We start from the raw sequence: 261,566 nt of genomic DNA on the forward strand, positions 1-261,566 counted from the left end.
GGTGATCAACTTGGAAAAGAATTACCAAATGTCAATATCAAGTAGACCGCAATGATCGCACGGGGAGACGGGAAAGGGGGTAATGGCTTTAAAAAAACCGGGCAAACAGTTTATATGACACGGATCTTTCTGAAAAAGAGGCAAGCAAGCAAAGGGGTTGAGGTAGACGTAGAGAGAGAGAGAGAGAGAGAGAGAGAGAGAGAGAGGGGGTGAGATGGAGACCGGAGAGATATCGTCAACGGATTGCGTTTAGGGGGAGGCACAACCGCTGCCCTAGATCTCCCTTTTGAAACCCAAGTTGCATTATTTTAATACATAATTATGTGTGCCTCACCCCTATTTTCTGTTGTTGATGGTTCTCATAGGGAAAAAACGAATAAAAACTTTCAATTTCCTTGCCAGCCAAATAAAAAAGAGAGAGATATATAAAGGGAAAGGGGCAGAGAAAGAGAGAGAGAGAGAGATAGATGGAGAGGGGGAATGGAGAGGAGTGAGAGATAGAGATGGTAGATAGAGAGAGAGAGAGAGAGAGAGAACTATTGAAAGTTCTGTCTGTCAGTAAATTTATGGATGTTTCTTCCCTGGGGACCTAGTGACGAGTTATTCATTAAAAACCGTTAATAATAAATTAACTACAACACTTGGAATCAAGTCTGCATACATAACTGAATTGCTGCTATGTCTGGAAAGCCTCGGGCAAGCTTTCAGGGTGTAAATAACTACCTCTGTTTAAAGGTACTATGTCTCATTTGCAGCCAACATCAAATTCTGTAAAACTTTGCAGGAATTGTGAATATGTCACGTATGTCCTATCTGTGAAAGTTAGACGTTACCAGTGTCCTAGTATTCAAATTATGCAACAAAACCCGTTTTCTTTCTAGACTTCACTGTCAGACACTATCGAGTGACTGACTGACTGACTTGATTTTTTCTTTGGTAATAACATACATAAAATGAGCTGTAAAGGATACAGTGTACATGAGCATTTGTCTTCATCAATAACTCACTTCTTGTAAAGGCCAAAATTAAACTGATTGAATCTATACGCAACACAAAACGTACACCATTCGGTACAAGGGTCGTTAAATCAGACTACTTACTAAAAAGATTACAATCCCTAATGTCGATTCGACAACTAACGGTCGCTATTTTCCCACAAAAAGACATTTCCAAGCCTTTCCGGTTTGAGAGAAGTTCTAAATCAGTATTTACCTTTTTATTGTTTGGTCTGCAAATGGGACCTCTTTAAAAAGTATGCATACAGTTTGAATATGTGAGTAAAACCGGTCTAGTCCAGTATGTGGGTGCTTTCATTCACCTGCATGGGTGATTGGCTGCGTTTGGTGATGCAATGGATGGCTCATACAATGCCGCACACCCCCTGAGCATTTGACATTGACAATGGACAAGGTCGGCAATATTTTCGTGCCGCTTGATATCTGTCTGAGCAAGAGTCGGCATCCTTAAAACAAAATGCATGATCGATTCTGGTTCTTTCCCACCCAGCCTGCAGGTGTCATCTCTGTTATGTCTACTTTGTTTCGTTTCCTATGCACGGGTATACCACCTGGGCTCTGTTTCATGAAACTTGTTATCAATAACTAGTTACAATAACAAGCTATTAAAATCAAAGCATCTGATTGGCTGAGAGCAAAGTTATTATAGATATTGAGCATTTGTTATTGACAATAAGTTTTGTGGAACAGGGCCCTGGCATTGTAAGGCAAAGATGAAGCCCTCTCTTTCCCCTGTGAGACCGGCCGACATTAGCCCTGTCTGGGTGTACTGTTGGTCATGCGCACCGGAAGCAGTTTGGGATTGGGGGAGGGCAACCATTCCAGGGGGTTCACCTTACAGGAGCAAAACGTTTGGGGGGAGAAGAAAAATCTGCATCACCAACGCTTTTACAGTCATGTTACATGCAGGCCCCGCGGAACGTTTTTCAAAGTGAAGTATTAACGGCCAGGTAGAGCGAAGCGAGTGGAGCGTAAATTGGCCAGGGGTCCAGGGGCGGAGCTCCGGAAGCTCAGGGGTATTATGTATTAAATTATGGTCAGATAAGCATATTTAGATACCTTGTTTGGGGCACTGGCAGGTCACTAATTGGCGTGGGGTCCAAGGAGCAAAGCCCCATGAAGCTCAGGAGTTTTAGGCATTTAATTGAGAAGAAATCCCGGAAAAACATGCCATTTCAGCAACATTTGTAAATCACTGGTATTGAATTAGAAATACCAGCCCCCCCCCCCCCTCCCCCATCAGTACGCCAGCGTTCAGGGGCTCATGTCTTCTCACCCTTTTCATAAAAAAACACACGCTTTCCCATTCTCTCACAGTATTTCCACGACATGCGCGTATCGCTAATATAAAATCCTCCATTGATAAATATAGGGGCTTGCGAGATGTTTAGGAAATTTAATTCCTGTTTAATCTCCTTTACTTTGATGGAATATAATTTTTAAGTGATTCAATTCAAGTTTTATTATTTTTATTTTTCTTTTGGTAAAAAATTACAAACCATTTGTTACTCCTTTACTGCTGTTTTTCGGGGTTTGGCTGTTCTTCTTTTTTTTTTTTTTTTTATAGGAGGCGAAAATGCGTTTTGCCCCCCCCCCCACTTTTTAGTTTGGGAGCGACTGCCCCTGCCCCCCCCCCACTTCTGACGCCCCTACTGTTGGTTCATATTGTTCCAATATAGCTGAGGCTTGTCCGCTGGAGGATTAGATTGCTAGATTTGTATTATTTGTATTAAAGACTTGATTTTATTATTAATATTATTAACTTTTATTATTATCATTATCATTATCATAAGTATTGTAGCTATTATTATTACAACTATTAGTATCACTACTATCATCATTATCATTATTAGTGGTAGTATCGTTGATATCAAGATCATCATCAGCAGCAGCATCAGTAGCAGCATCATCGTTATTTCATTATAATTATTAGTTAGATTTGGGGAGACTGCTCATGTAGCTTTTTCTCAATCACGAGGGGATATACAATAATAAAAAAAGTAAATGAGACAAGAAGACCAAACAGGTTGATTATATAAATGTAATGGCTAACATTTGAGATGACAGACGCTTTTGGTTCGAACACTATCGATTGCACAGATAATATTATGAAAATCACACTCCACTGAGAACAATCTGACCTTATTCAATTGACTTTGCTGGCGGTAGAGCCTGACATTTGGAAAGGTCATGCACAACAAGACTTTAAAAAGACAATCATGAAGCGAAGACAAAGAAATAAATTTAATTGAAACAGTAAGCACCCCGTTTGGTGTATTTATGACAATCCTCCCGAAACGATAAACTCAATCAACGTGGTTTGAAAGGAAACAAAAATGTGTCTTTACAGAAAGACGGTCTTTCTATACAGGTTTGAGTTTATCATGTTTGAATGAACTATTACTTGCTTTAATCCTATAAAAAAAGATGAGTTGAAGTAAAGTGATATTCCTCCCTATAGTTTAAATACCACTTCTATAACTGCTAAAATCGTTATTTTTTTTTATATAGAATTCTACCCCTACGGGTTTTATTTTATTTCATATTTTCAAATTTAATATAGAGTATAACATTAATATGCCGATTTTAAATTTTCGATATTGTACAAATGATTGATGTAAAAGTGTCTTAAGCAAATTCGAACATAAACAAAGTCTGACGTTACTCTTACATTTTTAAGGTCTCATAAACAAATACAATATTTGTGTTCAACAACAACAACAACAACAAAACTCCTATCAATTTGTTATAACCAAGGTGATAACTGTTTGGAATCAAAAGAATAACAAAATAATATTCACAAGTTGTCGTCCCAACACGGCGCCTTATTTAGCTTATATTTCGTTAGGCAAGACTCCAAAGTGTTCTCTTTTCTTTCATTCGACATTTTACGATCTTTCTAAGATGACCACTTTTCGTGCTTAATCATTTACCAAAATCATTTAAAATTGATACCCCAAGTAAACCGACTGAAATCCCAGTTAATGTAACCACACGAACTCGTCATATTTAATTGACCCATAAAACATCTTGACATGGACTCGTGGTAGTGATGAAAAGTAATATTGACGTCCAAAGAATAATTTATAAAGAATTAAAATGTCAAGGAGCCATTGGCCGGTGACACGAGAAGATAATATTTGTTTGCTAAATAGTCCGAAAGGTTAACTCCGTATAAAGGGAGAACTAATGATAATTATAGACTGTCCGTATAGGTCAGCATGTGTGCCATTAACCTCCGAAAAGAAAATATTATGATAAAGATAAAATGACATTCGCGACTCATTGCTTATTTGGGGGTACACATCGAAAGTGACTTACAAAATATAATATGAAAATTAAATTTGAGGGAAGGTTACCTACTTTATATCATTTTCGAAACCTTTAATTTGTAGCAGATTGTTAAAGCAGAAAAGAAGAAGAAGAAGAAGTAGAAAAGTAGAAGAAGAAAAGGAAAAAAAGAAGAAGAAGAAGAAGAAAAAGATTTAAGAAGAAGAAGACGAAGAAGAAGAAGAAGAAGAAGAAGAAGAAGAAGAAGAAGGAGAAGAAGAGGTGGAGGAGGAGGAGGAGGAGGAGGAGGAATAGGAGGAGGGGGAGGAGGAAGAGGACTCGAGGAGGAGGAAAAAGAAGAAGAAGAAGAGGACGAAGATGAAGAAGAAGAGGTGGAGAAGGAGGAGGAGGAGGAGGAGGAGGAATTGGGGGAGGGGGAGGAGGAGGAGGAAGAGGACTCGAGGAGGAGGAAAAAGAAGAACAAGAAGAAGACGAAGATGAAGAAGAAGAAGAAGAAGAAGAAGAAGAAGAAGAAGAAGAAGAAGAAGAAAAAGCTCTCAATCAAAATGTAGAGCAATGGAGTTGATGCAATAATACTTGTATTGATTCTTTTGTTTCCTTTTTTTTAAACTTGTGCAGGCGTGTTGCTCTATAAAACTCCGCAAAACTATTGACCTATGAGTGCCTATTCCTCAAAGATGAAAATGATCAATGGCACAAACATGGCGTCCTCGTTGTGTCCTAATGACAGTCCAACATAAGGCGTCACTTCGCCTGCGTTATTAACTGTGCTAATCAAAACCGTATATCAAATAATTAGCGCATGCGCCATTAATTCACTTTTTTGTTGTTCACGTGCTGTTTATTGTGAGGTCGCTATGCATACGATATCAATCTCGCATGGCGTCAACGAAGACGGAATTTATTGACGCACTCTTACGTCAACAATTAACGCACCGTGATGCAGGGAGTGCAATGCTCATTGTTTACCTGCACTAATCAAAACCGTGAAGACTATATTATTAGCCAATGCGCTGGAAACTCAGCGCATTGTTTGCACTGTTCATTTGTCATTCACCTTAAGCCCCAGTCCCATATAAAGCCGGACCAGCACGGACGAGCACGGACCACTCCGGACCATCCCGGACCATGGTCTGGGGCGATCCGGGATGGTCCGGGATGTTTTGTTCAAAAAAGTGTGATGCTTTTAAGCTACAGTCCCATATACCTCCCGGACCGTCCCGGACCATCCCGGACTCCATCCGGGGTGATCCGGGATTCGGTCCGTGTTGACACCGTGTTGGCACCGGGGTGGTCCTGGATGGTCCTGGATGGTCCTGGGCGGTCAATAACTCACTCCCGGACTGCCACGGATCAACACGGACCGCCCCGGCGCCACTACGGATGACCCCGGACCCAGCACGGTGGCTACACGGATCACCCCGGATCAAACTATTGTCCCGGACCGTCCCGGACCACCCCGGCAGTTTTTGACCGTCAAAAAACATCCGGGGTCGACTCCCGGACCGCCCAGGACCATCCAGGACCATCCAGGACCATCCAGGACCATCCAGGACCATCCAGGACCACCCAGGACCACCCCGGTGCCAACACGGTGTCAACACGGACCGAATCCCGGATCACCCCGGATGGGGTCCGGGATGGTCCGGGACGGTCCGGGACGTATATGGGACTGTAGCTTATGAACGAACAACCCTCTCACGGTGCGCCAAAGACCGATCCACTTTGATGACGTGGTCCGACGTCAGGCGGATGCAATCATTTGGCACACCTACATTTTTCCACACACACACACACACACACACATAAAGAAAATGCACATCACATCACCTATTACTTGACGCATGGAAACGTGGGGGGTACCTGATCACTGCAGCTCGATCCCTGGCATCTTTGTAAAAGCTCCTCTCGGACACATAGCACCAAACAATTTAGCTCTAACTTTTGGACGCAATGAAAGCGTAACGTAGTTGGAACGGAGACGGGTACGGTTACAAATCCAAGGTATGGATGGCTACAATCGTGTTTTTTTTTTTATATACAGAGCCAAAGTTATCGTCCACAGCACAGAACTTTAAAGTCCATCTTGCGATCTATCAAAATGGTCAAGTTTTCGAAAAATGCAATTCCACGTGAGCTGTCAAGGTCTCAGTGATCCATGAATCGTGTCTATTACTGAAAAAATCCACCTTAAACGTTTGAAAACGATTACAGTTGCCTCCATGAAATATACTGATACTAGTTCTTACAATCGGACATCGAATGTCTATGTGGTCATTTGAGAAGGTGGACAGAGCGACGGCCTTTGATTATAAATGTCAAGTTAAACTCTTCATCAATGCAAAACGTTCTAATCGGTTACGTAACTGCCCATGGCCTTGCATCATTCTTAAAAGTGAACTTGCATTCCCCCAGGGGTGTCTTTGTAGTATGTTGAAAGAAAAACGACCTATCTTTCTATCCCTCTCTCTCTCTCTCTCTCTCTCTCGCTCTCTCTTTCTCTCTACGTAGGAGTGTATGTATGTATGTGTTTGTGTCGACCTCTCTCTCCCTCTTTATCTCTATCTGTAATTCTTTCTCTCTCTCTCTCTCTCTCTCTCTCTCTCTCTCTCTCTCTATCTCACTCTCTCTCTCTCTCACCTCTCTCATCTCTTTCTCTCTGTCTCTCTCTCTCTCTCTCTTTCTCTCTCTCTCTCTCTCACTCTCTCTATCACCTCTCTCATCTCTCTCTCTCTCTCTCTCTCTGCCTATCTCTGTCTGTTTCTCGGTCAATTTTTTCTTCTTACTCGAAGTCTGAAACCCCTACAAGACCAATAGCAAACCAACAATTTTACCTGAACAAAAATTACATCACACCAAATGGCCAAGACTTTATCTGTTGATGGTCCATATCATTGATTTATCTTATTTTATATCTTTTTATTTCAAAACGCCATTAAAAACATGCAAATACAAACAGATTAATAAGGTAATTTTCGACAGCTTATATTTGCTTTGGAAATTTGAGGAATTATGGTGAAAAAAGGAAAATGGTTTGTGCATGTTTTATTACGTTTATTTCCTTTGACGTCGATCATACATATATTACGCGCGCTAGCTTTCTGCTAGTTAAATTATTTTCAATTTGTTATTTTAATTCATAACTGTGGATGATGGGAAGGTCACTTGAAGGTCAAATGGAACCCGAGCAGAAATAAGCGTCTCAGAAAATGCCTGTTTTGACGTGACTTTAAGCAAAATCAGCTGATTACTGAACCATACACAGTCGTATAATTCATAAAGGGCAGAAGAAGAAAACAAAATCCCCTTTTACGGGGAGTGTGAGAAAGAGAAATGACGCATGTTTTTATTCCAATGAAAATAGACTTTCAATTTTGCATTAATCTAAAAACGCCCATGACGACAGAGAGAGTTCTCGAATTATTTTTAGTGCCTATTATATCATCAGAATGTGATCGGGGGGGGGGGGGTTAAGAATGACGTCAAATAGACCATTTTCGAAATGTAATCACATTTAATGCACAAATCCTTGTCTAGTGCTTTGTTACAAATTATTTCATTCACCCGAGTGCTACGAATAATTGTATTTCAAAAGTCCAAATGCGAACTGCATAGTACATTTGCATGCGACAAGTAGGTTGGGACACGCCATTGGTGAATCAATAATTTGTAAGATGGCGCTTAACAAAGATTTATGCATTAAATGAGATTACTTTACAAAAATGGTCATTTTAATACGTAAGCCCATGACGCGGTGCCAGCAGGAAAAGCAGGAAAATTGATCGATCTGTAATTGAAAACAAGTCAGAAAAATCTTGGAACCACCGGAATTTCAAGTTAATTGTTTAGATGTTTCATTCCTGGGGACCTAGTGACGAGTTATTCTATTAACCTGTAATTCATTACTAAAATACAATACTTAAAATTCAGTCTGCATACATTACTTTTTGCAATGTCGGGCAAGCCTCTGGCAAGTTTTCAGGTTCTCAAGACCGAGATTTGTTATAAATTAAGCATAACATTCGAATGTGTTGGTAAACCGGCCTATCGCATCGGTGCTTAAAAGGGGTACGCGCCCCCTATCGAATGGGAAAAGGGAAAGAGAAACGAGAGAGACAAGACGACGAAGGAGAAAAAGAAGTAGAAGAAGAAGAAGAAGAAGAAGAAGAAGAAGAAGAAGAAGAAGAAGAAGAAGAAGAAGAAGAAGAAGAAGAAGAGAAGAAGAGAAGAAGAAGAAGAAGAAGAAGAAGAAAAAAAAAGAAGAAGAAGAAGAAGAAGAAGAAGAAGAAGAAGAAGAAGAAGAAGAAGAAGAAGAAGAAGAGAAGAAGAAGAAGAAGAAGAAGAAGAAGAAGAAGAAGAAGAAGAAGAAGAAGAAGAAGAAGAAGAAGAAGAAGAAAGAAGAAGAAGAAAAGAAGAAGAAGAAAAAGAAGAAGAAGAAGAAGAAGAAGAAGAAGAAGAAGTAGAAAGAAAGTGGAGAAGAAGAAGGGAAAGTCAAGATGAAAAGTGATATGAAAAGATAGCCCTATAGCACTTCCTCCAAACTCCGTCATGATCAATGTCCTTGTTGATGTCATTTCATCAACCGAGAGAGAGAGAGAGAGAGAGAGAGAGAGAGAGAGAGAGAAAGGGGAATATACAAGAGAAGAGAACAGAGAGGGCTAGATTCTTGTGCATGCGTGTACGTGGTATAAATGGGTAACAGCCCCCTATCGATTGGCAAAATAAAGAGAATGGAGAGAGAAGAAGAATTAGAAGAAAAAGAAAAAGAAAATTAAGAATAATAACAAGAAGAACAAGAACAAGTGAAAGAATAATAAAAGGAAGGGGAAAAAGAAAAAGAAGAAGGGAAAGTGGTATAAGAAGATAGCCCTGTAACACCCCCTCCCAAATCCGCCATTATCTATGCCCTTCTATGATATTCTATCCACCTCGATCGAGAGAGAGAGAGAGAGAGAGAGTGAGAGAGAGAGAGAGAGAGAGAGAGAGAGAGAGAGAGAGAGAGAGAGGGGGAAAATATACATGGGGTATAGAGAGCAGAGAGATACCATGGACCTAACACCTCGAGATACACAAGGAAGAGATAAATAGAGAGAAAGAGAAAGAAAGAGAAAGAGAGAGTGAGAGAGAGAGAGAAATACGGAGAGAGGGAGGGAGGGCAAGAGAGAGAGAGAGAAAGAGAAAGAGAGAAGGAGAGAGCTGGGAAAACGGGGGGGGGGGGGAGAGGGGTCAAACAGTAATAAAAGATTACGCATGGTATTGAAGCATAGTCATCTAAACAAGCTATGACAACAAAGGAGGGAAAGACCACTATAAATCAAAACAAAAATCTACCAGCATGACCGGAGAAAAGAAAAATAGCGCAAACAATTTAAACTGTTATTTAAAAAATCACTTTATTACAATTGATAAAATGTATTCATAAAAACGATATTTGCAAAGACCTGTATTTACTACAGTAAAACTTTCAAGACGGCGGTATTATCTATTTACATAAATAGTCGGGTGTGTACATAACGACTCGGCGAATTCAATCTTTAAATAGATAGAAGACACAAAGCAAAACGCACCGGTCGTATTCCTAAAATATTGAGAGTAGCCTCATCGTGGTAATGGATGTTTGTGGGTCAAATGAAAGCTGGAAAAAATATGTGGAAAATGAATGATAAAGTAAAATGAAAAAAAAAAAAAAAAGCAATCAACAATTAATATTAACATTCTGTGTGCAACATAGGCACGTTCACAACTTGGCACAGATTGAGTTGCAATTTATGTCAGGCAGATAAGACTGTGTTAACAAATTATTAAACGTTTAGATTTTATTGTGAAAACAAGTTTTTCATCGTATCTTTATCTATCCCAACCAAAATGTAATGTTTCGTAATTGATTGCATATGCGCATATATACAAATTATATTTTTCAAATGTACATGATTGCATTTGCGCATAATTATATACAAATTATATTTTTCAAATGTACATGATTGCATCTTAGTTTGATAGTCATTAATAGGACATTATTTTGTACTTAGTCCACAATCAATTCAATTCAATTCATGAGCGATCGCCACGCTGACAGAAATCAACGTGCATGTGTTTGGCCGAGGATGGCGCAATTTCTGAGAATTTATCAGCCCGCGGATTTATATCATATCAAACGAAATTTCGTCTGCTTCATGCTTTAAATCTACACATTAACAAAAAGAAATTACGATCTCTTGGAGGATACTGATCATAGTTGATCCATTTCCATAAACTACCTGACCGTTTGCTCTAACGACCCCTCTTCGTCCAAGATATTGGATTCAAATTCCCAAAGCATTCTACTTTAGGTTTACGGTTATAGTTAGGATTTACGTTTATCACCTTCTAAATTTGCCTGAAAGACGTTTGAGAAACCTGATTCTAGCCAAAAATTTGGTCGATAAACGCAACCATAGTTTATAGTTAGGAATTCATTTTGTGATGAAAAAAATGACAACCATCATAACCATGAACATGATGAATTTACACTGGGGTTAGCAAGACGAACAGCGCCATCTCAGTACACGATAGCTCAATCATCGCGCCATTTATTTTAGTTCCAGAATTACTTCATACTTTGGCAACGAGCATACAATTCTATCAGTCTGGCTTGCAATTGGTAGCGTCTAGGCCACATTTTATATTTCCTGTTTATGTGCGATTAGATCGGACCCCCCCCCCCCCCACCCCCATGAAGAAAAAAAAAAGGGGGAAAGAAGGGAATGATTAATATAATTATAAAATAGAATTTTATGGCACCATTATCCGCATCGTCCTAGGCCAAGAGGTGATAAATGAAATTAAAATAATGAACAGAGATCGTTAATTTCTTGACCTGTGTTTCACATGCATTATAAGAAGTTTCAATCTCGTATTGTGACAGTGATAAATTAATTCGCCATTACAAAACAAAACAAACAAACATATTGTCTTCCTGTAGTTATCAAACGGCAAGTCTATAAATGTCGCATGCATGTTTCAACCACACTTTACATGCAAGAAAATGCATCTAGTCACTATGTTACTCTTCAAAATGGTAATATTGACATAATACAATGATAAAACAAAAAGAAACGTGGGAATCAAAAGGAAAAACTATACAATCATTTATAATCAGAAATTGATTCTGTTGCCGTAGCCTACGGTTCGAACATTAAAATGTGAAGCGTCATGTTCACTGGGACCAAATCACATGGGAAGTGTTTCACAAAGACTAAGATTGACTTTAAGTTGGACTTAACTATGGCAGGCCATTCATGCCACTGGTTGCTCTCACCATTCTTCTCTCAATTATAATCTATAGATAATATTTTTTCCTTCAATAATGAAATATCAAAAAATATAAATTGTGTAGATTTGTGACCATGATTTGTACGTCCCTTGAGAAACCAATGCCCGGAATGGTTAACGGAACTAGTGGCATGAGCAGGCTGTCATAGTTAAAGGAAACCAAAACCTTCATACTAAGTTACTTTTATTGTAAAGTTTAAGATATTTGAAAAATATCAGTGAAAATTTGAACAAAATCGGGCAAGGAATAAGGAAGTAAGAGCTTTTTGAAATTACTAGTCACTAGAGGGCGGTATTCAATTTGATGATATCATCTGTGGACAACTCTCCATGCCTTTTGTACAAATGCTGTAGATTTGTGACCATGATTTGTACATCCCTTGAGAGGCAAATGCCAGTAAATGGTGAGAGCAAACAATGGCATGAACGGCCTGCTATATCTAAGTCCAACTTGAAGTCGATATGAGTCTTTGTAAAACGCTTCCCAGATGATATTCGTGTCATAATCGCATCGTCTTTAACACTGCCTATCCAACACAAAAAACACTGATTGTCACAAAATATAAATATTGCTTAGCGATAATTACACGAGTAAAAAATATCATAAAAATAAGAAGTGTTTCCCCTCCCCCTTTCTATTCACAGATAACGATGGAGAAGAGACAACAGCAGTTTAGCGAAATCTCATTTGTGATTGTGCAATGAAGTCAATAAAAATGAAGCAAAATCGTGGTAGCTTATTCAATTTGTCCCACAGATTGTGTTGGGCGTTCATAATGTCCACGGTAATGGTTATTACGTTACACTTATAAATTTAACAGAGTTGTAAGTTGGCCTACTAGCGGTAAACTTAATAAGTAATTGGGAAAGTTGATACACTTTGGTGGTGAAGGTTTACATCAAATACGAAATTTATGACCTTTAACTTGTGCGTAATTACTAATCGATGCAACAAAAAAAAATGAGGAAGAAATCATAAGAAAGAAAAGAATAGAGAAATATCCCCACAGAAATGGGTATATGAGGCCACATTATCTCGTAGCATGATTGTCTGGTTCAAACACTTAAAGGGAGTGTAACATGACAAGACTACGTGTCTTTCCCGTGGCCCGACTTGGGCTAATCGGGTACGGACGATACGACCGCAGCAATCAAGTGCGTGCAACATACGCGAAACCGAAGCGTGATGAGAACTTCGGTCTGTTTCGAGAACGCTGACCATGTAGAAATTAAGTCACTGACTACCGTTAATCAAGTCCATTCGTTTACGTGTTGGCAGTTGTCCAAAAGAAGACGTAGATGGCGTTAACCAGTATTTGCCGAGCTACACCCCCTACAAATCCTTTTCAGAATACATTTCTAATATGGCTTTCATCCAAAATGACATAAAAAGTATCAGAAAGCCCACACATTTTTGTTCACCTCTACAAAAACAAATATTTGTCTTTAAACCACAGTTAAACTAAGTCGACTTCTATAAATACGAATTAAGATGATAATTGCAGAAGTTTGCAAAGGTTTGCAAAAGGGATAGTCACCACAAAATAGATAATTATTAATACATAATTTATAATTATAACATTATTTGACTAATTTATCACGTTTTCTCGCTCTGACATTTCCCCGTATGTATACGCAAAATACCCAATTCGTGGTATTGTAAAAAGACTGAAAACTCGTCACTCATTCCGTGCCGCTTGGACACGACCAGGTCATCAAAGTAGTGGTACGGCACCCGCTCGAACCCCGAGTCTAGCCGCAGGGGAAAAGGCCAAAACCCGTAGAGATGTGTCTCCTCACAGAGCTCCAATGCTGCGTGTGTCATGAAGAATCCTGCATGTACAAAAGAAAATTGATAGAAATTATTGTTTCTTTTCCTGTTTACGTAATCGAATGATTATGTTTCATTATTACTATTATTATTCATGGTTAGGGCAATTGTAGGTTTTGTCATTGGATATGATTTGACCTAATTTCATTGTTGTCTATTTTGTCTTTAAAATTTACTTTCTCTCACCATACCCTTTTAAATTCCGTATTATATAGATCGTGGTTTATTACACGGTTTCCCTGTAAAATAGCCAATGGCTGATGTATGTTTAGGATATAATTTTTAAAATGATATGATTTTTTGTTTAAAGTGAACCACCAAAATGAACGTACAATGTTTCAATACCATGTCCTTTGAAATCGACCAAACTAAAGTCTTATACCACAGTCGACCCCAAAACATTGTCATTCCCAGACCTAACCCCTAAATATTGACGGAAGAAATTTCAGAACAAATTGAATCTCGCCGGAGCAAAGGTAAATTCTGACTGATTGCTTATCGAAAGCTAAAATTTAACTACATACATATTCTATATTTAGAACCTAGAAAAAAAAATGGCACAAGTCTTGTTGATTTAGCTTTTTTCCTCAACTATTGTAGATGAAAGAGATTAAGTTGAATGAGAGCAGACAAACGGACGATGTGCCATTTTCGCCATTCGCGATCCGAACTTCAGTTTTAAATCTACAAACTTTACCGGTAGAGGGCGTCTTTGACACGTTCCTTGTCTTCCAGAACTGCCAGAAGTTGGCAAACTGGTTGGGGTTCGACACCACCAGGTGTGGCTCGTTCGGTTTGCGGGAGCCTTGGGCGAGGACAGGGGTGAGACATACGTTATGTAGAGCCGCGGAACCGAAGCAGGCTAGCCAAATGTAACCGTTGTATTGGGTGATGTTCTGCATAAAATGCAAGTAATCATCCCTCGTCTGCAGCGCATTAAATCTGCATGAAAAAAAAGAGAGTTGAAAAGATGTAATCATTTTAATAATAATAATAATGATAATATTCCGCTTTTAAATAGCGCCCAAAACATCGATACAACGATGTGTCTAGGCGCTTTACAGATATATTATTACCCCGGTCATCGGACTCAAGCTTTAATACGCGCACACAATGTATGCACTTTCTCCACTCCCTGGGGAGCATTCCGGCCAGTCGCCATTTTACAAGCGCACACTTGCCCATCCAATAAATTAAAGGAAAAGCAAAACTCGTTGTATTATAGGCTAGATGTCTTTGCTAACTTTGTTGTTGTTGCTTGCTTGCTTGTTTGTGTTTACCCCTTCTTTTCTTGGTTTAGGGGCACCAGTGGGCAAAGGAACGGAAGATGTGTTTAGGGGCAAAGCAATCAGTTTAGGGGTGTCCCTCAAGAAATGGGGGATAAAAAATCCCCATTCATTTAGGCCCGAATTCACAAAGCAAGGTTTGAGCTCAGACCAAGGTCTGAGCTCAAACCTCCTTTTGTTCCGCCAAACCTCCTTTTGTTCCGCCAAACCTCCTTTTGTTCTTTACAAACCAGGTTTGTAAAAAACGCGTAAAACGCGTCATATGACGTACAAAAACCAAGGTTTGTCGACAAACCTCCTTTGTGAATTCGGGCCTTAAAGTTTGTCCGAAAAATCAATTTAATTGCCTTTCGTGTACTTTATTTTATTCCCCACTTGCTTTCGGTCGATCTAAATATATCTTGACCCTATTAAACTTTTGCCGGCAATAATTACAACACCAATAAATCAAATTTCACGACTTTCCATTATATTTGTTATAGCATAATTGTCGACAAACATGGCATCGGCTAATTGGTTCTTGAATATTCGTAACTCTATTGATGCGGAAAAGGGGGGGGGGGGGGGGGGGGTAAAAGGAAAATACCTAACATGTTTCTTTTAAAGTTGAAAGTTACAAAAAACTACCTTCATTCACAGGCGGAAATTATTTTTTTAACGCTTTTTCACTTTACTATCCCTCCTTTTTCTACTACTCTTTTTTTTTTCCTTCTTCTTCTTCTTCTCCTTCTTCTATATTATTTGTCTAGTTTTCCTTCTCCATCTATTTCTTTTTTGTTCTTCTACTTCCTCTTATTTGTTTTTAGAGGGGGGAGTTTTCGGGGATTCAGATTGGATAAAATAAAAGATTAAAACCCGTGAGGGATGCCGACATTGGAATCATGCCGCCCCCATGCACCCCCGTCGAAAATCGAAGGGATACGATAACGATCCTCCGCCCCCGGATTTCTGTCCATAACATTTGTAATAACTCTCTTTGCTTTATCTCCCTCTCTCTCTCTCTCTCTCTCTCTGTCTTTTGCTCTCTCTCTCTGTGTGTCTCTCTCTCTCTCTCTATTTCAATTTCTTTCAATTTCAATGTTGTCAGTACACTAACCTTCTATAGAATATACTGGGGTTAAACGTTGTGATGTTACTTTTCCATCCAGCGTCGTGCGCGTACTTATCGATCGGTGCGGCATTACATCTGGATTGACAATTAAAGAAAAGTATACCACAAAGTATCAGCCACAATAGAAACACATAACGATGTTGGCACTGATAACGATGATGATAATCACAGTAGCATTAATGATAACGAATCAATATATACTGGTGTTTGAAGCCTTTGTGTTGTGCCTATCCGCACTTGTGGCAAACAAGTGACAGTGCCAATTAGCAATGGTGGTAATTGAGAGGTTAAAATTAAATACATGTATTTACGTGTGAGTTAGGTAGTCTGTTTTCTTCTGCCTCCTTTTCTTCTTCTTCTTCTTTTTCTCTTTCTTCTTTTTCTTCTTCTTCTTTTTCTTCTTCTTCTTCTTCTCTTTCTTCTTCTTAACCTTCTTCTTCTTCTTCTTCCTCTCCTCCTTCCTCTCCTCCCTCTTCTTTCTATCTCTCTTTCTCTTTTATTATTTTTACTTTACCTGAAGATCATATCAAAGTCATCGATTTCGGCTCCGCATCCACTGTTCAGAATACTTCCGCTGTTTCCTACAACGGCACAGCGTTTGTATTTCTTGCCACGAAACGGTGAAACCTGGTTATAAGCAAGAAAGTGCATGAAATAGATAGCTAGGTAATTTAACATATTATGGGGGTTTAGAACGAGGGCATACCATTGTTGTTGTTGTTTTAGTCTTAAGGGCGTGTGTCATTCAATTATGAATATTTACGCCGAAAGCTTTGTTTTAGTCTCATTGAAGGGTCGATGAGATGAATACCAACGCATTCCAAATATGCCGCTATTGGGGTCATAGGTAGAAATGTACTGAAGGAGAGGGGCGCGAATACATTATTAAAAGAATCCCCCCCCCCCCCTCCATTTGAGCTTTTCTATAGTAATATTGCGCCAATCGATTCCGATCTCACATTTCAGGGGATTTTAGAGAAACGGGGCTCCTTCAAAATATGTTGATCTATTTGATATTTTGTTTACTTCTACTTCTTCAAATACCACTCCAAAATAGATGATTAAAGAACACTTTATACCAGCAAAGCGAATTATCAAGAGTAATAATGTTTTACCAGCGATAAATGCTGCGGATACCAATTTCGGGAGCGCAGGCATATAATTGTTTTGACGATGTGTTTTGTTGAATAACGATAAGCAAGGGCTTGAAACCTCGTAAGTTCTTATAATTTCATATTTTAAAAAATAGTAAAGCAAATGAAAGGAAATGGAATGGAATAGAATGATATGATATGAAATGCAATGAAATCAAATGAAAATGGGGGAAAAACAGGAGAAGAAATGAAATGAAAACAAATGAAATCAACTGAACTGAACTTAAAAAGAATTAAATGAAATGAAATGAGACTCATTTACCTCGGGTATATTTTTCCTGAACTCTGCAGACACATTGTACGAGTAGACTCTTTCAGTCTTATCCCCGACAGGGACCTTGGTGCTGATGTAGAATGGAAGTGAGGATCCTAGTTGGGCGTTTTCCTGAGTTACGACCAGATCATTTGCAGCATCGACCCCACTCTCAGAGAGCTCTTGCCTGAAGTGTAGAAGCGCAGATGATGAATGATATTAATCAATAGTAATTCTACGTTCCGACGTATTTCTAGGCATCACGGTGCGAGGAAACAATATAAATGTTCATGACATTAAAAGTCTATACTGGCTTGAATGTTACAATTGGAATGGTTATATATGTAAATAGCGATAAAACGTTATTTCGACGGTAGTGGAAAGACACGACTGGTCTTCAATGTTAAAATCTTATGTGGGGTCAGTGGCGTACGCAGGATTTTTTTCAAGGGGGGGGGGGGGTTTTAAAATAAAAAGGGGGTGTTTTCCAAAAAAACATACATAAAAAAAAAATCGAGGGGGGGGGTTTAACCCCAAAACCACCCCCCCCCCCCCCTGCGTACGCGCCTGTGTGGGGTCATGGTATGGAAACAACAATAAAACGGTATTGTTATGATCATAGTGGAAAAAGACAATTACTGGTCCTAAATTTTACATCTGTATGTGGTTCTTTGGGTTTTCACTAGCGATAACGTTATATCGACGATAGTGGAAATTCACTAAAGATATTGGATGATATAATCGTATGTGGGGAGGGGCATGGTTTGCCATTTGCGATAAAACGCTATATTAAAGACCGTCAATACTACTGGGCCAGAAGGGATTAGACCACACAGCGAGGTCACTGACAGGTGGCTATCTCATTAACTCAGCTCTCAACTAACATAAGAAAAAGAGGATCATGGGGGACAAACAGGCACCGATTTGGGAAGTTTTCTGTATAGAGGGAGCAAGTAGCTATAAGTAGTAAACTGGGGTAGTAGGACAGTGGGGCTTTAAGGGTAGCGGAGGCTTCATTCGTGTTTGGTGCGGTTGGAACGTACCTGAGATGCATAAGGTTTGTCAAGTTTTTGCGCCAACCGTGCTGTATCATCCTCTCGTAGAGAAACAGTCTCTCAGAGTTGGTGTCCTGGAACCGCCAGAGCTTTTCAGTCAGGTAAGGGCTAGAATGACACCAACAGAGAATTCATATGAAACACATCTCAATAATATACACGACATCTCAATTGTTTGTAATTACATGGCAAATAGGGAACACATAGAGGGAAATATGAAGAAAAACAAGGGGAGAAAGGGTGATCGGTTAAAGACATGTTACATGTGTACAAGAAGTTTAACATTCTTTCCGATTATCGTTTTCCAATTTGAATGTTGTTCATGGTTGTATTTCCGTACGATTAAGGCCTTAAAAAAAGATCATTCCTTATCAACCAAGCACTAAGTTACCTGAAACCCGGTTACGACCCGGATCCCCAGATGATTATCAGAAGAAGTTCGAAGCAAGACTATGTTATATAATCTGCTGCAGGTATAAAGGATTATTTATCTAAATAAGGCTTACAAGTGGTACAATAAATCAGCGTTTTCAATATCTATATCGCAGTACCCGGATGACTGATCAATATTGTTTTCGTATTGCTCAGTCATCCGGGAACTTTAACTATTGATATTTATATCATATCGATATCATACGAAATCGAAGCCATATTTACCGAGGTAAGTCAAATTTAGTAACTTCGCTAGTCAGATTAATGTAGATAATAATGATAATATGACGGTATGGCTTTGTTTTCGTCTGATACAAGAATACATTGCTCTCGCTAAGGCAATATTAGACTCGTCTTTGACTCGACCAATATTGTCATAGCTCGGACAATATATTCTTGTATCACACTCAAAGCCATCCAATATTATACAATTACAGATTTGGTGCATATGAAAAGAAAAGACGAATAAGCATAGATGTGGCATAATTTAAATAATAGAATTAATGCAGTGCAGCACTCACGTATCTCTCGTCTTGTTCCTGAGCTGGACCTGGTTCGCTTTGAAGTTACCATTCAAAATATCGCTGTACCAGACCTCATCATAGGAACGTATGTGTACATCGCCTTTCACCACAATTTTGGTCGCGTTTGTGTCGGGGTTCGTGATCACCGTCTTGATGCCGACGACCTCTTCATGGATGACCTTCCCGTTACGCACGGTCCTTCGAATCACCCTCACCCGTTTCCTTGCCGGCTTGGCCGGTGCGGTTTTGTTTTTGACAATTGGTGGGGTCTTGTCCACAAACGCCGCTGCCCTCGCCACGTCAGCAACGCCGTCAGGTTTCACGAACGCCTTCAATTTGCCCTTCGCATCCTTGAGGAGTCCCTCATCGTTCTGCTCACCGTCTTGTCTTGGATCATGATCGAAATCATCCTGTAAATGCTCCCCATCTATGATAACCGGTAAGTGTCTTTTCCACTCGTCTTGGGAACGCGGTTCGTCGAGCGTTTCCACGTTTTCTTGTACAGGAGGATGTGGTTCTTTCGAATCACCCTGATGTAAGTCATTGCTCAATTGAAACTTGGCATTCAGTTGAGCACTATTGATCCATTCATTTTGTTCTTCATGGACAATGTCCTCTACTCCGGATAATTCCTTTGGCCCGTCCTTGGCGCTCAGCGTTCTGGTGGTGTACTGCCCGTCTACCTTGCCTCTGTAATGAAGAGAATCATGACATGTAAACATTTTCGTTTCTCTTTAACAAAAATGTACAGGGGGGGGGGGGGGAATTATTTGTGTTTTCAAGGTATGCTAGATTAGGAGGAGGGGGAGGGGTGGGCAAGTGCCCCTTGTAACCCCCGTGTCTACGGATTCGCTAGTAGTTGTTGAGGCTGTACGAACTGCCCTCTTGATCATGCAAGAATCTTTCTATTCACTATGAAGGATGATGGAAACCAACAGCAACTTGAGGGAAATCTAAACTTAAAGCCCGTCTGTACTAGTTTGGTCAGGGAGGGGGGTTAGACCTCCTCGCAAGGTCACTATAAGGTGGTTATCTCATTAAATCAGCTCTCAAGTAACATAAGAAAAGGGGGTCATGGGGGACCAACAGGCACCGATTAGGCAATGTTTGCTATATAGAGGGCGCACGTAGCTATTAGTAGTACAGTGGGGCTTTAACATTCATTGTTTACCCCTGTGGCGAGTTGAATGTAGAACATTCTTTTAACCCCCAAGCTAGCGCCTAATATACACTACGGGTGGTGTGTGACATCCGAACCGATCCATTATTGTATTTCAACAAAATATAATCAAGAAAGAGAGACACATTTAGACTCAGACACATTGCAAGTATATTAAATTTAGGGGCATTCCTAGGAAATGCAATGGCCCAACCAATTAGCAAATTATTTTTTTCCAACAATCGGAACGAAAATTCCTCAGATTTTCAATTTCATTTGACACATTAGAAAGAAATCTGAGAAAAACTAATTAAATCAAACAAAAGAAACAAAATAAAACCAAATAAACAAACAAACATAAATGAATTGGGCCGTAAAGCAATAGTTTAATACACCCCTGATCAAGTCTTATACCCCATTCACAGTGGCCTCAAACACCGCGACAGCAGCGGGACTGTCCCGCTGCTGTCGCGGTGTTGTCTTCAGTGTGAAGGCTCGGACCCGTTATAAACTATCGCGGGATAACACCGCCTAGCGATAACGCCGACACAAACTATCGCTAGGGACGCCTAGCTACAGCAGCGGGACAGTCCCGCTGCTGTCGCGGTGTTTACTCAGTGTGAAGGCTCTCCGCTATAACACCGCGAGAAACACGTGTGATTTGTTTACTTACCTATCACTGACCTCTTTTCTACAGCAATGGGGAACATAAAGTGAAATAGAAATAAAGTAACCAGTGGATTCAAATTGATTTTATTATTATGTAGGTATTATAATTATCCAAATAAAAATATTTCACACTTCAAAAAATTAAAATATTCTGACTGGAAGCAATAAAAATGCTAGTTTTTTAAAAAGTAATATGATCGAGGATACAAAAAGCAACTTGACATGTTTACCGCGCAATTTCAAGCAAGTATTTCCGGTCATATCGGGGTCACTCGCGGGTCATGAGCCATGCATACACGTGTTTGTTACGGAGGTAATAAAAATCACCCGCTGCAGCGTGAATGGGTACATGATATTTATCCCGCTGCTGCAGCGGGATAACTTTTCTACTGTGAATGCATTTGTAGCGGTGTTATGGCGGTGTCGCCGCTCCGCTACAACGCCGCTACAAATTTCAAAACCACTGTGAATGGGGTATTAGAGTAGTTTACCTCGATCGTAAGGCGATATGGAGTGCCTGCAGGTCCATACTCTCTTGGTCATTTATATGCTCTCTGCCCATCAGCCGGGGCACGTCATCGTCACTAGAGGTCGCTCTATTTGACTTTATCACAAATAAAATAAGACATGCCGCGCCCAAAAGCGCCACACACTTATAGATCACCCGTTTCCTGGAAATCATGACTGAGAATCGAGAGAGAGTGGGAAAACAAAAAAATAACAATAATTAGATATTATAACCATAATGATAATAATAATGATAAATTTAATGTTATGCAAAGTTTGGGGAAATTTTTAAAATTGAATGGATAGTAATTATTTAAAATTTTGATATATTTGGATGCCCCTGTGAGTGTATTATAAGCACTAGAAAATTTAACCCCTAAAACACTCTGCTTTCGAGAAATTGAATAATTAATTATTTACCGATGCTCCGGTAAATTTCAATTAGCGCCTAGCGTTTCCATGGTAGCTGCGACCATGAAAACATCAAAATAATTATGCAGTTCTGATATATAATTTTCTAACGGGAATAGCAAATCAGTCGATTGAAGTAAAGTAACATTGTTTTAAAGCGAAAGTAATATCAGTCTATAGAGGGAGCTATACAACATAAAGGGTTTATTATTTACAATTTCATCACTTTAGACTCCATTTCAACCGCGACAACGATCATTGAATATTGTAAAATCCCATGCGCTTCCAAATTGTTTATTTGAACCAAATGCATGACCCCATACCAAAACTTTGTATTACCTTTTAAAGCAGAAGAAGAAAGATAATTGTAATAATAATACATTCATGCAACATTACGTAAGCCTTATGACAAAGCGAGGATTATTTAGCCCTGTATAAGCTAGGTTTAAAGGAACAATAATGTACATGCACGAAACATGAAAAAAGAAAGCAATTAACGGCTCAATGTTGACCAAAATGTATACATATAGAGTGAGTAAGAGATGGAGAGAGAGAGAGAGAGAGAAAAAGAGGGAGAATGAGAGAGATGGGGCACGCTACTAAATTATCGCACGTTGTTCATTAATTAAAAGCGACGATTCATATTTAGTGAAATAATTACCGCTGCTGAGCCAAGCCCGTACTAATGTACAACCATGTCCACCCCTATCACTGTATATTGATCAGACAAATATTACGTAATACCACCCCCCCCCCCCCACTCACAGATTCTTTTGAACGAACTAGGAACTATATTTTAGTGTGTATACACGTATTTACTCTGTAAACAAGGATCTTTCATAATAGGTCTGGTGTCCGGTACTGGATTTGCAAGATCTTGATCTCTGAAATGATAATCAACTATTGCAAACATAATAGACCAATAACGTTCCATTTATAGATGAAAATAATGAATTTAGGTGCGGTCAGCCATGATTTTATCAGCCGAATAATTCGTTGGGGGAATTAATGATACGTGTATCTGATCATGGACCTTGATTTGATTGTTTCGCTTTTAGATCGAACGGACCTGCCTTCTTCAAGTCAACATATCAGGAGGCCTGCGATGAATTCCCAAGGCCATTCAGGCCCGAAATACAATGTTGTAGCTGCGCGATCTCATGATTATCATCTTACCAAAGCGAAATACCGTCTATAGTCATTTTTTCTACAGTTTAAATCCCCCTTTGACTCGCAATAATGAAAATAAAGACGCATGGTTAACGCTGATCACTAAAATAAATCATTTTACCTAAATTTATTTATTCATATACTTCTGTATTTCTTAATTGATTACTAATTTTGTTAATATTTTTGTCTTCATTTATTTATTCATTTATTTATTTATTTGTTTATCTATTCATTCATTCATATTGAGGAGAAGCGCTTACTGTGATTGGGCAAGTTTATTTTAGACTTGGGTCAACAAACTTATTCATTATGGTCCTTCATGAGCTCGAAAAAGAGTATAGAAACATTTTAAATGCAATCATATGTGCCCGTATGTTTGGGTATTTCTGGTATTTTTTTAATTCGGGTACCGGTCCAAATGTTTAAAAACCCAATATTGGATAATCCATTTGAAAGTGCCTAGACGGGTAAGCAGATTGTAAGATCAAATGTTTCAAACTCCTAAGATTTACCAACATCGTGAACAATTTGATCACATAACACACTTGGAAATTCTTTAATCGGCATTTATATGTTCGCTGTTGTCAGATTATAATCGCCTCATTTACGAGGAAAATATAATAAATTAAAAAAAGGAATAAAATAAAAATGAATTATGAAGTTTACCGAAGTGGTTATTATTGTATGGGGACCATTATTTCATCATTCTTGCATTCGAAAGATGCGTCGTAATATGACTAAATGTAAATGGCCTTGCGGTATTCAGTTATAGACGTCTGCCGCGAATTAGACAGAATATGGACATATCAATACCATTATTTCAACAACTACACTTTTTAAATATTTTTCAATTGAATCAATATTGTATATCACTCTTGGTTTTTAAACATAAAACTGATAAACTGCCGATTAATCTTACCACTATGATGAAATGTAAAAAATCTGTTCATAATTATAATACTAGAAATCTTGATAACTATTTTATTGAAAAATGTCCATCAACAAGTTCTTCATTTACTTTTAGACACACTGGCCCGAAATTATGGAATTCTCTCCCCAGAGATATCTGTGATACTACTTTCTTAAACTCTTTTAAATCTAAAACTAAAAAATACTGCATCTGTTTTTAAATCTATAATAATGTTTGCATGTTAATACGTCTCCTATGTTTTGTACACAGTTTTGTTATTGTTATATTTTGAATAGACAATTGTTGGAACTAGTAAGTTGTATGTATCTTTTAATCACAGGGACTGCCTCGACAGAACCTTATGGTTTTATTTGCAGTTTCCCCAATTCATTTCTATTGCTGATTAACTTAATTCCGGTATATTTGTAGACATGTTTCCATTTTGTGTGTGTTCTGTGTTTTCTATATTGTATATAATCTGTATCTTATGTTTTTTTATGGATCTGAATTGAAATAAAACTTGAAACTTTAAAACTTGAACCCTTTAATACATATTTTTTTCAAAACATGAACTTGAGAAGAAGAACCTTCAACAGATATATAGATCACCCATAGCTATGCTTGAGAGAATTAGTTACGTCACAGGATACTGTTTCTGATTGGTCAGGCGTTTCAAGAAGCTCCAAATAGATCCATATCATAGAGATTGTACGTGAGACCTCTCTATAAAGGCCAACTATCTACAATAGACACTTTTTATTTTTCCTTTGGGTGGCCTTAATAGACAGGTTTCACTGTATCTTATTTCAGGTTATTGTAATTTGCTTTCGTTAAATATTTTTTTTTTAAATTTATTTGAATTTATTAACAACAACATAACACAATGTTACAAAATGTATTCAAGTGGGTAACAAAAATAACATGTTGTATACATATCCATGTACATGGGTTACAAAGAAAAAGAAAATATCTATAGTTGAACCATACAAATTAAGTTAATCATATATCATGTCATATCAAACCTGTGAATTAGCTATAACTTAATAATATGTAGAGATTTGTGGCTGGAATTGAAATTCACAGAGTTCCAATAACGTTTAAGTGATTCAAATAAAGGATATTTTTAATCTTAAAAAGTAACTTAAAAATGTTGTTAAAGGGAGAACCAAAAATTAGCTCGAGTGCTAGTCGGGATAAATATCGACTAAATATCAGAGTGGACTTTCCCTTTAAAGAAAACAAATCAAAGGCAAAACGTACGTGCATTAATCCAGTTCACGGTTGCAGTCTGAGCGTGAGCAGATAAAGGTCATTGCAGAACGAATTGTGAAATACACATAAACAAAATACTGGATACGTGCTCATGATCATGAAAGTTATGTAATCATTATTCATTTATGAACAAGCAGTGCACTCCGTGTTACCATGGAGTTCATTGTGATACCCGGGTGGAAGTATGCTTTGAAAAGGGGGAAAAGGGGCTATTTATGTAGCACCTCCATCGCTGTAGGAGTGATTATTTCAGAATGTACAAAGTGGAAACACTTCATGTTTTGAAGATCTGTGGATATTCGGGGTCATTTGGGACATGTGCTAACCGTGAACAGGGGGGGGGGGGGGGTGTCACAAAGATCCTAAGTCAAACTTAACCCAAAGTTGGACTTAAACATTATGGAGAGCCATTAGTAGCATTAAAATAAAATATGTTCAAAAGCGAAAATTCAAGTATTTTAGACTTTTTATAAATTCCCCATCAAGAACATGAAATCTCCCATGATAATAGAAAATATGTATAATTTGAATCAACATGTTATGCCTTTTAAAATAACTTTTACAAAATATTTTCAAAGATGCTAAAGGCTTTCCATAATTGTTTTGTCGAACTTAGAGATAAGTTCAACTTAGGATCTTTGTACCACATTTAAAAAAAAAAAAGGTAAAGATTCAACTTTTAAACATATACATGACCGAATCTCGGTTTGTTTGACTCTCGACTCAATTTCTTTCTCAATCTCTTTCTCCCTCATTCTGCTGATCTAATTTCCCTTTTCTAGAGCTTTTGCAATCATTCATTTTCCCTTTTTTGTATCCTTCTTTCTTTTTGTCTTTTACTATTTTCCTTCTTTTTTTTTTAAATTCCCCCCCCCCCCCCAATTAGAATTTCTTAGCTACATATTTGTCTATTTATTGATTTCTAAGCATACTTTGTTCATGTTTTATTGTAAAACAGCATCTGAGGAACTCTTCAACTAGCTCTGCTTCAAGTTTAGTTCCTCTTTTCTCCTGCTATTTCCATTATATTTATCGTTTTATTGCATATTCGTTGTGATATAATTATTCTTGTATTATGTGTTGAATGAGAAATAAAATCATTTGAATCATTTGTGAAACACCCCCATAAAATACATGTTGTATTTGAGTATGCTATTCATGCAATTTCATAGCACAATTAAAAAAATCATACAGTGGTGGTAAAAAAAAACAGAAATGTCGATTGCATTTTAAGGGGGGCTGATAAAATGACAACCAAGTGTTTGTATATCTTTTTGTAGAAACAAATATTGCCCCCCCCCCCCCCACGGCCCCTCTTATACTTATACATGAGATTTATAATTTACAACACGAATAATGATTGGAAATGCTATGTAAGTGCGCGGGCAGAATTGGTTGCCAGTTTCAAAGAGCAGACAATAAGCACTACATAAACGCTGGTAAACTTCTTGGGATGTTTGTGTTATTTTTTTCTTGGTGAATTATCTATTATTAAGATTATATAGAACCTTTCTTCTGGCCATTAAATGATTAACAAACTTGTTTCAAACAAGACATAAATATGAAAATGGAGTTCATTCTTGAACAGAACGGGAATGTAAACTCATCACCTCTGCCCTCAAAAGAAACTAAAAGAACAAACAAACATTCAAACACACAAACAACAAACAACACAAATAACCCAAATTACCTACCTGTAGATTGAGTTGCTGGCAAAGTACTGTTTCAAATTGGTAAAACAATTCTTTATTCCTCAGTCCAAAGAAGATTAAGTTACCATGAGAAATTCCTTGATTTATCTTCTATCCAAGGAAAGCACCTATTAAAAAAATAATTAACATTGTGAAAATGTATGCATTAATTATCGACAGATATCAATACTAGATCTGAAGACGATTAATTCCATACCGAATGTGTTTGACATATTTGATTGAAACGTAATACATTTCAAGATAACATTATTGTTGACATTTGTTCTATCAACTTATCATTCACTTTGTAAATTATTACATGGAAGTCTGGAAATCGCTTGGTTTACAATATATTTACAAAATAGGCAAGTCGGAAGCTGAAACAATTCAACTAAAAATAATTATGCATCAAATTAAAAGTCGCAGTAGTATTGAGTTAAACAACATTGAAGTAAACATGCATTATATATGGAACAAATATTGAGGAATTAATTTTTGAATTCATACTTATATATTTCTATTCTAGTTGTCATATCCAGACAAAAAGACTAGTGGGAGAAATCAGGAAATCGTTTCATTTTAATGGTTTTCAATCTTGGAATTCTGTTCAAAAGCATTAAAAAGCTGTAATAAACGTTTTTCACACTTCAAATTGTAATGTCAAACACTGTTAAAACAAGTATTAAAAAACTGCGGGTTAAAAATTTGTTGATTAAAAAACGTCAACCATGGTTAAAAATGTAGTGTTGATTAAAATTTACTTTTAATCTTGCGTTGGTTAAAAACAGTGTTGATCAAAATTATTCTTTTTAACCTATGTTGGTTAAGTATAAGTCGTTGGCAAAAATTGTAACCCAGCATGGATTAAAAACAAATTTCCGGCAGTAATGATAGCCCCCTTCCGGTTAAAGTTTAATCAATGTTGATTAAAGTACTGGTCACGTGACCCAACGGAACGATATCGAAGCGCGTAGCTAGCGATCGCTCGACATACAAATAAAGTACGTGCAAAGTACACGCAGTTTACGCGTGCGACAAAATTAACAATGGAGGTGGTCGCGAGGACCTGAGAAATGGGGGTTTGGACGGTCTTATCTCCGTGTTTTCAGGTAAGAAATTATTTTAATATTATCATCATCAATTCTAAGATTGTAAGGAAGAAGTGAAATAAGGTTCTTGCTCAAATAAAAAACGATTTGTATCCCCTCGGCTGTAGGCCTACGTAGCTCAACCACATTTAACTTGCACCGTGCACCTGGCTCTCGTAAGCACACACACACACTCATCAGTCTGCAAGAATCTTCAACCGTGAAGGAGGCAGACCCAATTAAAGAAGGAGAATTGTAGGCCTATTACGGATCACCTACCCAAATTGCATGCATGAATAATAATCTTATTCTTTAAAACTAATTGTATCTAATTGTTTAAAACAATTAAATATAAAATAAGATATCATCATAAAGTGAAACGTCTTTATGCATGCAATTTGGGTAGGTCATCCGTTACACTTACTGGCTGAGCTACAACAACCTACGGGCCGGGACACAAAGTGTTTTTAATTTGAGCAAGAACCTTATTTCACTTCTTACAATCTTAGCATTGATGATAATCATATTAAACAATTTCTTACCTGCAAACACGAGGATAAGACCTCCAAACCCCGTAAGTTTAACCAACAGTGGCTAAAAACTGTAACCAACAACCCACTAAAGTTTAACCAACATCGTGTGAATAAAAAAAGAATTAACCTACAATGGTTACAATTTTAACCAACGACCCATGTAAGTTTAACCAACATCATGTGAATCAGCCCCGAACAAAGCATAAATAACCAACAAAAGATTAAAGTTTTAATCAACAAATGGTTAAAGTTTAATCAACACCATTTTTAATCAACATTGAGCAAATTTTTTTAACCAATAATTGATTAAAATTTTTAATCAACCACAGGTTAAATTTTAATCAACAGGCTGTTGGTTAAAGTTTAACCAACGATTGTGTGATTCACCTGGTAATCCGTGGTTGATTAAAATTTTAACCAACTTGATTAAAAATTGTAATACTTGTTCTAACAGTGAATGAGTTCCCGAATGAAATTGTAATTATTGTCTATAGCTTCAATCGATGATAAGTTAAATATTTTTCATATTATTTCGTTTAAGTCTTTTGTTTTAATATTGTTCTTTGGACTTAAATATTGATTTAATGTATCATCATCGACCTAATAGAATGCCCATGACTTTATCAATTATCTAAATATACTTTTTGAACCACATAGGATATGACCTATTTGATAACTTTTATCAGTGTTTAAAGGTTATCCACGTCCAGTTATATATTTATTCTCTGTCTTAAAGGAAACCTCACCCCAAAAAAATAACTTGGGTTATTTTGAGAGATTTATTGTATTCTTGCCCATTAATCTACAAGAATCCCCACCAAAGTGTATGAGAGAGGCTTAAAGCAAGTTAAATGTACAATTTTTCAGCATGACATGAGCATCGCCATTTTCTTGATAACGTAACGTACAATGTGAAGTCGTTTATCAAGTAAATGTATTCCAATTTATGAATGCTTCCTGTGTGTGTGGTGATGAAGTATTTCATTCACATGTTGTTACTACATGCCCGAACGCAATTTGCATTAATAAGTTAGTGCTCTTTATGGGCTGAAGGTTTCGCATATAGAATAAATTTGTTAACTGCTATATTGTATCCTTCTTAATTCTTAATTAAATGAATGAGTTACAATTGTTCCCCTGTTATATATATTTTTCACCAAATACAATTTATTGTTTACCTTCTCAGCTATGATTTGTCCTCATTGAAAAGTAAAGGTTTTGTAATTTAATTTAAAAGTCTTTCCAACTGAAGCTTGATGCATGGTACATGTACAACTTCGCCAGGTATGTCACATATTCAAGACGATGGAAGGGTCCATGTCATGCTAAAAGGCATCACATCATGCCACATTGCCAAACATATCTTCAATTACATGTCTCTTGTATACTTTCGTATAAGAAATATTTACATTGACGTCAGGAATACATCTAATTTTTCAGAATACCTACACTTATTCTTTGGGGGTAAGGTTTCCTGTAAGTGTCTTCATGATTTTCATATAGAGTCTTACTTCCCTCAGTCTACTGACTCAATCAATCAATCAATTGTAATACATAGTAATGTAAATTACACTGATTACAGAATTATACAGGTTATTCAGGATAATAGTCATGTACAGTGTAACACGTATTCGGCAATACCGCTTTAATTATCCGTCGAAACGTAATATAGATAAAATATTAGAACTGATTATCGGAGACAATGAGTTTTTTTGTGTGTGTGCAAATACAACTAAAAACAGAACGGGTGGAATAAGATAAGAATCAACTATAATTATGCATATTTGCTATCATGATGATAACGCAAATTTTGCGTCACCAGTGCATGGAGGAGAAAAGCGATATCTGAATCACATTGACCCTCGGGTCTCTCCTTCACGACGAGTAAATTATGATGCTAATATCATGGTTAAAGGTTTATTTGTAGTACTGAGTTTATTATTCTAAATCAAACTAAAATCACTTAGAAATGAAATAATCATATAAAACGCCATAATGCAACAAAACTATATTCTAAAGTCCATTTAATGGTGATTTCACTCGAAGCAGAGAAGAATATATATATGAACTAATCACACACAACAAATGTACTAGTTAATTATCGTCGTAGTCTAGTAGTTTAAGCACTTGACTTTAAATTGAAAAGTCGTGGTTCGATCCCCGACACGGCACTAATGTCACTTGGCAAGGCATTAATCTACATTCGCCACTCAATACCCAGGAGAGAAATGGGGACCAGGTAGAATGACAAAAGCATTTGTGTTAGTAATTGCTTCTGCCCTCACGGTGATCATATGGTAGGAATACTCCCCATGGAGTGGAGATAATGAATCCGATGACCGGGGTAATAATGTATGTAAAGTGCTTAGAGACGGTATTTCGTATTAAGCGCTATATAAATCCAGATTAATATACAGGGCGTATCATAATAAAGGATATTGAAGTTTAATGACGATTTATATGAAAACTACTGATTTCATAATCAAGCATTTTATGTCTGTTGTAAAGGACAGAATGTCCTCTTGTTAATGACACCCCGATCATACTACTACTGTCACAGTTGACTGAATAACAAAGCATTGCTGTCCACCATGTGAAAGGTGCACTGTGCCAAGTTTGATAACATTTCCTTCTTAGACACATAATCCACTCATTGTTCAGCATTTCAATATGTCTGGGCTGACACAAGCACTAATCTTTAGAATTTATCTGTGAATGCTAACTTGTCACAGTGCACCTTTCACATTTCAATTAAAATATTTTTTTCAGAACTTTCAGAACTTATACAATCTGAGGGGTTCTTTTCCCGACTGCGGGCTTCCCCTTCTTCCCACCTTTAACGTATGTCTGGTACCCTCGTAAAGACGTGCTTTGGTGACATCTCTCTCTCTCTCTCTCTCTCTCTCTCTCTCTCTCTCTGTCACCGCTCCCAAACTGTGGAATAGCCAGCCTCCTCATATCCAAAATACTCAATCCCTACACACCTTCAAAGCCGAGTTTTAAAAAAAATTATCGAAATCTTTCCAAGCAATTCTCCTTTTTTGTATATCTATGACTATGCTTCTATTGAGAAGGTCATATTATGTCAGTATTTTGCTTACTTACTTTACTTACTTACTTTAATCCATCGATGCTTGTAGGGCAATGCCTGTTCATCGATCATCAGGTTAAACTCATTTCCATCTCTCTTCGGGCGTAAGTCTTAAGGGTTTATATTATTTTGTTGTCCTAGCTCTCTATTTGGTAAAATTACGATGCTTTACCTACTGGCTGCTAGCACAGAAGCGCACCGTGGCGCTTAGTAACATAGCATTAGGTGCGTTGCAAATTCACGTTAATATTATTGATACTGATTCCTTCCAAAAACACTTACAAACTGGAACTCTACTTCTTCTTCTTCTTCTTCTTCTTCTTCCTCCGCTCTATCGGAGATCAGCAGCTACCAGGGTACTGCAGTTTGTCATAGCAGGCAGGATTGTCATGTCTACTCTATAGACCTCCATTAAAGATCCTGGCGTAATTAAGCCTCACACGCAACAGTATTTTTCAAAACACTATCATGCCCACATCCGCTTCGACACGCTTCACTCCACCAGGAATTTCGAGCCGTATTATTTCAGACTCAGATACATACGTCATAGATACAATAATAATAATAAGCATTACTTTCGGCAACGTACTCAAGAACTATTGGCCTACCTTGTGTTAGCAAATGGTGAATCTTAGTTATAGTGCAGCATAATATAAAGCGTATCCACAGACGGTTTGCAACAAATATTCTCTCTTGCCACAGCTCACCCTTGACATTATTGCGTCATAATCCAAATCCTGAAAAGCTGGCTGTACATTGTATAATCGTGAAACTGGTAGAAACAGTTTTAACCGGTAGACGTTCACGCCGTCACCATGCTAACGTAGAAAACAGTCGCTTCTCAGTTTAAGTGAGGCTAGATTCCGCCCAGCCAAGGCGATACTGTGAAGAAGCCTTCCAAATCGGCACTGATTGCGTCTACATTGTAAGCGGTCACTGGAGCGATTCGTCTTTTGTCTCTTTAAGAAACCGCTTTAAAGTACAATGTACATGTATTAGCAGGGGGGCCCTGTTCCCTCCTTTGTTGTATAACAGTAGTAACTAGATAATGGGGAAAAAGTACACGGTTTAAATTGACGTGTAGAAGAAAATTAGCAAGCGGAGGCTTTGAGTCTGGATCGATGAGCACGAACACGCGTTATATTCATGCGAAAGGGGGAAGGAAAAACTGAATTCAGACGGGGATTAAGAGTCGAGAACGGTACAAGGAATCATCTTCTCCAATAATTCGTCCTTGTTTTCACGAAGTGACGGTAGTGAGAAAAATCGTCACGCAAAGTGAATGCAATTTTATTTCACTACCGTCACTTCGTGAAAACAGCGACGAATTAAGTAAAATGTCAAAGCTCCTGCGCTTCGCGCGGGGGGGGGGGGGGACTGAATTCAGACGAGGATTGAGAGTCGATAACGGTACAACGAATCGTCTTCTTTCTCGCAGAAGGGAGGGGGGAACTGAATTCAGACGAGGATTAAGAGTCGAGAACGGTACAACGAATTGTCTTCTTTCTCTAATGATTTAATGAAACGTAAAAGCTTCCGCGCTTTGCGCGGGATAGGAAAAACTGTATTCAGAAGAGGATTATTTTCGAGAACGGTACAACGAATCGTCTCCTTTCTCTAATAATTTAATGAAACGTCAAAGCTTCGGCGCTTTGTAGAGGAGGAAGGGGGAAATCGCCCCTCTTTGGGCCCCCCCCCCCTAAGAAATCCTGGATCCGCGCCTGACTGTGAGGCCCCAGGATCAAAACCGTGTCGATGTGCTATATTAGTGCCCTTTTGTGGGGCATAAATCCTCATTACTGTCATTTATGGCTTAAGGGCGTAGGTCCCCCTAGTTGATAAGCATAGTAGCATACACATGCTTTAGCAGTTACGCATAACAAACACTGGCAAATTATTATCCAATAATATTTGAGAATGTATACTATTATCTAGATCTATTAGGAATAAATCATTGTCAAAATAATTCCATAAATTGGGGTAAAAAAAGAAATTCCAACTATATGAGCGACCGTGTATATAGATCAAATGTGAGAGGCGAAGAGAACGAATGAGAGAAGAGAAAGTGCATGTTGTTATGGCAGGACAAAGCCATGCATAGAGAATCAGAAGACAACAAAGAGAACGGGTTGGAAGGTGAGGAAGAAAAATATGGTGTGGCAGTAGTGTAACTAAAAGACTGTTACTGTAAGAAGATCAATGAAAAAGGAACACAAGCTGGAAAAATGAACATGCAAATGAAGAATGTAAATATATAAATGAATATGTAATAGTGGATAAGGAAGGAGGCAAGAAATTTACTAACTAAAATAAGACAAATTTAAACTCTTACATTATTAAGACAAAAAAAATAGAAAGTGTTGACTCTTGTTTCTTTTCTTTTTTTCGTGAGGGGGGGGGGGGTGGAGCATATCGTTGCGTTCATGATTCAAATTCAAATTTAATGTATTAAAAACGACATCTTGACATAGGGTTATCATAAAAACAAACAAAAGAAGGAAAACAAGAAAATATGGATATTCTGAATAGGAACAATAGCCTCTACAAACAAAATCTAATCTTTTTTGTGTAAATAAAAACAATACTGTACCTATTTACTGTGGTGATGGTGGTGGGGATGGGGGTGGTGGGGGGTGGGGGTGGTATGGTGCTCTTCAGTGCTTATGTTGCAACTCATCGCAAACCCTCACAACCCCCACCTCTCCCTCTCTCTCTCTCTCTCTCTCTCTCTCCCTCCCTCTACTATCTAGCTTCTCCACTCTACCCCCATTATCTCTCAGTCCTGCCATCATCTGTTCAAACACAACATCGTACTGTACCAAACACCATTTGAAGAGAAATAAAACAAATTGAAATTAAATAAGATTATAATACCACACAAGTCAATCAAATCACGGTTCAATTTTAAAAAATCAAACAAAGGGGATCATACATGTACGTTGCTTTGAAATATTTATTTCACCATAATTCTTGACAAAAACATTTATTTTACGTCTGATATATTTTTACCCCATCTTGCTCATTACAAATGATAAAATGTATGTTTGTAAGTGTTTCTAAAGCATTACAGAATGCGTATATATATACAGTAATAGCTGAGGCACTTCATAAAGTTCGCGTCATATACTTTATGTGTATCCTGATTCATGAAAAGGAATTTGCATAATTTGCTCGAACTCAAAATGTGATATTCACTTTGCAAGCCTAATAAATACATAATTTATGCATGGGCTCAGGGATCTGGGGTACATGTACGTGTTACACAAAGTTAAACTTATCTCCAAGTTGGACTTTACAACTATGGAAAGCCGTAAGCATCTTTGAAAATATTTTTTTTAAATTTATTTTACAAGGCATAAAATGTTGATTCAATTCAATCATATTTTCTATCATCATGGGAGATTTCATGTTCTTGATGTGGAATTTATGAAAAGTCTGAAATACTTCAAGTTTTTGCTTTTGAATATATTTTATTTTAAGGCTACAAATGGCTCTCCATATTGTTTAAGTCCAACTTAGAGTTTAGTTCGACCTAGGATCTTCGTGAAACACACGCCCATTTTGTACCAGTCCCGTTGCCCTGTTATTCACGATACTTACTAATTATTATATAAAAGTGACTGTTGATGTAAGTTGCAACATTTCGAGAAAAGATACGAATAAAATGCGTTTGCTACATATAGGTACACACAGGTAAATGAGCCTTATTTCAATAGGGGCAACTATACTGGGTAACTCGGGGGAAGTGAGTTGGACGCACAACATTTTCATACGATAGGTTCACACATTTTCAATGTATTCCGACAAAATAAATTAAGACAAGACCACTATAGTAACACAATAGACCCTCCAATTTTTAAAGCGGCATCCACCACCTATCCCCAATTAATTGGACTTGGTAACATTGTTCGGATTTGAGAAAATGGTGCTAAGGTAGTGACTTCAATGCTAGATGTACCATTAAAGGGAATCTGAAAGCTTGAGTGAAAACCATTATTAATGATACAAATTGGGAAAAACTGATCTGATCGATTCTTTAATTCTCCCAACTTTATTATTTTAGGTGAATGTAAATCGTCACAAAGCTCTATATGCCACTCCAGACACATTTTAATCGTTGAAAGCCTGTTTTATGTCCTTTTTTCACGGGAAAAATGGTTGGGAGAATTTACTGTCAGAGGGTGTTGCACAGTGACGCCTTCAAAGAAAACCATAAATATCTTTGTGGTTTGTGAATTTTGCTCAGGATTTCTTGCATGATAGAGGGTTAGTACAGTAGAAGGAATATAATAAGTAGCCTTTCATACAAAAATTACACAATTTGTTCATCAACCTTCAACAATATTACCGGGTCACTTTGAAGAAACCCGGAAAATAAATGTAAACTAAATAAACATGAAAGAATTAAAACGAATTATAAAAATATTATAGACACTTTCAATTCATAGCAAATTCCAAAACAATTTACATTAATATCATGACAAAATATTGTATTCCGACAAAAAAAATAATTACATTACCACCATTAAAAAAATAGACTCTCACTTTTTTTTCAAAGCAACATACCCCGCCTACCCCACGTACCCCCATCCAACAAAAAACAACAACGACAACAACAACGGAAAGTGAATGTTAACTAACTTAACTTGAATGAATTAACAAGAATGGTAAAACTTTGATAGACAATTTCAATTCATAGCAAAATCCAAACCAAATTATATCAAAATCATGTAATAAACCTGACACATAATAATCATAGATACACTAATATAAATTAAATAAAAATCGAATGTCTTTCCCGTTATAATAGGTCGGTTCGCATTACGCTCTGATTCACGTTTTGCAATATCTAGGTTTTTAGGCTTCTGCTCACGACACGGACAGCCCATAAGACCGAAAACGTCGAGCTGGCGAGCCTCTTGAAAGCTTTCTGAATATTCATGAGACTGGCAGCCCACCCGACTCACAGCCCGAGAAACCGACACTATCGGTCTTGTGGGCCTTCTGACAGCATATTTTCGAGAGTTCACACGACCGGAAGTCCACGAGAGCGACAGCTAAGCAGACCGACAATGCACGAGGCCGCAGTTTTTTTTTCTTTCTTTTATTTTATGTCAGGTGTTTGTCTTGCCAGTCTTGGGCTGCCAGTCTGATGGAATGACCACAGATACAGTACTTGTTTGATGAAACTGCATTCCTTTATTTTTTTCCCGATTTTGTTTGTTTGTTTTTTCCCCAAATAAACCCAGATTGCATGGTCGTATTGGATCAAATTGTCATGCATTAAATCATTATTAAAGGCTGCCCTCAGCGAGAAGCTGCTTTTAGCAAGGCGGTGAACAGAAATCCCAAGTTTATACATAACGATACAATCATAAAATACAAAATCACCGACAAATATATACAAGTTATAAAAAATGAAAATGAAAATAGAAAAATGATATTTGTATAAGAACAAAATAATGATATAGGGAAAGCAAAAAGATGAAAGATAAGAGGTAGACCTTCCTTCAAAAATATTCTCGTGTTCATACATTTATCCCGACATTTATATCGTAGCTTCTGTTAATGACGTGATAATAAATATAAACAAATAGATAATATATCTTAACTAAGTTCAGCCTGCAAATGTTTCAGCTATTATACATTACAAATGATTTCAAATCGAATATAATACATTAAACATATAGGCCTCTAATATACAAAAAAAAAACAATTGGAAAATGATCACTTGATTATCAGTACTTTCAAACATTTTCAAGTGATATAAACTTGAATATCATCTACTCTGGTGATTGCTCCGTGCTTTGTTTAATCAAGGTATAAGCCTATGTTAGGATTGTGATTGGGTGCAAAATACGCATAGTACATGCAATTGGTTTTATGGGGGATTCGACTCTATTCTAGTGTTTACCCCTTATTCTACCACCTACTTGGATTCTCATCATAATTATACACTGTACATCAAATTTCTCTCACCCTCAAGATAATGAGCAAGTTGGAGCATTGTCTGGGTGGACCATGTACCTACTGGACCTACTACGTAGTAGGTCCATGGTTGGACTATAATGTTCGCTACTTCATAGACCTTTGCCCACAAAGATACTGTGGCCCAGAAGGGACATCGTGAAATCGCGAATTATTCACAACGAAAATGGCGGCGAAATTCACGACGTCGCGAATTTCGTCGTGAATTATTCGCGATTTCACGATTTGCCCACAAAGATATGGTGGTCCAGAAGAGACATCGCGAATCGTGAAATCGCGAATTATTCACGACGAAATTGGCGGCAAAATTCACGATTATTCGCGATTTCGCGATGTCCCTTCTGGGCCACCATACAAAGACACATTAATTGGTAATTCAACCGAATCTAGTGCCATCGAATTATGATGCAATACACATGAACACTGACTACTATTATGTAGGGTAAGATTTAGGACTGGGTATTGGGCGTCCCAGTGTAACACTTTGAAATTTGGTTGGTGTAGAATGCTTAGATGCAGAGCAATTGTATCCGGAGCAAGAACACCGTACACCAAAACTGCTTGATTTCAACTCATCATTTGTAAACAATAATTTATAATTTAAAAAATCAACACTTAACCAAAATAGGCGTTACAATAATAAAGCCGTGGAAGGTGCTTTTCACACCGGTTATCTGCTATTGAATCAAAAGAAAAATTCATTCTTTTATTGCCCTTTTTTCAAAGACATAGATATTTATTTAAAAAATGCTTTCTTCGTTATATTGACAACACTCAATTGTTTTTCTCAATATTATTTCACTAATCCGTCATAAATTATTAATGTTTAAATGGCATAGCAATTGAAACGTTGAATAACATCTTCAGTATACAAGTGTACATTGATAATAATCAATTATCATGTTCCTCTAAAAATCATTATGGCTATTTGGATTCCCACAAAGAAAAATTAAATTCACTATAATCGACACATTTTTGGGGGGCTAACACATGCGATCACACGATGGTCTATGTTTGATCACGTTCAATCCATTTGGTCTTTAATAACATCCCTATATTGCACACATAACTACGTTACACTTCACCAAGCCCCTATGGCGTTGTCTAAGTATGATTGCACAAGAAAAGTTCTCACTCATGGTCAGGGGGCTAAACAGCCAATCAAAATCAAGGTTTCCATGGTAGTTACCATTGATGGCAAAGTTACAATCAATCGTTACGTTTTGTGCAACGGGGCCCAGATGGAAAATGCCATATAAAGGGCCTGTGCTGAACGACGACGTTGCGGTTGCAAATCGCTCCTAGTACGATGACTAGCTGACTAGGCTATTGCGAATTGCATTTTGTCGATTTTTCGTAATTCTCTGCGACCGTTTTTAATAAGAATGGACATTCAATGTATACGCTCTGAATACTAAATTCGATACCCTGTTTGTGCGTGTAGTTCATTTACATCGCTAGCACCGCAATGAAAAGCAATGGAGAAAATAAAATATCATTGAAAAAAAAAAAAAAAAAAACCGCTGTAATGTATTTTCAATTGCGCCATCTATCGGTGAAGGTTTACATAGAGTTATTTCCGGTTCCTGTACCCATGCATCATTGGTGATATATTGGTGATGACGTTGGTGATGTATTCTGGGACATGGCTGTCGACGCATCGGGACGTTGTGAGCACCAGATGGCAGTAAACTTGAATCTGAAGAAGTGTCAGTAGAATCCCTGCCTTTAAAGCCTATCTGCACTAGTTTGGCCAGGAGGGATCAGACCTCCCTGCACGGTCACTGACATGTGGTTTTCTCATGCATCAAATCAGCTCTATATTAACATAAAATAAAGGGGACCATGGGGGACCAACGGTCACCGATTAGGCATTGTTTGCTTTAAAGAGGGCGCGAGTTGCTATACGTAGTGCAGTGGGGCTTTAACACTTCTTACACGTAAATGCCCGTTCAGATAATAAACCGTCATAAACCGTGGCTTTTTTTACGTGTAAACAAATGTCGCGCAACGCAGGCCCTGAGCATTGTGTAATAAGACGACAAATGGGAAGGTAAAACATAACTAAATCAGAACAAAATATGAACTTCAATCCCTGCGTAATCATCTGCTAGCTGCATGATCCGACGTTCAAGCGCAATATGCCCAGTGTGTGGAGCTGTACTAGAAGGCTGAATTCTTTATCCATGGAATGTACCCTGATCGCCGCATCGGCGGTGATATCGTCGAAGTAATGATAAGGCACCTCCGATTTGTCGTCGCCATAACGTGCGGAGAAAGGCCAAAACCCGTACAGCTGTACTTCGTCGCAGAGTTGGAGGGCCGTCGTCACTAAATAGAAACCTGTGTGAAAGGAATCACATTTGTTCAAAAAATATGTTTGCATAGTAGGCCAACTTTGATAGGAATGTCATAGGAAACTGATTTCTATATCAAATATTTCATCACCACCCGTGTATAAAGACACAGATCGTTGGAGACTTCGACACGATTAGGGTGTTTACCCGATGAACTTGTTGAGGGTAAACTACGAGATGACCCGTTTTGTTTACGTCAAACAGGTCTTTAATTAGTGAATGCGAGATTCCCTCACCATCTTCACGACAACGGCCCGATGTTAAAGTGGAAATCAGATTTTAAAAGTCAATGTACCTAATGTGTCACTCCATTTTCCCTCTTTCTCTACTTGATCTGACACACCATGCCAGCCTGAAATGGTTCTAGGACAACTACTCCCTGGACAACCACCCTCAGGATAACCACCCCGAGGATGAACACCCTCTATGACAACTACCCCCTAGGGCAACCACCCTGTAGGACGACTACCCCAAGGATAATTACCCTCTATGATTACCCCCAGCTAACTACCCCCTCGGACAACCACCCCTAGGACAACTACCCCCCCCCCCCCAGACAACTACACCTCTAAGAAAACCATCCTCTAGGACAACTACCCCAGGGCAACTATCCCTAGGACAATGTCCCTCTAGGACAACTACCCCCGATTGATAATTACCCTAAGTGTTTATGTCCTGGGGTAGTTGGGTGGTAGTCACCATAGGTGGTAGATGTCAAGGAGGTATATGTCCTAGAGGGTGGTAGTTGTCTGGGGGTACTTGTCCTGGAGAATGCTTATTCTATGGGGAAGTTGTCCAAAGGGTAGTCGTCCTAGAGCGTCTCTTTGGCTTCTGAGGCACAGGGTCGGTCTCACATCGGTGTGACCGGTTCAAAACTAACCGATTCTTTACAATTTGGTGTCAATGTATCGTTTTATTCGGTCTGTTGTCGGTTTGTTCGGTCACTTGTCGGCCTCTTTGGCCCGTTTTCGGGTCGGAGTCGGTTTCTTCCGTGTGACCGGAGTATTAACTTTGATTTGAATCTTTACAAACCTGTCGATAGTCTGTGTTTAAGCTTCCTCTCTCCCCAGAAATCGATAACAGATTTATGATGCTTGGGGTTCCCGCACACCATCCTTGGGCTCTGCCGGTTGTATTTTGAAATTGCCTTCATGGACATGGGGAAGTGCGGGGAGAAGGAGTAGCAAGGGATCCATATTAAACCATCGTACTTCGAGATTTCATCGCTGAATTTCTTGAGGCTGGCTGCATTTTTGAGGCTTTGGTAGCTGCGCACAATGACAGAACAGACAAGAAAGGATATGATAGTCAAGAATGATCGCAGAACGACTTCATGACAAAGGAAAATGCAGCGCAAATGTTTGACGTGAGAGAGAAAGATAGAAAGAGGGAGAGTGTGTAGAAATACATGGAAAAGACTGATACATAGAGAGGGGGAGAGAAAAAGAGAAAGGGGAGTGCCAGAAAGATTGGGGGGTAAAGAGATGGTAGAGAGTGGGGGAGAAACAGGGAGATAGTTTTTAATAGAAGAGGGTAGACAAACAGAAAGAGAGAGAGGGAGTAGTGGGTTGGGCATCCTGGGTGGAGATAGATAGAGACAGACAGAGAGACAAAGGAAAGAAATAGAGATAGCCAAACAAGTGGGTATAGAGAGAACATTTGAGGGGAGAGATAGGGGGCAATTATCATGATACACAAAATGCTGACATGCAAAACAGCAAAAGCTATTAAGGCAAAAACGTTAGAATTTGTTGGGGAGGGGCAAAAAGCATAGATTTCTCACAAGCAATAGAGGCAAGTAAATAAATATTTTTAAAAAATAGATAAATAAATAAATTAATTAATTAATGAATAAATTCATAAATTCATAAATGATTGAATTCGTAAATGAATGTATTCATAAACGAATGAATACATAAATACATCAATATCGAAATATACAAATCAATCATTCAATCAATAAACTGAGCGATATTTCTTTTATTCATTTCATTATTCATTTATTTATATATTCATTATCTATCTATTCGTTTACTTATCGATTTTATCCATGTGTACATCAGCTACAATAGACATTGTTCTTTAATTTCTAACCATGACTGGTAGGTGTTTATTCTTACTTTCTAAAAAGCATACTGGGATTCATCGTCGTAAGATTACTCTTAAGTCCAGCATCTTCTCTGAAGGGTGACAAAGGAGCGAGGTTGCATCTGTGTAGAACATGAAAGGAGGGGGTTAGCAAACCAATAGTCGAGATCTGGTAAATGTGACAAATTGAATTGTGTTAAATATTCATTGGAAACAAAGCAAATGAATCTGTAATTCTTGGACACGTGTTATCTCACGTCTTATGAAACATTACATTACATTACATTACAAAGCTTGAGTTGCTTTACGCCCGCAAGCGCATGCATCAATCGCCTGTATTTAGGACTTGGTTAGCGTAAATAATCACCCTTTCACGGTCACAAGAGTGCGCATGCGCTGACATGGACGCCATTTTAAATTGTGAGTAAATAATGCGAGTAACTTTTTGTTATGCAGCACGCGAAGCGCCTGTGTCGAAATGATGTAAGCGCGCAGCGCAGGCAATGAGCAACAATACATGCGCGTCTGAAAACATTGATTACGCAATGTTTACTCCCAAATCAAAATGGCGGCCTTAACCGGAAAGGGGTGTATAACGCGCTCGAAAGGAAACCTCACGCGCAATGGGCTTTACTAATGCCTGTTGCGCAGGAAGTGTCATTTACTAGCACACAATAATAAATAAGAAATCATGCATGAACAATTTTTTTTTAATTTTAATTTGCTGCGAGCTCTTCAAGTGACCAGAAATAGTATAAAGTTGCTCTGAAAACTTACTAATTGGGAGTACTATTTGGGAGTACAATTTGGGAATTGAAAATTCAGAGGGCGTACGGGATTTCAAATGCATCCAGCGGGCAACTCCAGAGGTGTCACCAGGCGCGGATCCAGGATTTCTTAGGGGAGGGGGCCCAACTTTTTTTTTTTTTTTGCTCCCGAAAATTTGAAAAACGCGCCGGCCAAAAATTCGCTCAGGGGGGGGGGGGGGGGGGGGGGGGGGGGGGGGTAGTGAGCACATTTTTTTTTTTTTGATCCTCAAAAAAATTTCAATTGCACCCCCCCTTGAGCGCCAGGGGGGGGGGGCCCAACCCCCAAAAATCGTAAAAATCACGTGATTTTACGTGATTTTTTTTCTCAAGGGGGGGCCCGGGCCCCCCCCCCCCCTGGATCCGCCACTGGGTGTCACGGCGCTGATCCGCAGTCTATTTAACTGCGCTGCACTACTGCAGTACATGTATACTAACGGGCCAGCTTTCGGTTTTAAATTTGTGACATTTAGATGTAGGATATAAAACAAATATGCCCAAACTGTGAAAAGGTTGGGCAATATTTGTCCAACACTTTGCCCAATGTTGTGTACTTGTGTAAATAGTCAACCCAACCATCTATTGGGGCAATATTTTGCCCAGCGGTATTAGTAAACGTAAGTACCCTACTTCACACGTGCATAATTGTTTCGTATGTTGTCCAAAATGTGGGCAAAGATATGACCCTTCAACTGCCCGACTAAGGTAGCCCACTTGTTGTGAAAATCTTGACCAACTGTTGGGCAAAATACGAAACAATTATGTACGTGTGAAGTAGGGTACTTACGTTTACCAATACCACTGGGCAAAATATTGCCTAATAGATGGTTGGGTTGACTATTGGCACAACGTCGGGCAAAGTGTTGTAAAATAATTGCCCAACCTTTTCACAGTGTGGTTTCTGTTCGAGGTATGAACTAGTTAAAACTATGGGCCTCGGTGACTCGAATAGTACTACTGGAGTCACCCCTTGCCCATAGTTTTGATTAGAACTTCTCAAGACAGTGTATATTTGTGTATTATACATGTATGTAAACGTTTCTAAATTAATAACGTCAGAACATTGAACAGCAAACTTAAAAAAGGGAGTTTACCTGAACACATAGTCGTGTTTATCAATGTCTTTTCCACAGCTGCTGTTCAACATAATACCGCTGTTTCCCACGACTGCGCATGACCGATATCTGGTACCTTGGGGATTCGGACTGCTCTGTAGAAGTTTGAGTCATTCCCGACAAAATAAGAAAGAGGGAAAACATGAGAAAAATTTCACTATAATTATTGACCAATAAAAACGCGCCCATTTCAATTCAGTTCAGTTTCGCGTTTTTTTACATTTCACATTACATTTTTATGTTAGACCATTCCAATAAAACCAATAATAACGTGAAAATGTTAAATAAACATAACTATCAAATCGATTTTGGTTTGCTTCTAATTACCTGTAAATTAAAAAGCGGTAACTTAAGGGAACAAATAATTCTGTTAAGTAGTTTGATTAATTCTCGAAAGAAATACAGATGATAAAGGCATTTTTTCATTTTTTGAGAGGAGGGCGTTTCCAAAACTGGTCTATACCTTTAAAGAGATACCCTATTACTTGATAATTTCGTTAATTCGAAGAAAAAAAATGAAGAAAATGAATCTCACTGTAAAATATATTTCATTGCATTAGGAAAATGAATATATATATATATATATATAAGCAAGTTTGGTGAAACTGCAATTTCTGACAGTGCTCAACTGTAGGAGCAAATGTAGATATAGGAGTTGGAAGGTTACACTTTATTGGTACGAGTTATACAGACTGTTTCGCCAGAAGGCTCATCAGTAACTAAATACATAATACAATCATAGCGAAGTTAAAACACTCATGTGTAGTCAGGCAAGAATACAAAAGAAACACAAATAAAAATCAAATGCATAAGGGCGAACGCAATAATACAATAGTGGAATTAAGTGGTTTAAGGGTAAGGGGAAAGGTCATGGTGGTACAGGGGGGGAGGGATTTAACAATATTCAGAGAGTAGAAACTTTCTCTTATGTTTACATGTGGAAATGAGTTCATTATATATATATATATATATATATATATATATATATATGTAGTGACTTAAACTTTACAAAGGTCACAAATGTTTATCAACATTGTAAATAGCCAGCATTTTAAACATTCCTTTTGTTAGTACTTTCCGTCAGCCAGCTTCAATAACAATACAATTTACAGCTGCACATTCTACACATTCTCTGAGTTAATTTCATCCATGGAACCACCCAGCAACAAGAGTGTTATTTTAGTTACTCCAATCGGACCGCCTTAGTTTTAATAAGCCAATCATCACACTTTTAGCGTCTCCACACACGGATTTTATTCACTTCTCCTGTCTTCAGTTCATCAATCGGACGTGTTTTATAGGAAGTTTCGGATTATTCAACAAGCATTTCTCATGGTTTTCATGTTAATAGCAAGTTTCATCATCATCATTTTATTGAGGACTGAATCGCAAGTTAGATTTGTCTTCTATTTAATTTCGGGAAGTGTGAACTGTAAGGTTGTGTGCCTTCATCATATTCGCGTTTCGCTAGCTAGCTAGTCACGCTCCACGTGCTGATTCATCACTTCGCTACATCGCACTATTCTTCCTCTTCATGATTCGCTTTCCAGTTTCTTTCTACACTCGAGATATCGACTCTGAAGATGTTATTAACGGTAAGAATATTCATTTAGTTTTATCTACATTTATTCCTACATATATATATATATATATTACAAGTTTCAGGGATCTTTTGTGGACAAGTTTTCACGGATCGAACGATATAGCATAAAGGAGGTGCAATGGCTCAGTGGTAAAGCCGTGGTCTCGCAACCGGGAGGTCCCGAGTTCGTAACCGAGTCGAGTTGATCGTGCCTGTTGGCAAGGCATTAATCCTTGTTGCAGAGTACATGTACCTCCAGGAGAACTTAAAGCCGTCTGTCCCTTAATTGCTTATTTAATAGCCTGATCATGCTTTCTTAGCCTGCAGTCATGTAAAAATCAAATGCAATTACGCATTAACAATTGTGATCTTACTTTTGGGAGGTGTTTGTAGACGTCTTTGGTCATCACTTTGCCATTTTTGCTATGGACGAACTTCACGGCCTCCCCGACTCTAATGTTCTTCTGGTGCAAAATAATCTGTGAATTGTCATCCAGTTCTGAGCGATACTTGGCCAACTCTTGCCTAAAACAATGAAAAAGATGGAGAGAGAGATATATAGAGCGAGAGCGATAAAGTGGGAGAGATAGAGACAATTAGTTGACACAATTGCAAAGACTCCGTTCAGTTGGTATATCACATTTTGTCTCCGGTACAAGAAAGCCGATTGAGTTATGAGTGTTTGAAATATGAGATCACCAAAGCAATGCGAATATCAAGTCGGAAATTTGGTTACTGGATTGCGAGGTAATCGCATATAACCTTTCTCCAAACTTTCACCAGTCTGCTATTGTGTTGGATATCCCTTTAACCTTCTCCTAATTGGAGCAGACTTAATGTATACTACAGTTGCAATTGTGTTTGCATTGTACGTTGCTTCATTCAATGAGCATATTGCGCATTTACGGAACAAATACATCATCTATACTCTTAGTCCATAATCTGACAGGTTCTTATATTTTGTGTCTCTACAGTATTCCCTATAACACTTGCTACAAGCCGGACCTTTAGATTTGTATTTCTAATTCCATAACGGTGGTTTAAACATAATGCTGAAATAACATAATTTTCAGAGATTTTTCCTCATTTTTTAGTAAATTATACTTTTTATGCGTTTGTTGTAAAATGACAAATTCCTACGACAACGGTACAATGAATCGCCTTCTTTCCCTTATAATTTAACGAAACGTCAAAGCTTCCGTGCTTCGCGCAGGAGGGGGGAGACTGAATTCAGACAAGAATTAAGAGTCGAGAATGGTAATACGAATCGTCTTATTCTTAATCGCCTTCTTTCTCTAATGCTTTAATGAAACGTAACAGCTTCCGCGCTAAGCGCGGGAGGGGGATAACTGTATTTAGACGAGGATTATTTTCGAGAACGGTACAACGAATCGTCTTCTTTCTCTAATAATTTAATGAAACGTCAAAGTTTTGGCGCTCTGCGGAGGAGAAACACCGAAATCGCCCCCTCCCTGCCCCCCCCCCTCCCATTACGTCAATGCTAGTCACCATTACGTACCAATATTTGGCTCGCATAATTTCAAATTTGCCCCCCCCCCCTAAGAAATCCTGGATCCGCGCCTGGTCGACATAGTGCAAATCTTAAAGTCACTAGTAACGAACTCGTACTCGTATCTTCGGCTTATCACAAGTAAAGATTGCGGGGGTGGAGACTATTAAATATCGAATCGGCCAGATGCTGGATTTAGTTGCTTTTGGGGTTCGTTTATTGACCATTTTTTTTTTTTTTCAAGCGTATGTAATTTGAATATTTGTTTTGTCCAACATGTGCCTAAATATTAATGTCGTAAAGAAAAAGAACAATGCCACCTGTTGCCCTGAGAGCAAGACGAGATATCACATTACATCCACATGCCATATTTGTTATGCCATTAGAACAAGCGCATATAGACTTTAGACAATATTAATACCATATTTCCGATAATATTGAGATAGCAAACTTCCATGTACTGGTTATAACCTATTAAAAAAGTGCATACACGTGTGTATAATAGATCCAAGCGACATTGATCGTTGTGCTAATGGCAAAACTATATAGGCCTGTATTTTAGTGAAACTTAAACCCGACGCAGGATTTAAACTTTTACTCGAAATCGGTTTTAACAAAGGAAGTTAGTAAGAGATTTAATTTTCCTTTTGTTCAACGAAATTTTAGACCCACGGTCGAGTTTGAAAGAATCGGGGACAAACTGGCATATGGGGATATGCTGATTAATAAACACATTAAAATACAACATTTGGAATAGGGTCATAAATTGTGAATAATAAACTCTTTATGTTGTATAGCTCCCTCTCAAGACGGATATTACTGTAGCTTCAAAAAAATGTTTCTTGACTAAAATCGACCGATTTCTATTCCCGTTTGGAAATTATATATCAGAACTGCATAATCCGCGATTTTCATGGTCACAGCTACTATTGTTGCCGTAGGCGCTATTTTAAATTTATCGGGAGCACCGATAAGCTTGATGTTTAATTTCTCGAAATCCTTAGCGTATTTATAGAGCCCTTATTTGTTCAACGTTGCTTATCCTAACACTAGGTTTTACAAGGGTAACGAAATTTTAAATCTAATAATCCAATCCTTTTTAAATATTACCAAAACCTTGTATTTCCTTTAACCTATCTAACATGTCTATATTATTTTGTGTAGATATATATTTGTATAAATAATTTTAGTATTTCGAGACTGTACTACCTTAATTTATTTAAAAAAAACGTATTTATCTTGTATCTGGTAATACATTTGTTGTTATTTTACTTTATCAACTAAATAAATGATGCATTCTTTATCTTTCATATACCAGAGACTTTTGAAATCAGAAAAACAACCATAATTCTGAAAGTGCAAAGGGGTTTCTTCTTCCGAAAGTGAGTAGAACAGGGAGGATGCAGGGTTTTCACTTATTTATCAGAATTATGAACCTACAGAATATAAAACCCTTTTTTAAAATATCTTCTGGATTTTTAATCTTCGGAAGTTTGAATCGTGTTCCATTATTGGAATTATGAATCTTCGGAGTAAATTAAAGAACCTTCGGAATCACGAACCTTTAGGAAAAACAAACCTCCGGAATTATGAATCTTAAACTAACCCTAACCCATACTAAGTGTTTGTATAATCGTGAGTGTAACTATTTGTTACGTTTGTCATGAATGTAGAAACAATTCTATCAATAAACCTTTTTAATTTCAATTAAGATATAATAGTTTACCAAATTATGAAATACGAAATCCCATTGCTTTCTTGTGCTCCATAACCAATGCAATAGCCTATTGATGGGTTTGCATCATTATCATAATAATATATGAAAAGAATAAGGTGTAAAAGAAGGGAAAATAAGAAGCGAAATACCTCGCCTCTAATTCCCTATAGAGCCAGAAGCTTTCAAAAAAGTTACACGCCAGGCTTGATTTGATTACCTTCTCAATAATTCATAATTTCATTCATTATACATGTATCTTTTCACGCCATCTCTTTTCTAATTTGGATGCTAAAGTGGGTGTATCTTGTTCCGCACCATAATCACGTTGTGTATATCGAGGTCGTTATGGTTACATGCATATTATATCGATTTTTGTTGTCCACTATATAGGCACGCCCCGGGCGCGTGCATGTAGGTTATAACGTCATCTTAAGCATTAAACGAGCAGAACAGTATGCATAAAATTTGATGATGTAAATTATATACCGTGTGTACTCCATTCTTCTCAGTATACTAGCCTATACATCGCCCGCAAAAACGAAATCGGGATATAAAAATAGCTCACACTGTGCATCGGCATAATCGTGTATATTGTCAGGGGCATACTGCTGATTCTAAGGCTGTTAATGGCAAAAAACGGTTCTTCGATACTACAATTATTTGACAGATGGTAGAAGAAGAAATATATGTTTGAGGTTTGATGGTCAAAGTGATTTAAAATGTGTTCTTGTCCCCCTGGTAGCTTAGAGAAGCACAACATGTAGTTAACACGATCGAAATTACTTTCGAAAAATCAAATAACGGGAAATTTCAATACCTTATTGTATGCCCCATAACAATTATGTTCGGATGTCCAGGCGCGGATCCAGGGGGGGGCCGAGCGGGCCTTGGCCCCCCCCCCCCGCAAAAAAAAAAAAAAAGGAGAGAGAGAGAGAGAGAGAAGGAAAGAAGGAAAGGGAAAGAGGAGAGAAAGGGAAAAAAGAAGAGGAAGAAGAAAAGAAAAGAGGGAAGAAGTAGATCGGGGGGGGGGGGCAAAAGGACTTGCCTCCCAGGCTGTTGCCCCCCCGCCCCCAATCAAAAAATAAAAGAGAAGGAAGGAAAGGGGGGAAAAAAAGGAAAAGAGGAGATACAAGAAAGGAAAAAGGAGAAAGAAGAAAAGAAAAAAAGGGGATAACGACACAACAAATCGTCTTCTTTCTCGAATGATTTAATGAAACGTAAGCTTCCGCTTAGCGCGGGAGGTGGAAAACTCAATTCAGACGAGGATTATTTTGGGGGAACGGTACAACAAATCGTCTTCTTTCTCTAATAATTTATTGAAATGTCAAAGCTTCCGCGTTTCGCGGAGGAGGGAGGGGGAAACTCGCTCCTCCCTGCACCCTCCCACCCCCAATTACGTCACTGCTGGTCACCATTACGAACCAATATTTGGCTCGCATAATTTCAATTTTTGCCCCCCCCCCCCCCCTAAGAAATCCTGGATCCGCGCCTGATGTATATACAACGGCAACAGTTTCAATATAAAATGTAAGTTCTTCTTACTTAAATCATTGGTCTGGAAACAATTATTTGCCCATTGTTGTGTATTGTATTACATTTTCACTGACAATGAATTCACATTGTAAAGCAAATTTTCAAGTTTCCCAGGCTTATTTAGGAGAACAGAAGATTGATATTGTTTAGTTGTACGATAACATCACTCAGTTTGATTTGATTTGATTGGAGATATATCTCATTAAAAACAGAGTAAAGGCTATACAGTTTCAAACAAACCTACACCATTAAACTTCAAGCTCACTCACACATGATTTATTGCGGCACTTTCAAGGCTACTTGTTATTTCAAGTCCATGTATATATACAAAGGGCAACAGCTTCAATATTAAACGTAATTAAATCAATGGTCTTGAAAATGTTAATGCCCATTGTTGTATAGTATACAACATTTTCCATAACGATGAATAAACATTGTATAATGCAATTTTCAGGAAAACCATACTTGTCATTACTGTTATATTTGTTATATGGTACTAAAGCAAATCGTTTCGCTTATCGATAAGATAAATCAATGTGAAATACGTGTCAAATAATGAAATCATTACGTGCTATTTTTAACCGGACTAGACATTTGAAACGTATAAAAAATGTATACACTATTGACAGCAAGCAAGTTTTTTAAACAAAGAATTCAGAAATTGAACAACATTGCACATTTTAGTCTACACGACATGCTCTACACCCTTAGTTGGACTGTAAACAGTTGTCTCCTTAAGTCTTCCATATAAATATAAATTTAAAGGAGGTCAATAATCATCATGAAAACACCACTTTCGTATTAGGTTGACACATCAATATATATTGTGCACACATGTAACAATGTGATAATATTTTTTCTTGGGGGGGGGGGGGGAACGGAAGGAGGGCAATCCAAAAAGGGACTGATATGTGAACATTAATATTGATAGGTCGCTTCACAACAGGGGCATACATAGTCCTTTTTGTGGATAGTTTTTTGAGCAAAACACAAAATAGGTGGAAGGACGGGGTACACGTCTTCCTTCAATTTTCTGAGGGGGATCGTCCCCCATGGATAATTTGAAAAAGTGCACACCAACAAAATGTATAGCAAATACTGACTAAAGACTGCAACACGCTTTAAGGCTCTGGTGGGCCCAAGAGTACAGCGTTTAGACTAATAGAAATGCTAAAATCTTCTCGCTCGGTCGCTACGCTCCTTCGCATAATATACTAAAAATATACAAGTAAATATTGAAGAAAATATGTATTCTGTTGGTATCACGTATGTACAAATTACACTGTATGTTAACAAGATTAAAAGTTATAGAAATAGATCAGTGTTCCAAAAATGAATATTCAGCTTGCTCTTTTAAGAAGTCCCTTCCTGCTCAGTCAAACTAAAATTTACCTAGTAAATATTACAACCCTTCGGACTGCACACTAGATATCGGCAAAGTAAAAGTGAAGCGTGAAAAAAGTATATTGCTTGTTTTTATGCTGTAGTTTTGCTATTTTAGAATGTAATTTTGTAACACAACAAGACTTCAAAAACCTGTGAGGGGTTTACATATAAGACTTATCATACAGCTTTATGGGGTTAGTCCCTTCCGTCACCTCCGCCTCTTTCACTGGCGTACTGATGGATGGGGGGGGGGCAGTAACCCCCCACCCCCCATACAATTTAAACATGGGTTATTTTTAATTTGATACCAGTGATTTACAAGTATTGCTAAAATGGCAGTATTTTTCCATGAGCTCCCGGGGGCTCTACCCCCTGGAACCCACCAAGGGCCCTAAGGCGGCCCCTGTTTGCTCATCTTGCCGTAATTAAATGCCTAAAGTCCTTGAGCTTTCGGGGGCTCTGCCCTCTGGACTCAACCAAGGGGCCTAAGGCGGGTCCCTAGATGCGTAATTTGGTGCCTAAAAGCCCTTCCGTTATGTATTTCTTATGTATATCTTTGTCTTTCTTTCTCCATATCCTCTGCACTCTCCTTATGTATTTTTTTTGTTTTCCCTTTTCTATTACCTTCTTTTCACTGGGTATACGTGCTTGCACATGTACTATATATGGCTAACAGTTTTGTAAAAAATAATATGCGCGAACGGTCAAGGAGTAAGAAGAAGGCAAAAAGAGAACAAAGACGGCATCCATGGAAGCCATGTGAGAGTGTCCACTTTTTTCGCTTTTACTTTCACCCTTGCATTCTTTCCTGAATCAGAGTTTTCTCACACCTTGTAGACTCGTGCAGGTTATGATCTTGTGTGTGTGTGTGTGCGTGTGTATGCGTGTGCGTGTGTGTATGTGTGTGCGTGCGTGCGTGTGGGTGTGTGTGTGCGTGGGTGTGTGTGCGTGTGTTTGTGTGTGTTCGTGTAACGAAATGACGTATACAATAGCTTGGCAATTCTCATGGTTATGAGATACAATGTGAAAGGAAATGAGAGAATAATGGTCGCGTAGCTTAAATCAAAGTTCCCCATTGCAGTCCTCTCTTTTTGGATATTTTTGCATTTTGTTTTTGTAAGAGTTGTAGCGCCAGAAGAAAGAAGAGGAAGAAGAAAAGAAACGGGTGAAGAAGTAGATCGGTGGGGGGGGGGGGGGGGGGGAGCGAAGGGGCCTTGCCTCCCAGGCTGTTGCACCCCCCCCCCCCCCCCCTAAAATAAAAAAATAAGAGAGAAGGAAGGAAAGGGAAAGGGTAAGAGGAGATAAAGGGAAGGAAAAAGAAGAAAAGAAAAGAAAGGGGATATCATTTGCAATTTTCCCGCCGGTGGATCAAGGAGGGGCAATAGGCCCTTACCTTCCCCCGCCCCCGTTATAACAAAGAGAGAAAGAAGGAAAAGGGAAACTAGAGGAGAGCTAAAAAGGAACAAAAAAAGGGGAAGAAGAAAAGAAAAGGGTGAAAAGAACGGGAGATCAGTTCCGGTTAATCCCGCCAACAACGTGTGGATCGGGGTGGGGCCCGAAAGGCCCTTGCCCCCCCCCCCCAACCCCCCCCCCCCCCCCTCGGCAAACCTGAAGGAGGAAAGAAAGGGAAAGAAGAAAAAAGAGAAAGAAGAAAAGGGGGGCACTGGCGTACTGATAGGGGGGCTTGGGGAATTCAAATTCAAACGTGGTTTATTTCTAATTCCATAACGGTGGCTTACAAATAATGCTGAATTCTTTCAGAGATTTTTCCTCATTTTTTAGTTAATTATACTTTTGTATGCGTTTGTAGGATAATGACAAATTCCTAAATTTACAGCCAGGCAAGAAATATGATTCTTGAGAAAAGTTAGGGCCCGGGGATCGGCTGGAATCGCAAGCCTCGAGCTCCCCCCCCCCCTCCACTTTTTTTTGAAAAGGTATAGTAAAGAGAAATAGAAATAAAGAGAGCAAGAAAGAAAGAATAGTTAACTAGCTGCTCATCTGACCGAAATTAAACGCCTAAAAACTCCTGAGCTTTCGGGGTTCCGTCCCTTGCACCCCGCCTAGGGCCCTGGACTCCCCTGGATGCTAATCTGACGGAAATGTAATGCCTATTAAAAACCCCTATTTTCTGGGGGCTTCGCCCGCTGGACCTCACGCCAATTAGTGTCCTGCCAGTGTCACAAATAAGGTATAAAAATATGTTTATCTGACCGTAATCAAATGCCTAAAACCCCTGAGCTTCTCGGGTCGGACAAGGTATCAAAATTTGTTTATCTGACCGCAGGCGCGTAGCCAGGGGGGGGGGGTAGAACAAAAATAGAGAGGAGAGGAAAGGAAATTCAGACAAGAATTAAGAGTATAGAGTACGGTACAACGAATCGTCTTCTATCTCTAATAATTTAATGAAACGTCAAAGCTTCCGCGCTTCGCGGAGGGGGGGGGGGACTGAATTAAGACAAGGATTAAGAGTATAGAGTACGGTACAACGAATCGTCTTCTATCTCTAATAATTTAATGAAACGTCAAAGCCTCCGCGCTTCGCGGAGGGGGAGGGGGGGACTGAATAAAGACAAGGATTAAGAGTATAAAGAACGGTACAACGAATCGTCTTCTATCTCTAATAATTTAATGAAACGTCAAAGCTTCCGCGCTTCGCGGAGGGGGGGGGGCTGAATTAAGACAAGGATTAAGAGTCCAGAACGATACAACGAATCGTTTTCTTTCTCCAATGATTTAATGAAACGTAAAAGCTTCCGCGCTTCGCGCGAGACGGGGAGAGGGGAGGCTGAATTAAGACAAGGATTAAGAGTCGAGAACGGTACAACGAATCGTTTTCTTTCGTCAATGATTTAATGAAACGTAAAAAGTTTCCGCGCTTCGCACGGGAGGGGAAAATTGCATTTAAACGAGGATAATTTTCGAGAACGCTATAACGAATCGTCTTCTTTCAATAATAGTTTAATGAAACGTCAAAGCTTCCACGCTGCGCGGAGGGGGGGGGGCTGAATTAAGAGAAGGATTAAGAGTCGAGAACGGTACAACGAATTGTCTTCTTTCTCTAATACTTTAATGAAACGTCATATATAGCTTCCGCGCTTTGCAGAGGAGGGAGGGGGAAACTCGCCCCTCCCTACATCCCCCTGCATTACGTCACTGCTGGTCACCATTACGTACCAATATTTGGCTCGCATAATTTCAAATTTGGGCCCCCCCCCCCCCCCTAAGAAATCCTGGATCCGCGCCTGCGGATGTCATTGTAATTTTCACACATTTCAAAAGATGACGTGCAAGGCCATTGGAATTGCCTTTGGTTGATATTTCAAAATTTGTTTCCATCATTTTATTGAAGCCAATGTTATAATACGATTGCAGGGCCTTTCGGAAAAAAAAGATTATTTATACTGATAAGGCTAGCCTGGATAAACGAGACATATTATAATTATCATTATCATTATTCGATTATTTATTTGTATTATTGTTAGTATTATTATGATTATCATTATTGATGAAGTCACATTCGAGGAGGCAAACAATTAGCATTTGCATATAACATGGTCTTTCATGACGTCCTTGTATAGAGACCGAATTATGGTCGCTTTAAATATTGTACCTTTGAGTTCACTGACCTACCCGAAAATTCGCGCCCGTAATTCTGTTGTACATTATAGCTAGCGTGTGAGCGGGCAGGTACGTACATCGCTAAGACGTACCAATCTAAAGAACATTTCAGGCAGTGAACTACATGTTGTATCATGCAATAGGGGGCAATAGTTTGACAATGCTTACCTCAAAGTTGCTATCATGGTCAAGTTTGCACTCCACTTTTGCCTGAGTAAGTTCTCGAAGAGATAAAGCTGCTGATCACCCATCTCGTTGAAGTTCCACAAATGGCTCGTCAAAGAATTGTTCATGCTACGTGAAAAAAAAAGAGAACACAACATGATTGAAATGGTGCGGAGTATCATGCAATAGGTCATTTTCGTAATTGATTACAAATCCTGACAAAGACTTTATATCTCGGTTTTATTTATTCGTTTGTTTACAGGCAGTAACTTAGAGAGATACTGGTAATGCGGACGCTACACATAGCATATGACATTTTATTTCTATCTGTTTTCATTTCATTTTCATTTCATTTTATTATTCAGTTCTGAATACAAAATAAAAACAGTATAAACATTAAAACATACATGAAAAACATGCGCTTATTTCAAAGTGACTCGGTAACATTGTTGAAGGTTGATGAAAAATCTGTGTAATTTTGTTTGAAATGTTACTTATTCAAATTCAAATTCAAATTGTATTCGTCCAAAAGGAAATTTGTTGTGTTTACATGCATTATTCACAGAGGAAAAATAGATAAAATGTACATGTGACATGATACATACAACATAAAATGAGTATATAAAGAAAATGAACATATAGCACTTTAACATTCTTATTATATAGATATTTTCTCTGAATTTACATTATCGACAATATCAATATTATTATTATTATTATTTGTATTGATATTATTATTATTTGTTTGAATCGTTATATCATTATGATAATAAAATATATATGGGCAATAAAATATAAATGGGCAACCAATAAACCACAGACAGTTTAACAATCAGAAAGATTTATCATAACTATTGTCTATATGCAGTATGTATGTAATATGAATACCTACTGAAGGCAGTATGAAATAATTATGAAGACGGAAGCAATATATTATGACATTATGAGTATAAATAGAAAAAAAACCTGTTTTCATTTAATTTGGGAAAAGATGGTTATTATAAGAAAGTTAATACGATTGTCCTATAATAAATACAAATAGATATGTGATCATTTCCTACAATCAAATAGAAAAGAATATAATCGAGTGATACATTTTATATTTTACATTTCATTCAACAGACGGATAGAGTACGGAACAAAAGAGTTCAGGTACCTCGAAGAGCGGGATTTCTTCGACTGCCACTTTTTACCACTTAGCTTGACATAGCTTGACATAATTTTCATTCAGGGGTTGACTTAAATCCCTTGACAGCTTGACAGCCGTTTCCACTGCTTTGTTTCTGCAAACCTCATCAAAATCCATTGGTCTATCTATTTTTCTGGCTGCTCGTTTGACAATGGTTTTGAGTTTTCCTTGGTCTTTCTTCCTGGCACTATTGTACCACACTACAGAATCATATGTCAGTATACGTTCAACTACGGACCGATAAAAAAGTGACAGTATGGTCCTATCAACATGGTATGAACGCAGCTTTCGCAAAAAGTGCATTCGTTTGTTCCCTTTTGTTGCAAAGGCTTTTAAATGCCCATTCCAGACCAGTTCATTGTCAATGTTTGTGCCCAAATATTTACAAGTACTAACAATTTCAAGGGTGGCCATTTTGTTTGCTTTCTACTTCAAATGATCCTGAAATCAAACAGGATCTATTCTACTGCACTTTACCCTCTAACAGGCAAAAAATCCTGAAAAAATTCTCAAACCACAAACATAATTATTCATGGCGTCACTGTACAACACCCTCTAACAGTGATTAACAGTAAATTCTCCCATCCATTTTATTGAATTTCCAAACCGTTTCTCCTTAAAAATAAGACACAAGACACACTTTTTAAAATCTTTCAACCCCTAAAATGTCTGGAAAGGTATATAGAGCCAATGCATTTCTTTGTGACGATTTACATTCACTTAGAATGTAGTTTAATTGTAATAATATAGTTGGGAGAATTAAGGAATCGATCAGATCAGTTTTCCCAATTTTTATCATGAATAATGGTCCGTTTTTACTCAAACTTTCAGATTATCTTTAATTGTACATTTAGCATTGAAGTCACTACCTTTAATAGCACCATTTTCTCTCATCTGAACAATGTTACAATGTCCCTTTAAACAGGACTTGCCAGGCTCCAAGATAGCCCTGTGAGCCTTGAATTAAATTATTTCACTCAATTCATGATTTTTTCAAATAATTCTTACCGTTTACAGTATATTGACTATATTTACGGCCTTTATTAAATTAAAAGGTAAATATACGCACTATGATCTACACGGGACCCGTTTTACGAAACCTTTTTTAATGACAAATTACGAAAATCGGTGACAAATCTACTGATAACCAATCATAAGCAAGGATTTCAGACTATCATTTGTCACGGATGCAAAGTTTTGTGAAACAGGGCACTGGATTTGGTGTCTCAGCTACACTTGAGCAAATTTGCATATGGCTCCGATTGTCTCATTTTCGCTCGCTGGATCACTGCAGCACAAACATAGCTCGTTCGACGTCACTACCAAACTAGCCAATCAGCTGTCAATGACGTCATATTGAATGCGGTGGCAAATATATTTTGTGAAATTATCGAGAAATGGACTATTTCTAATTGCAAACTAGTTTTATTTTTGGATGGAAACGCAGCCATTGTTATCTTGACATTCATTGAAGTCATCAAAATAGGGTAAGTTACGTCTCAGATGATTCAAGAGGTGTATTTTGTAGATAAATTTTCAATTTCTTAGAATGTTCCACTGTGTTGCAGGGTACCGGGTGTATGCCATTGGATGTGCTGTGTTCGCGCGCAATGGCGCGAATTATACATTCTTCTTCTTCTTCGCTATAAGTCGGGTGTGAACATTCCCTTCCTTCTCAATACAATAACTTTCACCTGCCTAAGTTATTCAAACCATACCGCCTCGCCACTTCCATCACGTAATCATTAAAAGGATCCGCATGTACAACATTTTCCTGCTATACGTTGTACCGCAAAAAAATACAAATCTCCATGGTATACCTTTACAGTCCAAACGATAAATATGTGCCTTAAACGAAGCAGGCGACAATCGGCGTAGCAGACGACACTTGATAGTAATTTTGTATGTGAGATTGCTTTGCTAAATATAAATTACTTTGTTAATAAATATCAACTAAAATTTCTTTTACATATCTTTAAACCATCATTGATATTTAATAATTCATGAGTGAGTAAAAGAAACATACCAAACTATATAATGATATGAAATACTTGGTGGCAATTAGGGGAGTTTGACTACAAGTGTTTGAAATGGCATGCCTTCGTCGCATAATGGGGGTGACAAGACTAGATAAGATCCGTAACACACGCATCAAAGAATCCCTCAACCTCCATCAAGATGTTATGGACAAAGTCTCCACTAAAAGACTCAAATATTTCGGCCACGTCCTAAGAATGAAACCTACAAGATACCCCAAAATTGCCGTTGAAGGAAAGTTCACAGGAAATCGACCCAGAGGCCGTCCACCCAAAAGATGGCTTGACTGCATCTCAGAGGACTGCAAAGCAAGATCCATACCAAGGCTGACAGATGCATCAAGACTGGCTGCGGACAGAAAAACTTGGCATACCATCACCATACAAAAGCCATCACGAGGCCCCAGGCCTGCGTGGACGGCATAAGTCAAGTAAGTCAAGACGTGCTGACCGATTGCACCCCTCTGTTAATAACCGAATAGTTCATGGTGTGTCATGAGTATTCATGTTTTACTTACCTCGGCTAAATGTTTGCTTTTACTAAATGGAAAAATTACGGTGGGGGTTTGGATGAAATGGACATAATGAACCAAGCAGAAGTGTTCTATGATAATTCATGCTTCTTATCCTTCGTGTGCTTGACCTATAATCTTAAAATTGCTTGGCAAACTGAGTCCAAAGTTCGACTTGTTTCACATGTTATCATAGGCAATGGCGAGCTTGCAACCTATTTTGAAAAATTACGGTGTGTGAACTTTCAAAAGTCAATGAGACATGAGGGCTCCAATGAAAGAGCTAGTGATAACGTACGTCGTGTTGGATGTGCTTTTCGTTTAAACAAAAGATGAATTTTTAACGATTTTTGTTTGTTTAAACGTCCATAGGCTAACATGTTAGGCAGCTGACTCTGACGATAGGGGGGCGTTGTGAAATGAGACTAAACGGAGCAATATGGCAAAATAATATTTCGATTAAAACCTGAAACTATTAAAAGAGGTATCTACTGCTCAATGAAACAAATCTGATTCAAGCATTCATTTTGCTTTCAATAAATCACTTTGACGTACAAAGAAATGGACCTTCATGCTTTAAAGGGATCGTTTAACAATGTTAAACCTGAGATGCATGGCCCTACGTGTTATCAATGTCTATGATATGGTGTAATATTGAAGCCATAAAAAAAAATCGCGCTTCAAAATGATCTTGATGTGCCTTTAAAAAGTAAAAATCTTTGAGTGACCGGTTTTACCATACTCATTTTCCCAATAGACTAGTTTTATGAAAACCGTTAGTACAAGTCATGGGGTTCCTGACTGACCTAAAGGTTTATAATTATCATTGCAGCATGAGCTAAATCAAGGATTTTGTTTCAGAATCTGAGACAAAGTTACCGGATCCTTTAAGGTGGAAATATTTAAGATTATTACAAAAGGCATTGTAATAATCTTGACATACTTATGATAATTGCGTGTTACGGACATTGTTACAGCTCTTGCAATTTTTTTTGGTCAAACATTCTTAGTTATTCGCATGTTTATGTACGTTCTACTTTACTTTATCTACAGTTGTCGATACTCTAAAGAGGAAACTGACTTGTAACTCAAGTCGCTACAAGATGCTAAGATGTAATATTTTTATTATAAACATAATATCTTCTCAAATTGTACCGAATCACACTATATTTCCAAATGCAAACGTGTGATAACAATTGAAAAAATACATATCCTTTGAATGAAAAACGTATTTAGTCTTAAGTTAAAACGCCGGTTACGTGAAATAGCATGAAAAGTATCTTCATGTCGAAAGGACCGCCATTCATAAGGACCATTATTCATTTCAGGACAAAGTAAGTGTTAGGCGCTATATAAGCACTGTGATTATTATTATTATTATTATTATTACCGAGTCAGAGTCCTTTTCAGGACTCCTCGACCCTCTCTCTCTCTCTCTCTCTCACATGGTGCACCCGCAAACCTACGAACTGCACGCAGACACGGGGAATATTACATTAGGGGCACATGAGAAGTAAACCGAAGCTATATACATGTAATTATGTCGTACTTACATGGCTTTCCCCTTTTTTGGAATAAGTCGGTGACTCACTGGCAAATTCTTAGATGTTGTGTGGTTCTTTGAAGTGACGTTTTGTGCACTAGTCCGTCCATCATCGTAATCGACATCATATAATACAAAGTCGTTTGAGCATGAGCTGTAATAATAATAATAACAACAACAATAATAATATATACAAAATATAATGACAATAATAATCATAATGACAATAATAATAATAGGTATTTTAAAAGCACACAATCATATCCCCACGGACATCTTCCTTTCTCTCCCTCTCTCTCTCTCTCTCTCTCTCTCTATCCCTTCATTCCTCTCTCTCTCTCTATCCCCTCTCTCTCTCTCTGCTTCTATCCCTCTCTCTCTCTCTCACTCTCCCTCCATCCTCCCTCCCTTTCTCTCTCTCTCTCTCTCGCTATCTCTCTCTCTCTATCTATCTCTCTCACTCTCTCTCCCTTCCTCTCTATCTCTGCTTCTCTTTCTCTCTCTCTCTCTCCCTCTCTCTCCCTCCTGTTTTCTCTCTGTGTCTCTCTCACTCACTCCCTCTCTCTCCCCCTATAGCTTGTACAGTGTATCTCTTTTTCTCTCAATTCATATACAGCATGCCTTTTTGTAAACTGCCCTTTCTTTCGTTTTTGTTTTGTTTTAACGTCTTTGTAAACGTACCAGTTGGTATGCTCTGCTTTTCCCTCCGTCGCCGATAGGTTGTGGTGCCCTTCTGCCCCGGGTAAGGAGTTGGCATGTGTATAGTATGCATGCCGCAAGTATGTGGGCGACCGCAAACGGGGAATCGGTGACGTCACGATGACGTAGCACATCACAGAGGAGGCCAGAACGAGAAGAAAGCAGAAGACCCTTTTCCTACTGAGGCCGCCAGTATTATTAGACATCATTCGTCGTTGAAAGCTGCATGGGACAATTTTTTTTAGAAAATGGGAAGATTATTATGTTGACGTTAATTTTCAGTCTCATACTCATTTGTTCGTCCTGTCAAAATATTAATGTATGCATTGATAAATAAAATGAATGAATAGATGAATAAATGAACAATGTTAATCGACAATTAACTAACATTACAGAATACAATGAACGAAGTTAATAAATTCATGTAATCAAATAAATGAATGAATAAATGAACTAAAAAAAATCAAACGAATAAATTATTAAAAAACGAATAAATTATTAAAATTGAATAAATACACAAAATTAATAGTTAAACAGGTTATCAAATTTTCAATGCAAAATATATTGATTATCCTTCGAAAACTTAGACTAAAAAGAGTACATTACAACTTTTACTTCATCAGGCAGGCTTGTAAAAAAATTGGAAAATTTCAAGGCAAGAAGTACATTCTTCATTTTATGCATGTTTCTCTTCATAACCACTGGATTCCAGCCACTAAACTTCGCGATAAGAAAGTTTTCTCACTGGAATTTATTCCCCTCATGACGGGCGGCTGAAAGTTATCAGAAGAAATAATAAAATTTGCATAATCCTCCGCCAAGGCAATATTCAAATAATAATTAAAACATTTGAAATAAAAAATCCTTGAGAGGTCAGTTTTTCACTATGATTGGTTTGAACTTTATTTCTTCAGATAGTCAATTAAAAATTAATAGATGACAAACAAATATAAAACATAACAAAATAATTGTATACAAACGATGCGTACAAGCGCATTGCGTTAAAAGGGCGCGTGAAAAAAACAACCCCTGTGTATAACATCGATTTCATTGCCCTACCTTTCGTTCAGAAAGAAAATTGTTCATCGATAAATATTTTATTGAAAGACCAAATACACTGAAAATGGATCAGCTTTTTAACTCCAATAATGTACAAACACGTTTAAACTTAGTAAAATTCTGTCGAAAAATAATGCTTCGTTTTCATTAATTTAAGTATGTGCAAAAACATGTTATGAGTTTAATATTAACTTTATGTTTCTCATTTTTGTCTTATATCAATTTATTAAATTGATATCAAGAATATTTTCAGTAATTCATTAATTCAGATATCAATTTACTGGTGCACGTACATTTCTTTTTCAATTGCTTCCATTAATTTCGTCATTAATTATCGTTTTAATTAATATTATCGTTTTATTTTTGATTATTATTATTATTATCATCATCAATATTGTTATTACCATTATCATCATAATTTTTCTCACTATTGTCAATAGTGTTATTTTGTATGGATTAACATTAACTCTATTTGTATAGTATATTTCACAGTGTTTAATTGACAAATTCAAACTGATTGGAAACTTCTCCAATACCCCAATGTGGGTGACATGAGAATAAATTGTCATTGTCATTGTCATTGTCATTGTCATTGTCATTGCAACAAAATTATCATATTGTATCATTAACATGATGTGAGCGCACAGCGCAGGCAGTGACGCAACAATACATGCGCATCTGAGAACAATGATGACGTAATGTTTACTCATAAATAAAAATGGCGGCCTTAAACGTGAAAGAGTGAGTGAAAGGGAAAGCAATCTGGGGGAGTACGCCCTCTAGCATCATTGTATAGATTTCTATGGACCGAAGTACTGTTCTCAAGCTTCGATTTCATGTACACTGTTGGTCATAATGGTGGAATAATTAGTTTTACCCCAATTTATGGAATGATTTTTACAATGATTTATTCCTAAAAGATCTAGATAGTAGTATAGTCTCTTTAAAAAAAAGTGAATTTTCACTCTATTTTCACTTTCTTGGGAGTGACGTCCGTGATAACTTGTTTAGGAGTGAAAATCGATTGATTTTTAGAGTGCTCTCTAAGAAGAAAAGAGTGAATGTTCACTCTATTTTCACTACATTTTCACTCTCCAGAGGAGTGACGTCTGTGATCACTCGATTTTTTTTAGAGAGTACATTCCCAGATTTTATTTAATAATAATTTGTGAGTGTTTGTTTTGCGTGACTGCTAAAGCATGTGTGTGCCACTATGCTGATCAACTAGGGGACCTACATCCTTAGGTCATAACTGTCAGTAATGAGGATTAATGCCTCATAAAAGGGCACTAATATAGCAAATTGACACAGTTTTTATCCTGGGGCCTCACAGTTGCTTAGCCACTGAATCATGACTGTACGCAGCGGGGGCTAGGGTACAGTGCCGCCCCCACAAATACAAAAAAAAATGCAATAAATTATCAATAATTCTTTGCATTTTCCCCGATCCCCAACAGAAAAAAATCCTCTGTGTGGCCATGCCTTGAACCATGATACAAATACGAAAATAGCCTATTGGCGAACAATATCCGGGTAGCTGTACACTCTGTGCAGTTATACACAGGGGCTAACCCGTTGACTACTGAATTCTCTAATTCCCATAGGCTTAACACAGGGGCAACCAGGTTCCAGTAAACAATGGGTTAATTCAGTAACGAAGTCTGTGAACGCACGTGTTTGTGTAAACAAGTGTGGTCAAACAAATAGAATATATCATCATATACTGAGCAAGGACTAGACTGACCAACCAGGGGATAACTGATGCGAGAAACAGCATACCCGTACATTTGCCGGTTTGCCATGAATGCCCATCTGCGCAAACAATAAGTAAGGCTATTTAAAAAATATATATATACATGTTTAGCGTCCCCGCCCGCTTCCTTTTTGGGGGCCGCCTCCAATTTTTTTTTTTTGTTGTTGAAAATTTTGATTTTTTTTTTTTTGGGGGGGGGGGATTTTAATTTATTTATTTTATTTATTTTTTTTTTTTTAAGAAAAAAACATGAAAAACACTGCTAAAATGGATCTATTTCTGATTTTAAAAAATTGTCGGCGGCCATCTTGAAAAATGGCCAGACTGTCAGGGAAAATGTACCGAGCGGCCATTTTGAAAGAAAAAAAAAAGGAAAAAAAGGGCCTCCTCCTTCCTATTTAAAAAAAAACAGGACGCTAAACATGTTTTTTTTTTTTTTTTTTTGGCCTAACAACCACCAACAGGATTGGCCCATTGTGTTTCGAAGTATTTACCCATGTTCAAGACCTTTTAAACTTGTTCATTATCAGTGTTGAAAACAAATTATGTAATGAATTCTAAATATGTCTCTCTCGAGGGAACTAGGAAATTACTGTGGCAGAGTTTTATTTCGCGCATGGCATCGAAAAGATTAATTACCATTGCCATTGGTAAGGAGCTCCTTGTAATCAACGATCACCATGTACGTGCTGACCAGTGACTTGTATCACGATGTGGAAACAATTTATGTAGCGACAAAACGAGATAAAAATAAAAACTGGTGAAATCAGAGACCAAGTAAATTGCTTCAGGTATAGAGACAAGAACGACAAAACATAACTAGTAAAACCGAATAAACGCAAACAAATCAAACGGAATCTAATTAAATTGACGGGGAGAAGAAATGCTGGAAAGGTTGTTTGTTTTTTCACTAACTTTCCAGCAACGTTATCGGGTTAAATCAATTGTTTCTAAATTTCCCAACAACATTTTCCCGACTGCGTCATGAAGAGATTGATATCGCTGTGGAGAGGGGGGGGGGGGGGGTTTCTAGGCCATAACAACGGCACTTTTTATTGGGGTTGCATGTCCCTAATGAATGATAAAATTGTGTCTGGATCCTTTTGAAACATCGCCTGTCTATCCTAATGTTCATTCATTCGTTTCCCCTAAATCACGGAACAAAAAGAAAACTGAATGATAAATGTGTGTCTGAATCCTTTTGAAACATCGCCTGTCTATCTTATATTTATTCATTCGTTTCCCAAAATTCACGGGACAAAAAGAAAATGTTGGGTGACTCTCCAGTTACAGCTGCTGTAACACAACTCAGAGACAAGTCATATCAAAGTAAGGAATGATGTGAATAAAACAGAAATCAAATAATGTAAAACAACCAAGCCGGATTCAATGGCTTTCATCAAGAAAATCAACTAAAAGGCCATTTCAACGCCCTTGTGGATATACCAACACGACCTTGTGGAGGAAACATGTTTAGTGGTGAATTGCCGTTTGTTCAGTGGTGACTTACACCCAGCCCGTCTACTATCCATATGGTCGAATAATCAATTCGTCTACTTATCATTTGGTCTAATGGCTAGTTAGGATAATAGCTATTTGTCTAATTTATATTCGGTCTAATCTCCCATTAGTCCACAACAAATTTGTGCTATTGTTTATTTAGTCTAATAACCATTTTGTCTAATTCCCATTTCGTCTGAGACTACTATCCAGAAAGTATAATAATCATTTCGTCTATAACCTACGGAAGCCCATTAGTGCCACCTACGAAATAAATTTAAGAGAAATTATCTGGCGGCCGCCACTTAATTATCTGGCGGCCGCCAATTAATTATCTGGCGGCCGCCAGTTATTTATCTGGCGGCCGCCAGTTAATTATCTGGCGGCCGCCAGATAATTATCCGTGTCTTCACGGTTGTTTCATCGCAAAGCATGCCGGGACATAATTCTAGTACATTTTTACCTTCGCCGTGATCAGCTGTCCCGTTGCAAACAACGGGATTCTTATCGAAGCAACATCTTAATCTTGTACATAATCCGCTATTCTGCAGTGATTTTCTTTCACTCCAGTATCGTTTGTACGGTAAGAAACCAAAGTTTGTGTTTATTCATTTTTATGACGAATAAAGCTGATAATACGACGTAATGCATGAGAGTGGGCCGGGTCAAGCTTTAGTAAATGTAGGCCTAGACCTCTAGATTTAGTCCCGTATGTTTAAATGTGTGTGCATTTTAAGTAGACTGATTGCCTAGGCTTGTGTCTATCTTGATCTGAATATAATAGTCTATGTATTGATGAGCTCTACTTGAGGATCTACATGACAGGGGCGTATGAAGGAATTTTTCGAGGGGGGGGGGGTTAAAATTTGAAAATCGTGCCGAAAATTTCACATCGACTCAGCCAGCCGGAGAATGAGAGGGGGGGGGGGGGGGGTCGGTTAGAGCATCTATTTTTTCCCGAAAATATGAATTTGGCAGACCGATATTTTGTTCAGTTGATGGTAAGGTCACCTTTTTGGGGTCACCCTTTTGGGGTCACCCTTTAGCACAAAAATATTTCCCCATGATCTAGTGTGATAAGGGTTCTTTTGTTATTGTTATTCTTCAGGTTACAAACTTAAATTTGATTGTCTTTTTCCTTTTATTTATCAGTTGCAGCATCATCAAACACTATATGGCCGATGAATCAGAAGATGACGTAGATGCTACGAGAGAGCTCATTTCACAATGGACAACAGAAGTGATACGTGACTTTCTACAAGGAGGGGACTCAAGCTTGGAGAAGTCATTATTTTATGGGTGTTCTCTGCCCTGACGCTGGGGGTACTGTTCAGCCATTCGAGGTAGAGAGGTAGAGAGGAACTGGACGATGGATGGATGGGGGGGCGGGGGGAAGAAAGGCATGTAGAGATGGCCGTCTACTATGTATAGAGACATTTGTGTGCTACTGGATAAGGACCCTCCATCACTAGAGGGAAGAATAATGAGAGACTACAAAGAGGGGAAGGCATTTAGTTATTTTGTCAGTTTCTGGTTAGGGAGACATTTGTTTCATCTCCTTAGAGAAAGCTGTCTGAAATTCAAAATGTATTTGATACTTGAATAAATTTAGTTCATTTTCTAGACTGGTTCATGTCAAACCATTGATTCTACTTTCTTGTGAGTATACACTGTAGTCAGAGAGAAAGAGAAGTAACACGAGTAAAGAATGAAAATTGAAAAAGAAGCCAATATTTGAACGAGGAGGAGAAAATGGAGATTACGTTGTTGCCCATCAAGTTGGAATAATTGTTCTTACTGTTTGTACATAATGGTCATATATTATAAGAACTGTATTGATCAATCTCAGGAGTCTTATACATGTAGATTGATTAATACAGTTTTGAGATGATGATGATGATCGTGATGATGAACGAGAAGGAGAAGAGGAGGAATATATCAAGAGTTGATGAAGAAAAGATTGATAGAGGGGTTATCATTACAGAGAGAGAGAAAGAGAGATAGACTAACATGAGGAAGGGAGAGCAAGAACAAGGCTATGACATAGGGGAAGAGATAGAAATCAAAATTATATATATACAAATATTTACTAAATTAAAATAATAAATTAGAATACAAGGCGAGAGGAAAGAATGCAAACTAAAATTAAGCAAAGACCATCACTATATCGTTCACATTATAATATAAATTAAGAAAAGGTACATGGAAACATGTACATTTGTAAAATTTAATCTTTCATTCTCTTGATCTTCCTCTTCACACCTAATTCTTGCTCTCCCTGTCTATCTCTCCCACCCCTCTCCGTCTCTCTCTCTCTCTCTCTCTCTTTCTCTCCCCCTCTCTCTCTCCTTATTATCACTCTTTCTCTTTCATTAAGTGTCGACATCTCTCTCAATGCCTCTCTCTGTTTCTATGTTTCTCTTGTTAAATATTTTAAACATCAGGTCTGTCTGACCTTCCTCTCTTGAATAAATCATGAATAACTTCAACTCAGTGTCCTACATACAGTAATGATTGCTTAGTAGTCATCTACAACCCTCGCTGTGTTGTTTGATTTTATTTATAAAATAAATATAACCATGAGATCAATATCAACAGGTTTAATGCAATGCATATAAGTTGACATCCTATGAAGAAGTAGTACCACCCCGCCCCCCCCCCACCACTCCGGGAACGGAGGTACCGCATGCGTGTTCCCAAAATCTCTGGCTAGTAACAAAATTTAAAAAATTAAAATATAAAAAAAAAACGCTACTTTTAAAGCGCTTACCACCAAAATCTCTAAGCGCTATAACAAACAAAAATAGACTGATAAACAATTACATATTAAACAAAACAAAAAAAGTGTGAATAAACCTACAAATTACAATACATATACCGTACATGTACATCAAAGTGAACAGAGCCTGGCAGCAGAGTTTTGGATTCTCTGGACTTTTGCAATGAAAAAGATCTGCCCGTATTGACTTAACACAGGGGACTTATGCTAAAAAAAAAAGGGGGGGGGTGCTGGGAACACGCATGTGCTTACCCTAAATAACACTGAGTTGGGGGGGGGGGTACCACCTTTAATGCAAACGCATTTAAAGGGATCCGGTAACTTTATCTCAGATTCTGAAACAAAATCCTGGATTTAGCTCATGCTGCAATGATAATTTTAGGTCAGTCAAGAACTCAATGACTTTTACAATCCAATCGCCTGTCTGATTATCAAGATATTTACGATTGGAAAAAAAATGTACTAGAATTATGTCCCGGCATGCTTTGCGATGAAACAACCGTGAAGACACGGATAATTATCTGGCGGCCGCCAGTTAATTATCTGGCGGCCGCCAGATAATTATCCGTGTCTTCACGGTTGTTTCATCGCAAAGCATGCCGGGACATAATTCTAGTACATTTTTAACTTCGCCGTGATCAGCTGTCCCGTTGCAAACAACGGGATTCTTATCGAAGCAACATCTTAATCTTGTACATAATCCGCTATTCTGCAGTGATTTTCTTTCACTCCAGTATCATTTGTACGGTAAGAAACCAAAGTTTGTGTTTATTCATTTTTATGACAAATAAAGCTGATAATACGACGTAATGAGAGTGGGCCGGGGTCCAACTTTAGTAAATGTAGGCCTAGATCTAACTTTAGTCCCGTATGTTTAAATGTGTGTGCATTTTAAGTAGACTGATTGCCTTGTGTTTTAGGTAGAAGTTAACCAAATTTACAGTAAAATGAGACTTATGTCTCAGGAAATATGAATAGGTCTAGATCCTATAAACTATACATAATTGATATTGGAATAGGATCTACTAGAATGGCCGACAGTTAGATAGTGATGGTGATGGCAAATGAATTAGTCTAGACTCTAGGCCCTAAATGTAAAAAAAAAAGTAAAAAAGAGGCCATAAAAACGATAGATTTGTCGATCTGGATCTGGATATCAGGCGCGTACGCAGGGGGGGGGGGGGTGTTTTGGGGGTTAAACCCCCCCTTTGGCATTTTTTACGTGTGTATTTTTAAGAAAACCCCCCTAAAACCCCTCTTGAAAAAATCCTGCGTACGCCCCTGCTGGATATAATAGTCTGATATCGATGACCTCAACTTGAGCATCTACATGGGTCTACATGAACTTGTGTTAAAGAAGTGATAAGGATTCTTTTGTTACAATTATTCTTGTCGTCACAAACTTAAATTTGACATGCCTTTCTCCTTTTATTTATCAGTTGCAGCATCATCGAACACGATGACCAATGAATCAGAAGATGACGTAGTCTAGATGTTACTAAAGAGCTCATTTCACAATGGACAACAGAAGTGCTACGTGACTTTCTACAAGGAGGAGACTCAAGCTTGCAAACCGAGGAGTCATTATTTTATGGGTGTTCTCTGCCGGCTGCCTTGACGCTGGGGGTAGCTTTTTAGCCATCCGAGGTTAAAGGGAAAGTCCACCCCCAAAATAAGTTTGTTTCGATAGAGGCAGAATAATAAGAAAATCAGGTGAGTGAAAGTTTGAGCAAATTCTGAATGAAAATAAGAAAGTTATGAATTATTGAAGTTGTGATCAATCAAATACAAATTGGCAACTCTGTGACTTATTATACGAGCTCTCCTTCATTTGCTTTGTGCATAATATTCCATAAAATCATGTTTTCTTCGTTATTGATGACGGAATATATATTTGTTCCTTGCAGGGGGAGTATATAGAAACATATTTGCAATTATTATATTTAGGGTGCATGTATGGTTGAAATTTTTCTTAAGGGAAAATGAAAATTTTAGATTTTTTTAGTACTGAGCAAATGGAAGTTGAGCTCGCATGATACGTCATAGAGTTGCCAATTTGTGTTTGATTGATCACAACTTCAAAAATCCTAACTTCCTTATTTTTAATCGGAATTTGCTCAAACTTTCACTGACTTGTTTCTCTCATTTTTCTACTCCTATTAAAACTAACTTAATTTCAGGGTGGACTTCCCCTTTAAGACTGAGAGGAACTGGACAATGGATGGATAGGGAGGATGGGGGGGGGGGGGGGTAGGAATGCAGAACTGGCCTACTATGTATGTACCTACTGGATAAGGACCCTCCATCACTAGAGGGAAAAATAATGAGAGACTTCAAAGAGGGGAAGGCATATATAGTTAATTTTGCCTTGTGAAAAAAATTAGATTTAGCCCCTAAAAAAGCGTTCCTTCGGGTATCAAATGATGACAGGTGAAACCTTACAATTGTAGAATTATTATCTGTAATGTGATTTCCAAACCATGTGACAGCCAATGGTGTATGTTGTAAAGGTATTGTAAAAGGCATTGTTTAACACCAGGCCCCCCCCCCCCCCCCACTCCGAGAACAGATGGACCCCATGCGTGTTACCAAAATGTCCGACCCGAGAATTGTACAAAAAGGGGTGTATTAACTTTTCACCCGGAGATTTCTTTAAAAAGGGGTATTTTTTCTTTATTTCTCTTATCTCTTTGGACTCCTGAGAAATTATTCCGAATTTAGGGGGGTACATTGAGCATTTTTCATGATTTAGGGGAGTCTCCAAGGCAGGAAAAGCCCGCGAAAGGGGGGTTCGGAAATGTTGGCAGTCCTCAGATAGGGGGTGCTTTCAAAAAGAGGGAACAAGCATATGCGTACCCTAAATAACACTGAGTGGGGGGGGGGGGGGCCGGGGTTTAATAATGTTTAATTCGAGATTGACGTATGGCCCTACGTGCTACCAGTGTCTGCGATATGGTGTATTAATACTGAAGCCCTAACAAAACTGCGCTTCAAAATGATCAAGAAGTGCCTCAAAAAAGTAAAAATCTTTGATTGACCCCTTTTACCATACTCGTTTTCCCTAATAGACTTGTAGTGTTATGAAAAGCGTTTGACAAACCCAAAATTTGGTTTCGATTTCCAATCGTAAATATCTTGATAATCAGACAGGCGATTGGATTGTAAAAGTCATTGAGTTCTTGACTGACCTAAAATTATCATTGCAGCATGAGCTAAATCCAGGATTTTGTTTCAGAATCTGAGATAAAGTTACCGGATCCCTTTAAATGCGTTTGCATTAAAGGTGGTACCCCCCCCCCCCCCCCAACTCAGTGTTATTTAGGGTAAGCACATGCGTGTTCCCAGCACCCCCCCCCCCCTTCCCTTTTTTTAAGCATAAGTCCCCTGTGTTAAGTCAATACGGGCAGATCTTTTTCATTGCAAAAGTCCAGAGAATCCAAAACTCTGCTGCCAGGCTCTGTTCACTTTGATGTACATGTACAGTATGTATTGTTATTTGTAGGTTTATTCACACTTTTTTTGTTGTTTAATATGTAATTGTTTATCAGTCTATTTTTGTTTGTTATAGCGCTTAGAGATTTTGGTGGTAAGCGCTTTAAAAGTAGCGGTTTTTTTATATTTTAATTTTTTAAATTTTGTTACGAACCAGAGATTGGTAGAGATTGGTACTACTTCTTCATAGGATGTCAACTTATATGCATTGCATTAAACCTGTTGATATTGATCTCATGGTTATATTTATTTTATAAATAAAATCAAACAACACAGCGAGGGTTGTAGATGACTACTAAGCAATCATTACTGTATGTAGGACACTGAGTTGAAGTTATTCATGATTTATTCAAGAGAGGAAGGTCAGACAGACCTGATGTTTAAAATATTTAACAAGAGAAACATAGAAACAGAGAGAGGCATTGAGAGAGATGTCGACACTTAATGAAAGAGAAAGAGTGATAATAAGGAGAGAGAGAGAGGGGGAGAGAAAGAGAGAGAGAGAGAGAGACGGAGAGGGGTGGGAGAGATAGACAGGGAGAGCAAGAATTAGGTGTGAAGAGGAAGATCAAGAGAATGAAAGATTGAATTTTACAAATGTACATGTTTCCATGTACCTTTTCTTAATTTATATTATAATGTGAACGATATAGTGATGGTCTTTGCTTAATTTTAGTTTGCATTCTTTCCTCTCGCCTTGTATTCTAATTTATTATTTTAATTTAGTAAATGTTTGTATAAATATAATTTTGATTTCTATCTCTTCCCCTATGTCATAGCCTTGTTCTTGCTCTCCCTTCCTCATGTTAGTCTATCTCTCTTTCTCTCTCTCTGTAATGATAACCCCTCTATCAATCTTTTCTTCATCAACTCTTGATATATTCCTCCTCTTCTCCTCGTTCATCATCACGATCATCATCATTTCAAAACTGTATTAATCAATCTACATGTATAAGACTCCTGAGATTGATCAATACAGTTCTTATAATATATGACCCATATGTACAAACAGTAAGAACAATTATTCCAACTTGATGGGCAACAACGTAATCTCCATTTTCTCCTCCTCGTTCAAATATTGGCTTCTTTTTCAATTTTCATTCTTTACTCGTGTTACTTCTCTTTCTCTCTGACTACAGTGTATACTCACAAGAAAGTAGAATCAATGGTTTGACATGAACCAGTCTAGAAAATGAACTAAATTTATTCAAGTATCAAATACATTTTGAATTTCAGACAGCTTTCTCCCAGGAGATGAAACAAATGTCTCCCTAACCAGAAACTGACAAAATAACTAAATGCCTTCCCCTCTTTGTAGTCTCTCATTATTCTTCCCTCTAGTGATGGAGGGTCCTTATCTATACATAGTAGATGGCCATCTCTACATGCCTTTCTTCCCCCCCCCCCCCCCCCCCCCCCCATCCATCCATCGTCCAGTTCCTCTCTACCTCTCTACCTCGAATGGCTGAACAGTACCCCCATCGTCAGGGCAGAGAACACCCATAAAATAATGACTTCTCCAAGCTTGAGTCCCCTCCTTGTAGAAAGTCACGTATCACTTCTGTTGTCCATTGTGAAATGAGCTCTCTCGTAGCATCTACGTCATCTTCTGATTCATCGGCCATATAGTGTTTGATGATGCTGCAACTGATATATAAAAGGAAAAAGACAATCAAATTTAAGTTTGTAACCTGAAGAATAACAGTAACAACAGAACCCTTATCACACTAGATCATGGGGAAATATTTTTGTGCTAAAGGGTGACCCCAAAAGGGTGACCCCAAAAAGGTGACCTTACCATCAACTGAACAAAATATCGGTCTGCCAAATTCATATTTTCGGGAAAAAATAGATGCTCTAACCGACCCCCCCCCCCCCCCCCCCCTCATTCTCCGGCTGGCTGAGTCGATGTGAAATTTTCGGCACGATTTTCACATTTCCCCCCCCCCCTCGAAAAATTCCTTCATACGCCCCTGTCATGTAGATCCTCAAGTAGAGCTCATCAATACATAGACTATTATATTCAGATCAAGATAGACACAAGGCAATCAGTCTACTTAAAATGCACACACATTAACACATACGGGACTAGATCTAGAGGTCTAGGCCTAAATTTACTAAAGCTTGACCCGGCCCACTCTCATGCATTACGTCGTATTATCAGCTTTATTCGTCATAAAAATGAATAAACACAAACTTTGGTTTCTTACCGTACAAACGATACTGGAGTGAAAGAAAATCACTGCAGAATAGCGGATTATGTACAAGATTAAGATGTTGCTTCGATAAGAATCCCGTTGTTTGCAACGGGACAGCTGATCACGGCGAAGGTAAAAATGTACTAGAATTATGTCCCGGCATGCTTTGCGATGAAACAACCGTGAAGACACGGATAATTATCTGGCGGCCGCCAGATAATTATCTGGCGGCCGCCAGATAATTAACTGGCGGCCGCCAGATAATTAAGTGGCGGCCGCCAGATAATTTCTCTTAAATTTATTTCGTAGGTGGCACTAATGGGCTTCCGTAATAACCCACTTTGTCCACTTGCCAACTCGTCTAATAATCACTAAGTCTAATAACCACGATCTCTAATTGGCATTTCGTCCAATGACCACTTAGTCTTTATCCATGGAGTTAAGTACCCAATTGGTCTAGTACCATTGAGTCTACCACCCATTTCCTTCCTACTAGGCTATATAGTTTAATGATCATTTAGTTTACTTATCATTTGGTCTAATGACCATTTAGGATAATATTACTTTGGTCTACTACCATTTAGTCTAATAATCATAACGTATACTACCATAATGTTGGTAACATAATTGTTAAAGCTAGTTCCCAGTTAATTCCTAGTTGGTTTTTAAACAAATCCTATTTCGTATACCAACCATGTCTAGTACAAACCACTTTGTCAACTTTCCGATTCGTCTAATAACGATTTAATAACAATAACCATTACTTCTAATTAACAATTCGTATAATGACCATTTGGTCTAAATATCAATTTGGCTACGTATCATTTCGGCTACTATTCATTCGGTCTAATATTCATATCGTTCTTTAACAAAGAACGGGATATCCCATTACGTCGCCAGGGGTGGGGGGGGGGGGAGAAGAGGGGTGACCCCCTTAAAAATTTCTGTCGGCAAATGCATCACGCCTTTTACCCCTTTTCCTTCCTCTTTCCTTGTATTTGTCTTTTTCTCTTTCCACTCTCTCTCTCTCTTCCTTTATTTCCTTTTTTAATTATGTTATGTGTCTTTGACTTGTATGCATGCTTTGTCATTTTGTCGATAATAATTTGCAGATACAAATGAAATCTTACTAGAAATCTTTCTATGAAATTGTCTTGAAAATAATTAAGAAGACGTTTTTTCTGTGAAAATTCTATTGAGGTTGAGGTTCCCCTAACCCCCTCCGAATACGATGGTTTTCTAACTATTATTTATTTATTATTAATTTCTGATATTCATACAATGTAGCACAATCCCACCAACAGTGGTAATCTTCCATGTGGCCCTATTTTTAACTTTCGTAATAATAACAATTATAATGGAAAACAAAAAAACTTATTTCAGAAGAAGTAGGAATAAAAACAAATTACACAGTATCCTCGCCGTGTGTATTCTCAAAGAAAATATACTTCCGACTTCAATCTTTCCAATAGATGCACGGAATTTTCAATATTATTGTTTAATACAAATGAAAATAGTTATTGATCTTTAATCCCCACTGTACTACCTATAGCTACTTGCGCCCTCTATATAGCAAACAATGTCTAATCGGTGCCAGTTGGTCCCCCATGATCCCCGTTTTCTTATGTTAACTGAGAGCTGAATTGATGAGATAACCACCTGTCAGTGACCTTGTAGGGAGGTCTAATACCCCTGGCCAAACTAGTGCGACAAAATAGCCTCATATTCATTCGAGGCTAGTGTAACAAAATATATAGGGAGAAGATTTGGGCATCGTACAGACTAACACTTGGGATATCACAATTGTCATAATCATATTTACATAATTTAAAGGGTACATATTACAGAATAAGCATACTGCAGTATTTGTATTTTGTACTCCAAATGCTCATTTTATCTGAGCTTAAAACTATGCGCAAGAGGTGACTCCAATAGTACTATTTGCTGAGGGGCACAGCCCCGAAGCAAATGGTACTTTTGGAGTCACCGAGGCCCATAGTTTAACCAGTACCTCGAATAGAAGGCATGGTATATTTGTTTTATATCCTGCATCAAAAAAAAAAAAAAAAATTAAATTAAAAAAAAACATTTTTGGGAGAAAAAAAATTTAGAACAAAAAAAATGTCAATTTTTATCTAAAAAAATTTAAAATATTTTGTTTTCATTAAAATTAAGATTTGAAAAAAAAATGATTCAATTAAAAAAAAACAATTCACACTTTTTTTTCAACTCCCAAATAGTAAACCAAAATATTACTCTCATATAGTACTTTCTAAAAATAGGTCAAATATTTCTGGTCATGTGACAAGCTCTCAACCAATCAAAAGCCAACAAATTTTTGATGCAGGATATAATAACGAATACCGTTGTTAATTTGCACAACGTTTGGGATGGGGGGGGGGGGGGCTTTGAAGCAGGATCCGTCACACCCCCAAAAAGACAAAACAAAAAGGCAAATCCTCAAGTGAAGCAGTCATAGAAGAAGAAAACAATATTTATAAGGTATTCGTATAATTATATGATATGATATTGCATTTCTTCTCAATGCGTATTGTAAATTTCATAATATTAATGTAATATATTGAAGAACCAATTCTGAACTTGAAAAAACAATCTTTGAAATAAATAGTACATGAAGGTTTTTAAAAAGAAAACCATTGACTCAATGATTGAGTGCACATGAAATTAATGCTCCAACGACCAATCTGTTACAGATGTTATGAACAGAATATGTACTTTTCTATTTTCTATATTCGTATATTGTCTTAATGACTCTTTAAAAATACATGTATGCAATTTATATTTGTTGATGTACATGCACTTTCTACAACTTCCTCTTGTAATTTTTTTCTTCATGTTTCTCCTCTCCGTTTTCCTGACTTATATTCTGTTTTCTTATTTTTGCTGCCCAAGCAATCTTATCAAAGTAACTTTATATATTTCAATATTGGCAAATTAATTGTATATATATATATATATGTTTCATCTTTATTCAGCGTTATAAACAAAGAAGTATAAACATTTGAACCCAGGTCCATGACACAATGTAGTATACAATACACAACTACGTGTCACTGGCAGGGTATACAAGACAAGTACAACATGTACAACATAGGAAACATATAAAGCATATATAGAAAATGGTTAACAACATAATGGGAAGAGAAGTACGAAGTTGAGATTCCTCAACGGTAATAGGCAATCCGATTCTATCTTTGGCGATCTTAAAGGTAATACAAAGTTTTGGGGAATTTTGAAAATTGGGTGGATAGTGATTCTTTACAATTTGGATATATTTGGATGCCCCTGTGGATGTATTATAAGCACTAGAAAATTTAGCCTCTAAAACACTTCTGCTTTCGAGAAAAATTGAATATAAAATTTTGATAAATTTCAAAAAGCGCCTACGGCCGTACAATGGTAGCTGCGACCATGAAAATCTCAGAATATGTAGATGTGATATATAACTTCCAAACAAGAATAGCAAATTGGTCGATTTTAGTCAAGAAACATTGTTTTATAGCTTAATTAATATATTGACCTTGACAGGGAGCTATAAAACAAAAAGAGTGTATTATTTACAATTTCATAACTTTAAACTCGATTTCAACCGCGACAACGATCACTAAATATTGTAGGATCGCATATGCTTCCAATATGTTCATTTGAACCAAATTCATGACCCCATACCAAAACTTTGTATTACCTTTAAATACCAGTATAAATAGTAAAAATGTAACCATGAATAAGTGCATTATGCTTGATTTTGCGACAATGCACTAGTTTCTCTGGCATGTATTTTATTACCATGATTTTGATAATAATACTAGTTTGTTTTACGAATGTGGGTCATGATTATTTACACCATCATTTTGTGGCTTACTTGTTTTTCTATATAATCGGATAAATATTATTTACACCGAACGTAAAATGATATACATGGAGTATTTAAATACTAAACGGTTTCTTAAATATAAACATTTTTAGATTTGTTCATAGTAAAATTGCATGATATATATGTTCATAACAGGTATTGCATCGTTGTAAACATCATTCGAGCATTGTCGTATTAAAGTTATACATATTTTGAAGAAAAATAATGAAATAAAAGTACCTCTTCTTCGTACATGCACTGTTTTGTAACTGTATGTTATGTTTGAAATATGCAATGGGTGTTTTATTTGTACACATGATCAATTCAGCCATTGGGCTGCGACACATGTTTTTCTAATAAACCTTGATTCAGTGTGTATATCTACGGATATCCGTAATTGCTGAGATAGCAAGTTAGAAACGGATATTCTGTTTTTTCATTGTCCATTTTTAGAAATAGAAAAACGAATTATCCTATCGTGTCCTTATTTTGACAGCCGGCTTCTTGGGTAATTATATTCTACTTCACTTTCTATACGTAGTGCACTAAATACATGCAAGGCCTACCTGCGCATATGCCTTTGCGATTCATGTATAGTCTATAATTACGAGAAAAATGAGGAAATAAAAATGGATATTCTGTTTTTCCCTTTTCTATTTTTAGGAATAGAAAAAAGTAAGTGGTATTGAATATGTAATTCTTACAGGTTAAAGGGAAATCCAACTTTGATTTACAACTATACGCTAGTGGAAAAAACAGAAAACACAGAGATGTATACTGGTGAAAGTTTGAATGAAACCGGGCAAAAAATGATAAAGTTGTGACTTTTTATAGTTGCAATCATTATAGATACGAGCTCTTCAAATTGGCTAAATCGGTATTGTCTCCGTGATGTAGTGGCAGACAACTTCCCCATTGTTCCAACTTCCAAGTTTCCAACACAAATTTTTTTTTATAACTTTGTTTAATGTATGACTCAGGAGAATCTATTCTCTTTATTTGCTATGCTATTCAATGACAAAGTACAAAACTCAGTGACAAATCTGCTAATAACTAATAGTCTCAATTATGGTTGTCATGTGTAGAGAATACATTAAATAATGCTGGGCTAGGAAATGTGTGGCAAAGGCAAGGGGATGGATTCAGTATTCATTGATTATTCATGCTCTTAAGCAGAGCAGCGACCGACCGATCAGTAGCCTGCTCGGTCGCTGCTGGAATTAGGCATCGTCCAGCGATTAGGTCGGCGCCCGGGCGGCGACCGCCCAGGCACCGAGCATATCTTTGGCGGCGAGTGAAAAGTGAGCAGGCGCCGCCCAAATTTTGACTCCGCGCTAAAACTTCAGCGGCGACCGAGCGATGCCCTAAAAACGAGCGGTGCCTGGGCGGCCGCCGCCGCTCGGTGGCCGGGCAGCCGCCGGGCAGAATTGGTTAAAAACTCGCCGCTCGGCCGCCGAGCAGGCTACTTTTGGGTAATGTGACCATAGCATTAAGCTCGGGTTGATGAACATGTCAAAGCAAGAAATGATGTCAAATGTTTGGTGAAATCGCAATTGTGTTAACTACCGAATTATTAAGAGCGAAATTTTATTTGAAAAGAATCTGGTGAAGTTCAATAGAAGAGGTGCAATCACTTTGTGCCGATTCCGATGCAGGTCACACCGCTTACTAATAAAGGAAGGTTTGAAAATAATCCTGAAAAAAGTAAAATTGAATGTCCTTGTTCTGGCTTGTTTTAATTTAAAGGTTTTTGGAGATGAAATTTCACTATATTTTTGTCTGCCCTTTTTTCAAGAAAGAAAGACAGTTATACTTAGATCGACAGTTTGTTGTGAGTAACCCTAGCACATTTCACATGGACAAATTGTTTAATAGATCTAGCGATAAACAATTAAGAAAACTCGTAAAATTCATAACAGTAATAAAACAATTCTTTTCGATGGTTCCTAAGGCTGAAAGACATGGTCCTATTTTTGTTAATAAATTAAAGTGTAGTTGTATTGTATTTGTATTTATTAACATTTATTTCCTTCTCAACAGTACAATATGAAACACCATGTATACACTGTGAAAAAAATAATAGTCGAAATAACTCAATAAAATTGAGGAAAAGAATTGCCTTATTTTTATTAAGTAAATATTACCTACGGCATCTTAAGTAGAATTTACTTATTTTGCTGAATAAATTTTTACTCAGTTAAACCGAGTTACATTAACGTAAATAATTTAAGTATTGTAATCATTTTAGATAATTAAAAAAAAAGCTATGATAGGATTACATAGTGCACGATTTGGTACCCATGTAATCTAACAAGTAACATCCACTAATCATTCACTACTTCTATTTAAGATTAATCACTAATCACTAACACTACTTCTATTTAAGATTTAACCGTATACATATATATCTACCACCATCACAAACTATTACATACGCTTCAATTCGACACATATTGAAAGGCTCCAAATTTTATATATACTTGATCGTAGCATCTTAAAAGGAAAATTGGTTGACAATTTCCTGAAATATCAAGTTTTTATTTGTTTTGAACTGGGTAACAATTAAAAATTGTCTTGTCTTTGCTTAGCCATGTTAAATGAATTAGTAAATGTTTTACAGTCCTTAAATTTCCATTCAACCACAAAAAAGAATTGTTTTATTTAAAAAAGAGTTTAATTTGGTCTTAATGAATATTCATAAATTATGTAAATATTTCTATTACGCACTGCATCGGTCCTTACTTTCAAAAGATAAGAATAATCAACATAAATTGTTTGAGTAATACGTATAATTTCTGATTTTGAGTTAAAATTACTAAATTAATACAAGCTGAAATTACTTAAAGTTCTTATGTATTTGATTTTACTTAAATATTCCACGTATTGAAAGTTTGAGTTAGTGCGTACGAGGCAAAACTAATGTTTTCAAGTAAATTTTACAAGGAAAAAATACGTAAAAATTACCAATGAACAAATTCTTTTTTACAGTGTATATACATGATATATTATGTAAGAATTATTTCAACATAGAGTATACAGTAAGTAATTCAGATACGGAAGGAGGCGAAAACCCGGAAAGCATGTGGTAGACAAACCAAACCACGTGATATTTTAGACTTATAACTTTAAACTGTATTTAGTGTATACCGGTACTTAGTATTTAGCTAATGTTTATTGTGTTTAGAAATATAAAAATGCATATATCATGTCTATGTATTTTGTTATCATATCTTACTTTGGTTTATATATCTTTCTGTATTGTGTTGTAAATATGTTGTGCTCTCATACCCCTGAAGGGGGTCGATAGAGTCAAATAAAATCTTATCTTATCTTATCTTATCTTACCAATTAGCTTATAACAAAAATGTCATTTGTCACTGATGACAAGTTTTGTGAAACACCCCCATATAGACAGCACTCGATCGAGCCGAAATGCAAGGAACACACAATGCTGTCACTGCATGGAGTATCACTGCATACGCAGGCATTGATGATGAACCCAAATCCCATTGATTTCTTCACGTTTTGGATTTCGGCAACAGTTTACTCTATAATTTACCAAATTCACAAATTGCACAGTTACAAAAACTACAAAACGCAGCTGCACGCATCATTTCTCTGTCAAGCAAACATAGTCACATTACACCTATCTTACAAAATCTCCATTGGTTGCCTGTAAAAGAACGTATAATTTTCAAAATCCTTCTTTAAGTTCATCAAATCATGAACAGAACAGCTCGTGAATACAACCAGTCTTTAGTTCACCTCTACCAACCCACACGTACCCTCCGATCTTCCAACTCTGGTCTTCTACACATACCGCTTTCAAAGAAATCTTGGGGGGAACGAGCTTTTGCTCATGCCGGACCAGCCCTGTGGAATTCACTTCCACAGGAGCTGAAGAACTCTGACTCTTCAACATCTTTTAAGAGCAACCTTACATCCCATTTGTTTAATTTTGCGTTTTGAAGACAGACATTCATTCTTTCATTTTTGCATTTTCTTTCTTATGTAAATGTACACGATTCTTTGTCATGATGTAATGTGTTCCCTAATATTTTGAAGCGCCTTGAGCATTTAATTAAAATGGATAATGGCGCTATATAAATCTCATGTATAATTATTATTATTATTATTATTAGATGGTTGGGTTGACAATTGGTACAACGTTGGGCAAAGTGTTGAAATAATATTGCCCAAATTTGTCACAGTGTAGATAATTCAATTATTACCCTAGCTTTAGTTCAACAGTCCGTAATCAGCGCATAGTGCATTTCAAGAAGGACATTAGTGTCGCGGCGGAACTGGAACCGCGGACCTTGTGATCCACAGTCCGGTGACATATCCACTCGACCACGACACCTCTACAAACAATGCCTACATGCATAATATATTAGGTCAATAATTCATGTACAAATACATGTAGGCCTATATGATAGTAAGCTCGATTGAAACGTAAATTTTAGAGGAAATCGGACCAGCATTATACCAAATGGTTAATATACAAATAATGGGCATAAGACCAACTGGAAATTATGCCAAGTGGTCATTAAATCAGCCATAGACCAAATAGAGATTGTACCAAATGGTCATTACACCCAATGATATTGATATTGGAAGACGAAATGAATATCAGACCACATGGGTGGTGGACCAAATTATATTGGACCAAATGGGTATTGGGTCAAATGGTTTGTAGAAAAACTATAAAGACAACAACCTGAGAGCTGGTGCCATTCGCCTTCTTCCTCTCATAAACGCAGATTCTACTATTCGTTTAATGCAAGAGGAAAATAAATGCGTTATGATAGGATATGCACGAAATGCAAAGCAAGATTATAATAAACGTAAAATATTGAAAGAATTCAGCTCCTTCTTCAAAGTCTAACATTTAAACGCAAAAGCTCGCTTCATTCAATACAAGAAGACTGTGAATTTTCTTTTAAATCTGAATCGTAAACAAGTGCGAGACACAGTGATAAAAAAACGTGCAAATAAAACGGGTTACATCTCATCCAGTTACACAGATATCCCAATCAGTTCAGATAAAAATGGAAGGTCTACTTACGAATTGCTCATCGATGGCAGGTATAGCTTCATCATGGACGAGTGTATTTGTAAATGCATTCAATCAATATAGATGCTTTCGAGAACGACTTCATCGCTATGCATCCTACGTCCATTTTGACTGCATAGCTGTGGTTAGATGCCTAGTGTATGGGGGTTGTGCGATAAACATTTCACGGTGCGAGAATATATCAAAACCAAGCAAGGTCTCGTCTGCGCAGTCGATCGCCTCCTAGTCCACTATCCACTGTCAGCCTCAGGTCACTCGCAGCCGGCCGTGTTCACTCATGATCTTAAACCACGATCCCAAATCAACTACTTTCGAAATCATCAACTCACTCAGGGCAGTTTCAATAATAATAACGATGATATGGTGGTGGTGGTGGTTATGTTACCTGACTGCTAAGGAAGCATTATTGCTTGTTAGTAAGCAACCAGACGGCCGACGGCTTTAGGTCCTCTCCGAGGGACCTGGTAATGAGGATTAAAGCCTTACCAAAGGGCACTAGCGCATCGACTTGGTTTCGAACCCGGATCCCCGGATTACGAGACAACCGCTCTATACCGACTGAGCTATGACAATGATGATGGATAGCTTAATAATGATATCAACAACAACATTGATAATAATAATAATGATACAAATAATGTTAATGATAATTATACTCATAAAACTAATAATGATACCAACAACAATGATAATAATAGTAATAATTGTATGTAATAAAGATGGTAATGATGATAGTAATGACAATATATCAATTATAATAGTACTACTACTAATTATATTAATGATAATAATCATAGTGATGAATGTAGTATACTAGTAAATAGTAAAAGTAGTAGTAGAAGTCGCCGTAGTAGTTATAGCAATAATAATGATGATAACAATAATAATGATAAATTTGACATTTATAAGCATAGGTTAAAGAAGGGAGAAGGCTGGTCCACAGGAATGAAAGGAGAGGGGGAGAGAGAGAGGGGGAGATTGACTATGGCAGGCAATTATCATCTTGCTATAGCAACCTCCATCGCTATAACCGCAATATTCATCTTCTTCCTCTCGTAAACGTTGCTTCTATATTCGCTGTATGCAAGAGGGATAATGGAGGCGCGATATAATAATATGGGTGAAATGCAAAGCAAGTATATATTTAATGTAAACATTTGAGAGAATTCGTTTCCTTCTCTGGAGTCTTTACGGTTAAACTCAAACCTCGATTCACTCATTCAATACAAGAAGGTACGTGTGTGTTTGTCTTTTAAATCTTAATCGTAAACAAGTGCCAGACACAATGATATTAACGTTCAAGGAAGCAGGCTATAAATCTTAACAAGTTCATTACACAGACATTCCGCTCAGCTCAGCTCGGATACAACGGGCAGTTTACCTACGGGTTACTCAGAAAAGCTAGGAGAATGGTTTCTCCATTTGGCTAAAGAACGGATGTTTTACAAACGCTTTTTTTTTGGGGGGGGGGGTGGGGGTTCGTGCGAAGCTATCCAATTTTTCCTATTTGCAAAATTATTAAATTTGGTTAACTTTATATCATGTATAAATGCATGTAATGTATCCATTTTCAGATATCTTTTAAACAATAAGTGTATTGATTAAAGAGCAATCGAATGTAAATATGTATATAACAATGTTGGTATCCATTGTGCTATATCAGATTATAACAAATGTACGCTTTCAATCATTTTTTTTATTTTATTTTTTTAAATATGAGGCTTTCATCTATTCTTTATTTTTTTTCAATTTTTTGTTAAATGTATTTTCTATTCAAATTGAAAATTCCATTCACATATTTCTTGTAAATGATCAAGCATAATTCTTGAATAATCGGTTATTTCATGAGGATACCAATTAATTTGTATTTTACCTGTTTAAATACTTGTGTATTTATCTATTTTTTTTTCCTGGTGTTATTTGTTTTATTCTTACCAAACAGGGCCTCGTGGAAGTGCCGTGATATGTGCCGCCCTGTATAAAGTATCAGAAATAAATAAATAAATAAATATACATGTAGGTGCTTTCGCGAACGACTTATTCGCTACCTCGCTACCATGGGAACTACATGTCGCAGTAGTAGATGCGTAGATGCGTGGTGCATTGGATTGTGTGATAAAGATATCACGGTGCGAGAATAATTACATTCGAATCTATGGCGCGTCTGCGTACTCGATCGCCTTGGGCGCCTGTCCATGACTATCAGGTCACTACGAGCCGCGTTTACATCATGATGTAAAACCCCGATCGCAAACAATTTTGAATTAAAGCCCCACTGTCCTACTTGTAGCTACTTGCTCCCTCTATATAGAAAACTTCCCCAATCGGTGCCTGTTGATCCCCCATGATCCTCTTTTACGTATGTTAGTTGAGAGCTGAGTTAATGAGATAGCCACCTGCCAGTGACCTCGCTGTGTGGTCCAATCCCTTCTGGCCCAGTAGTATTGACGGTCTTTAAATTGAATTGAATGTATTTTCTTCTGCAAAGCACACTCAAATCAAATTAAATTTCAACGATACAACAAATACAAAATATAACATTTTTTTAAACTTATACACAATGTAATTTAATAGAAATGTTGACATTAAAACAAGATTTAACTGATAACACACTATCCAGAAGTATAAATTAATACATTAAGACGAAGGGGTACCGCAATGAGCATTTGCTTGATAGCGTGATAGCCCGGGCGGGTGTATGATGACACGAATTTAAAACAATTATGATGGTGGTGATGATGATGGTGATGATATTGATGATAATAATGATGAGAATGAAAATGAAAATATGTTGATGTCATAATTTCTGGCACAGAAATCTTTGTATACAGGAGTTAATAAAATAAAGTGATTGATGTTGATAGAAATCTGGAAATAATATTGACTATTTAATCAGCACTGGGAACAGATCAAATGATGCACTCTGACAGGATTGCCTCCTCCCTATTGAATTTAAATAAATTCGGGAAGGTTTTAAATGAAGTTATTGAGCCTGAGAGTGCATTTAGTAGATCCGGATTATGATGTCTGGTCGATTTATGCAGGAGCAATAATTTAAGAATAATCAAATGAAAGTGTAATAAATTCCAAGTAGGGCAAGAGTGGATAGTGTTATCTCATACAAATAAACTCTTGAATGAACCAGGAAGTAGGTTATTCATGAATTTAAACATAAAGATCAGAGTCTGTTGTGTGTTTAAATCAGGGATAGTCAATTTGTACGGTCATAAATAATGGGTGTGTATGGGCTAAGTACTTGGAGCCAGCACATAATCATTCGAAGCGCTTTTTATTGGCAATAAATAAATAGGGTTAAATGTTGTCTTTGCACTTCAAGCCTATACCAAGTTACAATTATATATGAAATGTATGGCAAGATAAGCGATGCAATATAACATTAAAAGGATCTTCTTAGGAATAATTCTTTGGTCTTAAAGTAAACCAATATTCTTAGAAATACATGTAATTGTTTGTTGTATGTGTTCATTCCACTAAGGATTTCATCAATAAGAATACCCGAAAGTTGTGTACATTTCTTACGTTCTAAGAATGCATTATCGATTACGATATTCTAAGAAAAGTCAGGGGTATGTGCATTTGTATATTAAAAGTGCATTGAGCTCGTTTTAGTAATTTAAAGAAATAATTTTTTACTTTTTTACCAGTTAGAAACTTTGGGTTATTCTAAATTAAGTATATACGAATAAGGGCATACCAGAGAATACAAAATGTTGGTGTCGTAAGCAAAAAGTATAAACGATAAAAGGGTTATCATAAACACTAGCTAATAATCTAAATTTATTTGTAAACGATTAATGACAAATGAATGTTTATCTTTTGCAATGTTAACATGAGAGGATACTATTTTCTTCACTAGCAACTTAACTATTCCATACTCACAATTTCTAACATTAAATAAGTGAATCGTTAATCCAAATTATAAAGTCAATCGATGAGAGGTCTAAGATGAGTATTTACGTTGGGATTCTCGGCTTGATTAATTATTGAATTATTTGACATCAGACAAACATGACCACTCAAACAGTGACAGGACCGTGAAGTTTTCCGGACCAACAATCACTTTCTAAATTATATAGCAACTTTCTTTTACAGGACATCAAGGACCTTACATATTATTGCATTCCATGTCAGTATTGGAGTTGAATTGCGTCAGTGCTTACATTGAGATAGATAAATACAAATTAGAATTAAACTAAATCAACATTATGTTCTTTTGACAGGTTGGTGAGGGCGGGTAGTATCATGGATCAATATCATATCATTTAAAACAAAAATATCATTTGTGGATAATGATAGTAATATAGTCCACTCTCGGTCTCATGAAATTTAGGTAGGTGCAAGAGACAGCGCGAGACCGAGAGCATTAAGTACTGTGTTGTCTGGAGACCGAAATTGCGGTCTTGTGGACCTTCGTTTTTTTTAATACTGGGCATTTGATCTTTAGTGATCTTGTGAAACTTCGGTCAAATGGGAGACATCTTAAAATTGTCATTTCAAATTTGGGTCACTGTCAGATACCAATATGTGTACACTTGGTTTATCAAGATCTTGAAATGTGTAACTCTGTTGGTGTTAGAAATAGGGTGTTGTGTGATAATTGCCCGAATTCACAAAGCAAGGTTTGAGCTCAGACCAAGGTTTGAGCTCAAACCTCCTTTTGTTTCGCCAAACCTCCTTTTGTTCTTTACAAACCAGGTTTGTAAAAAACGCGTAAATCGCGTCATATGACGTACGAAAAGCAAGGTTTGTCGACAAACCTCCTTTGTGAATTCGGGCCATTATGTTCAAAGTACATGCTATGAGAGGTTATTGTTGTATTTGTAACATTTGTAGAATTATTGCCTGTATCAGAACAATAGTTTCAACTTTGGCGTATATTATAAGATTTCCCACGTTGATGATATGGGGCGATGAATGTCATTCATTGGTTCAATATTCTCATCTTGATAGGGAAAATGGGGTAAGCAAACAATATGGGAATTATTCTGGAGCAGCAGAGCAAAGATGTGCATGTACATGATGCGATAACCACGAGTTCAGCTCATGTTTAAAGGTCGTGAATCAATTTTAACAGGAGTATGCAATGTTTGTACCTGATGGTATAATGTCCTAATTAGTGAGCAAATATAACTATAGTCAATGACTTAATAGCTGTAATAACTGATTATCAATATTTGAGTCTGTAAAATGGGCATTTTGTTAACCCTTTACATGGAAGAAGAGAGATAGCTAGAGAGATGGGAGAGAGGGAGAGAGAGAGAGGGAAAGAGAGAGAGAGAGAGAGAGAGAGAGGGGAGAGAGAAAAATCTGGATAGAGATCTGGAAATAATATTGAATATCTAATCAGCACTGGGAAAAGATCAAATAATACACTCCGACAGACTTGCTTCCTCCCTATTGAATTTAAATGAATTCAGTTAGGTTTTACATGGTTGTATTGGGTCTGGGAGTGCATTCAGTAGATGCGGACCACGATGTCTGGTTGATTTATGCAGGAGCAATAATTCAAGAATAATCAAATGAAAGTGTAATGAATTCCAAGTAGGGTAAGAATGGATAGTGTTATCTAATACAAATAAATTCTTGAATGAACCAGGAATTAGGCTATTCATGAATTTAAACATAAAGATCAGAGTCTGTTGCGCGTTTATATCAAAGATAGTCAATGTGTACAGTCATAAATAATGAGTTTGTATGTTCTAAGTACTGGGAGCCAGCACATAATCATTCGAAGCGCTTTTTATTGGCAACAAATAAATAGGGTTAAATTTTGTCTTTGCACTTCAAGCCTATACCAAGTTACAATTATATATGAAATGTATGGCAAGATAAGCGATGCAATATAACATTAAAAGGATCTTCTTAGGAATAATTCTTTGGTCTTAAAGTAAACCAATATTCTTAGAAATACATGTAATTGTTTGTTGTATGTGTTCATTCCACTAAGGATTTCATCAATAAGAATACCCGAAAGTTGTGTACATTTCTTACGTTCTAAGAATGCATTATCGATTACGGTATTATAAGAAAAATCAGGGGTATGTGCATTTGTATATAAAAAGTGCATTGGGCTCGTTATATCGATTTAAAGAAATAATTTATTAATGTTATACCATGTAGAAACTTTGGGTAATTCTAAATTAGCTATACGAATAAGGGCATACAAGAGAATACAAAATGTTGGTGTCGTCCGCAAAAAGTATAAACGATAAAAGGGTTATCATAAACACTAGCTAATAATCTAAATTTATTTGTAAACGGTTAATGACAAATGAATGTTTATCTTTTGCAATGTTAACATGAGAGGATACTATTTTCTTCACTAGCAACTTAACTATTCCATACTCACAATTTCTAACATTAAATAAGTGAATCGTTAATCCAAATTATAAAGTACATCGATGAGAGGTCTAAGATGAGTATTTACGTTGGGATTCTCGGCTTGATTAATTATGGAAGTATTTGACATCAGACAAACATGACCACTCAAACAGTGACAAGAACGTGTTTTCCGGACCAACAATCACTTTCTAAATTATATAGCAACTTTCTTTTACAGGATATCAAGGACCTTACATATTATTGCATTCCATGTCAGTATTGGAGTTGAATTGCGTCAGTGCTTATATTGAGATAGATAAATACAAATTAGAATTAAACTAAATCAACATTATGTTCTTTTGACAGGTTGGTGAGGGCGGGTAGTATCATGGATCAATATCGTATCATTTAAAACAAAAATATCATTTGTGGATAATGATAGTAATATAGTCCACTCTCGGTCTCATGAAATTTAGGTAGGTGCCAGAGACAGCACGAGACCGAGAGCATTAAGTACTGTGTTGTCTGGAGACCGAAATAGGGTGTTGTGTGATATTGGCCCGAATTCACAAAGCAAGGTTTGAGCTCAGACCAAGGTTTGAGCTCAAACCTCCTTTTGTTTCGCCAAACCTCCTTTTGTTCTTTACAAACCAGGTTTGTAAAAAACGCGTAAAACGCGTCATAATTATGACGTACGAAAAGCAAGGTTTGTCGACAAACCTCCTTTGTGAATTCGGGCCATTATGTTGAAAGTACATACTATGAGAGGTTATTGTTGTATTTGTAACTTTTGTAGAATTATTGCCTGTATCAGAACAATAGTTTCAACTTTGGCGTATATTATAAGATTCCCCACGTTGATGATATGGGACGATGAATGTCATTCATTGGTTCAATATTCTCATCTTGATAGGGAAAATGGGATTAGCAAACAATATGGGAATTATTCTGGAGCAGCAGAGCAAAGGTGTGCATGTACATGATGCGATAACCACGAGTTCAGCTCGTGTTTAAAGGTCGTGAATCAATTTTAACAGGATTATGCAATGTTTGTACCTGATGGTATAATGTCCAAATTATTAGTAATGTGAGCAAATTTAACTATAGTCAATGACTTAATAGCTGTAATAACTGATTATCAATATTTGAGTCTGTAAAATGGGCATTTTGTTAACCCTTTACATGGAAGAAGAGAGATAGCTAGAGAGACGGGAGAGAGGGAGAGAGAGAGGGAGAGAGAGAGAGGGAGAGGGAGAGGGGAGAGAGAGGGGGGAGGGAGTGAGAGAGAGGGAGGGAGAGAGAGAGTGAGAGAGAGAGAGAGGGAGAGAGAGATTATTCAATTTTGTCGGTTCAATATTGATGCTGAATTATTGTGTAGGGTCCCGAGGCAGATTCCAGGTTTTCTATAAAAAACAAAATGTTAAGAAAAAGGGGGGGGGGGGACACATTCATCTCATCAGGAAATAAGGATAATAACATTTGATTTAACAATTTACACACCCACACCTATGCCCCCCCCCCCCTCCCCCATGTTTTTATGTAAAAAAAAAAAAAAAAAGGAATTTACGCGTCGCGAATAGTGTGATGCTCATTCGGTGCTCAGATCCTGAACAAAAATGGCGAAGTGCCCATAAAGAATTGATTCCTTGAAATCCTAGAGCGCCGTAATGGCAGCAGCCATGCTAAAGCCGGGGTAATTATTGGGAGCGCCATGAGCGTCTAGTCTGACAGATATGAGCGCTATAGAATAACCCACTATATTACTATTATGATACATCGGTTACATCTTTTGAAATCAGCAACTCATGAACTATTGCAATAACAACAATAATGATGTTGATAACAATAATAATATACATTTATATATTTAAAAAAATTATGTGAAAATAAAACTCAACGACATAACATATTTACAATAATATCATATCAATAATGTAAATGGATGTATACAGAACACGGTACAACACAGAACAACACGACACAAAACATCATAGCACAAATACAAAGCCTCACTCTAGTCAATTAAGGCTCACCCTGACATGCATCAAGGTTATATGTCATGTAAGGAAACCGAGACTGGACTCGTCAAGGAGAGGCTCCACTGCAATACAGTAACATTAACAATAGAATAACATAATTGACAATAATGAAGTATATGATTCATTAAATGCCAGGGGACCAACATTCTACAAGAAAAGAAGGTAACAATAATAATACTAGACTTAAATTCGTCACTTTGACGAATTAGATGATACGTATGCTAATGATTTACATAATGAAGAATGCATTTTTACGATGTCATATTGTTATATAAAATGCTTCTCCCATTATGATCTATTCATATGTCAAGTTTCTACTGTTTAGCCTTGATAATTATGGATGTATGGAAGATATATTGAGACAATTTGACCATTGACCCTAATTAACATAATGAGGCCTACACATACACATTACATATTCCGTGGTAAGAATGAAGTAAGCGAGGGAAAATGAAGGCAATGACAAACGAGTGAGAGAGAGAATATGGCCGGGTTCAAATTAAGTGTTCTTTAAATTATTAGACCCAGTACTGAGAATTTTTATGTGCCATGTTTTTGTTATTTGATGGCTTTTGACGCTACATAGAAATGCCGTCTTTTGTCACCAAATATTATTCAAATAGCATTGAAGAGACGATGAACAACTACAAACCCAAAAACGTTAGCCATGAGAATGTCAATTTCTATCTCGTTCTGCTAAATAACCCGAACAATAGAATCACCCAAGTGGAATCAACTGTTAAACGAATTTATCATGAGTTCTGAAATTTCAATTTGTTACTGCACGACATAATAGTATTAAAGAGCAGCTAAGGCGAACGATTGTCGCTAAAATTCTGAAATTGTTGCTTAGAATGATTATAATATTTACTATATTGGGAAAGGGAGAAGTTATATAGACATGTAAACAATGATGATCATGATGATGATGATGATGACGATGATCTTGATAGTAATGGTGATGACGATGATGATGATGATGATGATCATGATGATGTTGATGATTATCATCAACAGACCATGATGACATCAGACTGAAAACAATGAGAGAACAATTAGATAGTATATAGTCTCAGCTACAACATACTCAAAAATCAACAAAAATCAAGCCGAAATAACGGCGATATTGCTCGCAAAAGACAAGAATGTAGAATCCAGATTTGAGAAAAAGTCATCTCCCATAAGGATTACACGCAAAAAGTAATGGATCAAGTGCTAATGGGGTAATAATAAAGTAAATATGGTTGTTTATTACATTATTTGCGATTGTACGTGTTTTAATATTCAAAGGAGATTGTACAGTGAAAGGTCAAAAAGAAAAAAAACTGAAGAAAACAAATTGTTGGAGACGCCCGGACTCGAACCAGGGACCTCGAGGTCGGAAGTCAAGTGCGTTACCGATATACCAAAACATTTCCCGTAGAGATTACACGTAAACGGAAAATGGAATTCCCAAATCCCACTTTGCAAGTGAAATATGAGCATGATCCCGGCATCTGATCGAAAAATAAAGCGCACACTCGTGATAGCTTATTGTCTCAGTTACAACATACTCAAAGCTCAGCGTAAACAAAGATAAAACGACGGAGATATTGCTTACGAAAGACGAGAATGTAGAATCCAGAATCCAGTTTCGAGAAAAAGTCATGTCCTATAGAGAATACACGCAAAATGTGAAAAATTGACATGCCTCCTTTAATTGCAAAAATACGCCATGATGCCTTTGTCAAAATGAAATATCAGGGTTACTGCATTTGTAGAGAATTATCTCAGCTGGAACATATCAAAATTTGAAAGAAAATTGATCAATATTTACAGAGATACAATCGATTTTCCAAAAATCTGCTGACGTCATAATATGCAAATTGAAATTTTGAGTTCGGAGGCTATTATGATGACGTCATGAGTTAATTGAGGGTCAAATAAGACATGAAATCATATCTCCAACTCATGCTTTTTCCAACCATGATATAAAAATTTGGGGTCAATAGACTATCTGAAGAGCTATTTTCATTTTTAAATGGCATGTTTTTGATCAAATTTGCATTATATTGCCCATAGCAGCACGCGCGGATTTTGATTTTTGACGCGCGCTCACGGCCGAAATTAATGTAAATTGTCAATTACGGTAAGAGGAATCTAAATCATGTAGACATTTGGAATTTGACCTTTTGCGCGCGTGTGAGCGCGCACAACGCGCGCGGGGACACGTACGGACGGAAAATGTTGAAATGCTTAAAATGACCTGATTCGTACTCTCCTTTAATAGTTAAGTGATTGTGAGCATTTGTAAATTGTGACGCGCGCTAACGCGCGCGTCATGACCTTTATGTGACCTTTGATGACATGATTTGTTGACCCTTGACCTGAAGTATATGTGATATGAATATGAATGCATCATGAAGATATGATGGATAATGTGATTTCACAAAATGGCGCCTGGATGACGTCATGATAATCTGATGTCCTTGAAAAGGTTACTGTCACGTCTCATGACAATGACCGATGACTGTGCCAAAATTGAAAGAAATTAAAACAACAACCGATCTTAAGTTAACCGATGAACAAAAAACGGGGAGATATAAAAATAAAGAATAAAGAAAGAAAAATCTGACGAAAACAATAGGTGATCTGTCGATATCGACAGACCACCTAATAAATAAATAAATAAATAAATAAATAACGAAAGAAAATTCTGACAAAAACAATAGGTGATCTGTCATCGACAGATCACCTAATAAAGAAAGAAAATTCTGACGAAAACAATAGGTAGTCTGTCAAAGACAGACCACCTAATAATAATGATACTGATAGTGATCATGCATTTTCAAAGCTAGGCAAAATTCTGACAAATCGAACAATGAGTATGAGGACCAGAATAAGAGTATTGAATTGTTACATATACCCAGTACTTATGTATGGTAGTGAAACGTGGACTTTAGCCTCTGATACTAAAAAGCGTTTGGAAAGTTGCGAAATGTGGTTCTTAAAGGTACTATGTCCCATTTGCAGGCCAAAAAAAATGAAAAAGTTAAATTCCAACTGCATTTGAAAGATAATACTAATTTAGAACTTCCCTAAAAAATGTGGGGCTTGAAAATGTCTTCAAGTGGGAAAAGATTGACTATTTGTTGTCAAATCGACTTTAGGGCTATAGAGCCCAAAAGTAATAGTCTTGATTTTCAGACAATTGTACCGAATGGTCATACGTTTTATGCTGCGCAAAGATTCAATCAGTTTAATCTTGGCCATCACAAAAAGTGGGTTATTGATGTAGACAAATGCTCATTTACCCCAGGGACTTGGGAGACAAGTCCCTGTTTACCCTTTACAACTCCTTTCATGTATGTTATTACCAAAGAAGAAAAAGCCAGTCAGTCATTTAATAGTGTCTGACAGTGAAGTCTAGCAAGTAAACGGGTTTCCTTGCATAATTTGAATATGAGGACACTGCTAACGTTTAAATTTCACAGATAGGACATACATGACATATTCATAATTCCTGCAGACGTTCTACAGAATTTGAGGTTGGCTGCAAAAGGGACATAGCACCTTTAAGAAGAATGATGAAAATCCCCTGGACTGACAGAGTTAGTAATGAGGAAGTTCTTACACGAGCTGGAGTGCAAAGGAAAATGACACGTGAGATGTTGATTAGGCAGTTGAAGTTCATGGGTCACATTACACGTAAAGAAGGCCTAGAGAATCTTGCTTTGACAGGGAAAATTGTGGGAAGAAGGAGTAGGGGAAGAAGGAGGATACTTTGGATGCACAGTCTGCAGATTTGTTGGAAGAGAGAGGAGTGAAAGAACTGGGAGTGGTACTAATACAGAAGGCTAGGAACCGAGGGTTGTGGAACAGCATGAACGCCAAAGTCAATCGATATAGCACTTAGAGAGAGAGAGAGAGAGTGATCATGATAATAGTAGTAGTATTAATATTAGTAGTGGTGGTAGTAGTAGTAGTAGTAGTAGTAGTAGTAGTAGTAGTAGTAGTAGTAGTAGTAGTTTCGTAGTTTCTAATCTCCCGTTTTTGTTTAAAATACTTGAGAGGGTGGTGTTCTCTAGATTAAATGATTACTGTCTCGATAATGACCTCCTTGACCCATTTCAATCTGCATACCGTCCCCACCACAATGTAGAGACCATCCTTGTTAATGTATCCAACTATAAACACCAGGAGATGGATGTGCGGAATAACTGCTAGATACTCATTGATACAAGTCTTCCGCCTTTGACACTGTTACTACAGAAAAGCAAAGTAATGAAAATAATAATGATACTGATAGTGATCATGCATTTTCAAAGCTAGGCAAAATTCTGACAAATCGAACAATGAGTATGAGGACCAGAATAAGAGTATTAAATTGTTACATTTACCCAGTACTTATGTATGGTAGTGAAACTCGGACTTTAGCCTCTGATACCAAAAAGCGTTTGGAAAGTTGCGAAATGTGGTTCTTAAGAAGAATGATGAAAATCCCCTGGACTGACAGAGTTAGTAATGAGGAAGTTCTTACACGAGCTGGAGTGCAAAGGAAAATGATACGTGAGATCTTGATTAGGCAGTTGAAGTTTATGGGTCACATTACACGTAAAGAAGGCCTAGAGAATCTTGCTTTGACAGGGAAAATTGTGGGAAGAAGGAGTAGGGCACGGGTGGCCAACCTTTTAAAGCTCGCGGGCCACATCTAACGATTGTCATAACTTGGCGGGCCGTAGGCCAGGCGGGGGGAGGGGGGGGGGTTAATCACATATTGAGACATACGGGGTGTGCCGCTCGAATGGGTAACCTTTTTTTACAAAAAAAATCCCTAAACTTGGGTCCCATTTTTAACAGAAATATCCTAAATATGGGTCCGTGTTTTCAAAAAATTTATTTTTAAAAAATTCAGGGTTTTAGCCATGCAAACACCCGAAATTTTTATAAAATGGGCTTTACTTTCAACAAAAATCTGCCAAAACAAGGCAACCCTTAAAAATGTGTAGAGGTTACGAGGCTTCAGCGGCACACCCCGTCAAAACCAAATCTGAAATCCCCCCCCCCCCACACACACACGCACACACACGCTCATGTACACACCTGCAATTTTGCAAACAACAAAATCAGGCTTACTTTTTTAGTGTGATTTCTGGCTGAAAAAATATGAGGCAAAGTTGTTTACCTTTCTCTTCTATGAAGAAATACTTCAGAGATCAATCCGATTTAAAGTTTTTGTCTTCATCAGAAACTTTCCTTTTCTTCGCACGTCTCGAAATCGATGCCATATTGGTTGTTATTTCAAACAAAATCAATGACACAGCAGAAAGAATATAAGGGGACTATCCACGATTAAGATTAATGAAAAAATTAAACGGCGGGAGAAAAGGGTTGTAAGATTTAAGACAAGTATGGCATTTCAAACATATTTCTTGATTCACGATCGATTGGGCAAAAAGAATTTCCATTTTCGGTTTAACTTAATAAAATTTGGAGTGGATTTTAAAAGATTATTATTATTCTTATTATTTGTATATTTACAAAGGTTACTGCATGTGGAAATAACAAACTGAAATTAACACGGCGAGTGATGTTAATGTCGTTAATGTAATGTAATGAGAGGGAATCTGAGGAGTTTTGTATAAGCCACGTAACGAATCAATATGTTGTGAATGATGAAAACATATTATGGAAATAGAGATAGCTGTGTGTTAATGTTTTACTCATCGCTGTTATGCGGGCCGCATTTCATTCATTAACTATTTTTATAATTACTTTTTCAATGCTCAGCGGGCCGCACAAGGAGAGCTCGTGGGCCGCAGGTTGGCCACCCGTGGAGTAGGGGAAGAAGGAGGATACTTTGGATGCACAGTCTGCAGAAATTGTTGGAAGAGAGAGGAGTGAAAGAACTGGGAGTGGTACTAATACAGAAGGCTAGGAACCGAGGGTTGTGGAACAGCATGAACGCCAAAGTCAATCGATATGGCACTTAGAGAAAGAGAGTGATCATGATAATAGTAGTAGTATTAATAGTAGTAGTGGTGGTAGTAGTAGTAGTAGTAGTAGAAGTAGTAGTAGTAGTAGTAGTAGTAGTAGTAGTAGTAGTTTCGTAGTTTCTAATCTCCCGTTTTTGTTTAAAATACTTGAGAGGGTGGTGTTCTCTAGATTAAATGATTACTGTCTCGATAATGACCTCCTTGACCTATTTTAATCTGCATACCGTCCCCACCACAGTGTAGAACTATATACACCAGGAGATGGATGGCGGAATAACTGCTAGATACTCATTGATACAAGTCTTCCGCCTTTGACACTGTTAACCACACTGTTTTGGTGAATACCCTCATGTCACTCGGTGTTAAAGGTCAAGCCCTGAAATGGTTTAAATCATACCTGTTATGCCATTCTCAAGTTGTCTTGATAAACGGTTGCCTTTCAGATTTCAGTGTTAAAAAACAATCTTAAGAAATATCTGTTTAATTTAGCTTATAATTGATTACCATTACATTTCATGTCTGTACCTTTTCTATTGCACTTTGTATACATGTATCATGCATTTCATCATTTGCACAAGCTGCGCCTTGAGCATTTGACTGTCAAGTGGATTTGGCGCCTTATAAATCTTATGTATTATTATTAGTAGTAGAAGTAGTAGCAGTAAAATAGTAAAATTAGCAATTCTAATAGAATTATTAGCAGTAAAAGTAGCAGTAGTAGGAGTAGTAGTAGTAATAAAAGCAGTAGTAGTAGTAGTAGTAGTAGTAAAAGTAGTAGTAGTAGTAGTAGTATTAGTAGTAGTAACATTAGTAGTAGTATTAGTAGTAGTAGTAGTAGTAGTAGTAGTAGCAGCAGTAGTAGTAGTAGTAGTAGTAGTAGAAGTAGTATTAGTAGTAGTATTAATAGAAGTACAGTCAAACCTGCTCTAATGACCACCTGTCTACATCAAGCACAGTTTTGTTTCCCTTGAAAATGGTTTCTCATTGAAACATGTACTAAAGGAACCTGTCTACAAAGACCACTTTTTGTTTTTCCTTGGGCGGTCGCTGCAGACAGGTTTGACTGTAGTAGTAGTAGTAGTAGTAGTAGTAGTAGTAGTAGTAGAAGTAGTGTATAGTAATAGTAGTGTATAGTAATAGTAATAATAACAATAATAATTGCAACATTGTTAAGGTCTTGATACCATGTGTCTGAGCACATAGGGAGATCAAAGGAATGAGAGAAGGTCGAGGGAGAAGGGCGGGGGGGGGGGGGGGAGATCATTAGCGATTCAAAAAGAAAATTACAGCTACTATCACTACTACTAAATTAATACCAGTCCGTGTCTCAGAATCATAACGTTAAGTTGCCGTTAAAATTATAATGAGCTTTTTTTTCCTGTTTCCATCTCTGCATGCTATTCTGTCTCTGCTTTCCACATGATTTCACACGTAAAGTATTGCATTCTGTTGAGGCGGTGTTCATGTTTTGTTTTGTACTTCCCCAGGATGTATACGGCTGCAGCTCGTCGTAGGAACGAGGTTTTAATTAATGCATATCGAAACGACTGGCGGAAACACTCACGGCGATTAAAAATAGACCACGAAACACTACTATACTGGTCAGCGCATGAAAACCCAGTCACATCAACAAGCCGACACCACAATTAAAGGCAGACAATGGACCAAACATATAAACCTACCCATTACTCTGCATGGCAAATCATCAGTCGATTTGGAGTCTATGTGAAGTCGGCTAAGCGATACGACTGGGGTAACGATCGAGGGGAGTGGGAAATCTCGATCCGAATGCGAGGAGATAAAATTAATTAATTTCGATGGAATGGATATGTGATTGCTTTTTTGTGCAATGGCGTGAAAAGTCGCGTTCAGATTATGAAGCGGTAAACCGGAATAGTAGAATTAGTAGAATTAGTAGTAGGAGTAGTAGTAGTAGTAGTAGTAGTAGTAGTAGTAGTAGTAGTAGTAGTAGTAGTAGTAGTAGTAGTAGAAGTAGGAGTAGTAGAAGTAGGAGGGAGGGAGGAGGAGGACTAGTTATCAGAAGTACATGTAGTAGTATAGTAGTAGTGGTGGTTGTTGTTGCTGTATTGGTAGAATTAGTAGTAGCAGCAGTAGTAGTAGTAGTAGGCCTAGTAGTAGGAGTAGTAGAAGTAGTAGTAGTAGTAGTAGTAGTAGTAGTAGTAGTAGTAGTAGTAGGAGTAGTAGAAGTAGGAGGAGGAGGAGGAGGACTAGTATAGGGGCTTTTAGATTTGCACGTCGACAGCTTTGACTGCAACGTGTGACGTCATTTTAAGGCACTGCGCATGCGTTACGTCGTCTCAGTCGGCGATCGAGAATGCGTCAACCTTGATTCTCCTAAATCTAGTACATACATAAATACATATTGATATTTATATAGCGCCAATACATGCTCAAGGTACTAGTATGCCGCGTGTGCATAAAATATACAGTTCCTCAGGTAGACAAAGGAACATCCCTTCCCTGCTATTATGTAAAAATGTGTGGAACAGGTGTCACATGAATATTCACCTGTTCTACACATTTTCACATAATAGCAGTAAAGGGATGTTCTTTTGTTGAGGGTAGAATAAGGAACTGTATATTTTGTCTTCTTTCTTTGTCCGTGATGTTCATAGTGTTACTTCCTGCATGCATGTATATCGTCGAGAGCAATCTAAAAGATTTCTAATTGTAGTCAACATGGGCAATTAAGTACGTTGGCACGCATGATCAGTCGGCATTCGTCGTGTTCTCGTCCACTCAATCTAAAAGTCCCTATTATCAGAAGTAGTAGTATAGTTGTAGTAGTGGTTGTTGTTGCTGTATTAGTAGAATTAGTAGTAGCAGCAGCAGCAACAGTAGTAGCAGTAGTAGTAGTAGTAGTAGTAGTAGTAGTAGTAGTAGTAGTAGTAGTAGTAGGAGGAAGAGTAGGAGGAGTATGAGGAGAACTTGTAGTAGTAGTAGTAGTTAACATGTTGTAGTAGTAGTTATAGTTGTAGTAGTAGTAGTGGTAGTGGTGGTAGTAGTAGAAGTAGTCGCAGTAGGCATAAATCTAGATAGTGCAAATGAATTCCCGTCATTTAATTACTATTCAATATCGTCATAATTCACATTATAATGGTATACTGAAAGTGAAACACCCCATTCATTCAGGCACGCACGCACCGACACAACGAGAAAATTAAGCCACTTATCTTCAGGAGATAGGTCAGCTCGGCTTAAAAGCATGAACACAGAAAACTACATATAACATTTGCTCAAAATTGTTTGACAAATTTAATACACACTTCTAATATTTCATTGAAATACAAAATGATATATCGTGATTTGACAAATAAATGTAAAAACCCATATTCATTTTTTTTCAACCCTGTGAAGTATCAAGTAAACAAATATTTGATTACACGTAAGAATCATACTGTCGATTGAGACCCTTAGGTCCGATTTCACAATGGAGTTTTAAATTTAACCCATGGTTTAAACCCTCATTTACATAACCCATGACTAAGTTTAAACAATGGGTTATGTAAAGAAGGGTTTAAACCATGGGTTGAATTTAAACCTTCTTTGTGAATTCGGGCCTATCTAGTACCTCACCCAAAGGGGTGTTAGTATACAATTATAAAATGATGTTTTATAACATGATTTTACTAATGACCGGTCATTAGAATTGGATAATGACCGGTCATTATCCAAATTACGCGTTAGACAAAATAAATGCCTGGTCACGTGTACGCTTTCAACCAATCATTTGATTAGGATCCACTTCATCATCTTATAAAAGTAAACATTCACACCGAAAGAAATTGTCACCATGACGACACCATCAAGTTGATGTACTATTATAATGAGTTTGATGATGAGAATAGTCAGAATATTTAAAATATCACAACGTAGAAGAAAAAAAATACACCAACATTACAATACAGTCTTTATTATATTATGTTCACCTCGTCGAAATAGAATTGGAAGTGTACTTAGCGGTAAGTGTTTGTGATGGAAATGCAAACGATAGGTGAACTAGTAATTCTGTGATTTCAAAAAGGAAATAACATAGGCAATAAAACTTTTTTCGGGGGGGAGGAATGGATTCGGTTGATTTGTTTTGCTTTGATTTGTCTTTATTTAATGAGTGAAATGGTCAATCACAAACGTTTTGGAATGATATTTCAAGATAATTGTTAATTTTGAGGAGAGAATATCATAAACATTTTAATTTCACAAAATATTCAAATTACCGATATCAGATACAGATGCGTTTCCGTTCATCCATCCATTCATCAAATTTATAAAACTTTTAGTTTTAAACAGCTTCACTACGAAGGGAGGACAATGCTACCTTTATATTATTCTGTATCTAAACAATACATGTATAAAATTCAACATTTCATAAACCTGATGAATATTTAATAGGAAACCCAAATATTGTAAAAAGTACGCCATATCAATTAATGTCCCCATCAATACCTGCTAGCAAGGACTGAGCATTTACTCTGTCTCACTTGTTTAATTAATAAACACCAAACCTGTTTCCAGTATTTTTCTATAAAAATGCAATCAAATATTTCCACATCATAACTTTCACCTATATCTTGCCATTATGTTGTGTATGCATGCCATACACTCCATTGCTACTATGTTGCCGTCCTCTTCCTTTCTCTTCCTCCAAGCTCTCTATCCTCTTCTCCTCCTTGCCTATCCCTTTCTTCCTTTCTTCTATTTATAGTGTATATTATGTATTTGTATATTCAGGCGTACCCAATACAAGCCATGCGACCCGCGCCTTCTTCCTTGTAAGTTGTAATACAAGTTCTTAAAGGTAATACAAAGTTTTGAGAAATCTTGAAAATTAGGTGGATAGTGATTCTATACAATTTTGATATATTTGGATGCCCCTGTGGATGTATTATAAGCACTAGAAAATTTAGCCCCTAAAACACTACTGCTTTCGAGAAAAATTGAGTATAACATTTTTTGATGAATTTCAAATAGCGCCTACGGCCGTATAATGGTAGCTGCGACCGTGAAAATCTCAGAATATGTAGTTGTGATAGGCTATATAATTTCCAAACGGAAATAGCTAATCTGTTGATTTTAGTCAAGAAACATTGTTGTATAGCATTAACATCTTGGCCTTGAGAGGGAGCTATACAACATAACGAGTTTATTATCTACAATTCGATTTATACAACTCATGACCCCATACCGCTGAAAACTTTGTATGCGGTTCCTACGTATGTTCCTGCGCATTAATGCTATTGTTTGAACAGATGTCAAATATGTTGTCGAATTGAATGGAAGAAAATGAATATTAAATAAATGTTAATTTGACTTGTAGGGTTTGTTTAATTAAAATGTCCATAATGTTCTTTATTCAAAATAGCAAACATTTCTGAAATGTCATTCCGTAAATATTGTGATTGATCAAAATTAGTCTGAGTTCAATATTTCTCTCCACTTTGTCAACTGTAATGAACGTTTAATCAATGACTATGATTGAGTGACATCGTTAAAACATCAATTAAATCGCTAAAAAGTTAGTCAGTCAAAAAAAGCTGCTTAATGAAGAAACTTGATATTTAATAATGAACGTTCACCGAGTACACGCCAGCTATTATGATAATAGTTTTAAAGGTTATTGATTTGTTTTTTCTTGCAACATCTGTTAAGAACTGGGTCTTGGAGAACGATGGTTCAGAAAACATCTGCTAACATAACTTTTTCTGGTTCTAAATTATATAGGAAAAAAAAATTAAATTGCAATAATTAACATATTTGGTGTTTTTCAGCAGATTTTTTCAAGTATTACTCACGGAAAGATTTAAATCCCCATGGCCGCTTATTATAGGCAAAGTTAGTCCACTGATTAATTTATTTTTTTGGAGTGGAGATTAATTGATATGATCGTATTTAATCTAAATTTCAAACATTTGGGGGTCTATAATTACCTTAATAGCAATTTTAGGTCTTAAAAGGGCACTAGACATGCCATAAATAATAATAAGAGCAATAACCATGCACTTTGAAGTCATTTGCAGTCTTAAACAATAATTCAACTATCCCTTTAAAGGAAGGGGCGAGGGGCACATGCTCACCCCCTCCCATCGAATAGCGATGTTAAGAGAGAGAGAGACATGGGAAAAGGGAAAGGGAGAAGGGAAAGGCTACGTGAAAAGAAGATAATACGACCCCCCCCCCTGTTTCACACCCCACAATCACACAATGGTCTCATTCTTCGATACTTCATCTACCAAATACATCATGTACGACCCCCCCCCCCCCCTACTACACCCCGTCGTCATGACTCGATGCCCTGCCAATGGCTAGACGAGATCAACGCTACCCCCATTGTACGTGGCTAAACAAGGCAGACTTTTGTGTTCGAATGCTATTAGGCATAATCCGACTTCCCTTTTTTCCGTACTGATGTGTTTTAAAAACAAACTTTGATACCGGTCGCTTCCTTTCAGCAAATCAGTCCTCTGTTACATGAAAGTTCCATTTAAAGGGAATCCAACAAATAATAGACGACTACTTGAAAAAACAGGGGGAATCAGAAAAATTAGAAAAAAGGTCTGGTGAAAGTTTAAACGAAATCGAACATAAAAATGTGAACTTTTGACAGTTGTTATCACATTGAGTATGGGCACTCCAAACTAGGTAACTCGGAAATGTCGATGTGACGTATTGCCGGAAGAAAAAAAAAACTAATCCGTCATTTTTTCCCAAAATGTATGACTCATGAGGGAGTGGTCTTTTTAGAGGACAAATAATAAATGTTACCCAAAATCATGATAATATTTTGAGTGGTGCCCCAAGGGAGAAGGCACTTACGAGAGAGACAGAAATTAACGGTATTTCTGTACACGACCAACCGGGAGAGTTGTCCATGACTACGTCACACTTCACTGAAAAAAGGGGCCAATAAGAGATTCGCATAGATTTATTGATCTCAATTCCAAACATTCACAACTCCTTTATTATGGGTCCAATTTAATTCAAAATTTCAGCATTCATTTCAAACATTCAATTGAACTTATCAGAAAGATTGGATTACCCTGTAATTGTACCTCCCCCACCCCCCCCCCCCCCGAACAGTCGTATCTCATTCAACCCCTGAGTGGAAGAGCCTACCGACAGGTTTATTCCACACAGATAGTCCTCATAATTTCCAGAGACTACTCCTGAGGCAACTTTCTGAAACTAGACAAATTCATAGCCTTAAGAAAAAATGACTTAAATGTTTTTTAAAGATCATACTTAGGAAGTTTGTTGAATACGGGCTCTAATACCCTTATCCTATTGAACAACTGCCTCATGTTTGCAATCTTTAGTTAATAATTATGTAGATATTTGCAAGAGTAGAAAATGAACCTCATTCGAAGTTAACACTTTGGGGCGATTAGAGTTCGTGTCAACATCGGATTTAGCTCGGAGTGTAGTCGTGGCGACTTCTTGTTATACTCGTAGCGCATTGTGACAATATCTGGGTAATGATATGTTCACGAGAGGCGCCATTTAATCTCACCAGGGCTCTGCTTCTCAAAGCCTTTTTCAATGACAAATGACAAAAATCAGTGACAAATCAGTGTTGATAACCAATCAGAAGCAAGGATTTCGGTAGCTTATAACAAATACTGTCATTTGTCACTGATGACAAGTTTTGTGAAACGCTCCCCAGGCCTTAGGGTATGTAGCCGCTTGCATCAGTAATGGTATTCAATATCATATTTGCAGTTTTGTCTAAGGGTCATTCTATGGGGGTTGGGGCAATTTTCGTGACACACCAGAATTGAGAAACCATGGCTTCTATCAACAGTAACAGTGTTATCTCAAATTAAGAACAACAAATTAGAAACTATATACAACTATGTTTAGAACTCAATCTTCATGGTGCATCAATATTATAGACATAAATGAAGCTTATGAATTGTTATATTAATGTAATGTCCATGTAATGCTGGTAATAAAAAATATTTTTAAAATAAATATAAAACAAAAACGCATTTTTAAGCAATTATTTTGACGAGAAGCAACTGAAAGATTAATGATTCTGGTAAGGTAGATTCTTAAGATTCAACAGATGATTTCATTTTCCATTTGTAGTAGAAGATCTCATACCAGCGTTACATGGACATCGTCGTATTGTTTTGCCCCAACCTCATGGAACGGCCAAATTATTTTTGTATGACATCACTCTTAACCCATTGTATATGGGAACCGGGTGGTCCCTGTATTAAATCTATGGGAATGAGAGAATTCAGTAGTTAAAGGGTTAAATGACCCATCAAAGATCGGCTTCAAGAACAAAAATGTCGCCTCTTGAAGAACCTGGGGATTCATTACAGCTTACTTGTATCATCCAAAGTACGTCAACTGTCAACGGTTTTCCCCCACAAGAGGGCTCCCTTCACTACTTGAAATCGGTGATATTGAAACCACACTACTACAACATAACAATAGAAACTAAATATTTTTAAAGGTTTCCTCACTTATGTTACTGTGCCGTTACAAGTCATGTGCAGCATTGATGTATTACTTTGCTTATAGAACAATCCACTGATAGCGTGCATTTGTATTATTGTGTTCATATCATTCTAATTTATTTCTATTCTTCTTCTTTTTCTTCTCCTTCTTCTACTTCTTGTAAAATGTTCTTGTTCTTATACTTCTTCGTTATGTTCTTCTTCTTCTCTTCTTCTTCGTCTTCTTTATGATTGGGTACGAAGTTTCAGAAGCGAGCATTGCCATAAGGTTTGATCTACGAATATAACAAAAATCGATCTGTTATATTTATTCAAAAAAATCAATTTGGGAAGTATAAAAAAACTTTTTTTTTTGTTTTCTGTTTTGGGGATTAAAAAAAAAAATCTTAGGGGTGGATCGGACCTAAGAAAACAAATTCAGCCGTCCCTCTTTTGAACCATCGAAGCATGTAACCCTGGCAGCTAGCAAACATCCTTTAATTTGATTAAAATCTGTCACAGTATAATGATGGTTGGGTTGCCGAGTTTGATCTTTGATCGCACGATGACCGATTTTTTGCCATTTTTGCCATTTTTTTTTATTTTTAATAAATTGATTCAAATATTCAATTTTCTTTACATCGATCTTTGTGGCATTGTATACTAGCCATAGGTGATAAGGCGAAAGCTGGCCGGGGAGCGGCCTTTTGTCCCCACGACAGTTCCGGACCCTGGTATGAACTCATTTGCATAGAGCCAATCAGAAGAGTCTGGTTAGCTAGCAAAACCCATCGTTACCTCAATCGGTAAGGACAGCGTAATACAACGTTGGACTTGTGGGTTCAAATCTCAATATCCATTCAGTTCTATTTGTTGCCTTTATAAATAGTGAGGCAAAGCAATAAATAATCAAAGTCTAAACTGCTAATGACGTATAACGTATCAGTCAAGGTCCGGAACTCTCGTGGGAAAGAAAATAACGCGGCCGGGAGGAGAGAAGGGTAGGGAGGGGGTGGGGTAATCTATCGATCACCTCACACAGCTATTAGTGTGAAGCCTGAGAATGCCTAGCTCGTGCAGTTGCAGGAGGTTCATGAATTCGTCGCCCATGGCGTGCGAGGTGCTGAAGTGCTCCTCGTCGAAGTAATGGTAGGGTACGGTGCGCATGGCCTCGGACTGGAACTCCGTCGGGAACGGCCAGAAGCCGTAGAGATGCAACTCGTCACACACTGTCAAAGCGAAGTTGGTCACGTAGAACCCTGCATCGGGGGAAAAAATAGGAATACACATCATCATGACCATGATCAACAAAAGAGCTTAACTTAACTGTTTGAAGGGTTAAAAGTAGTGTTCTATAAAGGGACACTAGTTAAGAGTCGAGATGTGCGCCCTCATTGTTGGGCAAGCATAAAACCAAAGCATATCACTAATCTGTTCCGTATAGATCAATGAATCATATTTTACTAATTTAAACCTGACTTTGGGTTTAGGTTTGACATAAAGGATAATTTTTTGATGACGTCGTCTTCCACTGAAATGTGAACCCGTCGCTGGGTTTAAGTCTAAAACGAGGGAGGAGGACGAAGACACTTTTTTTTTTCCCTTGAAAAAAAGAAAACCCCTAGATAATCAGCTGACTTGCTATTTTTTACGTTACTCAGAAGAATTAATCTTCGAGGTAAAGATGCTGTCGTCGATGAGACATAGAGCTTTTGATCTTTGTTGTTGTTGTTGCTATAACAACATTTAAAGGGTGGTCAGGTCAAGATGTAAACATGTTTGAAATACAACCTTTATCAGGTATATCGAAGGACATGACTTGTACTCCATTTACGAGATTTAAGCTCTGCATCATTTAAACACGCGCAACCACTGTCCACGTCCCGCGCTTCTCATCCCGATTCGATCCTCTGTGCATGCTTCTAAAATTCATAGAAGAGTACATGAAATCTAATTTTTCGCATATAAAAATCAGATATCACAGAATATGTTCCAAAATTTTCAAGATAACTAGTCTTGGAGATATTTTAAGTGATTCTGGAAGTGTTTTTTTAGTTGAGTATTGATGCGAGCGATGCGGCTCATATTATTACTCAGTCGAGTCACTGGCGCACAGAAGTTGTCTCACTATAAATGAAGAGCACATCCATTTTCCTCGAAAAATAACCGTCTTCCTAACTTTTCGGGAGGAAGAGAAAGAGAGGGAGGAAAAAGAAAGAGAGCAAGAGAGAAAGTGAGAGCTAGACGGGGAGAGAAAGAGAGAGCTAGGCGGGGAGAGAGAGAGAGAGAGAGAGAGAGAATGAGAAAGAGAAAGGAAGAGACGGAGGGAAAAGTACAGGGTGGACTGGTTTACCTGTTGATATAATCTTGGTGACGTTCCTGTCCTTCCAGAACTGCCAGATGGCTTTGAAATGTTCCGGGTGGCCGACCACGAACTGGTTCTCCGTGTTGTTGTAGAAGAAAGAGGCGTTGAGGCACAGGTCCGTGTACCTGTGACTGCTTAAACACGGGAACCAGAGATACCCTGAATATTCCTTCATATGATGAAGGAAATGGGAGAGGTTGCGATCGCTAGCAAGGCCACCAAATCTGTAAAGAGGGTGGAATAAACGTCTTAAAGGCATCGTTTAACAATGTTAAATCTGAGATGCACGGCCCTACGTGTTATCGATGTCTGTGATATAATAATAATAATAATAATAATAATAGCCTAATAGTCCACTCCAAATTTTATTAAACCGAAACGGAAATTCTTTTTGCCAAATAATTATTGATCGTGAGCCCGGCAGCCACTGAGCAGCGCCAGATCGACGTTGATCTATCCCTTATTGTTGAACGCCAAACAAGGTAGCAATAAACTCCCATCTTTTAACGTCTTTTTGGTATGACGCGGCCGGGATTCGAACCCACGACCTCCCGGTTGTGAGGCGGATCCTCTACTGACTGAGCCAACACTCCGGTATTTGGTGTAATATTGAAGTCCTACACAATAATCGCGCCTCAAAATGATCAAGAAGTGCCTCAAAAAAGTGAAAATCTTTGAGTGACCGGTTTTACCATACCCGTTTTCCCCAATAGACTGTAGTGTTATGAAAACCGTTAAGAAAAAGCAACATTTGGTTTCGATTTTGAATCATAAATAGCTTGATAATCAGACAGGCGATCGGCTTGTAAAAGTCATGGGGTTCCTGACTGCCCTACAGATTTATAGTTATCATGTGCTAAATCCAAATTTTGTTTCAGAATCTGAGACAAAGTTCCGGATCCCTTTTAAAGGCAGGGTATTCTACTGACTCTTCATTTCAGGTTTTGCGTATACTGCCATCTGCTGCCCACAATGTCCCGTCGTATCGACAGTCATGTCCCACAGTGCATCACCAACTGATTAGCGCGCGACATAATGGTTGGGTACAGGAAGCGGAAATCGCTCTATGTACGCATTCACCCAAAAATGGCACAATCGAAAAGAGATTACAGCAGTGGTAGCATGGGTTATTTATTGTGCACCGGCTATTAGAGTAAACTGAACGATTTCACAAAATATGAAAACCTCAAACAATAGAAAGTGGGTAAAAGATCTAAAAATTAACGAAAATTGTCAGTAATATATATAATCACCCCCAAATCTTACATCAGTCGTTTATGTATTTTTATCTTATCTAAAATCATTAAGTTAAGTATTAAGGAGTTTTCATTGATGTGTCTCAAATACGTGCTCGCCATTAATGAGTAACATTAAATATCTTACTTGAATAATTGCATGGATGTTTTTAAGAACAATCGAAAATAAACATTTTTCCTACTGAAAGTTACTGAATGTACTAAATGTTAATCGGTTAAAGGTAAGTTACACAGTAGTTTAATTTCACCTTTTAAGGAAAATACTTGGATTAAATGTTGTGAAGTTGCTTTTAAATCCGGCATCTTCGCTGTGGTTTCTCAACGGAGCCGCGTTACACCTGGAAGGGAGAAAGAGAAAGAGAGAGAGAGAGAGAGAGAGAGAGAGGGTGAGAGAGAGGGGGAGAGAGAGAGAGAGAGAGAGAGGGGGGAATGAGAGAGAAGGAGTGGACAGAAGAAAAAAAGAAAGCAGTGCGTAACAGACAGAAATAAATAATGGTAAGTTATTTTCCAGTAAAAGGAGTATGAAAATACATAAAACATGAACAAAAACGATGACTCGTGATTGGTCTGTATATCACCAAGTATAAATATCGGATGAATTTCTTTTATTCCAATTAGATGATTAGATTTACAAAAAAATTGTATTCTATAGGAAAGGCAATGCATGCGAGTTGCTTTAAATGCAAGTTACTTAATTTCCAGTTATACCGGGGTTTTAAATACTCAAAGATAAGTCTGATTTCTGGTAATGATAGAAATAAAATTTTCACAGAAACCAACAAAAATTACACTGAATATTAAAGTTTACAAATGAATGACATGTGCCAAACTATTTTGGTAGAAAATGTATAGGGGCTAAGTAATGAGGGGGAAAAGAATATCAAGGTACATTGTAAGTAGGCCGAACACTCTGTGCTTAACACAGGTCACTATGTGCAAACATGGAGTTCGAATGGTGGAAGTTCTTTGTTATTGAAGATGATTCCAGCTATTTTTTTGTGAGGTTGTTTTTATTTTAATGGTTCAAAAAATAAATCTACTGCAGGGTAAAGAATCCAGAATTAAATTATAGCCATGTTCTCTCGACATACGATGCCGATACTAGAGCTCAAGATTAGCTCGGAGACGTCAGGCACTTATCAACGGTAATCCTTTATTTTCTTGATAAATTCACATAGATAGATAAACATGAGGTTAAATTTAAGAGAATATGGGGACAATTACCTGAAAACGAAGTCTGCGTCGTCGATTTCTTCGCCGCATGAATTATTTAGTAATGATCCGCTGTTTCCAACCAAGCTGCACTTTTTGAATCTTTTATGTCGGAAAGGTGAATTCTGATGAGAAAATGAACAAAAGTGAAAAAACCAGGAGTTCAAATATGATATTAATAATTCAGTAGAATAAGGACCAGAAGGACATGACATGTATCAAGATATGAAATTGAACATCTGGACAGAAAGCTGTCAGAAATTAAGATTTAGCATTAAATAAATATAAAAGTGAAATGAGTACACAGAGACGGCAGATATTGCAATATGATATTGCATAATATGAAATAAAATTATCAGACATAAATATGCCAAGTGTAAATATTCTATAATAAACAGCCTTCCTAAGAATATGCGTCACATATTATAAAGACAGATTTAAAGGAAAGTAAATACGTACATGTGGAAAGGAATTATAAACAGACTCGTTCATGAGGAAGTGCGTGCCGTTGTTGAATTCGTGTCTCTGGGTTTTTGAAGTGATATAAAATCGCAATACACTGTCGGCGTTTGTATTCTTCTGTGAGGCGATGACCATGTGAGGGCGCCGTTTAGGGTCGTACAATAGCTCCTCCCTGCAAAAGAACAAAAATTCTGAAAAATGACTACAACATATTTTCAAACAGTATCTAAAAAAAAAATTAAAAAATTGAATACACAAAACTTTCATTGGGTGGGGGAATCATAGCTTGGTAGTTGAGCATATTATAAATTATTCGCTGTGACCTAGTGATATCGACTATCGTAAACGAGGTCACATTGAAATGTATGAAACACACTTACATGTGTCGCAAAGATAAGATGAAGATTGACGAATCTTGTCCGTTTTCATTTGATCTTTCTTTTAAAGCCAATTTTAGCTTCTTTTTTTTTTCTCGGGGAAAAAATAAACAAGTAGACAAGATGTTATTGAAAGGCCAACCTGAAGCTACATTTTTTAATGCACTACATAACCGAGAGTTGACACACCCATCCGACATTGTCAAAACAAATTAATACATTGTTATAGCGCTCCTTTTGATTTTGACTAGTACGATTCAATTTTTTCAACCACTTAAAGATTGCTTTTAATATCTTGGGCTTTCTTCTTTTCAACCATAATACATGTCAGAACGCCTTTGCTTGCGGTGTAGCATAATTGAGTCGCATGTAACTATGGCGATGAGTTATCTAAGTACTCCTATAGAAAAGGCAACGACTTTGGGGGCATTTGAAAAGAAAATGTGACGTCCCTGGAATTAGATTATTCTATTGAAATAATAATCTTAAGGAAAAAACAATATTGCATGCAGTGGTGATATTGTAACTAGATTTCGTATTCATATTGTATTTTTATTCTTAAACAAGAATGTCAGCGACATTGTGCTAAGCTTTAGATTGTATTACTCGTATATTTCATTTCTTACAAAGAAATGTGAACTAGTGTTTTGTGAAGACGGGTGGGGGCACTTTTCCAAAGTAAAATGCCAATCTTGCTTGTTATTACAAAATTATTATAAAAAAGGTATTATTTCTTGCAGTTTTACCTCTTCCATAGATTCTAGCGCATTTTTCCCTTTCATCATGTCATTTTATTGACTGGTTGATTGATTGATTGATCGATCGATTGATTATATTGATGGATTGATTCACTGATTCACTCCTCTGTTCGTTTATTCCTTCATCTGTTTAATTTTATTTGTTTACATACCAGCTACACTGCTGGTTAGGACAAAAACTGTCTTAGAATGTACTTCATAATATTACAACTGGCAAGCATCACAAGTAAAGCTATAACACACTCAGTTGCCTCAAATTATGTTATGTCTCATATTGTGATCATGGCGTCTTTAAGAGCAGGTGCCTGATTTTGGAATCGTAAAACTTGTATACATGTGAGACATTAATGACATTCTGAGTTACTGCTCAAGGGCCCTGCTCAAATCGATTACCGTTTTGGTGTACTATATAGTATAGTCGCCGTGGAGTAGTCCTATCGAAATGACAACACCCCCACCCCCCCCCCCCCCCCTTGCCGTTCGTTTCTTATTTTTCCTGTTCATCTTTTCTATTCCTCCACCACCACCACACCACCTCTCTCTCTCTCTCTCTCTCTCTCTCTCTCTCTCTCTCTCTCTCTCTCTCTCTCTCTCTCTCACTCTTTCTCTACCTCTAGCAAGTATTGCAAATAACTTGAGGTTAATCTCCCCACTTCCACCCCCTGCCCCCTCCTCCTTCAGCCGACAACCTCTTTCCCCCTTCATCATTGTACCTGTTTACTTCATCTCTCTCTCTCTCTCTCTCTCTCTCTCTCTCTCTCTCTCTCTCTCTCTCTCTCTCTCGCACACACACACACACACACACACACACACACTCTCTCTCTCTCTCTCTCTCTCTCTCTGTCTCGCTCACTCTCTCTCTCTCTCTCTCTCTCTCTCTCTCTCTATCTCTCTCTATATATCAATATATATATATCTTTCCATGTGTCTTTATCTCCCGCCTCTCTCCCTCTCACCCTCTCTCCTCATTCTTCTGGCTATGTTCCACTCTCTATATTTTCCTTCATCGATCTCTCTATTTTTAGCCCCTCCCCCTCTATCTCGCTCCCCTCCCCCTTTCTCTCTCTCTCTCTCTCTCTCTCTCTCTCTCTCTCTATATATATATATATATATATATCTCTTTCTCTCTCTCCCCCTCTCCGGCTCTCTCCCTCTCTATCTCTATTTCTCTCTTTCTCCCTCTTTCTCTCACACACACACACTCTCTCTCTCTCTCTCTCTCTCTCTCTCTCTCTATTTCGCTCTCCCTCTCTCTCTCTCACTCACGCTCTCTTCAACGAGTGTTCTTTGTACGTCAAAGTAGTGGTTAAAAGGAGGTATTCTCAACACCGACTCTGACCTTTAAGGCACTTTCTAAATCTAGATTTTATTCAATAATCTGTTGGAAGCCTTAGGCAAAGATACCAACTCGAGAATGGGGTCAAAGTCTTGATCAATATTCATGGACTATAGGCGGCACTGAAACACCCCATGAATATTCATTCCTCATCAATCAGCCTTCTGTCGACTATCTCTCATCCCTTTCTCTCTGGTTATGAGGATAGACATTTATGATGATCACTGCTCGGATGATCAACAGGGGGGGGGGGGAATAAATTTTCCTTTTTAACATAACAATTACCATGATTACAGGCATGTAATCCTGACCTGCTTGCAGATATATCACTCTTATTTTAAACACTTTCACAATAGCCATGAAAATGTAAATCACAGATCTGTATTTCTGTTTCAAATAACTTTGTGCTAAACTAGGAGATGTTCCACTCTGGATAAAAGTAGCAATTATAAAAAAAAACATAAGTAGTAGCGGTAAAAGTAGTAGCAGTAGTAGTAGAAGTAGTAGTAGTAGTTGCGGTAGTAGTAGTGGTATCAGTAGTATTAGTAGCAGTAGTAACAGTAGTAGTAGAAGAAGTAGTAGTAGCAGCAGCAACAACAGCAGCAGCAGCAAAAGTAGTAGGAGTAGTAGTACTACTAGTAGTAGTAGTAGTAGTAGTGGTAGCAGCAACAGCAGCAGCCGCAGCAAAAGTAGTAGTAGTAGTAGTAGTAGTAGTAGTAGTAGTAGTAGCAGCAACAACAGTAGAAGCAGCAAAAGTAGTAGTAGTAGTAGTAGTAGTAGTAGTAGTAGAAGTAGTAGTAGTAGTAGCAGCAACAACAGTAGCAGCAGCAAAAGTAGTAGTAGTAGTAGTAGTAGTAGTAGTAGTAGTAGTAGTAGTAGTAGTAGTAGTAGTAGTAGTAGTAGTAAGACACCACGAGATCTCGGTCCATAATAACAGCGACATGCTATATCTTGCTGGACTGTGCAACATTAACATGATGCTTAGATCTCGCACGGAAGCATCGAAATGGGATCTAAAAATCTGTAGCATGAACACAGATTTAAGGTATGTGAGAATGTGATAAACACCTTGCTACTTGCCCTTGAAGTGTTTGACAGAATGCTTGCTTGATTGATCCAATTCAGTTAGTGAGTGGCGTAGCGTGGGCTCAACAATAGGGGGGCTGATGATGTCTTTCATTGGGGGAGGGGGGCACCGGTCATGTTTGATTTATGAAATGCAACTAACAAGAATAAGGCCATCGAGTGACGGGATGATTTTGAAATGGAGTTGGACCATCAGCGAACTTCATTTTACGTTGCCCCCCCCCCCATCTCTCTCTCTCTCTCTCTCTCTCTCCCCCCTCCCTCCCCTCTATATCGGGTTTTGTTTTGTGTAGGTGAGGCACCCCTCTCCCATGTCACCCGGAGACCTCATAGATTAGCCAATATAATTATTCATTTATAGCCCACACTCCTTTCCCTACACACATCCCCTTCCCCCATTACGTGACTGATATCCCTACACACAACATAAACATCTTTGTGATGTTTTGCTGCGTTTAAAATATTTGAGGGACACATTTTTGTATTAGGATGCAGAATTACAAATTGGGACGATGTATAAACGGATTAACATCAAAATAAATACAAGTAGAGAACGTACATGCGTTAAAAATTGACATCTCAATGAATTACCCTAATACGTCGGCTGAAAGATCTAATCGATGCATTTGTTACTGTACATTTGGGAGAAAATATAAAAACAATCGTATGACCAGTCTCACATCCAAAAGAACAACAAAGTTATTTCCATGATCGAATTTATATGAAATTATTCTTTACTAACCCCCCCCCCCTTCCCTAATTTTTTTTTTTTTTTTTTTTTTTTTTTTTAAACATCCTCGCCCGGACGGTAGATGGCCAATACAACTATGAAAAGAGCGAACTGCCACTCCGCCGCCTCATATTTCGATGATTATTAAATCAGAATGCATGTACGCAGACAGGACAAATTGAATGGAAGTGAATTGATTTGCGGAACCGGGCGATTTGGATAAGAAGAGGAAACGGGCGGGCGGACGGGCGGGCGGGATGACCTTGGACATTGTTATCTCGTGAAGATAGTAAACTACTCGAGAGCCGACAAGCGGTGTGGGTATGGGTCTAAAGAGCATTAACGGCTCTTGATATTCACAAGGACCGAGTGTAAATAGGGGGTAGAGGAGGATTGAGAGAGGTGTAACAGAAGGTAACCCTGAACAAAAAAAAGAGAAAGAGACATGTGAAATTGTTGAAATCACCTTGCATGGGATCGGAAGTGAGCGATGATTTTTTTCTTCTTCTATTTATCCTCTTTCGAGGGGGATTTATTTGTTCATATCATAAATTAACAGCTATTTAAAACAGTGTTTATATACAGACTTCATGCAATTGTAACATATCATAGTACAAAATATGAAAATGATGACAAAATGTGACAAAAATCACAGTGGGCGATGATTGTGAAATGGAATCAAAGTTGGTGAGAAATTTTCCTGAAAACTTTAGCGGAATCTACGGAACGAAAGGGGTCATTAGATTTGTATGATTTATCCGGTAGGGGTCATAATATATATACCCCCCCCCCCCCCCAATTGAAAAAAGGGTAAAGATCAAAAGAACGAAGATAGTGGGGAATAAATGACATTCGTTTTATGAATTGGCCACCAAAAGCCTGAAGAAGATGGGGAAGGGTTCAAGAGCTGCATTTAAATAATGATAATAAAAAATAGAAGGAAAGAGGAGGAGAAATCCATACACACATAGAGAGTGCACATAAAAGAAGAAGAGAGAGAGAGGGAGAGAGAAGGGGATGGATAGAGACAGAGCCAGAGAGATGGAGGATGAATGATATATACAAATTAATACAGGAATTTAAAAAGCGAGATGGGCGCGGGGATGCAAATTACGAAGCGTGAAAACCCAAGGATTTTCTAAACACGTTCTGCAAAGAAAGCGTGTTACGAATTTGGCATGCCCACCTGAATATATACTCGCCTACATAAAGGTGTATAATGCACGTTCACAACTCATATTCATGTATGCAGGCGCGTTTTTTCTGCGAGGATACCTATGGCTTGCAATTAGTAATAGAAACAAAATAAAAAAAATCGTAGACTAAACCGCAAAGAAACGCCGCAATACACTCTCTAAAAGTGAAAATAAAACAGTCTCTTTATTCTCTCAATTAGTCAGTATATGACGAATTAGACATTATCGATTCATATCTTTATGTTTAATATATGGAATACAAAATGCCCTGAAATAAATTAACAACAAAAATAAGATAGTCATTTACGTGTGAGCAGCTCCTCATTTCGGAATTGTCTCACCTGTTTTATTTTCCTTCCTGCTAGTAGGCCTAAGCTGCTGCTAGTATATATTAAAGTATATTGATTCCCTTTCGTCGATAGCCTATATCTTTTTTCTTCCTTGATTCGTTTTAACTCCACAAATAGAGAAGCTTCAATAACACTTCAGTACGGAATTGACCCACTTTGCGCCCAAGTCATGCGAGACTATGTATTCATCGAGAGGAGGTGTAAAGAAAAATGGGGGTTAGGGGGCTTGGGGCTCTAGCATTGATCTTCTACATGTCCTTCGATGAAATTGATTTCCAATTAAGATGGTCTGTTTTCTCTTTCTTCCTTTTTCTTATTTGGTGGGGCTTGATCTTTTCTTTCTTTTTAGGGGGAGGGCTTGACCCCCCCCCCCCCCCCTTCGATTGTCCCCACCTGCAGATCTTCCCTGCATGTTTTATCCTCGCTCTGTAAGATTAGAACGTAGCTGCATTTATTGATGGGTAAACGTTTATAGCTCGGGCAGGTTAAACGGCCTAAAACATGTAACGTATCTGTGATGCCTTTCAGCAAGTCTAAAGCATCTTAATATTCATAATCCAGGGCCCTGCCTTACAGAGAGTTGATATCAATTGCAACTTATTTGCGATTGATATCAATCGCAACAATGTACATAATTAAGATATAGGAGACTGCGAACTTGCGATTGATCAGAGGACTTACGATTGATTTAGATCAATCGTAACTTTTTGTAAGACAGGGCGCAGGAGTTGTTACAGAACAAGTCACAATGCTCCCCTGACGTTAATTTGGTTTCTCTTTAATGCGTTGATAATACAATACAGTCTCCCTAAATTGATTCATCAATGATACTAATTTTGTAAGGTAAAAGTCATGAGCATCTTTTCATCTCTAAATTGGCTATACCGCAGTTTTCCTTCTATTTGTTTCTACGGGTTTTTTCAAACAAAGGTATATTATCATATAGAGGTGTCGTACTCGAGTGGTTAGAGCACTTGACCGGAAATCCACGACACGGCACTAACCCTTTTCGAAAAGGCATTAATCTGCATATTCCACTCCATACCCAGGAGATAAATGGGGACCTGGTAGGATGACGAAGGCCTTTGTGATAGAAACTGTCATGTGACCTCACGGTGACCATAATATGATAGGAAACTTTCCAGGGAGTGAAAATTAAGCTGTGTGCATGAGTGAATCCGATGACCGAGGTAATAATAATATATGTAAAGCGGATAGAGACGGTATACCGTTTTGAGCGCTTTATAAATACAGAATTATCATTATTATCATTTTATTGTGATAATAGCTATTAAAGGGGAAGGGCAGAAACTAAGTCGAAGAATTAAAGCGATGATATTGACCTTTCCATGGATGTTAATTTACTGATTCGTTACGGTAATCCTGGTGGATGTTAAAGGGAGTGTGTCATGACGAGACTATGTGTCTTTCCCGTGGCCCTAGCCGGGGCCAATACTTCTTGCTACGACTACGGACGAAGCGACCGCAGCATTCACGTGCGTGCAACATACGCGAAACCGAAGCGTGAGGAGAACTTTGGTCTGTTTCGCGAATGCAGCGCGCGCTGACCCAGTTAATCAAGTCCATTCGTCGCATGTAGTTGTCCAAAAGAAGACGTAGATGGCGTTAACCAGTATTTGTAAACATACACTCCCTTTAAAAGATAAATGCATCTGAAACGTGCCAACTGGAAGAGCAAGCGCCCTTTGAACTTTCAAGTCCCTCTTAAAACGTACATCCCTAGATCTACTTGTTGCTGATACGTGACACTGACTAAAAGAAAAAGCTGTAACAGCCTCAAAATAATTGACCCTTTGGCTGTCGCAAATACGATGTTGGACAGTAGATGATGACCTTTCTCCCACACTGCGCAGGTCAGCACATGCGCAGAAACGATACCGGGAAAGACAAGGTTTGTTCCGGCCTCCCTAGAGAATAAACAGCCGTGTCAACTAATTTCTTTTTTTACTAAACTATTTTTCAGGTTTCATTGACTCCCTCGATGATTTGGTGTAAGTTACTTATAGTTTAGTGGTTCCGAAAGTATCATTTCTATCAAACTACCCAGTTTTGGACTTATTCTTGACCCATCGTTGTTGTATGGGAACAGGAAGTGCCTTTGCCAAATATACGCATGGCTGGTGTTGCCCTCTGTGGTCCCTAAAAAAGTTATAATTTCAATCAAAACATCCTCTACTCATATCTACTTTAGATCGTGTTAATATTTACATGAAGCTATAGCGAATCGATTTTGAATAAATAGAAGGTTTATTGACGGGGTAGACAAATATATACGTTATAAAATAATATCGCAACTTCCAGGTCATCTTTTAAGTTCAAAATTTGATCAACACATCAAATCAGTAATTTCACTAAGAGTGATGTAGCGTACTATATTAGACAACTTTACTGTTTAAATGCAAAAACATTATTTCCCTGCATTTGTTGCAGAGTAGGAAATTCTCTTCCACTCTATTTCAAAATATAACAAGATGCAATAAATATTAATTAAAAATTATTCTTTTCTGCCCGGGACTAGGCAATTCATGATTTTTTTTTTATCATGAATATACGACGAATGGAAGGGTAATTTCATGCCCCTGGTCCATAGCAGTATACCACCGTTGACCGATTCATGCGCAATTGTAAATTTACATAAGATTAGGGATCTCGGCTATCAAACGTAATGAAAGTTTTTCTATCATCTATCCAATTTCTTTTACTTTTTCCAAACCGTTTCTCTGATATATATATATATATATATATATCTGCTTTCAGAAAATGCTACCTACAACAACTGGGCTGCTGTTGAATGCCTCCATAATAAGGCCTATTCCTCGTCGAAATGACCCAGAAGGGATCAATACACGCATTTCCAATGAATATGTTATACCTAAGCTCTGATTCGTGCGCATAGCCATGCCCGTGACAGCCCGGAAAAGGATAAGATTTCGAATTTACTAGATCGGAAAGCGCACCAAAACAGGAGGTGGTGTGAAGTCCTATAAGGGGTATCCATAACACCTTGGGGCCCCAAGGGGGAGATCTCTTGCCACCATTACTCGAGAAATTCCCCGTCCGACATCTGCTCAGGTGCGTGCATTATGACAGTACATCAGTACTTTTTCTTCTTCTTCTCCTTCTTCTTTTTTCTTCTACTTCTTTTCTTTGTCTCTTTCTTTTCTCTGTTTGGTTTCTTGTTTCTTTTGTTGTTGCTTGGTTGTTTGTTCTCTTTTTATTTCTTCCGTTCTCTCGTTTCTCGCACTTTATAATTGTAGTAAGCCCCCCCCCCCCCCCCCCCCATATAATTATATCAGTGCCCCCTTAATGGCTGAATCCATGTTACGCCACTATACTGTTAACACTCTCACTGAGCAATGGGAAAAGAGTCGAATTTGTATAGACCGTGAATAATTTACACACTTTCACTTTAAATTACAACGGTCCCAGTGTGATCGCCTACAGGCATCACAACAAGATATAGGCAGCTAAATGTCTCTATAACGGTCTATAAAGGTTGATATAACCAACTTAAATGTCCAAAAATAAACCGGACACAAACATACTTGCTATATGGCGACATGACCAGGAAGGGATGTTATCGAGAGTGAAACGAAGAATATAAAACCGGGGAAAAGAAAATTATCACTTTACTTGAAAGCGAGATACCTTTGTCATGTTTCTCAGATCCATTACCACTTTCCCTGCTATTTCTTTCGTTTTTAAACTTCGTTTAGATTTGACGCGGCAAAATTAGGGCGATTTTTTTTTCCTTAAATGTCCAAAAAATAAACCGGACACAAACATACTTGCTATATGGCGACATGACCAGGAAGGGATGTTATCGAGAGTGAAACGAAGAATATAAAACCGGGGAAAAGAAAATTATCACTTTACTTGGAAGCGAGATACCTTTGTCATGTTTTTCAGATCCATTGCCACTTTCCCTGCTATTTCTTTCGCTTTTAAACTTTGTTTAGATTTGACGCGGCAAAATTAGGGCGATTTTTTTCCTTAAATGTCCAAAAAATAAACCGGACACAAACATACTTGCTATATGGCGACATGACCAGGAAGGGATGTTATCGAGAGTGAAACGAAGAATATAAAACCGGGGAAAAGAAAATTATCACTTTACTTGAAAGCGAGATACCTTTGTCATGTTTCTAAGATCCATTACCACTTTCGCTGCTATTTCTTTCGTTTTTAAACTTTGTTTAGATTTGACGCGGCAAAAATAGGGCGATTTTTTTTCTTTCTCTCTTCTCAGACGTAAAGTGCAATTATACACGACAGATTTCTGTATTTTAAAACACGTAAGATAGCTCCGTGAATATAAACGCAGGACTTTTCGCGCGCAGATACCATTAATATACACATTACTATAAAATTTTAAAAAGGCAGCTTTTTGAAGCGGTTAACCGCGTAATATCTGAACGAGGCTTCATTATCATCATCCGACAGTAGTAGTTCGGATATTTAATTTGCATAGAAGTGGGATGACCCACCTTGATAAATGTATGTAGTAGCTCTATACAGAGTAAATTTATTTTTCATTTCTTTTCGCAAAATATAAACAATGACAAACAATAATAAACCTAATGATATAACAAAAGTGAGCATTGAAATATTCTTGACATTGTTTTTGGTCATTGTAATGCAAAATGATTTGGTTACAGGAAATGAAAAAACGAACCTACTTGAAAGCAATGCTTGTTAGGTGTAGGTTCGCGCATTGATAATTGAACTTTGTACATTTATAACTTAATTTTGGAGGAAAAAAATACGGAATAAAACAAAAATACTACAGACAATTTAAAAAAACAACTAAAAAAGACAAAAACAAATCAGAAACAGTAGCAGAATGACAAGATGAGGATGATACATAAAGAAAATAAGAATGAGAGAGTGACAAACAGAAGAAGGGGGAAACAGAAAGAGAAAAAGAAGACAGAGGGAGGGGTAAGAGGGAGAGAGAGGGAGACAGAGAAAGAGACAGAGAGTGATGGCATTGCATGATCATCCCATATGATTTATTTTTAAAAAAATACCTCACAAGATTTCCTTTGCTGTAACCATGATTACAAGAACCAAAATTGCCTAGGGATAAATTAATAACGGGTAAAACAAGAAGCGGTGATTTTTTGATTTTTTGTTTTGTTTTGTTTTGCCAAGCTCGAGTGAGTTGACATTTGAAGGGAAAGGAAAGGTGGTTGGAGTGCTGCGAATAATGATGATGATAATAATAATAATAAAAATGATAGTAATACAAATAATTATGGTAATGGTAATAATAACAATAATAATAATAACAATAATACAAAGCCAGGGTAATTATGCTGCATTATTGTAGAGCGCTTAGAGACTTCTGACAAAGTAAGTGTTAGGCGCTATATAAGCACTGTAATTATTATTATTATTAAAAAAATAAAAAAAATTGCCAATATTTAAATTTAAATTACCAATATTTTTGTAACCGTTAACTCATATTCGGGTATAAACAAAACAAAATTCACAATAACCCAAATGGAAAACAATCGGTCATGTTAGAATCGGTGAGTTTATTTTGAGGTGTGACTGAGTTAGAACAGATATTGAGATATGTTTGCAGTGACGAGATGTACTTTAGAATGATGCAATATAATACATAGGGGTTAAGAAAACCAATATTGATATCGAGTAGGGTCACGTTATATTTCATTATCTTGTGCACTGTTATGCTCGTCGCACAAAGCTAATCCAGATTATACTCGCTGGTTTGCCCTCAAGCGCCTTCTGAAAATTGTGCAATATGCTTGCACGAAATATGCACTCTGGCAATAACGGTACTTGAGAGTTATTCATGTAGAAATACAATATTGTTTGTAGAATAGCAAGCATTGAGGACTTAGTGGTGGATTAGAGGTAGAAAGGGTCCCCTATTTACTTGCTTTTCCAGGACTTTTGAGAATGTTTATTAACATTTTCGGAAAACGGATATGATCATTAACATGTAAATGACTACTTGCTCTATTTTTGCCATTGTATTATTCAGACCTTATAACGGTTAGTTGAACGTGCCCGTCCGAACGTGAAAATTCAAAGGTTTAACCTAATTTATATTTGTAGAATATTGATTTTCCTGTAATTTGATATTTTTTTTTGGTTATATTTCATAGACGATTTATATTGATATGATTTATATTATTATTATTATTATTATTATTATTGTTATTATTATTATTATTAATAATTATACCGCGCTCTTCCCATAAGGCCCATAATATAAAAAGTGTCAACTTCCTTATTTTTTATGTGTGTATTTTTGTTTTGTTTAAAGGTAACGTGATCAGGGACAGCTGCATAAAGTGAATGCTTCTATGGGATTGGATGTGGATAGGGGAGACACTGGCATCACTGATAGGTGCATCTTACTTGGAAAGCGTAACGCCGTTAATAAACTAGGTCATCGATTAAGGGATGGGGCTCATATTGACTTAATTTCCTATCCTTTCCCCATTCTCCCCTGGCCCTCCTTTCTTCTCCTCGTTTTTTCTTCTCACTTCCTGTTTCGCCATTCAATTTGAAAAAGGTGTGGGGTTGGTAATAGTGCCCCCATCTCTCGTGATTTTCCCCGCCAACCTTTCCTTTTTCTTGCTCTTCCCCTCTTTTTCTTTCTTAAACGATTTTTTCCCCTTCTGTATCGCCATTCGATTTAAAGGGCACGTGCCCGCCCCCGGTAGCTACGCCACGGACAGAGCAAGTGTAACCGAAACGTTATAGAATTCAACGGCGCCATACCTTGCACCAATTATAAATGCATTAGGGAAGGACAAAGGCTCAATTAAGTCGGTCAAGGCAAGCTAGTACTTCGCCGAGGATAACAAACGTGTCATTTACTATCCCCAGGTTATAGAATGAAAGACGAAGTGAAGTTTACATAAGACATTACACCGGTGGAAGCTTTGGAGAGTGAATATGGATTCGTGTCGAGTGACAAATTAGATTTTAGGGAATCATATTGTTTTCAGGCTATCAAGAGATGTGGTTTCAGATGAAATACTGGTTTCTTGTAAAAGGTGAAGAGGAATTTGGAAGCTTTCTCAATGTTTTATATTCATTTTGAAGACGTACATGTACATAATATAGTAGCCGTATAAACAGGAAAAGGGTTACTTTTCAAGTGCTCACAAATGCTTCAAAATATTACAAATCTGTGAACCACTTTTATTTTAAATACCTCATCCTTTAATATGCAACACTAAATATTCAAGAATGTGTGTTATTTGATTAACATTATTTATGATTTTCAGCAGGATTAATTGATTTTTGTTACTAAGTCCAAAACCTCATAAAACACAAATTTGCCATATAGGCCTACTTAGTCATTCACAATGACCTCTAGACAGTTCTTTTGCTATTGCAATTTCCTGACCGGGCCCGTTGCATAAAACAAACTATTGATGGCAAAGTTACCATCAATGGTAAGTTTTGTGCAACTGGGCCCTGTACCCTGAATCATCCTGAATGGCTGTCAACATCTAGTCATACATTTCTACGATAAAAATTTATGGCAAACAATGACAATAAGGATTTGGGGATAGAGGGCAAAACTACATGTATTATACAGCTTTCAGCAGTGCACCTGCCATGATACAAGGACGCAAAGTCATGAAGGTGAGGATGCGGACTGGGCATGACCCCCGCCACCACCTGCAACATTATCTGTTAAAGGGATTGGGTAACTTTGTCTCCGATTCTGAAATAAAATCCTGGATATAGCTCATGCTGCATTGCTGCAATGATAATTATAAACCTTTAGGTTAGTCGGGAACCCCAGGACTTTTACAAGCCGATCGCCTGTCTGATTATCAAGATATTTATGATTGAAAATCGAAATCAAATTTTGCGTTTGCCAATCAGGTTTTCATATACCACTACAGTCTATTGGTGAAAACGAGTATGGTAAAACCGGTCACTCAAAGGTTTTTACTTTTTTGAGGCACTTCTTGATCATTTTGAAGTGCAATTTTTGTAGGGCTTTAATATTACACCATATCACAGACACTGATAACACGTAGGGTCGTGCATCTCAGATTTAACATTGTTAAACGATGCCTTTAAAAGCCAGAAGGGACTTGTAACTCGGCGTAAGGTGATATATGAATTAAAGATAACAAGGAATGTAAACCATGTGAAAGGATTTTGGAGGAAAAAGTCCAGAAGCACTTTGGAAAGGTTGATTAGGTAGTACGTGAGAGTTGTGTATACAGTGTGTGTACGGTGAGGTCTCCGAATCATCAAATAATTAACGAGAAATCGAGTCAGTCAAGTTGTTGAAAAACACATCCACTACACACCCATGAACGGGTTTATGCGGGTACACACATCTAGCATGGCAGATTTTTATTCAAAACACTTCTATTCTTGTCTATTTCTTGTCATATTTTAGATATGAGGGCACTTAAAGAGTAATCATTTTCAATAATATTTTAGTTATGACTTTCTTCAAAGCTTACACCATAAAGAGAATGAGAAGGTTAATATTATTGTAATCCTGTACTAGAGCTCCACCTTCTTTCTTTAAAGCCCATCTGTAATAGTTGGCCAGGGGGATTAGATCTCCCTGCAAGGTCACTGACAGGTGGTTATCTCATCAAATCAGCTCTCAATTAACATTAAAAAAAGAGGATCATGGGGGGGACCAACAGGCACCGATTAGGCATTGTTTGCTTTGTAGAGGGCGCAAGTAGCTAAGTAGTGCAGTGGGGCTTTAAAAAATCATCGCGTCACAGAAGTAGGTAGTATTGGAAATTCGTTTTATTACAATGCTATAAAACATTGGAATTCCCTTCCCAATGGTGTAAAGGAAATAGAAAACTATGCTCATTTTAAGAGGAAATTAAAGGAATATCTAATACTTGACAGTCAGATAAGAGAAGTAAATGACATGTTATATGATTGAAAGTTGTATTCTTCTGCCGGTTCATACTTTTTCATTTTGTATATACTTATGTTTTCGTACGTTATAGAAATTCTACAAATTCATCATTATTGTCCTCTTCTTCCTCCGCCTCTTTTTCTTCTTCTCCTTCTTCCTTTTCTTCTTGTTCTTATTATCATTTCTATCATCAGTTTAATGTTGTTATTATTATTATCTTTAATAAGGAATTCTTTTATTTTTCTTATCTGTCTGTAAATAATTATTACTAGTTTAAGTTATTAATTTTATACATGTCTGTAAGGGACCCCACTGGAAATAAGCTCTCGAGCTTTCGTGGGTTATCCTGTTCAAGCTGACTTATTTCTGATCTGTTATTATTGTATATTGTTGCATGTTGGAAGCTTGTCGAATAAAAACCAATCAATCAATCAAACCTTCTGACTCTCAGAGGACGAGATTTCGAGACACGTTTCATTAAATGTCATGGAGATGAGATCCTATATGTCTATTAGTGATAATGCATCTCCTTTCCCCCTGGCGCGCGGGATGCATCGCCAACAAAGTGCGGCTCTGCTGGCCGCCATTTTAGCCCGGCAGGGAAACGTTTCCAGTATTAAAAGAAAATACCCCTTCATCAATCGCGACTCGTACGGTATCTCTACCTTTATATAAAATTTCGTTTCATCGAATTGTATCACGATCCTATCTCTCTCTCTCTCTCTCTCTCTCTCTCTCTCTCTCTCTCTCTATCTATCTATCTGTCTCCCTCCTTCCTCTATTTCTCTATCTCTATCTGTCTATCTCTCTCTCTCTCTCTTTCTCTCCCTCTGTATGTCTCTCTCTCTCTTTCTCTATATTTCTTTCTTTCTCTCTCTCTCTCTCTCTCTCTCTCCCTCTCTCTCTCTGATTACTTACTTACGTTTTGAACCTCTGATTTTTTTAAATCTTTTTCATCTTCCGTTCCCAATTTTAAAAAAGCATTTCAGATGGAACGTCTGATAGTTATAGCTTTTGGTTCTCCTAATCATACGTACGGTGGGGTAAATCTTGTCAGGTTTCTTCATTCTTTTATATATCATATTGGAAAATCATGCAATACCACCAAATTCTGTACCATGACTAGAAATAGTTAAAAGCTGAGGACCAAACTTTGTCGCCAGATTTGTATGTAGTCCCAGATATACCTATCCGTGTATCTCCGTCACTGATATTTATTGTTTGGGAAGTGCAGCAGGATTTTATAATTTTCTTCTTATTTTGATGATTTCACAACTTCTCAAAACAAAGTTATTCCCTTTCAACATACAAATAAATACGTTTTTTTCACAGCGAAATCACTATACCTTCTCAGAGCAATTTTATCTCCAACTGTTTCTCCCTAGTTCATTATTCACATTTTTTCTTCTCCTCCTCTCTAACCTATTTCCTTCAAGCCTGCGCCCACTCTACACAATCCGACTTCGATCGAATTTTGAAAAAAAATAATGAATGAATGTAAAATCTTGATAACCGAGGATCTGAATAGTCATATGATAATTTTAAAGAAAATCTATATTTTAAAAGGGATTTCATTCTCCCTCGGATGAAAAAAAAAAAGCTAAATCGGCTCAGAATAGCAGTGACGTCAGTTATGTAGTGTGATTGTCTACGGTTGAAAGCTATATATTTATTAAAGGTATAGACCAGTTTTGGTCATGCGATTGCATTGTCGAAGAAACGTGGAATCGATCAGAAAAGGTTGATCATCTAGCATATAACTATTGGTGTGTCCTGCAAGGTTCTAGAATCGTCAAAATGATAAGAACTTTGGCCCAGTCTTGGTAAAGTTACAACCACTGTACACAGAAAGATGTATATGGGACTACCCTATATCTATCCAGTCCATATGGCAACATTTGTATCATCACGTATTAGTCAAAACTTATTCTTTCACATGGTTGGTAATAAGAGCTTCCATTTCATTTTTTTGGAGCGGGGGAGGGGGGCTTCCAAAACTGGTCTATACCCGCCCCTCCCCCCGCCCCCCCCCCCCCCCCCCCCCCCCCCCCCCACTCAGTGTTATTTAGGTTACGCGTATGAATGTTCCCTCCTTTTGAAAACAATTAAAGTCCGGTGTGTAAAGTCAATACGGGCCGACTTTTTGTGTACTACGAGCCGGACTTTGGTGCGTGAAAAGTACCCCTTTACCGGACATTTTGGGAACACGCATGCGGTCACTCTGACCCTGGAGTGGGGGGGGGGTCTATACCTTTTAAGGCTTAAATGTGCTAAACCTCCGGTTGATAATTCAATCGTATCATTATTTAGAATCTAAGTAAGGAGAACAGTGGTTGTTCAGATATCCATACTTAATATAACCGCCCTTTCTGATACGAAAGTGGAATCGCAGGAGAATCGTGTAGTGTGCGCATGGTTTCTATACTTCACGTAATTCATTACCTGAATTGGCGAAGGTGCTCCTGGTTCGCTTTCCAGGGTTTTGATAGGAGCTGCTTGAATAGATAGATCTTCTCTGCCTCCATCTTGTTAAATTTCCATAGCTTCTCCGTGACTGGAAAATTCCTGAGAATGACAGAGAAAGAGAAACGGAATCATGTTAAGAACAGGACCGATGCTTGCTTCTTAACACGGCTAGGGTAGCATGCCGAACGAAATATTCTTACAGGTAGTGTTGGAAAACAATTTAGAAGGGGGAAACGATCCGTAATCCCCTTCCCCACCCTCTTTGAAATGCAATGCTATACATTACGTGTGTAACAAAAAATGTCCCTCATTTGTGTGAATCAGAGAAAGTGCTCTCCCTTATAACAACTTGAACTGCTACCCTCGAACGTGAATATCGGAGGAATAGAATGTTGAAGCAATCTTCTCACCCCCCCCCCCCCCCTCTCCTTCCCTATAGCGACAGCCATTGCGATACCTCAAAATGAATTCGCTGGACTACTATAATAACAGACAAAATATAATGAGGCCTCAAAGGCTGAAATAATATCTGCATTGTGCCGTCGTGGCGCATGTTTTCACAAAGGAAGAGTAGACACGAATAAATATGGATTCGAAACGAGACATGACATATATGAAAATCATATTTGTGATACATACAGCGAATTTCGCCTCCTTTTCTTCCTCCATGCTTATGTGAAATACATTTTTGTATTCATTTGATTATAAGAAGAAAATCAAGTATTTTGAAAATCTTTTCATCGAGAAACATCTCTGTGGTATATGAGGTGATCCATGTGTTGTTGTTTTTGTTGGTGTTGTTGTTGATGTTCGGGATTAAAAGCGTGCATGCCAGATTTATATGCCCTGTTATCCATGAAGCGTCATTTTGTCTGACGCGTTTTTTGGCGCATGCACCATGTGAGAGTAGTGACATCATACATAATGAAAGTGATTTAAAAATGAACAGTGCAAACATGAAGCTGCATCAGTCGCATTAACGAGCTAATGGCGTTTGTGAGCTTGTTTCTTGCCAGGCAATAATGCGATCGAAAAGATGCTTCGAAAGCATCCGGGCAGCACGATTCATACCGGTGTATTATGCGAGCGATTGATTTTACAGGGTCAAAACAAGCTAATTGAAACGAAAGATATTAAGGTCACCGTTATAATTATAAAACCTGCATCAATACCATTTCTGGTCCAACCGAGAAGTTATTACTTATATCTCCTTGGTCCAACAAACAATAAAGAAATCGTAGCCCAAGGCTCGAAAATAATATATCTCATTTATTTGCATATCAGTTACACATCATCCCCATCAACAGTAGGGGCTAGAGTTTTAAGTACCTTGGTACAATAATTGATAACGAACTCTCATGGAAAGACCAATGCCAATCTCTGTATGCAAAGGCTCAACAACGAATGTACTTCCTACGAAAACTGAATTCGTTCCATGTAGACAGAACCATTCTGATGTTATTCTACAAGTCAGTAATAGAAAGTGTAATGCTTTTTAGTTGTGCGGTTTGGTACGGTGGGTGCAGAAAGGATAACCTTAAGAAACTGCAGAGAATATCCAATCATGCTAGCAAGATGACTGGCGAAGTAACAGATCTGAAACAGGAATGCGTGTGTACAATACTGAAACAGGTATCCCAGATTTTGGAAAATGCTAACCACCCCCTTCATCACTGCTATACCCTAATGCGATCGGGGAAGCGGTACAGATCAATGAAGGCTCGAACCTCACGATTCCTTAATTCCTTTGTCCCGCTTTCCATTCGTAAATACAATGAACAACTCCAGTCAATTTGAATAAGCCTGTATCTTGCCACTTCGCTAGTCATCAATTTGCATTGTACCCTTTCCTTTCCTTTCCTTTTCAACCGAATGTACCAGTATCACGAGCAAATAAATTATTAATACCCTATGATGCCATATGTTATTCCAAGTTGTAGTTATATACCGTTTAATCTATGAAGGAAAGAAAGAAGAAAGGATTCAGCTATAAAACCGTGACAAAGAATGATACATGCAATAAATACTGTTGATGATGATGATAATAATAATAATAATAATAATAATAGTAACAATAATAATTATGATAACGATAATAATGATGATGATAATAATGATAACAATAATAATAATAAAATATAACAACAATACTACTTCCAAATTCTACGCAATCGTACATTTTCAATAGTGTTGGAAGTCCTTTTATTTATCTATTTTACTTTTCTTATATAATTCCACTTTGTAAAAACGACTTAATGTTTTCATATGAATTTGTCATTGTACATGTTTCCATATGAATTTGTCATTGTACATGTTTCCATATGAATTTGTCATTGTACATGTTTCCATATGAATTTGTAATTTGTCATTGTACATTTGCTACTGTATATTATCTATTCGCGTAAATTATTTTCTATTGTATATTGTTCATGTGCCTATGTAACGCCAACAAATGAATTTCCAAATGGACCAATAAAATTAATCTGAATGAATCTGAATCTGAATAATCGAAGTATCAAACAATGTGTGTATCTCGGATTATTATGAGATATAGATACACACGTCTACACTATCATACAACTGTATTTCAGCAAAGCCCGGGGGGGGGGGCTAAACGTCATGTTATATTATGTAATTGTTGTTGTTATTGCTGATGTTGTTGTAGCCACTGCTGTTGCTGCTGGCTGACCTCTTTTTGTTTGTTTTTTCTTCTTGTTCTCTTTCCTTTTTTGTTGTTGGTCTTTTTACTTTTGTGTCTGCTTTATAGACAACACACATGAGAATTATGATCATACAGTTTGTGTATTTAAAAGATACACTGGTGTAACCAAATGACATTATTTATGTTTTGTTTGTTTGTTCGTTTGCGCGTTTGCGTATGTGTTTCTCTTTGTTGTTGGCCTGCCTATATCCTCGAAATTGGAAGATAACTCACCAGAAGTTTTTTTTACAGTTATCATGGTGCACTTTGCTTTGTCGGACAAGCAATTTAAAAAAAAAAAGCTTTTTCAATATCTACTGCCATCGATTGGCCAAACCCTGTCTGTAGAGATGGCTCTGGTGTTGATTGCATGAGTGGGTCTCAACATCTCTTCCAAATAAAAAAATGATTTTCTGCGAAGCCGTAAAATGTCTTACTGAATTCATTGAAATAAAATAAATCGATAATTTCTATCAGGCATGTACTAGTAATAGGGTACCCTGCTTCTCTCTCTCCGCGAGCGATATTCTGTGCATTGCAATGCATAGGGTTTTTTTTTTTTTTTTACCGCTGATGAATAGTTCTCCTAACCTCCATTATTCCCTGTAATTGCATTACTCTTCGCTGTTTCTAAGCTAGATGCCCTCGGTTACCATGGCGACTAAGATGCCCAGCAACGTGGCGTTCTCTTTTCGTTTTTCTTTTCGTTTTTTGCTCTATTCTGGTGATGGGGATATCTCCTACTTTCCACCGGAGAATAATACCCACGCCATGCCGGCCATGCATAAACAAATCATTTAAAAAAATAACAAAAGGGAAAATTCAACGAAGAGGACTCTGCTTCTCTCTCTCTTTCTCTCCCTCTTTTTCTCTCATTTTCGCTCTGTCCATCCAACCATTTTACAATTTATGTATGTCCCATTGTTGGACTGGCATCTTTCCCCCCCCCCCCCCCCCCCCCCCCTCTCTCTCTCTCTCTCTCTCTCTCTCTCACCATTTCCCTCTATTACTCCCTCTCTTTATGTATATTGTTATAACCTGACCATGATATTATTTCTCTTCCTCTAATTGTTTGATTCTCTCTCTCTCTCTCTTCCTCTCTCTCTCCACCTCTCTCTCTCTCTATCAACCGTCTCCTCAAAACCGTAACTAAAATGGCTCTTCACGTTTGATCGCTGGAGGGATGCGCTTCTGTTAAATTGCACTTGAATTAGTACCAATTTGTTTTCTTCCGTTTTCCGTCTGCTTTTTCAGTTTCGATTTCAGTGTCATTATCGTATCATTTTCACTTTAATCAAACATGTATGCATATTACATCAAACTTTGAAATATTTTCTCCCATTTCTACCCGCGTTTCATGACCCTATGACGAAAAGAAAAAATATATAAGTAGCATCTTGATATTTGTTTTATTTGAAAGCAAATCAACTCATTTGTGTCAGTTAGAAAGAAAACGTCACCAAAACGTGATGACTTTTCTCCTTTCTTCCTTTCTTTCTTTGTTTCATTCTTTCTTCGGTTATTTCCTTTTCCTTCTTATTTTGTCTCTTTCTTATCCTCTCTCTTTGTTTCTCCCTCCCCCCCCCCCCCCCTCCTTGTACGTATTTGTAGGGGGATTTGGTCCCCCCCCCTCCCTGATACGAGTATCGCGAAACATATCACTCCGATGAGGGAAAGTATTTTGAGAGCTTATTAATCAGCGGTTTTTCGTCTGGATATTGACAAGAAACAGGCCAAGAATGGGGAGATGGATAGATAAAAACAGGCATTTCAATCTACAGCTGCGATAACAATTTCCAACTCCAAACCCATCTCTTAGCGCTACTTTTTCATTTCCATTTACATACTCAGTCAAAATGTCTACTAAAATCTATAAATATTTACGTCATCTTTATTCCAGGTTCCTATTTCGCCAATTGATATTTGAATGATGGTTGTCATACTTTCTTCCCTTTAGTTTCCTTTCCCTGGATTGTTTTCTTCTTCTGAATGTCTGTCCTACTCCCCGTTCACCAATATTTATGCACGCTACACTCATTTCCTTTTCCCAACGATCCCGATCCAGTATTAAGCTCCTTCCCCTGTTCGGCTATATTATATTCAGTCACTGGATATTTGCAATTGAAATGTCACGAAACGACAGTTTCTATTCAGCTACTCTACTGTTGGTAAGTTGTTAATTCAAGCACAGTGTATACAGATAGAAAAATTACCCCGACACTTATTTTAAAGGGGGGAATCCACCATGATATTAGTATAAAGGTGGTTATTACTACTACTACTTCTACTACTACTACTACTACTACTACTACTACTACTACTACTACGACTACGACTATACTACAACCGCTACTACTACTACTACTACTACTACTACTACTACTACTACTACTACTACTACTATTACTACTACTAATACTACCACTACTACTGCTAATACTACTATCTATTGCTAGGCCATTGCTACTACTACTACTACTACTACTACTACTATTACGAAGACGACTAATACTATTAGTAGGCCTTCTACTGCTACCGTTACTTCTACTACTACTACTTCTACTGTTACCGCTAGTGCTTATACTACTACTATTCCTACTACTACTATTGCTACTTCTACTTCTACTGCTACATCTACTGCTAAACATATCATTGCTACTGATTGATTGATCGACTGACTGACTGACAGATGGACTGATTTATTTATTGATTGATTGATTGATTAGTTGATTGAATTTATTTCATTTCAGAGACTTGTTCACTTACTTGTTCTCGTCGTCGGTTACCGATACAGGGTGGAGCTTGGATGCATGACTGAAGAACTTGAGGACATCCTTCGAGGATGTTTTGTCCGCATCGGAGGTGACCACTTTCTGGACGACTCGTCGGATGACCCTCACCACCTTGACCACTCTCTTGGGTTCGTCCGCTGACTTCTTCTCGTCCTTGCCTCTCCCTGCTTGCTGGTCATTTTTCCTGTCACCACAAAAATGCAAAAAGGTGACAATTATATTAGAGGGAGATTCAAGAGAGAGAGTGAGAGAGAGAGAGAGAGAGAGAGATTTTATTTAACCATACTACCATCAAAACATAAAATCATTAATGCAAAATACAGTATGTAAAATGAAAATGACGAAAAGAAAATGCTTGTGAGGAATGGGCCCTCTGAGAGAGAGGGAAAATAACATAAAACAAATTCCAAGTAGATACTGATTTAAATTAATCAAAAACAGAAACTACATTATTCAGATAAACACACACACGCACGCACACCTTTTTTATTTTTACATCTTCACCATTTTCTTAAGGTTGAAACACGATTGCGAAGATTTTCAAAGAATCAAAATAATGCCATTTTAAAAGCCTTGTCCGTCTCTTCTTGTAATGCGTGAACATTAAAATGAGTCAGACGTACTATGTAATGCAAACCTGATTTATTCGAGATATACAATAGGGTACTTAAATTCCCCTTGAATGATGTTTATGCCATCATGTTCAATTACGAACAAAGAGAAGTTGGGTGTGGCGACAGAGTATTTGTGGCTGCTGCACCACGCCCGCTATTAAAAATGAAACTCATGTCAACGTACTTAATAATTGACTTTAAAATAATTATACAAATCATATCGTCACCACGCAAGGCGTTTTAAATAGCCAACGTGATGGATATGTGATCATTTTAAATGATGTACGTAGTTTGTGTACTATGCACAAAATATAGTCTTCTTTCCAATATCGAACTTCGTTGCCGAAGAATTTAACATCGGACTGAAGCAAAATATGGGAAGATCGGGAAGTTTGATGTACAATTTTTTTTTTTTTTTTTGGGGGGGGGGGGGGGAGGGGGTCAAAGAAAATAATGGAAACCACAAATAGGGAACGTGAGGTTCAATTGTCAATTTGGTTGTGATAAATAGTTTTACTGTCGCCAAAATTCTTAAATGACCTCAGTTCGTAACATGATGATCCTCATTTCATGCAGTAGTGCTATCCATCCTTATTGACAGACGTACATGGTATGTGCATAATTGGTCGAAGATATAGGGCTTATACAATTCCTTCAGAAAGGAATTCAATTAAATTCCCGATGAGTATCTTATACGCCAAATTCTAACTATTTTCAAGTAAAAGCAAAAACAGCCCGTTATCGATGAATTGTTTCTTCTTCTTCTTCTTCTTCTTCTTCTTCTTCTTCTTCTTCTTCTTCTTCTTCTTCTTCTTCTTCTTCTTCTCCTTCTTCTTCTTCAAGATAATCTGCCTCCTTCAATACTGAAGATTCTTGCAGATGCCGTATACTCAGCCTGATTGGGGTGTGCAGGTGGACCATTACACCGGGGTTTCCCCCTACTCTTATACAAATAGTGCAATGGGTTCTTAACGTGCAAGGGTGGTGACTCTCCTGTACACGGGGCCTCCATTTAACGTCCTATCCGAAAAGCATGTTAAGATATTATCGTTAATTTAAACATTACAACTTTCCAAGCAAGCTAATGTTCTGTAAAATATATGTAGCGAAGTAGAGATATCTCCCTTTAAACCAGATACCCCCCCCCCCCCTCTCTCTCTCTCTCTCCTATTTTCATCATCCTCTCTACTGGAGGTCAACAAACTATTAGTAGGATGAAACCTGGTCATTTCCACTTGTCCAAGTATTCCAAGAATAGAGTGTTTGTAGATAATGAGAATGCCCCTTATTTCATTGGAGTTTAGGTCCATTCACATGAAGGAAAGGATAGGATTAAATCTGTTCACATAGAATAGTTACATGACCTATAGTAGACAAAGCCCCTATTCATCCAGTGTTCCCAGAACTTTTAAAACACCTCCCTGTCAAGACTTAGATTTATTTACCCCAGGATTAGAAACACAGGGAGAGGAAGTTAATGTTGACAATCTTTGATGATAAGCAAACATATAAATTGTCCTTCTGCCTCTGCGAATTCCAGTTTGGGCTGGAAGACAAAGCATTTGTTTTCTTGGAAAAGGAGTTGGGTCAGCGCAGGAAGTACTAGCAGGGATATACCCAACTGTCCAATGAGCCTTTGTCTTTTCTACTCCTTCCCCTTATTTTTACTTTCGCCCAATCAGAATGTTAGGATTAATGGTCCAGGAACACTGTTTGAGTGTCCATCAAATGTTATGCCCGCCCAGTCACCTACTGTAATTATAATGAAATAGTGAAGTTTAGTGTAAGAATATTTTGTAGGAGGAGATCTCAGAATCGAGATTGTGAATATGTAATTAGGTATAAAACCCCCATCCCCTGCATGAAATCCTCACTTGGAACCCCCCACCTTAGCTGAACCCCTCTCTTGGAACCCCCTCACTTAGAACGTCCCCACCCGGAACCTTTCTCCTCCTAACCCATCTCTAACTCATCAGTGCTCCAAGATCAAATATAGAACATACTTCAAGATTTGGACTTTGGAGAAGTGAAGCAACAGTTTTGGTTGACCTTCTACGATATATTCTAGCAAAGAGCAACAGTATCAGGTTGAGAGAATTTCATGATCGACAGAAAGCAGCAACAGTTAAATTGAAACAAAGCTTTAACGTTTAAGCTAAAGGACTTTCACACAACCATCAAAGTGTCCAAGTCAACTTCCAGTTTCGTCCAAGTCAAGTTCCCGTTTCCGTACCCGCCAAGTCATCAAGTCACGTCCAGCTTTGTTCCCGCCAAGTCAAGTTCCTCCAAGTCAAGTTCCTCCAAGTCTCGTCCAAGCTCGTCCCAGTCGCATCCCGTTCCAAGTCAAGTCCTCGATCGAAATATCAGCGAGCTAAGTGGCCATAATTACTAACTTCATTTCCATTAACCTATCCCTTCCCTTCCCCATTAGACTGTAACTAATTAAGTAAGAATTAAGTCGCCCTTTAACCCTTAAGAATACTTTGCAATTATATTTATTGCAACATTTATATATCAATTGTATTATTTTTATTATTCTGATTTGATGGATGAGATTTGTCATTCATATTAATTAAATAATTACCAAGTGACATCGTAATTCAAATCGTGTCCAAGCACTTTATTTCTGGATTTGTTTCTTTGTATTTTATATTTTAATAATATAATATCATACACTGATACAGTGGTCTATCTGAGACTAACCCCACCCCCGAGTGAAAGTCATATAGCTAGCGGACCAATACAAAAACCTGATTTCACTCGGAGCTCGATTCTATTATTTCATCATAATAGAAGACGGCGTGGCGTGGCCGTTAGATATATATGTGTTTGTATATTATGTATACTACATAGATTTCATATTATATATCGCAGTCATAAGAATTACTTCATAAACAGATGTGGATTTTTATTTTTTTTAAGATTAAAAAAAATTCCTCAAGGGTGGCATTATGTTATTGAGGTGTAAGGTAGATAATTTAGCACGTCGACTATTTTCATTTACGATCAACTTGCTATATCTCAGCGGTAATGATCATTTATTCATGAATCAAAGAATATAGATAGCATTTCATCGAAGGGTGCCACTGTCATCACTGCAGCCATGCTGCCGAGGAGCAAAGTAATGAATGCATCAACAGCAGCAGGAGTAAAAAATGATAAATAATAATGACAGTCACACCAATAAACTGACTCCTTCCGAATCCAAACCGACCGATTCCTGGCTGGATATTCGTTGTGTAACAATGTTTGGTTCGTTCTTGTATTGTAACTTATGTATTATTAATTACACCACCAAATCGACTGCAAAACTGTCCGTTTTCTTCGCCATTCGATGTAATGCAATATTTTGTTCGGTCTTGTAATTGTGACCGAGTTGTTAATCACACATCCAAACCGACTCCAAAACCGACCGTTTTCTTCGCCATTCGATGGAATGCAATGTTTTGTTCGATCGGTTATCGGTCGGGTGTCGGTCTGTTGTCGGTCTGGTAATTGTAACCGAGTTGTTAATCACACCACCAAATCGACTCCAAAACCGTCTGTTTTCTTCGCCATTTGATGTAATGCAACGCTTTGATCGGCCTGTTGACGGTCTGGGATCGGTCTCGTCCATTTGACCGCGGTTTAAGTGACGCCGCCCTTTCGACCCTACACCGGCTCCAAATCGACCGAATTTTAGCCGTTTTTTGTATAACGAATCTTTGTTCGGTCTGATGTAGGTCTCATTGGTAGAACTGGAGTATCTAATGGCTCCAGTTTACACCATCACTTGTGTATGATTCCGTCTTTTTTACAAAACAGAACAAAATGGGAAAGGATAAAGATATAGCTCTTGGTGACTATGATTCTATATCATAACCAACACTTCATATAAAAGATAAGATGTGTGTGTGTTTTCGTGTGTGCGTATGTGTGTGCGTGGGGAGGTGTTAATTATTGTATTATGACGAAAAAGAATTGTATTTTGAAGAACCAGTTGTATTGCTTTGATATTTAATGAATTCAAAATAAAAATAACGGAAAAGCATAAAAGAAATTGTACGCGCGGGTGGGATTATGTAGATGTATGTGTGGGTGTGTGTGCGTGTGTGTGCGTGTGTGTTTGTGTGTTTGTGTCAGGAGTATGGTCATTTCCATTTGCAGTCCATCTATCAAGCTGACAGTTCAAGATCAGAGTCGCCTAGTCATTAATTAATAATATGTATGACCCAGTATCAAGTTCGACTCATTAATACCACATAATGGATGACCATTTCATGAAGGACATTAATATGAGTAAGACATAAGCATTGATGTCCTACAATAACGAGTTTCTTTCTTCTTATTCCTATTCAGAGTCGTTAAGCCATTACATTTGACACAGTTTCTAGTTCGACTGATTAATACCACAAAAACCACCAAAGATCGAATGACTACTTCATTTTGGTATTTTAAAGGTAAAGACCAGTATTGGAAACGCCCCAATTTCAAAAAATGAAATGGAAGCTCTCATTACCAATCATGTGAAAGAATATGTTTTGACTAATACATGATGATAAAAAATTTGCCGGGAAACCGCCTACTAATTCATATATTTGGTAAATTTGTTTCTCTCATGGTCTGTGAGAGATATAGGGTAGTCCCATATAAATCTTTCTGTGTATAGTGCTTGTAACTTTACGAAGAATGGGCCAAATTTCTTATCATTTTGATGATTCCAGAACCTTGCAGATGCTAGATGCTAGATGATCAACCTTTTCTGATCGATTCCACAACGTTTCTTTCATAATGCAATCGCATGACCATAACTGGTCTTTAGCTTTAAGGGAACCTGAAGGTCATTGTTATGAATAAGACATGCATATTGGTGTCCTGTAATAGAATTAAAAATTAAGCTCGTCAGAGACGAGAAGGGAGGAGTATAAAATCAATATAATACATCTAATATACAGCCATGTATAGCGTGCATCTTGCTGCGGTGAAAACGATCTTTGCAGAAAAATGGCCTTCTACTGGTATTTCTCTTCATCGTTTTTGTGTGAGTCACCATGGAAACGAAGCAATTATTAAGACGAAATACGCGAATGGCCTGTATTAAACTCACACTTTTTTCTTCAGTTTAATTTTACAATTTCTCGTCCCGACGAGGAGTATAAAGCAGAATGGCATTGAGGTCAGAGTAACAGAGAGAGAGAGAGAGAGAGAGAGAGAGAGAGAGAGAGAGGGGGGTGTTTGATAAAATTATCAATGTAACAAAATCAGGAATAAATGTAATTAGCAACTTTTTTGTTTGCTTTATGAGGATAGTCAGACGACTATAATTGGATCATTGTTTGGATGTCATTCTTACTGACGATAACTTTCAATTATCTTATCGGCCAACACTCCCCCTCCTCCTCCCCTCCTCCTCCTCCTCCTCCTCCTTCTCCTCCTCCTCCTCCTCCTCCTCCTCCTCCTCCTCCTCCTCCTTCTCCTCCTCTTCTTACTCCTCCCCCTCCTCCTCCTCCTCCTCGTTCTCCTCCTCCTCCTCCTTCTCCTCCCTTCCTCCCCCTCCCCTCCTCCCCCTCCCCTCCTCCTCCCCTCCTCCTCCTCCTCCTTATCCTCCTCCTCCATCTCCTCCTCCTCCTCCTCCTCCTTCTCCTCCTCCTCCTCCTCCACTTCCTCCTCCTTCTCCTCCTCCTCCTCCACTTCCTCCTCCTTCTCCTCCTCCTCCTCCTCCTCCTCCTCCACTTCCTCCTCCTCCTCCTCCTCCTCCTCCTCCACTTCCTCCTCCTTATCCTCCTCCTTCTCCTCCTCCTCCTCCTCCTCCACTTCCTCCTCCTTCTCCTCCTCCTCCTCCTCCTCCTCCTCCACTTCCTCCTCCTTCTCCTCCTCCTCCTCCTCCTCCTCCTCCTCCTCCTCTTCCTCCTCCTCCTCCTCCTCTATCCCTGTCAATAAGAATAATAAGGCTATTACGTGCAGATTCATGACACCAAGAAATCTATCCATCTATGTCGTTCGAGCACGTTTCCTTTGCAGACCTCGTCACACTGTCAAGTTGAATGAATTGTTCAACGAGGGTTCTCCGCCCTTTTCTTAAGATCACGTTCGCGCAACAACAATAAAACGTACATAATATTTTGAAAGTGTTTTTTCACTGAACGCTCCTAATTAGAAATACACACGGTTTATAGGTTCATACTTCAACTGTTTTTTCTAAACTTTTTTTTCTTAGTCGACTCTTCCTACATACGTGTAGGCATATAATATAGAATTTGGGATGGGCTGATTTTATGACAATGATTCCCCTCTCAAAATTTTATGAAACTAATAGTGTTGATCTGTTTGGGTATTACGGTAAATAATTATCCACTGCCTGTTTATGGAAGCAGTCCAGACACCCTCTGCTGTCGCTTCAAGTGTCAGACTGTTCCAAGTTCTGGATAATTCTCACTACTCCTTTACAGATGTACACGGTTACTTTTTGTATATATCATAGTGACCTGAGATTGGGCAGCTGAGCATAAAACCAACTGTGCGCACATAGTGCTAGTTAGAGTCTTTGCAGAAGGTGAAGCACAAATTTGTTAAGGCGGTGCCGATAGAAGCAACCGTACTAATTTTCTTACAAATCAATAATACGAGCTTCGGCATTTCCTCTAGTCATAGCAACACGAATGAATGAGCCTAGCAAGGAAAGGATCACCATCTACATCCATATGATACACGAAAAATGGGGTAAGGGAGAGAGGGAGAGAGAGAGAGAGAGAGAGAGAGAGAGCAAGGGAGTGAGGGGAGGATGTAAGGGGAGCAGGAGGGGGAGGGGAAAAGAGGAAAAGGAGGAGGAGGAGAAGGATTAAGAGTGTGGTCGCAAAGGAATATAAAAGGTTGTGAGAAGAGGGAGAATCCAGCCTATGGTCCAGAGCCTTCTTTAGTTTGTTGCATTTGTATGGCTAAACTATAGAAAAACCAGACGGGTGCACCTCTCACATGTCTCATGATAATATTTCGCTACGCCACTGTATTCATCAACATCTTCAAGTGTTCGTTATCTTATGTCCGTCATATATGGCCTAAGAGCACAAAATACTTCCTCTCTTTCTTTTTTAACTCCTCCCCCACGTTTCTATTTCTCTCTCTCTCTCTCTCTCTCTCTCTCTCTCTCTCTCTCTCTCTCTCTCTCTCTTTTTTTAAAAAAAATTTCCACTTTAAGCTTTAACCTTTTCCTCAATAAAGCTTTATTCCTCCCTCTTCTCTTCTCACTTTCAGTTAATCTAACTCCCTGTTTGTCTGGTTTTCTGTATGTCAGGGGCGGATCTAGGGGGGGCTTCGGTGGTTTAAACGCCCCCCCCCCCCTTGAGCGGCCAAGTGAAAAAAAGAAAGGAAAAGGGGGGAGAAGAAGAAAAAAGTAAAACAGTAAATCGGCGCGATTTTTGGAAAATCCTTGATCCGCCACTGGGTCAACCCCCCCCCCCCCACCCCCTTCTCTCTCTCTCTCTCTCTCTCTCTCTCTCTCTCTCTCTCTCTCTCTCTCTATCTTTCTCTCTCTCTCTCCCTCTCTCTCTCTCTACCCTATTTCCTTTGCCCGATTTCTTCCAACACCTTTTACCAATCCATCTATTTTTCCCAGTGGAGGATATCCTCGGCGATTTAGGCCTTGACGTCCTGCATTCGTTACTATTCTCTTTTGAGGTTAAAACTAAGAAAATCCAAACAGAGGATGGAAAGATGTTGATGAAGTGGTAGCCCGTCGAGGAACTCTTTTCATCGAAGTGGAATGACTCAGTCGGGAACTGCAGAATATCATGAATCCTAATCGGGACAATTGACAGAGCCGAGGGGACGACCGTTACTGCTCGCGTCCTCGAAATAAGTTCGGATGATGACATCGAAGTAGTCGGAAAGTGAGACTCACTTCTTCTTACTTTCTCAGGAACATAGGAAACAATTGAACGAATTTACATGGAGAATAACGAAATAATGTATTTGTGTTCTTTTCCTCGTAACTTGTCGTAATTCTTGCTCAGTTGCTAGACAGAAAGAAAACAACAGAATAATATCGCTTTGGTCATCAAAAAAACTCGTAGCTAGTTCATGCATTTGGGGCTAATAGTGTGCACGGCAATTTAATCAATCTAGGTGATCTGGCATTTCCTTTAATGTCAAGATTACATCATAGCGTATTGATAGTGATAGTTGTGACATGCGATCAAAGGGCAATTCATTGAGCTCCAAATTACAAACTATTATCTCTCTCTGCTCCTTTCAGTTGTTTTTTCTACATATTTTGAAAGAGCTCGAAAATTAAAAAAGGAACCTCTAGTCTGCACAAGTAATTTATTTTAATCACTTAAATTTCAAGATACCCCTTTTTCCATTCTCTCCTGAATACCCACTTCTTGCCATAACTGTGATTACCCTCCCTCTCCCCAAGTGATTTGTATTAATTATACTACCTTGCACTTTAACGATATTGTAATTTCTATTGTATAATGTTGTATGATATGTATTTCAATATGCATCATTATTATATTGAATATAAAAATTTGTATTTAAGTTGTATTTGAATATTTCACATGGTTTATTATAATTCTTAGTTCATATCTGGTTTATCTATAATTGCAATCAATTTTTATATAGTTTATGTTGTCTAATGTCATATTCTTCTTTGCCGTTTACTTGTAATTCAATATTTTAAACATGTTTCTTTAACATTTTTCATTTTTCCTTCCTTTTCCTTTCTTCTTTCTCTTGCGCTTAGAAACATTGTATTAAGCGCTTTATAAATGTAATGTATTATTATTATTATCATGCGTGCCGCTGGGAACATCATTATCAGACGAGAAAAAAAATGAAAAACGTCACGTGACTCACTTGTCTCGAGATGATTTATTGGGTGTGGTATCAGGGTGCATGTTCATCTGCCTGCCGACGTCGGCCCTTAGAAGTGGGAGGAGCTGCGATCTGGATGGGTCACGTGACATGTCGTATTCGGAAGGGGCGCGAAACACGCTGATGGCCAGACAACCGAGCCCGATCCATATCGTCATGACAACCACACGCCTCAAGGAACACGTGAAGTTCCGCTTGACACCCTGTGGAAAAAAGTAGGTGTGGAAAGACAGGTTTGACACAAGTTGCAGAGACACCATTCTCTTTAATAAAGCAACACTGCACTACTTATAGCATACTTGCGCCCTCTATATAGCAAACAATGTAAAATCGGTGACCATTAGTCCCCCATGATCCTCTTTTTCTTATGTTAACTGAGAGCTGATTTTTTTTTTAGATAACCACCTGTCAGTGACCATGCAGGGAGGTCTAATCCCTCCTGGCGAAACTAGTGCAGTGGGGCTTAAATCGTGTATATTCTATTCGTCATCCCTCGGATGTCAACCATTTGGGACGATCTTCTGGGTCAACTTTACATTAGGACTATCACCAACCTGGACAACTGCCGCCTATTAAAAAAGTACTCCTTTATAATCTCGGACAACGTTCCCTGGACAACTCGAGAATCTCCGGACAACTACACATAGAACAATAACCCATGGTATAACCACGGACCTTCTTATAGTAGGTCCATGGTATAACCCTAGACAACTACCCCGGACAACTATCCCAAGACTATACTACTGTATCCCCTAGGTAGCAATTTGAATGGTACGTATTAGGTCCTTTCCGTGATCGACCTAGGAGTACTTGTCCGAGCTAGACAGTTATTTTAACATACATTTAGTTGTCCGGCTTGGAAATAGTTGTCCTTTGATTGATTTCCATTTGGATATTTGGATGCGATACACTTATATTGTCTGTTTTGTATATGCAGCAGACAATAGTCCTTATGGATGGAGGAAAAAAACCGCAAAACTATTAACAAACAAACGACAGTGTTAACGGTACTACGAACTAACAAACGAGGACAAAATGATAACGATTTTTTTTTTTTTTTTTTTTTTTTTTTTTTTAAATACAAACGAGGACAAAATGATAAAGATTTTTTTAAATACTTTTTCCCTCCACGGGGATTTTATTGATTTTCATTTCCAACAAATTAACAAACATAATATTCAAGGTAATTCATATTTATAACATGAATAACATTGACTACTCAAGATACAAATATTTGTTGAACTGTCGAGTTAACAGAAGACAAACATATTTTCAATAATGGATTTCTGATATTCATGAACAACAAAAATGGAACAAACAATATAAAAGAGACATATAATCCTTTGATTGTTGAGCTATATACAACAACTTTGTTTTGAATAGGAAATAAAATAGAAATACAAAATTCAGGAATAAAAATCTTTTTATATTGAAACCATTTCTACAACTCGAATCTGCAATATATTTTTCATTTTTGAACTTATCTATAATCGAAACTGTAATATTCTCAAAGTCGGGCAATGTTTTCTTTATTTTGCACGTATACCCCATCTGATAGGGAAAATTCAAAGGAATTAGAAGCAAGGGAATCGTACGCATGTACGCCTGTGCATTGTACACACATCTTTACGTAATTAATTGTCTCGTTATGGCGGCCTCGCCAAACGCTTGATGCTTCGGGGAATTCCTGCTAACCTTCCCCTTTCTATTTCACCTAAAATGTCAACATTAATTTTATACTTATCTAATACTAGAAGGAATTCTGGGTGTATGAATAAATCTTAACCTAAAGTTGCGATCGAAAGAACTAACAATCATATTCTTGAATTTGATAGCGTAATAGGGCTAGAAAATAGTAGCGCCAGAAATTTCACAAAACCCAACAACGTCGGGCGTTTTACGATAATCGAGAAGCAGAGAATTGTGGTGAGCGAGAAAGAAAAAAAGTGGCGTATGGCTAGAAAGACAATGAATATCAATGAAGAAAGCAATATGAGGAGAAATATGATTGTTTTATGTATTCAATCAGACATATTCTGCCATGCAAATGACATTTTAGTAGGGAAAGGAATAGGCTGGTATTAAATGGAAACTGCGTGCAAGGATAATCCACACACTAAAAGAAAAACACTGCGAGCGACGATAGATTGAAGGCTGTTTTAACTATTATTATAGAGGCCGGGACAGAGATACTGAGTCGAATAATATTTAATTTAATATTCAAAAATCGGAAGGAGGACGAGAAGCAAGAGAGCGTGTATGAGCGAGGTTGCAGGTGAGTGTATGAGAGAGGGTGGACGAGAGGATGAGAGACAGATCAAGTGAGTGAGAGGCAAGCAAGAGCAACGAAGAGAGGGTTAGCGAGAGGGAGAGTCAGAGGGATATTAGAAGTGTGCGCGTCATGTGTGAAGGGCAGAGAGAGAGAGGGGGAGAGAGAGAGAGAGAGAAAGAAAGAGAGAGAAGAGGGAACAACTGTTAATTATATTAAAAAAAACTGCTCAACCTCACCCATGCTCCGTTGTAATTTCATATTATTTTATTGATCCCCATCTTTCCAAAAGCCTCAATAAAAAAAATTCCCTCCAAGTAGGCCGATATATGCTAATGTGGCTCATAAGGTTAAAGTGCTATGGCAATGAAGAGTGAACGTCTACGCATTCGGAATAAAGTATGAGTTCATTCAAAAATTATATTGCTGGCTTTTTGCTCATATCTCTTATCTCATAATACTTTTTGCTAAAGAATTATGTCGCATATCAAATTTAAAAAATATTTATAATTTAAAAATACGTTTGTGTGTGTGTGTGTGCGCGTGCGTGCGTGTGTGTGTGTGTGTGTGTGAAAAGTAAATTTCATCGCATTGCAAATTTTGAAAGATATTTCCTAGAGTATTTTCTTAGCTCGTATATATTTACTCCGACACTAGAGAAACTAAATGATTCAAAATTCGTATACTTAATTTTTTGCGGAAGATAATTTTTAGGTCTCTAATGTTCGTCAATAATAGAGCATTCATCTTCGTCGTTATCTGCTTGTTGTGCAAAGTAAGAAATGGAGAAGAGGGCTAGGGTGACAGAGGGAAGGATGAGGTTGCAGAAAGCAGATAATTGAAACAAGAGAGACAGAGAAAGAAAGAGTTCATGAGAGAGAGAGAGAGAGAGAGAGAGAGAGAGAGAGAGAAGAGAGAGAGAGAAGAGAGAGAGAGAGCGTATGTGTGGGTGCGGGTATGCAGGTGTGTGTGTATGTGTATGTGTGTGTGTTTGCTTGCGTGTATGCCTGTGAGCCAAAGAGTGATGGGTTGATATATAAAGAAAGGACGAAGAAAAAAGAGGGAGAGAAAGAAAAACCTATGCATAAGAAAGAAAGACAGAAAGACAGAAAGACAAAATACCTGAAAATACAAGAGAAAAGGAGAAAAGGAAAAGGAGAGAGAGGGAGAGAGAGAGAAGTGAAATTCGATATCAGCAAATGACAGGAATGATGATAATATTATGACAAACATGAAAATTGATATTTATCGCTGCAAAATGCAGAATATCTTACGCCTGTGAGAAAATAGTTACAAATTCATTAGTTTGTTCAACGAATAATTTTGTAATCAATCTCAAATACCAGAAACGAATATTTCGAACAGTTCTCCTTAGACAATAACCTTGCAATTTCAAGAGTGGTTGAAAATTACCATATTATTTCACGATCTCACTGAAGGCAATGAACTTAAATAGAAAGATGTGTTCAGGATATGTATTGAGTTCGCTATAATCATAAGGTGGCCGCACTCTCTATTCTCCATTAAATCGTTCCCAGCCGAGATATATTATTAATCATGTCGCCTCTAAAGATAATAGGAATATGAAAGAAAATGCTGCAGAAGTGCGACTCATTAATGCAACGGCGGGATAGAAAGCCGAGGGCAGGAGCTTAGGCGTTCGGTTGACAGGAACAACCCCCCCCCCCCCCTCCCTCCCTTCCCCTCTCCCTTCTTTATTTTCAACGCCCTGTATACGCCACTGCAGGAGCAAACAGCGCCAAAGGCTGGTTTAATGGTCCGTTAGACAATTCCCTTGTGATGGAGGGCGGCAGAAAGGGGTGTTTCGTTCTCTTATTATTAATGTAGGTCTTCATTGAGAGTGGTGTGGTTGCAGGGGGCGGGGGTTCCCCCTCCACCTAAGCTTACTCCTCTAATTGATACAGTTCGGAATCTCCAGATTAACGATTTTATTTAACGTGCAGAATAACGGTGTTTCCCCCTAATTAGGTTTGCCTTTGAATCTTGGAATTGCATTTACGTCATGCGGTTCTATTCTAGCATAATCAAGGGAGATGGAAGTTATATAGGCATGTTGTTATTCTTGTTCAAATAGTATTTCATAAGGACGGTAAACCCAATCTACCACAAGCCACAATGAAGACGTTTCGTACCAACATAAGTTCACTTCTTAGTTAAACGAAATCTTCCTATTCAATTGAGGGCAACTGCAAAACCACGAATAGATCATTGTGGCCTCACGTGGATATTCTGGACCCAAAGTCAAAGCTCTGATGTACCTCACTGAAGTCTAGAGAGATTTTTGTTTCCTCAACATTTTCAAAGAAAAATGCAAATTGTAGAGGTAAGGAAAGCGCATCGACATTTATGTGATTTAGTTAGGCTGATATGCGACCGCTACCGCAAATCCATGCAAGTGGAGACTCGGCTGGGCTTTCCCCGCGGGGCGTTATATTCCTCAAATAAGGGCTAAGATCCCCATGTAGGATTAGGAAGGGATGGTAAAAGCCGACTGCGAACCCCCCCCCCCCCCCCCCCCCCCCCCGTCTACTCTTCCCCCATCCCTTCACCAGATTATGTGCACTAACAGTTCGCATACACGGGATTTGGTGAAATTAATACGAAATTACGAATTGTTCAGTGTTTAAGTGTCGCATGCAGCAGCAGCAAAAGTCGGTGTCCCATCGTGAACTTGATACGAGGCTCGGAAAATTTCGGTCATCTTTCGGATTCGGAGTTTATTATGATGCGTTTTCATTAGTAAAAGCCGAGGCTATTCAAAAATCGATGGAGGGAGCGCGTATATAATTATTATTAAGGTATGTCGGGCATAAAGTGAAGTCCATTATCGGTAATTGGTGGAGTATTTTATCTGGTGAATAGCCGAAAGGAGTCAGAGTCAGCGTAAGAACTTACGACCACGATAACTACGTCGTGATTTTGAAGACGCATAGTAGTGGGTTTTCATGTGGAATTTGACACCATTCTGGTGTACCCACCAACAGGAGTTGTCAGTCACCAAGAGTGGACTTCGCTTTTTACGACAGATAGGTCTTGTGTGGTACATTGTGCCCCTATCACCTTGTGGAATTCTCATCATATTTCTCAAATTTCCCTCACCCTCGAGATATGGGCAAGTTTGAGTATTTCCAGGTGGGACCACGGGTTCGCTGCTTCACAGACCTTTGCACACCCAGACACATTAATTAGTACTTCAACCAAATCCAGTGTCAGCGAATTATGATGAAATACACATGGATACAGACTACCATTCGGCTTTATAGTTGAAAAAGGAAGGTCATGCGTGTATATCACTATGAATAAAGTTACAAAGACGTGGAGAATTCACACTTTCCCCCTCTTTAACACAGTATTAAATGTAATAGAAGGTCAACATCATTTGTTTCCCCCTTGAATATCAAATATTGAATGACAAAATGTCTCCAAACTGCTTTGGGGCTACAGCGAAATGACAAAAATGAAATTCTAAACGATTTTAATGACATATTTCTATACGTTGAAATAAAAGGTTAATCAATCTGGTCATTTTTTAATACATTATATTGATTTCAACACAACATTAAATTGGTCTAGCAGATATAAATATTTTTTTGTGATTAAAAATGATATTGAGCATATAAATTGTTGACATGTCGCAGGATTTTAAAAAAGGACCTGCATGGGATTTTATAATTCGTCGACAAGCGTAAAGACAACTTACTGGTCGCTATCCAGCCGAATTCGCCTACAGAGTATGCGAACAGTATATTTTCCCACAAGCAAAAACAAATGGATCCCTTTAACCACTTGCCGCAAAAATAATCCACTTTACGATTTCCCCCCTTTCTAGTGACTTCCCAGATGATGAAAAAAGAACTTTTTTTTTTTTAGAGTTTGGATGTAGTCAGGTTAATGTGTGTGGTGAATAGGGGAACATTTGTATTTGATTGAGGTGGCATTTTAAAAGCCATTAATTTCGAGAGAGAAGACAGATGCAAGAGGGTTAATGTTTGCCTCAAACCTCAAAATGTTGCGAAATAGGTTTTTGAGAGGAAGTAGAGAGTTTCATCGACATATTTAACCGAGGATCGTCTCCCCGTATGCCCCCGCTGGACGTAAGATATCACCCTCTCTATCGTTTAATGACTTGAATGGTGATTACCGCAAAGAGTGAAGATATCCCCCGGTCACATCGGCACACTCGAGTCCGACGAAAGTGTTATTAAACGTGTCAGCTCGGGCAGGGGGTGCGCCCCCACTGCCAGGCATTTTTTTTCTTGTCAGCTCGGACGTGTTTACATTCTCGGCGAAGTGCGTTGATCGGATAATCGAAAGTCATTTGGGGCAGGTTTAGATCCATAAGATAATTTGGTTATTCGACAGCTTTAATATAGTACACTGTTGCTCATAACGGTGGAATATTTTTTTTTTATCCCAATTTATGGAATTATTTTAAAAATAATTTAAAAATACTAGATCTAGATAATAGTATACAGTCTCAGATTTTATTGAATAATAATTTGCCAATATGTGTTTTGCGTGACTGCTAAAGCATGTATATTATGCTACTATGTTTATCAACTAGGGGACCTATGCCCTTAAGTCATAAATGACAGTAATGAGGATTAATGCCTCACAAAAGGGCACTAATATAGCACATCGACACGGTGTTGATCCTGGGGCCTCACAGTTACGAGGCCATTGCTTTGTCACTGAACCATGACTGTACGCAGCGGGGGCTAGGGTAGGGGGCAGTTTCCATAAATTTAAAAAAAGAAAGAAAATGCAATAAATTTTCAATAATTTATTGCATTCTACCCCGGTCCCCAACATAAAAAAATCTTCTGTGTGCCCATGCCTTGAGCCATAATGCATGGCCGTCCAGAGTATTTTTTTATGTTGGGGACCGGGGTAAAATGCAATAAATTATTGGAATATTTATTGCATTTTCTGTGTTTTTTTTAATTTATGGAAACTGCCCCCTACCCTAGCCCCCGCTGCGTACAGTCATGGTTCAGTGACAACGCAATGGCCTCGTAACTGTGAGGCCCCAGGATCAACACCGTGTCGATGTGCTACATTAGTGCCCTTTTGTGAGGCATTAATCCTCATTACTGTCATTTATGACTTAAGGGCATAGGTCCCCTAGTTGATAAACATAGTAGCATAATATACATGCTTTAGCAGTCACGCAAAACACATATTGGCAAATTATTATTCAATAAAATCTGAGACTGTATACTATTATCTAGATCTAGTATTTTTAAATTATTTTTAAAATAATTCCATAAATTGGGATAAAAAAAAATATTCCACCGTTATGAGCAACAGTGTAAGTAACGAATTTGAATACTCTAAAATATAGGGATGCGAGGTGTCAGCTCAGGCAGAGGGTGCGCCCCCACTGCCAGCCATTTTTTGTCCTCTCTCATCAAGTCAGCTCGCACGTGTTTACATTCTCGGCGAAGTGCGTTGATCGGATAATCGAAAGTCATTTAGGGCAGGTTTAGATCCATAAGATAATTTGGTATTCGACAGCTATGAAAGTTTTCGCGAAACTGTCATAAGTCTGACTTCTATAGGAAATCCCATTGAAACGTGTGTTTAATATAGAATTAACAATTTCCTTTGAGATGTCCACGAACTCAGACTTATGATGGTTTCGAGAAACAGGCCCCAGGTTCCTATGACAACATATCCAGCACCACCATGTATATTCTTTACGGTACAGTGACCTCCATTTTCTAATTGTTTATTTATCTAGCATTTTCTGAGTTGTCCCTATTGCACATCGCACTGTACTATCACCAAAACTCTGCACCGCTACATCTTACCATGGGTAATGGAAAGAGGCCTAGCTTACTACCAGAGGGTGTGAATAATTAATATATGGAGTGGAGGGTCCCGCTCTCTTCTTTGATTGCTTTCACTCTTGTGTTGGCTTTCTATGAAAGCGGTACACCTACCGAACTTAATATTAAAGGTAATACAAAGTTTTGGTATGGGATCATGAATTTAATTGGTTCAAATGAACATATTGGAAGCATATGCGATCCTTCAATATTCAGTGATCGTTGTCGCGGTTGAAATCGAGTTTAAAGTTATGAAATTGTAAATAATACACTCTTTTTGTTGTATAGCTCACTCTCAAGGTCAAGATATTAATTAAGCTATAAAACAATGTTTCTTGACTAAAATCGACCAATTTGCTATTCTTGTTTGGAAGTTATATATCACATCTACATATTCTGAGAAATTTCATGGCCGCAGCTACCATTGTACGGTCGTAGGCGCTTTTTGAAATTTATCAAAATTTACAGGGAGCACCGGTAATTTTTTATATTCAATTTTTCTCGAAAGCAGAAGTGTTTTAGAGGCTAAATTTTCTAGTGCTTATAATACATCCACAGGGGCATCCAAATATAAATTTGTAAAGAATCACTATCCACCCAATTTTCAAAATTTCCCAAAACTTTGTATTACCTTTCAGGCGATGAACGTGATGTATACATGGTATTTGAAAGGGTGCGTAGGCCTAGATAAAATGGCTCTCTTGCCTCATTGTTTTCTCTTTTACTCTCTTCATTCTTTATTTATCTCTCTCTCTCTCTCTCTCTCTCTTTATCTATATTTCTCTCTTTCTATTCCCCTCTCCCCCCTCTCTCTCTCTCTCTCTCTCTCTTTCCCCCACCACCATTCCTCTATATCTGTCTGTATGTGTGTGTACGTCGCTCCTCCCCCAACCCCCTTCCTCTTTTTCTCTGTCTCTGTCTTTGTCTCAGTGTCCCCCCCCCCCTTCGACCACCACATTCCACTCTCTCTCTCTCTCTCTCTCTCTCTCTCTCTCTCTCTCTCTCTCTCTCTCTCTCTCTCTCTCTCTCTCTTCGTTCTGCCCCTCCCTTAGGGAGAAAGGTCTCATACGGGTAATATAAACCCCTATGCTATGCTATCCTCTCACTTCTCTGATGTGCCAAATATCCTACACTATTTATTCAGACGTTCCGCAATGTCCTGAAAGGGTTTTGTCAAATGTGCTTTTAGTAAATCCTTTATAATCACGTTTCCCCGCGTATAATGACATATTACTGAGCGTTCCAATTCGAACTTTAGGATAATTACTCCCCCGCTCCTAAGGGGCACCTTTTTTTTCCTATCACGGTGTTTCTTTTTAGATTCATCGCAAGTGGAAAACTAAGGGGACTAAAAGGCAAGAAGAAAATAAAGTATCAAAATGCTAAAAGGCGGAATGCACCAGAGAGTTATGAGAATTTTGAGAATTACTTTCAACAGTTTCCATACTTTCTAATCATGTTTAATAAGAGATTTACAGTTTTTAGCTAAACATATTGAAATTGTTCCTATTGAGGTAAAATTTAAACATATAGCTAATAACTGAGTGTACGCCTAAAAAAGGAGCATTAAGAAAGTCATATTTCTTCGAAGATAACCTTCTCTCTAAGTACAATCTTATCAATGAAAATGTTTGAAAGAACAGGAGTGAATGTGAGAGACATTCGGAATTTTAAAAAATCGATCCGAGTATAATGCATAAATGCTTTTACATCCGAAAGGAAAGGCTGGATGCACTTAAAAGGGTGCATGTATGGGTGGCCTTTCCACTTAGTTTCAGAGGGTTTTAAGATGTGAATTCCCCCAAGACAATTTTAGAGCCCCACCCCCCCTTATAAATATAGAGAAGATTTTAATATCCATTGGTTAAAGCATAGACATTCACCGAGTATTGCCGTCTTTACTCCATGTATACTGATTCCACATCTACCCCGGGATAAACTATTGCACCAACTTTACCAATTTATTATTCCTACTTCAGATTTGGGCCCCGCAATTCTTGTGAGATGCGCCAAATATCTTACACTGTTTATTCAGACGTTTTGCAATACATTGAAAGGGTTGTGTTAAAATGTGCTTTTAGCAAATTCTTTATGATCACATTTCCCCGCATATAATGACACGTAACTGATCGGTCCAATTCGAACTTTAGGATAATTACTCCCCCGCTCCTAAGATACATTATTTTCCTAATACGGCTGGTTGTTAGATTCACAGCAAATGGGGGAATGGCAAGAAAATATAAGAAAATAATAAAGATACATAATTTTCCTAATACATGTGTTTTTTAGATTCACAGCTAGTGTGGAAAAAAGGGAAAGGCATGTCTAAAACAGGTGTTTTTTTTTGTAGATTAACAGCAAGTAGAAACATATGGGAAAGGCAAGAAAAACAGTATAAAAATGCTAAAGATTCATTATTTTCCTAGTACAGGTGTTTGTTAGATTCACGGCAAGTGGAAAACTAAGGGGAAAAGGCAAGACAAACGTATCAAAATACTAATGGCAGAATGCTCCCTAGAGCCATGAAATTACGTTCAATGGTTCTTATACTAACTAAATGTTTTAAAGAGAGATTTACAGTTTTTAGCTAAATATATTGAAATTGTTCCTATTGAGGTAAAATTGTAATATAGCTAAAAGTAGTGGACGCCTAAATAAAGTAACGTTTAGAAAGTCATATTTCTTCACAGATAACCTTCTTTCCAAGCATACACAATCATGACAATCAAATATGTGAAAGAATGGGAGTGAATGTGAGAGAAATTTTGAATTTTGATATCCCTCAGAGTATAATGCATAAATGCTTGTCCATTCAAAAGAAATTGATGGATGCAACTTGAAAGGGTATATGGGTGGGCGTTTCACTCAGCTTCTGAGAATTTTAAGATGTGAATTTTCCCAAGACGGTTTTATACCCCACCCCAAAAAAAAATATTGAAAAAAATGTATATATATTTTATATATAATTATAATGATAATAATAATGATAGTAATAATAATAATAATAATCATAATAATAATAATGATAATAATAATAATAATAATGATAATAATATTTTTTTCAAATAATAACAATAATAATAATAATGATAATAATAATAATAATGATAATAATTACAATATTAACAACAATAATAACAATGATGGTTTAATCTTTAACAGGTGTCGACTATAGCCATCTTTACTCTATATGTACTAATTCCACATCTACCCCCTATTAACTATTGTACCTATTTTACCAACTTACTATTCCTACTACAGATCCGTAACACAAAGCTTAGCGATTGATCGTACCATAGCATTGTTTAGCTATTGGTTTCATTGATTATTATATCCTGCATCAAAAATTTGTTGGCTTCTGATTGGTTGAGAGCTCATCACATGACCAAAAATATTTGAGCTATTTTTAGAAAGTACTATATGAGAGTACTATTTTGGTTTACTATTTGGGAGTTGAAAAAAAAATGTGAATTTTTTTTTTGAATTGAATCAATTTTTTTTCTTCAAACCTTAATTTAATGAAAACAAAATATTTTAAATCTTTTTAGATAAAAATTGACATTTTTTTGTTCTAAATTTTTTTTCTCCCAAAAATGTTTTTTTTTTTTTTTTTTTTAAATAAGTTTTTGATGCAGGATATAAAACAAATATACCATGCCTTCTATTCGAGGTACTGGTTAAACTATGGGCCTCGGTGACTCCAAAAGTACCATTTGCTTCGGGGCTGCGCCCCTCAGCAAATAGTACTATTGGAGTCACCTCTTGCGCATAGTTTTAACCAGAACCTCTCAAGGCAGTGTATATTTGTATACTATGTGCAATCAACAACAATCGGTCGCAGAAATCAACTACCACCACTCATTGTATCATAAAATGGAATAAAAATAATTGTAATACATCCTGTACCACTTTAACATCTACCACTGCTAAGCTATTTTACTAATCGTATATTCCTCCTTATCTTCCTTCTACTACTACTACTAATACTGCTACTACTGTTACTACTACTACTACTACTACTACTACTGCTACTACTACTACTACTACTAATACTACTACTACTAATACTACTACTACTAATACTACTACTACTACTACTACTACTACTACTACTACTACTACTACTACTACTACTACTACTACTACTACTACTACAACAACTACCACTACTTCTACAGCTACTGCTGCTACTTTAACAAATATTAGTATTAATACTGTTTTACGACTACTACTACTACTATTTCTACTGCTACTACATCATACTGCTACTTCTAATACTGCTGCTGCTTTTATTACTACTACTACGACTGCTGCTACTGCTACTACTTCTACAACTGCTTCTACTACTACTACTACTACTACTACTACTACTACTACTACTACTGCCACTAATACTTCTATCAATACTCCTACTACAACTACTACATCATACTACTACTTTTGCTGTTGCTGCTACTTCTTTTACTACTGTTACTACTAATACTTCTTCTTCTACTGCTGTTGCTACTACTACCAACACTACCACCACCACCGATACTACTTCTGATATTACTGCTATAACTTCTATTAATGCTACTACTGTTGCATTTGCTACTACGTTTCTACTACAACTACTTCCTGCCACTAATATTACTATTATAACTTCTACATGTGCTACTAAGACTATACTATACTACTACTACCACCACTTCTATCACCTTCTCTTGTACTACCTACGGTAAAAATGGCACAAGATGAGTATAGGAATCACGAGGAGCATATTTATGTCAGAATGAATTTCAACTCCAATGAACAAATTTGACCAAAAAAGGGAACTTACCATTGAATTGTATCCTTACTCCTACTGTAATAGCTTAGAACAATGAAGGTGACAATGATTCCATACAGATTCAGGCATAAGAATCATACTTATCATGAGCGTCTATAGTCAGTGCTCCACAATGTGTAAGATATAATCTATCGTATACAGTATATAATATTCCAGTATAGTATAATACTATGAAGTATTCCCATGTTTCTAACGATCGTCTGGAAACCGTTTGTGCTGCACAATGAAATAAGTCGTGTACATTTCAGTTGGCTATTTCAATATTTTGCCATTCCGCCTCTGCCTTTTCCCGAGTCTCATCGTTTATTAGGTATTCACTGTAATGGTCCTGGAGAGTATACTGCTCCTATTCCCAGCGCGTTTGTTCGCTTCCTAGCCATAATCTCTCTCTCTCTCTCTCCCTCTCTCTCTCTCTCTCTCTCTCTCTCTCTCTCAACTGCGATATGCAATTTTTGACTGGGGGTTAAAATTTCTCTTTAATCAATTATCAAACATCAATCGTGCCGATTTGAGCTTTATCGGTAGCACGAACATTATATTTTAACCAAATTAATTTATACTCTGGGCATGTCGTTACACATATTCATCTCTCTCTCTCTCTCTCTCTCTCTCTCTCTCTCTCTCTCTCTCTATTTCTCTCTCTCTCTCTCTCTCTCTCTCTCTTTCTCTCTCCCTCCCTCTTTCTCTCTCCCTCTCTTCTCTCACTCTCTCTCTCTTATTTCTTTCTCTCTTTACATTTTTTCTCTCTTTTTTTCTCTTTCTCTTTCCTTCTCATATTCATTTACCTGTACATGTCACATCGCTTCATAAAGGAGGCGTTCTAAATGCAAAAACTGTATCCGAGGTCTATATGGTAGAACCATATGACTTTTAAACGAATTCATGTTGAGACGAGCTACTTTCCAGAAATCTATAATCCGTTTTACAGATCAAAAAGTACAGTCAAAATCATTAAAAGCCCATCGCACTATCACGTATGGGAGGGGGTGGGGTGGTGGGGCAGGATTTGCAAAAGAGGGGTGGGGGCAATATTTAAACAAAATTATCTGACAGCGTTGCATTTTACCTATCCGTCTTTGACTTTCAGTCCGTAAAACCTTCGTCGGATTTAAAGGTAAAAAATTTGCATAAGACACCCATTGAAAGTATGGTGTACTTTTCCCTCATCAGCGAGGGACGCGAGAACACTGTCTTATAGAGAGGGCGCACTGCAGTTTCAGCGGAGGTACTACTTGGACGAAATTTGCGAAAGAAATGGATGATGGTGTGAATGTTTTTTTAAATAATCTTTTTCATGTCTGCACCTCTCCATTTATCTTTCCCCCACTTTTTTTTCTCTCTCTCTTTATCTATCTCTCTCTCTCTATATCTTTCTATTTTCTCTCTTTCTCTCTCTTTCTCTTTTCTCTCTCTCCCTCTCTCTCTCCCTCTCTTTCTCTTTTCTCTCTTTAATTCTCTCTCTCTCTTCCTTTCTTTCTCTCTCACGCTCTTTCTCTTCTCTCACTCTCTCTCTCTTTCTCTCTTTCTCTTTTTCCATCTCTTGTGGGACAATAGGATTTACGTGTACATATACTCTCACTGTTTTTTTGGCACCGTGTCACTGTCTGTAGTAGAATGCGGCCAATGCGCTTGCAATAAATGTAATATACTTGAGCACACTAATTGTAAGAGAGAAAAAATATTAAACCAACTTTTATTTCCTAACAATATCTCAGATCCGATACATGTCATTAGAATAATTGTGAATTAAGAAACATAAAATGTATCCGTATCATTCTTTGTTGCGTTTCCTTGAGGAGGTCTTCATGCCTAACTTGCATATACAACGGAAGAGATAGAATAAAAATAACAAAAACAAGAAGAGACCTCCAATGAGAAAACAGATGACATCTAGCAAATAGTGCTGATACCAAACTAGGTCATTTACTGGTGACCTCATGTAGTCGCCGCCATGTTTGATCACGTGTTCTATCCAGAAGGCAGCTCGCTCTACCGGCCGCTGAGGGCGATCGTGATAGATAGCTGAGTGGTGCGTCATGGCCTCTTTGTACCTGTGGATAGAAAATAATGAGAAATTCTGTCTCATGATTTTGATGAAGTAGAAAAGTGATGAAACTGCTTATTTTAATTTTACATTCATGATCAATAGATAGTAAATATGGTATTTTCACATATTCCGTAGAGCTTTACATAATGCATTTTAATTTCACGGACGTGTTTTGGAAGAGCTCTACATTATCTGTTCAGTGACAAAATCGAACCGAGTAGAGATAGACAGCTGTGTAACAAGTGATTCAAACCGTCAATTTTTTCGATGGAGTGTAAATGAAATTGTACCGAGCCAATAGTGATAATCGAATCGCGTGGATGTTACAACAGTGGAATCAGTTATGGAGATCTTTTGTTTTATTCTATATTTTTTTAGGGGGAGAGGTTGCATGTTCGAATTATTTTAAGAACAGACGCACAATGGATGAATAATGAAAAAAAGCCATGCTATCAAATTATTCTAAAATCAAATCTCTTTGTCTATAGGATTTCTAAAGCTGTAAACTTGTCCATTTCGGCAAGAAAGCAATTAAGAAGCATGGACTAGTTTTTGCACTCAAATAACGGTGGAAAATATTCTTTCACAATATGAGGGTATTACAGGGAGTGTAGCTTGGCAAATAATGGTAAACGCCATCTACGACTTTTAGAACAACTGCACGTAAACGAATGGACTTGATTGACGGTCATCAGCGATGGTCAGCGCGCTATAGAGTTCGCGAAACAGACCAAAGTTATCTTAACGCTTCGGTTTCGCGTAACTATGTTGCACGCACGTGAATACTGTGGTCGCGTCGTTCGCGGTCGTATTATACCCGATTGGCCCCGAGTCGGGCCACGTAGTCTCGTCATGCTACACCACCTTTAAAGGATTTGAAATCACTATCTGGTAGCGTCATGCGTGATGGGAAATCCGAATCACGTGATCAGTGCACGTGACACGTACAAGCCCATTGTTTATAAAGAAACGTTTTGCAAACGTTTTTGACAACGTGTGGCCAAAGTATTAACCACATTTAAAGCGATTTTCGCACACGTTTCTATATATACTTTTTATCCCCCATTGATCTGCGTCGACGAGAAATTGTTGACATCTATTAAAATTGGAACGATACAGAGAAGATTAGCATTGCCCCTAGCACAATGATGACACGCACAATCGTGAAGCGTTCTTTATTTTGGATTTTTTGAACATTTATCATGAAGTTGACAGTAGATAACGCTGGTGGGCCTCAAGTTGCTCATGCGTGGGTATATAGAGGGCAGCACACGGACAAGGAGGGGGGGGGGGGGTTAAGCGTTAGAAATATGATAGTGCATTACAATTTAACTGAAAGTAAAATTGTAACTGTACTTACTTTTTGTTTTCCACTATCTCCTTCAGATGTCCGGTGAGCGATTCCGGGGTCATCTGGGTGAAGTCTACCGAGATCCCAATGCCACGGGCAACGATGCGGGCAGCGACGTCGTTCTGATCACCGAAGACAGGGATGACGACGATGGGTACGGCATGGTAGAGGGCTTCATGGAGGCCGTTGTTGCCACCCTGGTAGACGAAGGCGCGGGTTTTGATGTGGCCTGGGAAAGAGAGGTATAGGAAGATGTGAAATTTTAACGCAAAAGGTAATTATGATGACGATATTCTGGTAATGGTGATGGAGGCAGAAGGTGGTGATGATGATGATGGTAATGAGGATGATGAGGATGATGAGGATGATGATGATGATGATGATGAGGAGGATGATGATGATGATGATGATGATGATGATGATGTTGACGATGATGATGATGATGTTGACGATGATGATGATGATGATGGTGGTGATGATGGTGATGATGACAATGATGAGGATGGTGATGATGATGTTGATACTGATGATGGTGATAATGCTGATGATGATGATGTTGATACTGATGATGGTGATAATGCTGATGATGATGATGTTGATATACTGATGATGGTGATAATGATGATGATGATGATGTTGATACTGATGATGGTGATGATGATGATGATGTTGATACTGATGATGGTGATAATGCTGATGATGTTGATATACTGATGATGGTGATGATGATGATGATGATGATGTTGATACTGATGATGGTGATGATGATGATGACGACGAATTTGAGAAAGCCTGAAGAGGAGGCGTGGGAGAACACTGATCATGAAAGATAATGACTGCGATGGTGATGGTGATACGATCGGGGAGTTCAAATATGTAAAATTGAAATGCTTACAATGTCCCGATGTGTCACCAACCATATCCCTCAATGCATCACCGACTGTAAGGCGCGCGGGTGATGATGCTTGGGTACAGGAACCAAAAATTGTTATATGTACGCCGTTACCGAAAGATGGCGCAATTGAATGTAAATTACAGCAGTGGTAGCGAAAATATCCTATTAATTTTCTTTAATTTTTTTTAAAGCTCTAAGATATGAAATTCCGTAATAAACACGATCGAAGAGACCTCCAAGGATTTAAGGTAAGGGCAATTTCTATGCCCAATCGACTTGTCTATATAAATCAAGCTCGGAATAAGTAATAATATGTCACTGTTATGTTCGCACTTTTAAAAAGGTGATTCACAAGGGTACTAAAATTACATTATGTTGATTTTGTCAAGTCGTTGCGACCTTGCTATTATAGGAAACTCCAAATTCCCTATGGGGTTAGGTTGTACCCTCACAGAGAATTTCCCGCTAGTTCGCTAAACCTCATTGAATATTGGAGAGAAGAACATGATACAGGGTGAGAAAGAAAGAGAAAATGGGAGAACATATACCAAGTAGATCGTTCTGAGGTACCCACTCCAGGGTGAGAATATTCGCCCTCTTCTTGACCGTCTCTGGCGGCGTACCTCTGAGCTGCCAGATCACTTTCTGGGGTATTCTTGAGAAGGCCTCGGCCAACACTTCGATGAGCTCAGCTTTCATGTGAGTCACGTAGGTACCCAGAGAAAAGACGATGATGCCGGGTTCACCAGAACTCTGTACGAATGCCTCTAGATCCTAAACGGAAGACAAAAATGATTGGGGGTGGGGAGAAAGTCTAAAGGCCATACAAGAGTCTCAAAAAGAACTATAGTTAGATCTCGTTTTGGGGGGATATGATGGCTATTTTATTTTTTTAAACGACAAATAAATTCCACCTTACTTGTAGGGCACGAGTTGAAATGCGAACTTATATGTCATTTATAACGTAGTCAAAGAATTTGGGCTGATACATTTCATGTGTCCATAAAATAATGACAAGGTGGTTTAAAAACATTTTATAGTTCCATGTCTTTATGAATTCATTCCATTTCAAAACTTAGTTCAAACAATAGTTATTACGCAGAAAACAATTCTATCCTCACTATTCTCACAATAGTGATTCTATTCTACATCGATATTCAAGAAACTGCCGAACAAATTTTTAATGGGAATCATAACCATCAAAACTTCAGACATAGTCCAGACGACATTTTGTCAAATGGAAAAGTCTTACAGCCCCACTGCACTAGTTTGCCCAGGAGGAATTAGACCTCCCTGCATGGTCCCTGACAGGTGGATCTCATCAAATCAGCTCTCAAAAGGGGGATCATGGGGACCTAAGGTCACCGATTAGGCATTGTATGTTATATAGAGGGTGCAATTAAGTAGCTGCAAGTAGTGCAGTGGGGCTTTACATTACAAACTCAACTCAAGGGCAGTTTCAATACAGTTTTGCATTGCCCGTAGAAATCATGTTTCAGATTACGTCATCTTCATTTTGACACAAATCAAAGTGTTATTTAAACTGCCTTAGATTAGTGGTTTGCAGTCTCTGTGATCGTGTTCATATAGATGATGCAAATGCAAGACATTTTACTTTATATTAATATAACAATTTTTAAGAAATCAAGACAAATTGTCAAGTCTAATCAAAAAGACTTTCTCTTACCTGTGGCAGTGGGTCAGCTGGTCTAGTGGTCAGTCCTCCCACGGGTACGATCTTTGGCATGAGTGGTATTGGTGCTTCCACAGCAAAATCCGTCTGGACCAGGACCAGGTCCGCCCTCTGGTACAACTCTACCATCGAGTAGCCTGGAACTAGACCTCTCTGCGTCTTGAACTCCTCCAAAATAGGAACGATGAACCTTGAGGGTGCGAAAGCCCCGGAGAGGATGACGTTCAGGAGACGTTGCAGGAAGGTCATCCGCGTCGGGAATCCGGTCCCCGCTGAAGGAATCCATGCAGGGTTCGTAGGGTTCCCGACGAGCTTACCGATGTCCGCGTTCCAGGCCAACGGGGAGGTGATGACCACTTTTGCCTGGAGATGGTGTGCGAGAAGGAGTCCGCAGCAGAACATGGGATCCGCGATGACCACGTCGAAGTCGGTCGCCACCAGTCGTTCCATCAGGGAAACGTTTTGGAAGACCGCGTCGCAATCGCTGAACTCGATGGACCTCGCATCGGGAAAGTCGGTCGGCATCTCCCACATGAAATGTCCGGATGCGGAGGCCCTAGCCACCCATTCCATGGTGTCATAGACCTCCTCCAGGGGTCTCGAATGGACGAACAACTCGAAATGAAAGAGAGGTGAGAATCTCGGGTCTAGGGCACGGTGGCTGTACGCGTTGCTCACCAAGGCTGTGATGTTGTGACCCCTCTGGGCGAGTTCCCTACCGATAGCCGCAGAGGCTAGGAAATGACTTCCTTCCCCTAACCCCACAAAAATAAGAACGTTGGCCCCGCTGCAGAAGGTTAGGCAGTGTCCACTAAAGACAACGAAGCTGATAAGATATTTTAGGACTGTTTGATCAAATATGAACGATTCCATTATTGATTTTTAAAGTTTTCCGTCATATTCTCGAAGTTCGTCCATTTTTGGTGCTCTTCAAAACATTTACGGTAGCCTACTCCTGTATGAGTAGAAATGAATGCAGTTCTTTGAATTGAGATATTAACTTGAATTATCTATCATCATAATCAGTAATCTGCAGATTTAGGAATCCGTTCATATCCATACCAAACAGCAGTTCAGGTGTCACGATTCAAGTAAACTATAGCCATTGCGATCCATCGATATCGATGTGCGAGCTATTATGTGGCAAAATGTTGGCACAAAGTCATTTCTAGAGAATTACATCGTACAAAGCCTCTGCACTCTGATGATATAGCAATTATCATGATTATCAAGAAACCAATGTATACGTACTCATTTACAGTCACCGGAATTAGTTCAATATTGTTGTTAGCACGGCCTGAATATATATAATACGATGATGCGAGCCGTCTGTGAATGTATGAAGTATTGTATAGTAGCGTCCCGCGTGTATGATCTGCATGTAATAACAGTTTAATTTTGTAAGGCCAGGTCACCCGCTTGTGTCGAAATTCTATTTAAACTTATTTTGGGAGAGACGTTGTAGAGTAATATTTTTCTTAGCCAGGGACCACCGAGTCGAACAAAGTCCATTCCTGGGATGCATGTCTTGATTATTGTCGAGAGAGGGGGTACTATTGCAATCATTCTTTTGGTGCTATTGATTGTCATGAACTTTGAGACTGGTGAATTTTGTAATAACCTGATATATATTAAAGATAATTTAATCGAGGGCAATTTTTTTCGATATGTCCTACTTCACATCATTTTTATAGATATGCAAAATCTATATTTTGTTTCCTTTTCTTTCTTTTTTTTTTTTTTTTTTTCTCCATTAAACAGTGTAAACTCCGATGATTCTATGGGAACTGTTATTCCCGTCAATATCAGAATTCAAAATTACTTTAAAACGTGATTCTGTTTTTAAGTGCTAAATGATAATCATTGTAATTTAACGTATTGTGAAATGTGGAAACACAGGTCGTTTCATGTCGTAATATGATTGATTTAGTGTTGCATCTGATTTGGCGGTAACTTTTAGTACATTTCCGTTTTAATTATTTTGCAAGTATCATTCAAAACAGGCTTCATGGCGACTTATTTCCCCATTCGTGGATATTTGATATAGTTTCTCCCACGTCCATACATAATTGCTGGTAGCTTGGCCTTCTAAAATCCACCTCACTAGATGTATGAGTAGGGAGGATGTGATTTATTTCAATGAAATCACACCAACTACCGTATCACCTTACGAATAATTGAAGGGTAGCATATAAACCATTTATCTATTTTATTTAAAAAAATGACGAATGAAGTATATGAATTTCCAGATGTTCCAAGATAGGATGCAACAAGGATTTGTATGTGTTAACACTTTTCAAAAATACCAGGTAGAATGTGCAGTGTAATGTATCCACGCAACTTCCAACCCCACAATATCACTCAAGTTGGGCTGTAAAGAAATTTCCCATAGGTGGTTGGACATATTACTTGTCTTCGCTGCTGGGCAAAGCTATTTCACCCAATGATTTTTAAGATTGTTGAATTTACCGTTTTGAAAACGCTCCATACCCAAATCAAATCATACTTGATAAATAACTCTCACTATTGTGCATAGTCCAGATCATAACGATTGATTTAATACCCCAACACCTTTATTTTTCCTTACCTTTTTTCTTCCACCGAAATATGTATGTTATTACTTGCCAATTATGAGGACCATCAACCAGTCAAGCCTCAATAGGCTTTTAAGGATGTTTCCTTTTATTCTTCTTAATTTGGATGAATTCATTTATTAACATAATGTTTTACCCTTGAACAGCTTTGTATGTATTTTAATGTTTGCATGTTGTTGTTGTTATTTTGGGGGGGGTGGGGGGGGGGGTAAATGAAGAATGAATAAGAATGAACTGAACATAGATTGAGGACAAAAGATACGGCAATTCAATTCACAATACACAGGAAATACTTTGATAAATACGATTTTATTAATTTTCATTTAGATTGGCAGTTTACGCAAGCTTAAAGGCAAACGTCGTTAAAGAATATCAGATATATTTTCATTATTTGTTAGTGTTTATAACTCAGTCACACTGCCAAACCGACTGTTTTCAGCCAATGGAGGTAATATAGTTGTGTGTTTAGTCTGTTGTCGGTCTGGTGTCGGTCTGGTGTCGGTATCGTGTCGGTCTGGTGTCGATCTGGTTTCGGTCCGGTGTTGGTCCGGTGTTGGTCCGGTGTCGGTCTGGTGTCGGTCTGGTGTCGGTCCGGCGTCGGTCTTGTGTCGGTCTGGTGTCGGTCTGGTGTCGATCTGGTGTCGGTCTGGTGTCGGTCTGGTGTCGGTCTCGTTGGTGTGACTGACGTATTGCAAGGCATAATACTATGGTATTAATACGTATAATGAAAGCACAGGCCGAAGCAATTATTGACACATATTTACATACACATCCATAAAATATATGAAATAAACCTCTTTTCTAACATTATTAAAATTTGATAGTGTGAATTATACATAACTGAAAAAAGTGTGCGAGTTCCGGACCATAAGCCTATTGTTTTTCCGAAGGTTCATTATCCCGAAGGGTCGGTTATTTCTGAAAGCGCATAATTCTGAAGCTTTGTTATTCCGAAGGCTCGTTACTCTGAAAGTTTGCAATTCCAAAAGTTCCAAATTCAGAAAATGCTATGGAACCCTGGTTGTGGTCATTTTTATCGTAAAATATTCGTGTATACCCAACATGAAGGTATTTATGTGTCTGACCAACTTGGGCAAGGTTTTGCCCAAATAAGATCACCTTTAATCACAAATCGAGTCTGTGTTGTCTATATGTTATTTCTTTGCAGTTCTAATACCCAGATGGTATCCATCCCCGCTTCCCCCTCTCAACCCTTCTTCCACAAAGATGTTAAAGAATTTACAGGAATTGAAAATACCCTTCTACTTACATCTAAACACATTCAAACTAAACGAGGTTTCATTAGACATGTAAGTGGATCTACTGGGATTTTAAGCGATGGTGGCGATACATGGTATCCAATTAGTATAGTCTTGAATGTAGAGTGTAAATGGGATTGGGGGCAGTCGATCTGGTGAGAGCAACATGTACGAGGTCGTTAACCTACATTAAACATGTTGAGTGCCAGTGGCGAAGCGTCGATCCCGCTATTGAGGGGCACCTATCTCACTTCGAAAATCATGCAAATTTTCAAAGCCTCTCATGAAGGGCAAAGTGCGGGAGGGGGTCCTGTGTGTCATTTTTTCCTCTTCCTTTTCCAGCTTCTCTCCTCTACACGTCCTATCCGAGGGACGGAGTTTCCCTTTCATTTTCTCTCCTATTCCTTTTTTCCCTTGTTGTTATTCTTCGTGATTTGATGGGGCACGCGCCCTTATTTGTTCACCCTTTCAACTCAAACTGCAACCAATTTGTGATTGATATCATTGGAAATATGTACATAAATGACAGTAAGCTTGCGATTGATTGGAGGACTTAAGAGCAATTCGGATCATTCGCAACTCTTTATATGACGGAGCTCTGATTTATGTTACTAACCATATTTTTTGAGGCATGAATGAAAGATATGTAACAGGAGCATTTGTGTGGATTTAAAGAAGGCATTTGACACGGTGGCCCATGATATATCATTATAAAGGTTGCATGATGCTGGAGTCAGAGGTCAAGAGTTGCAGTGGTTTAAGTCTTATTTAGATGACGACTCCAAGTAACTTCAAAAATATGAGCGAATGTCATCGCTTGCCCTATTTTTTATTAACTGACAACGCTTCCTTGTAAATCTAAAACTACAAATAAAGAAAGAAATCAAACATGTGTAGCTCTTCGCCATTGTTCAGTTCCATTAGTTAACGTCCTTATAGGTCCCAACAGTCACTTTCTCATATGGATATCTTATTAGACGTGAGGCACCACTATGGACATTCACCAATATAATGACGAGATTGAATCACAAATTACAAAGCCGAATGTTTTTAAACCCGAAACACAGCTGACTTATGATAACAACAAAAAAGACCCACGTGGTTTAAATGTCAAGGTAGTATGATTTAACTACGTTTGTTTTTTAATCCCCACAAGTTCTATAACTATTCTTGACATTTTGTAGACCGAAACTGACTGCGAACATGAAATCATACAATTTCCGTTATTACTAATACCAGTGAAGATAGGGATTACTCCTGTCCCAGATAAATGTTCGATAATTTTTTTTTTTTAAACCTCAAAAAATAGGTTAGGTAAGCTCAAGAGGGATCATATTCGTCAGAATTACAGGTCTTGTACATGCATGAAAATCAATTTTTGTTAGTTATGATATCTCATTTCATTTAATTTCATTTATTTGTTTCAACTTCAAGATAAAAACGATATTACATAATCTTCAAAATACAAATAAATATATTAAGATTTCTGAAGTTGAAGCATCATGAAAAGCACATAAACGACTTGTTAACAATTACTTCTTACAAAATACATGATTTACATAAAATCAAGATAACAATTTTTGAAAAGGGATGATAAAGAAAATAGAGAAAAGAAGAAGGAAACATCGCATAAGCATTGACACTGTAAGTTATTGTAATTTATTAAAAAGAAATAATAATAATAATAATATTTGATTCTTATAAAGCTCACGTATCGACCTTGCAAGGTCCTCAAGGCGCTTCAACATTACCCGACTACGTAGGCTGCCGATTTCGACGCTCACAGTATTTAAGGAATTCCTTCCCACCGGTTCCCATTTAACACCTGGGTGGAGAGTGGCAAGTGTAGATTAATGTCTTGCCAAAGGACATTAGTGCCGCGGCTTCTAAAGTCATTTAAATGTGTTAAATGTGTTAAATTGTCTTACTATGTTTGATTGGTATATAGGAAGGTTATTCTATAACATGGTCAAAGTCAGTGTCAGTTTAATAACTGCGATACCTCCCTTAACATAATCATGACCGACAAGAATTAGTTGGACTTTAAGGACTTGTAACACCAAGTGAACTTTAACCTAATTTCATAGGATGTACGATCTTGCAACCGGATCCTATCAGGTCCACTACAGCGAATTATCCGGAAGAGGATGGATCCGATACCGGATATCATGCATGCATTTTCACCGCGACCCTTTTCAAATCCAACAACTTCCGCCGACTAATCTTATTTACATCCTATTCCGGGTTAATCTTACATGAACAGAAAATTTGGTGACAGGAACTCCTTAAAGGTGCTGGATTGGTTTCTATATAATAAATTATTTATTTTTTCGTGTAATCGGCAGATAATTTGCTTTGTCCAATGTAGGAAGCACAACAAGAGCTTACAAACACACAGCCATGCAAGTACTAACCACAAACCCTGATTAATGTGTTTTGTTCAAATGTTATTCATAGTATCAGATTTTTTATCTTAAATATCAAGGTGACGGATGTGGCAAATCATTAATGATCTTGCAAATATATTAATTAAAGAAACATGAGAAATGGAAGTATATGGTTTCATATCCTCTGCGCTACTACTTCAAATAGGTCAGAGAGGGTGAGAGTTCCCAAAACATTCATAAATATTTTTTTTTTAAATTATCGGGTAAATTTCATCTTGCTCTTTCGAGAATCTGCCAACTTTAAACAGAAAAGAGCTTAACACAGGATACAAACTACAAGAACCCCCTCCCTCCCATCGTCCCCTCCCCTTCCTCCATCCATAATTTCCTCCTCCGCCCCCCCCCCCCTCAACAAAAACAACACCAACAAAATTTTCTTCTAGAACCACGCCGAGGTGGGGAAGTATACAGTACTGTCGTCGGTGTTGATTAGGACTGGAATTATATTTTCTTTGTAAGAAATTGCATCGGAATTTTTTTTTGCCAATTAAAGTATTTTCTTTAAAAAAAAACACTTGTTCCTTCAAAAGCTAATACTTCGATCCACAGGATCACCAATTGACTGAAGAAGAGATGAATTTATATTTACAACATACATATAACGAGCGAAATATTGCATGGGTCTCTAGAAAATGCAGCAACCACATGGCATCAGCCAAGCTCGAAAAACAGCTTCGACCCGCGAAACTTAAAAAAGCAGAAATAGCTTGCAAACACGTTCTTTGAGTATATTATGTCCATACGCCATTTTACAACCTGATATGATATGATCGGGTTGAATTTTAATCACGTTGTGCTGTCCATACAATGCGGATCTCACGATGTGTTCCTCAGTATACCGATATATCACATACATATGTACTTGCGTAGCATGGACCCTCAAAAAAGAGGGGCCCAGGCAAATTTTGAAGGGGGCACAGGCATTACTTTATGAGATAACACAGGGTATGGACAGCAAAATGGGCAACTCGCAAGATGCATTTTTTTCTCAATCAGTTCCGATCCCCTCGACCATTCACATTAAGGAGTCAATATCAAGCCCGAGGTCGTTTGGTTTCGTGAACGGGTCGTGCTCGTGGACGAACTTTTCGAGGGGGTCGTCGGAGAGGGAGTAGATATGGTAGTCGAACTGGCGTGAGAAGTCGACGAAGCCGTACCCTTGATACCATCGCGGTAGGTTGGCGTCGTTATCGTCCACGTAGCCGGTCACCCGACGACATCCGAGGTTGTAGGCGTGCTGCAAGACAAATATTTATATTAAAAAAATAGTACTGTTTAATTTTATGATGCCAATGAGTGATAGTTAAAGTTCTACACATTTTAATGCACACGTATTCCTCCCAATGCATGCTAAATGTGTTACAGAATACACATTTACCATGACTTTAGCCAAGCTCCCCATAAGGCGCTGCATGCATTCAAGTAAAACATCCCTATCAGGTTGTGCATTTACTACACCTGGATTGAGAGTGGCAAATGCAGATTAATGTCTCGCCTTGTTTGTTTGTTTAAGATAATACGTGGTTAATAATAAAAGACTAGTTTATGACCACGATACATCTCTAAGTCTTTGTTTTGAACTGCTGACGGGGTAAACAAACGCACTGTGCAGAACAATAGTTTATCTCATTTTCCACTTTTATTGCATTTTCTTTGTTTTGTTTTGTTTTATTTGTGGGAACTACCCCCTACCCTAGCCCCCGCTGCGTACAGTCATGGTCCAGTGGCAAAGCAATGGCCTCGTAACTGTGAGGCCCAAGGATCAAAACCGTGTCGATGTGCTATATTAGTGCCCTTTTGTGGGGCATTAATCCTCATTACTTTCATTAATGACTTAAGGGCGTAGGTCCCCTAGTTGATAAGCATAGTATCATACACATGCTTTAGCAGTAACGCAAAACAAACACTGGCAAATTTGTATTCAATAAAATTTGAGAATGTATCCTATTATCTAGATCTATTAGGAATAAATCGTTGTCAAAATCGTTTTTTAACTTTATGAGCAAGGAGTTTATATTCAATAATAGTGTTTTCATCATGTTTCTATTCAACCCTTTGACCTGGAATGCCCATGAAGCAGGTGCCAAACTGAATGTACATACCTTGCTAACTTGATGTAGAACTATTGCACCGAGTCCAAAGCCTGAAGTAAGAGATCAAAAAAGAAACATAAGAACATATTATTGACATCTCCGCTCCATTTTAAAAATATTTGTTTAGATTATACACTATGCAATTAGGTCCGATATGCATATTAAAGGGGAGATAGTAGTCAGCTTCCATTTACAGAAGGTCATAATTCATTGACACCAGACTTGGTGGAAATACCATAAATGTGTGTACAAGTCTCGCAAACAGCAGACCAGTGGTCCTATCAATAAATTTAAAAAAAAACCCTCATCATTCCTCATAGTTAATTTCGAAATGTGTTTTTTAGACTTTACGTTCATAACAAAGATTTAAATTAATATGTCCGACCATTAAGCAGCGATAGGTAGAGAGATTATCTCCGACTTTTAACTTTTTGTTATAATAAGTGGAATCTAGAAACTAAAGTCACTTCTTTTACACCAAATGTCCAATCATTCAGGAACTAATAGATAGGCGGGCAACGTATATGATTACAATAAATAATTATCTTTTTCTTTTAACTTAATCGTTTAAGAGTTGATGGATAGAATACCGCAAATGGTCTTCTCGTTAATTTTATAATGGAGTCTATTTCACAAATGAAAGTTTTTAAAGCTGATGGATAACAAAATGGTAAAACAAGAATCTTTTTTGGAACTACTTGTTTTTTAACAAATGGGAGGGAAAAGGGCGTATCTCCATCAAAACATTTATTTTAGATTTTGAGAGATAATCATGGTATTTAGAAGACAGAAAGGTTTCATTTTATAATGTACAAGTATGTTTATGTGTATGTTCCCTGAAGATGAAAACATTTTGTTACCTAAGCTAAGTAGCTTTAAAACTTGTTTTTTATGGAGTTAAGCCCTCTCATGCATCCAATTTGGTGAACTACTTCAGATTCAGGGCACAGGAATTAAGACTTCAGCATCTGTCAGCCTCCCAAATACGAAGCAGAGCTGACAGCGGGTTCGTGCACCGCTTTAAGACCATGGTAAATTGATTTATAGCCTATACATCAAAGATCGTATTATCCTCAATCTTAACTGTAGTTTTTGTGGATATTTTTTAAAACCTCAACCACACCGACGAGACAGATACTGTACGGGAACGATGGCTCAGTGGTGGAGCAGTGGTCTCGAAACCGATGTGTCCCGGGTTCGAAACCAAGTCGATGCACTAGTGCCCTTTGGTAAGGCATTGATCCTCCTAACCAAGTCCCTCGAAGAGGACTTAACGCCGTCGGTCCTCTGGTTGCTTACTTACAATCATACACATGCTTTTCTTAGGAGCCAGGTAAAAAACAAACGTACAAATACAAGACCGAAAACAGACCGAAGAAAACACAACCCCCCCCCCCCCCCCCCCCCCCCCGGGCCGAATGACCCAGAATCAATCGGTTTGGAGTCGATTTGGCGATTTGACTGATATGTGAGAGGAAGCAGAGAGAAGCAGAGAGAAGCAGAACGATGCATGGGCGATGAGAAGCTGTCACTTTGGTAAAGGTCCATCTTAATCATGACGAAGGAAGCATCCTCTTAATTCGAGTTTGCTCTGAAATTGATTCATTGATTTGCGGGTATTCAGAGGATATTCATCACAATCACGTAGCATTGTAAATGCCACCTTTCCTGAAAGCCCAATTATTAGCTCTGATTGTCATCAATCTTTCTGAATGAAGACATATCACCCTGTAAATGATGTGTGTCGGCCATTTACCATATCAACTAAAGTTTCTGCTTCCTCGCTAATACTTACGTAATACGTAACATGTTTCAATATGAAGAAGCGTATAATTACTTCAATTTGTTTATTGTTCAATTCCAAGTGAATATGCTGCTGACTGAAAAAATGGCTCAAATAATTTGAATTTTATTTGATTTGTTTTTAAATTACAGCATGAAAGATGGTAATGACGATTAAATTGAAGAAAATCGACAGTAAAAAGGAATGTGCAACTGGTGTCGGTGGTGCAACATACAGGGTTGTATGCCCAGGCCCAGCCACTGAGAGAGAGAGGGAGGGGGAGGGGGAGGGGAATGGAAGAGGGGGACGATCATAAGGGGCGATTCTTGATCAGTGAAAATATTAATGTGAACTAACAAGACAATAGATTCGGGTTGAGGGGAGGGGTTCATATCACTTTCTTTATTCGCCCTTTTCCAATCTCTCTTTTCTGTTGTTAATTTTTTTGTTGTTTTGGGGGTAGAGGCTATGTCCCTTATCCCCTTTTCTTTGCCACTTCGTGATGAAGGGGGCCTTTTCATCTGTGAGAAAATATCATGCCTATACAATATTTGCTTTGTGGGCCTAGTTATTTCATTGCGGATTCAGGGAGCACTGGGGGTACGTGCCCCCGGCCAAAATCCCCCTTTATACCCCGGTGTGCCAACCCCACATCTAACCGGATGCATGTACCGTACTTTTATTTTGTTTGCTTGTTAAAGCCAAGAACAAGTAATTGCAAAATGAGGTTTATTAATAGAGCTGCTTTTCATTTTGATAATATCCCACAAAAGAAAATGCGAATTTACTTCTACTGGGGTTTTTAAAAACAGCCTTTAACAAATGAAATGTAATTGCATCCGTAACAAATCATCCCCTGAAGTACAGAAGCAAGAGGAAACTGATGTTAAGCACCACGTATACAGTCACAATATTTGATGGGTTCATTTATATGCCATGTAGGCAGCCATGCACATTAATCGAACAGTTTCAGTTGGGACTAATTGATACTGCACACCGTGTTTGATGATGCCACTTACGCAGGGATAATCAGTTTGATTGTACGTCGGTGGGTAAACGCCAGCAAAAAGGATGCCCCTCTGCACTTACAAATTTTGGAGTAATTACGGAGTGCATCCGTAAAAGAAGATGCATCGTGGTGGCTTAATGACAACCCACTTGCACGGATGATGAACCTAGTGTGAGGGGCAGGAGAATGTATATAATTATGCAGACTGTTCACACTCGAGGAGATAAACGCTGGAGTAAGTGGTGTAGCGTGGGTCATCGGTGGGGAGGGGGCTGGTTGTATTAGGAGAAAGAAATGCTTAATTTAGAGGGGAAAAACGGAACAGAGTTGTAAGATTCGCCAGAGCAAGGGATTGTGTCATCACCTTTTTACATTTTAACCCTTTTAATCTTTTCTCCCGCTTCCCTTGATAATCTTCCTCCGTGGTCATTTTCATACACTATTACCAAATTCTTGACTTCATCCCTGATCCTCACTCTATACTTCAATCAAAAACCCATTCCCAATATAAAAAACTTGATCGCAACGATATAAAACCCGGAACATAATGTTAGATCACCCTTTTTACAATTTGATGTGGGGGTGTGCCCTCCTGTACCCCCTTCCCGTAATTAGTGGTCACTCGTTTGCGTAACAGACTTTAAGAGGGGGTGGCATGTAGACTGAACTTCTCTCTTCCGTCCGTGTATCAAATAAAGCAAGCGTTTATCGTCATTATAGTTCACATGTGGGCAGTCAATGAACCAGTTAACGTTAACAAATTTATCAAAGCAAAATACAACAATGTAAGATGTTAACATTTTACAATTTTAATAAAGGAATTAAAGGAAACAAGTTATATTTTTTTTTCAACTCCTAAATAGTTCTCCAAAATAGTACTTTATCAGAGCAACTTAAAATTATCGAAATATTTCTGGTCACGTGAAGAGCTCTCAACCAATCAAAAACCAATACATTTCGGATGCAGGATATAACAACCTTTAGGCCTATCTTTACATTTAAAAAAGAGTTTATTGATTATAACAAAAAGTAAAAATACTAATAAAGATGATAATGATAACAATGGTGATAAAAATAACGATGACTATCATTTTGTTGTTGTTGTAGTAGTTATTATTATTTTGTCATTATTTCGTGATGTTTTTGTTCTTATTGTGAATGTTTATGACAATTCGCTAATGATCTTTATCATGAGGCTCACCAGCATTATCTACTCTAGACTTTATGACAAATGTTCTAAAAAAAAAAAATCAAAAATAAGGAACGCTTCACGATTGTGCGTGTCATCTTTGTGCAAGGGGCCATGCTAATCTTCTCTGTATCGTTCCAATTTTAATAGATGTCAACAATTTCTTGTCGACGCAGACACTGGGGGGATAAAAGGTATATATTAAAACTTGTGCAAAAATCGCTTTAAATTTGGTTAATACTTTGTGCCACATGTTATCAAAAACGTTTGCAAAACGTTTTCTTTATTAACAAGGAGATGTTTGTGTCACGTGCTCTGATCATGTGATTTGGATTTCCCTTCACGCATGACGCTACCAGAATAGTGCACCGAGATTCCATGACATTTGCTCCGGCGACAATTGCTCCGCTGTAAATTTCATACACTAATCAAATGGCTAACTTCAACCCTGGATTCAACACTATACCCTACCCTAAACCTAACCCTAAACCTAACATAAAACCCTATTGAAACCCTAACCCTAACCCTACATCTTAGACGAAATAAAGCCCGTTTAAAGGGAGTTTCGCAAACGCTAGCGCACCGACCGTTAATCAACAGGGGGAAATATACGGGGAGCTCGGGGCGAATTAGCCCCCGAAATGCCCAAAAGAGCCCCCGAAAGTCATTAAAGAGCCCCATAAAATTTACGTGCAGTTGTCCAAAAGGATTCGTACCAGCATTTGCCATGGTACACCCCCTTTGAAGGGAATATTGAGCATAATCTTGAATTGCAAAGTTTTTTCCCAATTGCTTTTCATTTGCAGTGAAAACATTTATTTTGTTTACCTTTTTGTTACACGCGTGAACAAAAATGTGAAGCAACATTTTTTTCGTTTTATTAATTTTTTTTTTTTATCTAGTCCCTCCTTACACCTTTTGTTGTTGTTCTATTTTCGGGGAAAATCGCAAAGCGATTCAGGAATATATTTTATCATTACTTATTCTAGAAATCACAATTCATTCACTTTCGCTCCCTTGCCAAGACAATCTCGAACCATCATCGTATTTACCATAATATAGCAACACCTTCCGTCCATTCACTTTCTCCCCCGTCCCTCTCCCCCAATCACTTAGAAATCCACTCAACCCTGTCCATCTCTCCCCTCACTATTTTAGGCGGGAAGCCGAACTACATCGCTCACTGTCATAGCAACAGGGGGAGGGGTGTGCCCCTATGAAACGGGGCCAACCGTGCCTGACTTTAGCTTTTGCTATATTACGTTTGCTCCATTTTAATACCAAACGTGTCATTATTGCCATGATGAAATACAACGCAACTTTGATTCTGGTTGTGCATGAATGAATGAATGAATGAATGAATCAATCAATCAATCAATCAATCAATCAATGGATAAATAAATCAATAAATGCATGATTGAATGAATGAATTTAAAATAAGACGCTTCACTGCTTCCGTCTACACCTTCCCCTAATTAATGATAATAACATTCAGGGGGGAGAAAAACAAATCGAAATATGTATATTATATAATAATTACAATTAATGTACAACAGGTTAAAATTTGCATTTGAGATCGTCTAATATCATAGAACCTTTAAATGGGCCTGTTGATTTGCATGTCATCCAACGATTAAGACCGATACCCCCCCCCCCCCCCCTCCCCCTCCTCCCCCTCCCCCCCCCCCCCTCTCCCTTCCCCAATCATGATACCATTGTCCCCTCTCTATCTGGACCCATGCTACGCCCCTGACACCGCTCGTGTATACTCCGCTAGCCAGGTTAGTCAAACTATAATATGGTGATTGCATGAAAGCAGTAATCTCTCCAAATCCGTCTTCGATGTTAATGGCCAATGATGGGGATTTGATGGTGGTACACAAATTCGGCGTTTTTTAGTTGCGTCAGCGAAGCGAGCATGAGAAGTCAATTACCTAATGGATGTTCTCTTCCGTAAAAACACCCCCAAAACGAGCCCAGATCCATCTACTTGTCCGAATTTTCGAGGCAAATTAGCAGGAAACTGTGACTTGAGAATGATTGACCATACTCTGCAGGCCTTGTCACCAATTTAGAACTAATTTCATACATATGCTTTGAACATTTAGTGTATTTTGTATAAACTATATTTTTAGTGCACAGTGAACTTTTATCTCCAAAAGTACGAATAAAAGATAACTGAAAATGTTACCCACTCTTCAAATACTGACCATGGGAGTTGTGCTATCCAAAATATTCCACCAAATAATTTGAATAAGGTAATTATTGATCTGAATTTCCTTTTGTTTGAAATACTTAAACTATGTATGACGTCTATAACATCGGTAATTTGGTGCATAGTATTTAAAACTAATAACGTCTTGATGCAGAACTCAAAATTATCAAGCTTATAATGTAATTTCTTCGAGAAAAAAACAAGAACGCAAATCACCGACCTGATCAGATTTATTGTTCTACATTTTTGTTTAAACAAGACAAATTATGCGTAGCAACAGAAGCATGATAATAGGATTGTGTCATTACATCTCTTTCCCAGCCCTGTAAATCTTTATTTCGTCTCTAAAATATAGTGTTCTTTTATACAGGAGCTCAGTTAAGAGGCGTCAGATCTTCAATAAATTTTCCAGTGAATATTGGATTTTTCGTTCAAAATTCTATTTTAATTTAAAACAAGATAAATTACGCGTAGCAACAGGAGCATGATAATATGATTATATTATTTCATCTCTGTCCCAGCCCAGAAACTCAATACATTTTTACATTGAATATTGGATTTCGATCAGAATCCTTTTGTTTTCATCATCTATACATTCTTCTTAAATCGCTAGACTAATGGATAGATATGAAATTTGATATAAGGTAGTATATCAACATTTCATATTAACATGCTCAAATTCAATTATCACGGTTGTAATTTGTGTAATGAAAATAATTATTGGTGATGAGACAGAAGAATTGGAGGGGAGAGAGAGAGGAAGATAGGGGAAGAAAGAGAGAGAGAAAGAGAAAGAGAGAGGGGAGGAAGAAAGAGAGACAGAGAGAGAGAGAGAGAGAGTAAGAGAGAGAGATACAAGGGGGTGGTGTATCCAAGACGTAGACTCTCTAACTCGTAATCAATGTTTTCCGGAACTTCATCTGACTTCATGGAAATGTATCCCGAGGCCCTGATGCATGAATACCCATTATCTTAATGTCACCAAATGTCGTAATGACGCATAAACGGTGAGCCTCTAATTCGGCCACCTCGCTTTTTCGAAAACATCAAGTCTTCTATGAAATTAGCATGATTAATTAGTTATCCTGAAAGAGTAGTTACTTTTCCCCATGATCTTCTATACTTAAATGGATGCTGTGCATCTACTTCACATTTTGCGGTCTCTCTTTGATGTCTTCGTGTGTCTCAATGTTTGAGATGGGAATGGTGCTGCACATAGTTTACGAGGATGGGTGCCTATCCAATTAGTTTATTAAACCTGGAAGTAGGCACAATTTGAAACAATTCCAAACTATATACTCACAAACTCCTAGCACCAGCTCGTCGCACAAATTTGAAATGCCTGCTTAATTCTGAACTCATCATCGGCCAGAAAACAAACATCTAAATTAACCTTGTCGCTGGTGTAATTTATAAAATTATCTCCTGACTGCCTATTTACTTCTCGCATCGCCATAATACAAAATGATTAGGTTAATGACTTTACTATTTTACTGCTTGCATCCCCTAGCGCAGAGTTAATGGATCGTGTCCATTCGGCTGAGTGGTCAGATTGTAAGTGGTCAGGGATTTATGCTCTGGCCATAGCAAATTTAAACCATGTTCCCTCCGCTATATAGGAGTTTATTTAGTAGAAATTATTACAATATATAGGGTAGGCCTATGTATATTTTCTCATCACTGATTAATTTTGTTAATGCTGTATTAGTTTATCCGTTGGCACCGCATGAGACAACACGATCACAAACCAATTTTAATTGTTATACATGTAGTATAAATGGTATAGTTTACAAGTTGATACAACACCTTTACTGATTGCTATACAGCTGAATTAAATAGGCCTAAACTAATGATATCAGATATTTGTTTTCTGCAAAATACGCAGTTTATTTAACATTTATGCAAGCAGAAAATCGCAAACTCATGTTTCATGAAGTCTCTATTCTTTGTATTTTCAAAAGACTAATCCACAATCGATTAAAGATCGAAAGGCATTGTAAAACAAAAAAGCTATGCATTTTTGAAAACACTGTTATTCAAGAAAACGAAACATGTTTTATTTGAACTATGTTAAGATGCTACGATGTTATTTCAATTGATTATGTATGATTGTTTGATTTGTTCAAATGCATATATTTATCAATAAATTCATTTTACAAAAAAAAGAAAAAAAGAAGATATATGTTTTCTTGTTATCCATTCCTCTGGCCACCTTTTGACAAAATTACTGACTATTTTTGTCATATTTATGATAAAATTATGGTTGTTCCATGCCAATGATTTTGACTTTCCCATATACACCCTTTAGACTTCACAGTTGTCAAACCCGTCACAAATCGTTTTCTAGCTAGAAAAGTTATGTCCATCTGTTAAATACCCAATCACCTAGCAATGCTTACATCCACAAGGGAATTAACTAATAATTCTTGTAATTGTGTTCAGTGTCTCTTCCATCGCTTGTGTCTAGGTTGATTCAGAAAGCGTGAGGTGCTTTAAACATGCAAATCTAATTAATGTTTCGAAGAACACGAATGGAAAAATGACGCCTTTGCTCAAACCTTCGCAAACTTCTAATGACGCAGAAATGGGGGCAACAAATAGAGTAAGGCGGAAAGCTGGCTGTATTTTGGAATAATGATGATGAATAGTTAATCAGGAACTTAATGAAATGTGCATCATAGATAATATAGTCCACGGGAATCGTATGGATTTGTCATGAAGAAATTAATATTTTTATATACAAATATTTCTTTGTATGTAAGACAGGTGACTTTCAGGGAAACAGGGGAGAAAATCCAAGACCCCTTTTCTTCTTTTACTTGCTTTTCAGATAATCTTTTAAAATGTTTGGATCTGTAACTTGTGAAATTTTCTTTACCTGTGAGCACATGTTTCATTTCATAGTTTCTTTGTTTGTTCATTGTTTTTCTGAGATTGTTTCTCTCCAATTTATGCCCCCTCCCAAGAAGCCTGGACCCGCCAAAGACGGAGAAAGCGAGAGGAAGCTGCTAAGTATATTGGAAAAGACTCATTTACAGAAATGCCTCGAATTAATATTTGCATCCACACAATAATATTTATGATAATAATATTTCTGCTTATATAGCGCTTAATACATCGGCATTGTCCGAGTTTCTAAGCGCTTTACATTATTACCCAAGTCATCGGATTCTGGCTTGCCCGCACACAATGTATGCATTTTCTCCACTCCCTGGGGAGCATTCCAGCAAAAGCTACTAGGATCAAATTGCTAAGCATACTGCATTGGCGTTCACATCCTACCGGGTACCCATTTAACACCTGGGTGGAGAGTGGCACATGTAGATCAATGGACATTAGGGACTTTTAGATTCGCACGTCGACATTGTGGACTGCTACGTGTATGTGACGTCCTTTTAAGGCACTGGCAGTACCTTAAGAGGACATCACAGTGCCTTAAAAAAGGACGTCACAGTCACGTAGCAGTCCACTATGTCGACGTGCAAAAGTCCCTAAATAGTGCCGCGGCGGGACTCGAACCGCGGACCTTGTGATCGACAGTCCAGTGACGTATCCACTCGACCACAAGAGCACAATACCTTAATTCTTAATTACCTCTGTAAGCTTGATGAACATAAATATCTTCAAAGGTGACCATGCGTCCTTTCCATGCGCAGTATATGAAGTTGTACATGCCATACGCCACGAGAGACGCGATGTTATCCCTCCCTTGAGCCTCGGCAACCACACACCGGTAAAATGGCGTCTCACCGAAACCATCGCGAAGAAGGTCTAGAAATTAGGAATATGAAAATTATATTTAGAAAATTACCAGTGATTAAAATATAAGATAAATAAATTCTGGCATTTTGCGTCGTGTATTGTACCTTTAAACTTACCCCGTTAAATTGTCTCATATAAAGTATGGGCAGTAATACATTAGTCAACTTCCCCAGGTAATATATGCGATTTCGATATTAAATATTACATTCCAATCAAGACAATAATTTTAGATTAGTCAGTCTGTTTGACTATACGAAGTGACTAATTTGACTGATTAGTCATTTAATTAGTCAATTAGTCATTCATATTAAAACGCAATAAGAATGTTCATACATTTAGATTAGTCACTCAGGTTAGTCATTCAGAATGTTTATAGATGGATTTCTTCAAAGGTGACCATTCGTACAGATTATTCATTCTCCGTGGTCATTCTGATTAGTCATTTTAACTCATGAATTCAATCAAAAGGATTTGACATCCAAAATGTACATATACCTTCTTCAGTGATTTCGAGCTTATCCAGGCTGTCCTCCCACTCAGCAAAGTCACGAAGCAACTTCATGATTTCACCGCAATCATCGGGTCTGGCTGATCGTAGACTAATCTTGGTGGCTTGCTCTGGACTAAGAATACTTGAATCTATGTAAAACCAACAACAAAACACAATAACATAAAATAAACACAATTACAAGAAGAATAATAATCATAAGATATGCTTTTTATTTTTCATTTTTTCCTCTAGTTTGTTATCATCGCCGACACCGTGTGTTCCAAAATAATTGTAAAGATATACTTTTTCATTTCCTTCCCCCATAATACCATCCGTACTTGACCAATTTCTATTTTTTGACTTTATCATCCTCCCCCTCTTCCATCTTCTTTCTACATTGGTATTTCTTTCTTACCATCTCTCTCTGTGTGTCGGTTTCTCCCTTTCTCCCCTCCATCTCTGTCCTCGATCGTATCTCTATTCTCCAGTTTAAACTTCACTTTGCCATATTTACTATACAAAACTAACCTTAACCGTAACTCTGAACTAAATTTTCCCACTTTTCCCCTAAGTTAATTCTCATTTATTTACTCATTAATTAAGTCTTCTTTTACCAGGTTGAATTTATCGGGGATTTCGATATTTTGATCAAACAGACAATTAGAAGTAAACAAATATACAAGACAAAGATAGCAATATATTAACTCAGCTAGCAAATAAATTTTCAACCATAAAGTGACTGCATTAATAAGTCATACAAGTAAAATCAAATCGAGTATGATGGATATAACATTAGATTTAAATATTGATATTGATGTGGCAATTCCATCTTTATTATCTCTCTAAATGATTCCTACTATAGGCCTATACAATTTTGGTAATGTATATTTTTTGTAATTGAGCTCTTTGCTCATAATAATTATGTAGAAAAAGGCTGCAGAATTATGTTAAAATCATATGAATGTATGATATAACCAATGATGTACGTAAGAGAAATCATTCCATAATTTGTTGAGTATCCAACTGTCACAGTGATCATGGTAATACTTGATTTTTTTTTTCTTCTGCTGGTTCCTCGCTTTGAAACGATTATTCAAAGTACTAAGAAGATAAAGATTAATTAATTTAAGGTTTTACGTCGATTTTCTTCTAAAGGGCAGAAAGAAATATTTACAGTGCTCCTAGAAGTGTTAAAAGTAAAATGTTTATTGTATTCTTGACTAAATAGAAGAGTCTAGACAGTTGTCTCATTGGAAGAGATGGAAGCCCCATGTTCTATCTCTTAAATCCATCCCTTCACTCAACCCGACATCAAAAATGACAGAGATGAAAATGAAAGTAAACCATTTTTTTTAAATAATGTCAACCTGTCATACCTCTCGGGTCAAAGGTTAGATGTTTATTTACATTAGGATGATATTAGTGATTTTATAACCCGTGAACCATGGAATCACATGTAACCCTTAACCCTTGTCCGTTCCGGAGCGGAACATGATTATAGTGTCAGGTTTGTGTTTCTGTAGGAGAAAAATGAGAATGACTTTTTCTAACGTGCATGCCACGTCGATAAAAGTCTCACCAATCATGCTATAATGTCCTAATGTTTACCGTGATCTAAATAAATCCCATTTAGGGTAATAGGTGTAATTCACAAGGTTGTATTTGTTCACCACATACAATAAGGCCCGAATTCACAAAGGAGGTTTGTCGACAAACCTCCTTTGTGAATTCGGGCCTAAAGGCCCGGTCACACAGCCCTCCACGGGCGTATCGCGGCCGAATCTCGGCCAAAATTTTCTGCCCGTGAAGCAGACGCTGTTGGACGCTTTGAGGTCGCGATAAAGACGCGATACAGCCGTACTTTACCCGTCGTTACACGCGGTAAGAAATTCACACGCGGTTGGCCGCGCGAAAAAGTTTTGGGCTGCCCAAAAATTTAGACCGCGGGTAATCGCGGGCGGTACACGTGGGTACACGTGGTACACACGCGGTAAAGACGCGGTACAGACGCGGAACGAACGTGCTAGGACGTGCTACGGCCGCGGTTAAGACGTGGTTACACGCGGAATTGGACGCGAAATTTTAGCGGGTAATCGCGGGTGGAGCACGGTCATAGCACGTTTGTTCCGCGTCTGTACCGCGTTGTTATCACGTGCATTAGCGTGTGTACCGCGTGTAAGCGTGGTAGGCCGCGGTACCGCCGCGCTTCACCCGCGATAAGGACGCGAAACAGTCGCCGGCGTCTGTTCCGCGGGCATACCACGGGTAAACCGCGGGTAAGCCAATTTTGCACATTTTCCACCACGGGTAACCGCGGGCAAAAAAAAATCGCGAAATTTTACCCGCGATACAGACGCGAAAGGCTGTGTGACCGGGCCTTAAGTCTGTCTGAATGGAGCTAAAATGGCGTTAGGTGCATGCTTCGTGGAATAAAGTCTCGCTAATCATGCTAAATAATAATGTCCTAAGATGGTGCATGATAATTATAAATAAATCACATTTAGGGTAATAGGTGTAATTCACAGGGTTAATTTTCTTCATCACTCATGATTATAAGCTGCTGCTAAGAGCTAGCTCAGCGTTACCACTTCATGATTTTACATACTGCGTCCATGTAGAGCCATGAGGGCATTACCTCACATATTTTGAGATAGTGCTAACGTCCTTCTGGCTCCAAAACAGAATATTAGAGTTAATTAACGTCATTCTCACTCTCAAAAGATAATCAACCAGCGGCTGTCGTACACTGTTTACTGAATATGATATCAAGAAGCGGAGAATGATAACCAAAAAGTCATCGAATGGGATTTTAATGACCCTAATAGTGGCAATAAATAAATCAAAGCTCGGTGTGACTGTTTCACGGAACCAGCCCACTCATTTCAGCGAAAAATCTCTTTCATATTGGGACGATTTTAATCAAGAACATGAGGTTAGAATCACAGGGTAATCGAGAAGATGTAAGGTACCCATTAATATTACGCATTCATTGATCTATTATGCATGGGTGCTGGTATAGGCGAAAAACGCGCCAAATTCGTCGCTGAAAAAGTTGCCTGCACGCGGAAAGCTCGATTTGCTAATCATCGTAAATTAGTCCTGGTGATGACTCTCACCATATCGCTAATATATCCATGCTCAAACGATGAAAGTTTAAAGAGCTAGGGTATAGTATTAGTCAGACACCCCCTCTTTCTTAGTAAAATATTTAAATAATGTACTGTATCTGTTTGTATCATCAAAAAGATCAGTCAAACCCATCTTTCTTATTGACGAAATATTTATTAAGATCTTTAGTTTTCCTAAAAACAAATACTCTTTCCCCACTTAATCGAGATCATCTTACTGACTAATTTAATGTTTGCAAACGGTTTCGTCAGCAATTTAAGTTATACTGTAAGGTTTTCCGTATTATTCTTCTCTCTTAATGGACTTAAAAAAAACAATTAGCGAAGTTCAGTCGACAACTCCGAGTTGCTTGTCATTCTTTCTCATACGAAAAGATGAATTCTTCCCTCTTAACGAACTTTAAGAAATGAGTGAAGAAGTCCAGTTGACAACTCCATGTCCACGTACCCTTTTGGGTCCGATTTATGAAAGGAGGCTGATACGATCCTACGTCATTACTAGTCATATAGAGCTCAAGAATCGAGAGAAATATACTGTAACGGCACAAAAGAGGATTATAGATAGTTGTTGCTTGTATCTGTTCCCAAGACTGCAATCTTCATTCTCCACCCCAGATCTCCGAGTATCAAAGAAAAAATTCACGGGGAGGGGGAATTTCTTGTGTTTCCAAGGTACGACATATTAGAAAGAGGGGGGCAAGTGCCCCTTGAACCCCCCCCCCCCGTGCCCGTAGATCCGCTGGTAGTCGTTGAGGCTATACAAACTGCCCTCTTGACCTTAATAGACATCTACTCTAAAGGAAAGCAGGATATCGGTGAAGTAGACTGGTGAAAGTATGCTACAGGTGTGGGATGTGACGGACTGAATGCATACAAAAATGCCCTTCGTTCTAAACATTGTAGGCTTGTACCTGCATCTTTGCACATTGTGCCGTTGGAAGCACCCACTAAAAATTGCTATCAGCTTTTGTAATTGTTATGTATTGTGCCCACTGTATGTTTTTGTAGAATAAGCGCAATAATGGTGGAATATAATTATTTGCCACTCTGTTATTTATCCCTGGTTTGTTTTGCTCATTCATTTCACATATCACATGCTGTATAAAAAATCAGGATAATTTATTTAGTATTGCATCGGGTGAGATGCTTTTAAATCAATTCAAGATTTTTTATTGATATTCTTCATCGAATAAACGATGAAAATGGATTAATTATGCATCCCTACGCCACAACTTCATGATACATTAATGCGAACGTTACGGATTACCGAGTTGCTGATTACGGCACTGTTTCACGAAAACGTCGCAAGTACAAGTTCACCAACGTACAATATTATTGTGACGCCAATCAAATTTAATACACGCGTTTCAAAGGGATGTAGACAAACTTGTACCACTGGCGGTTTCGTGAAACACTGCCCGAGACGTTGAACTAGATTCCGTTCACGTTTACGCTTAATTGGTAGTTACCTCAGTCACACCGCCCAGCCGACTCCAGGGGGTGTTTCACAAAGATCTTAAGTCGAACTTAACTCTAAGTTGGACTTAAAAATTATGGAGAGCCATTTGTAGCCTTGAAATTAAATATTTCCAAAAGCAAAAATTCAAGTATTTTAGACTTTTCATAAATTCCACGTCAAGAACATGAAACCTCCTTGATAATAGAAAATATGAATGATTTGAATCAACCTTTTATGACTTTTGAAATAACTTTTACAAAATATTTTCAAAGATGCTAACGGCTTTCCATAATGTTTAAGTCCAACTTAGAGATAGGTTCAGCTTAGAATCTTTGTGAAACACCCCCCAGACCTACTTTTTTTTTCTGCCACAGGGGTAATGTAATTTATTTGGTCGGTCTGGAATCGGTCTGTTGTCGATCTTAACGGTGTGACTCAGGTATAAGGTGGTATCGAAAATCCCTTCGGAGAGAGAGAGAGAGATTTTTAAGCACTCTTTACGAAGAAATCGACCAAATTGATGACTACTAAAACTGAACGAACTGGTTAACGAACCCGATGACGACGAAGGCATCATTACAGAATGGGTCGTAAAGGGAATTCAATATGGTTCATTGAAGAAAATTATCATAACAGGGGGGGGGGGGGGTACCATATCAATGAAATATGTGACTGTATGTTGTAACAGTGAAGATATGACGCTCGGGCAAGCTAAGCATAATTTATATAACCCGACGAAAATTAATCATTTTGCATCTCATTGAGTTTTTCTCTGTATCTCAATTACTATTTCAGTGAATTATTCTTTTTCTTTTCTTCTGTTCCAACGAAAACACGTCATATCTCTATTTCAGTCTCTATCAAAGGCTTTATTTTATTGCACTGATTTCATCTACTTAAAAAAAAAAAAAATCCCATATGTAATTGTTTCTAGTCTAAGGTAGTTTAGTTTTTAAGTTTTTTTTCTTCAAAGTAATTACAGCATTCAGGTATTATATTCTGTTTGGGGACCTTGCTCTAACAAGCCCAGCTTCTTTAAGGTCTCCTCTTTCTTTCATGTACAGAACATAATCTTACATAAGTAATTTTGTAAAGAATTTCTCTAGTTAATGACAAGAGTTGTATGTTGAATATTAATATTGCACTTCAAATTATGTTTGTTATATTGATAATCTGCTGTTCCTGCTACTTTTTTTGAAAGCCTATGCACAAATGTTTGTGAAAGAAGAAATAAAATGAATTATGAACTATGACTATCTCATTTCTTTCATATTCATCAATAGCATGACCATGATGACGACTGACAAGATTACACTACTAAGGATCAGGGGCGGATCTAGCTTTTTGCTAAGGGGGGGGGTTTGACCAAAATAATGACGATGCAGAGCATCGTCCACGAGCCGCGTAGCGGCGAGCCGATTTTTTTTGGGGTGTTTATTTGAACCCCGTAAGTGATGTTTTCCTGGCATCTATTAACACAATGGAGACCATAAAAAGCAGTGCATGATAACGTCTTTTTAAATCAAGTAACAGCTTAATACACAGTTATATCCAGCCTTTTTATCATGTGTTTGGTTAAGTTACCAGATGAGTTGAATATCTTCTCACAATATTTGCACTTGAAAGGGTTTCTCTCCAGCGTGCGTTCTTTTTTCTTTCTTTTTTTCTTTTTTTCTTTTTTTCTTTTTTTCTTTTTTTCTTTTTTTTTGGGGGGCCGCCCAAGGGGGGGGGTTTGAACCCCCTAAACCCCCCCCCCCCGTAGATCCGCGCCTGAGGATGTGTTTGGGTTAAAGGTAAAGACCAGTATTGGAAACGCCCCAATTTCAAAAAATGAAATGGAAGCTCTCATTACCAATCATGTGAAAGAATATGTTTTGACTAATACATGATGATAACAAATTTGCCGGGAAACCACCTACTAATTCATATATTTGGTAAATTTGTTTCTCCCATGGTCTGTGAGAGATATAGGGTAGTCCCATATACATCTTTCTGTGTATAGTGCTTGTAACTTTACGAAGAATGGGCCAAATTTCTTATCATTTTGATGATTCCAGAACCTTGCAGATGCTAGATGCTAGATGATCAACCTTTTCTGATCGATTCCACAACGTTTCTTTCACAATGCAATCGCATGACCATAACTGGTCTTTACCTTTAATTGATATAAAAGCACAAAAGGGAGTACATCCAAATCTCTACATTTGCCTCCTCCACCCATGCAGATGTAGTAGATTGCTTCCTGTTGGGACCCATTTTTATTTAAAGACCGTCAATACTACTGGGCCAGAAGGGATTAGACCACCCACCCAGGTCACTGACAGGTGGCTATCTCATTAACTCAGCACTCAACTAACATCAGAAAAAGAGGATCATGGGGGACCAACAGGCACCTATTGGGGAAGTTTTTCTATATAGAGGGAGCAAGTAGCTACAAGTAGGACAGTGGGGCGTTAATGCTTTCATCGCCTTAGTTTAATTTGGAATGAATTCGGGGGTAATAATGATACTTTGTTTGCACCTTAGGTTGGATATATTCACATTACAAATGTAGCTATAATAATGATGATAATAATAGAATAATAACCGTAATAATGATAATGATAATTTTGATTTATTGTTCGCTGTGCTATGTGCGAACAAATATCCGGGACAAATATATCACATTATTCTATTAGTCTCTGCATGTCAACAATATCGACCGGAAGCAACGAGATTTTGTTTGAAATGTGTTTGTAAAAACCCAACGAAATCCACATCCTCTATCCTATTCCAAACTTATGTGGTTTCAGAACATGAGCAAGTAAGGAGACAAAACGCAAAAACAACGACCTTAATTTCTAACCAAACAACTTTGATTCACGACTTTGTGGTGGTTTTGTGGCGGGCGGTCATAATCCGTTGTAGGTGTGTGTGTGTGTGTGTAATTGGGGTTTTACAGGCGTGTACCAATTATTAGATATGATTATTTACGTCTGGGGACCGAGTTTTCAAGTCACTATCCGAAAAAGGTTATGGGGAAAATCTTACCTATTTTTCTATGTGTACCTGTCGTAAAATTTTACAAAGATTTTAATTCAGTTTTATGCAATCGCTAATGAACATTTTACAAATTTGTAAATGCGGTTCTTTTCCGAAATAAATCTTATGTTTAGAATTATTTCCGGCAAGTCTGCTTTCAAGACGATGCAAAGGATGTAGACTAGGGATAGATCACGCAGCACGAAAACACATGGAGAGAGAGAGAGAGAGAGAGAGAGAGAGAGAGAGAGAAAAAGAAAGAAAAAGAGATAGGGAGGGGGGAGAGAGAGAGAGAGAGAGAGAGAGGAGGGGGGGGGGGGGGGGGAAAGCGAGGCAAAAAGTGAGGGGAGAACAGGACCAACGAAAAATAGGGGAGGGACAGGCGGGATAGAATCAACTCTATCAATCTTTTGAAATAATATTTGAATAATATTTTTTAAGTACTTCGTAAAATTTATTTAAAATATCATGTAATTACGATCTTGGGTCAGCGCCATGGCGTCTATAGTTGTGTTAATAATATTGCTAGGAGGAAAAATAACCATAATGCGAAACCACATATTGAAATGTATTCAATCATTCTTGAACAAACAACCTCCGACCACAACTGTTTAATTAGCCTCGTTTCCTTCGGTTGAATAGATAGTTTAACAATTTTCAAAACAGATTGTCTTTACGCATATTTTGACAAATAACTGAGAAACCGATGACTGTGAGAAATTGAAAAAATATTTTAAAAAATGAAATCGTAGAGACGCGTCTACTACACGCAACACTGCGAGAAGCTAATAAGCAAACTGCGATAGACGAACATAAATGGAAAATAATTTCTGGAGGTTCTTTCACGATTCTCGACCGTCTGCTCATCTTAATATCAATTTATAGACGTATCACCTACGTTCGAGCGATTAAAATAAAAACAATTCTTCTTTAATTGGACTCATGGGTGTAGTACAGCTGAAATGGCGTTAAAAGGTCAGACTTGGTAGTCAAGGTAACGACCTTGACCTAACTCTAGAATAACACGTGACATCATGCATGTATCAGGTATATCCAAACTAAGATTCTGCAATGGTTTGACCTCCCTCGTTGAAATAAAATATATAATAGGGGGTATGACGGACTGAAATTCAAATCAATTCGTATTTACTTCATTTCCAACAGAAAGATAAACAAAGGTAATACATTACAGAAATTAATGCCCCACGAAAGCCCCGAAGGTCCTGCTAGATATAAAGTAAATATCAGATTGCTTGTATTCAGACAATTATTTAAAGAACTAACTTCTATCCTGAAGTTAGTCTCCGACCATACCAAATATAATGAAATTTAAAAAAACAGGAAAAAAAACGTGAACGAGGGAAAGGAATATGAAGAAAGATTAACCGACCCGACATCTCCTAATTTTGCATTTCATCCACCATGGGAGACAGCGATGCACCCCCACCCCATCCTACGCCCGGCCCCCAGTGCCCCTATTATAGGGAAAACTCACTGTCCTAACAATGAACGATATACCCCCATTCCATTTTATTGTATGTAAGTAAAAACAAAAAAGATGTAGAAGAGTATCCGAGACTATAATGTATATAGCGTATCGATTTTGTCGGGAAGAGTAACGACGATGTCCCCGCCATCCCCGCCACGCCCACCCCCCCCCCAAACCAACCCCACCACCCCACCACCCCAATATACTGTAATAATAGCGATGCCCCCCCCCCCATGCCCAATTGTTGTTGTTGTTCTTGTAGTTTTAATGTCGTGTGTCATTCATTTATGAATATTTACGCCTTACGCCGTAGGACCACCCAATGTAGACTTAAAGGTAACCCACTTAATAATTATATATCCCCCACCCCCAACTGCATATTAAAACAAATCATGTGCGTATAGACTATACGAACACTACTTAATGACGTCGATCATGATCGATGCCCTTTTAATGGGCTCTAACAATAGGATTACCGTACTCTCCCAATCCATCGAATTACATGACATAATAGATCACGGCCAAACTGGTTCGATATTTCGCTCAAGGAAAGGCCATAGTGAACCGGGACAACTTGGAGAAATCGATTATTGAGGCATCGGAATGGATCATTATAAACCTGGTGATGAAATCGATGAATTTTCAAAGGGGCTAAAAAGTATGACGACAATATCGACCCACATGTACATTCCAAAAGAAGATAAACTACTACTTTCGATTGAATAACCTCCTTCCTCAGTCTGTAGCGCGAGCAAAAAAGCAAACAGCTTTTGCCAATACATATACCACCATTGTATTTCATTTCATTTCGTTCCTCTTTAAGAAGTAAATGCTATTCAAAAGACCAATGACAAACCTGTCGAAAGCTAGGTCAAAAACTGTTGAATATACTTTAGGTGTTTTGTTAACGTATTGATATACTGTAATAACATATTGACATATATGTTAAATGTACTTTGGACTGTAGGCGAGCAACGTTATACGCCTATAAAGGTTATGAATGAAATTGCGAAAAGTACACACCATTCAAAGAATTTTGAACCCATATAAGACGAAGACAAAAGAAGGGGAAAAACATCAAACTGAGTGTGTGGATTATCAATGTGAAAGTAAGTGTTTGAGAAACAAGATTTTACCTGTCAGTTGTTTTCTCTGTGCCTCCTCCCTATCAATGCTGGGTTTTTCACTGTGGATGGTTAGAATACTTCGAGTGGACGTCAGAAGAGGTGCAGGAGGAGGTGGTGATTGAGTGGAAGACCATCTCCTTCCCTCTGATGCACGCATCGACATCGCCATCGACGACGATGGTGACGACGACGATGATGACGACGACGCTGAAGTCTTCGGTGATGCTTGGGACGGCAATCCTCGGATGAGCCCATATAAAAATCTTCTCGTCGACCCCGGAACCATCGTGAACAAAATAATCTCTTTCCGCTGAAACTACCCAAATGAAAAAAAAGCTTTAGTTTTCGACCTGCAGATTTTTTAACTTCTGATGAATTTGTCTTCAAGGTGTGAAGTTACCACGGATGATTTATTCTCGAGTAACAAAATATTGAAGAGGTTTCAACCTTTATTTTCGGCTGGAAGAAGTAAAAGTACTACTTCAAGTCGCAATTAATAATCGAAAGGAATAAATCGGAATATCAGTCACCAACAAAAATATGTCGAAGAAGTTTCACTCCAAGGAGTTGTTGATGAAGCCACAAAGAATATCTTTGAATCGAGTCTTGAAGTGGTTTAAACACTTTGAAATATTTGGAGTCCGATTGAGAAATAATTTCAATACTTTCTCCAGATTGTAGCGATGGGTGTATTCACAGGACCGACTCTTAAGACGATGTGCTATGGGACCTCAATGAAACTGCATGATGGGTTATAGTAAATCCCTGTCAAAATCACTGCTTCACCTAGTTGCTGAAAAGTACGATGGTGCTTATGGTGCTCTCGACGACAATATTCATAGCGATGATCCGGTCGCTGAACCAAAGCTTATTGGTTGACACCGACTTCACAACTCTCCTTCCGATTGTGACGCCCACGGTCCATCCAATCGCAATTATCTTATCACTTTACCGAGCTAATCATATTGATGTCTCTATCTACCAGTACTGGACGTAATACTGCTTATATGCGTTAAGCCATGCACTCAACGCAGAGTTGATCAATTCTCTGGAAAGATTTGTTGTTTGCGTGTCCGCCAATTAGTTTATCATTCATAAAAGTGCTGTATACCAGTACAAGTGGAAGGCAGAACAAATGCCATTAGTATGCGGTGGCGACAGCGGGTCGTTTTTTTTAAAAATTTTATAGTTAAAAAAAAAAAAAAAAAAAACTAGGGTTAGAAAATAAGGGTAGATGATTACATGGGTCAATGGAGATCCTTTTCAGTGCAGCCGCATGAAAGCCTTTTCAAAGTCGAAGGGAAAGGGAAGGGGTGCGTGCGAGAAACACTGTACTTTCCCCCGTGTGATAATAAAAGGGGTTCCACGCAGCTTATTGCAGAGCAAGGGAGGGGTGGATATTTTCTGATTGAGATTTTTAGAAGAAAAATACTCCTGAATACTTTTAATAAAGAAATATCGGTTCATTGGCCAAGGGGTGAATCTCTCGAAGTTCGGCTTGAAGCCTTTTCTTCTACTTCTTCATCTCCTTCTTCTTCTTTTCTCCTCCTTCTTCTTATTCTTGTTTTTCCTTCCCCTCTTTCTCCTTCTTTTTCTTTTTGTTCTTATTCTCCTCCTCCTCATTAATCCTCATCCTTCTTCCTCTTCTTTTTCTTCTTCTTTTCCTTCTCTTCCTCCTCTTCGTACTTCTCCACCTCCTCCTTCTCTGTCTTTTCTTCTTCTACTTCTTCTTATCTTCTTCTCCTTCTTCTTTTTCTTTATCTTCTTCATGACCAGGCACTGTTAAATGGGGTCCATCATTTTAATATGGGGCGTTCAAACAGCACTCCGCGGGGTTAGTAGGTGGTACGATCACAGCCATAACTCCGGCTTGGTTAATGCACCTTATGACCTACCTTGTGGTCTATTGTCCGTCTTTCTGTATCGGGATGAATGGTTGATTCGAGTCAAACTATAGAAACTCTTCAATCGGTCCTGTTCGCGTTAGGCTCGTAAAGTGATTACATAACTGAGAGCAAATTCACAAAAGGGATTGAGAGTACGTGGCGCATTAGTTTGATACTTTATAACCATGGTAAATGCATTTGGTTGAACTAACTGTTGGATGTCATTAGCACCGTTCCCAGGAGGAATTGCCCCCCCCCCCCCCCAAGGAAGGGAAAAGAAAAGAGATACGAAGTGGGAAAGAAAAGAAGAAAGAATGAATGAAGAAAAAGAATTTGAAAACGAAAGAAAGAAAATCTAAAGAGAGCTTTCTTTTCACAACTGTTAAATCCCTGCCACTTTCTTTTGTAATGCTTCCATCGGTTCCATTAAATGTATGATACCATCAAATCATAATTCCGTTTCCGTTTTGTAGGAACTTTTGCCTTGCATCAACAATAGGGCCTACAGAGCTCATGTTTAAAAAAGAAAATGCCATGCGCTTAATACAGCATACCATTTAAAAACTATATGATTACAGGAGTACGTCCTTTAAGATATCTAAACGTTAAAGGTAAAGACCAGTATTGGAAACGCCCCAATTTCAAAAAATGAAATGGAAACTCTCATTACCAATCATGTGAAAAAATATGTTTTGACTAATACATGATGATAAAAAATTTGCCGGGAAACCGCCTACTAATTCATATATTTGGTAAATTTGTTTCTCTCATGGTCTGTGAGAGATATAGGGTAGTCCCATATACATCTTTCTGTGTATAGTGCTTGTAACTTTACAAAGAATGGGCCAAATTTCTTATCATTTTGATGATTCCAGAACCTTGCAGATGCTAGATGATCAACCTTTTCTGATCGATTCCACAACGTTTCTTTCACAATGCAATCACATGACCATAACTGGTCTTTATCTTTAAGTGGCTGCAATCTATCAGTATTTCTCCTCCAACAGCCAATCACCCCCCCCCCCCCTTACTCCTCCTTTCAGCATAGGCTTAGGCAATAACATTACATCTTTGAGAGGGAGACATAATATATTTTACTACCAGCAGCGGCAATCTCCGGGGTATTTTGAAAAAAAGGAAAAGGGGATGATGTATTGGAAACGATAGAATATACTATATAATTCAGCACTGAAGTGTTTTAAATATTCAAAATGTGGAAACTCTTCTCAGTCGGACGCTCCCTCGCATATCATATACTTTTCATTACTTAAAAAAAAATGGTACAAGATCCTATAACCATGGGTGTCGATCCCGGGGGGATGGGGGATATATCCCCCCAATAGTTCAGGTGGGGGGATGGCCTGTACAATCATCCCCCCCCCCAATAATTCACCGTCAAAAAAAAAAAAAAAAAAAAAATGAAGAGAAAAATTAAGGATGAGAGCCCGATGAGAGAAGTTAATGGTTATTACTCGCAAGATGACCATCAATATACACATTTTGCTATCTCTTTTTATACGAAGGAAATAAGACAACCGTATATGAGACAAGAATAAATTGAATTCTCGCTCATAGTTATTACGGTTTCATCAGGAATTGATGAATTTATTCAATTTGTTCAATCAACAGCATCATAGAAATGCAGTGCGCCAAATGCAAAGACGCAGCGTCAAAAAGCAACGAGCTAAATGTTAAGCGCGAAGCGCAAAAATAGCAATCTGCAATGCACATCAGACAATCCTGGACAGTGTAAACATAGATGAACTCTGTGACGATTTCGTGATGAGATCAGAGACAAGGAGAAAGATTTTCGGACATTAGTATGACTTATAAAATAGTTCTCTAGTTGTTATGTTGTTTCCGTTCACCCTTTTTAAAATTCACGTCATTGTATCTTTATTTTTGTTTTTTTCACCCATTTTATTTCCTGATATTTCCTAAAAGATTTTTCATTTTTGGAGAAACATTATTATGTCACAACTTATTTGTCACACAAATTATTTTCAGTGGGGAAACTGAATTCAGACGTGGATTAAGCGTAATAATCAAATGAAACGTCAAAGTACACGATACAACGAAGCGTCTTCTTTTACGAATAATTTAATGAAACGTGAAAGCTTCCGCGCTAAGCGCGGAATGGGCGAAAATGGATACAGACAAGGATTAAGAGTAATAATTTATTGAAACGTTAAAGCTTCCGCGCTTCGTGCGGTAGGGGGGAGACTGAGTTCATGAAGGACACGATACAACAAATCGTCTTCTTTCACTAATGTGAAAGCTTCCGCGCTTCGCGCAAGAATGGGCGAAAATGAATTCAGACACGGATTAAGAGTCGAGAATGGTACATAGGATCGTCTTCTTTCTTTAATCATCTAATGAAACATCAGAGCTTTCGCGCTACGCGCGGGGAAGGGGGAATTTGATTCAAACATTAAGGATTAAGAGTCGAGAATGGTACATCGAATCGTCTTCTTTCTTTAATAATCTGATGAAACGTCAAAGCTTCCGTGCTTCGCGCGGTAGGGGAGAAACTGAATTCATGAAGGACACGATACAACAAATCGTCTTCTTTCACTAATGTGAAAGCTTCCGCGCTTCGCGCAAGAATGGGCGAAAATGAATTCAGACACGGATTAAGAGTCGAGAATGGTACATAGGATCGTCTTCTTTCTTTAATCATCTAATGAAACATCAGAGCTTCCGCGCTACGCGCGGGGAAGGGGAGCTCGATTCAAATAAGGATTAAGAGTCGAGAACGGTCCAACGAATCGTCTTCTTTCTCTTATAATTTAGTGAAACGTCAAAGCTTCCGTGCTTCGCGCGGTAGGGGAGAAACTGAATTCATGAAGGACACGATACAACAAATCGTCTTCTTTCTCTAATGTGAAAACTTCCGCGCTTCGCGCAAGAATGGGCGAAAATGAATTCAGACACGGATTAAGAAACGAGAATGGTACATAGGATCGTCTTCTTTCTTTAATCATCTAATGAAACATCAGAGCTTTCGCGCTACGCGCGGGGAAGGGGGAATTTGATTCAAACATTAAGGATTAAGAGTCGAGAATGGTACATCGAATCGTCTTCTTTCTTTAATAATCTGATGAAACGTCAAAGCTTCCGTGCTTCGCGCGGTAGGGGAGAAACTGAATTCATGAAGGACACGATACAACAAATCGTCTTCTTTCACTAATGTGAAAGCTTCCGCGCTTCGCGCAAGAATGGGCGAAAATGAATTCAGACACGGATTAATAGTCGAGAATGGTACATAGGATCGTCTTCTTTCTTTAATCATCTAATGAAACATCAGAGCTTCCGCGCTACGCGCGGGGAAGGGGAGCTCGATTCAAATAAGGATTAAGAGTCGAGAACGGTCCAACGAATCGTCTTCTTTCTCTTATAATTTAGTGAAACGTCAAAGCTTCCGTGCTTCGCGCGGTAGGGGAGAAACTGAATTCATGAAGGACACGATACAACAAATCGTCTTCTTTCTCTAATGTGAAAACTTCCGCGCTTCGCGCAAGAATGGGCGAAAATGAATTCAGACACGGATTAAGAAACGAGAATGGTACATAGGATCGTCTTCTTTCTTTAATCATCTAATGAAACATCAGAGCTTTCGCGCTACGCGCGGGGAAGGGGGAATTTGATTCAAACATTAAGGATTAAAAGTCGAGGATGGTACATCGAATCGTCTTCTTTCTTTAATAATCTGATGAAACGTCAAAGCTTCCGTGCTTCGCGCGGTAGGGGAGAAACTGAATTCATGAAGGACACGATACAACAAATCGTCTTCTTTCACTAATGTGAAAGCTTCCGCGCTTCGCGCAAGAATGGGCGAAAATGAATTCAGACACGGATTAAGAGTCGAGAATGGTACATAGGATCGTCTTCTTTCTTTAATCATCTAATGAAACATCAGAGCTTCCGCGCTACGCGCGGGGAAGGGGAACTCGATTCAAACAAGGATTAAGAGTCGAGAACGGTCCAACGAATCGTCTTCTTTCTCTTATAATTTAGTGAAACGTCAAAGCTTCCGTGCTTCGCGCGGTAGGGGAGAAACTGAATTCATGAAGGACACGATACAACAAATCGTCTTCTTTCTCTAATGTGAAAACTTCCGCGCTTCGCGCAGGAATGGGCGAAAATGAATTCAGACAAGGATTAAGAAACGAGAATGGTACATAGGATCGTCTTCTTTCTTTAATAATCTAATGAAACGTCAGAAGGGGAAGGGGAACTTGATTCAAACATTAAGAATTAAGAGTCGAAAATGGTACATCGAATCGTCTTCTTTCTATAATAATCTGATGTAACGTCAGAGCTTCCGCGCTATGCGCGGAGGAAGGGGAACTTTGATTCAAGCAAGGATTAAGAGTTGAGAATGGTACATCGAATCGTCTTCTGTCTTTAATAATCTAATGAAATGTCAGAGCTTCCGCGCTACGCGCGGAGGAAGGGGAACTTGATTCAAACAAGGATTAAGAGTCGAGAATGGTGATCGTCTCCATTCTTTAATCATCTAATGAAACATCAGAGCTTCCGCGCTTCGCGGGGGGGGGGGACTCCCCCTCCCTGCACGCAACCCCCTAGGGACCGCGCTTCGCGTGCTCACTACCGCCCCCTAGAATGAAATCCTGGCTACGCGCTTGGGGGGGGGGTGCAAATTGCCACACGCTTCTACCTCTTGATTGCTTTGATCCATTGCCGAAAATATTTTGGCACCTATCATCCCCCCCAACCACGGATACAAATCGACACCCTTGCCTATAACCTTATTACATAGTCAAAGATTCCATCGTGTGCTCATAAAAGCTATGGAGAGGAAAATTGTGTTTTGTTATACTCCGAAATTTCGGTAGCGATTATTCAAGGGGGAGGAGAGGTGGCGCTTCCTGTTAAAAAGTTCAAGCATTAAGCCCGGGACCGACGCCCCTCGATATTGGGAGTCTCAATATGACCATTACCAGCAATAACCCCCAGACTACGACCCAAGAATAACTACCCCGAACAACTCAGCTAGACTACCCATTTATAACAAAATCACCACTGTTACCTTCAGAAAACAACCAGGAGGGGTGGGGGGGGGGGTATTTCCCTGAATATAATGTTGTCTTGTTGGTACATGTGGATATCGGGGAAATTCCCTCACCTGCAATGACGTCACAGCACAAGCAAGCTTAAAAAAACTAGATCTAGCTCTAGACGTCTTTTGCCTTGGAAAGACAGAGTGGTAGCCTGTTTGCGACTTTATAATCACATACAAAGAGGTTAGCTTTTCACATGTATAGTTCTTTATCTTCTTAGCAAACGTTAATTGCATTTAAGTATGAAAATGAATATTTGAAAGGATTTTCAAAGACATTTGTGAACTCCATACTATTACCTACAGTCCCATATGTGTAGGAATTTGTTGGAATAGTATTTGCATTTTCGTTTGTTTGCGTTGTTCAACCATCCGAGGTTCGAGAACGCCGCGGCGTAGGATGGTGACGTTAAATTAAGTCGGTCCCCAGACGTAAATAATCATATCTGATTGATACACGTCTGTAAAAACCCAAATACACACACACGGCGTCGGTAGCGAGCTCTTGCATTTGCTAGTTGCAATTTTAATTCTTCTTCTTCTTCCAAGCCATTGTTTGTTTGCATGTGGATGAAAGGGTTCAAGTTTGCACATAATTTGCATTTTTATATTTAGAGTCTAGATAAAAATCATGGTCAGGGTAAAATTATTTTTCATATTCGAGTCGAGTCAATTCAAGTACGGTAGTCTAGACTATGTTTTATTCTTCTTCTTTTGTGTGTGTGTGAAATATTTGACCACAATTATGTTGAAAGATGTTTGTATAGTATTGGATTGCTTTGACTGATACAAGAATATATCGTCATAGCAAGAGCATATAATTCTTGTATCACACGTAAACAAAGCCATACGATATTATCATATCTAGAATCTATGTCAGGCTGACTCGCGAAATAACAAAATTTGAGTTACCTTGGTATAAAATGTACAGTGACCGAATACCAGCAAAAGTGTTGTTGATTTTCTATAATCAAGCAATATTGTATCGACAGTGGAAGTTCCCGTATGACAAGAGCATTACAAAAAACAATATTGATCTGTCATCCGGATACTGTGCTAAAGATATTAAATACACTGAATTAGTGTACCACTTTGAAGCCTTATATAGATAAAAATCTACAACATTGTAAAGGAACTGCATAAATGCATATCCAGGGTTCGAAGATAACAGGCACGTGCAAAATATGGGTGCCCCCCCCCCCAATTATATTTTTATTATATTTTTATTAGGGCTTGTGCATATTGTAAAAAGTTCAATCCGAACCTCCTTCCAAAAAAGTTAGTGTGGATCCCTGAATTTGCATATCATAAAATTGGTTTGTGGTGGTTTATTTGACAGGCAGTGTCAATTACAAATAGTTCATAGGAACCAGAGAGAAAAAGAAAGAGAGAGAAGACTGATACAACAAGGATTCAAATTGGCATACCTGTATTTCATCTTAATTATGTTTATTTCTTGCTTTTTCCCCGATCTTTCTTTGCAGTTAGAATTTGGAATGGAGATCTTGACCAGTTGACCATGATGAGGACAAGTATCATGTGACCTCATCCATCTGGAATGTGGAACTTTGATCCCGGTGGGATGGAGGCGACCTCCAATGACCTGCCCCTGATGTCAAACATCCATGACATCAGGGTCAAGCATTACCTTCTAGATCTCAAGGTGAACCTGGAGGACAGAGTCTTCACGGGGAGGACAACTCTCTTTTTAGAGCAGCCATCTTCCTCTAAAACCCGCAAGACCGGTCTGCTACCACAAGCAAGTGACCCTGCTCATTCCTCTCCATCTTCTAAGGGTGTTGGCGGTGACAAGGTAACTAATGAGGGAAACGTATCTGTTGCAAAGGATGTTAGGACTGCCAGGGTTCATGTTGGTCAAGAACATCTGGAAAGCAGCAGTTTCTGGAGGACCAAAGCATCTTCTGGAGCTAAACCTGGGGAAATTGGTCTACCTACAGAAGCATATGACTCGTATGATTCCAGTATGCCATCTCGTGGTGCTGGTGACAAGGTAAAAGTTGCAAATGAGGTGTCTAACAACAAAGATGTTTTTGAGACGGCAAGCATCTACGTGTATGTCAACCAAGAGCCAATGGAAAGCACCGAATCCCCGAGGGCCAAAGCAACTTCAGAAGCTAAACCGTTTGAGACAAGGCCAAAGTCAGAGGAAGTTCTTAGTTCTTTCAACAAAATAAATGAAGAACTTGCATCCCCTTGTCAAAAGATAGAGGATGACAAACCACAAATGAGCAAGGTTGCTTCTGAACAAAGTTCATCACACTTGTCTAGTCTTGAATTTCTTGATGATAAAATACCACAGGATAAAGACTTTGTCATGATACTAGACTGCTGTGATATTGATATCCTGGCGGTGGAAGAAATAATTCTAAATAAAGGCAAATTAGGAGTGGACACCACCTCTTCAGGAGAATTATTGGTTGAAAATCCAGACTCGCCTCTGGAAAACGTAGGAGCATCTTCCCCATATACTAACAAGAAAGCAGAGAAGGACTCAACAGGACAAGATGGAACTGCTGGGAAATCCCTTCAAGAAAATTTGAGTTTTAAGCCAAATGAATATAGTACTAGGAGAGAAAGATTTCTCTCTTGTCAGTCGATGGAGAGGAATCCTCTTGAGTTTGAGGTGGAGCCCTGGTGCCTGAAGATTTGGAAGAGAGGGGTGAAGAATCCAGCTGACTTTCCTGCTGCTGTGTGTATCCGGTATAGAACAAGGCCTTGCGGGAGGTCACTGACTTGGGCAGTTGATCAAGACGGTAGGTGAGTAATGTCCTCTGTAGTATCATTGAACTTCTATATTTATGATGAAACGTTTCATTAGTTCCTGTAGGTCCTTTACTGTAGAATTAACATCCAGTTTTTCATGGAGCCCAAAGACTTGGTTTTATGATTCAAGAGGCATTTATACATCCACAGTTGGGAAGGGATTGCGTATTATACTTTTGAAGCACAATCGTCTCTTTACAATAAACTTTACTAAGGATAATAACCTGTGGGTCCCATCTTTTAAAGAGCTGTGTTTGATCTAAATTTATCACAACAAACTAAACTAAACATGTATTATGTAACTTTTCGATGGATTAGAGGTTTTACTAACGCGTGGGTTAATAGCATCTCTTTATACGATGGGGCCTTGGTATAGGCTGGCACTGGATGAAAATGCGCACGCCCCCGGCCCCCCCCCCCCTCCCCATTCATTTCAACTCCAATATGTAAATAGGTTACATTTTCATCTTCATTTTCAACAATTTGATAATGGTGAAGTAATTAATGTATTTTCTTCCTTTTTATGATTACTCAGGCCATGTGTATTTACGCAAGGAGCATGGATCAACAACCGGTCTCTCTTCCCGTGCCAGGAGCCTCCGGGCGCCATGGCAACCTGGCAAGCCATCATCCATGCCCCCGAGGAGATTATGGTTGTCATGAGTGGGGATGAGGAAGGCAGGGTGCTACAAAAGAAAGATGGTAGAGGTGCAGATCTTTACTTATACTTGTATGTCTGTCTGTCTGTCTGTCCCTTTCTCTCCCTCTGTGTTTGTCAATGTTTTTGTATTTCTCTGTCTCTCTCTCTCCCTCTCTCTCTCTATCTCTGTCTCTCTCTCTCTCTCTCTCTATCTCTGTCTCCCCACTTTTTCTCTCTCTCTCTCTCTCTCTCTCTCTATCTTTCTTCCTCTCTCTCAGTCTCTCCCTGTTCTTCTGTTTCATTTATTGTCTTTGTAAGATTTACATTGTACTACACCATAGATTTGACACCCAAAACATGGTAATATTCAATCAAATGTAATCATTATTTATTTTTATGTCATATTGAATACCAAATTGTAGATACCCGGTAAGCAAATCTCCTTTTCAATAATGACAAGGGGCAATGGTTGTGCGTCAAGATATAGGATTTTTTTCCTTTGCTCAATAGATTGTAAATCAATTTTGAATGTTCAACTTGTCAGAAATATGTGTCCATCTTGTAATATTCTGAAAATCAATTTCAGCTTGCAATTTATAATTATCTAAAAGTACTGGAACCCTCCCAAAAGCATACAAACTTATATTACCCCTTATCTATTCCAACCTCTATCTCCACTACCCAGGAATGGTGTCCACTCTCCACTTCACCGATATGCTGCAACCCAGCTCCATTGTTACCCTTGCGATTGGAGGATGGAGATGTTACAATGTACCAGTCTCTCAGCAGCCTGGAGATCAGTGGCAACCAGATAAGAAGCATTTGTTTTCATTGACAGAATGCAAGGTTGGGATTGACAGGTAAGCTGCCATTTATTTGAGCTGCTTTGTTTTCTACAAAACCAAATTTGTATTACTTGCCTCAGAATATCTTTATGTTTTTTTTGTTTGACATTTTATCTTGACAAATAATGTGTTTTGAAAATTTTCCATTCAAGATTTTTTGTTTCTCCAGGCCAACATGCAATTGTAGTTTCATTGTCTCAAACTTGCATTGCTACAGTAACTGTATATCAGTTTATTTTACAATCTGGTAAATCATAGTTTTTGTCTTTTTTTTATTGTTTATTTTTTGAAATTGTATTTCGTCGCTGTTTTCACGAAGTGACGGTAGTGAAAAAAAATTGCATTCACTTTGCGTTACGATTTTCCTCGCTACCGTCACTTCGTGAAAACAAGGACGATTTGTTTGGTATATAAAGAGTGACCTGCAGCTCAGGCTGAGACGGTCACTACACAAGGTAATTACATATTAACAATTTAATTTTACACTTACAGATACAGATCTCAATAATTATATACGAGAGGGAAAATATGATATAATAATTCGATTTTTTTTTTTTTTTTTTTTAATTTTACATTCATTTTTCTCTAAGTGCCATGAGCACCGAAAGGTGGACCTGTGCGCTATACAAGTAGCCACTTTTATCATTATTATTATTATAACACCATACATCTTTGCAGGGCAAGTTCTCAGTCGCATTGCAATCATGACGAGTGGCCCTGTCGGATGGGATGCTACGACCAACCCATCATCCCGTCCCGGATCATAGCCCCACCCTCCATCCTGGATGCAGCGGTGAAGGAGTTCTCCTCATATCTACCAAAGTGCCTGTATGCTGTTTTCAGACTTCTAGGGCCACACCCGTTCTCACGGCTGGATGTGCTTATCTTGCCTCGCTGCTTTGCGAGTCTTGGACTGGCGAGGTGAGTTTGTAATAAAATGTACTGAAGTTCGTATCAATCTGTTGTAATTTTTGTATCCTAAAAACAACTTTGAGTTGGTAGGTGCTTCGCAAAATAGTTTCCTTAAAGGGTTATATGACAATTTGTTTATACATGTTGTACAATTGCAAACAAATATCCCCTTCAGGTATCATCAGATAATTGTTGACAGCTGGTCACACTTGCAGTCCCTGTATTATATAAAAGGGGGGCCCAAATGGGTCAGATAGTTGTCACATTCCATGTGCAGGTTATAATTCACTGACACCAGACTTGATAGAAATACCATGAATGGGTGTACAAGTCTTGCAAACAGCGAACCCGTAGTCCCATCAAAGATACCCCCTAGTCTCTCAGAGAGTCCTCGGGTGAGAGAAATGCATTAAAGGTAATGACTTTGCTATAAACGGGGATGGTTGAAAAATGCAGAGCATTACATAAGGCACCAGGGCCCCGTCTTACAAAGAGTTGCGATTAATCCATATCAATCGCGAGTCCTCCAATCAATCGCAAGTTTGCAGTTTGCGATTGCTATCAACTCTTTGTAAGATGGGGCACAGAATGGTGTCTAATTCCCCATGAGAGCCCACTTCTATGCATTATTAAAGCAGGTTTCACTGCATTTCTTGTAACCGATACAGCCCTAGCCTGATCTTTCTCTCCCAGTCCCTCCTCTCTGGCGATGGAAGCTTCTTGCCCCGCCTAGCCCATGAGATCAGCCACTCCTGGTTCGGCATCTTGATCGGAGCGCGGGATTGGACGGAGGAATGGCTGAGTGAGGGGTTCGCCACTTTCATGGAGGATCCTGTTCATGCTGTGGCTCAGAATGTAAGGAAGATTGATGTTTAAATGTATCAATCGCCAAAAATAAAATTGTGTATAGTGAGAATGTATTTTTTTTTTTTTTTTTAACTCAAAAACTTATCTTCTGTCTTATGGGCTAACGGATAATGAGTATGAAGAAAATAAAGAATAACAGAAAAACGCGCTCACTGAACCCTAATCGGACTTAAGATCTGTGCAGGCCCTATTCTATGCATTCATATTTTCCCTTACACACATATACCCTAAATTAAGTTATTACAAATAGGTTTCTATATAACCCCTCATGATTCAAATCTATTCCGTTATCAATAACTACAAAAATGAAAGATTATGAAATTTCTGTACAGTATCCTGGAGAGTAGCTCGCAAGATACGTCATAGTGTTACAAATTTGTGTTTCATTGCTGACAGCTTCAAAAATGTAAATCCCCTATATTTAATTTCATTTTTCTGCTTATATTTAAACCATGAAGATGAAGCGAATCACCCCTCTGGCTCCAGAACATATAGGACAAAAGCTTGTTAGGTCTAATGCTGTTACCTTTCTTATCTTTCCCCGAGTGGACGTCCAAACAGTACCAGGACCACTCCAAGCTCAAGGCCCTACTCAGGTACCAAGCCTTGAAGGCAGAGCTGGAGAACACCGAGTCCGAGCTCCAAATCATGAGACCCATGGCTGAAGGACCAGGAACTGGTACAGACGTTGATGATGGTGGTGGTGGTGGTGGTGGTGATGTTGGTTTTGTGAAGAATGGTCTCAACCCAGATAAGTGGTTTCTGCAGGTGCACTATTTGAAGGTAAATGAACCTTTGATGTTTTTGATAGTTCAGTATCATCATCATGTTCAATATGTAAATCAGTCTCAACTGAGTGACAGTCATAAGCATGTACCGGGTAGTCCATACAGAGTATTTTATCGTACCTATTCAAGGCAACGCCATTTCTTTCCATCTCTCTCTCTCTATCTCTCTCTCTCTCTCTCTCTTTCTCTCTCTATTCTCCCTCTATCTCACTCTCTTCTCCCCCTCCCACTCTCTGGCACCTAACAGACATCTCTCTTCTTTTCCCCTTTTTTCCTTTCTATATTATTCCCCTTCATCCACTCTCTTCATTTCTCCCTCTCTTTTCTTTTCATTTCTCTTTCATCTGTTTCACATCATATCCCTCTTTTACAGATTTTCACTCTATTTGTACACCTCAACACATGTCTGTACCTCTCTCTGTGGGTAGGCTAATTGGTTGTAGGGTAGCAATCTTAAGCATTGAACAAATTTGGAAGCATATGCGATCCTACACTATTCAATGATCGTTGCATGTCGCGGTTGAAATCAAGTCTAAAGTGATGAAACTGTAAACGATAATCTCTTTAAGTTGTATAGCTCCCTCTCAAGATTTATGTTACTTTAGCTTTAAAATAATGTTTCTTGACACAAAACACATCAAACTTACAAGGGGTATGAATAATTTATTTGTTAACTGTAGATACAGAAATGTGAAGCATATTACACTTACGTCATCCCCCCCCCCCCAACAAAAAAAACAAAACAACAACAACATTATATTACAAAAGAATAGTGGTTTACCAACTTATGTCTGAACAAAGCTCCTAGGCTGTACCATCACCATTATTAGTATCATTGGTTTATAACCTCCCTCTCTTTGTTTCTTCTGAACAGGGTTATTTTCTCCTCCATCACATCGCCGGGCGTCTGTCCATGGAGAAAACCCTTCAGTTCATCAACCTCTATGTGACGCGTTGCCATGGGCAACTGGTCCTGTCAAAGGACATCTTCCAACTCCTGTTTGATGAGTACCCTGAGATAAAGTAAGTGCAGAGATCAAATTCAGGATGCTCCGAAAAGCTTTTGTCACTTGTATGCTTGTAAGCAAATTGGCAAAATGTTGTTGTTTTATGTTGTTTTAATGTCAGGAGGGGAAGGGGATGTTCGGGGTGTCGCATTGCTTGCATTTTATTCTTTCCTTGTGCAAAACATTTTAATACACTCAACATTGAATCTTCATTTGTATGTGTTAATTCAATTCTGTTTCGATTGTTGATTTTAAGTTATATTATAACTTATGATAATCCATCCACTTTTCAAATTTTATTTTTGTCAAGCAATGTATTCTTTTATTGTGTGAAATGTATTACTTTTCAACAATGATATTATTTGTATGTATGTATTTCATTATGTTGTTCAATATGAATATCTCAATGTTCAGTCATTTTTTTTTTGTGAGCATCTGAAAGGGGTTAAATAAAGTTCCAGTTCATAATTTGTTGTATTACTAATAGAAAATAGCTACATGATATCAATGTTCACTTGTACTATTAAAATAGTGTTTGATGTTCAATATTGTTAGGACATTTAAATTTTTTGACGTGAATTCTTGAACTCTTATTATATTTTTCTTCATCTAACACCTTTTAGAGATCAAGGCATTACCATGGAAACTATCTATTCTGACTGGTTGAATAAAGCAGGAATGCCTGGAGACTTGAGCCCAGATATCTACAAGCAAGGGAATGCTCTTATTTCCGATGTGATGGCAGAGGTAATGGAATCCATCAAATATTCTGATATTTTCATCACATTATCCACAAATTAAATGAAATTTCTTGGTATGCTGTTTTTAAACCAGATATTGATTTGTACATGCAGGTCTGATAATTACCCGATTTAAATTGGTTTTCCTGATGATTTTTTTTCTTCCCTGATTTTACCCCTCTCTTCCCTAATTTTCCCCAAATTTTTCACAATTTTCTCACTCAAAAGGGGGGTGGGGGGAAATGTTGTTCGATGCCATTTTTTTCCTGGAATCCTTTTTTTTTTTTTTTTTTGCTCAAGGGAAAACAAAACTTTTTTCCTTTCTCTTTAGTGCTCACTATCACCCCTGTACATGACAAGAAAGCATAATGTTCATAAAGAGAAAAATATGTAAGATGGCTTAAATTTGAATATGGTTTGATAAGAAATCAACCATCGTTTGTCAAATTATTGAAATAAACCTTCCATTTAATTGAAGGGTATTGTTTTGTTTTTGATATTTTAATTTATAAACCATTATAGTCCTGTTGCTTTAGAATGATACACGTAGAATGTAGATGACATGTATTTGAATTCATAAGTTAGTGGTTTCACCATGTGGGCAGTCCTGGAAAGGACTGTTGGCTTTTTAAAGGGGATAGAAAAGAAAGTGATAGAGAGGTATTCTTTCAGTATCGTTCTATGAAGGACTACTTGGATTTGCATAGAAAGAGGCAGAGAAATGAAGAGAGTTATTCTTTCGTGAGTGGATTCCTGAGAAAGACTGGAGAACCAGGTTATGAAGAGAGATTGAGGCTCGACGTTCAAAACAGGTCTACTGTTTGTTGTCAGTTGTATACATGCATTTGTTTACCGTATGTCCATTTTACAAAACATTTGTTTACAAAACATGATATGAATATCTGATATGATATATATATGTTGGTTTGACAGGTCAAGAGATGGAAGGCACTTGACAAATTTCATCAGAAGTCCAATAAGAAGAAGAAGAAGAAGAAGCGAAAGATAATGTCTTCCGAGTTTCAGGATCACCCTGCTTTAAAGGTAAAGGTGTTTACATCGATTCACATAGTACCTTTACAATGGCATATGGATTAGTTTCTAACTTGTTGTGATAAAGAGTATGGTTTTATTTCATTTATTTATTATTTAAAAATTACGAGGTTTGAATTTTTTGGTCATTCTGATAGTAATCCTCTCATGGCATGTTATACAGTGTACATGTAGTTTTTTTCTTTGATTAGTAAGTTATTACCTATATAATAAGTAAAATATTACCTATATCATTAGTAAAATATTACCTATATAATTAGAGAAATATTACCTATATAATTGGTAAAATATTACCTATATAATCAGTAAAATAGTACCTATATAATTAGTAAAATATTAACTTTACAATTGGTAAAATAAACATATATAATAAGTAAAATATTACCTATATAATAAGTAAAATATTACCTTTCGTTGGAAGTGAATTATGTTCTCAAGGCTCATAACCCGTGTGTAAACTTTGTATAAGATGATGAAGTGGATCCTAATCAAATGATTGGTTGAAAGCGTACACATGACCAGGCATTTATTTTGCCTAACACGAAATTTAGATAATGACCGGTCATTATCCAATTCTAATGACCGGTCATTAATCAAATCATGTTATAAAACATAATTTTATATGACAAATAAAACATAATCTTAATAATCAAATGATACACAGCATTTTGTTCGGGTATTAGTAAAATTTCCCACACTCGGTACATTCAGAACAGTCCAAACACCCTCGGCTACCACCTCGGGCGTGTTAGACTGTTCCAAAGGCACCTTGTGTGGGTAATTCTTACTAATGCCCTCACTGCTGTGTATTATTTGTATACTATCCTCTGAGGGTCCTGCTTTTTTCACCTCAGTACCGAGTTGAGTTGGAAGGTACCCATTAAATACACCTGGGTCAAGAGAGATGTATGTGGGTAAAGTACCTTATGTGTCGAGAGACGTAGCGCATATACCACAATGTATATCAAAATAATATATATAAAATAAGAAAATAATTTTTCTTTGTAGCTTACTCCAGATCAGCTCATCCTCCTCCTGGAGGGCGTCTTGGATGCGGACACCATGGCAACGCAAACCCTGGAAGATCTTGATACAACCTACCGCCTCAGACAGCAGAATGCCGAGGTGCGACATCGCTGGTGTGAGCTCGTCATCAAACACAAGCTCACCAAGGCCAACCCGGATGTGCGTCACTTCTTGATGGAAGATCAGGTACCAAAAAAAATTACGCTGTTAAGTAGCTTTTTTGTGAAAGGTGGTGTTGTGTAAAAATGCACTCAGAAAGCAAAATACATAATTATTGTATAATGAACATAATTTTAACTATATGGCATAGTCTGATAAAGATAGAACCTTATCTCTTTTTCCTTGTGATTGGATTATGAATGTACGTTTTCCTTTTGTAATTCATGTAAATAAGACGAAAATAAGACGTATCACCCTATATGGACAATAAACCATAAACAATATCATTTGGCCTTGAGCTGCTGCATATATTTTTAAAGGCACTTTAATAGTGCGCCATGTAAGGATTAGGATTAAAAGTTGGAAAGTCATCATAGAACGTTAGCTTAGATTGCAGCAGACAAAGAGTCAGAGATACATTTATGTCGATGACGTTTTTTTTTAAATCGCCAAACAATAAAAAAAAATTGAATTTTTGAATGTCACACTGTTTATACAGGGATCTCCAATTCAAATTGATAATACAGTAACGTTTGAGCAATGGAGAACTTAATCACTTATTACCAAAATTAGCCAACAGGCCTTACCTCAAATTTCACGATGGTAGCTAGAACAGACATCCTCTTTTTTTGGGGGGGGGGGCTGGAAGAATGCATGAAAACTCAAATGGCGACTTTACACAATGATAGATATAATGTTATCCTTGATGTTTATGCAGTCTTTCTCCTTATCACCCTTCTCAAATTCTAGGCCATGGGTGTGTATCTCTACGGAGAACTGATGGCCTCGGAGGATGCAGTCCAGCAGGAGCTAGCCAGAGACTGCTTCAAATTGGTTGCCATGGAGATCGACAGAGGATGTTACAGAACTGTGCATGAGATGGTGTATGGAGAGCCAGCCGAGAGAGATGATAACTGATCATCTCTGTTGTTTTCCAAGGAGGATCTAAAGACCTAGAGCAGGGCTTCTCAAAGTCTGGACCGCGGGCCCTGAGGGGTTCCCCTTTCTTTTTATTTTTATTTTGAATTGAAACAATTCCTCTGATACATCAGATATAGACCTAAAACAAGCCTCATTTTCTTCAGTATTTCAAGTGTCGAATTGTGTCAATATGAAATGGCTGTGTATGAAACAAAATTAAACAATCATGATAACGTTCGAGATGTATCCGGCTTCCCAGCAAGTAATAGTACAATGTTCTGCTTCATTCAACGTATATACAAATGACCATCAAGGAAGAAGTCTGAGAATCACTGACCTAGAGGATGCTTCAGGGCCCTGTTACACAAAAGTTACCATTGATGGTAACTTGTTACATCAATGGTAACTACCATGGAAACCTTGATTTTGATTGGCTGTTGAGCCCTGTTGATGGCAAAGTTACCATCAATGGTATGGTTAATGCAATGGGCACAGAATGGTACCCGAGATGGTCTTTGGAGAGCCTGCCGAGAGAAATGATAACCGGTCTGCTTCAACTTGCCCCCAAGTAAAGAGCTGAGTGGGATAAAATATGGAGAGCCTCCTGAGAGAAGATGGCCGATTCATTCAAAGCAAATGCATTCAAATTTGGATATCTGCACCGTTCTTGTCTATGTGATCATGACCATATGTGTTCAGTTTACTACAGAATATATGTTATTGTGGAGGTGCCTAAATGAATAAAGATCTAATTTTTACTGGATTTAATTGGTTTCAGGTTTATACGTCAAGAGTGTATGGGGCATTCCCTTTTAATACAAACAGTGGTCTCTGGACCAACCTTTTATACCTTGTTTTATCAGGAATCTTGTTATATCAGGGTTAACACAAAACTATTTATATAAAGAGCTTGGACCAGGAAAATCACCTTTTTATACCATCACTACAATCACATACACACACACACAAGTAAATGAATACTTAAATTCACCAAAGACAACTCCAATAAAAGAGTCAGAGCCGATATGTAAGTTGTTTGTTTCATATCAAATTTCATTTAAATATTACAAAAAGACATATACAATCACACCAGGAAGGGGAATAGTGCAGAGATGCCAACCCTTCCTGATTTTGGGGGAGGTTCCCTGAAAATTTGTACTTTTTTGATAGGTCACTCCACACAAATTTTAATGCCTCCCTAATTTTTTGAAAGATTATTTTTATTATGCTGTATGCAATCGATAGAAACCTCCCCGATTTCTGAATGAATCCTCCCTGAAAGCTGAATGTAAAGGTTTGCATATCTGAATAGTGTCTGGAACATTTTATGGAACCACTAATCGCTCGCGGAAACAGGGGGCATAAGGCAGGTTTTTTTTAAACTGTTACCCTGAAATCTACCAAGAAAAAAAATCAAACATATAGACATTTCATAAAAATTAATTGATCAAATTCAAATTTTTGTTAAAAAAAGAAAGAGAAAGGGAGAGGTGTAGGAGAGGGAGAGTTGGAGTGATGACAAAGAGAGAGTAAGAGAGAAAGAAAGAGAGAGAAAGAAAGAAAAAAGGGAGATGAAAGGGAGAGAGAGATGAAGAGACAGACAAAGTGTACCAGGTTCCGCACACACATAAACTTTATAAAAATTTGATGACATATTCATTGATTGCTCTACATTATAAAATATATATTTATTACCTAATACATCCATATATATTACTAGTATCTTAAATCGTATACCATACAATTGACAACATGGTTCATGTTACACAAATGTTTCATGTTTATACAGTTGGCATAAAAGACAGTGATATTAACTAGTAGACAGAAATACTTTTCAAAGATAACCTGCAGCACACGAGCATGTAATAATATAAAACAGATAGCAGGGTTTCGTTTTTTATCTTTACCAGATTGCACATGATGGCAGTTTGAGTCTCTACACAAACTTAAAATCTACCCAAAATTTAAAAAAAATATGTTTTACTTTACATGTTAGGGGTTTAATGTCACTATACTACATAATTATTCACAATAAAAGCTTAAAATACTACTTCTACAGAGAGATATTGCAAGTTTAAATACTCTCTCCATGAACATAAAAGTGACTTGTGAGTGATCTACTCGGTGCACCATAACGCATTCGCACCATATAGAAAAGAGCCTGTAGGGCACCATGCAAGTCCGACTTTGGCTCCGTGAGGGAGGTTTTAGGTTATCCTTAATTTACTTTATACTCCTTTTGGCCCGTATTCAATTCAATACTTACGTACAAAGCTTTTTACTTCGTATTTGGCTTAGATAAAATACTTAGACAATTTTGGTATTCAATTCAAACTTTTGGCTTGGTATTTTACCCTAAATTTAAGACAGCTCCCTACCAGACTTAAGCCAATTATTTGGAGGCCTTGATTGGCAGGCATGTGGCTTTCTTACGAGCAGTATCATAACCTGCGCACAATTTTATTAGCGCACTTTTATTGCGAGCCGTTAATTGTGCATTACTTTTTATTGACTGTGTGATGTCACAATGCTTATCAGTAAGTATTTTACTTAGATTTTGTCTCAGGTAAGTAAAAGTCTAAAAATGGGATATGAATATGAGATAAGTAAACTTCTTAGCTCAGCCATTTACTTAGTAAATTTCTTACTTATTCTATTAAAGTATTGAATTGAATACCGGCCCTTCTCCGTGAGCCCATAAGATACCTGCTAAGAAAAGTTGTGGTTTATTTTATGTATTCTTGCTGAACACTTGCTATTAACTTAAAGCCATTTTTTAGTACTGGATGTGAAGCTTTATTTCAAGAAAGGAGGAAGGGAGGCACGACGGCTCAGTGACAGTGGTAGAGCGTTGGTTTCCTAACCTGAAGGTGCTGGGTTCGAAACCAAGTCAATGCCATAATGCCCTTTGGGAAGTCACTCAGAGAGGACTTAATAAAGTCGTTGGTCCCCTGCTTACTTACTTACAAGCATACACATGAATTCTTAGCATTTAGGTCAAACAAACAAATAAGATTTTTGTTTAAGTTAGAATGAATATGTAACCCTTTATGTAACAATTATGAGTTCTATATTTTAGGCCAGCCAAATGTAACACAATATTGCTAAAACACTCCATTTTCCAATCAAATGGCTAGATTCTTTCTACAAAACACACCGGTAATAAAAATGAGTAAGAACCTTGATTACAAATGTCCATTAATATGGTAATAAAAATTGCAAACAGTAATGATGTTTATGGGTATAACAAACAGTTCTATGAAATATTTTAAAGATCCTGACAAATTCACTCATCAAATCAGGCTAAAATGCAGACTATGAAAATATGTTAAAATGTAAAACAAGAAAAGTAATCGAAATAAAATTGTAAGCAAATCAAACATTTGTAATGCAAGGAATATCACACACAGTAAAGGAGTTTAAAATGCTAGTAGCCATATAAATGGAACCTAAATGAAATTTGTTTGGCTCTTTCTCATGCTCCAGAGAGAAAAATAAAGTTTAGAGACCTGGAAGCTCTGATATAAAATTAGAATTAACTTTATATACCAGTACCTATTAAAATCTTTTGTTCTTTCTGGCAAGATTCATAACAATTTGTAAGGACATCTAAAGGGGAAGGGCCTTCCTTGAATTAAGTTTCCTTTGATCGAAGCAAAGAAATGAGAGAAAAAGAATCAGAAATTTTTAGGAAAACCTGACAAAGGATGAGTTTGGATGTTGTAATATTTCGGTTCCTTTGTGAGAAGAAGCTGTACATTTTTTTTCTTCCGAGAGTTTTCTTTCAAGAAATGATTGTTCAAACCTATTATGACATGTTTTTACAAACCCCTCAATCCCCTACAGATTCTCTACATTAAGAACAAATAAGGTGGTCCCTTTTTTTAACTCTCAGTTTTAAAAAAATAATACAAAAAAATATGTATTTATAAATGGATGGCTGCTCTGTTGGATCAAATGCAACTTTTAAAATTTACATTTTTTCTCACAGATTGAATTTTCCTGTCTCCGATACGGGTTGCTTATTTTTTAATGTTTTTATTACATGAATGACAAACAAGATATCTGAGTGAACTTGCAACCTGACAAAAGACAACTTTCTCATGATGGACAGATACATAATATAATCAACCCAATAGAACTTGGGAATCTTCAGGTACACTGGCTATAACCGAGTACATAATGAACAGTACAAGTAATAGATGATCATTTGCATAAAAAAACATATAAAAAACCTTCCTTTAGTCATAAGGAATTGCATCTACTTTGATATCGAGGGGTCAGTGACACAAAGACGTAACTCTATTTTGGCCATTTTGAGAAAAAGTGGTTTATGTGTCACTGAGCACTTGGGCCTTGAGGAGTTAAGTCTATGTTCACTAGCCATTGACTTCAATGGGTTGTCGGGTGGAGTAAAGTCTTTGTGTTTCCTGGAAAGCCCACATTTTTCTGAACATTTTGATATCAAATACTCATTTTGACGAGTTACGTCTTTGTGTCACCGAACCCTCGATATGTGACACCGGAAGAGGATTAGCAGTCGGAGTAAGCAGGGGGTGCAGTCGGGACCGCACCCGAATCACCAGGAGGAAAATGATATGTAACGGAAGCACCTGTAGATGGTGGTGGGTAGGGCATGGAGAAGGGGGGTGCAGAGGGGTATGATGGAACCGATGCTGGTGGGGGGTACTTGGTGATATCGTCGTAGGACGGTGGTGGGAGGTCCGGTTGACCGGGGTCAGGATCGACAGCAGTGGCTGGAGGGATGTTGTCCCCATCCTCGGCTCGTATCATAGCACCCGACTCGAGGGGTCCTTCGATTCTTGTCTGGGTCGTTATCTGCACATTGTTTGGTGGTTTCTTCTTATCTCCTTTACAACAACAGTAAAAACAACAGCTTATTCCAAATAATGATCCGATGACGATTCCAGTTATTGCCCCTCCTGACAAGCCACCCCCTCGTCCTGTAATCAGGGAACACAAAATGACGAAGAGAAAAATTTAGAATTCTATTTAAAAATTCCTCATGATCAGATAATTAATAGATTTTCATATGAACTGATTTTCCTTCAGAGCGATTTACTTTTAAGATTGGATATCCTTTGATGTCACAGATCATCATTTCATGTAGTCATTATCATTAACACTCGTCTGGTTTTGTTATTCCATTCCCCTTTTCCCCAGAGTAAACCTGAATAAAGAAACAATCAGGAAAATAGTATCATGGGTACATCTATGTTATAACTATTGCATGAGAAAATCTGTCACTGCAATTCAAAATAACTTTGCTACACCACTAAGGGGTCTGGTTACCAATCACCAAAAAAAATATTGATTTCTATAATTATACCACAAGACACAAAATGCTTGTCAGAGATGGGGCATTTGGCACCACCCCCCCCCCCTCCCCCATCCACCTTTTGTATATTCTTGATCCGCTCTTATTTATTCTCACCTGTGGCGTCGCATGCTACACCTACATCTTTTGAATGTGTGCAGTCGTGTACTCCCCAGCCGCTGTGATCGCAGTGTTCCAATCGCACTTCCCACCCCTCGCACGACACGGAATCGAGCCAAATCTGGCCCTCCACAATACCATACCCCTTCTGATCGGCGGTGAAGTAATCTGTTTTGCCTGAGAACCCCAGCTGCCCGCAGACCACTTCGCTAGCTGCCCTATCCCAGCTATCATCGCAGACGCTGCCCCACTGAAAGTCGTTGAAAATCTCCAGGCGCCCTTTCCGTTCTGAGGGGCCATCGACCAATCGCACTTCTCCGTTACCTACACCAGTCAATGATTAACAAGGGGTAGAACTGATGTATTAAATAGGACAAATTAATAGAAAAAAATATAATAAAATCAAGTAAACCAATTCTAAAATACAAAAGTTTGGATTATTATCAGAAGGCAGTAAAGATGTACATTATTAGAAGTCAATGATTACCGTAATTAACGTTGTATAAACCGCCCTCGTGTATTAACCGCACCCCTCTTTTTCGCCCCTGTCAGCAGCAAGCCAGGTCCGTGTTAAAAAAACCCATGCGGGAAGGCCTTTCATTTAACTGCGAGGTGCAGCTGAATGTGTAAGATCATTAATGTAAATTAAAAAACAGTAGAGGACCTAGGATAGAACCTTGTGGTACACCGTGTGTAGGAATTATTATTATAAACTACATATTGAGATCTATCAGAAAGATTACTTTCAAACCAAGATGACAGACAAATTTGAGTGTTGTTCTAGTTTCCTAGTGGTGAGTCAACATACCGATTACTGAGCTGGGAGAAATTGCCAGGCATAGCGCCAGATGGAGGGGCATAAAACGGTGAACTTATTTTGGTGTACCCTGTATAAACCGCACCCCCGACTTTGAATTTTTTTTGGCGGCAAAAAGGTGCGGATTATACACCGTTAATTACGGTAAATCAACCCCCCCCCCCCCACACACACACACAAAAAGCAACTACAGCACCTATACACACATACATGTAGTTGTGCCATTCAAATAGTAACAGAGGACATTCAATGAAAATTACAAGTATGAAATATGACCAATAATTTATCCCTAGAAACCAGGAAGTTTGCAGATGATATTCACATAAGTTTTAGGTCAATTGCCTATCAGACAATAACAACAAATTAACACAAATACAAGAAATTCTCAGGATCTGGCTAATACGATGGTTTCACGAGAAGATTTGGTGATGTTTTGATAATGTAACGTCTGGGTCCAATCCTGCTTACGCAGACAACATCCTATAACTAATGAACATATTTTCAAACGTATTACACACCATTACAAATGGAAAGTGATGCTGATGCTGAACATTATAATCCTTTAATTGCTTGAGAAAATTCAGTGCAAGGATAAATGATCGGCTGAAAAGAAACCCACTGAAATATCAGCCCATTTTCTAATTGAAAAGCTATAATCCTTTGCTTAGGAAAATTCAGTGCAAAGATAAATGATCGACTGACTTAAAAACCACCTAAATATCAGCCCATTTTTCGATTTGAAAAACTCGCAGAACGAAAGATTGGATGGTGTCCGATCGTAGTTGAAATGCTGCACATGCATCGGTGTATGTAGCTGAATTGCTTCTTTCTTACAATCCATTGTGAAGCTACAACTGATTTCTCTATTTTTTTTCATGTAGCTGCATTTTTTCATCAAAATGAAACCATGTTCGAAATTTATAGTGAGGCAACTGATGAAAAGTTTACATTGACACTGGTGAATGAAGAGAAATAAGTGAAGAGGAGACAACAAAACGTTTACTGGAAATGTGTGAATTGTTATAGGACATCGTCTGCTTATGCTAAATCGGTCCCTAGAGTGACTGCACAAATCTCGGCAGTGTTTAGAGAGCTCTTCACGTGTGAAAGTGGGGCTGTATTTTACCGTTTTAAAATTGATACTAACTGGTATTTCGAGTGTTTCCAAACAGAGAATTTTGAAAAACTAGTTTGATCTATGAAAGTACATGTATGGTGGTCTGGTGGATAGGTCAATGGACTGTGGATCACATCAACATGGTCCATGGCTCGAGTCCCTCCGTCCCCTTGCAAAACCTTAAATGTTACATTTTCTGTCCTATTTTGTTCAATTTTCACCAGACCGATTTTTCTGCTCTCTTTTAGATTACCGGTAGTTCATTATCAGTAGCTGCGCCATGTTGATTGACATACAGGTACAGTCAAACCTGCCTACAGCGACCGCCCAAGGGAAATACAAAAAGTGGTCTTTGTAGGCAGATTCCTTTAGTACATGTTTAAATGAGAAAACCACTTTCAAGGGAAACAACAAATGTGGTCCTTGTAGAAAGGTGGTCTTTGTAGACAGGTGGTCACTAAAGCAGGTTTGACTGTACATGTTTTGTTGTCATTATTACAAAAGGGCAATCCTGTTCACAAGACTGTAGTGATTCAGCCTGAGCCAATATGGCTCTGGCGGGTATAAACCCATATGCGCGTAAGTCCCGCATTTGGCAACACCCGCGGTAGTTTCCGCGGGCATGCTTATCCCTGGGTACATCAGATTTGAACTGAGACTAGCAACCGCGCAACACGCCGTTTGCTATGGTCTTCTTGGATCTCGAGTCTACGTAGCTTCGTGGAGCTCCACCGTCGAGTCTTCGATATTCTACAGTTCTACAAGCAATGGTAGGATTTACCCTTACTTGAGCTTCTAATATAATAATAGGTGTCTAAGTTATCTAATAACCGCCCTGTCACTATAATGGCGTAATCGCGACTTAACCGAACCTGTTTGGGCTAGTTTTTTTTTTTATCGCACACATGTTTGAGCCGCCATCTTGTCGGCGTTCACTTGTGTGTTGAAGGGATTTTCTATTTTTGTAATTTCATTCGTAGGGCCTTGTAAGCTTGTTTTTCCCCATTTGTAGTTGATTATTGTTGTAGATTAGTATTTTAGGGACTTGTAGGGTATTTTCAGTGCTGTATTCCGATTTTTGGGTACTCATTTCCGTGTTTTGGGGATAATTTTTTGTGGTCGCACACATGTCCGTGCCGCCATCTTGAATACGTTCACTTGTGTGTTGAAGGATTTTTTTATTTTTGGAACTTTTTTCGTAGAGCCTTATAAGCTCATAGTTTTTCATTTCTTGTCTGCTTAGGGTTGTAGGATAGTTTTTTAGGGACTCGTTGGTATTTTTACGGCCGTATTTCGATTTTTGACATCGGTTTCGGTCATTTTTTGTACTTAAATTTGCTCATTTTTTTCTACTCACTAGACTGGTTGTACAGCCGTTTTTTGTAGTTGTGATCCTCTCGCCAGAGTTTATACTGTGGAGATAATTCCACGGTGTTCTTTTTCGGTGAGGTATAGGGTCGTTTAAGTAGAACTTAGTAAGTAGGGGTAGGCTCTAATTAGACTAGTTTCAACCCTCTCGCCGAAGTATTATTACCGTGGAGATAATTCCACGGTGTTTTTCGGTGAGGTATACTATGGGTATAGGGTTGTTTAAGTAGGAGTAGAGTAGTACAGTGAGTAGGAGTAATTAAATTAGTTTCAACCCTCTCGCCGAAGTATTATTACCGTGGAGATAATTCCGCGGTGATTTTTCGGTGAGGTATACCATTGGTATAGGGTTGTTTAGGTAGGAATATTTTAGTAAGAAACTAAGTAAGATTGTGAAAGAAACTAAGCAAGTTATTAAGTAGGCAATAGGTCTTTCCTGTAAGAAACTAAGTAGATCTAAGTTAGTAAGTAAGCAAGTATATCTATTTTCCTTTAAGAAACTAAGTAAGCAAGAAGTATTTTCCTTGAAGGAACTACGTACGTTAGTAAGTAAGCAAGAAGGAAGGATTGGGTAGGTACCTATAATTGGGAGTTTTGACTGTCAGTCTTGTTTTGTATATCTGTGGATCTGGGGTTAAATCGTGGGTGGTATTTAATTTCATCTTCATTTCATCATTACTAATATTGTACGGCCATCTCGCCGAGCATTATACCATGGAGATAGTTCCGCGGTGTTTTTCGGTGAGGTATGTTGCCGGTTTAAGTGTAGTCCTTTAGTGTTACTTAGTAGGGTTTAGTTTTGGCCCGCTCGCTGAAGCTGTTCACCGTGGAGATAATTCCACGGTGTTTTTCGGTGAGGTTTAGGGTTCAGTATTTTCCTGTCAGGTACTTAGTAAGCTATTAGGAAACTAAGTAGGGTATTAAGTAAGCAAGAAGGAAGGATTGGTGTATTTAATTTTATCATTTGGCTATTTAATCGTTGCTGATTTAAAGCCGGTTATGGCCTCAGAGAAGGTTAAAGTGAATTATGGGACTGAGGAGGCCTTACTGGCCGTTGTGGATAAAACTAAGTCCCACAAGATTATTAGTTGGAGGGAGCAATGTGGGAGCTTAACTGAGGCATTATTTTTGCAGTGCCCCCGTCTCCATGAAGCCAAGGGGCTGTTACATTTATTTGATTTTGAGCCTTATCGGGAGGATCAGGCTAAGCAGGCACAAGGGGAGGGGACTGAGCAAACCCAGTCTGTCCAGGGTCCCGATCCCGTTTCCCCAACTACAAATGGAGGCCCAGCTGGGCCTATAGCCAGTTCTACGGCTGAGCGACAGCAGGGGAGGAGCTCGCCGCAACCGGCCAGCTCCCCAGCCGAGCCCACAGCCGAGTATCGGCTTAGGGCCGTTGACTGTCCGCCGTCCAGGGAATCCCCACCCGACAGGTCTTATCCTCCTAGGGAATCCCCGTTCAGAGAACCCCCACGTAGGGATTATTGTTATCCCCTTTCTAGGGAATCCCCTCCTAACAATTATTGTCCGCCTTCCGGGCAGCCCCCACGTAGGGATTATTGTTATACCCCTTCTAGGGAATCCCGGCCCGACAATCATTATGCTCCCAGGGAATCCCCACCAGGGGGTCAGGTAGATTACAGGTCGCAGGGGCGCCGAGATTGGCCCCCCCCCCCCCCCCCCCGTCTGCCGAGGTCACTTAGTTACGATGGGAGGACTAGTTGGCATTCCTTTCTCAGGAAGTTCACAAGTTATGCTGTATCGTGCCAGTGGAGTCCGAGCGAGTGTTTGGACGCACTAGGCTGGTGTTTGGAAGGGTCTGCATCAGATTGTTTTTCTAATCTTCGGGATATGGGCACCGAGTCGTATTACCCGATGTTGACAGCGATGGGGCGTCGGTTTGGGGCTACCCGATTTCCGGAGGAGGCTATAGCCGAGTTTCGAAAGGCTCGCCAACTCCCGGAGGAGTCCCTCCTTGGGTGGTCCGACCGGCTCCAGGCACCAGGGAATGTCGACACCCTTCTCGAGGTTCAAGGGAAGGACATAGGCAGTCTGAAGGTGGGCATGGGTAGTCTAAAAGTGGACATGGGTGGAGTGAAGAAAAAACTCGCCAGTTTGAGGACACGCATGGACAACATGGATAGTATGTTGGCGGAAGTCTTGAAGACTGTTAAATCTTTGGAGGTCTCCAGGTTCCCCAGGGCCCGCTCTACATCTCCTAGATCCAGGGGCTGCTATGGATGTGGTCAGTTGGGCCATTTTCAAAGGGAGTGTCCGGTTAAGTCGGTGTCCTTTGCGGCTACTGAGGAGGCGGGAAACCCGGAGGGATCGGAGAGCGAGGTCGATCTCCGATCTGGAAACCGAGAGGCCTACAATCGGTAAATACTGGGGTAGTTAATGTTAGTGACCCGCCTGACTCTTCGGTCGGTCCCTTGGACAAGGTAGTTAATGTTAGTGACCCGCCTGACTCTTCGGTCGGTCCCTTGGACAAGGTAGTTAATGTTAGTGACCCGCCTGACTCTTCGGTCGGTCCCTTTGTCAAGGTAAATAATGTTAGTGACCCGCCTGACTCTTTCGGTCGGTCCCTTTGTCCAGGTAGTTAATGACAAGGTGCAGAGTAAGGGTAATATGGACCCTGTGGAGGTGGTAGTGTTAAATAAAATAAGAAGCAGTTCTATGTTTTATGTGCCTATTTTATTTGGGAACATTAAGTTAAGGGCAATAGTAGATACCACTGCTGAAGTTTCCATTGTTTCTGATAAATTCTTCTCCCTTCTGGATCCAGCACCCCCTATCCTTCAAACTGTTGTCCTAAGGACGGCCGGCCAGGATCAGAGAATGACATCTATGAAGATCGGCCCTGTTCCTATTAAGTTAGGTCGATCAATGTTTGAGGAAGTTGTATACTGTGCCCCGTTAGAGGATGATATGTTACTTGGGCTAGATTTCTTACAGAAATATGGTATTGATATCTCCATAACTCAGTCCAAGCTTATTGTCGGGTACATATGTACTATGGAACAGACTCCAGGGCAGCCTGTATCCAGAGAGTCTGGGTCGCTAGGACGGCCGTGGTGCCTCCTTCTAGTGGGAAGCGGGTAAGATGTAAGGTTGTTGGGAGTCCAGGGCTCCAGAGTAAGGACCTTTCCCTTTTCCAGCCCACCCACAGGCTCCCTTTTTGGATTCCTCGGATCGTGTTTGATCGGGGGAAATAACATGTTTGTCTTAAGTATATATATTTTAGTTCACTTTTGTTTACACTGTTTAATTTCATTGTAAATCGTCCATTCTGAGTTCCTGAACTTTAAGTGTTGATGTTTTTAAACTGAATAGATAACTATTAAATAAAACTGAAAAGTTTCTGCTTCGGTTAGCGGAGTTATCTATGCCGTCTTTTGATATCTCCCAAGTGACACTATGTGGTTCCAATAATAAGTCAGAATATGATCATGTTTTGGGGGAGTAATTCCTCTGGAGTAATTCCTGTGGATCAACAAGAGCCTTTTGGATTTGCTTGATGGTGTTGTGGGCCTGGGTGCTCTGAATGATATCAGGAACTTGCCGGCAGTGGCTATTGTGCCCCCGGGTGCCGAGTGGCCCAGGGAATGTAGATCTTATTTTGTTAAATGGTTATCACTTTCTATATCATTTTCCATCTAATTTCAGTGATCTGCTTTTATCATTCTAATACATTGTGGCCGCCACTTCTTATATGCACCGTCAGGACTGCCCGTATGGAGCCGTTTGGCTGTACCGTCCGGACTGCCCTTGCGTAGACATTTGGCTCTTCCCCTTTTCTGCACACTTATTGCCTGTAATGCCCCGGTTAATCCCTTACGCCCGTGCCTAGACGTTTTGCTATTTTTCATTATGTATAAATGATATTTTAACTGCTATTTTTGGTCACTTACACGTGACATCGGCACGGTAAGGGTTAACTGGTATATTTCGGTTTCTTTATGTTCTTGATCCCTGGGACATTTCCGGAACTTGAATCCTATTTACTAATTAAATATACCAAGCTAGAGATGCTAGGATATTTCTGGTTCCCTGAACATTCCTATGAGATTGTTTGGTCTCTATACACATGTTTTTTATATAATATTCCCCGTACCAAATTTTGGAATACAGTATATATTAAGGTATGATAAAGGCGCCCGCCCTCTGGAAAGGCCAAGACTTCACCGGTGCTGGCAAGGAGGGTCCTTGACCCATCCACCAGCGGGAACGGCGTGACCCCGCACTGCGGTACGGGAGTAGTTTTAAGTTAGTTTTAGTTTAGTTTAAGTTAGAAGTAGGCTTCAAACTCATTAAGTGGGGAATAATGTAGTGATTCAGCCTGAGCCAATATGGCTCTGGCGGGTATAAACCCATATGCGCGTAAGTCCCGCATTTGGCGACACCCGCGGTAGTTTCCGCGGGCGTGCTTATCCCTGGGTACATCAGATTTGAACTGAGACTAGCAACCGCGCAACACGCCGTTTGCTATGGTCTTCTTGGATCTCGAGTCTACGTAGCTTCGTGGAGCTCCACCGTCGAGTCTTCGATATTCTACAGTTCTACAAGCAATGGTAGGATTTACCCTTACTTGAGCTTCTAATATAATAATAGGTGTCTAAGTTATCTAATAACCGCCCCGTCACTATAAGACTTACCCGAAGTCAATGAGCACCTCACTCCGGCATCTTCTGCATGACTGCAGTTATGGACTCCCCAACTACTTCCTCCAGAACAATCACTCAACCTGTCCTCCGTGCCCCTGCACTGCATATCATCAAGCCATATAGTCCCGGAACCCACGCCAAAATGAGCTCCGGTGTACACCGTGTCAACGCCAAAGTAGCCAAGCTGTCGACAAACTACCACTCCATCCTGGATGTCCCAGCTGTCGTCGCACACGGTGCCCCACTCACGGTCGTGATAGATTTCGATGCGCCCCTCGTTTTCATCCGCTCCACCGGAGAGTCTCAATGTATTTTCTAAAGAGGTGAAATAAATAATTTGTGAGCATTATTTCAAATTTCACATTTATTCATGTTTCCAATAAAACATTACAAATCAATTATGAGCATTTAAAACAAATGTAAGAAATACATGTTGGAAACAGAGGGGTCCACTAAAAAGCAATGGTATAAGAACATCAGAGTAATGTGACAGGTCGAAATGTTTCTTAATTCTATTTGTTGAGGAGGTCCCTGAATGAAGGATCCATGTCTCTGAATAAGGAGATCCCTTTAAGTGTACTTCTGAGGTGGTCCCTAAGAGAGGGTATGGGGTGATTTGGAGAGAAGAATGGTGTCCCTATAAGGGGAAGTTCACTTTGACCTTAGGTCAGAGAGGGTATGGGGTGATTTGGAGAGAAGAATAGATTTTTTGCCACATCATAGGGGAAGTGCACTTTGACCTTGGGTCAGAGAGGGTATAGGGTAATGAGAGAAAGGATATTTTGCCACATCACAGGTTGAGAGGGATGAGCATATACCATGCATCCACTCAGGACTTAGGAGGTTGGATTTGACAGAGAAGCTAACTCTGAGTAGAACTTCATACTTAATAGTATTTCTGCAGCATCTATGGTAAGTTCTAAGTGGAATTAAAATGTATTTGACATGCATCATTAGATTGAAACCTTATAGAGGAAACTTGATTTCATGTATAGTTGACAACTCTTGAGTGTCTTATTGAGTTGTGAGTTGTATTTCACATTCCTTTGCTGTTATTATGTGATACTACTAGAAGAATCTATAGAGAAACACTCTGTGTAGTACCCAAGTGAAATTATGTCAATATTTGGAGGCCTATCATTAATTGCTGTTCATAATGAGTTGCTTTAGAAAACCAAATATGATACGATCTGTGCTTCTCTGTATAAAGTATTGTGTATGCAAAAGAAGACCTGATATACAGTAATAACTAGGTAAAGAGATAATTTGTATCATTAGTATCGGATATTTTGTTGAAGTAAAATATTTGTTATATATCAAAAGCTTGCAAGTTGCATGTCACTTTTTAAAAATTTGAAAGTTATAGAAGTTATCATTTAAGTTACCATTTATGTTACAGAGGTCTTACTTCATCATTTGGTTGGAGATGGCAGTTAGTTGGAGATGGTGCACTATCTACATGTAGTTGGTCTAATTCTAGTCTCGGTGTCTCGTTAGGAGTCTCTCCTCGAGAGCTCAAGAGGGGTGAGTCATTGTAATAGTAAAGAGAACTATACAAAAAGGCAATTTATATTTCTGTATTCATGATTACTTATGCATATTTGGGCATTTTATTGTTATACCTTGCTTATTGCTTTTGGATGTTACAATGTAACTATAAACCATATATGGAAAAGTATCCAAAATGTATAGTATTTCTATGGTGTTGGGAAAATGCCAAGTAGGGCAATAGTTATTATTGATGTATCTATTCCTATGAATGATCATAATAGTTATTATTGATGTATCTATTTCTATGAATGATCATATAGTTTTGCTGATGTTTAATATGTGAAAGAAACAAAAACTAATCTGTTTGCCTGTTTCTTTTTGTCTCATTAAGGGTTGATCCATCCTCAAAATAAATACCACATAAAACTCTAAATGACTTCGTCGTGTGTCATATGTGCCTGCTGTTACAGTAAAAAAGTCCCCTGAAAAGCATGGCCCCTCAAATGCCTTCATATTCTAAAAATGCCATGCAGCAGCAGCATAAAAATAGGGACAGATGTTTATGCCACATGTTCGTGTAGTCCCATATACATCTTTCTGTGTACGGTGCTTGTAACTTTACCAAGACTGGGCCAAATTTCTTATCATTTTGATGATTCCAGAACCTTGCAGTACACACCAATACTTATATGCTAGATGATCAACCTTTTCTGATCGATTCCACACCATTTCTTTCACAATAGAATAATAATAATAATCATTCAGCTTTTACATGTATATAGCGTTTAATAATCCTGGACGTCTCTAAGCGCTTTACAGATATATTATTTCCCTTGTTTGTGCACAATCTCCACTTCAAGGGGAGCATTCCAGCCAGGGTACCCATTCTAACACCTGGGTGGAGGGTAGCAAGTGTATAGGTTAATATCTTGTTAAGGGATATTAGTGCCATGTCGGGATTCAATCCCTAGACCTTAGCATCTCCAGTCAAGCACCTTAAAACACTCGACCACGACCAGAACTCAACTTCATCTTTAGATTAAGCTAATCCGATAGTCCAGAGGCTGAAAGAACTCTCATCAGGGATACCACTACAACAACGTAAATTTGCTGGTCGCAGCTCTTTGTAAACTTTTGTTTTTACACCCGATATAACCAGGTAATGCATTGCCCGATTTTGTTTCAGTAAATACATTTATATTTATCAATACATTACAAGACTGATGTGTTTGCAGTGAAAAACATATTTCCGCAAGTTAATTTTGTTGCTCAACTGAAGCTTTTCAAAGTGACTGTCTAAAATGTTATGCAAGAAGTGTCTTTTTTATGCTATCTTTTAAAACAAATCAAATTTAGGACAGGACATGGGTTGCATATAAATATACGATTGGTTGTTGATAAAGATTTGGGTCTAGTTCATAAATGGGATGTGAAAAACAAATCGAATAATTATATATAAGGTGCATGTACACGAGTATTTCCTTTAGAGAAAATGGAAATTTTCAGTACAGTCCAAATAATTAGAGAAAGATACGTCATGGATAGATAAATCCTAGCTAAAAAGAGTTGCCAATTTGCTTTTGATCAATTAAAACTAAATATCAGGATGGACTTCCCCTTTAGGTTTACATATATCTTACCTGCAATTAGGCATCGCACTCCTGCATCTTCAGGATGACCACAATAAAGGATTTCGGCCCAACCACTATGGTAGCATGAAGAAAGCATAGCCTCCGAGCCACTACAAGCTACTACATACAACCAGATTAGCCCCAACACGGAACGGCCCCCGTCGATTAATATGTCGACTCCCACATAGCCTAGCTGCCGGCAGGCTACAACGGCATCAGCAGTATCCCAGTTGTCGCCGCATATAGTGCCCCATTGGCCATCGTGGTAGATCTCGACCCGTCCCTCATTCGTGGTCGCTCCTCCAGCGAGTCTCAGCGATCCATCGGTAACTGGAAAACAAATTCAAAGTCTCATTTCAAAAGGTTTATAGTTCCACCCATGCGGGTGTGGAGTCGGGAGTTGGTCTAGCAAAGGGCTTCTCAAAGTCCGGACCGTAAGGGGTTGTGTCAATCCGGACCACCCAGGAGGCTATGGGTTTTTTTGTGTTTTTTTTGGGGGGGGGGTTTTACCATAGCCTAAAAGGACCAGGGCAGAAATCACCCTACGCCTATCTTTCAATACCAAATTTATTTAATTTCTACAAAAGGGTACAGATGGTACTGCGAAGGGTAAAAAAAGCATAGATATTACTCCGTATATACTGTATACAATGCAGATATGTGACTGGTTAATAATTAGTAATCATTCAAAAGCCATTTGACACATAGACATGAAACTTCATTAACTTATTTCTCATGACATACTCTTTATCAATATGCCAAGGTGTGGTTGCTATTCTAAGGGGTCACTCCCCTGATCCCCTCGGCTAAGAGAGTAACAAAATAAACAAACCCCTTTATTGGAGTACACTATTATATTACTACGCAAGAAAGTTAACCACTTTTCACATACCGGTATATATAATTAGGTGTTTTTGCATATTTAATGAGCTATGACCTTTCACCTTTGAACTACATACTCAGAAATCGAACTTAGGCTGTACATGTATTTTGATACCATGTAGGCCCTACCTTCATATTAAATTTCATTAAAATTTGTCAAACATTACTCAGTTATCGAATGGAAACCAGATTCGCATATTTAATGAGCTATGACCTTTGACCTACATACTCCGAAACCGAAGTTAGGCTGTGTTTTGATACCATGAACCTTCATATCAAATTTCATTAAAATCCGTCAAACAATACTAAACTTATGGATCGGAAACCAGATTCGCATATTTAATGAGCTATGACCTTTGACCTACATACTCGGAAATTGAACTTAGGCTGTGTTTTGATACCATGTATCTATCTATCTATCTATCAGGCTTAAGTTCATCCAGACGTTGGACAAAGCCCTCCTCATAAAATTTCCATTCTCTTCTGTCTCTAGCTGTCCTAGTCCAAGCGGCCGTTCCCATGTATGATGTTAGGTCATCTTTCCATCTTCTCTTCTGCCTTCCTCTTCTTCTCTTTCCCACCCTTGGTTGCCATTCTGTTAAACGATTTGTCCATCTATTGTCCTGAAGTCTTGCTACATGCCAGCCCATCTCCACTTTGATTCTCTGACTTTCTATATGATGTCTTTAACCTTTGTTTTCTGGCGTATGACTTTGTGGTTGATTTTGTCTCGCAGAGATAAGTGCGACATCTTTCTCTCCATAGCTCGTTGAGTAGTCACAAGCTTCTGTTCTAGATCCTTTGTCAATGACCATGTTTCTGATCCATATGTCATAGTTGTTAGAATGCATTGGTTGAACATTCTTCTTCTTAGTGACATGGGTACGTTTTTATCAGTCAACATGTCTTTGTATCTTCCAAAGTTCATCCATCCTGCTTTTACTCTCATCATAACTTCTTCTTTTGTGGTGTCCTCCATTTTCAAAGTTTGTCCCAGATACTTGTAACTGCTCACTCTCTCTAACGTTCGACCTTCTATCTCAATGTTTTCATCTGTGTCATAGTTAGTCATATATTTAGTTTTCTCTTTGTGCATAGTTAGGCCAATATGCTTGCTCTCCCTGTTGAGACCTGTCAGCTGGTCTTCCAAGTCTTTGGTTGATGTTGAGATCAAGGCCACATCATCAGCGAATCTTAGATCAGTAAGTGTTTCCCCATCAATGTTTATTCCTCCATTTAAATGCGACTTTTTAAATACTTCCTCTATAGTGGCTGTGAATATCTTTGGAGATAATGTGTCTCCCTGTCGTACTCCCCTCTGGATCTTGACCTCCCTTGATACATCATTATCAATGTGAATCCTGGCTACTGCGTTGGTGTAAATATCTTCCAGGATGCGCACATACCCTTCTTCAATGTTTATCTTTCGTAGGGCATCAAACATGTCTGTGTGTTCGATGGAATCAAACGCCTTCTGGTAGTCTACAAATCCAAGGCATAATTGAAGTTGGTACTCATTTGCCTTCTCAATTAGTTGATTTATAGCTTGTAGGTGGTCTGTTGTTGAGAATCCAGCTCTAAACCCTGCTTGTTCTCTGGGTTGATTTGTGTCCAATATATCTTTGATTCTATTTTGGATTACTTTGGTGAAGATCTTGTACAGATGAGATAGAAGGCTGATAGGGCGATAGTTTTTTACATCAGCTTTGTCACCTTTCTTGTATAAAAAAATTATTTTTGCCTCTTTCCAAGTGGTTGGAATCTGTTGCTTTTCCATTATCTGGTTGAATAGTTTCAGTAACTGTGTGATTGTCTCCTCCCCTCCTTGTTTGATAGTATCACTTGTTATTTCATCATTTCCCGGTGCCTTGTTGCAATGACGACCTTCGTCATTGCCTTGTTTTCGTTCACATTCTGCCCCATTAATATTCTCTTCCTTAGTAGTGTTTTCCTTATCGTCCAAAAATCCCATTCGTTTTGCACGTAGTGCTTGTCATTCCTAGTTAAGTGCTTTCCTCATGTCCTTTTTCTTTCAAATTTCATAGACATAGTCTCTAACATCTCATCAAGGTCACTACATTCTTCGATTTTTGAAATCACTTATGCATAACCGTCCAGGCTTCATTTTGGCCGTTTCTGGTCCATTTTAAGGCCTTTCTCTGTAACTTTGTCACAAATCTCTCAAGTTCTTGAAAAATTGACCCCTAAATAATCTAAAACTGCCATAACTTTTTCATATGAATTCCGTTTTGTATTTAAATCTCACAGTATCTTTATCTCATAATTGCACATAGCCATGCCAAATTTCACGCTCCAATGGCTTTGCAAAACATAAATAGCGCCCTCTAAAGTTCTGGGAATTGGCTGTCTTTCTGTGGCCGTATCTCCTTTATGGCTTGGCAAATCCGTACCCTTTTTTGGATTTAGATACTTAAAGATATGCCCTTTCCAGCCATATCCAAAATTATATACCCTAACACTGAACGACTTTGAGAAAAATGCCCTCCAAATTCGCCATTTTCAAGAAAATTCCAAAATAACTTAAACTTGCTCTAAAATGACGATCTTTATACCTACATCAATGAAACTTGGCACACATATGTATCCATATACGTGACAACTGTCTGCCAAGTTAAATAAATTGTAATGCCCTTGTCGCAAAGTTATCGCCAAAAATGATGAATTTACTATGCATTACGTAATATCGCGTTTAATACGTGCAATACATTGCGCGGAGATAACAATGGTGTCAAACTGACCGCAATGAAGTGCCCTTTTGCATGATACCAAGTATAGTATATGTTCACACAGAAAATTGTGAGTAAATCGCATTTGAACAAAGGTCACTATACAAATTCCGCCATGTTTCCGCCCGAATCTAACACGTATCGGCTATGACGTCATTTTTTCAGACTGCTTTTTGCCCCTTAAAGGTCCTTTTTTTTTCTTGAAAATTTGCAGTGACATGCCGAGTTCCAATACGCAGGGCACCTCATGGCCGGATTTTTGAAATTGGTCAAGGGGGCCATTTAAGATGCCATTTTGTCCTATAAATTTATTTTACATCACATGTTTCGATAGGATTATCACAGAAAAAAAGAGTGATTTACAATAACAACCATGAAATTCTCTTTCTAATGATACCAAATACTGCCCATAAAGAGACGTAAAGAGAGAGAAAAAAAACAATTTAACTCCGGTCATAATACAGATCCTGTACGTTTTCCGCCCATTCATTACACGCATTGTCTATGGGGCATATCGGGTTCACGCCTTTGGCCCCCAGAACGATGTTTATTGCAATGACGAACATGCACCAAATCCCCTTGGTTTTTTTGCACGCAGTGCTTGCGAGCCTTTCTAGGTTCTTTCCCCTATCCCAATTTCTTTCAAACTTCGTAGGCATAGTACCATCCCATCAAGGTCACTGTTGAGGCCTTTCTTTCGCCCACCTATCTCCAATATCACAGAAGCTACAGACTTCGTGCAAATTGCTCTGGATAGTCCGAGAGAAGCTCTTTCGTATGACACGTAGAAACATGGCGTCATTGCACGCACATCGTTGTGACACGATTGCATTTCTAGTTGTACTTCATACTGTTTACAGCTTCCTCAACTTCTCTCCGTAGTATTGGCGGTATGTCTGATTTTCTGGATGAGATATCTATATGATCCTTCGACTGTTTCTTCGTTGAACCATAAAGTTCCCGGTAGAAATCGGCGCATATTTCTAGTAGTTCCAATCTGTCAGAAGTTATATTTCCATCTTTTTGCTTCAATTTGCTCATTCTAGACTTTTTGCTTGCCATCTTTTGTATTGTTTTTGGTCCCCTTCCGCTTTCTAGAGTTTCTAAAATGAGTTTAGAAGTTTTTCGTCTGTTCCTTTGGCGTTGTTTCTTTTTCACCAATTTGACTATTTCTGCATACTCCACTTTTTCTGTTGTTGTCTTGGATTCTCTCAGTCGTATTTGATGATGATGATGATGATGAACAGCATTTGTATAGCGCCATTTATCTGCAAAAGCATTCAAAGGCGCCTGGCTCCCTCAATATGTCACATATTATTCGCAATGTTCCTCTATTTCTTTGTCTTCTTCCGATCTTACTATCTTTCTTTTCTCAGTTGGGGCTACAGATTTGGCTTCTTCTAGCATTGCTGATGTCACCATATCGCATCGGTCATCAATGTCCATATCCTCTAACTCTAATCCATCAAAGCGGTTGTGAAGCTTTAGTTGGAATTCTTTCTTTTCCTTCAGCTTCATGATGTTAATCCGTGTCTTCCTATTATTTTGAATGAATCTAAGCCTGGCTAGTTTCTTGTTGATGCTTATATTGACTCTGACCATTCTATGATCACTTGCAATATCTACATTGGTGATGACTTCACAGTTCTTGACTATCCCTCGCTGGTTACTAAGTATGAAATCTATCTGGTTTTTAGTAACACCATTTGGACTCTCCCAGGTCCAGTAACGACTCTTGTGTTTCTTAAAGTATGTATTGGTCACTTTAAGTTTATGTTCCATTGCAAATTCTATCATCCTTTCACCTCTCCTGTTTCTTTCTCCGTAGCTGAATGATCCCATGATATTTTCTTCCCTTTTTCCACGTTGTCCGATTTTCGCGTTGAAGTCACCCATAAGTACTGTGTAGGTACCCGAATTGTCTGTAATGGCCTTATTGATATCTTCATAGAATTCCTCCACTGTTATATCATCATAATCACTAGTGGGCGCATAAACTTGTATGATGCACATTTCATCCTTGCCCGTCAATTGTATTTTCATGGCTGCTACCCTGTTTGAATAGCTTTTAACTTCTTTCACATAGTCCTTAAATTTGTTATGGATTAGAAATCCGATTCCTTTTGCATTTTTGTCATCCTCTGTTTTTCCCTTGTTGTAGAGCCATGTGCCTCCTTTAAGTTCTGTCAATCCTTCTCCTTGTCTCTTCGTTTCAGCAAGCCCGATGATGTCCCATTTGAATCCCTCTAGTTCATCCAACAAACTTTCTAAACTTTCCTCGGTTCTCAAGGTTCTAACATTGTATGTACAAATATTTAGTTCAGATTTTTGACCAGTTTTATTGCATCCCTCCATCTTACAGCTTCCATTTGGCTTTGACTGCAAAACTTCATCAAAAGAATCCTCTTCAATGCGTTTACTGGTCAATTACGGCCATGGGCTTTACGGCCTCCTTTAAGTTGTCTTTCCATAATTGTCATGAGGGTTTTTTGCCATATACTGACGCGCTGGCAAGGCGTGTTGTCAGTAGGGGAAGCAACTGCTGAATGTAGTGAACATATCTGCAGTCCTCCCACCCGTGCACGTCGCTGGCTGTACTCGTCTACGGCACTACGGTAGCAGTTTGTTAGATCTTCAACCAACCGGCCAGACTATACCATGTACCTTCATATCAAATTTCATTAAAATCCGTCAAACATTACGAAAGTTATACAGTAGGCTTGCGGGTGCACCATGTGAGAGAGAGGGTTGAGGAGTCCTGAAGTTATCGATCGGAAACCAGATGTGTATTTTTCGCATATTTAATGAGCTACGACCTTTGACCTATGACCTACGTACTCCAACATCGAACTTAGACTGCAATTTGATATCATGTACCTTCATATCAAATTTCATTAAAATCTGTCAAACGTTACTGAAGTTATCGATCGGAAACCATATTTGTTACAGACGGACGCACGCACGCACGGAAGCACGGAAGGAAGGACGGACGGCAGCGTTACTATATCCCATCCGACTTCGTCGGCGAGGGGATAACAAACTTATACGAAGGGAAATAATTGATGAATAAACTAAATATATATACCGGTATGCCAATTGCTTCGGACCTTTTAGCTTTCGTGGAAATCACATCCGGGTCGTGAAGAGAAATTTTGAGAACCCCTTGGTCTAGCGGTACGTTTACTTGTTAGCTCTTTGTCTTAGCTCTTTTTCTACCGCACATTGTGATACCAAATTTGTAATGGGCGGACCTATGGTTCGGGTGTTAAGTGACACACCCCATAAAACTAGCCTGTCCAAATTTCTGTTTGGACTCAGAGGAAAATTTGTCTGGGCTTCAATCTGCACTTGTTCCTTTGTCTGTCATCTTTAGTTTTAAAAACAACATCGTTAATATTAATCGTGACGAGTTCACAGGCACAAATCGGCGCCATTAACTTCACTTTGTATCAAAATGAAAGTCGCTTGGGTTTTCTAGCATACTACGGTGTCTGCTAAAAAGCAAACAAAAAAGATTTTTTTTTTTTTTCCTTAAAAATAGGGGGGCGTCTTATACACAGGTGCTTCTTCTACACAGAGATTTACTGTAATATCAGGATGGACTTCCCCATCAAGTTTACATATCTTACCACTTGGGGATAAGCATCGCACTCCTGCATCTTCGGAATGAACACAGTTATTGGTTCCCCAACCACTATGGAGGCATGAAGAAAGCCTAAACTCCGAGCCTAAACAAATCACTTCATCCAACCAGATTTGCCCCAACCCGGAAGCCCCGTCGATTAATACGTCGACTCCCGGGTAGCCTAGCTGCCGACAGGCTACAGCGGCATCAGTAGTATCCCAGTTGTCATCGCATACAGTGCCCCATTGGCCATTGTGGTAGATCTCGACCCGTCCCTCATTCGTGGTCGCTCCTCCAACGAGTCTTAGCGATCCATCGATAACTGGAAAACAAATTCAAAGTCTCATTTCATTAGGTTTATAGATCCACCCATGTGGGTCCTGGTCTTGTTTTGATAGGAGGCGGGAGTTGGTCTAGCAAAGTGCTTTTCAAAGTCCAGACCACAGGGCATGTCAATCCGGCCGCCCGTCAAAAACTCTGGGTTTTTTTTTTTTTAACCCTAAAAGGACCAGGGCAGAAATCACCCGACCTCTATCTGTCGATACCAAATTTATTCAAATTCTACAAAAGGGTACAAATGGTACTGCGAAGGGTCAAACAAGGGCTGCCCTGTGCGCAGCCAAAATAGATATTACCCTATATATATTGTACTTAATGCAGATATATGTGACTGGTTAATTAGTAATTAATCATTCAAAAGCCATTTGACACATAGACATGAAACTTCATTGACTTATTTTTCATGAGATAGTCTTATCAATATGCCAAGGTCTGGTCGATATTCCAAGGGCCGGGGCACTCCCCTTGGCTAAGAGAGTACCAAAATAAACAGACCGCTTTAGGATTAAATTGTAACAATTCCCCTTGAATCAGATAAAGACCTAAAAGTTTAACAAAGGAAACGCTCTCGGCGGTCTTGCCTGCATTACGCAATTCGATATGATGAAATATTGAGTTTGGAGTAGTTATAGACAGGGTGGCCCATTAGTAGGCCCCAAAAAATGAAATCCTTTGAAAATAATCATCATTTTGAAGTGAATATTGACTAAGAATCGTCAGAAGAATTATTTACTATTATTTGTAACATATAACAAAAATTGATTTATTAATGCTCATATTAAGTTGTGAAAACATAATCCAAGTCTACTGACCTTTGGCCTACTGATCTGGAATTTGTGTCATGATTTGTGATACTTGATTTGTGATACCCTTGTGTACAAGTTTCTGGAAATTTGAACAAACACTTTTGAAATAATGATAACTAGATGGAACTTCGACTGCATGCAGTCGAAAATGATGCCTCCGTCATAGAGCAATTTTACAAACCAAAACAGAAGAAATTTTTCAAATTCAAGTTCTATTGTAATCCATTGACAGGTTCTCAGAATATCGTGATTACAAGCTATTTCTCATATACATGTATGACCCTTTGATCTTTGACCTCATGACCCCAAAATCTACTCAGTTCATTGGCTCTGCACAAATACATACACGTACATGTCTTGAGTTTAATGGTAATCCATCCATCGGTTCTAATTGATAATGCGATCACAAGCTATTTTTGCATACATAATGAGCCCTGTGACCTTTGACCTTTGACCTTGTAACCCCAAAATCTAATCAATTCATTGGCTCTGCAAGTTACATACATGACCAAAGTTTGGTAGGAATCCATCAGTCGGTTCTTGAGATAACGCGATCACGAGAACGGGACGTACGGACAACCTGAAAACATAATGCCTCCGGCTACTTCGTAACGGAGGCATAAAATAAAACTTCAAAATCTTGATATTGATGCCACAACAAAGTCTAAGTTTGCAGACCTGAAATGACACTTGGCCTTGACTTTGTCACCTAAAAGACTACTCACATGATTGGTGATACATGATAACCCTTATGTTCAAGTTTCATAGAATAGGAATGTATACTTTCAAAATTATGAAAAAAATTCAAAATCTTAACCTGATGCCACAACATAGTATAAGTTTGTTGACCGGAAATGACCTTTGACCTTGACTTAGTGACCTAAAATTCTACTATCATTATTGAGGATACTTGATAACCCTTTAGTTTAAGTTTCGTTGAATAATAGCTTACACTTTTAAAATTATATTACAAATCCAAAAACTTAACCTCGGTTAAGTTTTGATGATTATACCACAACATAGTCAAGTTTGTTGACCTGAAATGACCTTTGACCTTGACTTTGTGACCTGAAATTCTCCTCATACGATTGGAGATACTTGATAACCCTACAGTCTAAGTTTCATTGAATAGGAACTTATACTTTCAAAATTATATTAAAAGTTCAAAAACTTAACCTTAGGTAAAGTTTTTGATGTTGACGCCGCCGCCGTCAACGGAAAAGCGGCGCCTACATATATGTCTCACTTTTTGCTACGCAGGCGAGACAAAAGCAAACCTCACTTTCTAACCATGTACTGTTCATGGTCCCAATGTACAAAAGATATCTCATGGAAAGATAAATCCTAGCTAGAAAGATATGTCATGGAGTTGCCAATTTGCTTTTGATCAATTACAACTTTAAATATGCATAAATCCTTATCCTTAACTTCTACTGATTTGTTTTACTTGTTTTTGTGCTTTGATTGAAAGTAACTTAGGATCAGGATGGACTTCCCCTTTAAGTTTACATATATCTTACCGACTGAGGATGAGCATCGCACTCCTGCATCTTCGGAATGAACACAGTTATGGACTCCCCAACCACTATTGGAGCATGAAGAAAGCATAACCTCCGGGCCATCACAAGCCACTTCATCCAACCAGATTGGCCCCAACCCGGTACCCCCGTCGAGTAATACGTCGACTAATACGTCGACTCCCGCGTAGCCTAGCTGCCGGCAGGCTACGGTGGCATCAGTAGTATCCCAGTTGTCATCACATACAGTGCCCCATTGGCTTTTGTGGTAGATCTCGACCCGTCCCTCATTCGGGGTCGCTCCTCCAGCGAGTCTTAGTGATCCCTCGGTAACTGGAAAACAAATTCAAAGTCTTATTTCATTAGGTTCACCGTTCCACCCATGTGTGCGCTCCAAAAGAGGACTGTTGAGTTTTGAAAGGGGATTGAGAGTAAAGAAAGAAATATTCTTTTGTGTTGTGTTCTTATTTAACGACTACCCTTGACTGTTATTAGAGAGAAGAAGAAAAATAAGGAATAATATTTCTAGGCATTCATTAGTGAGTGGATGAAGTCCACAAAAAGATTAAGCAGAGAGAGACCCAACATTGTGAACAGCTTGATGATTCGGATTCAAATTCCAAGTAGTTTCCATGAAAAATGATGTGCTTTTAACAAAAAGGTCTTCTCCTTTGAATGTACAACATGTTTTGTATATATATATTGTTAATCGTTAGACTGTCTTTCATGTATTATTGTCTCTTCAAGCCCAAGAAGCGCAGACGGAATGGAATGTAAGTATGTAACCATTTAGACCTCCCATCTTCTCTATGGATTATTGTATTTAATGTAAATGCTATTCATGCATGTACCCCTCAGGTATCAGTAAAAGACAGTATTTCCACAATAAATGTCCCAGCCGGGCAAAAGGGGCTGCAGCAAAAACTACAGCACAAAGCAAAATAGAGGATCATTTGTTGGAACCTGTTCACATCTGCTGCTATAGGTAGCATTTCTGTTAAAAGGGCATATAAAACTACATGTATTTTATGGTTCTAGAACACCTTCCCCCTAGACAACCACCCTCCGGAAAACCAACCCCTAGGATAACCACCCTCTAGGACAACCACCCTCTAGGACAACCAACCCTCCGGACAACCACCCTCTAGGACAACCACCCCTAGGATAACCACCCTCTAGGATAACCACCCCTAGGACAAACACCCTCTAGGATAACAACCCTCTAGGATAACCACCCTCTAGGATAACCATCCTCTAGGATAACCACCCCTAGGATAACCACCCTCTAGGATAACCACCCTCTAGGATAACCACCCCTAGGATAACCACCCTCTAGGATAACCCCCCCTAGGATAACCACCCTCCAGGACAACCACCCCTCCGGATAACCACCCTCTAGGATAACCACCCTCTAGGATAACCATCCTCTAGGACAACCACCCCTCCGGATAACCACCCTCTAGGATAACCACCCTCTAGGATAACCACCCTCTAGGATAACCACCCCTAGGATAACCACCCTCTAGGATAACCACCCCTAGGATAACCACCCTCTAGGACAACCACCCCTACGGATAACCACCCTCTAGGATAACCACCCTCTAGGATAACCACCCTCTAGGATAACCATCCTCTAGGATAACCACCCCTAGGATAACCACCCCTAGGATAACCACCCTCTAGGATAACCACCCCTAGGATAACCACCCTCTAGGATAACCACCCTCTAGGATAACCACCCTCTAGGATAACCACCCTCTAGGATAACCACCCTCTAGGATAACCACCCTCTAGGACAACCACCCCCAGGATAACCACCCCCAGGATAACCACCCTCTAGGATAACCACCCTCTAGGATAACCACCCTCTAGGATAACCACCCTCTAGGACAAGCACCCCCAGGATAACCACCCCTAGGATAACCACCCTCTAGGATAACCATCCTCTAGGATAACCACCCTCTAGGATAACCACCCTCTAGGATAACCACCCTCTAGGATAACCACCCTCTAGGACAACCACCCCCAGGATAACCACCCCTAGGATAACCACCCTCTAGGATAACCATCCTCTAGGATAACCACCCTCTAGGATAACCACCCTCTAGGACAACCACCCCCAGGATAACCACCCTCTAGGACAACCACCCTCTAGGATAACCACCCCCAGGACAACCACCACTCAGGACAACCACCCTCTAGGACAACCACCCCTAGGATAACCACCCTCTAGGATAACCACCCTCTAGGATAACCACCCTCTAGGACAACTACCCTCTAGGTTATTTCTAGGGGTGGTTATCCGGAGGGGTGGTTGTCCCAGAGGGTGGTTATCCTGGGGGTAGTTATCCGGAGGGTGGTTATCCGGGGAAGGTTGTTTATAGGGTAGGTGTCCGGATACTGTATTTTATCGGTAGGTGGCAGGTATGTAGACTCGAGTAGAGCAGTAAGCCAGGTGAGCCAGGTGAGATAAAGATTAATAAGAATGATAGCCAACAATTAAATGCTTATGGATGCTGCATTTCTAGTCTTCCCTGACTGGTCTTTATGCGCAGGTTTTGCTGTAAGAATAACAATGATAATAACGATAATGTGTCTAGTTTACCAAGGGTAGCCTCATCAGTATTTATACTTTTCTTTCTGAGGGGCCTGCAATCCTATTATTACCCCGGTACACAAGGGTATAGTCAAACCTGCTTTAGCCATCACCTGTATAGAAAGACCACTTGTTTATAAAGACATTTTTCTTGTATTCCTTCACTGGTGTTTCTCATTGTGACACATGTTAAAGTAAACCTGTCTACAAAGACCACTCGCCCAAATAACAACTACGTTTGTTCTCCCCTTGGCAGACTTTCTATACAGGTTTTGCTAAACTTGGAATTTGGATCCAGTTTAAGGATTTTAGATTTTAAAGCAATCTTACCATTACTTGGGGTCTGACATGTGACCCCAACATCTTCAGCATGACTGCAGTCGTTGGTTCCCCAGTCGCGGTGGGTGCACGATGACAACGACGTCTCGCCCCCAATACAATTCACGTCGTCTAACCAGATTGTTCCGGTTCCTTCACCGAAGGCAGCCTTGGCGTGAGTTTCTGCATTTCCGGAGTAACCCAGCTGCTGACACACCACCTGTGACTCGTCGCTGGCCCATGTATCGTCGCATACTGTACCCCACGATGACCGGTAGTAGATCTCCACTCGACCTTCAGCAGCAGTGTATCCTCCCACAAGCCTCACATCTACACAATGAAAAACAAAATTGCTGTGAAAGAAAATTCAATTAGTTCTCTTGATTTCTAGAGGATTAAACTGGGTCCAGTTTCCCGAAACAGTCATAAGTCAGAGTTCGTGGACATTCTATAGAAACGTGTGTTGATTCTATGAGGCAAGTTTCAGTGGGATTTCTGAGAATTTAGCCCCCTGGCTTGAAATAATTGGACATGACCATGTATGGATAAAATCAATTTAAAAAAACTTTATCTGGCATTCTATAGGTAAATGGTTGAGGAGAATGAAGAGGGAAAAAAAGGATAGCATAAAACCCTGCATATCGATATAGGTCTAGGGTGGATTCAAAAGGCGGCTTCAACCCGGCTTCAATCCGCACTGGGATCCCGTTTAATCACACATAAAACTGCTGGCTTCAACCCATACCACTCCAGCAAAGCATAGAGAGTCAGTGCTAATGCGTATTGACCTTTAGCACTGCATGCTTGCTGTGAGGCAGGTATTTTTGGACCCGTACACAAATATACACACCACACAATATCGCATAGACTCTACACAATCATGTCGATGCAGCTGTAAGCAAAGTTTGACACTAGACTTACAATTTGAATTTTTAAATTATTCTTTTTAACATCAGTAAGTTACAAAAAATGTATTTTACTGCTATTTAGGTGTCATCAATTGTCACTAAAGTACCGATTTTGAATGAAATCAGTTGAGTTTTGTACAGTGGTGTTTGAAATGTTGAGAATCAAAAGCACAGCTTTTACTACACAGCCAGGATAGTGATGCTTCTATGTGTGGCTTCAACCCGGCTTCAACCCCCTCGCGCTTCAACCGGGCTTCAACGCTCGATGCGGATCACTGTGTAAACACGGTAATTATTGACCGCGCGCGCCCGTACAATTTTCCAAATTCTCCTTATAAACTAGCAAAAATCACATTACATAATGTCTGTTACGTACCGTATTGTTCTTGGGCAAGAATTGTCTGAAATAGGTCAGGAGATAAAAGGAGGAAAAGGCTTCCAATAAACAATATTAAACGTAGGTCCATCGTCATTGCCATACGCTGCAACATTGATATGAGGGCTCGCAAGGCCAAGGTACTGTACTGCTATCTATGAGCATTGGGGTATTGGAGAAGTTTACAAACAATTTGAATTTGTCAATTCACTGTGAAATATACAATACAAATACAATTGATGTTAATCCTTACAAAATAACACTATCGACAATAGTGAGAAAAATTATGATGATAATGATAATAACAATATTGATGATGATAATAATATTAATCAAAAACAAAACGATAATATTAATTAAAACGATAATTAATGACGAAATTAATGGAAGCAATTTAAAAAGAAATTTACTGGCACCAGTAAATTGATATCTGAATTAATGAATTACTGAAAATATTCTTGATATCAATTTAATAAATTGATAAAACACAAAAAAGAGAAAAATAAAGTTAATATTGAACTCATAACATGTTTTTTGCACATACTTAAATTAATGAAAACGAAGCATTATTTTTCGACAGAATTTTACTAAGTTTAAACGTGTTTGTACATTATTGGAGTTAAAAAGCTGATCCATTTTCAGTGTATTTGGTCTTTCAATAAAATATTTATCGATGAACAATTTTCTGTCTGAACGAAAGGTAGGGCATACAAACAAGTAATGAAATTCATCTCCAAGCGATTGCAAATTGCACAGCGTACATATAGCCTCATTTCCCTTGGAGTATTTGAATATCTACCAGCTACAATCGGCAGGTAATGATTGCCACATGCACAGCGAAAACGACTTAATATTGTCCGATCTCTTTTAATGAGATCGATTAAGTATCTTTCTAAACATAAAGAATGTTTGAAGATTCGATAGTTAACACAATGCGAATTATCGTACATAATTATACAAGCAGACCAATACTGAGCATGAGAATCTCTCAATCGACGTTCCACAGTTTGTTTGACCCACTCACGTACAGCTAGTATTTTCACAAATTTCCCATAAATTAGACATCCCCATATTGTCCAGAGTCAGCTTGATTTTTTTTAACCAAGGTGCCTGATATATATTCTTCTCAAAGAGTAATTTTAAGATAATATACACCTTACCAGAAAATTTATCCTGTCCACTATGTACAATCCTACACCAGAAGTTTATCATTCTGCTTTCGATATATTTCTCATAGACGAATAGACGAATCGTCTTCTTTCTCTAATGATTTAATGAAACTTAAAAGCTTCCGCGCTTCGCGCGGGAGGGGGGGGGGAACCTGAATTCAGACGAGGATTAAGAGTCGAGAACTGTACAACGAATCGTCTCGTTTCTCTAATGATTTAATGAAACGTAAAAGCTTCCGCGCCTCGCGCGGGAAGGGGGGAAACTGAATACATGTACAGTAAAGGCGAGTATTGAGAGTCGAGAATGGTTCAACGAATCGTCTTCTTTCTCTAATAACTTAATGAAACGTCAAAGTTTCTGAGCTTCGCGTAGGAGGGGGGAGGGAATGAATCTAGACAAGGATTAAGAGTCGATTAAGAAAACGGTACAACGATTCGTCTTCTTTCTCTAATGATTTAATGAATCGTAAAAGCTTCCGTGCTTCGCGCGCGAGGGGAAAACAGAATTCGGACGAGGATTAAGAGTCGAGAACTGTACAACGAATCTTCTTGTTTCTCTAATGATTTAATGAAGCGTAAAAGCTTCCGCGCTTCGCGCGGAAATGAGGGAAAACTGAATACAGACGAGGAATAAAAGTCGAAAACTGTACAACGAATCGTCTTGTTTCTCTAATGATTTAATGAAGCGTAAAAGCTGAATTCAGACGAGGATTAAGAGTCGAGAACTGTACAACGAATCGTCTTGTTTCTTTAATGATTTATTGAAACTTAAAAGCTTCCGAGCTTCCCGCGGGAGGGGGGGGGAACTGAATTCAGACAAGGAATAAAAGTCGAAAACGGTACAACGAATCGTCTTTTCTTTCTAATGATTTAATGAAACTTAAAAGGTTCCGCGCTTCGCGCGGGAAGGGGAACCTGAATTCAGACGAGGACCGGATTAAGAGTCGAGAACTGTACGTCGAATCGTCTTCTTTCCTTAATGATTTAATCAAATGTAAGAGATTCCGCGCTTCGCGCGGAAGGGGGAACCTGAATTCAGTCGAACATTCAGAGTCGAGAACTGTACAACGAATCGTTTTCTTTCCCTCATGATAAATAATGAATCGTAAATGCTTCCGCGCTCTGCGCGGGTGGGGGAAAATTGAATTCAGACGAGGATTAAGAGTCGAGAACTGTACAACGAATCGTCTTGTTTCTCTGGTGATTTAATGAAGCGTAAAAGCTTCCGCGCTTCGCGCGGGAAGGGGGAACTTGAATTCAAAGGAGGATTATTTTCGAGAAAGGTACAACGAATCGTCTTGTTTCTTTAATGATTTAATGAAACGTAAAAGCTGAATTCAGACGAGGATTATAAGAGTCGAGAACTGTACAACGAATCGTCTTGTTTCTCTAATGATTTAATGAAATGTAAAAACTTTCGAGCTTCGCGCGGGAGCTAGGGGGGGGGAAACTAAATTCAGACAAGGAATAAAAGTCGAAAACGGTCCAACGAATCGTCTTCTTTCTCTAATGATTGAATGAAACGTAAAAGCTTCCGTGCTTCGCGCGCGAGGGGAAAACAGAATTCGGACGAGGATTAAGAGTCGAGAACTGTACAACGAATCTTCTTGTTTCTCTAATGATTGAATGAAACGTAAAAGTTTCCGGGCTTCGCGCGGATGAGGGAACCTGAATTCAGACGAGGATTAATAGTCGAAAACTGTACAACGAATCGTCTGGTTTTTCTAATGGTTTAATAATTCGTAAAAGCTTCGCGTTTCGCGGAGGAGGTAGGGGGGAACTCGCCCCTCCCTGCACCCCCCCCCCCGCATTACGTCAGTGTTGGTCACCATTACGTACCAATATTTGGGCCCCCACCCGCTTAAAAAATTCGGGATCCGCGCCTGTTTGTAAGTCTTATTAAAACATGACCGCAATGACTTTGAAGAAATCAACTGCATGCCTTATAGGTCGAATGTTCTATATATTATAATGTTTGCACTTTCCCAAATGTGACGTCAGGTTTAATCAGGTATTCGATTTGCATCTGGTATTATTTTTTGTCCTAATTAGTCCTAATTATAACTGCGATCGTGTTTGCTAATAGAGTATAGAGTTGCGAGTGATCGAAATTAATCGCAAATCCTCTTATCCAGTGTTTTTCAACCAGGGTGCCGTAGATCCATTGGGTGCCGCGAGAGAAATTAAGGCCATTTAAAATATATATACATGTTTAGCGTCCCCGCCCGCTTTCTTTTTGGGGGCCCGCCTCATATTTTTTGTTTTTTTGTTGTTGAATTATTATTATTTTTTTTAAATTAAAAAAAACATGAAAAACACTGCTAAAATGGATCTATTTCTGATAAAATTTTTAAAAAAAAAAAATGTTGGCGGCCATCTTGAAAAATAGCCCGACTGAAAGGGAAAATTTACCGAGCGGCCATTTTGAAGAAAAAAAAGAAGAAAAAAGGGCCTCCATATCAATTCCTTTCATAGCAAAAGCGCTCCTCACAATACGTGCCTTCACGGTTGTTTCATCGCAAAGCATGCCGGGACATAATTCTAGTCCATTTTCACCTTCGCCGTGATCAGCTATCCTGTTGCAAACAACGGGATTCGTATCGAATCAACATCATAATCTTGTACATAGTCCGCTATTCTGCAGTGATTTTCTTCCAATCCAGTATCATTTGTACGGTAAGAAAACCAAAGTTTGTGGTTATTCATTTTTATGACTAAAAAAGCTGATAATACGACGTAATGAGAGTGGGCCGAGATCCAACTTTAGTAAATGTAGGCCTAGATCTAGTCCCGTATGTTCAAATGTGTGTGCATTTTAAGTAGACTGATTGTCTTTTAAGCTGCTTAAGTACACTCGTCTCGTGTTTTAGGTAGAAATGTACAGTAATATGAGATTTATGTCTCATGAAATATGAATAGACTTTCTAGATCCTATAATTGATAATGGAATAGATTTCTAGGGTCTACTAGAATGGCCGACAGTTAGGCCTAGAAAGTGATTGCAATTAGAAATTATAAATGTAAGAAAGTAAAAGAGGCCATGAAAATGATAGATTTGTCGATCTGGATCTGGATATAAATTCTGATATCGATGAGCTCAACTTGAGCATCTACGTGTTGAAGAAGTGATAAGGATTCTTTTGTTACAATCATTCTTGTGGTCACGAACTTAATATGATTGTCTTTTCCCTTATATTTATCAGTTGCAGCATCATCAATTATAGGATCTAGAAAGTCTATTCATATTTCATGAGACATAAATCTCATATTACTGTACATTTCTACCTAAAACACGAGACGAGTGTACTTAAGCAGCTTAAAATTAGACAATCAGTCTACTTAAAATGCACACACATTTGAACATACGGGACTAGATCTAGGCCTACATTTACTAAAGTTGGATCTCGGCCCACTCTCATTACGTCGTATTATCAGCTTTTTTAGTCATAAAAATGAATAACCACAAACTTTGGTTTTCTTACCGTACAAATGATACTGGATTGGAAGAAAATCACTGCAGAATAGCGGACTATGTACAAGATTATGATGTTGATTCGATACGAATCCCGTTGTTTGCAACAGGACAGCTGATCACGGCGAAGGTGAAAATGGACTAGAATTATGTCCCGGCATGCTTTGCGATGAAACAACCGTGAAGGCACGTATTTCTGTAAATTTGGCAGTTTAACGCTACGCGTACCGCCTTGACCGGACTGTGCGGTATCTGTGCAGTTCTGTGTGTAGAGAGGTCGGGCTGTATTCATTATTTCTTTGGGGTGCATAAATTGCTCTAATTATACGTACGCGTGTAATGCGCAAGTTTATTGTGACGGCACTAAACCCATCCCACTCATTGTTACCCTATTTTCATAATGGTACTGACCCAATGAAATGTAGTGCAGTGCGCTCGTACGCGCTGCGCTGCGTGTGTACATGTACTGTACTTATATGCATGTTCAGTTATATGTGTATGCATAGCATTACGTACATGCATACGGCTAGCTGGCACAAAACCCTGGGTCGGGCTTCTAAAATATGGGACATGAAGCATGATTTGACATGAAAAATGACGGAGCTAAAAATGAATCAATCAAAATGAAATTTATATGTATGAAAAGCTTACGTATCATATGTCATTGTCTGTGATTGAGGATTTACAAATTTGACGCAAAACGCGTTGCTGCAAAGTTAAAGATTGGTTTATTGAAAGGCAATCGAGCACAGTACGACCGATCCATTGACATTGTGTATGAGAGAGTAATTTTTTTTAAATGGATTGTAAAGTTCAACGTCAAAGTGACGGAGGTTTTTTTTCAAGTAAGGGCATGGTTTTACATGGAATGTAAAGGAAATGTTTCCTTCTTCTCATATCTCGATTGAGGATATTATTCTCAATTTCGATTTTTAATGGTAAAGAAAAGTGTAAAAAGATGTCGAGAATTTTACCATATGTCATGTAATATAAAATGCGCGCGGGTCGGTTGATCTCCCAAAAGGAGCGCGAAGGAATTGATATGGGCCTCCTTCCTATTTTTCAAAAAAAACAGGACGCTAAACATTTTTTTATTTTATTTGGCCTAAGGTAATTCCCAAAAAAGATGGAATAAACGTCCGATAGCGTGAAACACCAAAAATACGAAACCGCTATCTATAGTTATTTCATGAGGGCTAAGTCCCAAATACGGTTGAATTTAATACACCAGTTTACGGTTACATCAGTACGCATGCGCAGACAGGCTGACCTCGAGTCATTGGCTTTGAAACAAAGCCAATGAGGTCAGTGGTATTTATGCGTAAATTAAGATTGCGCCCATGCAAATGTGATAGGCGCGCACAACGCAGCGCGCATGCAGGCAGTGATGTCATCATAATTTGCATGTGCGCAATCTTAATACACCAGTTTACAGTTGTGTGCGCCATTTTAAACAAAGCCAATGACCTAGAGGTCATGTATTTATGCGTAAATTAGGATTGCGCCCATGCAAATTTTGATGATATCACTGCCCTACGCGCTGCGTTGTGCGCGCACATCATCATTTGCATGGGCGCAATCTTAATTTACGCATAAATACCACTGGTCAAAAGTTATTGGCCCCGCTTCCGGGGCCACTGACCCCGCTTCCGGGGCCAGTGACCCGAGATCAACTGTCTGCGCATGCGCACTGATACAACTGTAAACTGGTGTATTTAAGCATAAATCCATGACCTCTAGGTCATTGGCTTTGTTTAAAATGGCGCACACAACCGTAAACTGGTGTATTAAGTTCACTCTAAAAATAATTTGCTTTTAAAATATAGATGCAGAAAAACAAGAGCGACAGAGCCCAAACACATTGAGTAAAATCGGATAACTATAAGAAAGTTATAACAAAATTGTAGTATGAAACACTTTGGAACTTAGAAAATCACTACACAAATTGCCAATTTGGTTATCAGTTTGTGACGTCATTGCTTCGTTATCAATCAACTGCTTTATATATTTTTATCCCATTAATTTCTCTTTTTATCCCCCCCCCCCCCCCAAAAAAAAAAAATTGATTTCCCCATGCCTTTGCCCAGGTTATATGATTTGTATCATATAAGGGAGTTTCCAGATAGAACATGGTACAAATGACCCCAAATATCCACAGATCTTTTACACATGGAGAAGTTCCACTTTGAGCATCTTAAAATAATAACTGCCAAATAAAGTCCTAGATGTGCATGCTTCATGAATACCTTTTGTTTGCCCTCTTGAAATGAATACTTCCACCTGCGTATCATAGAATGTACCGTTGGTGCATACAAGAATAATGTTACACAACTTTCATGAGCGCATATCCAGTATTCATCTCTGTGGGTTTTACCATTTTGGTACAAATGACCTTTTTCTGCCCATGCGCAGATTGTATCTGTAAACTCCCTTATTGCGTGAATGACATTTCACCAGGCGCGCGCTCCGTTTAGTCTCATTTGAGAACGCCCCCTATCGGCAGATTCTAGCAGCATATAATAACATGTACGTTAGCCTATACTTTTACCCCCCAAAATCGTTAAAAATTCATTTTTTTTGTTTAAACGAAAAGCACATCCACCTCGACGTACGTTATCACTAGCTCTTTCATTGGAACCCTCATGTCCCATTGACTTTTGAAAGTTCACCCACCATCAAAATAGGTATAGCAAGCTCGCCATTGCCTGTATAACACAATGTACAACAAGTCGAACTTTTTGGACTCAATTAATTACCACGCGATTATTATGAGTCAAGCACACGAAGGATACTAGCATGAATTATCATAGATCAGTTCTGATTTGTTCATTATGTCCATTTCATCCAACCCCCACCCCCCCCCCCCCCCCCACCGTAATTTGTCCATTATAGTACTCATCAAATTATGAATGTATCATATATCACCCTTAATTTTGTAAGCTCCAAAGGATTTACCTCACAAATTGGAAGGCTAATTCCTGAGCAACCTAATTTTCATACCCTTTACAAAAGTGAGCAGTGCTCACCCAAGCGTGAATTATTTTCGGACTTTTTGGTGTCATATGAAAGTTGAGTTTATGAGCTTTCCATTCATATAAAAATTTTCCCCCAGAATCATATATTTTTTTATTCGGCAGCCATTTCAAAAGTGTATAGTTTTTTTGGGGACGCACGGTACAGTGACATGAAATTGTATACATGTATAGTGCGAATGTATGAGACGCTACACACATTATGTTGGTTATATAGTGGAAGTCGCTAAATGAATATGGATTTATTATGTATTTCACTGGATTAAATTGGTCTCGGGTTTATACTACGAGAGTGTACATGCATGCAGGCATGGACCTATATATCACTATGAACTGGCCGGCCAAAATGACTTAAAATGATCTTGCCAAGGTCTTCAATTCCAGCGAAATTTTCTTGAAACAGTCTACATTTTGTCGCGGACAAACTGACTTATTCTTATCTTATGGCATTTTTTACAGAAGATAATTTTAAGAGTAATGTTCGACTGTTCGTACACTACATGGGCCTATGACGAAGGTCGTGTGTCTTATTTTAGTCTGACAGTTTTATTACGGTCATAATTCGAGGCAACACGACGAGAAACTATCTTAATTTTGACTCTCGGTGGAATGCAGTGGTTTAGAAGACCCGACCACTGACTAGATTATGTTTTCATACCCGTTGCACTATATATTGATTTTCCTTTCTCTCTTTCTAACGAATAGTTATACCAAAAACTCGAAATCATCAATATCAAATGTACTAAGTACTAATAAAAGATATTAATTAAGCTTGCTTCCATATTAAGGTTGTTTATAAATATTGTAGTGCATGCATCTATGTGATGTTTCTATTAAGGGTCTGGGCAAACAACTATGCCTCGAAACCACGAATTCCTTCTAATGGACAGACAAGGTCACGCGCTGGCTGAGAGGTGAATATTACCAAATTATGATTGTTTGTATGACTTTTGTAAAAGAAATTGCTAATCTTGCTTGAAATATGATTAAAATGGAAAATTTAAGGTGAAAACAAACTTCGAACGAAAGGAATCGACCAACGTCAAGTCAGTTTTCTGCATGGGGAAGATAGTCTCATGTCAAGACGTCGATTACTATGACCTAAGGAAAATGAGTACAACCTTACCAAACATTGTCATTTACTTGCGTTGTACAGAATAAAACAAGCCAACCACCTTACAGTAATTATACGAATGCATTCATTTCAAATGTTATAAAGTATTTTCAGTCATACACTAATACCATAACGTTGGAATAATTTCGTTACACTGACCAAGGTTGAAGAAATTGAAGAAGAAAAACAAGTTTGTAAAGATTATTGTGGTTTGATTGTCATTATGAGGAAATTGATCATCAAAGTGTTGAGAAAATAATAAGTGTTATCAAAACTTTATGAACAACAGCGTATATCGCATGCTCATTATTTACAAACCGAAAATAATAAACGAGAAGCTCAAAAGAAAAGAAAATGTAATAAATGCATAAGGAAATATAGAAAAAGAAGATGAATCAAATGACAAGGCAATACAACAGAAAGAATAGAAAGAGAAAGAAAGAAATATATTAGGAAAGAGAGTCGATGAAAGAAGAGAAAACTCAGAAATACATCAGAAAAGACATATAGAGAAAGAACGGACGAAACAAAGAAATAATACAATTATGGAAAGAGAGGTAGAGAAATAAGAAAAACATTGAAAATATATAAGGAAAGAAAGAAACAGAAAAGCAAATATATACATATGGAGAAATAGAAGATGAAGGCAGTAAAAAGAAAGAAATCCATTAATGGTCACACAAAAAGTGAAATAACGGGAAAACATTTTGTCGAGTATTGTTTGCTGAAGTACGTCGCTAATGTGTATGTGTAAAATGTGATTATGCAGTGCGTGTGGTTGTAAATTTGAACTTTTCTATCCGTGTCTGACCATAGACGTACCACCAACGTTGGTGGTACGTTTATGGTCTGTGACTGACACATCTCATTTCTTATCCCTCGGTTATTTTCCAGTAAATTTTCTGTCATTCCAAAAAAAATTACACCGGTATAGTTGTTAATTGATTGTGTATGTTTATTTTGGAGATCTAGATATAATAATTATATAGAATAGAATATATAATACCTGCCTTCTCGGCCCGATGATACATCTACTAAACTGACACTGAAATGAATACAAAGCAATAAGTTTGTTTACCACAATTGAAATGAACCTTCCTATGAAATAATGTTTCAGACATTCCAAGAAAGAAGAACGATCGCACCGATACAATTTCGTTAAATATTTACTAAAAAATAGAATGGAAAAAATGGAAAATAAATCCAGTATTCAAGTTAAATAAAGACATGATTCCTCCTTTTCCCATCCCCTATACTTTGTATAAGTGGGAATGGTCTTATTAAATATGGTGCCAAAAAATCCATCGAAGAACAACAAGTTACGTTGGTTAAATTTCCTTATAACGGTACTTTCAACAACAACAAAACAATTGAAGAAACAAATTAATCACTCAAAATAAAAACCTGGTTCTCCCATCTCCTATTTACTATTTTTGGCATTTTCGTAATACCAGTTATTCTAAGTTAAATCAAATTTGTTATTTTTTTATCAAATTCTGGAATAAAGGTACAGTTTGTGATTGAAATAAATTCAACAATATAAAGGGGAATTCACTTAACTTTTCATGTTATTACCAAAGAAGACAAAAAGCCAGTCAGTCACTCAATAGTGTCTGACAGTGAAGTCTAGCAAGTAAACGGATTTCCTTGCATAATTTGAATATGAGGACACTGCTAACGTTCAAATTTCACAGATAGGACATACATGACATATTCATAATTCCCGCAAAGTTCCACATGCAGCATTTGAGGTTGGCTGCAAAAGGGACATAGTACCTTTAAACTTGAAGCATTTCGGGAATACTAAATTAGAGTTTTGACTTATGATAATAGTCGATCGCCCTTCCAACTGCAATATATACGAATGAGTGAAAATGTAACCCTCGTGTGTTCCACAATTCACAGCATAAACATGTTTGTAATTCCATTATTGCAGACCATGCTCGAGAAATTTATTTTTGCAGTGATTGCCATGAAAAAGGCTCACCAAAGGATAATCTGATTATATTGCAAAATAGAATTGGCTAGACGGCCAGTTGGCAACCGCTCAAAATATGCTATTACAGTTAGAGTAACATAACGCAACAACGTCACTTCAAAGAGATAATAACACGAATGGTATTATTATGAGTACAGTGATCTGGTGAAAGAGACATATATCTAATGACATATACACAAATACATATTGTCTCCTAGTCTGGTTGATGCAGGGGTGTATATATACAAAACAGCATTGGCGATAAATACTTTGCTTGAGACTATCGCAATATATTCTGTGTCTATGGAAAGGGAGAACTTTTTTACCTGCACAGCTGATGACACTCGAGTGATGATGTACGTGGTTCATCTCATGTTTCTCAGCATCAATCCACCATTTAATATCATTTCAGGAATGGATACCAGGAATACTGTAGCACCAAATATGCATCCAACATAAAGGACTAATAAGCCAGTCATTGAAATCGGTAGTCATATTCCACATGATTATTTCCTTTTGGCAATATTATGGGCTAAATTAAAGCACAATGTTGGGAAGATACGGCGCGCCAAGTCTGATAAAACCCCGCGAAACGTTTGAAACAGAGTCCTTCCGGTAGCATGGGCAAGGGAATGAAACACGCCTTGAAATAACTAGTCTGTGAGGCACAGTCTCTGATCTGAAACTGTTAACAGATATACATGTACATGTATTATGTTTGGAACAAGCGTCTATTAAAGTGCCTGAGCAGCTACCTTATGCACACCTATGTCGTTTTCGATCATGAAAAATAAAAATACTATCACCAACAATGTTATCAATATCATACTTTTGTTTCCTTCTGATGAACTCTAGACTAATGGGAATAACATAGATTTCTGCCACAAAAGGGAAATGATTACCAAAGTTTAAAAATTATAAAATAAAAGATGTGATTTAGTAACTGAACCCGTGTCTGTCAGCCGAATTAACGGATTTGAATCAAATTGACCTATTACAAACAGTTATGTTGAGAAACATAAATCATAATTTTTACATAAACATTGCTTTCGCTGAAATACATGCAGAATTGCAAGTACATAATTAAAGGATTAAAATGATTTGGTAGAAATGTCTCAGAATGTCCTTATTAATTTTACTTCGAAACCAAATTTAAATTCGCATAATCGTACTCTGAACAAAGTCAACTCATGCTGTATTTTGTATTTTATGATTATATCACAGAACAAAATATAAACAAAGAAACAATTACTTCAGTATTGCCTCCAATATGCTCACAATTGATATTGAGTTGTTCAATGAATAATTTGCAGAGTGTGTGGGCATTTCCAAGCAGTGCACATACAATGTTCAGACGTTCAGACACATGCCATGTCCATCGGGGGTCAAGGGTTTGACCCTTGCCACATTCCTGTTCTGACCACACTTTAGGAATGTGGCAGCTAGGGGTCAATTCCTTGTCTTCCAATGGACATGGCATATTATGTATCATAGGAGTACATTAAGTAGGTACACCGTACACTAATGTATAAACATGAACCTACTATGGTATGAGCGTGTACTCTCATTGCAAGGCTATAATCGCATCGCTTGATATGGGGCTAATATATAAAATGGAGAAGATGCTTACATTGTATATTCATTTCATTAGTATTATCAGCTACTGGAGATCTTAAAATGAAATCGTTGTTCAATTGTCAATTGACAGAAGGCCCCTGATGTTTCAAACATTGCACAACCAAACATCAACTCGGAGTCTTAGAAAAGACACCTCTAAAATGCTAATTCAACACCGGCATGGAAATTGGAATTCCACTGGCTTCCATTTACTGCATTGTTTTCACACCAAAAATGAGTGTTGAAGACTAGCACGAACAAGGAAATTATAGAAAGTGATGGAATTTGGAATAAAATCATTGTAATTCTGTATCGCTGTTGTTCAAACATCTGTCCAGTGTCGTTTATAATTATAGATACCGAGGTAGTTACCCTGCTGTATATATATTTTTGCAAAAACAAAGCAGAGAATCATCCATTACAACACAATTGTCTCCTGGCACAAGTGGTGTAGGTAATTAAGAGCATGGGTGGCCAGGCCTCCACGTCCAGTGATAACAACAACAATGAAAAGATAGACATGAAAGAGAGAGAAAACGCAATAAACAAAATACATTTTCTGAAAAGAGAGATAAAGAGAGATAACAATTAACATTTTACCATCTTACATCCCGATCGAGTGATTATACCACTTGATTACGTCACGTGTCTAAATATGACATCCATTTAAAAATTAAACGAATGATGACTCATTAATAAATTTAGTCTTGATATACATTGTCGAATGAAATGGCATCAAAGAATTCCATTTTGGGGGTAAAACCAGAGGTTAGAATAAATATACCATTATGTCTGCAACATATTATGCCACTAAATTCTAACTGAAATATAGTGCAATCACCGGAGGTGTAGAAAACATAGTTGGGCTAGGATTGCGCCTGTTCTTTTTTTTACCGTACACATAGATTAGATCTTCCACATCACTGTACATATTTATATATCTGCACAACTTCATGTAAAGAACAGAGCTGGATAAGAAAGAGCATGGACGGAAAGAGCATGAAATCAAAAGAAGTATTGTAAAATAAGTTGAGAGAGAGAGAGAGAGAGAGAGGGAGAGGGAGCTCACCACAAATCCCATTATATCCCAAGTGAACGATAAAATTGGTCAAATGTCCTTCTACATTCCATTCCTAAAGTTTAAGTGCCCAACGCTAGTTTCAATCAGACTTATTTTTGGAGACTGAACAGGACTTCAATATCCTACTGTATTTATGTTAAGATTATAGCATTTATTCTGATAAACGAACTAGAATGGAATTAAAGTTATGCTTCTGATATTTGGGAGTCATTAATATTCGTCTCTGGTGATACTTTCAGTTAAAGGGGGAAGTCCACCCTGATATAAAGTTGGTTTTGATAGAAACAGTTTAATTTTTTTTATTAGAATGCTTCCACAAATCATTCACGAATCGAGTAAATATTAAGATCAATGTTTATAAGCTTGAATATGGAAACCCCCCCCCCCCCCCAATCAAAATATCTTAGTGAGGTGAATTTTTCCAGTTTTCACGAATGATACGTACAAACCATTTTTTACCATTCTACTTCCCTCACAACCAATACTAGTAGTAGTAAAAATGCTACATGAACTAGTTTACTGGGTGTCAGTGCTTGTTCTACCATTGTAGTGCTAATAACAATTAAACAATTATTATGATGATAACACTACAGTATTAATGACAAGAATGATAATACTACTACTGCTACTACTACTACTACTACAACTAATAATAATAGTGATGATAATATCAATCATAATAATAATAATTAAAAAAATAATGATAATAATAATAGTGATAATAATAATAGTGATAATAAAATTATAATATAAATAATAAAAATAATTAGGTCAATGTGCCTACTGGTACTCTAGTAACACTATTACTTTTATTACAAATACTATGTATGTTATTTTAGGTAGTGTAGTTGTAGTTTCACTTTGACCATTCATTTTTGTAATACTCTCTAATTGACAAAGTCCAGGAATTTTGTAGTTCCTCACCAATGTATTACCAAAATAATTACGTATAGTCACAAAATGACCCTTTACACGTTAGTGAAAGATGTTCTTGTTTGCGAGCCTGCAATCCCAGTCTGTGCAGCCACGCAGAGCCTCTGATACATAATATACGTGACTGTCATATATTACTCGGACATATGCATTCATCACTGTCTGTGAAATGTTCTGTTTGTTTTTGTTTTTGTTTTCCTTGGGTGTATTTGATATGTGCTACATCATGTATACTTTAACTTTAATAACCATTGGTCTCAAATAGTCCTCTATTAGTACATAACATACTGTTTCTAAGCGCACAAAATAACATCAAGCAGGTATACTATAAGAGGGGGAGGGGAGGGGGTGGGGGAGGAAGCAAATGGAACATCCCTAAAGTTCCTCCAATTGCTAAAATGATATGTTCTAAGAAGGTTTGTTAGTGATTGTACAAAGCTCTCTATAAACGTAGAAAGGAAGTATATTACAAAGCGTTGAAGAACATGTGGCAAGGCAAAAAGGCATGGTCGCCATATCAATCATTTCCTTGCACGGGGTCCGGTAGATACATAGATAAATCGGAGATGCGATACGTGTCCTTTTATGCTGCTACTACTACTACTACTGTTTTGTGTTACAACTTACGATACGTTACTACTACTACTACTACTACTACTACTACTACTACTACTATACTACTACTACTACTACACATACTACTACAGTAGTAGTATGTGTAGTAGTTATAGTAACTATAACTATAACTAGTAAGTCAATACAGCTGCTGCTTCTTCTTATCAGCAGTATAAAATTTTTTGTATATTGCTTTGTTCAAGTACATTTTATCCATTTCTACAACACAAATCTTGTAATATACATGTCCGAATCATCAACGACCAATTTATCGAAATTGTTAATCATTCATTTGGTAAATAACATGTAAGCGGGATATTTACAGTGGTGCATTCGGTTAAGGATCTGAGAGGGTCCCCCTCACCCCGCTGGCAAAATCAAAGTACCCATAAACCTTCACTAGTACACAAATTTCCCCTCCCCCCTCCTTTTGTTTTCTCTGGTCAAATTTTGTTTTAAATAATTTCCCCATCAAAGCAATAATTACAAATTATATTTCTTTTGGTGTGTATCAGTACAAGCTTAGAAAAAGATGGGTAGATTGCTGACAAAAGCTCTTCTTCTTTTTGTGATACGAAAGACGCAGACATTATATCAAGCTAAGAATCGCAAACTTCAAATCTGATGAAAAACTATATAAATGTGAATAATTTCATGAAATTGTTTAGTCTATAAAGCGTGTATTAATTTTGTATTTATAACTAAATAACATTGTAGTTGTCTTCGGTATCAGATGAACGTACATTAAACAATATTGACATTTTTAATTTCGCGATATTTTTACTCCAAATTCCCTTTTTAAAGCCATAAATTAATAAAGAACTACATATTTATGGTAAAAAGTATGTGAAGTTCATATTATCTGTTTTGTCAATAATTTGTTTTAATATCTTCAAGATAATATAAATGCACAAAAATGTAACGTTTATAGCAGGTCAAAGGTAAAACAATTTTGTGTCCCTTCCGTTACGCTGTTGTAGGTACTTGTATTTGTTTTTTTCATTTGTATATATAAAAATGACGTAAAATACAATTTTGCAGACTTCATGCTTTTTTAGGTCTTGTTCTGCATGTACTTTTTGGAATTTGAAATTACATCGTTTTATATTTCCAAAGCTTTGATCGAAGATCGAAGATTAAACTTCTCTTGCAAAAAACTTTAATTATCATGATAAGTGACCATTTCACCGCTAAAGCACACCAGAGAAAGATGCTTTAAAATGTTGTTGTTTACTAATGTATTATGTCATTATTTCAATGCCTGCACACTTTGCTTGTACCCGTCTGTCACGCTCAGTTTTTCGCCCCTATCCAGATGGACGGTGTTAGTGCCAGGCGCATAGCTAGGTGGGGGGGGGGGCGATGGGGGGGGGTCGCCCCCCCCCCCAAAAAAAAGAAAACAGAGAGAGAGAGAGAGAGAGAGAGAGAGAAGAGAAAAAAGTAAGAGGACGAATAAATATGCATCATAATCATTTATTAGAAAATGTAATTGTGAAACGAGCTTTGAATTCTATAGCCACCAGCCCAGCCCAGCGCAAACAAAAATTCGAAATTTTGTATCACCCCCGTGCTGCACCCCCTGGACCCCGACAAAGAGACATGATAAAGACTGTGTTAAAAATATTATAAAAGAAACAACATTATATATGCATCATACTCATTTATTAGAAAATGTAATTGTGAAACGAGCTTTGAATTCTATAGCCAGCAGCCCAGCCCAGCGCAAACAAAAATTCGAAATTTTGTATCACCCCCGTGCTGCACCCCCTGGACCCCACCAAGGGCCCTAAGGCGGGCCTCTGAATGCTCATCCGACCGTTAAATTCCTAAATCCCCTAGCTTCCTGGAGCTATGTCCCCTGGACCCTATTAGGGGCCCTGGACCCCACGCCAATTTACGCTTCACTCTACCTGGTCGTAAATACTTTAGCCCCTTCCTCTCCCACTTTGAAAAAAACGTTCCGCGGGGCCTACAGGCATGCAACATGTAAGAGTCGGATGGTGATGCAAATTTTTGTTCTGCCCCCCCCCCCCCCCCCAAAAAAAAAAAGTTTTTACTCATTACGCCACTGCATAACAATGAATCAAACATTATTTTTGAACATTCAGAAAAGGATTAAAAGTAGAGGACGGTACAACGAATCGTCTTCAGTTTATAGTTTAATGAAACTTCAAAGCTTCAGCATTCGCACAGGAGCTAGGGCGCTTCGCGCACTCTGTAAGTGATTCGAAACCCTAAAATAAAATCCTAGCTATGCGCTTGTTCAGGGCCCATGAAAGCACTGACAAATAATACCCGCATAGTTACAAAAGAAAAAAATCAAAGATGAGCCCTTAAGGAGAGTGAATCAAATGTATCACAATGCACTCCATTTCGGGGAGCCCTGCCCCAATACATTATATCATAGGTTTTCAAAACATATATTTTTAATTTTTGCACTTTAGGGGAAAACTTTCCGCAAAATAAACTATAAAAAAAATAAAAAAATAAAGAGTAAATCCATAAATATGTGAGGATTGGGTGTCCATTCTGTCACGCTTGAGTTACCTAAACAAATAAATTGAATATAAGATGGAGCATATAAGACACGTTGACTTTAAAAACTAAATTAAAACAAAATATGTGGTCCTTTGACAGAATAATACATAGTTAGATGAGTAAATTGATGATAGAGGGCGTAGAAAAAATTAAATGAATCAATTAAAAAAAATATAAAAACAATGTTTAATTTTATGAAAATGTTACAGTAATGTTATAATGCTTATTAGGATTCAGATCATTAAATTTCAGCACGATAGGAATAGGGCTTATCAATTAACAGTAGTTTGTTATAAACGCATCAAAAGACTCTCTATCAAGAAAGGTTTGCAAGACAAACTCATTTTCAAGGCGATGGTAAACTTTTTGATACGGCATTTGTTGAAGTATTCCCACAGTGCCTTTTCAATAGATGTCCGAATGATGTAAATAACAAATTTCTTTATATCATGGGAAAGCAAATTTGGAATGAAAAACATTTAATTATAATCTTAATGTTACAAGCAGGGTCAATACCAAACATGCGTTGCGTTCTCCCCCAAACTCCTGGGGACCGCTCACAGGATCCTAAAGAGATCCAGCATTGGGCCTACACAAGGCCTGACACATTTTAGAATGACTTTGATATTTTTGAGTGAAATTCAATATATATGCTTTATATATATATATCACAGATAGAAATAGACTGAACAATATTAGTGAGAGCAATAAAAAGCGAATTTGACTTTGTATAAGTACAAATTTCGATACGAAAACTGGATTGCATTCTCCCCCAAACTCCGGGGGACCACTCCATGCACTCAGAGGTACCCCTAGAAATCCAGCTTAGGGCCTACACAAGGCCTGACACATTTTAGAATGACTTTGATATTTTTGAGTGAAATTTAATGTATATGCTTTATATATATATCATAGATAGAAATAGACTGTACAATATTAGTGAGAGCAATAAAAAGCGAATTTGACTTTGTAAAAGTACAAATTTCGATACGAAAAGTGGGCTTCATTCTCCCCCAAACTCCAGGGGACCACTCCATGCACATTCCCCCTAGAAATCCAGCTTAGGGCAACAAGGCCTGAGACATGTTTTTAGAATGACTTTGAAATTTTTGAGTGAAATTTAATGAATATGCTTTCTATATATATTACAGATAGAAATAGACTGTACAACATTAGTGAGAGCAATAAAAAGCGAATTAGACTTTGTAAAAGTACAGATTTTGATACGAAAAGTGGGTTGCATTCTCCCCCAAACTCCAGGGGACCACTCCATGCACTCAGAGATTCCCCCTAGAACTCCAGCTTGCCTACACAAGGCCTGACACATTTTAGAATGACTTTGATATTTTTGAGTGAAATTTAATGAATATGCTTTCTATATATATCATAGATAGAAATAGACTGTACAACATTAGTGAGAGCAATAAAAAGCGAATTAGACTTTGTAAAAGTACAGATTTTGATACGAAAAGTGGGTTGCATTCTCCCCCAAACTCCAGGGGACCACTCCATGCACTCAGAGGTACCCCTAGGACTCCAGCTTGCCTACACAAGGCCTGACACATTTTAGAATGACTTTGATATTTTTGAGTAAAATTAATGTATATGCTTTATATATATATCATAGATAGAAATAGACTGTACAATATTAGTGAGAGCAATAAAAAGCGAATTAGACTTTGTAAAAGTACAGATTTTGATACGAAAAGTGGTTTCATTCTCCCCCAAACTGCGGGGGACCACTCCATGCACTCAGAGGTACCCCTAGGACTCCAGCTTGCCTACACAAGGCCTGACACATTTTAGAATGACTTTGATATTTTTGAGTGAAATTTAATGTATATGCTTTATATATATATCATAGATAGAAATAGACTGTACAATATTAGTGAGAGCAATAAAAAGCGAATTAGACTTTGTAGAAGTACAGATTTTGATACGAAAAGTGGGTTTCATTCTCCCCCAAACTCCAGCTAGGGACCACTCCATGCACTCAGAGATTCCCCCTAGAAATCCAGCTTAGGGCTTGTACAAGGCCTGAGACATGTTTTTAGAATGACTTTGAAATTTTTGAGTGAAATTTAATGAATATGCTTTCTATATATATTACAGATAGAAATAGACTGTACAACATTAGTGAGAGCAATAAAAAGCGAATTAGACTTTGTAAAAGTACAGATTTTGATACGAAAACTGGGTTGCATTCTCCCCCAAACTCCATGGGACCACTCCATGCACTCAGAGATTCCCCTAGAAATCCAGCTTAGGGCCTACACAAGGCCTGAGACATGTTTTTAGAATGACTTTGATATTTGTGAGTGAAATTTAATGTATATGCTTTCTATATAAATGGACTGTACAATATTAGTGAGAGCAAAAAAAGCGAATTCGACTTTCATTAAAAGTACCAAAAATCGAGCAGAAACCTGGGTTGCATTCTTTCCCAAACTCCAGGAGGACCACTCCGGGGTTCTTCTAGAAATCAAGTTTATAGGGCCAACAAGAGGGCCGAAAACATTTCAGAATGACTTTGAAATGTTTCAGTGAAATTGAATGTAGGTATATATGCTTGAACATTGTACAGATAGAAATAGACTAGGTTGCGTTGTCCATGAAACTCACGGGGCAGCTCAGGACAGTGAAGGATCCAGGGGAGGGGGCCCTTCCCTTGGCTCAAAAAAATAGGCAATTTTTGTTTGCCCAAAGGGAGGGGGGGGATGTTAAGTTTTAAAAAAAAGTAGAGCTCAAACCCCCTCCCCCCCCCCCCCCTGTTGAGCCACTGAAACAAAATTTGTGCTCGCTACCCCCCCCCCCCCCCCCCCACGCTCATTTGGCCAATCGGCTGAATATTTTGCCCCTCCCTCGCCGCCGGCTTGATCCGCACCTGGCTCAGGGTTCCTCCCCGCTGGGTGAGGGGGGGGGGGGGGAGGACAGGGTAACTTTGCTAGTCATTTTAAGGACGGCTATTCATAAGGACCGCTATTTATAACGAGGAAAAGGGGGTCAC

At 38.2% G+C, this 261,566-nt stretch overlaps 8 protein-coding genes, 3 long non-coding RNA genes and 2 other non-coding genes across 18 annotated transcripts; 4 read left to right on the top strand and 9 right to left on the bottom strand.

Moving 5' to 3' along the window:
* Positions 1-11,958: 11,958 nt before the first annotated feature.
* On the bottom strand, positions 11,959-32,660 carry LOC100889741. 4 transcript variants are annotated; one of them, XM_030996214.1, is made up of 10 exons: positions 32,473-32,660; positions 27,057-27,181; positions 21,584-21,776; positions 19,262-19,954; positions 18,297-18,416; positions 17,263-17,440; positions 16,361-16,473; positions 15,832-15,921; positions 14,147-14,391; positions 11,959-13,451 (listed from the first exon to the last, which is right to left on the bottom strand). In XM_030996214.1, the coding sequence occupies exons 3-10, from the start codon at positions 21,772-21,774 to the stop codon at positions 13,216-13,218; spliced, it is 1,866 nt and encodes a 621-aa protein (XP_030852074.1). In that variant the 5' UTR covers positions 21,775-21,776; positions 27,057-27,181; positions 32,473-32,660; the 3' UTR covers positions 11,959-13,215. The 4 variants fall into 4 exon arrangements, with proteins under 4 accessions (XP_030852074.1, XP_030852072.1, XP_030852073.1 ...); XM_030996212.1 differs by having other exon boundaries at positions 32,374-32,660; XM_030996213.1 differs by having other exon boundaries at positions 32,048-32,660.
* A 6,967-nt stretch (positions 32,661-39,627) lies between these two features.
* LOC105447090 (CMP-N-acetylneuraminate-poly-alpha-2,8-sialyltransferase-like) lies at positions 39,628-83,645 on the bottom strand. The gene is made up of 9 exons (XM_030996568.1): positions 83,336-83,645; positions 61,595-61,834; positions 60,924-61,067; positions 55,637-55,762; positions 46,076-46,226; positions 44,099-44,214; positions 42,231-42,320; positions 41,143-41,378; positions 39,628-40,096 (listed from the first exon to the last, which is right to left on the bottom strand). Exons 1-9 carry the CDS (start codon positions 83,392-83,394, stop codon positions 39,864-39,866), a joined length of 1,395 nt encoding a protein of 464 aa, XP_030852428.1. The 5' UTR covers positions 83,395-83,645; the 3' UTR covers positions 39,628-39,863.
* LOC115928727 lies at positions 66,457-67,564 on the top strand. Its single transcript, XR_004066202.1, has 2 exons — positions 66,457-66,507; positions 67,077-67,564. It is a non-coding gene; the product is annotated as an uncharacterized LOC115928727 (long non-coding RNA).
* On the bottom strand, positions 73,600-74,456 carry LOC115928728. Its single transcript, XR_004066203.1, has 2 exons — positions 74,406-74,456; positions 73,600-73,842 (listed from the first exon to the last, which is right to left on the bottom strand). It is a non-coding gene; the product is annotated as an uncharacterized LOC115928728 (long non-coding RNA).
* A 21,683-nt stretch (positions 83,646-105,328) lies between the features above and the next one.
* On the bottom strand, positions 105,329-134,349 carry LOC592192 (ST8 alpha-N-acetyl-neuraminide alpha-2,8-sialyltransferase 6). Its single transcript, XM_030996299.1, has 7 exons — positions 134,147-134,349; positions 128,656-128,778; positions 111,458-111,632; positions 111,011-111,123; positions 110,035-110,124; positions 108,519-108,754; positions 105,329-107,424 (listed from the first exon to the last, which is right to left on the bottom strand). The coding sequence occupies exons 2-7, from the start codon at positions 128,736-128,738 to the stop codon at positions 107,195-107,197; spliced, it is 927 nt and encodes a 308-aa protein (XP_030852159.1). The 5' UTR covers positions 128,739-128,778; positions 134,147-134,349; the 3' UTR covers positions 105,329-107,194.
* Positions 134,350-143,621: 9,272 nt separating this feature from the next.
* On the bottom strand, positions 143,622-157,171 carry LOC105447093. Its single transcript, XR_004066144.1, has 2 exons — positions 156,580-157,171; positions 143,622-143,842 (listed from the first exon to the last, which is right to left on the bottom strand). It is a non-coding gene; the product is annotated as an uncharacterized LOC105447093 (long non-coding RNA).
* A 1,188-nt stretch (positions 157,172-158,359) lies between these two features.
* On the bottom strand, positions 158,360-163,447 carry LOC578924 (UDP-glucuronosyltransferase 2C1-like). Its single transcript, XM_030995805.1, has 4 exons — positions 162,569-163,447; positions 161,430-161,655; positions 159,996-160,215; positions 158,360-158,639 (listed from the first exon to the last, which is right to left on the bottom strand). The coding sequence occupies exons 1-4, from the start codon at positions 163,445-163,447 to the stop codon at positions 158,360-158,362; spliced, it is 1,605 nt and encodes a 534-aa protein (XP_030851665.1).
* Positions 159,710-159,818, top strand: LOC115928918. The gene has a single exon (XR_004066289.1). It is a non-coding gene; the product is annotated as a U6 spliceosomal RNA (small nuclear RNA).
* A 5,934-nt stretch (positions 163,448-169,381) lies between the features above and the next one.
* Positions 169,382-192,755, bottom strand: LOC100890847 (diamine acetyltransferase 2). Its single transcript, XM_003727723.3, has 5 exons — positions 191,649-192,755; positions 181,421-181,564; positions 180,758-180,934; positions 170,977-171,017; positions 169,382-170,111 (listed from the first exon to the last, which is right to left on the bottom strand). The coding sequence occupies exons 1-5, from the start codon at positions 191,923-191,925 to the stop codon at positions 169,890-169,892; spliced, it is 861 nt and encodes a 286-aa protein (XP_003727771.1). The 5' UTR covers positions 191,926-192,755; the 3' UTR covers positions 169,382-169,889.
* Positions 175,012-175,120, bottom strand: LOC115928917. The gene has a single exon (XR_004066288.1). It is a non-coding gene; the product is annotated as a U6 spliceosomal RNA (small nuclear RNA).
* A 5,912-nt stretch (positions 192,756-198,667) lies between the features above and the next one.
* Positions 198,668-211,113, top strand: LOC591339 (aminopeptidase O). 3 transcript variants are annotated; one of them, XM_030995688.1, is made up of 12 exons: positions 198,668-198,792; positions 200,093-201,386; positions 201,928-202,100; positions 202,718-202,892; positions 203,556-203,798; positions 204,458-204,644; positions 205,203-205,439; positions 206,319-206,467; positions 207,075-207,198; positions 208,125-208,235; positions 209,253-209,456; positions 210,180-211,113. In XM_030995688.1, the coding sequence occupies exons 2-12, from the start codon at positions 200,167-200,169 to the stop codon at positions 210,345-210,347; spliced, it is 2,991 nt and encodes a 996-aa protein (XP_030851548.1). In that variant the 5' UTR covers positions 198,668-198,792; positions 200,093-200,166; the 3' UTR covers positions 210,348-211,113. The 3 variants fall into 3 exon arrangements, with proteins under 3 accessions (XP_030851548.1, XP_030851550.1, XP_030851551.1); XM_030995690.1 differs by having other exon boundaries at positions 198,669-198,792; positions 201,928-202,094; XM_030995691.1 differs by lacking the exon at positions 198,668-198,792 and having other exon boundaries at positions 201,296-201,382.
* A 3,648-nt stretch (positions 211,114-214,761) lies between these two features.
* On the bottom strand, positions 214,762-241,174 carry LOC584920 (scavenger receptor cysteine-rich domain-containing group B protein). The gene is made up of 8 exons (XM_030995806.1): positions 241,011-241,174; positions 239,739-240,056; positions 236,816-237,145; positions 234,155-234,472; positions 226,906-227,226; positions 223,766-224,089; positions 215,806-216,132; positions 214,762-215,314 (listed from the first exon to the last, which is right to left on the bottom strand). The coding sequence occupies exons 1-8, from the start codon at positions 241,123-241,125 to the stop codon at positions 214,884-214,886; spliced, it is 2,484 nt and encodes an 827-aa protein (XP_030851666.1). The 5' UTR covers positions 241,126-241,174; the 3' UTR covers positions 214,762-214,883.
* LOC105447091 lies at positions 218,785-221,929 on the top strand. The gene is made up of 2 exons (XM_011684737.2): positions 218,785-221,500; positions 221,552-221,929. Exon 1 carries the CDS (start codon positions 220,110-220,112, stop codon positions 221,490-221,492), a length of 1,383 nt encoding a protein of 460 aa, XP_011683039.2. The 5' UTR covers positions 218,785-220,109; the 3' UTR covers positions 221,493-221,500; positions 221,552-221,929.
* Positions 241,175-261,566: the final 20,392 nt, after the last annotated feature.

The sequence above is a fragment of the Strongylocentrotus purpuratus genome, unplaced genomic scaffold (assembly GCF_000002235.5).
Source record: "Strongylocentrotus purpuratus isolate Spur 01 unplaced genomic scaffold, Spur_5.0 spur5_scaffold_3, whole genome shotgun sequence".
Classification (NCBI taxonomy): domain Eukaryota; kingdom Metazoa; phylum Echinodermata; class Echinoidea; order Camarodonta; family Strongylocentrotidae; genus Strongylocentrotus; species Strongylocentrotus purpuratus.

Bases quoted from the DNA above. Each gene is read 5' to 3' on its own strand.
- LOC100889741 (XM_030996214.1), bottom strand. From the start codon at position 21,774: ATGATTTCCAGGAAACGGGTGATCTATAAGTGTGTGGCGCTTTTGGGC. The intron at 19,955-21,583 runs GTAAACTACTCT...TCTTCATTACAG, and splicing joins CATATCGCCTTACGATCGAG to AGGCAAGGTAGACGGGCAGT. The intron at 17,441-18,296 runs GTACGTTCCAAC...TCTACACTTCAG, and splicing joins ACAAACCTTATGCATCTCAG to GCAAGAGCTCTCTGAGAGTG.
- LOC105447090 (XM_030996568.1), bottom strand. From the start codon at position 83,394: ATGCATTTACAAATACACTCGTCCATGATGAAGCTATACCTGCCATCG. The intron at 61,068-61,594 runs GTACGTTTACAA...TTATTATTACAG, and splicing joins AAAGCAGAGCATACCAACTG to CTCATGCTCAAACGACTTTG. The intron at 55,763-60,923 runs GTAAGTACGACA...TTTTTCACGTAG, and splicing joins CCAAAAAAGGGGAAAGCCAT to CATGAACAATTCTTTGACGA.
- LOC592192 (XM_030996299.1), bottom strand. From the start codon at position 128,738: ATGGAGGCAGAGAAGATCTATCTATTCAAGCAGCTCCTATCAAAACCC. The intron at 111,633-128,655 runs GTAATGAATTAC...GTTCTTTTGCAG, and splicing joins GAGCACCTTCGCCAATTCAG to GGAGGAGCTATTGTACGACC. The intron at 108,755-110,034 runs GTGAAATTAAAC...CCCTCTTTACAG, and splicing joins CCAAGTATTTTCCTTAAAAG to ATTTGGTGGCCTTGCTAGCG.
- LOC578924 (XM_030995805.1), bottom strand. From the start codon at position 163,447: ATGGAATCGTTCATATTTGATCAAACAGTCCTAAAATATCTTATCAGC. The intron at 160,216-161,429 runs GTATATGTTCTC...TCTCTTTCCCAG, and splicing joins ACCTCAGAACGATCTACTTG to GCCACATCAAAACCCGCGCC. The intron at 158,640-159,995 runs GTAAGTACAGTT...TTCTATCCACAG, and splicing joins GAGATAGTGGAAAACAAAAA to GTACAAAGAGGCCATGACGC.
- LOC100890847 (XM_003727723.3), bottom strand. From the start codon at position 191,925: ATGGTTCCGGGGTCGACGAGAAGATTTTTATATGGGCTCATCCGAGGA. The intron at 181,565-191,648 runs GTAAAATCTTGT...GGTTTTACATAG, and splicing joins ACAGAGAAAACAACTGACAG to ATTCAAGTATTCTTAGTCCA. The intron at 171,018-180,757 runs GTAATTAAGAAT...CTCTTACTTCAG, and splicing joins TGTTCATCAAGCTTACAGAG to GCTTTGGACTCGGTGCAATA.
- LOC591339 (XM_030995688.1), top strand. From the start codon at position 200,167: ATGTGGAACTTTGATCCCGGTGGGATGGAGGCGACCTCCAATGACCTG. The intron at 207,199-208,124 runs GTAATGGAATCC...TTGGTTTGACAG, and splicing joins TTTCCGATGTGATGGCAGAG to GTCAAGAGATGGAAGGCACT. The intron at 209,457-210,179 runs GTACCAAAAAAA...CTCAAATTCTAG, and splicing joins ACTTCTTGATGGAAGATCAG to GCCATGGGTGTGTATCTCTA.
- LOC105447091 (XM_011684737.2), top strand. From the start codon at position 220,110: ATGGCCTCAGAGAAGGTTAAAGTGAATTATGGGACTGAGGAGGCCTTA.
- LOC584920 (XM_030995806.1), bottom strand. From the start codon at position 241,125: ATGTTGCAGCGTATGGCAATGACGATGGACCTACGTTTAATATTGTTT. The intron at 237,146-239,738 runs GTAAGATTGCTT...TTTGTTTTCCAG, and splicing joins ATGTCAGACCCCAAGTAATG to TTACCGAGGGATCACTAAGA. The intron at 234,473-236,815 runs GTAAGATATATG...TTTGTTTTCCAG, and splicing joins GCGATGCTCATCCTCAGTCG to TTATCGATGGATCGCTAAGA.